General features: G+C 37.5%; 2 protein-coding genes across 3 annotated transcripts; one reads left to right on the forward strand and one right to left on the reverse strand.

The window, feature by feature from the left end:
- Window positions 1-30133: 30133 nt before the first annotated feature.
- Window positions 30134-177002, reverse strand: SPATA6 (spermatogenesis associated 6). 2 transcript variants are annotated; one of them, XM_082612382.1, is made up of 13 exons: window positions 176756-177002; window positions 152551-152688; window positions 151345-151393; window positions 127457-127498; window positions 126286-126410; window positions 115665-115745; window positions 110630-110923; window positions 106152-106239; window positions 99414-99454; window positions 83748-83932; window positions 79860-79911; window positions 39938-40029; window positions 30134-30377 (listed from the first exon to the last, which is right to left on the reverse strand). In XM_082612382.1, the coding sequence occupies exons 1-13, from the start codon at window positions 176804-176806 to the stop codon at window positions 30197-30199; spliced, it is 1419 nt and encodes a 472-aa protein (XP_082468508.1). In that variant the 5' UTR covers window positions 176807-177002; the 3' UTR covers window positions 30134-30196. The 2 variants fall into 2 exon arrangements, with proteins under 2 accessions (XP_082468508.1, XP_082468507.1); XM_082612381.1 differs by having other exon boundaries at window positions 79812-79911.
- Window positions 177003-185430: 8428 nt separating this feature from the next.
- Window positions 185431-186473, forward strand: LOC309800542 (general transcription factor 3C polypeptide 6-like). The gene has a single exon (XM_082614709.1). It carries the CDS (start codon window positions 185494-185496, stop codon window positions 186262-186264), a length of 771 nt encoding a protein of 256 aa, XP_082470835.1. The 5' UTR covers window positions 185431-185493; the 3' UTR covers window positions 186265-186473.
- The last annotated feature ends 38571 nt before the right edge of the window (window positions 186474-225044 follow it).

Consider the following 225044-nt stretch of genomic DNA (forward strand, 5'->3'; position numbering starts at 1 on the left):
TGGAAAGACACGACTTGTTGGAGACCAGAGGATTCAAGACGGGCTGCTCGGTGCTATGAGCAAGCCCTGTGGAGGGGCAACACGGACAGCCTAGGAGGCCCCACTGCTGCGCCTGTGCCCCCTCCCTCTGCCTGCCAGACATCTGGCTACTCTGGAAAACACCATGACCTTGCCTGGCTGTCCCTCCTCCAGGAAGCTGCCCGATGCCCACAACTGGATCAGAGTCCCATTCCTGCTCGCACAGCCTCTGGACCTGCTTCTGTGGCAGCACTGATCATTGTGCTGTGAGGTTTGCCTCCCGGACCAGACTGAGCGCTCCAAGGGGTAGGGACCAAGGACCGCATGCCAAGTGACTTTGTACCCAGAAAGTAACAGGTGTTGCTTTAGTAACAGTAAATGTTGAATGGGTAATTCTCCAAAGTCCTGGTAGGCTTTGTGCTGCAGCTGGCTGGGTGGTGAGCTTGGGAACCAGGAGTGGGGAGGAATCTCCTTCAGTCGGAGTTTACACGCTGAGTCTCAGATGTCTAGAACAAAACCACAGCTTCGTCCCATTGCCAAAGTCATCCGTGAGAATGTCCCTTCCTTTCTCTATCTTCCTGTCTAGGCTGTCCCTACTTTCATGGGATCCTCTTTAATGCTGCCCCTGATCACTTTATACTAATCACTCATCATAACTGAATACAAATAAAATTCTTGTTTTGAGGGTTTAAATACATCTGAGTCTATGAATACCTCCTATTGCTGCTGTCCCCTCCACATTTCTGTGTCCACTGACCTTTTCTCGTTCTGTGTCACCTCATGTGGCTGTGCAGTCCTCACTGTTTCTCGGCGACCCTTAATGAGAACTCAGCTATTTCCCCCAAACCATCTACATAAGGCATTTGTGTGCAACCGATCATTCTGAAGGTCTGGGGAGGGGAAGAATTGTAAACCACAGAAGCACAATTAAGATGAAATATTGAACACCCCTGTTTCCCAGAGCTCCTCAGAACTTCCCACAGGTCTCGCAGTGTCCAGCCTCCTGCTCCCGGCCATGGTCCCCAGCCCCCTCTCCCTGCAGCCGCTCTCACTGAGTCCCTCTTCTCCTTTCTCTGTTGGCTGCCTCCCCCTTGGTTCCCCCTCCCTTTGTTATGCTGGGTCTCCTCTGGGCTCCAGACCTATGTGCCTTAACCCAAGGATTCATGAGCACGCTGTTAAACATAGGAGGACTTCAGGAAGCGTGGCCACTCTCCTTCCCTACCCTCTTTGCCTGGTTAATTCCTACTCATTCCTCACATCTCAGCATAAAAGTCATGTCTCTACAAAGGGAAGCTATGTCATCCCAGTTACGACCTTACCTTGGCCACCTGCATCCCAGAGTGGATAAGTCTCCAGCACCCAACATATAGTCTCATGGTCCCCTGACTTTACCTTCAAAGAAAGTGTCAGAGTGACATATTTTTATAAGTATTACATTAACATTTATCTCATCCCCTAGACTGTAAAGTCCCCATCACCTAGAAAGGTGCCTGGCCCATGTTGGGTGTTAAAAACTGTGTTGTGAATAAGTGAAAGAATGAATGAATGAATGAGTGGAAGATCATCCTTAGCAGAGGAAAGCAAATATTCACAACAGAGCTGGGGAAAATCATGACATAAGTAGGAAACAGAAAGTTGTTTAAAATGTCTGGATTGGAGGGAAGATCGGGCAGGGCCACTGCTAGTCCACATGGCTTCTCTGTGCAAGCAAGCAAAAGGCACCACCCTTCCTTTTTGTATCTGTGACGCCTCACCAGGGCTCATGGTGGTAGCCAGAGCCCAGGCTGCATTTCTGCCCCCACCTGGCCCTTGGCCAGGTGCAGTAGTAGTAACCCTGCCATGTTGGGGAGAGGCTGGGGAGGTGAGTGGGGATTAGTCCAGGGAACAAGATCCCTGCTAAACTTGGGACTTCATCATCTCTTCCCTGGATTATTGCACCAGTCAAAACACTGTTATCTCTGTTCTCAATCTCTCCTCCTCCAAGTCGCCCTATGCACAGTGGTGAGAGTGATCTTTGTAAAACGCATATCTTGGGTCACCTACCTGTTTAAGATTCTCTGTAGACAATGTTTCCTAGCCTGGCCTGAGGCCCTAGCAAAACTGCCAGAAATACCCCCAGGGTCCAGTCCTTGGTCCCCCTTCTCTATTCCGGTGAAAGAGAGCTTATTCTGTGCAGTAGTTAAGAGCAGGGGCCTGGAAGCCTGACCTTCTGGAACCAAATCCCAGCTATGCCACTTGCTGACTACATGATACTGGGAAAGTTGCTAATCTCTGCCCTAGTTTCCGTTCTACAAAATGGAGATGGTGATTGTAGCCACTTCATAGAGCTGTTGAAAGGATTAAATGAGTTAATTCACATAAATTAGTTTAAAATGTGCCTGGAACAAAATTAAAGTCAATAAACATTAGCTATTATTACCACTGTTAGTAGTAGGTGAGATGGGCACTGCACAGTCATGTTAGAGCTGGCCCGACATGCTGTCAGAGCAAAGTGGGAGAGCAATTAATTCTTCCTGAGCAATCAGGAAAGGATATAACAGAAAGTTCTTATTGGAGCTGGAGTCTGTAGGATGAATAGGAGTTTTCTAGGAGGTCATACAAGGTAGAGGGACAGCATGTGCAAAGTGGGTAACATGCAAAAGTGCATGCTGGGTTCTGTAAAATAAGGATACTATTTACTCATTTGCAAATACCAACCTGAACATTTCATTTCTCCTTATAAATCATGTTTTGTTTCGGCCTCTCACCTCTAAGGCAGTCAAAGTTTATTGACGGGGACAGGAGAGAATGAGCAGTTGGCGGGTGCAGCAGAGGGTGTCACTGCCCCACGCATATCCCCTTAGGCATGTTTGCTGGGTGATTTCCATTGAAAGACCCTGCAACTCTGCTGAGGGCTTTCCCAGCTGCAGAAAAATGCTTGACCCCCTGCATAGGACATAGGCTGGAAGTGCTGGGGAGTTAAGAACCTGAGAGCAGGCTTCAACCAACGACAAACAAGAGCTGGTGGGTAACTGTGGAACCACTAGTTCTTTGCCCCTCCAGTGGGACAACTCTGAGGCTTGTTTTAAACCATCTTCAGAGGTTCTCAGGGGGATTGAGCCCCAGGTGCCCACAGAGTTAACGTGCGCATTACCACATCCCAAAAAGCTGCCTTCTCTTCCCTGTCCCATGTCCCCACTCCCCTGCTATGTTTCCTGGGATCACCTCCTAAATAAACTACTTGCACTTGGTTTCATGTACTACTTCCGGGGAGACCAAACTAAGAGAGTCTTTAGGGACTAGAAGGCCCTCACGTCCTGGCTTAATTTTGCTACTTGCTTTGGGACACCCCATACCTCAGCTTCTTTGTCCTTAATAAGGGAGGTGCAAGGGTTTGAATTAGTTGAGATGAAATCTTGGGAGCCCTCTAATGCTGACATTGTGTGCTTCTGATTCAGTTTCACAGGGGTCTCCTCGGGGTCGGGGGCAGAGGGGTGAGCGGCAGTGGAGGGGGAACAGGGAAAGCAAGTCACGAGCTGGCACACTTGAGGGGAAACAGCACAAAGAGAAAAACTGAAAAGCAGTTTTCAGAGAACTGAAATGGGCTTGTCATGAGCAATAATAACATTAAGAAGCAGCTTTGGATGGTGAAAGGACGATGTTTAAAGACAAATAGGTGTTAAAAATACCATGAAGAAATGTTTCTTCAAGTGATTTGCAATTGAGCTAAGATCCCAAAAGCACTCAACTTAATATGTGAGACTAGTAACTATGTCCCTGCGTGTGAGAGTTCACATCAGTTAGAAGGGGGTGGAAACTGCCAGAAGCCCAGGCAAAACAGTGTCAGTTTTCCATCAACCTAAGTGTCTCTCTAGACTTCCAGCCCTAAGTAAGATGACTGTAATTTCTTCTTTTCTCCAGGGTGAAAAGTTGGGAGAACTTTAAAAGCTGATATAAATATAAATCCTAGAGACCTTAATTTAGGTAGTTACAGTTTACTTTCATATTTCAAGATCAAACTCAGCTTTAGCCAGGATTCACAAAGTAGAAATGTCAGATTTTTTTTACTGTGATCTCACATAAACTCTACAACTTTCACTTAAAGAGAAAAGGAAAAAAAACCAACATTATAACTTCCCCAGAATAGAATACAAAATCCTTGGTCCATCTCTTGGGATAGTTTGTATGTAACGTTTAGGATAATATACATCCAGAATGGGAAGGACCCTCAGGAGTCAGCTAGTTTAGCCTCTTTCCCTCCTCAGTCCAGGTCAGAATAGCTCTGACAGCTTCCCTGACAGGCAAGGTTAGCCCGCATCTGCTTGCCCGCCTCCAATGAAGAGAAACTGACTGCTCCCAGAGATAGAGTGTCCACTGTCAGGTGACACTGACGATAAGAAAGTCCTTTCTTTTGCTGCCTAAGCTTTGCATCCCTGAATTTCCACCATTTATACCACAAACCAAACAATGTTAAATGAACAGTTTACTCTAAAATTACACCCCCACTAGTTGTGATTTATTCTTTTTTTTTTTTTTTTTTTTTTTTTTTTTTGCGGTACACGGGCCTCTCACTGTTGTGGCCTCTCCCGTTGCGGAGCACAGGCTCCAGATGCGCAGGCCCAGTGGCCACGGCTCACGGGCCCAGCCACCCCATGGCATGTGGGATCCTCCCGGACTGGGGCACGAACCCGTGTCCCCTGCATCAGCTGGCGGACTCTCAACCACTGCGCCACCAGGGAAGCCCCGTGATTTATTCTTAAACAAATAATTCGCAAAACTGGGAACACCCTGCAGAAGTTCACGTTTATCTGGGATGGAAGTACACGAAGACTAATAAAATAGGTCATTTTAAAAACCCTCATAACTATTTTGTAAAGAGCACTTTCATTTCAATCATCTCATTTAGCCCTCAATCCCACTCTAGGATGTTGAACTATTTACAACTGAAGAAACAACTCAGACAGGTGAAGTGATGTGGCCGAGGCCTGCCACTCAGCAGCTGCGTTGGTCCTTGAAACCAGAATTCCGTCTCCACCTTCAGGCCTCCGCCCCTTGCACTACTCATGTGGGCAGCATTCTTGGGAAATGCCACTCTAGGTTCTGGATACGTGAAACAAATGTGCAAAAAATCTACAGCCCCAACAGAGGTCAATCTAATAAAAAAGGCAGACAAGTAAGTAAGTTATTGAAGTCCATTGCAATAAGGACTGAGATTAGAGGCAGGAACCAAGTACTTTGGGAAAACAGAGAAAGGAGCAACCAATTGCCTGGTAGGGTGGGGAGGGCTTCACAGACATGACACTGAACTTGGATTTTGAAGGGCGAATAGAGATTTCCGTGTGGAGAAATGGAATCAGTTCTATTCCAAGCAGAAGACACAGCACAAAGCGAGACAAGGAGGGCAAAGGGCATGGCATATTTGGGGTAGACTGAGGTACATGGTGTGACTGAAGCATCTGGCGTATAAGAGAATAAAGCAGATCAGCTCAGAGAAATCAGTAGATGTGATCCTGAGGACACAGAATGTCACTATGAATTGGGCGTGTGGTGTAACCAAGAATGGGACAGGGTCAGGGAGGGCGAGTAAAGGCAATGAATAGATCCAAGGAGCATCTTATTATTTGTTTTAGAAAGAGCATTATGGCCACAGAAAGAGAAGAACTTAAAGGGTCAGAGGCTGCTAAGGGAGGGAAATTTATGAGGTTATTGCAGTATCACTGAAAAGAAATAAGGAAAAGTCCATTGACAGATGAATGGACAAACAAAATGTGGTGTACACATACCCTAAAACACTATTCAGCCATAAAAAGTATGACATTTTGATGTATGCTATAACCTGGATGTGCCTTGAAAACATTATACTTGGTGACATAAGCCAAACACAGAAGGACAAATGTTGTATGATTCTACTTTATGAGGTACATAGAATAAGCAAATTCAGAGACACCACATAGAATAGAGGTTACAGGGTTGGGGGAGAGGCAGGAATGGGGAGATATCGTTTAATGGGTATAGAGTTTATGTTGGGGATGATGAAAAAGTCGGCATAGATAGTGGTGATGGGTACACACAGTATGTGAATGTATATAATGGCACTGAATGGTACACGTACAAATGGTTAAAATTATGTTATATATTTTACCACAATTAAAGTAATAAGGATTGGTGGATGGATATCCTAAAGCAAGTATTTGAGCACACTGACCTTGAGGTATCTGCAGGATAGCCCACCGGAATTGCAAAAGAACTTTTTGTATCTGTGGATCTGGAGCTTGGTGAAGAGATCAGGGCTTAAAACTTCCTTAAAATTCTTGCTTGGGAAAAATGTAACCTACCTCATAGAACTAGTATTAGATCTGTGCTTCTGTGTTGGGGGTGATAGTACTGCCTAGTGGTGTAAAATAATTTTAGGACTGTGAGTTACTTGAGACTTTATTTTGTGACGGAAACTGGGAAAGGGAGGGGTGGAACCTCTCTTTGTCCAGTTAGACTTCCGGGAACTGGTTGGTTCACATATGTTATAATAGAATGTGGAGGTGGAGGGGGGAGACAAGGACAGGGCTTGTTGCCCAGCTGCTAGCAGTTCTGGGGGCAGGCAGCCCCAGCAGGGATGGCCTCAGCTGCACAGCCACCTTGCCCGGGGTCCCACCCGGGCAGATGTTTCAGCCATGAAACATGTTTCAGATGTTTCAGCCATGTCAGCCTAACGTGAAACAACTCTGATGGGTCATTTTGTGCCAGAGCCCCGCAGTGGGGTCGGCCAAGGCTGCTATCAGGTCTACATCACAGCTCAACCAATCCTCCCTTCCACTGGTATGGATCCAGGGCGCTCCTTCATAAACACCCTGCACATTAAACTCCAGTCTCAGAGCATGAACCTCACCTGCGACAGAGGTCCAAATGACTAACCCAGCTCCTTTGACTTTACCTACTATGGTACTCACTATAATCCCAAACCATGCTGACTAGATCCCTGAAGGCAGCCCTTAACTCTGGATTCTCCACACATGTACTGGTGAGTAGCTAATGGCTGTTTTCTGTTTTATAAGATAGTGTTAACAGGCTTCAATTAATCCAGTTGGACAAGTAACAAAAAGACCATCATGTGTTCAGCAAATAATTCCATCCTGGCTGCCCCAAAGACTCCCCATAGCAAAAGCCATTAAACCTTAATGTGTTTTATTTTCTCTCCTGCAACCCTGAAGTGTTGGCTGACACTTGAAGTCTGGTAATAATCACTGTCCCCCAGCCATGTTTCTGAATCTTCAGGCAAATTCATGGCTGTCCCATTTTCCGAATCAGATGTTCTAATCAACATTCTAAACAACCTTGCTCCTGGATATAAAGAAGGAAGAAAAAATAAACCTCTTTAAACTTCAGGGTCACAAAATTGCACTAGAAAAAGTCCCCAGTGGAAACACTGGATAGTCACAGATTATAGGTTTTATTAATAAAAATCAATATAGTTGAGATGTTCATGCATTTGGCATGAATCAAATGAACCAAGACGGAAGACAAAAAAAAAAAATTGTTCATTCAAAACCTCTTTGAGCGATTTAATGTTTTGGGTTTTGTTTTGCTTTGGTCTTTGGTTACTTCTTTCACAATACATTTTAAAGCCCAGTAAATGAAGCAAAGTAAATCTTGCATTGTATTTAAAATAATCTCAGGAACACATAGATTGATTAACAAGGATATATATATATATATATACACACTTATAAAAGAAGGGATTTCAAATGCATTCATTCTTTAAAATTGTAGCTGCCTGATTAACAGGAGCAAATGTTTATTGAGCATTGACTCTGTGTAGCTACCATGTTAAATGTTATATAGGTATTGTCTTGTTTAATTCCCCTACCCACCTGAGACAGGTAGGGCCTCTGGGTACAATGTGAGTGATGCCACCCGCAGTTGTACAACATGGTAGCCCTGGGGATAGGTTCATTTTCTCTTCTTCTGATGAGGAAGTGAGGCACGGACGCACAGAATGATTCAGCACCTTGCCGCCAACTCACACAATTGGTGCATGATACCGATAGGACTCAAAACTAGGCTGATTTAACTAAGCCAGGGCTCTTACTTACTACATTATACTGTACCTTGTCCTCTGCTATAAGATACAAGAGCTCACTGTGGCAAAGGAGACAGTGTCATCTCTGTTATCCGACTTCCTCTTTGTCCTAGCTGTTCCCTTTGCCTACACTGTCCTTTTGCACATCTCTGCCTCCCAAGATCCCATGCATCCGTTAGTCCACAGAAAATGTCTGTAAAAATTTCCTGGACCCCCTCTTCCTGTAGCAGAATTAATGACACCTTCCCTTTGTCCCCAAAGTACTCTGTACCTGAATATTTTCTGGTTTTCCAAGATAGAGTAGTAGGAGCATTCAAAACTGTTTAATGGGGCTTCCCTGGTGGCGCAGTGGTTGAGAGTCTGCCTGCCAATGCAGGGGACACGGGTTTGAGCCCTGGTCTGGGAGGATCCCACATGCCGCGGAGCGACTGGGCCCGTGAGCCACGACTGCTGAGCCTGTGCATCTGGAGCCTGTGCTCCGCAACAAGAGAGGCCGCAATAGTGAGAGGCCCGCGCACCGCGATGAAGAGGGGCCCCCGCTTGCCGCAACTAGAGAAAGCCCTCACACAGAAACGAAGACCCAACACAGCCAAAAATAAAAAAAATAAAATTAAAAAAAAATGTTTAATGAATGCAACTCTAGTATTTGTAGCACTGAATTATCTTGTTCCTTGAGACAAGAAAGGAGCATTTTCTCTTGTCCCTTTACCCACACGCCACCCCCCACCTCTCTCTTAACTCTTCCTTTAGCCTCTAGAATTCACAACTGGACTTGTTTATACTTACTATAGTATCTTCCTTGTTGAAGTGTAACCCACCTGTCTGTCCCTTTCTCCTTAGGACTCAATAAATCTTGCATCATAGTTTGTGTGTTACCATAGTTAAAAACATGAATTCTAATCCATCTGAGGGGGGAAGGTGTATGATATAGTAAATCATCATATAAAGGAAACTCAGTGTAGTCTAAATGCACTTATGCTTCTCTCATATTAAAATTTATGTGAAATTAGAACATTAGGCCAAAGTAATTTTATCCTTAGACATTCAAATGGATTTGGAGAGACTGCTAACAGTTACTAACACCTACACTCTGGACACAGCAGTTCATCCACGTGTGGATGGAGTAAGAAGCAAACAACTCCTCGTAATAGCCAAGTTGATGACATAAGATCAGTACCTAAAAGCTCCCGAACAGGACATTTTCATTCTTGTTTTATACAGTCATATCAAACTGGTAACCTGGTCCCCAAGCCCACTCTACATCATAAACAGAAAATCTGAGGAGGAAAGAAATTCTGAAATAATGAGACAAAGTGTCAACAAGGGAAGGACTAACACCAAAGCAGCATAAATGCTAAAAACTAAACAAAACAGAGTCAGAATAGTGTGGAGGCAGTCATTGCTGGCACAAATGGCTCTCCTCTACCTTCATAGCCCTGCATTTACATTGGCTGATACAATAACTGATGTTCAGATTGGGAAGCCAAAATCATCAAGAATGCACTGAAATATATCCAGGATCCTTTGTTTTACGGAGGTTAGGAAATAATGTGAAAAATTTAGAAGATATTCCAGTCAATAGTTAGAAGAATATTATAATTAAAGTATAACAGAACTATTGGGAAAATTCAGATATTCAGAAACCACTCATTAGGATTCAAACAGTAGAGGTTTTCAGTTTGAGGACTTTGCACTATGGAGAATGTCCTATCCTGACTAATAGTTTTTTTTAAAGGCAAAGCGAACTTTCTAATGCCATCAGAGCTAATCCCTTTTCCAATTCAGATTCAACTTGAAACATCATTGCTTTTTAACTTAGTTCTACTTTGTTAAAGTAGAACTTTGAAGTGTAACACCAGTCATCTCAAAAACCACTTATATGGTGCGGACAATCCTGCAAAGAGACTTTCAGATGAGAGCATGATGGTGTGGGGCTGAAAAATAATCTGATTTTTATGCCTCCTGCCCCCTCCACCCAATCTTCACATTTGGTTTAAAAAATCAATACTAAAGAATTGCAGTTTATATAGTGTATGCTATTGCCAAGCAGCATCAGTAGTATCTTAATTGTAATTATTCACATCTGGCAAGACTTCAGATCTCACTGGACACATTTTCTTTTCATATTTTATAAACATTAGGAACTTAAGAGAGGCTACATCCTTTAGCATCATGTATAACCTAACATGTCAGAGAATATTTGGTGTTTCCAGTTTGCTAGTTTAACTTCTGACAAGTTTTGTGAAAGAGATGGGAATAAAGCTAACTTGCATTACATACAAGATGCTGCCCACACAAATACCAGAAAAGGAAGCAAAATGAACAGCCAGAACATATGGCATGAGCTGACAGCATAAAGAAACTAGTTCTGCATGAGTAACAAGGAACATCTTGAAATGTACAAGACATATGTGTTTTAGGAAGAAGGCTGAAGTGTTTCATAATAAAAACAGGACAAAGTGAACCACGAGTGCTGAATAAAGTTTTAATTAAAAATGGGTTTTTAGCCTTCAATGTGAGTATACAATATGCTTCGCAGATGGATCTTATATTTAAGTCTTATCCAAACCAAAAAGTAAGTGAGAAAAATAAAGCTTCTGAAAATGACACAGAGGCTAAAATGTATGTAAACAATAGACGATTCTGGTACAAACAAACAAGAAAGGAAGAACAATCCTTCTGTCACCCATTTTCTGCTTGCACATTGCATAAGTAGATCATATAACCTACCTTTGGTGCAAACATGTTTCTTCTTGGTTTAAATACATAATAGACACACACACTTAGGAAACAGCTGAAATGTCCAACCACAGAGGAATGATTAAATTAATTCATAGCACATCAGTGCAATGTGAGCTATTAAACATACATTTATGCATCATTTTAGAAAAATGAAGACATGTGTATGTGTCACCATTAAACTAGTAAGATATGAAATCTGTTTAAAGAAACAAATGACTGTAGAAATGCACAGAATACTGCAATAAAACATACAAAAATATTGCAAGTTATCTCAAGTTTTTATTGATACTTTCACATGAGTACTTTATAAATCTTCCAATTTTTATGCAGTATTGTTTTCTAAGATCAGAAAATAATAACATTTGAAAAGTCCAATTAAAGTTGCAATATTTTCCTAGAAAAATTGATATAAAAACAATGATTATAAGTTTATTGGAAAATGTTTTTTTTTTTCTATTTTTAATGAATGTTTATTTAATGGCATGAATATTTTGTAACCGTTAGAAATTATAACTGAAGACTGTGTAACAAGATGAAAGCATACAAATGATATGTTAACAGGGGCAAAAGGCTTATATATTGCAATTATATAAAAATGCGTATGTGTATGTCAAATCTTAGAAGGGAATCCATAGGAGTGATTACTGGGGTGTGTGGATAATCTTATACTTTTCCCCCTCTCATTTATAAACTGCTATTAAATGATTTTTTTTTATAACAAATTTAATCAGTTATACATATACATATGTTTCCATAACCCCTCCCTTTTGCGTCTCCCTCCTACCCTCCCTATCCCACCCCTCCAGGCGGTCACAAAGTACCGAGCTGACCTCCCTGTGCTATGCGGCTGCTTCCCACTAGCTATCTACCTCACGTTTGGTAGTGTATATATGTCCATGCCGCTCTTTCACTTTGTCACAGCTTACCCTTCCCCCTCCCCATATCCTCAAGTCCATTCTCTAGTAGGTCTGTGTCTTTATTCCTGTCTTACCCCTATGTTCTTCATGACATTTTTTTTTCTTAAATTCCATATATATGTGTTAGCATACAGTATTTGTCTTTCTCTTTCTGACTTACTTCACTCTGTATGACAGACTCTAGGTCTATCCACCTCATTACAAATAGCTCAATTTCATTTCTTTTTATGGCTGAGTAATATTCCATTGTATATATGTGCCACATCTTCTTTATCCATTCATCCGATGATGGACACTTAGGTTGTTTCCATCTCCGGGCTATTGTAAATAGGGCTGCTATGAACATTTTGGTACATGTCTCTTTTTGAATTATGGTTTTCTCAGGGTATATGCCCAGTAGTGGGATTGCTGGGTCATATGGTAGTTCTATTTGTAGTTTTTTAAGGAACCTCCATACCGTTCTCCATAGCGGCTGTACCAATTCACATTCCCACCAGCAGTGCAAGAGTGTTCCCTTTTTTCCACACCCTCTCCAGCATTTATTGTTTCTAGATTTTTTGATGATGGCCATTCTGACTGGTGTGAGATGATATCTCATTGTAGTTTTGATTTGCATTTCTCTAATGAGTAAAGATGTTGAGCATCCTTTCATGTGTTTGTTGGCAGTCTGTATATCTTCTGTGGAGAAATGTCTATTTAGGTCTTCTGCCCATTTTTGGATTGGGTTGTTTGTTTTTTTGTTATTGAGCTGCATGAGCTGCTTATAAATTTTGGAGATTAATCCTTTGTCAGTTGCTTCATTTGCAAATATTTTCTCCCATTCTGAGGGTTGTCTTTGGTCTTGTTTATGGTTTCCTTTGCTGTGCAAAAGCTTTTAAGTTTCATTAGGTCCCATGTGTTTATTTTTGTCTTTATTTCCATTTCTCTAGGAGGTGGGTCAAAAAGGATCTTGCTGTGATTTATGTCATAGAGTGTTCTGCCTATGTGTTCCTCTAAGAGTTTGATAGTGTCTGGCCTTACATTTAGGTCTTTAATCCATTTTGAGCTTATTTTTGTGTATGGTGTTAGGGAGTGATCTAATCTCATACTTTTACATGTCCCTATCCAGTTTTCCCAGCACCACTTATTGAAGAGACTGTCCTTTCTCCACTGTACATTCCTGCCTCCTTTATCAAAGATAAGGTGACCATATGTCCGTGGGTTTAACTCTGGGCTTTCTATCCTGTTCCATTGATCTATCTTTCTGTTTTTGTGCCAGTACCATACTGTCTTGATTACTGTAGCTTTGTAGTATAGTCTGAAGTCAGGGAGCCTGATTCCTCCAGCTCCATTTTTCGTTCTCAAGATTGCTTTGGCTATTCGGGGTCTTTTGTGTTTCCATACAAATTGTGAAATTTTTTGTTCTAGTTCTGTGAAAAATGCCAGTGGTAGTTTGATAGGGATTGCATTGAACCTGTAGATTGCTTTGGGTAGTAGAGTCATTTTCACAATGTTGATTCTTCCAATCCAAGAACATGGTACATCTCTCCATCTATTTGTATCATCTTTAATTTCTTTCATCAGTGTCTTATAATTTTCTGCATACAGGTCTTTTGTGTCCTTAGGTAGGTTTATTCCTAGATATTTTATTCTTTTTGTTGCAATGGTAAATGGGAGTGTTTCCTTGATTTCACTTTCAGATTTTTCATCATCAGTATATAGGAATGCCAGAGATTTCTGTGCATTAATTTTGTATCCTGCAACTTTACCAAATTCATTGATTAACTCTAGTAGTTTTCTGGTAGCATCTTTAGGATTCTCTATGTATAGTATCATGTCATCTGCAAACAGTGACAGCTTTACTTCTTCTTTTCCAATTTGGATTCCTTTTATTTCCTTTTCTTCTCTGATTGCTGTGGCTAAAACTTCCAAAACTAGGTTGAATAAGAGTGGTGAAAGAGGGCAACCTTGTCTAGTTCCTGATCTTAGTGGAAATGGTTTCAGTTTTTCACCACTGAGGACGATGCTGGCTGTGGGTTTGTCATATATGGCCTTTATTATGTTGAGGAAAGTTCCCTCTATGCCTACTTTCTGCAGGGTTTTTATCATAAATGGGTGTTGAATTTTGTCGAAAGCTTTCTCTGCATCTATTGAGATGATCATATGGTTTTTCTCCTTCAATTTGTTAATATGGTGTATCACGTTGATTGATTTGCGTATATTGAAGAATCCTTGCATTCCTGGAATAAACCCCACTTGATCATGGTGTATGATCCTTTTAATGTGCTGTTGGATTCTGTTTGCTAGTATTTTGTTGAGGATTTTTGCATCTATGTTCATCAGTGATATTGGCCTGTAGTTTTCTTTCTTTGTGACATCCTTGCCTGGTTTTGGTATCAAGGTGATGGTGGCCTCGTAGAATGAGTTTGGGAGTGTTCCTCCCTCTGCTATATTTTGGAAGAGTTTCAGAAGGATAGGTGTTAGCTCTTCTCTAAATGCTTGATAGAATTCGCCTGTGAAGCCATCTGGTCCTGGGCTTTTGTTTGTTGGAAGATTTTTTATCACAGTTTCAATTTCAGTGCTTGTGATTGGTCTGTTCATATTTTCTATTTCTTCCTGATTCAGTCTTGGCAGGTTGTGCATTTCTAAGAATTTGTCCATTTCCTCCAGGTTGTCCATTTTATTGGCATAGAGTTGCTTATAGTAATCTCTCATGATCTTTTGTATTTCTGTAGTGTCAGTTGTTACTTCTCCTTTTTCATTTCTAATTCTATTGATTTGAGTCTTCTCCCTTTTTTTCTTGATGAGTCTGGCTAATGGTTTATCAATTTTGTTTATCTTCTCAAAGAACCAGCTTTTAGTTTTATTGATCTTTGCTATCGTTTCCTTCATTTCTTTTTCATTTATTTCTGATCTGATTTTTATGATTTCTTTCCTTCTGCTAACTTTGGGATGTTTTTGTTCTTCTTTCTCTAATTGCTTTAGGTGCAAGGTTAGGTTGTTTATTCGAGATGTTTCCTGTTTCTTAAGGTGGGATTGTATTGCTATAAACTTCCCTCTTAGAACTGCTTTTGCTGCATCCCATAGGTTTTGGGTCGTCGTGTCTCCATTGTCATTTGTTTCTAGGTATTTTTTAATTTCCTCTTTGATTTCTTCAGTGATCACTTCGTTATTAAGTAGTGTATTGTTTAGCCTCCATGTGTTTGTATTTTTTACAGCTCTTTTCCTGTAATTGATATCTAGTCTCATAGCATTGTGGTCGGAAAAGATGCTTGATACAATTTCAATTTTCTTAAATTTACCAAGGCTTGATTTGTGACCCAAGATATGATCTATCCTGGAGAATGTTCCATGAGCACTTGAGAAAAATGTGTATTCTGTTGTTTTTGGATGGAATGTCCTATAAATATCAATTAAGTCCATCTTGTTTAATGTATCATTTAAAGCTTGTGTTTCCTTATTTATTTTCATTTTGGATGATCTGTCCATTGGTGAAAGTGGGGTGTTAAAGTCCCCTACTATGATTGTGTTACTGTCGATTTCTCCTTTTATGGCTGTTAGTATTTGCCTTATGTATTGAGGTGCTCCTATGTTGGGTGCATAAATATTTACAATTGTTATATCTTCTTCTTGGATCGATCCCTTGATCATTATGTAGTGTCCTTCTTTGTCTCTTCTAGTAGTCCTTATTTTAAAGTCTATTTTGTCTGATATGAGAATTGCTACTCCAGCTTTCTTTTGGTTTCCATTTGCATGGAATATCTTTTTCCATCCCCTTACTTTCAGTCTGTATGTGTCTCTAGGTCTGAAGTGGGTCTCTTGTAGACAGCATATAGATGGGTCTTGTTTTTGTATCCATTCAGCCACTCTGTGTCTTTTGGTGGGAGCATTTAGTCCATTTACATTTAAGGTAATTATCGATATGTATGTTCCTATTCCCATTTTCTTAATTGTTTTGGGTTCATTATTGTAGGTATATTCCTTCTGTTGTGTTTCTTGCCTAGAGAAGTTCCTTTAGCATTTGTTGTAAAGCTGGTTTGGTGGTGCTGAACTCTCTCAGCTTTTGCTTGTCTGTAAACGTTTTAATTTCTCCATCAAATCTGAATGAGATCCTTGCTGGGTAGAGTAATCTTGGTTGCAGGTTTTTCTCCTTCATCACTTTAAGTATGTCCTGCCACTCCCTTCTGGCTTGTAGAGTTTCTGCTGAGAGATCAGCTGTTATCCTGATGGGGATTCCCTTGTGTGTTATTTGTTGTTTTTGCCTTGCTGCTTTTAATATGATTTCTTTGTGTTTAATTTTTGACAGTTTGATTAATATGTGTCTTGGCGTATTTCTCCTTGGATTTATTCTGTATGGGACTCTCTGTGCCTCCTGGACTTGATTAACTATTTCCTTTCCCATATTAGGGAAGTTTTCAACTATAATCTCATCAAATATTTTCTCAGTCCCTTTCTTTTTCTCTTCTTCTTCTGGAACCCCTATAATTCGAATGTTGGTGCGTTTAATGTTGTCCCAGAGGTCTCTGAGACTGTCCTCTGTTCTTTTCATTCTTTTTTCTTTATTTTGCTCTGCAGCAGTTATTTCCACTATTTTATCTTCCACCTCACTTATCCGTTCCTCTGCCTCAGTTATTCTGCTATTGATCCCATCTAGAGTATTTTTTATTTCATTTATTGTGTTTTTAATCGATGCTTGATTCATCTTTAGTTCTTCTAGGTCCTTGTTAACTGTTTCTTGCATTTTGTCTATTCTATTTCCAAGATTTTGGATCTGGGAAATAGAATCTTGGATCATCTTTACCATCATTATTCTGAATTCTTTTTCAGGTAGAGTGCCTATTACCTCTTCATTTGTTAGGTCTGGTGGGTTTTTATCTTGCTCCTTCTCCTGCTGTGGGTTTTTCTGTCTTCTCATTTTGCTTATGTTACTGTGTTTGGGGTCTCCTTTTTGCAGGCTGCAGGTTCGTAGTTCCTGTTGTTTTTGGTGTCTGTCCCCAGTGGCTAAGGTTGGTTTAGTGGGTTGTGTAGGCTTCCTGGTGGAGGGGACTAGTGCCTGTGTTCTGGTGGATGAGGCTGGATCTTGTCTTTCTGGTGGGCAGGTCCACGTCTGGTGGTGTGTTTTGGGGTGTCTGTGGACTTTTTATGATTTTAGGCCACCTCTCTGCTAATGGGTGGCGTTGTGTTCCTGTCTTGCTAGTTGTTTGGCTCAGGGTGTCCAGCACTGTAGCCTGCTGGTCGTTGAGTGAACCTGGGTGCTGGTGTTGAGATGGAGATTTCTGGAAGATTTTCGCCGTTTGATATTATGTGGAGCTGGGAGGTCTCTTGTGGACCAGTGTCCTGAAGTTGGCTCTCCCACCTCAGAGGCACAGCACTGACTCCGGGCTCCTCAATTTGGGATGATGTGTTGTCTATTCATGTATTCCACAGATGCAGGATACATCAAGTTGATTGTGGAGCTTTAATCCGCTGCTTCTGAGGCTGCTGGGAGAGGTTTCCCTTTCTCTTCTTTGTTCTCACAGCTCCTGGGTCTCAGCTTTGGATTTGGCCCCGCCTCTGCGTGTAGGTAGCCGGAGGGCGTCTGCTCTTCGCTCAGATAGGACAGGGTTAAAGGAGCAGCCTCTTCGGGGACTCTGGCTCACTCAGGCCGGGAGGGAGGGAGGGGCACGGAGTGCGGGGCGAGCCTGCAGCGGCAGAGGTCGGCGTGACGTTGCACCAGCCCGAGGCGCGCCGTGCGTTCTCCCAGGGAAGCCGCCCCTGGATCCCGGGACCCCGGCAGTGGCGGGCTGCACAGGCTCCCGGAAGGGCGGTGTGGGCAGTGACCTGCGCTCGCACACAGGCTTCTTGGCGGCGGCAGCAGCAGCCCCAGCGTCCCACACCCGTCACTGGGCTCCGCGCTTTCAGTCGCGACTCGCGCCCGTCTGTGGAGCCCCTTTAAGCAGCGTTCTTAATCCCCTCTCCTCACGCACCAGGAAACCAAGAGGGAAGAAAAAGTCTCTTGCCTCTTCGGCAGCTCCAGAGTTTTGACGGACTCCCTCCCGGCTAGCTGTGGCACATTAGCCCCCTTCAGGCTGAGTTCTCGCCGCCAGCCCCAGTCCTCTCCCTGCGCTCTGACCGAAGCCCGAGCCTCAGCTTCCAGCGCTGCGCGCCCCGGCGGGCGAGCAGACAAGCCTCTCGGGCTGGTGAGTGCCGCTCGGCACCGATCCTCTGTGTGCGGATCTCTCCGCTTTGCCCTACCCAGGTATGTGGGGAGTTTCTTGCCTTTTGGGAGGTCTGGGGTCTTCTGCCAGCGTTCAGTAGGTGTTCTGTAGGAGTTGTTCCACGTGTAGCTGTATTTCTGGTGTATCCGTGGGGAGGAAGGTGATCTCCGCGTCTTACTCTTCCGCCATCTTACCCGGAAGTCGGAAAATGTTTTTATATTAATCTTTGATGTCTGACTTGTGGAACTTATCTATAGTTTTGTTCTTGGTCCAAGGTAAGAAAGAATTATCCCTAAGGTTCACTGGCTATGGGCAAACAATGAATGAAATGCAGATATCTAGCAGACAAAGACATGACAGTTATGCTCTTTGTGTACACAGGACCAATGGCTACACTTTTCTGTTTTTTCCTTGAAAAAAAAAAAGTCTAGGGGGCTTCCCTGGTGGCGCAGTGGTTGAGAATCTGCCTGCCAATGCAGGGGACACGGGTTCGAGCCCTGGTCTGGGAAGATCCCACATGCCGCGGAGCAACTGGGCCCGTGAGCCACAATTACTGAGCCTGCGCGTCTGGAGCCTGTGCTCCACAACAGGAGAGGCCGCGATAGTGAGAGGCCTGCACACCGTGATGAAGAGTGGCCCCCGCTTGCCACAACTAGAGAAAGCCCTCACACAGAAACGAAGACCCAACACAGCCATAAATAAATAAATTAATTAAAAAAAAAAAAAAAAGAAATGACCTATGGGCACTAAAAAAAAAAAAAAAAAAAAAAAAAAAGAGTCTAAACCAAACATAAAAAGCTATCTAAAGCTCTTTCCAATGCATTTCAACAACTGAGTTTAAGCTGGAAAATCTCTGGCAATGATTTTAGTGTTTGAAAGTATCTTAGTGCCAGGAAATACTCTTCTATTACAAAATATTTATTTTTTAAAGTTCAGCTGCGGTTTGAGTTTTATTTGATATCTTTAAGTTGGATCAAAAGCAAATTCAGGAATAGCCTTTCTTATGAGGTTTTCTAAAGGTTTCATTTCATTTTGAAGCTGTATTTACTTATCGTCAATGCTCCTTCCCTATGTGAAACTCTATCCAGGCAAGTGATCAACTTGCTGTCCTCAAACACACTTCGTGAACCCTTATTTCCACACCTTTATGCCACTGTGCAATGTTTTTCCACTTAAAGTACTCTTCTCTTTTCCTAGCTATTCTAACCCAACCCATGCTGCAGACTGAACTCATATCCTTCCTCTCTACTCATGAAGCCTTTTCAGACAAATGACTAGTTCTCTCCATCTTTTGAACCCTTATTACTCACTGACTCTTCAGTAATTATAGATTCCTATCTCTTTACTGTGGTCTTTTCAAGTATTTATGTCATCTGCTAAATTAGACTGAAAATTCCATGAGAACATTTAAGAAGTATTTTTTATGTCATACAAAGTGTTTGACATGCAAGTGCTCAATTAATATGTTGAAAGATGAAAAATGGCTGGAGAAACACAGGCTAAGAAACTCTTACCTTTGGTCTTAATATGACCTTTGGGGTGTCAAATATATCTACTAATGATATTATGAGGATGAAATGGCATTACTTGAGCCCCTAAATATTTTTTTTGGTTTGAGGACAGAATTAAAATTCTATAGCAAGGCATATGAAGAAGTGCCTTGATGTAATTTCAACATACATTTCCCCCTTATCTTGGGCCCCCATTTCACCCTACACCCTTGTACTCTAACCACAGTGAACTCCTTGCAGTTCCTTGAAGATGCTGTGCTTCTTTCATGCCCACGCCAGCTCCGATGCCCTGCACCTCCTCTTCTGATAAAATCATCCATTAAGATCAAGATGAGAGACTGATTCCTTTGTGATGCCTTCCTTCACTCATTAAGGACGTGGTTGCTTCCCTCTTCCATGCTCCTAAAGAACCCACCCAAACATCTCCTTCATATATTTACTTGTATTATATATTTATAATATATATATTTGTTTATATATATATATATATATATATCTACAATAAACATTTTATAACAGACTGTATTATAATATGTCTGTGAGAGGTCAGGACATATTTATTTTATATTTTCCCAATGCCACTCACAATATTTAGTTCATAATAGGTACTTGATGTCTGCTTAATGAATGCATAAATAAATGTATGAGCTTGATAACTGTTTAGATGAAGGGAGAAAAAAACCTGGTATTTAAAGGTTAGCCACTGATACCCCCAAAGGTATATAATTCACATGGAAATCAAGAGACAGCCATAAACCTTCTTGGAGCTCAAGGTATTTTGTGCCTACAATACAAAAACATTCAGATGATGAAGAGGTTAACAAAATGATAACATTTTAAGAAGGAGAAATTTAAACCACCTGAAAAAAGGCCTTCTTTCTTCTTAATAGAGAGGAAGCCATGAAGAGGTGATAGACTCATGGTTCACCAACCTGGGCAAACATCACAATCACCTAGAGAAGCTCAAAACCCTTAAAGACTCTTTAAAAAAGTTAAAATTACTGCATCAGGATCTCCAGAGGCTGAGATGAGGAAACTGTTTTTAACTGCTTCCTAAGTGACTCTCATCAGTCAGGATTTGGAAATACTGAACTGGAACACAACCAAAATCTTTACCAGCTTTAGATCTGGATGGTACATAGTCATGCATGTTCCACTAATGAGATGAATGTTACATACATCTCAGGTACTCTACATCTGCATCCTATGCCTGAGGAAAACTTACTTCCAAATTATGACAATTTCCAATTATTTGTGGTAGCTAGATCACTGAATTCTTTAAATCCCATGGAACTTTTTTTTTTTTTTTTTTTTTTTTTTTGCGGTACGAGGGCCTCTCACTGTTGTGGCTTCTCCCGTTGCAGAGCATAGGCTCCAGACGCGCAAGCTCAGCGGCCATGGCTCACGGGCCCAGCCGCTCCGCGGCATGTGGGATCTTCCCAGACTGGGGCACGAACCCACGTCCCTGCATCGGCAGGCGGACTCTCAACCACTGCGCCACCAGGGAAGCCCCCATGGAACGCTTTATTACTAAATCTTTCTAGTAGAGCTGCTAACTAGTTATAAGCTGGCTAGTTTAATTTCCCTCACTGTTCAGTGGACTGGAGGTGTGTTCCTAAGTGGGTGAATTGGCCAACAAGTAGGGACAGAGCAGGGAGAAGGAAAAACAAATGGTTCAAGCTATTTACAAACATACCAAAAAGTCTGAATAATGGAAAATAAGCCTCCTCCATATATAGAGGTGATCAATCACTGAGAATCAAGTATCGTCTCTTAAAATCCAAGATGAAATCCAATACTTAAGGAAAATCAAGCAATAGTAGGAAAAAGTTCAATAGAATATTTATGAGAAAATACTAATATATGGGTTTAAGTACTCATTCAGCCACTTATACCCCCCACTGTGTGACCTGCAAGAGACATTTAACCCAAATTTGAGTTTTCTCATTTGTAAAAGTATAGATTACAACCCCTGCCCTACCTAATTCATAAACATGTATGGAGAAATAGAAGTTATTATTTATCACAAAAGTTTAGTGGAAACAGTTTTTCTAAATGTTTGGTGGATAAAAATTCACTGAAGTCAAATGTTCTTTTTCTTCCATTTTCCCAACATAAACACTTGAAAATACTTTCTAATTCAAAAGCTGGTATCTTTTCTCTCAGTTAGTAAAAACAATTACCCCCCTGGGTTTCCCGTGGAACTGAAATTAGTTTGACTGTTTTTGTTTAAGATTATCAACAAAAACCTCTCCAAATTATGCAGTTTCTATTGCAAAACACATTATTTATGCTGCATAGCTGTAGGAATGTAACATAAGTGAACAACTGCTGGGCCACAAAGGACAGTCAAGATAGAATATTTTTTCTATCCTCCAGGATAACGTGAACTATTTTTAACACATTCTTCTTGAGTGGTAGATTCCTTTCAAATATAGTTTTTTTATTTAGCAACAGAATATTATTATAAACAGGGAAAAGGAGGCTATACTAAATAACTGTTTCAGAAAACATACATGTTTCAGATGAGTCCAATAGATAATCAGTCAGCTATGTAACAACAATAATAATTGTAGTAAATCATATCGTTTATACAGCCCTTACCATGTTCAAGGCCTTGTTTTAAGCACTTTCTATTTGTTAACTAATTTAATATTCATAATGACCCCATGGGATTGGTAATAGTATCTTCATTTTATAGATGACAAAACTAGAAACAAAGAAATCAGGTAATTTGTCTAAGGTCACACAGTTATTAAGTGGTTGAAGTGTGATTGGAATCTAGCAGTGTGACTCCAGAGGCTGTGTATTTAACCACTAGGTTATTTTTCTGAGCAGTGAATAATTTATATGCAGTAAGATGCAATAACTAAAATATAACACTCATTAGCCAGCAATTTCCAAAAACATGTAAATATATTTTAAAATTTATTTTACGTATATCTTAGGTTGAGATCGCTAAAGAAAATTTTTGTAATTAACATTTTTTAAATTTAAGACTTCTAAAAAATTACCTGGTAAACCTTAGTCTATTTAAAAAAAGTTTTGTGTGCATGTGTATATGTATGTAAGTGCACGTGCACACACACACACACACATACATATATCTCTGTGACTAGGGTCAAACAGTATAGTTTTCTGAAAAACGTGATTGCTCAATCACATTATTATAAATTCTTAAGACTTGCAGGGATGTGCATCTGGCTGAGATGATCCAGGGTTACTTCTATTGAATTAGGGTGATTTACTTTAACTTCTACCTCTAACATCCCCCAAATCAAAAGGATATGGTTAATTTACAAAACATAACTGTGCTAAATCCAAAATAAACGAAGGACAAAATAAACTTCCTACTATCAAAACTGGTTAATAGGACACACCCTCAAACTAAATTGATTTTTGTTTTAAAAATAATACCTTGACAAGTGAGAGAAGTCACATATAAAGTTGAAGTGGACAATATTCTCAAAGACTAAAGTCATGTGTTTAGTTTCACTTGTAAAATCTATGTAAAACCTCTACCGAAGTGCACAACATATACAATGTTAACAGGATTTTAAATATTATAGTAAAAATAATGATGCTAAGGTAGCTGTCTATGCTTGGGTGGATTTATGCACAAAATGATGAAACTAATGAAAGGGAAAGGGTATTAAATCAATTTTAAGCATCTACTATTTTTCAGGTACAATGCTAGTCACTTTGCATCATTTACCTAATATGTTCTTCATAGTAACCATCCTAGGTAGGTATCATTCTCATTTTATAAATAATAAAATTAAGGTTTAATATCTCCAGACAGCACCACAGTATAGAATACAAACCCAGGTATATGACTCTTCTCATAATACTATACAACCTACATAAACTAAATACCTGGTAAATTTAAGAGCCATACCAAACAAATCTGAATAATTTGGTCTTATGTCTTAAAATAATTTTGAAAAAAATTTTACATTTATTCCATTTTTTTCCTCCAATCAGATCCTCAAGATCTTTCAGAATACCACCTATATATTGACTTGGAATTTTAGTTATTACAGTTACCCTTTATTGAGCACCATGCATTGTACAACATGTTCCACATGCATTAACTCTTTAAATGATCACAAGAAACCTATGAAAATAGCTTCCATTTTACAAGTGAGAAAACAAGTTCAGAAAAGTTAAGTAACATAGAGGTGACAAGGAAACAGAGAAAGAAATCTGAGGTCTGTTCAACTCTACAAACAACAGTATTGCTATTATGCCAGATGGAATATTTTTCAAACTGCAAATTTCTTTTCCCAGATCACTTCCAAAAAGTAATTAGGATAGTGCCTAATATATGTAGAAGAATGTCCACATTCACTTTCCTATTTAATCCTAATACTCTATGAGAAATGGAGGGCAGTGTTTATTAATATCCTTTTTCACAGGTAAAAAAAATGAGGTTCAGAAAAGTTGTGAAGAAAGTGCTTTTTCTACTATTCGATGTTGTTGTCAATGCCCTAGAAATAAAACTTTCTGAAAACATATATACATAAATCCTTCTTCAACATTTTATTTGCATATATCACTAATTTTACTAAAAAACAAACACACAAAAACTCCAGTGAAAAATGACTTTCACTGATAAAAGTAAGCCTCTAACAGGATACACTTAATCTCAATTCTATTACATATATAAGGCATTAAAGATTTTCTCTCACTTTATTTCTGAACTATATCATAAACTCAGAAAGCTAAACTTCTTTAAACTTATACTGCAACAGAAATGTAGTGATGCTTCTGACACTTAAAGTCTATTTTTTCTGATATTAATATAGGCACCTATGCTCTCTTGTTTACTATTTGCATGTAATAGTGTTTTTCCATTCCTTTATTTTTAGCCTATGTGTGTTCTTAAATATAAAGTGAGTTTCCTATAGACAGCATATAGTTGGATCTTGTTTTATTATCCATTCAGCTACTCTATGTCTTTTGATTGGAGAGTTTAATTAATTTATGTTTAAGGTAATCACTGATAGGAAGGGACTTACTTTTGCCATTTTGTTGTTTTCTGTTTTATATTTACTTTTTTCCTCTATTCCTCTCTTGCTGTCTTCCTTTGTGCTTTGTTGATTTTTTTATAGTGACATTCTTTGATTCCTTTCTTTTTTTATTTTGTGTATCTTCTTTATGCTTTTGGGTGTTTTTTGTGGTTACCATGTGGCTTGTTAAAATGTCCACTACCCAAAGTCATATACAGATTCATTGTTATGCCCATCAAAATCCAATGGCATTTTTTATAGAAGTAAAAAAAAACAATCATAAAATCATATAGAACCACAAAAGACTCAGAATAACCAAAGTGATCTTAAGAAAGAACAAAAAAGCTGGAGGCATCACACTCCTGATTTCAAACTAAATTACAAACCCATAGTAATTAAAAGAGTATGGTACTGGCATAAAGACAGACAAATAGCAATGGAACAGAATAGAGAGCCCAGAAATAAAGTAACACATACAGTCAACTGATCTTTGACAAGGGTGCCAAGAACATACAATTGTCTCTTCAACAGTGGTGTTTTGGAAAATTGTAGTATCCACGTGCAAAAAAAAGAAAAAAAAAGAAATTGGACCCTTACCTTACACCATACATAAAAATCAAGTCAACGTGGATTAAAGATTTAAACATAAGATCTGAAACTGTAAAACTCCTATAGAAAATATAGGGGTACATCTTCTTGACATCGGTCTTGGCAATGATTTCTTGGATATGACACCAAAAGCAAAGGTAACAAAAGGAAAAATAGACAAAGTGGAACTACATCAAATTAAAAAGGTTCTGCACAGCAAAGAAAACAATCAACAGAATGAAAAGATGACCAATGGAATAGGAGAAAATATTTGCAAACCTTATAGCATTTCTATCTATTATAGTACTTCTCTCACCGTTAATAAGTAAATGCCAGTCTCCTCCCACAAACTAGGGTCAGGAACTAGGTTTATGTTTATCTCTAGATGTCAGTCAGTGCCTTGCAGATTGCCTGAAACTGAGTAGACCTTCAATAATATTTGTTAAATGGGTGAATAGTCACAAGTTCTGGCTGTCTAAGGAACTTCATAAACTCAAAGTATATCATTCAGAGATAAATAATATTCATAACTCAATAACAGAAAGTTTGCTTTTCCCTCTTACCTCTTCATTTTGTACATAAATTTCTAGCTAGTTAGACAATCTGGGATTGGGAGGAGAATATCTTTCTTAATTTCTAAAAGGGTGGCCCTCAAACTAACTCACTACCACAATGGCCTCAGTAATAAGTAAAAAGCACAATTGCTTGGGTTCCACTACTCTCAAGGCGCCTATTATGGTCACATACAAATTAGGACATAAACAACATAGAGCTTTTGTTTATTTTGATCTGAATTCATTATTTTGATCTGACTTCAAAAATCCATTTTGTATTCTTGAGTTCACCCAAGTTCTAGATCTTTAACTGATTACTGGATATTTTCCTCAATCCCACCTCCACCCTCATAAAAGCTGATCAATATTGAGTTCATTCCATCTTGGTTTCCTGTTCACAAAAGTCCTTCCCATCTTTCAACGTCCAGCTCAAAGGCTACTACATCTAATGCTGCTCCAGGCCTGTTGTTCTCTTTACGGTCCTCTTAACTTTCCCACCAAAGCGTTTGCAACCTTGAGCACAATCTCCAGCTAAAGCACTTGGAGCTTCCTGAACAATCATACTCTCTCCCATTTTCACACTTTTGCAGGTTCTGTTGCATCAAGTTAGCATGCCTTATCCTCATTCTTGCATTCTTAATTCACAGAAGTTACCAAACCACTGTAAATGTTGAAATACACTGTTATTTGTCTCTCTCAATAGAATCTGCATGCTTGTGGAAAGATATATTTAAAAATTTTATACTCTATATCTAACACAGTGCTCAATAAATATGTGATAAATAGGTAAATGGGTGCTTGAATGTGTAACTAGCCTAAGTTCCTAAGGTAACATAAAAATAAACATAATAATTGTAAAATGGTTGAGTCGCTTTGGGAAACAGTTTGGCAGTTCTTCAAAATGTTAAACATAGAGTTTCCATATGATCCAACAATTCCACTCTTAAGTGTATACTCAAGAGAAATAAAAAGATATGTCCTCACAAACTTCACAAATGTTAACAGTACCAGCATTTTTCATAATATCCCCAAAGTGGGAACAATGAAATGCCCACCAACTGAATGGATAAATAAAATGTGATATATCCATACAATGGATTATTTTTTAGTAATAAAAAGAAATGAAGTACTGATACATGTTATAATAGGGATGAGTCCCGAAAACATTATGCTACATGAAAGAAGCCAGACACAAAAGTCACATATTATATAATCCCATTTATATGAAATGTCCAGAATAAGCATAGAAACAGAAAGCAGATTAGTGGTTGCCAGGAGCTGAGGGGAGAAGGGAATGAGGAGTGATTGCTAATGGGTACAGGATTTCTTTCTGGAGTGATGAAATATTTTATAAATAGCTAGTGGTTACAGTTGCACAACTCTGTGAATATACTAAAAACCAATCAACTGTATACTTTTAAAGGGTGAATTTTGTAGTATATTAACTATCTCAAAAAACCTATTATTAGAAAATGAACACAATAATGAGAATTCTCCATTTGGTACAGATTTTTAAGCAAGGGCTTAATCTTTGAAATCACAACACAACTCTGCTGCCTAGAATTTCCTAATCTTCTATACTGATCAGTTATAGAACTAGAAAAATGTTGGAACATTAAAAGGTCATTCTAAATTAACCCCTTCCTCACTTTACAGGTAAGAAAACTGAGCTCCAAGAAGGATAAATGACTTAAAGTTATACAACTAGCAGTGAAACCAGGGAGAACTCATTCTCAGTCCAATGATTCATCTTTTTTCTTAGTTGAATTAACATTTTCCTTCCTAAAATTCCCAGGTTCTTTTTTTTTTTTAACTTAAAGGAAAAGTTACATTAAAAAAAAGAAGACAGACCTATTTATCTTTCATATTAAGCCTAGTAACTATTACTAGATTTTAAGGGATACTAAAAAAAGATTAAGAGAAAAAACTACTGTACCTTTTTGATTCTTTCAATGAGAAAAGGCAACTATTAGTACTTAAAGGTTTTACTCTTAAAAGATAATACAGGGCTTCCCTGGTGGCGCAGTGGTTGAGAGTCCGCCTGCCGACGCAGGGGAAAACGGGTTCGTGCCCCAGTCTGGGAAGATCCCACATGCCTGGGAGTGGCTGGGCCCGTGAGCCATGGCCACTGAGCCTGCACGTCCGCAACGGAAGAGGCCACAACAGCGAGAGGCCCATGTACCGCAAACAACAACAACAACAAAAAAGATAATACAACATAAGAATTCACAGTAATAGTTAAGGATAGCAACAAAAACCACTCTTTCCCCTAGGGAATGGAAATAGACACTTAGCAAAGATGTTACATATGTGGAAATTTACATCTGATCCTTCAGAGAGATGTCAAATTTAATCCATAAGAAAATGTCTTTCAAAATATCACTTTCTAAAGTTCCCCTTTGAAACCCATTTTTTGGTGGCCTTTGTATGACAATGGCAAATATAGATGCAATAAGTAATTTTTGTGATACTTATTCACTCAGGAGATTTTATATGAGAGCAAATATTTTCCTTAAAGTTCATATTTGTTCTTTTCACCAGAAGCAACTGTTAAAGGGAGGAATTTTTCATTTGTTTCTACCAAAGGGGAAAAAATACTAAGTTTCGTTGAACATATGATTTTTTTAAAAAAACATCATTCAATGTTGACCTTCAAAAGCTTATACAAAACATCAACATATAACTTATAGTCAGAGGGTAGCTCAGTGATTGTGTAGTCCAGTTATTTCCCTGACTGTGTCCACATGTACCTGCAGATGGCATTTCAGAGGAAGTATGGGGAGTTAGGGGAGGAGAATGGGAAGGGAAAGATAACCATAACAACAGATATTGTTACACACTCAATTTAGTTTAGGAAATTCTGGGTTAATTCAATAAATATTTAATGAGCACCAACTATGTGTCAGACTTTCTTCTAGATGCTAGAGCAAAACATATTTATGCCAAGATTTCTTAGAGCCTCTAATGTGCTACTGTTTACTATGACTAAGATGACCATATGTAGTTTGCCTGGACAGCTCCAGTTTACCACTGTTTTTTCAGCATCAGTAGCACCCCCTTTCACTCCTGTTATCATATGCACGACTCTCTAAGTTTGAGGGGTGTGAATATAGTGCATAGATTTTTCCTAAACTTACATGACCAATGAAATACTTATATTTCCTATAGACATCTCCTAGAACAGTGGTCTACAGAACATGGTTCAGGAAATGCTGACCTACTCCATTCTCTCCATTTGATAACTGAGGAAACTAAGGACCAGAGATCTAAAGCCTAGGACACCTGGCTCCTATCTCTGATGTGCTTTCCAATACCTTGCAGATTGCCGCAGATAAAACACTCAAACACAAAGTAAGAAAGTCTTATTATTGGATAACAAGTAGTATGTATTTTCTCCTATTACAAAAATAAATCCCCCTATTTTACATGCTGATTCCAATTTAAATAGAGCTTAACTCAAGTTTTTTCTTTTAAGATCATAACTATAAAATTAACCAAAGATGGAGTCAATGAGAAAACATTACCTTGTAGTCAACTCTTTAAGCTTATAAGCCAACTTTACCATTTCCTATTCTCTGCTTTTCTTCCACTCACTCTGGTGAATACAAGGTAACGATTTCTTCATATCTTCAAAACCTCACAGGCCTCACAGGTGTGTTTGGGGTGTGGGGGAGAAGCTAATTTTATCAACTAACAACTTTCTAGTACAAAGAGTTATGCTCTAATATTTTCCTCCCCTTTATGGTTCCAAGTGTCCTTTAAAGTAAGGATGCTACTTTCTTGGGCTATTTGATACCTATGAAAACTCTAAAGAGATGAAATTACAATATAAGTCCCTTATTCTTTCTGAGTCTCTACAGGCTTATTAACAAGGGCTATTTGCTGATTCTGGATGCACCAAAGATATGGCTCTAGAAGAAAATCATGCAAAAAATTCTGTCTTTAAAAATCAGTTATTCACATTGTGGATCACCCATGGCCATTCCTATTTCTAGCTAACTGTTAAGCATTTTAAGTAACTTAGGTAGTTCTTTTAGAGAAGAGGGAGTGAATGATTATAGAAACTTTAAAAAGAAAGCTGTATCTTAGGAGCTAAGACATATCAATAGCCTTTTCTGATGGAGCAAACGGTAGAAAATACTGGTTAAAACAGGGTTTAAACTCCTGGGAAATTCACCTTCGTACAGTATATCTTTTTGCTCATGACCAAGAAAAGGGAGTTAATAATAATAATTAAATCTTAGACAAGATAACCAGTCAAGTAGGTGAAAAGAAAATTACAAGGTGATTAAGGCAGAAGAACATTTCTAGAGAGAATCTGTTTTTGGATTTGTAGCTGGTGATATGAGACAGATGTGACAGAACAGCCTTCTCAGAATCAGAATGGAGGTTGTGATTGTGTTGCAGAGCTTTGACTTTTAGAATATAGCATTCTTTACTGTGATTGGAAAAAGAAGGTTTGCCCATGATAATTTATCATTTGAAGTAATAAACTTATTCAAGTCTAACTACTGTACTCAATTAGAACCACCTGTTTAAAAGAAAAGGAATACAGAGACTGATCACATCAAAGGTTTTCATTGAGAAGTTGACAAGGACACTCATACAGTTTATCACCACTGGTCTCAGCAGCTTTCCTGTGTATGAGAAACAGAACTACAGGCCTTTTTGTATAAGTTCCTGTACATCTTCTCCATGCTGTTCTCAAAGATGGGTCGGTAGGATTTTCCTTTATAAGAGGCTGCCCTGTTGGACCAGTATTCGCCATCATCCAAATGGAGAGTGCTATGTGGCTGCTGAAGTGAGCTATGAAAAAGGATATAAAAGATTAAAACAATGAGGAAACAAAATGAGAGGTAGTACTATATAAATCAAATATTTACTAAGTACTATATAGGTGGGTGGTACTCTGTTTGGGCTTTGAGATATAAAATGTGACAAGGCTTATGCCTTCAAAGAGTGACACTATTTGCATGCAACAATTACGAAACAATAAAATGAAAATCGTATGTGAGAGTTAAAAAGAAATTGTGAGAAGAGAGAGAGGTGCGGCAAGGTAAAAGCAGGGCACAGATGGTATGGTATGGCCAGTTGTGAGAGTGCTTGGCCTCTAAAGTCAGGCAGACCTGGAACTGAATTCCAGCTCCGTCTTTGTAAGCTGTGGGAACCTGGGCGATTTATTCAATTGTCCAGGGTCTCAGCTTCCTTTATTGTATTTTTGCAGTATTGTTGTAAATACGTAAAGTGAATAGTACAGTGCTTACCTGGCACACAAAAGTTATTAAATATAAGGCACTGAACTACTAGGTACTTTATATATATTTATACATATTTATAAAAAATCTTACAACCCTCTGAAGTTGGTAACTGTGGAAACTGAGACTCAGTGAAGTCAAGTGACTTGCCTAAGACTATTCAGGTAGTAAGCGGCAGAATGGAAAAGGATACCATTTCTGTGGCTCTAATGTCCTTTCCACTGTGGCATGCTATTGTCCTCAAGGAGGAGTAGAAAATTCGACTGAATATGAATCACTTTTAGAAAACGGAAAACAAGGTGGAATAGTCTGTATTTGAAGCGATAGAGAAATACTGTTATTTTGAGGGTGTTGAAGAAAAAAGAGAGAGAACAGATAGAAGCTATAAAATAGACCAGGACTAGGCTCATCGTAATGGGAATAGAGAAGAAAAGGCAACTCTTTCTGAAGGCTTGATAGTGCTTTTTTTTAATTTGCTAGAAATAAAACATTGACTTTTTAAAAGACTGAGTTTATTTTATTTTTTAAACAAATAATGAACCTACTTTAATAAATTAAGTACTTGTTATAGATAAGACCTCTCAGGCATGTTAGAGATTATGGAGTTTGTGTCATATAAAACTGTATGTCCTTGCTATTAAATGTTACAAATATTGTCTTCATATATTTGGAATCTCACTCCACACAAAGCAAACAATTTCCTCCCTGACTTATCAGTCCCATGATGTTACTTGTGAATTGTGAAATATCAACTCTTGGAGCTGGATATCTGTAAAAAGAATTTGCTATTTCACCCGAAGTCAACCTACCACCTGAACTCAATAAAAGTGGTCACAAAAAAAGGCACAAAGTGGCTGTGTTATCATTCTTAGAGCTTTCCACAGTGTCAATGAGGATGTAAAGTAATGAGAACACTTACATACGTACTTTGTAAAACCATTTGGCATGAGTCAGTAAGGTTAAATATGCAACTTCAGCCCAACCACTTGGCTCCTAGGTACCCTGGCAAAATTCTTGCATATGTGTACCAGGAGACATGTACAAACATGTTCATAATCACACTCTTCATAATAGAGCTAAGAACTGCAAGCAACCTAAATATCCATCTACCTTAGAACAAATAAATCAAGTTGTAGTGAATGTATACAACGGTATAGTATACAGCAGAGAAAATGAACTATCTATAGCTACATGCATCAATATAGATGAAACTGAAAAATCAACTGAGTGGAAAAAAAGGAAACACAATACACAGTTATAATTACATTTATATAGAATAGTTTAAAACAAGGAAAATTAAATAATTTATTGCTTAAGGATAGATACATGTGTGGTGTAACTATAAAGAAAAAAAAGAGAAGGGTTATCAGAAAAGTCACAATAACAGTTATCTCTATGGAAAGAGATGCAATTGGTTAGGGGCATAGGTGGCTTTATTGGTATAGGTTATGTTCTATTTCTTAAGCTGGATGATGAGTAAATGGATATTCATTTTATTGTTGTTGTTATTTAGGACACACCAATCTTAAATATATTCCTCTGTTACAGTTGATATATTTTATAATAATATTTAAAAATTCACTTCTGTGAATCATGACAATAGGTCTATTTCCTGATGGCTTTGCTAAAATGGGATTCTACTTCATACTTTCCAGCAATATTACTAGATCCTATCAAACTTTCTTTACACCTGGCACCACCTCTTTCACACTGGAAAATTTTGAAAATAACAAACATGATTATCCTTATTTTTACCTTGTTCATTCAGCTTCAGAGAGGTAATTAACACAATTTCTAATAATGTTAGTATAATCTTTAAAATTTTTCAAAAGGCCCTAGCCAAGTCTCAAGGCTATTGCTTTCATATAGTTTCCACCTTTCTTTCATTAGCTTTGCTTAAGAAATAGTCTAGCCAACTGAATACAATGTCTTTCATAAAATTTCTCACCAAGCCTAACTCTTGCTGAAACAGTCACTCAAAACACTTTTATGGACAATTTGAGTCAAGTGATAGAGAAATCACACACACAAATACATTAATAGAACTTCTTCTGCACGTACTTTGTACCTCTGCAAGTATATCTATCAGCCTAAGTCCCCACATTTGCCTCTGTTCCCTGATATTACTTCAGGAGTCCCACATGTGTTTTGTTTGTTTAGCTGTATTTGGTTTATTTATTGCTTTTTTTGTTTTATGTCAAGTCATGCACTAATTAATATTTCACAAAACACAGATCTGTCCCTAATCTCCCTGTTGTCCACAGTCATCAACTTTACTGCATATTGATGGTCAGATGATAATGTTCTTTTCTGAACTCTATATTTGCCGGGCTAGTTAGTTCTACCACAATAAACCTAGTCAACAGAAATTTGAATTTTTATTAAGCTACTACCCAAATCTCAGAAAGGTAAGTAATAGTAGGGCTGCTAACTTTAAAAATCATTGTGTAGGTTTTTCTGAGATTGTAAATCAAATTCCTAATCCCTATCATAAATTATCATATGAATGAATAAATGAATAAATAAAATTCAGAAATCTTTTTAGGAGTAACTGTGAACCTGATAAGGGTCTGTAAAAAAGAGTTAAAGTGGCCAAAACAGACATCCTAATGCTTTTAAAATCTTGCAAGTTTTGACAGGAAGTTTATTTCTATTTAAAATTGCAAAATTTTCAATTTAGTAAACAGTACTGTAGTTCTCTAGAGAGAATTTGGGAATTGGCTCATCCTAGAAGTCTGAATTGCAAAACAGAGGTGTCTGCAAAACAGAGGTGTTTGCAGAACAGGTTCTAATATGCATGGACAGGTGCAAACAAAGAGTAGCAGAATCTTAAAAGCAACATTTACTTCTGGACATGGAAGTATCTGGCTATCTAACTAATAAACTGTGAACATAATGAGTCAGTTCTGATTTTCCATTATTGGGAATATTAATAAGTTTACAATGTGTAAGCGACACTTAAAAAGTCTTATTATAGTAACAGACTTTTAAAGACTACACTTCTGTATTTTACCATGAGTATCTCCAGCATTCATTCATTCAAAGCATTCAAAGTTCCTACTCTACAAAACACTGCATTAGTGCTATATAACATAAAATGATTATCTTTAAAGCAGGGATAAAATTGCTATTTTATTAAATGCAGTACATTTTTCGGCAATTTACTCTTGTTACTTGAATAGGGAGCCCTCTATTTAATAATGACAAAGCTATTAAGAAAAAAAAAGACAAAAAAGAACAGAGACCAGGATAATATCTGAGAACCGAGCACTTTCAAATCTTAAATGTTGCTAAGGTATAAATTATAAATTATATACAGAGAAGAGAAAGGTCTCAGGCAGCTTAACATGGACTAGGATACTAGTATTTTGCTTACAGAAGGGTAAACTCACTTGAAACCCTGACAGTGTTTTCTATATCAGTATGAAATGAAGACCAAGTACATACTACTTTACACATAGTTTTCAGATAAAATATCTATAAGGTGATATACATGAAAACGAAGGTCAGAGGGTAAGATGGATATGCCACACAGATAATATTAATCCTAATAAATAACTGGAAGGTCATGAGAATAAAAAAATTGGCCATTTGCCATTTGTACTCAAATAACTAGAGTTGAAAGTAACATTAAAAGATGATGATGCATATTCTATACTTTAAACTTGTGATCTAAGATTCAATATAAAGACATAATATAAGAGATGAATTCCTTCCCATAATACTCTATAAAGGTTCCTATCAAGCAAAACTTTGACAAAACATGTACAATAGTACTGAGGATGTTATGTATGCTCTATAGACATTGAATGGATGGATGATGGATAGATTGACGGATGGATGGATGGAATGTAGGAAGGAAAATACTCAAAATCTTGGAGTTCAGAATAGATGATAGGGAGAGACTAAACTATGGTCTAATAAAATCTGTAAAGCATTTTGTATCTTTAAATATACCACACAAGATAAAATGTCATTAAAGACATCAAAATTTACTGATAAATTATAGCAGTAATTCTCAAACTTTAACACACATCAGAGTCATCTGGAGGGCTTACTACAACTCACATTACTGAGCCTCACCCCCAGAGTTACTAATTGAGGATGTCTGAGATGGGTCTAAGAATTTGGATTTCTAACAAGTACCAGGGTCATGCTGATGCTGCTGGTCTAGGAACTACACTTTATAAAGAACTAAATTAGTGGCTTTTCTATAAAATTTTAAAAGCTTCAGGAAAAAAATTGCATGTTACCATTTATCTTCTTTTATTATTCACAGAAACTATACAGTAAACATTAATAGAAGTCTATTCAAATGAATATACTGAAGACTGGTTACTTATACATTATTTACTTCCCTTCTCTGAGTGAGGATGTGCAGAAATGAGCCACTGACAACAAATAAGTTCTAACAGCTTTCATCATTATTAATTCCACTGTTGATTCCTTATCTAGAGATGTTATTAAATATCACAACCGTAATATGTGATATTTAATAATAAAGAGTTTCAGCAAATGCAACAGATCATTATTAATAAAAGACCCAATTTTAATATTTGAACTAGTTTTTTTAAATTGAGCTCCTACTACATGTCAGAGACCTTGATGGGCAGTCAAAAAACAAAAGTAAGCAAAACATCTGTGCCTCACACTTAACAGAAGGGGGCAAAACAGACATATAATGAAGTAATCACTGTGAGATAAATATTGCTAATTGAAATTATATATGTGAGAGGAAGTGGCAGGATAAAGGAGAAAATGACTAACAGTCTGCTGAGGTCATAAAAGGTATCTCAGAAGAGGGAATAACTTGAATTTAGTCCTAAAGAATGAGTAGGCATTCATTAGATGAACAAGAAGACACTGGTTATTCCAGACATCATACTGTAACAGAACCAAGGCACAAATTAGTCTGAAATATCAATAAAAATACCAGGTAACACAAAATCCAAAGAATTCAAATTAGATTTGAGCAATATTTTCTCACTTAAAACTGAAAGCTTATTCTTAGTTATTCAAGAGACTTTAAGTCTATATATTATTTAGACTTCTTTTCTTTCATTTATTAGTACTAAAGACATCTTGGTAAATTCATCAAGTTAATCAGATAGTGAGCAATGGGCAGGAAATGAAAACTATAGTCAATCTGTGTTATTCAAAAATATATAGTCAAAGTTTAAATTACTCAGTTTGAGATTCTGTTATAAACAATTTCATAATTAAAGCATTTATATTGAGCATATTCTTACTGTTAATAACCTGCAAAACATGCACAATAGAAAACAGTTTATATCAATAGCTAGTTCCATAAAAGAATAACACAGCTAAAAATTTGGGGCAATAGTCATAAAAGGCCAAGTCATGTTCTAAACATGAAATTAAAATTATTTTTATCTTCCCCTCTCTTTTTGTGGCCAACTCCCATCTACATGAAGCATCACCTCATGCCTGGTCTTTAGTTAGGACTAATGATCAAATTGAATAATGATGCCAGAAGTGTACTACAGTATAGAGAAATTTCAACATACTGAAAACTGAAGAAATTTGAAAAATATAGAGAAGGTACTAAAAGGAGAAAGAGCATCCCAGGGCCCTGGAAACTGGCAAGGCTACCATAGCAAATGTCTAAAATTTTCTGAAACATAGGCAATATGAAAGTTGAAAAGGATGTCTTCATGGGTAGTAAATTCTTTCCCCAATCCAGCTCTCAAATCCGAAATTATTGGACGTAAAAGGTCACTTAATAACTCCTTGATAAGAGATTTCTTTCAAGAATTTCATTCTCAAAGGTGATGGAAAACACAGGACAGCTAGCATGGATAGGCTGATGCCCGGAAGATGAAATAACAAGCACTCTAATTTGCCATTCTGCTCTTCCTGCAGAAAACATGGAACATCTGCTGTACTCCATGGCTGATAGCCACAATGTATATCTAGATCATAAGATAAAGGATTGACTCCTGGGCATAGTTTTTACTGGGAAAAATATGAAAGAAAATAATTTCTACCTCTTCATGAATATTCTCTATTTGACTGTCATTATACTTTAGTTCTTTAAACATAGCTGCTACATCCCCAGGGCTGCCTCAGGGGGTTTCTAGTAACTCATTTTTCATGTGTATGGATCACACTTTACTGTTTCTTTGCATGTCTCATAATTTTTTGTTGAAAACAACAATTTAGATAAAAATTGTAGCAACTCTGGGTTCTCACTCCTTACCAAGTTGTTTTGGATTATTTGTTCAGTGACTTGCCTGGACCTATGCTGTGAAGTCTGTTTCCCTTGCACTGTGTAGCTGCTGGTGTCTCTTCATTATTTTCCTTTTTTTTTTCAATTATTGTTTCTATTTTTAAGCTTGGCCTCCTAGGGGTTGCCCCTGCGTCAACACAGCTTGATGACCAACAAATGATTGGTCAGAGTCAATAATCCTATAATGTTTCCATCTTTTGCCAGTGGACCTATGTGTGGCTTAGGGAATACATTCAAAGTTTATCTGGTTGATAAACCTGCCCTGGAACTTGCTTTCTGCCTTCATAAGGCCTCACACTCAGCCATGGAGTAATGGCTCCCTAACATGCTCTCTGGTCTCTCCTGAACACATTTATAGCCTTATACATACACATAATGTTCTGGACTACCAGGGATACATAGAACTTAATCAAGGACAACTGTGGCTATCTTGTCCTTGGATTTTTGTTGTCTGCCCCAGTAAGCAGTAAGACCTCAAGCCCTCCCTTATTGTTTGCCAGTGGGATCATTATTGTTTCCATTAATCCCCCCACACATGAAATTTCCTATGCTATGCGCCATATAAAGTCAGTCCCCTCTAGCAGCAGAGTTGCCTGTCTTTTGGCGTGACTGCCCCAGTAGAACTTTTGTGCTGAGGAGCTGGGGGTTGGGGGGTGGGGACTGAAGCTCCAGGCAAAATGCCACAGACTCCTACTGCCCTCATTGAGCTTCAGTAGATTTTCTTGATAAACGCTTCTTAATTTGTTATATTCCTTTGGTCAATTTCCAGAGTTCTTAAATTGTTGTTTTTGACAATTCTGTTCAATTTTGTTGCTTTCAGAGGAGAGGATTTGCTGAGCTCCTCACTCAGCCACTCCAGAGGTCCATGCAGACCTCCTCTTGACCCCTGTGTCAATGGATGTCTGCAGAGGGGTAATTTTTAGCCAAGATCTCAAGTTCCCTCTTGATTTCTGCTGATAGAAGCCTTAAGGCAAGCAAGTGGGTGACTACTTTGAGTGTGGGTTCTCTCATCTTTGAGATGGAAAGTAGAATGGGGTGACTTCTTGGCCTACTATATAATATGACTTGGGGATAAAACTAAAATAATACCCTGATCAGTTCAGTAGCTTCTGGAGCTAATATCAAAGATACTCTTATAAAATGTCTTGAAGCACTGACCACTGTGTCCTATTGGTCCAAGTATGTCCTACTGGTCCAAGAGAAGCAGCAAGGAATATAAAGTAATCTCAGAAATGTGTAAGCAGAACTTTCCTGATGCTCTGCTTAACTCTCTCACTTGAGAGGTACTAAAACAGTCTCAGGTGACCAAAAGCTTAGCCATTAACATTGCTTGGTGAACTGGAAAAAGAACCAATACTAAGGTTTATGGCAAACTTTAAATAGAAACCAATGTTTTTCAAAATATGGTCCTTATATTACCTTCACTAGAATCATTCATGATATTTTTTAAATTGCAGATTTCTAGGTCACACCTCTGTATGTTAGGAACCAGAATCTATGGAGGTAGAAAGTAGAAATCTATATTTTTAAGAAGCATATTATTCATACAAAAGTTTGAAAATCAGACCCTTTGCTTTATCAACCCTACTCACTTCTTACCCTAATTAGAATTAATTACGTGGATACAGAACCCAAAATTGGGATGTTAATCCATATAATGGAAATCTAAGAATTAGAAGTGTAAGTAACAACAATAAAGGGTACAAATTCTTCCTCAAGGTATGTACTTTCTTGGCTCTTCATTTTCCCATTTGGATTGCTTCTTCTTCAAACTCATTTAAAATACACTACTTTCCTTCATGAGAGACCCAGGTTTCCTCAAGGATGGGAAGCAGTAACTTTGGACAGGAGTTCACACTTATTCTCTGTGTAAGGGACAGAAGGAAGAGTCCTCACATGTTTACGGAATGCCTAGCCTAGTTTACCAGGGCAAAGATCAGAGATTTCAGTCCAAAACACCAGTTAGCAATAAAACATATTCCACTATCTGGAGCTTTTTTCTTACACTTGTTTTTCAGGAAACTCAGGAAGGTGGAAGCCATATAGTAATCAGTGGCATAGCATCAAAGGCCTCAGAGAAACTTTAGTTATATAAACTCACAATTTACATTCAGTTTTTAATACCACACTTAATGGCAATTAACACAAAGTTTTCAAAAGCTTTCATGAGATTTGCTAGTATAATTTTGAAAAAATTGTATTATTACTAACATTTCTGAAATTTTAGGCTAGAAGAACTGAATTTCTCTTATTAACATAAGAGAAAAATAAAAAAAATAAAAATAAAAAAGGCTTACTCATGATCTAAATTTTTTTTTTTTTTTGCGGTACGCGGGCCTCTCACTGTTGTGGCCTCTCCCGTTGCAGAGCACAGGCTCTGGACGTGCAGGCTCAGTGGCCATGGCTCACGGGCACAGACGCTCCATGGCATGTGGGATCTTCCCAGACCGGGGCACGAACCCGTGTCCCCGGACTCTCAACCACTGCGCCACCAGGGAAGCCCTCATGATCTAAATTTTGAAACCTGTTGCTTCCTCATTTATTCAGGATGAGAATAAATACATCCTGAAATACGTTCTGAATATGTGGATTTGCAAGGCAGCCAAATACACTAGAAATCTTAAGTAGGATGAAAGGCACCACCATTAATTGACTATATTTGTTTTCACTGAAAATTTTCAGTAAGGCAAACATTAAAATACTATAATAGGATTTTATATAGTTAAAATAAAATATAAATAAATAAATAAATAAATAAATATTGAGTCTAAATTTGCCACAAATCCTGCAGATTAAAAAGCAGGTTATTTTTCTACTAACTATGAGAAGATCTCTATACACTGTATTAATCAAGCTCATACCTATACTCTGGGTCACTGTCATAGGCAGAGTCTCGATATAAAAGACCTCTTTTCAGTTCCAGTTCATCTTCTTTCTCTGGGTCTCTCTCATCCTGAAAAATTTAAAGATTTCCATTAATTTATTTTATAATTAAATGATACCCATGTTTCTGTGGTAATTGTTCTCCCCCTCCCCCAATGTAAGGAACTGAATTAAATGCTAGATTTCTTAGGAAAGGAACAAAAGGGTAAGTGAGAATTTACTATTCTGTTCAATGAAACTAATGGAGTTTTATTATAGTATCACTAATATTGCTTATCAAAGAATAGAAACACAGCAGATGTTTCTTGAATCAATGAATAAATAGGAATGGATACTGTGTCAAGATATGTAATAAGATGTGTAGTAGGTAACAGCTTACACATTGTTATGTAGACTCCTAAAAGATTATACCTGCACTCTGAAAAATAAGTATTTGGGAAAACTATGTAAATCTAAGCATTTTAACACATACCTATGACTTACGAAGGAAATGATTTAGAATTATTACTTGTATACCAAAATGCAGTAACAAGCCACAAGAAGTAAAAATGAAAGGCAGGGTAGTTGGAATCAAAACACATGGCTCCTCCTCCTTCTATGGGTAGCCTGTTCTTTACTTCTGAGAGATCAACTCAAGGGCATAAGAAATAGAATTCTAAAGAGATAGCTTTGTAAACTATGTCATTCACAGTAAGGATGTTCTCACATATGGTAATTTTATATAATTTAGTATCAAATATCTTTCTCAACTACTAGCTAATACCCTTGTTCTGTAGTCAAACAGGAACAGAAATAAAGAGAACTGATGGTAAAAGGAACCAGTAAGCACAAACAGATTGCTGTAGGGGTTAGTATTAATAAGGTGGTCATTCACTTTATGTAAGAAATCAGCTGAACAAAGATTATCAAGAAAAATGATTCTAAAAATTTGGTGATGGCATGAAATTAGGAAGAGTTAAAAATGTTAAGCAATAAATAATAGAGTAAGTTCAAAAATCACAGAAAATGTGAATATATATTTAGAATTATTATAACTTCTAGGTGAATTGAGCCCTTTTACCGTTATGAAGTAACTCCATTTATTTCTATTAATGATTTTTCCCTTAACATCTTTTTGGTTTACCATTAATATAGCTACAATAGCTTTCCTTTAGTCAGTGCTTGGATGATATATATTTGTACTTTATTTTTAACTTTTCCTTATTATTATGTTTACATCTTTTACTTAAATAGTATATACATGGATGTTGCTTATTTTTGTCCAGTCTGATAAGCCAATGAAGTAGAGCATTTACTCCATTAATATCACAGAAAACGTAATCAACTGTAATGAGTACAAAAGACACTGCAAAGGAAAGTGTAAGAAATAGGACACTATGTTAATATGTTTTCAATCTTCAGAAATAGAGTATATTGGGCTTCCCTGGTGGCGCAGTGATTGAGAGTCCGCCTGCCGATGCAGGGGACACGGGTTCGTGCCCCGATCCCGGAAGATCCCACATGCCGCGGAGCGGCTGGGCCCGCGAGCCATGGCCGCGGAGCCTGTGTGTCCGGAGCCTGTGCTCCGCAACGGGAGAGGCCACAGCAGTGAGAGGCCCGCGTACAGCAAAAAAAAAAAAAAAAAAAAAAAAAAAAAAAAAAAAAAAAAAAAAAGAAATAGAGTATATTGCAAGAAAAAATAAATGAAAGAGATTTAAATGATGTTGAATTTTAAAATTCTATCCTTGGAAGAAATATTAATTTCTAGACTATATGATAAGTGATATCAGACATAAACATAAATCAATATTCCTTGTTTAATTTTGTCAATACAGTTGAAAAAAATAATTTTTGACCAGGAGTAGTAAAAAATGTAGACTAAATTTTAAAAGTTTATATATGAAAAAAATACAAAAGGGCCTTAGAAATCTGAACCTCAATTATTCATTGAATAATACCCCTATTTTGAGCTGGGTACTTACTATCCTAGACTCTGAGGATAGAAAGATGACTAAGACATGATTCCTGCACACATGTGGAATAAAGTTTGTCTATTCCGTGAATCTCTATGAGTAGAATGGATCAACAGGTAGAATTATTATGAGATATAATAAAGGAAAAAATGAGGAAGAACTTCCTACTTAATAGAGCATTCTAAAAACAGAATGACTGTCTTAAGAGGGAGTAAGATCACAATCACTAAAGCTATTCGCATAGAGCACTAATACCTATCTAGAATCAAGGAGTTCAGGGAGGGGAATTCTGCCCCAAGAAACAAAATGGACTATATGGCTTTCATGGTTATTCTCTTCAAATTTTAAGACTATTTTGTGACATTTATATATATTCAAACACATACATATCTCTTATAAGCATCCTTGTGTAAGCATTTTTTTAAAAGATCAAGTTATAAAAAAGCAGAGAGGCAACAAACATCATACCTTATCATAAGCCATTAACTATGACTAAAACAAGTATTAGAAGAGATATATCATTCCCATTAGTGCCAGAAAAATATATTTCCAGAGCATAGGGTAGTGATTCCCCTCTTATTTCTCATCAACATTCCCATTTGTCCACATGTAAACACAGGAAAAGATGGATGACACCAATATTTGTTTAGTTCCTTCAAGGTATCTAGGACTGAGTTAGGTACTTCTTAAATGAATATCTTGTAAGTCTTCAATAACCTTATGAAAAAGGCACTGCAACTTGGAAAAATTAACAACATGCCCAAAGATACAAGTTATTAAGTGGCAGAGCTGGAACTTAAACCCAGATCTAACTTTATTTACATCATGCTGCCTCCTGAAATGCAAATAAGCTGGACTATAAAATCAAAATCTCCATTCCAAACCATTAGATTATTTTCCTGTATGAAAATTAAGCTCAAACTCTTTCAGCTAATATCTCTTTAGTTAGTTTTTTATGAGGGTATTCTGAAATAATATTAGCCCAGAAGAATCTTTTTTAGGATTTCCATGAAGAAACAGTTTTCTTTCAGCGAAAGTCATTAATAAAATGACGTATTATTAAAAGAAGCTGTGGGCTCTCCTTCCCTGAAACTGGCAATAAGTTAAATGTTCTCTTAAGATTCCTGTCACCAACGATCACTATCTCATACATGTAACTGACATCATTCTTAGAACACCCCTGGAACAAAGAAATAAAAGATACCCATACATGCTTGCAAACTGAAAAATTTAGGACAAAAGTGATTCAGTAGTCTATGATAGGGCTTTCCTGGTGGCGCAGTGGTTAAGAATCTGCCTGCCAGTGCAGGGGACACGGGTTCGAGTCCTGGTCTGGGAGGATCCCACATGCCATGGAGCAACTAAACCCATGGGCCACAACGGCTGAGCCTGCGCTCTAGAGCCCACGAGCCACACCTACTGAGCCCGTGCACCTAGAGCCCGTGCTCTGCAACAAGAGAGGCCAACGAAATGAGAAGCCCGTGCACCACAATGAAGAGTAGCCCCCGCTCGTCGCAACTAGAGAAAGCCTGAGTGCAGCAACGAAGACCCAATGCAGCCAAAAATAAATAAATAAATAAATAAAGCAGCAGCCAACCCACAGCTGCAGTCAGTTTGGAAAAAAAAAAAAGTCTATGTATGATAAAGCAAGAACTAAAAGGTAGTCATCTCACTAATTAAATAGTACTTAATAAAACATACACCTGTCATTCTCAAATGAAATTCTCATATATAGCTAAAAAACCTATAAGATGTGTTTCATTGCTATCAAATTCAAAACATTATTTATAACGAAGTGTGTACAAGAACAAGAATTCCAATAGAATTTAACCACTAGTTCTAATTTGCATTATCACCCTGGACAATTAATGCTTCAATTTCCTAAATCGTAATGTAGAGAAAATTTAGAGTTGTTCAAAGTCACAAAGATAAGAAGTTGCAGAGCCAGCCTTGAACCAGGTTTTTCTAATTCTATAAACTGATTTATATTGTAAGTATAACAGAGGATAATAAAGTCTAAAGGGAAGACCACTTAAAGAACACTTAAATGCTAATTTTTACAAACTTCTGGAGGCAGAGTGTGGAAAAGCACATGTGATGGTTAATTTTATGTGTCAACTTGGCTTAGCCATGGAACCCAGACATTTGGTTAAACATTATAATGGATATTTCTGTGGCACTTTTATGGATGAAATTAACATTTAAATCACTGGATTCTGAATAAAGCAGATTGCCTTCCATAATGTGGGTGGGCTTCATCTAGTCAGTTGAAGGCCTTAATAGAATGAAGACTGATCTCTCCCCAGGAAGAAGGATTTCTGCCAGCAGACTGCCTTTTTTTGTTTTTTTTAACTTTTTATTTTATATTGGAGTATAGTTGTTTAAAGATGTTGTGATAGTTTCAGGTGTAGAGCAAAGTGATTCAGTTATACATATACATGTATCTATTCTTTTTCAAATTCTTTTCCTGTTTAGGTTTTACATAATATTGAGCAGAGTTCCCTGTGCTATACAATAGGTCCTTGTTGGTTATCCATTTTAAATATAGCAGTGTGTACTTGTCAATCCCCAACTCCTCAAACTATCCCTTCCCCCGACTCTTCCCCCCTGGTAACTATAAGTTTGTTCTCTAAGTCTGTGTTCATTTTCAGTTTCTGTTTTGTAAATGTTCATTTGAATCATTTCTTTTCAGATCCCACATATAAGGGACATTATACTATATTTCTCTTTCTCTGTCTAACCTACTTCACTCAGTATGACAATATCTAGGTCCATCCATGTTGCTGCAAATGGCATTATTTCATTCTTTTTAATGGCTGAGTAATATTCCATTGTACATATGTACCACATCTGCTTTATCCATTCCTCTGTCGATTGCATTTAGGTTGCTTCCATGTCCTGTCTATTGTAAACAGTGCTGCAATGAACACTGGAGTGCATGTATCGTTTTGGACCATGTTTTCCTCCAGATATATGCCCAGGAGTGGGATTGCAAGATCATCTGGTAGCTCAATTTTTAGCTTTTTAAGGAATCTCCATACTGTTGTCCATACTGGCTGTACCAATTTACATTCTGACCAACAGTGTGGGAGGGGTCCCTTCTCTCCACACCCTCTCCAGCATTTATTGTTCATGGATTTTTTGATGATAGCCATTTTGACTGGTGTGAATTGATATCTCAGTGTAGTTTTGATTTGCGTTTCTCTAATAAGTAGGCATGTTGAACATCTTTTCATGTGCCTCTTGGCCATCTGTATGTCTTCTTTGGAGAAACGTCTATTTAGGTCTTCTGCCCATTTTCTGATTGGTTGTTTGTTTTGAAGATATTAAGCTGTATGAGCTGTCTGTAAATTTTGGAGACTAATCCCTTGTTGGTCACTTCATTTGCAAATATTTTCTCCTAATCTGTGGGTTGTCTTTTCATTTTGTTTATGATTTCTCTTGCTGTGCAAAAGCTTTTGAGTTTAATTAGGTCCAATTTGTTTAATTTTGTTTTTATTTCCATTACTCTGGGAGACAGATCAAAAAAGATACTGCTGCAATTTATGTCAGAGAGTGTTCTGCTTATGTTTTCCTCTCTTGACACTTTATTCAACATAGTTTTGGAAGTCCTAGCTATGGCAAACAGAGAAGAAAAAGAAATAAAAGGAATCCAAATTGGAAAAGAAGAAATTAAACTGTCACTGTTTGGAGATGATATGATACTATACATAGAAAATCTTAAAGACACTACCAGAAAACTACAAGAGCTCATCAGTGAATTTGGTAAAGTTGCAGGTTATAAAATTAATACACAGAAATCTGTTGCATTTCTATACACTAGCAATGAAAGATCAGAAAGAGAAATTTAAGAAACAATCCCATTTACCATCACATCAAAAATAATAAAATACCTAGGAATAAACCTACCTAAGGAGACAAAAAACCTGTACTCCAAAAACTATAAGACACTGATGAAAGAAATCGAAGACAACACAAACAGATGGAAAGATATACCATGTTCTTGGATTGGAAGAATCAATATTGTCAAAATGACTATAATACCCAAGGCAATCTACAGATTCAATGCAATCCCTATCAAATTACCAATGGCATTTTTCACAGAACTAGAACAAAAAATCTTAAAATTTGTATGGAGACACAAAAGACCCCAAATAGCCAGAGCAATCTTGAGAAAGAAAAATGGAGCTACAAGAATCAGGCTCCCTGACTTCAGACTACACTACAAAGCTATAGTCATCGAAATACTATGGTACTGGCACAAAAATAGAAATATAGATCAATGGTAGGATAGAAAGCCCATAAATAAACCCACATGCCTATGGTTAATTAAACTACAACAAAGGAGGCAAGACTATACATGGTGGAAAGACAGTCTCTTCAAAAAATGGTGCTGGACAGCTACATGTAAAAAAATGAAATTAGAACATTCTTTAACGTCATACACAAAAATAAGCTCAAAATGGATTAAAGACCTAAATGTGAGACTGGACACTGTAAAACGCTTAGCAGACTGACTTTGTATTTGAACTACAACTCTCTCCTGAGTAACCAGCCTGCGTATCAGATTTTGGACTCACTAAGCCTCTGCAATCACGTAAGCTAGTTCTTTAAAATTTCTTTCTCTCTCTCTCTGTTATACACATGCACACACACGCACACACGCACACACACACATCCTGTTTCTTCTGTTTCTCTGGAGAACCCTAATACAGCATGAGAATGAGAAACTCCTGCCACATATCAGTTAGAGCCTTCAGTACCTCACTTTCAACAATGGGTAGAACAATCAGAAGATCAACAAATAAACAGAAGACTTAAATAACACTATAAACCAATGAGACCTAACAGGCATCTACTGAACACTCTATCAGACAACAGCAGAATATACATTCTTCTCAAATATACATGGGAAATTCTCCAGAAGAGACCATATTATGTTAGATCATAAAATGAGGCTCAATAAATTTAAAAGGACTAAAATCATACAGAGATGTTTCCTGGCCACAATAAAATGAAATTAGCAAATTAAATCCATTATTGAAAACTGTCAAAGATGGGCTTATTTAAAACATTTAAGAAATAAATAATCTTACACAAACTCTTGCAGAGAATAATTGGGAATATTTTCCAACTCATTTTTATGAGGCCAGCCAAAACCTGAGAAGGACATCACAAGATAGGAAACTTACATACCAATCACTATCATTAACTTAGATGTAAAAATCCTAGGAAAAATATTAGCAAATTGAAACCAGTGGTATATTTTTTAAAAATTATGACCAAGAATTTTGTTCCAAGTATGCAAGTATGGTTTAACATTTGAAAATTAAGTAATTTACTGCATTAAAATAAGGAGAAAAAGCATATAATCACCTCAATAGATGCAATATGATAAAACTCATACATTTGTAATTTTTAAAAAACGCTTAGAAGATAAGGAATATAAGAAACTTCTGTAATCAGGAAGAGAATGCCCACAAAAAATCTACAGAAATCATCATACTTAATGTTGAATTATAAAAAGCTTTCTTCTTTGGATGGCAAACAAGACAAGATACCCTTTCTATAACCACTTCTATTGGATATTGGAAACCCTGGATAGTGTAATAAGGCAAAATAAATAAATAAATAAATAAAAGGCATAAAGATTAAAGAGGAAGAAATAAAAATGTCATTACTTACAGATGTTATGATTACATATGTAAATACCCCCAAATCTACCATCTATTAACATTAATATGTGAATGTAAGGAGGTCACTGGATACAAGGTCACTATACAAAAATCTATTCTAAGAAGTCATCATACCAAGAATAAACAGATGACAGAATTTTGACAGATACAATTTATAATAGCATAACAAATATCAAACATCTAGGATTAAATCTACCGAAATACATGCATGCCTTCTAAAATAAATCTGTGACATAATTGGAAGAAATTCTTTAATTTTAAAAGTCACCATTTTTAGGAATTGAAAGACTCAGTGCTGGTAAGATATCAGTTCTCCCCTAATCAAAGCACAGATTTAATGTAATCCCAACAAAATCCTAGCAGGGTTTTTAAAACTGAAAAGTTGACTCTGGAATGCAGATAAAAATACAGAGAACCAAGAATAATCACAGCAATCTGCAAGCAAGAATAAAGCTGAAGGACTTATGCCATGGGATATCAAGAGTTATTATAAACCTACAGCAATTGAGAAAGTATGGTATTAATACAAAATTAGACAATTAAACCAATGAAATAGAAGAAAATTCAGAAACAGACTCGTATCATATGGGGATAAAATGAATCTTGATCCAAATCTCACATTATACATACAAATCAAATCCACATGCATTGTTGATTTAATGTGAAAGGCAACACAATTAAAGATTTTTTAAATAGGAGAATATTTTTAGAACCATGGTTAGCCAAAGTTTTCTTACATGGGGTAAAGAAAGTGCTAACCAAAATACTAACCAAAAGAACCAAAGTAACCAAAGAACCAAAGTAACCAAAAGTAACTGAGCTACATTAAATTAAGAACTTGTATTCACAAAAGGACTCTTGTTAAAAAAACAAATATGCAAGTCATAGATTGAAATATATTCATAATATAAAACATGCCCATCAGAAAATGCCCAGGAATGAAAATAAAAGACCTTAAGAGACATATGGCACACAGAGACCAAGTTTAATGTGTGCTTTTTGAGAAGCACTATAAATGTCAAACTGAATAAACAGAAAGAAAACCACACCTAAGTGTATAATATTTAACTGCTCAAAATATATGACAAAGAAAAACAAATCTTTTAACAATTGCCAGAGAAGGGTATTCCAGGAAGATGTTAGTGGCATTGTGGTGGGCAAAATTAATGGTTCCCTATGGTGTCCATGCCTTAATTCCCAGAATCAGTGAATATGTTACCTCACATGGCAGCAGGGGATTTTGCAGATTTGATTAAGGTTAAGGATATTGATAAGAAGAGACTACCTTGGATTATTTGGGTGGGCCCAATCTAATCAAATGAGTTCTTTAAGGCAGAGAAAACTTTGTGGCTGTGGTTAGACAGAGGGAGATGTGACTAAGAATAAGAGTTAGGGAGATCCAATGTTGCTGGCTTTGCAAATGGAGGAAAGTGGCCACAAGCCAAGAAATGTGGGTGGTTGCCAGAAGCTGGAAAAAGCAAGGAAATGGATCCGCCCCTGGAAACACTAAGTAGAAAACAAACACCTTGATTTTAGACCAGTGAGACACATGTTGAAATTCAGGTCTACTGAAATGTAATATAATTAATTTGAGCCACCAAATTTATGGTAATTTGTTATGGCAGCAGTAAAAAACAAACACACAAGAGGTACAAATCTCCTCGTAAAACATACAGAAATTTTTTTTAGGTTAGGTGAAATAATTCATGGCAGACCAATGCTCTTGCTAAAAACTAGAAAAGCCAGAAAAAAATTAAAAGTTTATATTGTTTAAGTTATTAGAAAGGTGCAGACAAGTGGGCTAATGATATGCACTTCTGTTTTTCTTCAAAGCATTTGCACATTCTGAGCATGGACAAGAGGCTGAGAATCAGGGCTTGGATTAGGACAAGGGTCATTGCTGTGACAGAGAGAAATTAAGAAAGTTTTTGATGGCTGTAGGAGAGTGGGGTGATGAAACTAGAGTTTTATGAGGCCTTAGATATACAACTGGTTTCTCAATCATGACATTTATTGATTTATGAAGCTGCCTGGGACTACTAGGTAGATAACTCAAAAGTATCTGAAAAGTAGAGCAGATATTAGTACAGTCTTATGGTGCTTAAGAAATAAAGATCTGCCAGGGCAAGAGGCCGTAAAAACACAAGAAGCAAAAACTCTAAAAGTAATATTGACACTTAAGGAACTGTATTTTTAGACTGAAGACTCTTAACAATCTGGATTAGCTAAGCTAAAAAACTTGGTCTTGGCTCAGGCAAAGCTTATTTCTGGGGACAGAGTACCCAGCAAATTTTTTTTTTGTGGATCACACTAGGCTAGAGAGGTAAAACTGAAGACTAGAAGAGCCTCAAACACATGAAAGGTCCTTGTCAAGATATTTGCTAAATTTTGAAGGTGTGCCAGGTTGGGGGCAAAAAGTTAATCCAAAAATGACTGAAAAGCAAAAGAACTATCTCTTATAATCAGATAGTACTTAAAAGACAAACATCCATCAGGAAGAAAGACTTTGATAACACAGCAGGTGAGAGTTGAAAGCCCTGGAAAGTAGCGAATTGACAGTTGACCATTTGCAATCACATTTTCCCTGAGGACACCTATTTCTGAGAATAGCTGGAACTAGCCATAAAGCTGGTGCTGGTGGACAGAGAAACCAGCAGACATCTTGGTGACTATGCAGAACTGGTGTCACAAAAACAGAGACTAGAGGGGACTCAAATACATGAATAATTTCTGAAGCTCCCTGCTGTGGAAATATAAGGAACTAAGCCTAAAACCTCTGACAAGCAGGATGGAAACTGTCTCAGTTTCTTGGTACTGAGAAGACAAAGACATGAAAAGCTCTAAATTGAAAACACTGGAGGCTCATGCCTAAAAAAGAAGGCTGAACTGAGATTCAGCCAAAGTTTGATTAAAGGTAAACTGAGATTTACCAAAATATCAACATAGCCTCAACCCAATTCAGTCTCTTTTAAATCAAGGTTATCTGTCTATGATGCTACATGTCTAGTAGAGGAAAGAGGGAACCCTTTCATCACCTGGAAAAATCTGAACTTGTTGTAAACATAATATCTAAAATTTAATTATAGAATAAGTGGTACATAAAGAGTCAGAACAACGTGACTAGTAAGCAAAAGTAAAAAGACGAAGCAGATCACAAATTTAATCCAGGTATTGGAGTCAGGAAACAAGAACTTTAAAATAATTATGATCAACATGTTTAAGAAAATAAATGAAAATTTGGACAAAATAGAAATAAAGATTAAGGAGTTCAAAAAATTGGCATCTATAAAAATACATCAGAGCCATTTTATATCTAAAAATTAAGTAGCTGAAATAAAAAAAAAACTTAATAGATGGGTGAACAGCATATTGGAAACAGCAGAAGACAACATCAGTGAACTAGAAGATAGGTTCACAGGAAACATTCACAATAAAAGACAAAACAGAATGATAAATACAGAAAGGAATGCAAAACACATGTGGGAGACAATCAAAAGGAATAACAGATGTAACTGGACACACAAAAAGTAAGGAATAAAGGAGCAGTCATACAGCATATATGAAGAGATAACAGGATAGAATTTTCCAAACTAATTTATGTCAGGAATTTACATATTCAAAAAGCTCTGAGCATCCTGAGCATAAAACCAAATTTTTGAAAACAAAGGCAAGAGAAAATATTAAAAGAAGCCAGAGATAAAGGACATTACCTTCAACGTAGCAGGGGTAAGACTGACAACTGACTTCTCAAGGAAATGATAAAGCCATAAGATAACAGAATGACATTTTTAAAGTACAGGAAGAAAAACATCTGTCAACAATCTTTCACAGATTTAGTAAATATGTAAATAAATAATTAATAAATAGTAAGTAAATGAAAATAAGCAAATTTCCAACTGTAGGCCTGCATCAAAAACACTAAAGAGAATTCTTCAGGCAAGTGGAAAATGATCCAAATTAAAAAAAGAATCCAAAAATAAAGAGCAACAAAAAATATGAATATGTAGAACAATATAATTATTACTATAAAAAACAATACAGAGGCAAATATAAATGAACATTACTGTATATCAGTACTATCAATGCATTGTGGGATCTAAAATGCATGGCAACAATAACTTTAAAGGGGAAAGTGATGTAAATGGGGTGTAAGTGTTCTAAAATTCTAGCTTTATCAGGAAACCGGAAAAATAAAAAACTTAGACTATAATAAAGGATAGATATATTTTATAGTAAAACTATTAAAATAATAATAAGCAAATATATACCCTAAATTAAAGGGAAAAAAGGGAATAAAAAGTCTGCTTGCTAAAGGAGGCATGAAGGAGATAAAAGCCCAACAATATCAGTAAATTAAATGATGACACCAAATAAAGCAGAGGAAAACTAAATAATGAAAAACCCAACTATATAAGACACATACCTTAAATGTAAGGACAGAGAAAGGGTGAAAGTAAAAGGATGAAAAATAAAAAGCAACATTAACAAAAAGAAACTTGGTTGGCTATAATAAGTCAGATAAACTCTATTTGAAGGCAAAATCTTTCCTAGAGATAAAGACATTTTACAACAATGAATAGGTCTATCAGTCAGAACAAAAACACACTCTAAACCTGTATGTACCCAATAATAGTTTTAGAATATGCAAAACAAAACCATGAGACATTATCAATTCATACCTTCTGGAATAGCTATAATGAAAACAAACGAACAAACAAACAAACAACCTACAAAGTACAGTGAATTAGCAAGGATATGTAGAAATTGGAACTCTCAATCACTGATACTGGAACAATTTGAAAATCTCTTTGGCAGTGTCTTCTAGAGAAGAATATGCACATTCCTTATGATTCAGCAATTCTATTTCAGGTATATGATGAAGAGGAATATGTACACATATGTTCATCAAAGAACATATACAATAATGTTGGTAACAGCACTATTAGTATTAGCCCCAAATAAAAAGTAGAATAAATTGATAAATTATGGTATTCTTATTAGAACAGTATTAAAACAGGGGCTGACAAACTCTTCTTGTGAAGGGCCAGATAGTATATATGTTTTGTATGTTATGTGGTCTCTATCACAATTACTCAATTGCTGTTGTAGCTTAAGAACAGCCATAGATAACATATAAATAAATGAGCCTACCAATGTTCCAATAAAATTTTAAATGAAATTTAAAACTCTGAATTTTGCCTATAGGCCATAGTTTGCTGACTCCTGCTATATAGCAATAAAAATGCAGTATATGCATGTCACAAACGTAATGATCAACCAAAGAAACCAGATGCAAAAGAAGAAATACTGTGTGACTCCATTTACGAAATGTTCAAAACCACACAAAACTAATCTATATGTGGTTAGATATTAGAACAGTGGGGCACATAATGATGGAAACAAGGCACCAGAGGCACTTCTGGGGTGTTAGTAATGTCGTGTCTCTGACTCAGATGCTGTTCACACATGGGTTCACTTTGTGAGAACCTATGCTGTAGAATTTAGGATTAAATTATGTTATACTGAAATTTTTTAAAAAGTTAAGGACCTAGAATATAGTACTTAAAAAAAATCAATGGAAAACATCTGCAACAAAATGAAGTGACAAGATATTCACATGAACCCCAAAATATGAGATGAGAACAAACCACAGTTGTTACAAGAGACATTTTGGTAACATTATCTCTGGAGGAGAAATCAGAGGAAAGCACTGAGGTATCTGATATATCAGGTAACTTCAAAATAACAAAAGAGAGTTTCACTCAAAAGCTCAGAAGTGGGGAAAAAAACCATCAGTAGGCCAATTTAAGAAGAGCAACTGGAAGAAGTTTTCCTACTTCCATAGTGATGAGTATGAAGGGTTTACAGGAAATTCTGAAGGAGCTAGAGCAGTCTGGGACCCATTACCTTTCAAAACTAACATGCCAAAGTCACCTTTCAAGATAAAACTTTACATTGAATAAAAACATCTGGGAAAAGAATCCAAATTGATCAGGGAAGCAAAATTAAAAGAAGAAAAATTCTATATAAAAGTTGGGAAGAAAAAGCAAGCCTGGAAATCTCTAAGTTGCCATATTTAGGAACAAATGACAAAAACAGAAGAAAAGAGCTCTCAAGCTACAAAGTTCGAAGAGTAAATCTAAATCATATGTCCCTTCTAAAAGTTCAGGAAAAAAAATTCACACACACACAAATCATCATACATGGGTAAACTTCATAAAAAGTTTTAGGAGGGGAAAAAAAGACAAAAAATCTTCATTATGAAAACTAGAAAAGAGATAATTTATTTTGTTTCTCAAATATGGACAATGCCACAGAGAAAACAAACAGATGAAGCAGTTTCTCTTTTTAGAAGTATTCCAGAAAATAAAGAATGGATGTCAAAATTGTAATAGTAACAGTTTTGTATGTCCTATGCAATGCATCTTGGAATTGGAATTGCTATGAAGAGACAGAGAGACATAGAGGTAGAGATAGAGAGAGAGAGAGAATATGAATGAATATGAATGGATCAGGCATTATATGGTCAATGATGAAAGACACAGCATGACTCTTGAAAATAAAAACTGAATCTGATTAAGCTTCTAGATACCCTGACAAATTTAAAGGTAATACTGAAGACAAAAGAACATGTTTAACAACACCAAGGGAATGATATCAGCAAAATCTTATGAGAAATTCAACAGGACAAATGATACAGTGCTTTCAATAAATAAAATACGCCAGAGGAAAATACAGTGCAGAACAAAAGAGAAATAGAGAAGGAGCCTATGGACTAATAGAAAATTAAAAGATACATTAAAAGAGGAAACAAGATGGTGGAGTAGAAGGACATGCTCTCATTCCCTCTTGTGAGAACACCAGAATCACAACTAGCTGCTGGAAAATCATTGATAGGAAGACACTGGAACTCACCAAAAAAGATACCCCACATCCAAATAGAAAGGAGAAGCCATAATGAGATGGTAGGAGGGGCACAATCACAGTAAAATCAAATCCCATAACTGCTGGGTGGGTGACTCACAGACTGGAGAACACTTTCACCAAAGAAGTTCACTCACTGGAGTGAAGAATCTGAGCCCCCACGGCAGGCTTCTGAAACTGGGGGTCCAGAAACGGGAGGAGGAATTCCTAGAGAATCAGACTTTGAAGCCTGGTGGGATTTGATTGCAGGACTTCGACAGGACGGGGGGAAACAGAGACTCCACTCTTGGGGGGAACACACAAAGTAGTGTGTGCATCAGGACCCAGGGGAAGGAGCAGTGACCCTAGGGGAGACTGAACCAGACCCACCTGCTAGTGTTGGAGGGTCTCCTGCAGAGGTGGGGGGTGGCTGTGGCTCACCATGGGGACAAGAATACTGGCAGCAGGAGTTCTTGGAAGTATTCCTTGGTGTGAGCCCTCCCAGAGTCTGTCAGTAGGCCCACCAAAGAGCCCAGGTAGGCTCCAGCGTTAGGTTACCTCAGGCCAAACAACCAACAGGGAAGGAACCCAGCTCCACCCATCAACAGTCAAGCAGACTAAAGTTTTACTGAGCTCTGCCCACCAGAGCAACAGTCAGCTCTACCCACCACCAGTCCCTCCCATCAGGAAGCTTACAAAAGCCTCTTAGATAGCCTCATCCACCAGAGGGCAGACAGCAGAAGCAAGAAGAGCTACAATCCTGCAGCCTGTGGAACAAAAACCACATTCACAGAAAGATAGACAAGATGAAAAGGCAGAGGGTTATGTACCAGATAAAGGAACAAGATAAAACCCCCAAAAAACAACTAAATGAAGTGGAGATAGGCAACCTTCCAGAAAAAGAATTCAGAATATGATAGTGAAGATGATCCAGGACCTTGGAAAAAGAATGGAGGCAAAGACCGAGAAGATGCAAGAAATGTTTAACAAAGACCTAGAAGAATTAAACAACAAACAAACAGAGATGAAGAATACAATAACTGAAATGAAAACTACACTAGAAGGAACCAATACCAGAATAACTGAGGCAGAAGAATGGATAAGTAACCTGGAAGAGAGAATGGTGGAATTCACTGCTGTGGAACAGAATAAAGAAAAAAGAATGAAAAGAAATGAAGACAGCATAAGAGACTGCTGGGACAACATTAAACACAACAACATTGGCATTATAGTGGTCCCAGAAGGGGAGGAGAGAGAGAAAGGACCAGAGAAAATATTTGAAGAGATTATAGTCGAAAACTTCCCTAACATGGGAAAGGAAATAGCCACCCAAGTCCAGGAAGGGCAGCGAGTCCCATACAGGATAAACCAAAGGAGAAACATGCCAAGACACATAGTAATCAAATTGGCAAAAATTAAAGACAAAGAAAAATTATTGAAAGCAGCAAGGGAAAAATGACAAATAACATACAAGGGAACTCCCATAAGGTTAACAGCTGACTTCTCAGCAGAAACTCTACAAGCCAGAAGGGAGTGGCATGATATACTTACAGTGATGAAAGGGAAGAACGTACAACCAAGATTACTCTACCCAGCAAGGATCTCATTCAGATTCGATGGAGAAATCAAAAGCTTTACAGACAAGCAAAACTAAGAGAATTCAGTACCACAAAACTAGCTCTACAACAAATGCTACAGGAAGTTCTCTAAGTGGGAAACACAAGAGAAGAAAAGGACCTACAAAAACAAACCCAAAACAATTAAGAAAATGGTAATGGGAATATACATACCAATAATTACCTTAAATATGAATGGATTAAATGCTATAACCAAAAGACACAGGCTCGTTGAATGGATACAAAAACAAGACTCATATATGCTGTCTACAAGAGAACCACTTCAGACCTAGGGACACATACAGACTGAAAGTGAGGGGATGGAAAAAGATATTCCATGCAAATGGAAATCAAAAGAAAGCTGGAGTAGCAATACTCATATCAGATAAAATAGACTTTCAAATAAAGAATGTTACAAGAGACAAGGAAGGACACTACATAATGATCAAGGGATCAATCCCAGAAGAAGAGATAACAATTGTAAATATATACGCACCCAACATAGGAGCACTTCAATACATAAGGCAACTGCTAACAGCTATAAAAGACGAAATCGACAGTAACACAATAATAGTGGGGGACTTTAACACCTCACTTACACCAATGGACAGATCATCCAAAATGAAAATAAATAAGGAAACAGAAGCTCTAAATGACACAATAGACCAGATAGATTTAATTGATATTTATAGGACATTCCATCCATAAACAGCAGATTACAATTTCTTCTCAAGTGCACACAGAACATTCTCCAGGATAGATCACATCTTGGGTCACATATCAAGCTTCAGTAAAGTTAAGAAAATTGAAATCATATCAAGCATCTTTTCTGACCACAACACTATGAGATTAGAAATGAATTACAGGAAAAAAACCCGTAAAAAACACAAACACCAAAAAAACAAACAAACAAAAAAAATTGGGCTTTCCTGGTGTCGCAGTGGTTGAGAGTATGCCTGCGAATGCAGGGGACACGGGTTTGTGCCCCGGTCCGGGAAGATCCCACATGTTGCAGAGTGGCTGGGTCTGTGAGCCATGGTCGCTGAGCCTGTGCGTCTGGAGCCTGTGTTCCGCAATGGGAGAGGCCACAACAGTGAGAGGCCCGTGTACTGCAAAAAGAAACAAAAACAAAAACAAACAAAAAAAATACCCACAAACACATGGAGGCTAAACAATACGTTACTAAATAACTAAAAGATCACTGAAGAAATCAAAGAGGAAATCAAAAAATACGTAGAGAAAAATGACAATGAAAACACGACGATCCAAAACCTATGGGATGCAGCAAAAGCAGTTCTAAGAGGGAAGTTTATAGCTATACCAGCCTACCTTAAGAAACAAGAAAAATCTCAAATAAACAATGTGATCTTACACCTAAGGGAACTAGAGAAAGAAGAACAAACAAAACCGAAAGTTAGCAGAAGGAAAGAAATCATAAACATCAGAGCAGAAATAGATGAAATAGAAAGAAAGTAAACAATAGGAAAGACCAATAAAACTAAAATCTGGTTCTTTCAGAAGATAAACCATTAGCCAGACTCATCAAGATAAAGAGGGAGAGGACTCAAATCAATAAAATTAGAAATGGAAAAGGAGAAGTTACAACAGACACCGCAGAAATACAAAGCTTCCTAAGAGACTACTACAAGCAACTCTATGTCAATAAAATGGACAACCTGCAAGAAATGGACAAATTCTTAGAAAGACTGAACCAGGAAGAAATAGAAAATATGAATAGACCAATCACAAGTAATGAAATTGAAACTGTGATTAAAAATCTTCCAACAAACAGAAGTCCAGGACCAGATGGCTTCACGGGTGAATTCTATCAAACATTTAGAGAAGAACTAACACCTATCCTTCTCAAACTCTTCCAAAAATTTCAGAGGAAGGAACACTCCCAAAATCATTCTATGAGGCCACCATCATGCTGATACCAAAACCAGACAAAGTTACTACAAAAAAAAAAATTACAGACCAATATCACTGATGAATATAGATACAGAAATCCTCAACAAAATACTAGTAAACAGAATCCAACAACACATTAAAAGGATCATACACCATGATCAAGTGGGATTTATTCCAGAGATGCAAGGATTCTTCAATATACATAAATCAATCAATATGATACACCATATTAACAAATTGAAGAATAAAAACCATATGATCATCTCAATAGATGCAGAAAAAGCTTTTGGCAAAATTCAACACCCATTCATGATAAAAACTCTCCAGAAAGTGGGCATAGAGGGAAGCTACCAACATAATAAAGGCCATATAGGAAAAACCCACAGCAAACATCATTCTCAATGGTGAAAAATTGAAAGCATTTCCTCTAAAATTGGAACAAGACAAGGATGTCCACTCTCACCAGTATTATTCATTGTTTTGGAAGTCATAGCCATGGCAATTAGTTAAGAAAAAGAAATAAAAGGAATCCAAATTGGAGAAGAAGAAGTAAAGCTGTCACTGTTTGCAGATGACATGATACTATACATAGAGAATCCTAAAAATGCCACCAGAAAACTACTAGATCTAATCAATGAATTTGGCAAAGTTGTTGGATGCAAAGTTAATGCACAGAAATCTCTTGCATTCCTACACACTAATGATGAAAAATCTGAAAGAGAAATTAAGGAAACACTCGCATTTACCATTGCAACAAAAAGAATAAAATACCTAGGAATAAACCTACCTAGGGAGACAAAAGACCTGTATGCAGAAAACTATAAGACACTGATGAAAGAAGTAAAAGATGATACCAACAGATGAAGAGATATACCATGTTCTTGGTTTGGAAGAATCAATATTGTGAAAATGACTATACTACCCAAAGCAATCTACAGATTCAATGCAATCCCTATCAAATTACCCATGGCGTTTTTTACAGAACTAGAACAAAAATCTTAATATTTGTATGGAGACACAAAATACTCTGAATAATCACAGCAATCTTGAGGGAAAAAAATGGAGCTGGAGGAATCAGACTCCCTGACTTCAGACAATACTACAAAGTTACAGTAATCAAGACAATTTGGTACTGGCACAAAAACAGAAACATAGATCAATGGAACAAGATAGAAAGCCCAGAGACAAACCCATGCACCTATGGTCAACTAATCTACGACAAAGGAGGCAAGGATATACAATGGAGAAAAAACAGTCTCTTCAATAAGTGGTGCTGGGAAAACTGGACAGCTACATGTAAAAGGATGAAATTAGAACACTCCATAACACCATACACAAAAATAAACTCAAAATGGATTTGTGACCTAAATGTAAGACCAGAAACTATAAAACTCTTAGAGGAAAACATAGGAAGAACCCTCTTTGACATAAATCACAGCAAGATATTTTTTGATCCACCTCCTAGAGTAATGGAAATAAAAACAAAAATGAACAAGTGGGACCTAATGAAACTTAGAAGCTTTTTCACAGCAAAGGAAGCCATAAACAAGACGAAAAGACAACCCTCAGAATGGGAGAAAATATTTCCAAATGAATCAAAGGACAAAGGATTAATCTCCAAAATATATAAACAGCTCATGCAGCTCAATATTAAAGAAACAAACAACCCAATCCAAAAATGGGCAGAAGACTTAAATAGACATTTCTCCAAAGAAGACATACAGATGGCCAAGAAGCACATGAAAAGCTGTGCAACATCACTAATTATTAGAGAAATGCAAATCAAAACTACAATGAGGTATCACCTCACACCAGTTAGAATGGGCATCATCAGGAAATCTACAAACAACAAATGCTGGAGAAGGTGTGGAGAAAAAAGGAACCCTCTTGCACTGTTGGTGGGAATGTACATTATTGATACTGCCACTATGGAGAACAGTATGGAGGTTCCTCAAAAAACTAAAAATAGAATTACCATATGACCCACCAATCCCAGTACTGGGCATATACCCAGGGAAAACCATAATTCAAAAAGACACATGCACCCCAATGTTCACTGCAGCACTATTTACAATAGCCAGGTCATGGAAGCAAACTAAATGCCCATCGACAGACAAATGGATAAAGAAGTTGTGGTACATATATACAATGGAATATTACTCAGCCATAAAAAGGAATGAAATTGAGTCATTTGTTGAGACATGGATGGATCTAGAGACTGTCAGAGTGAAGTAAGTCAGAGTAAAGTAAGTCAGAAAGAGAAAAACAAATATCGTATATTAAAGCTTGTATGTGGAACCTAGAAAAATGGTACAGATAAACCGGTTTGCTGGGCAGAAGTTGAGACACGGATGTAGAGATCAAACATATGGACACCAAGGGGGGAAAGCCGTGGGGGGGTGGGCATGGTGGTGTGCTGAATTGGGCAATTGGGATTGACATGTATACACTGATGTGTATAAAATTGAAGACTAATAAGAACCTGCTGTATAAAAAATAAATTAAATTAAATTAAAAAATTAAAAAAACACTAATACTAAACTTTCTTTGGGCTATTTGTATGGAAATATGTTAATATAAATGTTTCAGACATTACGTGAAATTCCTAAAAATGTTATATGTTCTGGTATAATGTTATGTCATAATTCTAGTTATTTTAAAATGTATATCTCAGAAATAACTAAATTTCCTTTTCAATTGCATTATTATGAACTTTCATCAAATCTTTAACTGTGGTCATTTTAAAGTCTTTTGTCATTTACAGATAGTTCTGGGTGTACTCTGATGCTTTTGCAAAAATATTCCTACAAAAGGGTTTCATCTTCAAGGAATTCATGGAAAAGACTCTGACAAGTACAGGTTTCTGGTAACTGATTATACTGCTGAACAGAATGAATAAGCATTTTCAAAATTCTAATGGAAAACTGATGAATTCATAAAAGTGCTAACAAAAGATCAAGATAAAAAAATTAATTACATGGGACTGAGTGAACTGATGAGGATGATTATAATTTTGTGACTTTCTGTTTGAATAATAAAAAAAAAATACATTAAGAATCAATATTGTTAAAGTGACCATACTACTTATGGCAATCTACAGATTCGATGCAATCCCTATCAAAATACCAATGGCACTTTTCACAGAACTAAAACAAATAATTTTAAAATTTGTATGCAAACACAAAAGACCCCAATTAGCCAAAACAATCTTAAGAAGAACAGAGCTGGAAGAATCAAACTCCCTGACTTCAGACTATACTACAAAGCTACAGTAATAAAAAAAAAATATGGTACTGGCACAAAACAGACACATAGATTCATGCAACAGGATAGAGAGCCCAGAAATAAACACACACCCTTATGGTAAATTAATCTTTGACAAAGTAGGCAAGAATATACAATGTAGAAAAGACAGTCTCTTGAATAAGTGGTGCTGGGATAACTGGATAGCTACATGTAAAAGAATGAAATCAGAACATTCTCTAACATCACATACAAAAATAAGCTCAAAATGGATTAAAGACCTAAATGTAAGACCAGATACTATAAAACTCCTAGAGGAAAACATAGGCAGAACATTCTTTGATAAATCACAGCAATTTTTTTGGATCCACCTCCTAAAATAAAGGAAATAAAACCAAAAATAAATAAATGGGACCTAATTAAACTGAAAAGCTTCTGCACAGCAAAGGAAACAATCAACAAAACAAAAAGACAACCTACTGAATGGGAGGAGAAAATATTTGCAAATGATATGACGGATAAGGGATTAATATCCAACATATATAACCAGCTCATACAACTCAACACACACACACACACACACACATCCAGTTAAAAAATGGGCAGAAGAACTGAAAAGACATTTTTCCAAAGAGGAAATACAGATGGGCAACATGCAGATGTCAATATCGCTAATCATCAGAAAATGCAAATCAAAACCACAATGAGTTATCACCTCATAACTGTCAGAATGCCTATCATCAAAAAGAACACAAATAACAAGTGCTGGTGAGGATGTGGAGAAAAGGGAACCTTCCTACACTGTTGGTGGGTATGTAAATTGGTGTAGCCACTGTGGAAAACAGTATAGAGGTTTCTCAAAAAACTAAAAATAGAACTACCATATGACCTAGCAATTCCACTCCTGGGTATAAATCTGAAAGAAAAAGAAAAACCAAAAAGATACATGTACGACAATATTCATAGCAGCATTATTTACAATTGCCAAGATATGGAAGCAACGTAAGTAGTCATCAAGAAGTGGCCGTAAAGAAGCTGTGGTATAGATATATACAATGGAATACTACTCAGCCATAAAAAAGAATGAAATTTTGCCATTTGCAACAATATGGATGGACTTGGAGGGCATTATGCTAAGTGAAATAAGTCAGACAGAGAAAGACTAACACTATATGATAGCACTTACACGTGGAACCTAAAAAATACAACAAACCAGTGAATATAACAAAAAAGAAGCAGATTCGCAGATGTAGAGAACAAACTAGTGGTTTGCAATGAGGGGAAGGGTAATATAGGGATGGGAGAGAGGGATGTACAAACTACTGGGTGTAAGATAGGATACAAGGATGTATTGTACAATACAGAGAATATAGCAAATATTTTATAATAACTGTAAATGAAGTGTAGCCTTTAAAAACTGTATTAAAAACTTTTTTTAAAAAGAAAGAAATGCTCACTTGGGGGATAATATTATAAAAGTAAAGAAATAATTTCCATAAAAATCAGGATACTGGATTGTTCTTATGGATGAGGGAGGGTTGTGATATTAAGGGACTACAGAGAGGGCTACTGGGATGGCTGGCTAGATTCTATATCCTGATGGGGCAGGTGGTTAAGATGCTCATCTTGGAAAAAATCATCTAGCAACATATATCTTATGCAATATTCTGTATTTGAGTTATAGTTATGAGTTTTAAAAGCATAAAAATTAAAAATGACGTGTTCAGGACTTCCCTGGTGGTCCACTGGCTAAGGCTCTGTGCTCCCAATGCAGGGGGCCCGGGGTCGATCCCTGGTCACAGAACTAGATCTCATGTGCCACAACTAAGAGTTCGCATGCAGCAACTAAAAGATCCCACGTGCTGCAACTAAGACCTGGCACAGCCAAATAAATAAATAAATAATTTAAAAAAAAATGACGTGTTCAAAGTAGCAACAATATGACCGATAAGTTTACCAAAACAATAGAATGATAGCTTGAAAGTGCTGAAAGAAAATAACTGCCAACTTAGAATTCCATAATCAGAAAAAAGTATCTTCCATAAACTGAGTTAAAATAAACTTTCAAACAAAAGAAAAAACAAAACAATAAACCTGGGAGAATTCATCTGCAATAATGAATTGCAGGCTAAAGGAAATACTAGAATTCAATAATGAATTGCATGCTAAAGGAAATAACTAGAGTATTATGAAAGAGGAAGCCTGGAGATGCAGTGCAGAATGAAGAGCCACAAAATGGTAAAATATGATTACATCTAAATGAGCATCACCTATATAATATATAATGATGCAATATGATGCTTAAAACATACAAACAATAAAAACAGGATAATAATAGTATGTTAAGTGAGGAGGGAAATAAAATTAATATGTTCATTTATATTCAACTTTTAAAAAATACTTGTTTTAATCTTTAATGTAACCATCAAAAGAATAAAAAAAGAAAGTAGCACAAGTTAATGTGGTAGAAAATTAAATAATACATGCTCAAGCCAAAGGGGGGCAAAATAGAAGGAAATACAGAATATAGAATGGGTAGAATGAATAGAAAACAGTAGATTTATATCCAAATATATCAGTAGGTATGTTTAATATGAACAGACTAAATACTACAATTAAAACACAATGATTGCCACATTGTATAAAAATGTCAATATATGCTATTTAAAAAATCCCCTTAAATATCAACAGAAAGGTTCAAAGTATAAGAATGAAAATATATATTTTCATTCCTCTAAAACACTAAGCATATAAAGCTATTTTAGCTATAGCAATATCAAATAAAGCAGACCTAAAGAAACATTATTACTAGAAATAAAGACATTAAATAAATACTATAATTCCATTTATATGCATCTAATCACATAGCTACAAAATATACAAAGCTGAAATTGTTAGAACAGGGAAATTAAAACAGGCAAATTATATTGGGAGATTTTAAAGAAGTGTCTCTCAGTATCTGATAGAATTGGCAGACAAGAAAAAGTCAGTAAGGATAAAGAAAAACTGAACCACATTAGCAAATGTGACCTAGTTGTCAAGCACACTAAACTCAACAAAAACAGATATCATGTGTTTTTTTCTTAAGTGCACTTGGAATAAAAAATGACCATATCTGGGCATAAATAAGGTCTCAAAAATTTCAGAAGACTGAAAAATCAAGTGTTCTCAAGACACAGCAGAATAAAGAAAATAATTTTTTTAAAAAGAAAAAAATAAAATTCCCCCACCCAAAGAATGTTTGTAAATCTACCAATTCACTTTTAAATAACCCAAAGGTAAAACAAAAATTACAATGGCAATTAGAAATAGTAGTGAAAATATGACACTAGTTAGAAAGAAATCTATAGTCTTAAATACATGTATACATTAGGAGAAAGCTTAAATTTAATGATGTGAATAGTCACCAAAAGTTTTTAAGAGAAAGATCAGCAAATTAATTCCAAAGAAAGGAGAAGAAAGGAAATTATATAGACCAAAAATTAATAATGTAGGAAAAATACATACAATAGAGAAATAAAACCAAAAGTTGGTTTTTCAGGGGAAAAAAAGTAATAAATTCCTTTGTGAGACTTATAATAATCTCCCTTTTATTACCATCATAGAGAAGTGATTTAAAAAAAAGAGCAAACATTTATTAAACACTTTCTATATGCCAGTGTCATTCTAAGTATGTTACATACACTAATTCTACTAATACAAGAAGCCTATCAGGAAACTGTTAACAGAGGAGTAATTTGTTGAACAAACTGGTTCCAGACAGAGCCTTCATAAAACAGCACACAGCTGGTATGTAGTAGCAACTCAATTCATCTCAGCTAAACTTACTAATCAACTTCAAACTATTAAAATTTAAACCATACTATTCCCTGGCAAATCACATATGCTATCCTTCCTGATTTATTCTTTCATTATACTATTTTGGCATATTTATATAAAAATCAGTACTTTTAAAAATAATTGGAAGATCTGGCAACATTGTGCCTGAATACCTATATGGCAACACTTAACTAGGGCTGAGTAGTGGCTTTCTCCTGCAGAGAGGTCACAGACTACTTTCTCTATTGGTCACAGTACTCAACACCTACCCTAACTTTTGAATGCATCTGACTTTATGACTTCCTGGATTTCAGGATAAAGTCTATGCTTCCTATTCTGTTTTTTTCACGATTTGGCCCAACAAGAACTTTCTGCTTTAACTAGATTATACCTAACAATTTCCAGAATGAGTTTTATATAAAAACATGAATTTCTAGAGAGTATAGGCTTATAGGATTAAGCCACCTTCTCTTTATTTCTGTCAAAAGGCACCAGAAACTGGGGTTCAGATGTGATAGCAAAAGGACTGGGGTTTTTGTTGAAATGATATTAGATTTTGTTGAATGAAGTCAAAATGCTGAGTGCTTTCTCCTCATTCAACTGGGTTTTATTTTCAATAGGATCTTTTGTGATCACTGACTTCCATTAGCTTGTTTGAGGTCGGTTCTCTTCATTTATAAATAATTGGCAAACTATGTTTTACACTTCTCTGTACTAATCAAATATTTAATGATTTTTGAAGGACTTTTTCAATGTCCCAGAAGAGGCTCATATTTAAATTCTTTGTGAAATAAAAATACTTTTTTTACTTTTAAAAATTCTTTGTGACATAATGTAAAAAAACCTAGTGTTTATATTTAATAAGGTCTACCTTTTCCTGTGAGTATCCTTCAATAGAACCAACGTGGACTTTGGTCTGACCTGTGTCTAGGGAGTGTGTTTCAGTGTACGGCTCACAATGTGTGTCTCTGGTATGTTACTGTTTGTTTCTGAACATGGATCTTGTTTTCACATGTTTAGGTTTAGGCATATTATTAGGCTTATATGTATCAGATTGTACTTTGTGGGTTTATCTCTGTAGAGCTTAGTGGTTAAGTTCAAAGAGCATTAATCTGGATTCAAATCTTGGCTCCAACCAACCTAAGTAGCCATATGACCTTATATAGAAGTCACAACTTTTCTGAGGCTCAGTTCCTCATCTTTAAAATAGTACTTCTTAATAGTACGTACATTGTAAGATTATTGTGAGGATAAAATGGAATAATAAATACATGCATAGTGGCTGGACTATAGTGAATGTTTAATAAAGTTATTATTCCTATATAATCAACTTCAGTTTTTCTCTGGAAGAACAATAACATTTCCTACTTATGCTTTTTATTCTTATACTTAATCGTATACTGTGCCACACTGTTTTAACCTTTCATATTCATTTTTTAGTTTATAAAATAATCATTGGATTATACAAGTTCCTTATGGAAAATGTGATTTCATGAAAATATCACCAGTGCTTTGCATAGCACAAGGCAGAGAGCATGTAGATATTAGATGAAAAAAGTTCAATATATACTTAATGAAAGAACATAGGCAAAAAAAAAAGACTAATTTAAAGAGTTTGTGTTCAGGCTGCTCTTAATGTAAAACTATTTAAGATACTGAGATTTAGTGTCCAGTGTAAGCCAACATGAGCCACCTTACTGCCTTTCATTTGAGAAAGGCAGGTCAGGGACAAAACAAATTAAGGTAATTAAAAGAAGTGATGTGACACATGGAGGCTAAACAATACACTACTTAATAACCAAGATATCAGTGAAGAAATCAAAGAGGAAATAAAAAAAATACCTAGAAACAAGTGACAATGAAAACACGATGACCGAAAAACCAATGGGATGCAGCAAAAGCAGTTCTAAGAGGGAAGTTTATAGCAATACAATCCTACCTTAAGAAACAGGAAACATCTCAAATAAACAACCTAACCTTCCACCTAAAGCAATTAGAGAAAGAAGAACAAAAAAACCCCAAAGTTAGCAGAAGGAAAGAAATCATAAAGATCAGATCAGAAATAAATGAACAAAAATGAAGGAAATGATAGCAAAGATCAATAAAACTAAAAGCTGGTTCTTTGAGAAGATAAACAAAATTGATATACCATTAGCCAGACTCATCAAGAAAAAAAGGGAGAAGACTCAAATCAATAGAATTAGAAATGAAAAAGGAGAAGTAACAACTGACACTGCAGAAATACAAAGGATCATGAGAGATTACTACAAGCAACTCTATGCCAATAAAATGGACAACCTGGAAGAAATGGACAAATTCTTAGAAATGCACAACCTGCCAAGACTGAACCAGGAAGAAATAGAAAATTTGAACAGACCAATCACAAGAACTGAAATTGAAACTGTGATTAAAAATCTTCCAACAAGCAAAAGCCCAGGACCAGATGGCTTCACAGGCGAATTCTATCAAATATTTAGAGAAGAGCTAACACCTATCCTTCTCAAACTCTTCCAAAATATAGCAGAGGGAGGAACACTCCCAAATTCATTCTATGAGGCCACCATCACCCTGATACCAAAACCAGACAAAGATGTCTCAAAGAAAGAAAACTAAAGGCCAATATCACTGATGAACATAGATGCAAAAATCCTCAACAAAATACTAGCAAACAGAATCCAACAGCACATTAAAAGGATCATACACCATGATCAGTGGGATTTATTCCAGGAATGCAAGGATTCTTCAATATATGCAAATCAATCAACGTGATACACCACATTAACAAAGTGAAGGAGGAAAACCATATGATCATCTCAATAGATGCAGAGAAAGCTTTCAACAAAATTCAGCACCCATTTATGATAAAAACCCTGCAGGAAGTAGGCATAGAGGGAACGTTCCTCAACATAATAAAGGCCATATATGACAAACCCACAGCCAACATCGTCCTCAATGGTGAAAAACTGACACCATTTCCACTAAGATCAGGAACAAGACAAGGTTGCCCACTCTCACCACTATTATTCAACATAGTTCTGGAAGTTTTGGCCACAGCAATCAGAGAAGAAAAAATAAAAGGAATCCGAATCAGAAAAGAAGAAGTAAAGCTGTCACTGTTTGCAGATGACATGATACTATACATAGAGAATCCCAAAGATGCTACCAGAAAACTACTAGAGCTTATTAATGAATTTGGTAAAGTAGCAGGATACTTAATGCACAGAAATGTCTGGCATTTCTATACACTAATGATGAAAAATCTGAAAGTGAAATTAAGAAAACACTCCCAATTACCATTGCAACAAAAACAATAAAATATCTAGGAATAAACCTACCTAAGGAGACAAAACACCTGTATGCAGAAAATTATAAGACACTGATGAAAGAAATTAAAGATGATATAAATAGATAGAGTGATATACCATGTTCTTGGATTGGAAGAATCAACATTGTGAAAATTACTCTACTACCCAAAAGAATCTACAGACTCAATGCAATCCCTATCAAACTACCACTGGCATTTTTCACAGAACTGGAACAAAAAATTTCACAATTTGTATGGAAACACAAAAGACCACGAAGAGCCAAAGCAATCTTGAAAACGAAAAATGGAGCTGGAGGAATCATGCTCCCTGCTTTCAGACTATACTACAAAGCTACAGTAATCAAGACAGTATGGTACTGGCACAAAAACAGAAATATAGATCAATGGAACAGGATAGAAAGCCCAGAGATAAACCCACACACATATAGTCACCTTATCTTTGATAAAGGAGTCAAGAATATACAGTGGAGAAAAGACAGCCTCTTCAAAAAGTGGTGCTGGGAAAACTGGAAAGGTACATGTAAAAGAATGAAATTAGAACACTCCCTAACACCATACACAAAAATAAACCCAAAATGGATTAAAGACCTAAATGTAAGGCCAGACACTATCAAACCCTTAGAGGAAAAGATAGGCAGAACACTCTATGACATAAATCACAGCAAGATCCTTTTGGACCCACCTCCTAGAGAAATGGAAATAAAAACAAAGATAAACAAATGGGACCTAATGAAACTTCAAAGCTTTTGCACAGCAAAGGAAACCATAAAGAAGACCAAAAGACAACCCTCAGAATGGGAGAAAATATTTGCAAATGAAGCAACTGATAAAGGATTAATCTCCAAGATATATAAGCAGCTCATGCAGCTCAATAGAAAACAAACAACCCAATCCAAAAATGGGCAGCAGACCAAAATAGACATTTCTCCAAAGAAGATATACAGATTGCCAACAAACACATGAAAGAATGCTCAACATCATTAATCATTAGAGAAATGCAAATCAAAACTACAATGAGATATCATCTTTCACCGGTCAGAATGGCCATCATCAAAAAATCTAGAAACAATAAATGCTGGAAAGGGTGTGGAGAAAAGGGAACACTCTTTCACTGTTGGTGGGAATGTAAATTGATACAGCCACTATGGAGAACAGTATGGAGGTTTCTTAAAAAACTAAAAATAGAATTACCATAAAACCCAGTAATCCCACTACTGGGCATATACCCTGAGAAGACCATAATTCAAAAACAGTCATGTACCAAAATGTTCATTGCAGCTCTATTTACAATAGCCAGGATATGGAAGCAACCTAAGTGTCCATCAACAGATGAATGGATAAAGATGTGGCATATATATACAATGGAATATTACTCAGCCATAAAAAGAAATGAAATTGAGTTATTTGTAGTGAGGTGGTTGGACCTAGAGTCTGTCATACAGAGTGAAGTAAGTCAGAAAGAGAAAAACAAATACTGCATGCTAACAAATATATGTGGAATCTAAGAAAAAAAAAAGGTCATGAAGAACCTAGGGGTAAGACAGGAATAAAGACACAGACCTACTAGAGAATGGGCTTGAGGATATGGGGAAGGGGAAGGGGAAGGGTAAGCTGTGACAAAGTTAGAGAGTGGAATGTACATATATACACTACCAAACGTAAAAGAGATAGCTAGTGGGAAGCAGCCGCATAGCACAGGGAGATCAGCTCAGTGGTTTTTGACCACCTAGAGGGGTGGGATAGGGAGGGTGGGAGGGTGGGAGGGAGGGAGACGCAAGAGGGAAGAGATTTGGGAACTTATGTATATGTATAACTGATTCACTTTGTTATAAAGCAGAAACTAACACACTATTGTAAAGCAATTATACTTCAATAGAGATGTTAAAAAAAAAAAGAAGTGATGTGAATGTCTTTAACTTCTGAGTAGTAGGGGGTTGTTTGTGTGTGTGTGTGTACATGTATACTTATATATATATATATATATATTTTTTTAAGGCATTAGAAAGCTGCTTAAACAACAGTACTAGTGATGCCAAGATTCCTGAGGGAAGAGGTGAGTTAATAGGCTGCAGCTGTTATTTTCCTGGGGGCATTTGTGGATTCTGAGAATAGAACAAAATGTTGAGAATATATGCTTTGTCCCTGGTCCACTGCCAGAGGACAAATAAACCAGCAGTGTTTTGGCAGTCTTACTATGCTAGATGGACAAAATTAAAAATCTGAGGGGCCAAAACCCAATGAGACACGATGGGTGCAAAACTGAGATGATGGGTCCCTCAAGACACTCGCAGAATGTCTGAAACTATGCAGGGTGAAGGGACAAAAAAAGCTCAGCAAAAGCCTCTGAAAAGCAGAAGGGATTTTCAGCTGTCTTGCCTGAGAAGGTGAGAGTCATAAATAGTACCTATGAGAAGGAAGGGGCCCAGAACCACACCAACTCTCAGGTAAAAGCCCAAAGGGCTGAAAATTAAGAACTCGACAGTTTTTTTTTTTTTTTTTTAATATTTAGGACTTAGAGAAAAGCTGCAAAGATAGAGTTCCTGTACACAGGAACTTCATCCTTCACGCAGCTTCTCTTAATGTTAACATCTCATATAACCACAGTAAATTTTGCAAAAACCAAGAAATTAACATTGGTACAATACTATTACCTAAACTGCAGACTTTATTTGGATTTCCCCAGTTTTTCCAATAATGTAGTTTTTCTGTTCCAGGATCCAATACAGGATACCATGTTGCATTTAGTCATCATTTCGCCTTAGTCTCCTCTAATCTGTGACAAGTTTCTGTTCTCCGTGTTTCTCATGATCTTGACATTTTCGTCAGGTATTTTGTAAAAAATTTCTCAATTTGGTTTTGTCTGATGTATTCTCATGTTTAGACTAAGGTTATGGGTTTGGGGGAACCATATGACACAGATGTGCCCTTCACATCCCCTGATATCAAAGGATACATGCTATCAACATGAGTTATCACTAGTGATGTTAATCTTGATCACTTTGATAATAAGGTGGTGTCATTTGCCAGATTTCTCCACCTAAATTACTATTTCTTTTTTCCATGCTCTATTCTTAGACATAAATCAAGTCCAGCCCACACTCAAGAGGAGAAGAATTAAGCTCTATCTCCTGGAGTGGGCAATATCAACAATTATTATTTAGGATTCTTCTGTAAGGAAGATTGGTCCATTCTCACCGTTAGTCATTCATCGTTTCACTTACATCAGTGTGGACTCATGGATATTTATTTTATTGTTTGGATTATAATTGATACTAATGCTGTTTATTTCATTGCTCAAATTATTCCAGAAATGGTCACTGGGGCTCATTCAGGTTACTCCTGTGTACTTTATTTTTTTGAATTTTAATTTATTTTTTATACAGCAGGTTCTTATTAGTTATCTATTTTATGCATTAGTGTATAATTGCCAATCCCAATCTCCCAATTCATCACCCCCGCCCCACTTTCCCCTCTTGGTGTCCATACGTTTGTTCTCTACATCTATGTCTCTATTTTGATATGCCCCTATTCCTCTCACCTTTCTTGAACAATTCCTCACTTTCCACACTACAAGATGTTCTGTGCTAATCTTCTGTTTTTCCTGCTCCACCCCGAGAATTAGCTATTGCTCCAAGAAAAAAGCCCTGGTAACTTTCATAGAAAATAGGTATTTAGAAATACGTGATAGGTATTAGATCTGGGAGCTGGGTGTCCTTGTTGCTATTGGGTTGTCACTCCTTCTAGGCCCTTTCAGAGGGCAAAGACAGGAAATATGTGTGTATACTAACCCACATATATTCATATATCTATATCTCTGAATTAACCTATCTGTATATATTAAAATAAACATGAATTAAAACTGTCATCTCAGACTCTAACCAACTTCCCACGGTTCATTCTAGCTTTTTCCCATCCTGTTTCTTTATAATTTCTTTTTTCTGACAATAAGAAACCTGGTTGTTTTATCCACAATTTATTTACTTATTTATCCAACTCTCATATACATGTATTTTCAGAATTGTTAATCCATATCCCTGTGTGAAACACATTTATCTACTAGAGCAGCGGTTGGCAAACAGCTCCCAGGGCAATTCTGGCCCTTTGCCTGTTTTGGTATGGCTGATAGCTGAGAGTTATTTTTACATTTTTAAATGACTGGGGGGAAAAACAGAATATTTCATGAAAATTACATGAAATTCACATTTTAGTGCACATGGATAAAGTTTTATTGAAACACAGTCGTGCTCATTTGTTTATGTGTTGTCTATGACTGCTTTCGTGCCATATCAACAGAACTGAGTAGTTGTGACAGGGATCCTATGGTACACAGACACACAAAATATTTACTATATGGCTCCTTCCAGAAAAAGTTTGGTGATCCCTAAACAAGAATATAGTGATCATGTAGTTCTTTTTGGCTTTAGTGTTACAGTATCCAGCCAAAATACCATATTCCAAAGTAACTTAGATAAGCTAATTTAAAGATGTCTTGTATTTTTAATACTGCTAGTTTATTATAATCTACATTAAATCTTCAGAAGACCCAACATCACACTTTTAATTTTTAATACAATAAATTTAACTCTTTCTAATGTACATTTTTCTAGGAGTTTTGACAAATGCATAAAATTATATATCAGTCACACCAGTATATCAGGCAGCTCCTGTACCCTAAAAATTCTCCTGTGAGGCTGGTTTCTTTGTAGTCGACAGCTTCTGCATCTGCTAACTTGCTATTTTAACAATGTCATATAAATAAAATCATACAATGTGTAGCTTTGGGGTTCTGGCTTCTTTCATTTAGCAAACTAAATTTAAGATTCATCATGTTGTAGCATACATTAATAGCTCATTCTTTTTTATTGCTGAATTATATTCGATTGAATGGCTATACCATAGTTTGTTCACCATTCACAATTAAAGTGCATCTTGTTTGTTTCTAGTTTTTGGTAATGATGAATAAAGTTTCTATAAACATTCATGTACAGGTTTCTGTGTGAAGATATGCTTTCAATTCACTTGGATAAACAGCTAAGAAAAGGACTGCTGGGTCATATAAGTGTATGTTTAAACTATACAAAACTACCTTCAAATTGTCCTCAAAAGTGGCTGTACCTCTGAGCATTCCCACCAGCATTGAATGAGAATTCCTGTTGTTCCATATCCTTGATAGCATTTGCTACTGCAAGTTTTGCAGGGTTTCTTTACAGCGCTGGGGTCAGGGGATGTTTCTGTTTAACAAATTCTAATATGTGTGTAGTGCATCTCAGGTAGTTTTAATTTGCATTTCTGTAACGACTATTGAGCATCTTTTCATATATTAATTGGATAAAAATGTTCAGATCATGTGCCCATTTTTAATTGGGTTATTTATTTTCTTATTGTTGAGTCTGAAGAGTTGTTTTTATATATTTTAATTATGGATATAAGTCCTTAATTATAAATGTGATTTGCAAATATTTTCATTCAGACAAGGGCTCGTCTTTCTATCCTCTTAACGGTGTCTTTCACAGAGCAAAAGTTTTTAATTTCAATAAAGTTTAATTTATCAATAATTTTGCTTTTTGTTTATGGATCATGTGTTTGGTGTCATATCTAAAGTCATTGCTAAATATAAATTAAATGGATTTTCTATTAGGTTTTAGGTCTAGGATATATTTTGAATTATGTGTCAAGGAGTTGGTTTTTTTTCTTCGTTTATCAACAACCATGTGTTAAAAACACAACAAATGCAAAGACTCCATTTAATTGACTTTGTACTTTTGTCAAAAATCAATATTTGTGTGGGTCTATTTCCAGAGTATCTCTCCTATTCCTTGATATCTGTGTCTATAATTTAGTCAATACTACAGTCTTCATTGTTATGCTTTACAGTAAGTCTTAAAATTAGGTAGTGGGTCCTCCAACTTTGTTCTTTTCAGAACTGTTTTGGTTTTTCAAGTTCCTGTGCTTTTCTATACATCCTAGAATCAGCTTGTCAACATCTATTTAAAAGCTTGACGGAGTTTTATGATTTCATTGAATCTAGAGTTCAAACTGGGGAAAATTGACATCTTAATTTGGAGTCCTCCAATCCATGAATATGGTATATCTCTGTTTAGTTCTATCTTCTTTGATTTCTTTCAATGGTGTTTTGTAGTTCTCAGAATGCAGATCCTGCATTAGGTATAATCCTGTTAGAATTATACCTAAGTACTTCAATTTCTGGTGCTATTGTAAACTGTATGGGTTTTCTAAGTTAAAATTCCAATTGTTCATTGCTGGTGTACAGGAAATATTACTTTCTTTGTATTTTGTGACATTGCTAAACTCACTTATTAGGAGCTTTTAGGTTGTTTGGAATTTTCTACATAGATAACCATATCCTTTGCAAATACAATTTTATTTCTTCCCTTCTAACCTTTATGTCTTTTATTTATTTTTCTTGCCTGTCTGCAATATCTAAGACTCCCAGTATGATGTTAAAGGAATGGTGAGAGAGGGCATGCTTGCCTTGCTTCTGAGCTCAGGGGGAAAGTATTTAGTCTTTCACCATTAAGTATAATGTTAGCTGTAGGTTTTTCAAAGATGGTCTTTATTAGGTTAACGAAGTATCCTTCTACCTCAACTTTACTGAGTGTTTATCATGAATAGAATTGAATTTTGTTGGATACTTTTTCTGCCTATTGAAATGACACTGAGAACAAATATGTATTTAATCTGTTAATAGGAGGAATTTACATTACATTTCTGGAATAAGCCCACATGATTAGGATGTATTTTCATTTTTATATACTGCTGGTTCTAATTTGCTAATATGTTGTTAGGGATTTTTACATATATGTTCATGAAGGATTTTGGTCTGTATTTTTCTTTTCTTGTAATGTCATTGTCTGGTTTTGGCATCAGAAGAAATGTTGATATCATAAGATGACCTGGGGAGTATTCTTTCTTCTATTTTCAGGAATGTGTAAAACTGGCATTATGTTTTCCTTAAAGGTTTGGTAGAATTCACTAGAGAAAGCCTCTGGGCTAAGGGTTTTCTTTTATGGAAGATTCCTAACTTTAAATTAAATTTCTTTAATAGATATACAACCATTGCAATTATCTATTTCTTTGTGAGTTAGCCTTGGTAGCTTATGTCTTTCAAGATGTTCTTGAAAGTTATGTCTTTCAAGAAGTTTCAAATAGTTTCAACAGCAATGTAAGCAGAGCAGAAGACAGGATTAGCAAACTAGAGGACATTTCAAAAGAAAGTATCTAAACTAGAAAGAGAGAGAGAAAAAAAAGAATTAAAAACATCAAAATAAGCATAAGATACATATGATATACAGTCTAAAGACCCTATATAAATGTAATTGGAAATTCCAGAGGGACAGTAAATAGATATTCGGGCAGAAGCAATGTTTAAAGAAAGAATGAACAGGTTTTCCCAAACTGATGAAAGATATCAACCTAAAAGTTTAAGAAGCTCTGCAAACTTAACGTAGAATTGATCCAAGAAAATTACATCTAGGTATATCACAGTATGATTACTAAACACAAAGTTGAGCAAATCTTAATTGCAACAGAGGGGGGAAACCCCACATTACTGCAAAGGAATGACAGCTGACTTTTCAACTGACACAAATGAATGGCTTCTTTAAAGTGCCCAAGGAGGGAATTCCCTGGCGGTGCAGTGGTTAGGACTCCACTTTCACTGCTTTCACTGCCGAGGGCACAGGTTCAATCCCTGGTCAGAAAACTAAGATCTCATAAGCCATGTGGTGTGGCCAAAAAAAAAGTGCCAAAGGAAATAACCACCAACCTAGAAATTTATAACTTTATATCTAGTAAAACCACCCTACATAGAAGTAAAACAATGATGTTTTCAAACAAACAAAACTGGAATTCAAAGCCAGGATAATAACATGAAAGAAAGTACTAAAGGGAGTTTTTTGGGCAGGAGGAAAATGACTCAAAAATCCAAATGGGAATATGGAATTGCAGGAAAGGATGAAAAATAATAGAAAGGGTAAATATGTGATTAAAATAAATAAACATTACTATGCAAACAAAATTAATTTGTTGTGTGTTTTATATATGTAGAATCAAAATTCATGATAATAGATGTTCAAAAGAAGAGGTGGGGGCTTCCCTGGTGGCGCAGTGGTTGAGAGTCCACCTGCTGATGCAGGGGACACGGGTTGGTGTCCCCGTCCGGGAAGATCCCACATGCCGCGGAGCGGCTGGGCCCGTGAGCCATGGCCACTGAGCCTGTGTGTCCAGAGCCTGTGCTCCGCAATGGGAGAGGCCACAACAGTGAGAGGCTCATGTACGGCAAAAAAAAAAGAAAAAGAAGAGGTGGGTTAAAAAAAAGAGTTAAATGTTTTTAGGTCCCAACATTACTGGGGAGGTCAACAAAGAAATAATTTGTTATATATGCAAGTTGAAATCTCTAGGGAAATGAATAACAGAATAGTAAAAAAATGAATAACGAGTTAATAAAAAGGAAATGGATAATTAAAAAGTTACTAATCCAAATAAAAGCTGCATCAATCTACATAAAAATTCTAGATTTTCATTATTGGAAAAAAATCTCATGTGCTATTCACAAGATATGCACTTTAAATATATTGATAAAAAGCAAAGGATGGAAATATATACACCATGCATATACTAGGGAAAAGAAAGCTGCTATAACTATACAACTAGTAGACAAAACATACTTTGAAACAAGAAATATTACTAGAAACAAAAAGGGAACCTTTACATAAGGGGTTTGTATCGTAGTCTGAAATCTGTACCCAACTAAAAATTTGGCTTCAAAATACATAAAATAAAATTAACAGAACTAGAAAGAAAAACAGACATATTCACAATCATAAAACTTGAAACTTCCGTGAAATTTGACACCTACCTACCGCTATACAGAAAAAAATAATTCCAACGAAAAGCCTTTAGAAGAAAACATATGATAGAATCTTGAACTAGACTGATGGAAGAAATTTTCACATATTGAGGTATGGGGAATCATTCTGGCTTGTACATCATTTGGCTTGAACTTTATGCTAACTAGAGCAAGCAGTCTTATGGTCTGTCAAATGTACATTGTACAATTGTTTTAACTAAAAACAACAACAACAAACAACAAAAATGCACTTTGCACTTACCAGACTGTTTAGAATATCCACTTGGAAGATAGGGATAAATGTGGGCCCTTTCTATGACACTAATGCTAGTACTCCTTCGAAGATGCGGTTCCCTTCTCAGACACTGTGGTCATGCTGACTCGCTGTGTATGTGCTAATCAGTCTCTTTGGAAACTTTGAAGGACTGTGCCCCTGTCATGTCTGATGTTTGTTCTTTGTTCTGACAAGATATGAAACTGCGGTTCAGGCATCCAAAATGGAGCCAGTTGGTCACTGTGGATGTGGTTTCAGACATGTTCCTGCATCACTAAGACCTTGAAATTTTCTGAACTGTATCAAACTCAAGGATACCACCAGCAGTTCTCAAAACAACATCTGCAGCAGCAGCCAGCTGCAACCTTAAGTTCTCAACGTCTCCCCCTGTGACTATACAGCCATTTCGGACCCTAACCAATCCTTACTTAACTGATCTATCTAACTGTAACTCTGCGGTTTTTGATGATATAAGCCTCCTCCACTTTGTAGTCTGGCAGAACACAATTCAAGTGCTTCTCTTTCACAATTCAAGTGTCCTCGGCTATAGTCCTCAGTCTGGCTCTAATAAAACTCTTTTCTATTCCTATTTTGGATTGTTTATTATTTCTGTTGACAAGACAAAAATTGTAAAAACGCTAATAAAAAGATAAATTTGATTCATTGTACTTAAGAACTTCTTTTCATCAAAAGATACCATTAAGAGAATGAAAAGGCAAGGCACAGAGTGGAAAAAGAAAACTGCAAAACATATACCTGACATATCAAAAATCAATATGGAACTTTAACAAAACAAAAAAAGAGAAAACTTGGTACAAAAATGGGCAAATAACTTGAACAAGTACTCACAAAAGCGAATATCCAAATAGCCAATAAACATATGTACTAGTCATCAGGAAACAGCAAATTAAAACCATTATGTTATAAAACTACTTCTCACTAACAAAATGCCAAAATTAAAATACACACACACACACACACACACAACCTATAGTAGTAGTGAGGACAAATTGAACTCACACACGCTGGTAGGGGGAGTGTAAACTGTTAAAATCACTTGGAAAAGTCTTTGGTGGTATCTAGTAAAGCTTAATGTTTACACACTCTGTGAGCAATTCCACTGGTAGGGACATACCCAAATAAAATGTATACAATGTTACCCAGGGATACATAAGCTGTTCATAGCAGTTCTAAAATAGCTCAAACCAGAAACAACCCAAATGTCCATAAATAGAGGAGTGCATAAATCAATGGCAGTATTTTCACACAATGAAGTACCATGCAGCAGCAAGAGTGCACAACTATATAACAAGATGTCTGTATTGCAAAAATGTCTGAATTGAAAAAACAAAATGAAATAATTAAGAAAAAAAGGGAAAAGACATGGTTGGATGTCATTTGTATAAAGATCAAAAATATGCAATACTAATCTTGCTATTAGAAGTTAGGATAATGTTAACCCTGGGAGTGACAGTCACTGGGACTATCTATATTACACTTTGAAAACAAATTTAATTTAAAATCAATATGCATACAGAAATTTTCAACAGTACAAACTGATGTCAATGTCACATAATCCAGTTATATCCCCAGGACTAAGCTTGGTATCCAACATGACTCATGATAAACAATTGTTTTTAAATTAATGACTGAAACAAGAAATCAAACACAAAAAGAATAATATACTGTAATTATTTCCCAGCTGTTGTTCATATATATGTTTATTTGCCTTAAGTCAGAAAGTATTCTCATACTCATCTTCTCTAATATTAAAACTGATAAACCTGACCTCTTCTTTTCCTCTTTTAAGTTTTAATTAACATAAAAATCAGCTGGGAAACTTCTCCAAAATACATATGTCTCATCCCATCTCTCGTTCTACCATTTAATCAAATCTGTTTGCAGGAAATGGAATTGCTTTATTCTGGGCCACAAAACAAGGGTTCCCATATTTTGAAGGCTGTGAAAAAATTATCATAAAGTCACTAGCTACTGACTCTTTATGAGATAGCTATCACTAACATTTTTTATAGTTCACATGATCTGTGTCAAACATTTTGCATAATGACAGGTCAAGCAGGAAGTTAGATACATTGCCTTTAGCAAAACCACTGACTTCCATTAAATGGAGGTTGTATCTTTTCTATTCCTTTCCAGTGATTAAACTTTGCGAGTTTTAAGCATTTTGGGTGGTTTTCATGCCTAATTATAAAAAGCCTTCAAAAGAAAAATTTAGAAACTAACATATAAATGTCTCTGATGAGCCTGATGTGATTTCAAGACATTCTTTACCCGGTCATGGATCTCATCACAGTTTGAAGTTGAACACCAATCAGAATGGAATCTGTAGACATAAAAAACAAAGGTGACTTGTAGCCAGAGGGAGAGAAAAGTAAATCTTTCCAAATGCCAGACAAAGAAAGTTATTTTTTCTTATCTCTATGTGATAACATAAAAAGATTAAAATAACATATTTTCTTTCTTTGACTGAGGATGAGAGGCAGATATAAAATCAGGTACTAATTCTCAACTGTAGTATTAAGTCCTCACAATATGTTCAATTAACAGTCTTAATAATAAAGTTTGACATGATTTGGGGAGAGCATATCTATATATATGACCAATTTAACAATTTCCATATATAATTCTTTAGAGGTTTATCTTTAAATAAAGATATAAATTTTTATATTAGAGCAATAACTCCACCTATAGTGCCTTTAAAATTAGTTCTTATTTTCCAGTCTTGGAATTAAACATGCCAAAGAAGAAGGAAAGCAACTATTCCTCTTTCTCATGCCCTTCTCAAACTCAAAACTGGCACTTGTATAATTAAGCACTTTATGTGTTTTATACAAGTAATAATGAAAATTTCCACATCCATCTGATTATAATGCATCTACATGACATATTCTTTTTTTAAATTTTTTTATTTAAAAAAAATTTTTTTTACATGACATATTCTTGATAATTCCTTTATAAAGGAATGAGTACTAAAATGTTAATAGGTTGCTTAAAACTTTCTATCTCCCAGTTTGTTCTTACAAAGTTATAATTTTATGTGTTTACACAAAGTATAAACTGTTAAGCAGGATAAATGATTTACATAATATGTTTTAAAGAATGCAATCAGTAATGGATGATCAACTATATAAATTTTATCTCCTGCATTTGTAATAGGAAGTGTTGCTTCATTTATGGAAATATATTGGCAGACCTTGCTATTTGGTACATATGTAACACATCTTGAAAATCAGAGACCCAAATATGCAGCTCCAAGAGGATCTCTTCAATGATACTATGAGAGGATCCACTAGTCTGTGCTGTGGTATAAGAAATGATTACCTAGCAATCTAACTCCATTTACAAAAAGCAAAACCTTTAGCATGATTAAAAAGAATATCAGCTCCTTTTAAATTAGATTTTCTATTATTTCTTAGTCTGATTTTAGTAATAACTCTACAAGCTAATATAAATTATAAGTCATAATATTAATATTTATACTTTAAGGAGAAAACTGCTTCTGAAATGTAACACTTATAATGAAAATTGAAACCCTTGTGTGGTGTGCTAACCCTACTGGAGATATTCTTTAAATAGGCTTAAAGCAAAAAGGACTTTCACTACAAATAAATTCATTTGCTTAGAGTCACTGATAAAGTTTTCAAAAGTCTGTTTATTCATATACATGATTAAGGAGTCCGCTTTTTACAGCAATCTTAGAGGAAAACTTATTTAATTTTAATGAATATTTACCCAGATAAACTAGAGCTGTATGTTCTGTCATATTCCCAATTTTGCCTGGGACATGAAATCTACATTTACATCAGTTTAAATGGTTTATTGATTCCAATGGATTGTATAAGCATAGCATATTTCTCAGTGACCTAAAAGCCAGATCAGAGAATGTCTTACATTTAAAGATGTGGTACTGAGTGTGCTACAAAGAACAAAATGTTTTTGTTCCTAGTAATGTCTTAAAGACATATTGTTTGACATATTTTACTTTATTCTATAGACTAGATCTAGATCTTTTTTAGAAAATACACTCAAAGTAGAGGTGTTCTACGTTAGTGAAAGTAAAAAAGTTTATTTACCCTGGAAAGTACCCCAATAAAATTTTATTAACTTATTTAGATGTATTCAAACTAAATTGCCATTATATTCTTTTATTTAAAAAGTACCTCAGATTTCCTCAAGTCATAAGTAAAATATGTTATGTTTAATATTTGAATCACTGACAGATATCCTTCTGGCAAAGAAATTATTTATCTATATCTACTATCCAACATCAAAATAAATGTGTAAATGCTGTTACCTAATCTAAACCATCCCCTGCATTGAAGTATGAAAAAGGGACAGTTGACTTTAGATACCCTCAATAAAGAATTTTTGAAAATAGCCTCAGTGAAGAATTTATCAACCTGGCTTCAAAAGCTGGGACAATTATATACAAGGATAAAATAACACAAGACTAAAATTGATATTTTACTATAGTAGTAGACAACTGGAGAGTTCTGCAAAATATGCAGAAAGGTAGAAAAATAAATCAATATTTATAAAAACATATCCAAGGAGATACAGGTAAAAAAAAATTCTTGAAAACCTACAGTTATGGCAAAGAATCTAATCAAGAAAACCACAAGTGCTTAATTCTAAAAGTAGGGAAAAAGAGTGTAGCACCAACTGAATATCTGAACATCTGAGAAGACATGGAAATCAAAGAAAGTCCCTGATAACTGAGATGCAAGTTACCAGACTTCAGTAGAAAAACCTCTCTTCAAGAGCTTCTCTTGAACTTTTAAAGCCTATAGATACATATATTTATATTAAATTTTTAAAATTAAATTAAATTAATTTAATTAAATAAGTAACTAAATAAATTAAATTTATTTAATTAAATAATTTTTAAAATAAAATAAATTTATTTATATTAAATTTATATTAAATTATTTATATTTATTTATTTAAAGCCTACAGACATATATCTCCCTATGTAAATATTCAGATGTATCTATCTATGTATCTATGTATGTATCTATCTATCTATGTATCTATCTATCTACCTACCTACCTACCTACCTATCTGAACTTGACCTCCATAGGCATAATTCTAATACACTTGAAGCAACATTCATCAAAATTCCCTATCTCAGGATGAGGGTCTCTAGCATACCTTCATATACCCATTTCGAATGCTTACAGGGCTAATGAGGAAACAGATAAATCTATCTGTTCAAGACAGAGATGTTTTAATACAGTTTCCAAACTGATATACTCTTGTTTGAATCATCAGTTTTGAGACGAACTTTTGATAGACTCTCTACAGCTAATTTAAACTTTCTTATTTATGCCTGGTAGCGCTAAGTATGCTGCAGGAATTTAGTGTGCTACTTTAGTTTTTTGATACCATTTGTAAAGATAGGTTTTATTTCTATGTGTTGAAGGCATATCTCTTAGGTTTTCAAATTTCTATAAAATTTCTTAAATACCCAGGGTGGGGTTTTTGGTTTTGTTTTTTAATTTATGACAACTCTTGTTTTTATGTTACTGTGAGGGAGGCAAGGAATTTCCAATTTGGATTCAACAACAACAAAAACAGATGAAGAGGAATTATTTCTTTCACATTCAAATTATAACAAGTGTCTAACTTTGTTTGCCAAAGCATTTTTAGAGGGAGAACTAGAATCTTTACATAAGGTTAAGAAAGATAGCCTATTAAGATTCTCTTGGCAAGCTGGGGGTAGATAATTTGAGGAAAATAGGCACCATGTACCAATAATATATAGTATCATCATTATCACTAAAAGGAAAATATAACCTATGCTATTTTTATACATAAGCCATGACTATAATATTAAATCTCTATGAATCCACTAAAAACAAACTATCATGTTCTCTATGTTTTACTTTGGGAACTACAACATTTAATTAGGGTTAGAGTGACCCTAATTAATAAACTCATTAATAATTAATAAACTCACTTTGAGAGAACTGGGCTGGGGAGGAGTATCTAACATTGTATAATATGCAATATGTTCTAAACAAAAACAATTTAAAGTAAGTCTCTTAAAATCAGATTATCCCTTTACAAATAATCACATCACATACATAATTACTGCCTGCTCTTTTCTAATGATGATTATTCAAAAATTTAGTACAGAAATAGAGACCAAGCATTACCTTTCCCTGAGAGAAGCACGATTTAACACAGGGCTTGGAGAATGCTTCGGCATTGCAGCGGGTGCTGAATGAACGAGTAAGGTCCTGGATGAATGGTGGGGCTTGCTACATGACCTTGAACTCAAATAGTCATCACATCTTTCCAAAGAGTCATCGAAGTCTCTCCCATGAGGTGTTCTGATGACCTGTTTAAAAATTTTTTATATATATACATACATACATATATATATATATATATATATATATGTATATATATATATACACACACACACACAGGATATATATAGTGACATTATACACACACAAACACCCTTTGTAAAAGTAAAAAAATCAAATATAATGCCACAGCTATATTTGAAGGTAAATTTCAGAATGTAGCAATCATTACTACCACTATATGACTAGACATTAAATACATATGATTATTCATTCCACATGTCCAAAATCTACAGAACTTTATCAATTCCAATGGCTTTTGAGTAGGAATAGGGTAAAGGTAGGGATGTATATATAAAACAAAGGACAAATACACATGAACTAATGATAGTCTAGTTTATCTATGAGGCCAAACAGAACAGAATTCTAGTCCTTATACTCATTCATTGCTTCATAATAAATCAGGGTAGATAAATGAATAAATTCCTACCCTTGTAGAACTTATATTCTAGTAAAATTTACATTCTAGTAAGGAGAGAGAGATTTAAAAACACACACCTGGAGTCTGTCATACAGAGTGAAGTAAGTCAGAAAGAGAAAAACAAATACCGTATGCTAACACATATATATGGAATCTAAAAAAAAAACAAAACCAAAAAACATGGTTCTGAAGAACCTAGGGGCAGGACAGGAATAAAGACGCAGAAGTAGAGAATGGACTTGAGGACACGGGGAGGGGGAAGGGTAAGCTGGGATGAAGTGAGAGAGTGGCATGGACATCTATACACTACCAAATGTAAAATAGATAGCTAGTGGGAAGCAGCTGCATAGCACAGGGAGATCAGCTCAGTGCTTTGTGACCACATAGAGGGGTGGGATAGGGAGGGTGGGAGGGAGATGCAAGAGGGAGGAGATATGGTGATATATGTATATGTATAGCTGATTCACTTTGTTATAAAGCAGAAACTAACACACTGTTGTAAAGCAATTATACTCCAATAAAGATGTTAAAACACACACACACACACACACACCTGCCCGCCCAAAATAGATAGGTAAAATATACAGTATATCGAAGGAGGTAAATACCATGGGAAGAAAATAAAAGAGATAAGAAGTGCTGCTGGGTGGAGTGGCAGGCATATGTAGGGTAGGAGCTGTAATTTTAAATACAGTAGTCAATTGGGACCTCAAAGAGAAGACTGTCCTAGTAAAGATCTAGGGAGTAAAGGCCTGAAGACCCTAGTGAAGACCATAAGACCTAAGTCAGGGGGACATTTGTGAGAAGAACATTCCAGAAAGAGAGAAAAATAAACACAAAGATCCTGTGGATGGGGTAGGGTGCATGCCTGATAGTTAGAAATAGCAAGGAAGCCAACAGGGCTAGACAGAATAGTAGGAAATAAAGTAAAAAGGTAAATTTTAAGGATTTAGCCTTCTATTCTAAACAGAGGAAAAATAAGCTCTTTTTATTTTTTTGTAAATAGGATCTCCTCGGCTACCGTGTCGAGAACAGTCTATAGTGGGCACAAGGGCAGAGGCAAGGAAATCAGTTAAGAAACTATTACAACAAAGTATGGAAAGAATGCTGCCTTGATTCTGAGTGATAGCAGTGGAGGCAAAAAGTGATCAGATTCAGAAGTCATCTGGAAGATACAGCCAACAGGATTTGCACAGACTGACTATCAATGATAACATCAAAGTTTTCTGGTGAAATCAACTGGAAGAGTTGAGTTTGTATGAATTAGCTATACCCTTCCAACTGGACAGGTGGAAGAGTAAGATATTAGGAGTCTGGTTTTGGACATGTTGAGCTTCACACATCTATTAATCATCCAAACTATTAGAGCAGAGGTTCAGGAGAAGAGTCCAGGATACACATACAAGCTGGTAATTTCCAGAGTCTAAATGGCATTTAAAAGTATGGCACTCGGTGATATAACCAAGGGAGTGAGCATAAATAGGAAACATCTGAAAACTGAGACGTGGGAAGACTCCATTGTTTAGAGGCTGGGAAGATGAGAAGGAAACAAACTGAGGAATGGCCAGGGAAGAAGTGGACGAAAAAGGAGAATGTGTTATTCTGGAAGTCAATTAAATAATGTATTTCAAGGAAGAGGAGTAACTAGCTTGGTCAAGTACTGCTGACAGGTCAAGGCAGAAAAGGCTAGGAATGAAATTCTGGACTTTAGCAGCAGGGGGATCATAAATAATATTTATAAGAGTAGCTTTGGTGGGGGCTTCCCTGGTGGCGCAGTGGTTAAGAGTCCGCCTGCCAATTCAGGGGACACGAGTTTGAGCCCTGGTCCAGGAAGAGACCACATGCTGCAGAGCAACTAAGCCCATGTGCCACAACTACTGAGCATGTGAGCCACAAATACTAAGCCCGTGTGCCACAATTACCGAAGCCCATGCGCCTAGAGCCCATGCTCTGCAACAAGAGAAGCCACCGCAATGAGAAGCCCATGCACCACAGCGAAGAGTAGCCCCCGTTCGCCGCAACTAGAGAAACCCCGTGTGCAGCAACAAAGACCCAACACAGCCAAAAATAAATAAAAATAATTTAAAAAAAAGAGTAGCTGTGGTGCAATGACGGGAGTGATAATCTGGAGTTAAGTTCAAGAGAGAATGAGAGAGACCTAAATGTAAGGCCAGACACTATCAAACTCTTAGAGGAAAATATAGGCAGAACACTCTATGACATAAATCATAGCAAGATCCTTTTTGACCCAACTCCTAGAGAAATGGAATAAAAACAAAAATAAACAAATGGGACCTAATGAAACTTAAAAGCTTTTGCACAGCAAAGGAAACCATAAACAAGACAAAAAGACAACCCTCAGAATGGGAAAAAATATTTGCAAATGAAGCAACTGATAAAGGATTAATCTCTAAAATTTACAAGCAGCTCATGCAGCTCAATATTGAAAAAACAAACAATCCAATCCCGAAATGGGCAGAAGACCTAAATAGACATTTCTCCAAAGAAAATATACAGATTGCCAACAAACACATGAAAGGATGCTCAACATCATTAATCATTAGAGAAATGCAAATCAAAACTACAATGAGATATCATCTCACACTGGTCAGAATGGCCATCATGAAAAAATCTAGAAACAGTAAATGCTGGAAAGGGTGTGGAGAAAAGGGAACCCTCTTGCAGTGTTGGTGGGAATATAAATTGACACAGCCACTATGGAGAACAGTATGGAGGTTCCTTAAAAAACTAAAAATAGAACTACCATACGATCCAGCAATCCCACTACTGGGCATATACCCTGAGAAAACCATAATTCAAAAAGTCATGTACCACAATGTTCATTGCAGCTCTACTTACAATAGCCAGGACATGGAAGCAACCTAAGTGTCCATCGACAGATGAATAGATAAAGAAGATGTGGCACATATATACAATGGAATATTACTCTGCTATAAAAGGAAACGAAATTGAGTTTTTTGTAGTGAGGTGGATGGACCTAGAGTCTGTCATACAGAGTGAAGTAAGTCAGAAAGAGAAAAACAAATACCGTATGCTAACACATATGTATGGAATCTAAAAAACAAAAAGAAATGGTCATGAAGAACCTAGGGGCAAGATGGGAATAAAGACGCAGACCTACTAGAGAATGGACTTGAGGATATGGGGAGGGGGAAGGGTAAGCTGGGACAAAGTGAGAGAGTGGCATGGACATATATACACTACCAAACGTAAAATAGCTAGCTAGTGGGAAGCAGCTGCATAGCACAGGGAGATCAGCTCAGTGTTTTGTAACCACCTAGAGGAGTGCGATAGGGAGGGTGGGAGGGAGGGAGATGCAAGAGGGAAGAGATATAAGGATATATGTATATGTATAACTGATTCACTTTGTTATAAAGCAGAAACTAACACACCACTGTAAAGCAATTATACTCCAATAAAGATGTTAAAAAAAAAGACATTAGGTAAATACCAAGGAAATCTGAGTAAATTAAGGACTTTAGTTAATAATAATATATCTATACTGACCCATTAATTATAACAAATGTACCATACTAAATAAGATGATAATAATATGAGAAACTGGGTATGGAGTATATGAGAACTCTCTGTACTATCTTTGTGTTTTTTATGTAAATATAAAACTGCTCTAAAAAAAAAAGAACTGCCATTAAAAAAAAAATTTAGAATTAAGCTATGCTAGGTAAAATTTTAAAATTTAACTTGCCCTTTTTCTTACATTTATTTTCTTTATGCTTCCAATCCACCAATGTTCTTTTTGTTACATTTTTATCTTATGGTTTTATCCCATAGTTCAGGTATTGTTTTATAATGCACATCCCTACTATATCATGTACATATCACAGAGAAAGTGGATTAGTTGTGTTGTAATACACAAAAACATCACCCTTGGGCAGACTTTTCATACCAGGCACATCTCATAGCCCCATCCTTTGTTGGTTGCCTTTGGGTTCCTATTCCTGATCCAATGGTGTCTGGATGATAGTGTTGACATAACTCAAAACATGGTGACACATGGCTGCGTTTTCACTAGAGGCCCCAGAGATATGGCAGTTATCTGGTAAACCTAACCATCCTAGATCTTGATTAGGGTAGACTTCAAACCCTCTTTTGTATTGACCCAGCTTTCTTATCTCTTCTCTGGCATATATTCCCTGCAAATACTATGCCAATGTACCCAAGACACTAAATGCTTCTAGAAAAAAAATTAAATTAACCATATAGATTGGTTAGTTTTATTATGAATTTATTATTGTCAGTATGATATGGACACTCAAATTACTCTGACATTCTCCAATGCCAGCATCCTCATTGGAATTAATACATCCTTCCCATAATGTTCTTTAAATCTTCTGACACACTCTCACACAGATGTTTCTAACATGCTACCTCTGCTCTCCTGTGAATCTACTGAGTCCAAACATGTATGCTCCCTTCTATCTAATCTCAGAAGTTTCTTCGATCCAAGAATAACACCTACCTCCATCTGTGCTTTATCCCAATTCTTTTTCACATCCTTTGAACTTCCCTCCATTAATTATTAGCATGCTATCTGTATTTCCAGCTTCTTCCCTTCAACTGGCTCCCAACTTTTAATGCAATTCATGCCTGATCTCTCCCATTTTTATGGCTCTTCTTTTGTACATTAAAAAAACTCATTGAAGGTGCAGACTAAACATATTGCTGCTATTATTCTACCTTTCCTGTACTTATAATGTTTCATCAAAACCTACTCTTCCACAACTTATTTTATAAATCCTGTCCTTTCCTCCCAGTTCTCATACTACTTGGCCTCTGCAGCATTTGTCACTGATCAGTCCTCTTTTAGCTTTTCTCTTCTGAATTTCTCCTCCTCTGTTTCCTTAGTCACCTCTTTTTATGGTCCAGTGGACATCCTTCATCCTTCATCTCATCACTGAAATCAGTGGCTGTTCTCCAATGTCACACTTTCTGCCCCTGTCTCATGTACCTTCTCTTTGGTTGATTTCCTTTGCTTCTATTATCAAGTGTATAGTAATCTTTGAAACACTTATCTCTGGACAAGACTTAGCTTTCCAAGACTTATCTCTGGAAATCCAGAACTGAATATCCATTTCTCTGTTAGGCAGCTCTACTTGGATTTTCCACATGTAACCAAAACTCAGTAAATTTAAAATTTTTATCTCCACCATGCTCTTACGTCTGCTATTCCAGATTTCATCATTATCTTAGACCTAAGCTAAAAATCCATAATTCGTATTTCCACAACACCAAGTATGGTCCATCTCTTTATTCACTCCAGAGCAAGCTATTTATGGACAACATAAATTTTAGAATTCTGCTGTCTTGAAATCTTAAATAAATTCAAGAAAATGTCAATTCTATCAATGAAAAAAAAAGAAAATTGAGATGATTGATTGAAAATTTAGGGGACCTGTCAGATCAAATGAAAGAACTGAATAAAGTAATAACTCTATAATATCATTTAAATGGCATTAGACATAGGAAAAAGTAGAATTGGCACTGGCTTTATCAAATTGACAATGTAATGTGCACAGTTTTGAACTTTCCCAAAATATAGTGAAAGAGTTAAAAATTCTAAGACTAGAAAAATTATTGAAAGACAAAATAGAAGAAAAACTTTCCTGAACTAATGAGATACATCACAGGGGATATTATGAACTAGCAACATTAATTAAAAGAACAAAAACACCACAAAAAAAAAAGAGAATGAGAGAGAGGAACTGAATTTAATTAACAAATATTTAACTTCCAGTCACCATGTTAAATGTTGGGATTATAACAGTGAACACAACGAAGTCCCTGCCTTTATGAGCTTATGTCTTAGCAGTTACTATCAACGAAATATTTGCCCTTTTAAGAAGGTCAATTTGACCTTTAATCTTTCTCAGACTCATTTCCCTTGTATGTAAAACAGGGTTTTAATAACAGCTACCTTATAGATCTTCCGTCATTTATTTAAAGTATCTTGCAGAATGCCTAGGTGTGTGAATTAGTTATACAAGAAATATAAGTCCTTCATTATTAAGACACCATTCCAACACGGCTTCTTACTTCAACACTACCACAATTTTCACTGTTTTCCAGAATTACAGCAACATATGGTGAGCCAGCAGTCAGCTGAGAGAATCAAGCTTTCAGCCCAGAATCAAACAGCATGTAATTCAAATGACTCAGTTACAGTCCCAAATAACTGACCAAGAAATATGTGATCCAGATTGAATAAAAGAAAAAACTGAAAAGTGCTCTATTGTTGTTAGCTGTTCACAGCGACAAAGTAAAAACACAGTGAATGTCAAAAACAAGATCAAAGAGGTCCATGACCAATAAACACAAGTGTATATATTAAGAGACTGATAGAATAGAAAAAAAAAGTGCTATAATGCTGTTTCTAGAATTATATTCAAATATGAGCCACTTGGCTTATAGTAGAGAGATTATTTTCTCTTCATTAATTTCAATGCCATTTGAGTCATGCTGGCTGGCAGACCATTTCATTTTTTGTTTACTAAAATTTCTCCACAAACTAGTCAGCAACGTTTTAAATAAAGCCTCCTCTAGGTGACTACAACTGACTTTTTTTCTCTTTATCAGAATATTCACTGAGAATCTCTTGAACAACATGTTAGCTAACACACAGATCTAGAGAGGTACAGGGATTTGAACTCACAAACCAGATGAGACAGGGTATTAACACAAAGAAAACTGACAGTGAGATATGCTAGGTGGCAAATACATTCTAACGACAATATATGCAGAAGGACATTTATAGACTTCTAATGGTCTAAATGGTGGAGGTCTCATGGAGGAGGTGGATTGGAATCAAGGCCATAAGTATAGAAAAGGGGCAAACAGGGCATCCCAAGTAGAGGAAGAGGCACAAGGAAAGATAAACAATGAGTACAGTCACTTGGCTAGTTCTGTAGGAAAGTAATCAGAGAGAATATGACAGAGGTGGGGAGGGGCACACTGTAGAGAACCTTCAATGCTGCAACTCAATACTATCTGACATTTATTAAGCATCTTCTATGTATCAAGTACTGAACAAGGTAGGAGACAGTAGTCACAGGTAAATATAACAGGAGACCTCAAAGATACTACAATCCAGAATGAGAGACATGAAAAAACAAGTAATGATGAAACAATGAGGAAGGAAATTAGAACTAAATAGATATACAATAAGTAATTGTGCAGTGGGGACACAGCTGGGATGTATTACTTCCATGGAATTAGAATAAATATTTGTTTTGGAAAATTATTTATCTAAATGGGGAATGGAAGGTATAATAAGGGGGTAAGTCTTTGATAAGAATCCACTTCAAATTTTCAACCTTAAAACTCAGCTTAAGAAACGTTTTTGTAGCTCTTGTGAGTTTTCCATAGGTTGCTTATTCACTTCGAAAAACCAAATGGAATGTTATCTCTTTGGCTCATAACAGAAGAGTTACATTTCTTGGATGACTCCTCAAGAACCCTGCCTTAGAGTGTTCAAAGAACAGGGTTCAAATCCCTGCTTGTTATGTGACCCCGAGCAAGTCATGTACTCTAAGTTTTCATTTCCTTCTCTATAAACTGGGGAAATTATCTTACAGGTTTGCTACAGAAAATAAAGGAGACAAAATTAGTACAAACACAAAGCAGAGGGCTCGAGTTATGAAAGACAACAGTATTTATTTCCTCTGTTTACAGCAACCTTCATATTTAGCATAAACAGGTTTTTTTTTGTTTTACATTTATGGAAATAGTTCTTTAAATGCCATTTCTAAGATCTCAGAAATGTAATAATTCCAATATTGCAAATGTTGCAATGTATCAAGATAAAATCTAACATTTTTAAACCAATCTGAAATTGTTACAGTTAGAAAAGAAAATTTCATACACCAAACTCATTGTAATTATATAAATGTAATGTAATTAAATGACATACTTTTCAAATATGTGATACATAATGGTTTGGTTATACCATACTTATGAAATAACTTTCCTGAAAAGTTGTTTACACAATAAGTTCATAAGTTAAATAATATTTATGCTCATGAAAATTTTATATTTATAGGAACTTCAAGGTCAAATTAATGGAAGAGAGAACCACTAAGTATAAATAGGAACCAGGAAATTCACTTATCCAACAAATATTTGTTGAAAGCCCATTTAGTGCCTGGTACTACACACCATGCTTTAAAATTTCTCCTTTGTCATGGGACATAAAACTTAAGAAATAAATAAAAATAATTCTAATGGAATTTGCTGGGAAGTAGTTGAGAATGAAGACTATAGGAAAGAAGTGCAGTAGAGGTACTATTTTCAGGATAGTAAGAACAAAGCACAGTTCTGATTCAAAAGGGAGAGAAGCAGATATTGGTAACTGAGATCAGTTTCTCAATTTTGCTGAAAACATTCCTTTTGAATCCTACTGAAGGGAATGATCCATTCCTACCTTATCCAATTTAAAAATACATATGCTCAACTATCTGGTTTGGTTTAAGGAAGATGTACTTTCGTTACACTGAAGAAAAATTTAGAAGAAATTCCAAAATAATGCAATGAAAATGATAAGTAATTCCTAAGTGTGTCCATCTTTAGGGGGTAGGGGGAAATTCCTCCTTTCTTAGACCACTGTTCAATGCACTTATATAAGTAACTTGTTTAATCCTCACAACGACCCTATGTGGTTTTTTTTTTTTTTTCGGTACACGGGCCTCTCACTGTTGTGGCCTTTCCTGTTGCGGAGCACAGGCTCCAGACGTGCAAGCTCAGCGGCCATGGCTCACAGGCCCAGCCGCTCTGCGGCATGTGGGTTCCTCCCGGACCAGAACACGAACCTGTGTCCCTTGCATCGGTAGGCGGACTCTCAACCACTGCGCCACCAGGGAAGTCCCCTATGTGGTATTTTTATTACCTACACTTTACAAGAGAGGAAACTGAAGCAAAGTCAAACAGCTATTAAGTGGTAGGGGTCCCAGGCCAGTGAACTATGAGAGATCCACAGCGGAAAAAAATGGAAAATTCCCACAGCCCAGGCCTCACAGGATGCCTATGAGGAAAGTTCCACAGAAGATGCACTAACAATCTGATTTACTAACAACCCAATAAAAAGAGCCAAGGAATAAACCGACAGACTGTTCCCAAGGAAGAAATAAAATATCCCCCAATTAATTTTATGATGTGATCATAACATTTCTACCAAACCACTCAAGAAAAGTACAAGAAAGGTAATTAGAGACCACTCTTACTAGTGACCATATGTGAGAAAATATCTTAAGTAAAATATTAACAAATTAAATTTAGTGATGTTCAAAAAAAGAATACAACATGATTAAGCTGGGTACATTCAAAGAATACAAGAATGGGTTATCAATAGAAAATCTATTAATTCACTATAGAAAAATCATTATCAACTCAATAGATGCTGAAAAAATTATTCAATAACATCCAACATCCACTCGTAATTAAAAAATATACATACCTTGCAAACAAGGAATTTCAAAGGGAACTTCCTTAACTTGCTAAAGGATATCTAACAAAAATCTACTGCAAATAACATTCATAGGTGTGAAACCTTCGACATGATCTTATCAAAGACAGGATCAAGACAACACAGTATTAGTTCATGCTGCAGCATATCAGGCTGCATTGAAAGAGCAAATTAAGTTTGAAAATTAGTGGCTTAACATAATAAAGGTTCATTTTTCCCTATGCTAGGTTAGCAAAAGAATCACACTTCACAAAATTGCCCAAGGACCCGGGCTGATGAGACAGGCTGAACAACTTATAGCTGTACCATCTAGAACATGAGACCTCATTATCACTGTAACAAGAGAGAGTTCATATCAATTCTTCTATGCTGCACCCTGGAAGGGATCCACATAATTTACATGTATAGTCCATTGGCTGGAACTAGGCCCTATACACCTGCAAGAAGGCTTGAAAATATGGGAGAGGACATGAATAGCCAATAAGCAATAAATGTCTCTGCCACATCCTGATCACCACTTTCATTTAACAATGTATTGAAAATCCTAGTAAGTCAAGACAAATAAATAATTTGAAAGGCAGAAATAAAATTCATTGTTTGTTGAGGATATGGTTTTCTCTATTAAAAAATTCAAGAATATCTAAGACAAGAATGTTATATAAAAATGTATTGAAGACCCCATACATCAGTAAAACACATAAAAATGTAATTTTACATAATCTTTCCTAATGGTAAGAGAGAAGTTGGGAGTGGAGAGGGACAAGGCATTCTAGAGGTGACAGAAGAAATGACTAGCTTTCCATCACAATTCATCTTTCCCTCCTCCAGAGCAGAATTACTGCTGAGAAGCAATCCTTGCATCTAGATGTGGCCATCTGATTAGTTCTTGGCAAACAGAGTGTAGGTAAAAATGTTATGTGTTAATTCCAGGCCAAAGTTTTTAAGAAAGAGATATGCCTCTTCAGATTCTCCTTCATTTTCCACCATGTGAAGAGGACAGCAAAGCTCTAGAGTAAGGCAAAGGCACAGAATGGGGTCACTGCACGGAAAAATAGTATGCAGATTAGAGGCACCCTAAATTAACTATTATGTGAATAAAAACTAAATTTCTATTATATTAACGTCCTGAAGTTTGTAGGTTTATTTCTATAGCAAATAGCATTATCCCAAACAATTCAGAAATCAGTATCTTACTGTACTGGTATTAACATAGACCTAAATATGTATTGGCCTGTAAGTCAGGAACAAGAAGCAAGGGAATAGATACTTGAGGATTGAAAATTTAAGATCCAATAATGCAGTAGCAAAATAAAATTGTGGCCTGCAACAGCTTGGAAGATAGACCACATAACTTTCAAGCTTATTATCTCTAGGAAAATAGCTGTAAAGGACAAGAGATGTAGTGTTGGATTTTACTTATACTGAGCAAGGGATTTCAAGAATGACGAGCTCAGGAGAGATTGGTTTGAGAGCAGAAATGAAATAGTATAGAAAGATTTTAGTAATCGAGGGCCTCTCAGGGCCAGGAAAAGTGAGTGCCAACTGCGTGTGGACACAAAATGTGGAAGGTTAAGACAGAAAAAGGCTTTGAGCTTTGAACAAAGGGCCATTAAAACTTTTAAACAGAGAAATGAAATCCTAAGACAAAAATCAGATTGAGGAGGTTGCTTCCCATCTGAGCCTACTTCAAAGGGCCTCAAGGTAAGTGCCATTAAAAGGCATAAGAACTAAAGAAATAAATCAGACTTCTGAATTATATTTAGAGGGAAAAAAGCAACTTTGTGTGTATTTACTGAAACATTAAACTGACTGGAAGCAAATAAATGAGAAGTTGATACTTGCCTAAGTCTATATTGCCTAAGAAATCAAGAACCTGGCCTTTAAGAGCCTAAGTCTATAAAATAGCTCTCAGGCCCCAAAACTTTTAACAGCAGGAAGTGGGCTAGAAAACTATGCAGTCCCAAGAGATCAAATCCTCCAAACCCATTTCAGAGAGGATAACTCACTGCCATGTGGGATAATAAATGGACATGGAAAAACCAGCTGCAGGGTAGAGTCAGGGTCCATGGAGAGTAAGGTCTAAGAAAGGACATTCCTCTACTATCAGCATTTATCATTGCTGTAGACTAGTAACTGCTCTTCATTCTCTATTTCTCCCTTTTGCAAGTAAGAGCACCATTTTTTCCAGTTATCCTATCCCTGCTCTAACAAAACATACCAGAAATGAGGTTCAGGTAAAGTGAGAAGGTGAGGGAGGGGAGAAGTAACTTGTCTTGGTTCACAGGTCACTGGATCACAGGGAGTCTACCTGGATCTGGCTTATCCAACACTCAAAGATCCTGAACTTCAAGCTAGATTCAAGTGGAACTTGAATGATGGAACTTCAAGTGATTTTCCTGGAAGAGGACAAAAGTATGTTCTGTGTGAGGGAAGAAAGGGATATTTGGTGGCAGATAGGCAGACTATGACAGATATGGTCAGTGGTCTACTAAAATCTATGACCCCTCTTCAGTGGAAAACAGTTGCCTAACTAGGATCTCTATTTGCCAGCCACCTTCCTCATCTTGCTTCTAGATGTGACTAGTTCTTGTCAATGGGATATAAGAAGTGAGTTAATTCACTTCCAGGGTTTTTTTAAAATTAATTAATTAATTTTTGGCTGCATTGGGTCATTCATTTGAATGTCTAGCAATGAAAGGACAAAGAAACAGGGAACAATAAAGATATAGGGAGGCAGGTTGAGAGGTGTGTTCTTTTTCTGAGAACTTTGTATTTATAGAACAGCTGATTATAATGCATCCAGGGTGAAGAGAGGTGACTTTGGCCAAAAGAACAGCTAATGACCAAGTAACTAGAAATCTTAAAGAGGGAGGTGGAAGATATAATAGGTATGAAGAAGTAGGAAAACCAGAAAATAAATATGTTAAATAGCCATTATCCCTCAATATATGCCCTCCACTCAAGCCAGACCAGTAGTTTCCCCCCTGCCTCCAGGACAATGTACTTATTCTAAACTCCAAGGCTTTTTCATGTTGTTTTCCTTCTAAGACATTTTTCTCTCCTTTCCCTTGCCTCTGCAGAATGTATTTCTCAACAGAACTCAGTCCAAGTCCCACTTTTCTAAAAAATTTTTGCAAGCACTCCTAGTTTCATAATTCTTCTCCTTGTAGAAATCCTATAGTGTTCCACTACCAGTTACTATATGCCTATAAGAAAATAGCCCTTAAGTTTTTTCATAGAAAAGACAGAACTGTTCAATGCTGCATATGTATTTCTGTGAAAATCTACCTCTTCAATACAGAAATAATCCCGTGTACTTACCACCCACAGCCTTACAAAGGTAGTATGAATGATCAACTTCTACTCTAACTCTAAAAGTGAAGAATACAGAGGTGAGGGTGGGTGGATATTAAAGATAAATAGGGGCTTCCCTGGTGGCGCAGTGGTTGAGAGTCCACCTGCCGATGCAGGGAACGCGGGTTCGTGCCCCGGTCTGGGAGGATCCCACATGCCGCGGAGCGGCTGGGCCCGTGAGCCATGGCCACTGAGCCTGCGCGTCCGGAGCCTGTGCTCCGCAACGGGAGCAGCCACAACAGTGAGAGGCCCACGTACCACAAAAAAAAAAAAAAAAGATAAATAGAAGTGAAGTTCTTTTAAAGAGTTCATTTAGAAAAGAGGATTATAAATATATCATCTACCTTTAAATGGACCAGTCAATGTAGAACTGGATTATAGTTACCTTAGGATAAAGATTAGTGTCCTATAAACTTTATACCTTTCTCCCCATTCTATACTTTTATATATTTGGTTTACTTGTTTTCTCTTCATAATCCACTCACACAACACATATTTTAGGAATCCACACTGTATATCAGACAATATCTAGCAACTGTCAATAAGCAAGATCAATAAGATCCTTGCCATTCTGGAACTTACAGATTAGTAAAAAAAAAACCAAAGATGCAAATAAAGAAGAAAATAAATAAAACTTGTGAAACATGACTTGAAGATAGGCTTGTCCCTTAGGTATTACAACTAAGGTAACTTCCCTGGGCCCCATGCAAGACAACAAACATTATGCTTTTTGATGCGTGTGTGTGCGTGTGCATGCATGCACATATATATCACACAGATCAGTACCCATGTATGTGTCTGAATAAATTCCACATAATAGGGTGGGTCTGCACCAGGGGAATTATGCCAGGCCCACACTCCTCTAAGGACAGCCTTAAGCAAGGGCATGACCCTATACAAATGCTATACAAGGAACCGTTCTATTCAAGTGCTATATCCACGTCTATACTAGTAGTTCTCAAATGCCAATCCTTGGATAGACAGCAAAAGAGTTGCATAAGAATCACCTGGAAACTTGTTTAAAATAAAAATTTCTAGTCTACAGTCTCAACAATTTTAATTTAGTAGGCCTGGAATGAACTTTTATAAAGTTCCACCTTGATGATTCTGACAATCTGGTAGATCTGGCCCCTTAGTCACATGGTGCCTTGGCTTGTTCCATATTTCTTTTATCACAATCAAAGCATGGCAAAGAGCTATGCTGTTCAGTGCCAGTAAGCATGGGATAAGTTGTTTTCAAGTAAATAAACAAGGGTTTTATAAGGAAAGCTATGTTTTTTGTTTTGTTTTGTTTTCCCAACTATGATGCCTCTTCTTATTAAGAAGCTTACACTTAGGGACAGAAAAGAAAAACTCTGGGGCAGTGCTTCTCAAAATGTAGAACATGAACTACTAGTGGTATAGCAGATAACTTAGTATGGTACCCAAAATGAATTTAGATGATACACAAGATTATTTTATATAGCACATGGACATACACTAAAAGGGTACTGAATCCCAAAAGAAAAAATATATTTTCTTTTCAATTCTCTTTCAATCAGAAATCTTCAGTTAGCTGTTGGTATGTCTCCTATACCTGTCTATCATTGCTTATCTCATTTTAAGAAAAAGAGAACATGTCTCAGAGCCTTTGGAAAACAATAGTTTTCTAGCCAGAATTTAGTAACATTGTTTTGTTTTTGCTGTATTTTTAAGGCTATCATCCATTTAAAGTATATGACACTGATTTTTCATTTACACTGGTGAAATAAATAAAAACAAGGTGACTTTTTAAAAGACAGCATAAATTACATGCAGGTATTGTAAAAATTATGAGGATGCTCTATGAATGACTGAAATTTAGAAATACTACTGTGTGAGGTATCACTAAAAGTAGCAACCAATTTCTCTCTGTCTCTGTCTCTCTCTCACAGACACACACACACACATATGCACATATATAAACAAGTAATGAACAATCAAAAGTCACAAAATATTTGTAGCAAGACACTCAATGAAAAGTCTATCCTACCACCTGACAACATACACAAAATAATGATATTCCATAATATGACAATTATTGTTTGTAAATTTCTTGACTAAATGAATATGATAATATCTGACCATACATATAAGAAATTTACTAATGCTCTAATCTGAAAGCCAGGATAATTACTGTTCTGCAATTTATACTACATACCTTATAATCCTTGGGTCGGTAGCAGCCAAGATGAGAATGATCTAAAAAAGGATGTACAAAAGAAACTATAAATATTTCTTATCAAAAAGAAGAAATTTGTTTTCATCTTTGATTTTTTCCTACAATCACTCTGTTTCTACAATTATACTTCATACAGCAGTTTTCAGAAATAACTTAAAAATTCTTCAATAATGTTACAAAGATAAGCAACAAGTTAAAATCTGTATCAGTTCTTCAGCAATTAAGTGATTTCAAATAGTATTTTCATTACAGTAGGAGATATCTGATACAGGCCAGATTAATTTTTAGTTGATAAACCAATTTGTCTACATGAAATGGATAATTTTTAGTTGACAAACCAGTTTATGAAGAAATATAATTTGAATATATAGATTTGATAGATACTGCCAAACTACATGTGTTCCTAATCTTGGAGTCCATGCTTGAATTAAGTGAGCGTAATGGAAACAGGACCAGCTTTAGACGGTGGGAGCATACTGTCCTGTAGTGTACAGCTCTTGCTGACAAATAGATGTGCATTACAGTGCAGGCTCCAGCACTTCCAATATGGCCCTGGGCACATTATCTAATCTTTCTAAGTCTCAGATTCCTCAATTTTCTAATGCAGGGGTCCCCAAGCCACAGGCCACAGACTGATACTGGTCCTTGGCCCGTTAGGAACCAGGCCGCACAGCAGGAGGGGTGAGCAGCGGGTGAGTGAGCAAAGCTTCATCTGCCACTCCCTATTGCTCGCCATTACCGCCTGAACCATCCCCCTTCCCCACCCCACCACCACCTCCGCCAGTGGGAAAACTGTCTTCCATGAAACCAGTCCCTGGTGCCAAAAAGGCTGGGGACCACTGGTCTAATGTACCTCTTCCGTAATATTGTTTTAAAGATTACATTAGATATTACATGTAAGGCAATACCATAAATGTTAACTATTATTACTAACAGCATCATCAACATCATTACTATTGAATTCTAAGTCAAACAAGGCCAGGTTCAACTTCCACCACTTATCATACATGTTAGTTTCATCAAGTTATACAATTAATCTGTTTTTCATTCCTCATTTTAAGAGTATGAAGACAATGCTTACCTTACCTCAGAGAGTTATAGTGATGATTAAATTATACAATTTATAAAAGTACCTAGCATAGCATCTACAACAGTGGACTATAAAGCTATTCCAAATCTCTCCCTAAGCCAAAGACCACTACATTGTAGATGCAGATCTGGGGTTTTACTCATTACTTGAAGGAGTCAAGTTTTAAGTATTATAATCTCTGTTATATTGATAGATAAGAAAATCAGAACCATAATTTGCAATTCTACTTCTTTACTAATACATTCCAGTCAAAAACATTCTATATTTTACCTTCCCAAACCACCTTGTACAGAAAAAAAAATGCTATGTGGATAGAGACCCAGGATAGTCTATATTTAGTCAATTAGCTTTCATTTATAGCACAAGATGTTTGTTTTCCAAGTGTCCTGAGCCATTATAGAGGGTAGCTGAAACATTAATGTCTTTCACACAAGGTCAACTTCACCATTTAATTCAGTAAGATCCAACTTACTTCAACTGCTTTTCAAAATTCAAAATAAAACTAACTCCCAACCTAACTCCTCTTCTGTAAAGTCTAATGTACAACATGGCCACAAGTAGCAGAAGAAATAAAAGAATGATAAGGACACACTGAGTCTAATTCTCCAAACATGCTAACTTTGAAAATTAAGGTAATAATTTCTATACATAATATATATTCGTTTTGGTAGCTAATGTAATATTCAAAATATCAATATATTAAAACACAGGAATGTCTTCTGCTCTCCACAAACCACTTATAAACTTATCCTAATTCAGACAATTTTATATAATTTTCTTTCACTTTTATAAATTAAGCTATTACTTTGATCTGAGGTTTCCTAATGTTCACATTTAATCACCTTTACCAACAATTAGGTATTAACTATATTCTAAATGCAGGAGATAGAGGAGATAAAAGTCATGGCCCATGGTCATGAAGTGCTTATAATTTACTTTAGTTAAGTTATACGAAGTTGAATAACAGCAGCATAAAAGAACAGGCTAAATCAGAATGGTACAGGCAATTAATGCTATTAAAAAGTCATATCAGGGATACATCTCTCAAAGTTGAAGACCATCAGGAAAAACTTCCTAAAGGAGGAAAAAGTTGAGCTGGGCCTTAATGAGTGGGTCACACTTAAGAAAAGTATGAAGAACAAGAGCTAATTTAGATCGTGTGTGTGTGTGTGTGTGTGTGCGCGCGCGCGTGCACGCGCACGTGCATGCACGACCTTGAACAACTTACTCTACTTCCTTAAATCTCAGATTTCTTCATCTATAAAATGAGGATAAATAATAGCACCTAAAATTCTTGAGGTTACTGTGAGTAATTAATCAATAAAATATTAAGCATTTAGAATAGTGGCTAGCAGAAAACACAATAATATTAGTTATTATTTGATTCTCCAATAATCTCATGAAATCAGTGTTACAAACTGAATATTTGTGTTCTCCCAAAATTCATATGTTGAAGCCCTACCTCTCAAAGTGATGGTATTTGGAAATGAGACCCTTAGGTGGTAATTAGGGTTAGATGAGGTCATGAGGGTGGGGCCTCATAATGGAAAGAGTGCCCTTATAAGAAGAGACAGTCAGATCTTGCACTTGAGCTCTGGTGTGCTCACTCATTCACTCATGCTCTCTCTCCCCTTTTATTCTAAAAATAGATATTAGTGATTTCACAACTGTGCAAACTTATTAAAAATTATTTAATTGTAAACTTATAACAAGTGCATTTTATGATATATAAATTATACCTCAATAAAGCTGTTAAAAATGTTTTTTAAATAATAGAGAATTAAAGAAACTAAAAAAGGAGTTCCTAAAAATGACACTCTGCAAATTAAGGAGGCACACAAACAAATGAGATATTTTGCTGGTAAGTATATACATGATGATTACATACATTTTATTCAGAAAAGAAAATATTACCATTTATTGCTATCTACTCAAGATATGACCTATTAGGATTTGGGATGTTATTTCCAATTTATTTGACATAAAAATAATAACCATTCTAACAAAGGGACTAGTGGAAGCTCATAAAAGATTACAGTCTTGTGTAGAATTGAAACTCATGACAGAATCTTCAAATGAAGAGAATAAGAGACGTTTCCTCCAAGGGGGAGACAGAGTCTAATATCTTTCCTAAATCCTAAGCAAATTTTAAAAAGGCCAGGATGTTGCTCTTGATTTCCTCTTTAAAATGCACAAATGATTGGATAAAGCTTCCATATATTCTTGAGGTGTAAGAGATACTGAGTTTCTTCAAAAGGACTGCACAAATTACAATTAGAATTATATATCAAGGAAATTCCGGACGGAGAAAATTTGAAAATTTTATTTAAAAAAATACACTCAGGGGCCTCCCTGGTGGCGCAGTGGTTGAGAGTCCGCCTGCCGATGCAGGGGATACGGGTTCGTGCCCCGGTCTGGGAGGATCCCATATGCCGCGGAGCGGCTGGGCCCGTGAGCCATGGCCGCTGAGCCTGTGCGTCCGGAGCCTGTGCTCCGCAACGGGAGAGGCCACAACAGTGAGAGGCCCGCGTACAGCAAAAAAAAAAAAAAAAAAAAAAAAAAAAAACTCAAATGAAAGTAGGAAAAGTGGTAGGAAAGTGGTGGAAAAGAAAGGAAGTTGGGGTTAGAAGACCTGGGTTCTACACTGTACACGGCTATTCTGTAGCTCTCCAAAATGTTACGTAACCTCTCTAAGCCTCTGTCACTCTTCCTGATCAAATATAGTTACATCCATCTTCACATTATTATGAGGACTAAATAAATCAATGTTGGTGAAAATGGTAACCTATAGGAACTTAAGAATTATTAGGCAAGATAATTTGGTAAGAAAATGTTCAAGAAGAATTTTCATTAAAGATAGTCATAAGTGAAAATTCACTATGTGTAAGATAGTCTATCATAAGAAATTCACATATGTATTTAAATAGCTGATAAGAACCCAAAGCACAATTGCTCAACTGCCAACCAGAAAAAAAAAAAAAGTAGTCCAAAGAATAGGGGCATTAAAATTAGAGAAATGAGAAGGGAAAACTCTTTTTGGTAAAAGGCAAATAATAAATGTATAAAGAAAAATGAAATTTTAAAAAATATTTGGTAAACATCACTGTAATAAATTGTTTCAGGCAAGAATCATCAATGATGCTAAAGGGGTCGAAGTCGAAGAGAATTACATAGTTTCAATCTTCCCATAATTACAAAGGGAAGGAAGAAAATAGCACCTTCATGCTGGAGAAACCGAGCAGACACCATCTTAATCAAGTGAGCAAATTAACATCACCAGTAACAAAGCAACATCACATACATCCTGACATGATGCACTGAGAGTAATACATCACTTCTGTTGTATTCTGGGAGAAAATGAATAAATCTAATCATGAGGGAAAAAAAATCAAACAAACCCAAATTGAGGGAGATCTATTAAAAAACTGGCCCTTATTCTTCAAAATTATCACACCATTAAACACAAAGAAAGACTAAGAAACTGATCCATATTAAAGAAAACTAAAGAAAGAGACATGGCAACTGAACCTTATGTATGTTGTGGAATTTCTTTTGCTATAAAGATATTACTAGAACAAGTGGCAAAATATGACTTAGGTTTACAGTTTAGTTAACATTATATCATTAATTTCCTGTTTTGATACTTGCATCACATTAAGAAAACAACTGTATTAGTTTCCTCAGGCTGTTATCTACCATAGACTAGGTGGCTTAAACCACAGACATTTATTTCTCATAGTTCTAGAGGCTGGAAGTCTGAGATGTGGGTGCCAGCACAGCCAGGTTCCAGTGAGATCTCTCATTCTGGCTTGAGGATGGCTGCCTTTTGGCTATGTCCTTACATGAGAGAGAGAGAAAAGCAAGATCTCTGGTGTCTCTTCTTATAAGGGCACTAATCCTATCATGAGGACCCCACTCCATAAACTCATCTACACCTAATTACCTCCCAAAGGTAATGACCCATCTCCAGATACCATCACTGGGGGGTTAGAGTTTCAACATATGAACTTTGAGGGACACAATTCAGCCCATGGCAATGTCCTTGTCAAGAAAAGTTTATACACAGACACTCATACAGAGATGGAGGCAGGGAGGAGAAAGAGAGAGAGGAAGAGAGAAAAGCAAATATTAATATTTGTGGACTCTGAGTAAAAGGTGTAGGGGAATTCTTTGTACTATCTCAACTTTCTGTAAGTCTGAAATTATGTCAAATTAACAAGAAAAAAAAGCACCTCATTATTGACCTCTCTGATTGTACCTCTACACAGGCAGCTGACTGTTTTGATTAGAAGTTACCAGAAACTATAACAGTTCTGCTGGCAAATACATAATAATTGTCAAGGGAAATCAGACATTTAAGTGCATTCTACAAACATCTTCCAAAGAAATGTCTATATTGAAGCTATTTTCATTTTTCTGGTTCTGAAAACTTATTTACTCTATGTCTATAAATTTAGTCCAAGAGGGGAAACATCTGTTGGATGGGGAATATCCCTTGGAGGGGAAAGTCCAAGAGTATAACATCTGTTCTTAATTTCATATAATCTGCTATTCTGAGTATGAAAGACTTATTGATCACCCCATTTATCTCCCAGTTAGTGCTGAAAAAGCAAAATAAATGAGCACAAACTCTTCATGTTCTCAGATAAGAATGTTTCATATCCCAATTTTTAAAAACAGACAGATTATACACTAGCATTTAGAAACAAAAAAGAGACAGAGCTCACTACATGTTGATTGTATTTTTTCACTCTCACTTTTCTATGCCTTTTTTTTTAGTGTGCAGTAAATTAACTTAAAAGCTGCTGGTAGATACTTGGTAAACTGACTAGCTAATGTCTACAGATATTAACACTTACATATGTCTAATTATAAAATACTATTTAATCTCCTTCATAAAAATCATCTTCATATTAAACTTAAGAAACAACTTATCTAACCATCAGGACCAGGCCTAAAAATGAAAAAAAATTATTATAAACTAAATCTAAAGGATGTTATCTTTCCAGAAATATAAATAATAAGTATTATTTTGACAGCTGATATTTATTAAGTGTCCAGTGTGCTAGAGCATTTTACATGGTAATATTTATCATGTTATCATCATTCTTCAATAAACTAACTGATTATCAGAGTAGTTAAAGTGATTTGTTCAAGAGTGCCCAGTTTATAAATAAGTGGTAGAGAAAGTATTCAAATATATGTGTAAATGTATGTCCAAAACCTATAAACCTGAACTCTTTTTACAATGGTGTTTCCCAAAGCCTGTTCCATAAACTAAGTAATATATGTTAAGGAGAGGAAAAGCTTTCATGGTCAAATAAATTTAGAAATTGTTGAGCAAAACAAAAGGTTTTTAAAAAAAATTTTTTTACTAAAAGGTATATAGTCTTTAATATGCTAATATGTGTTTTGAATCTCAAAGATGAAGATGGTTTATAGCAGCACAGAAATTCTATTATTTTTAGAGAGTATTGACATGGGTGTCCCACAAGTTGTAAAAGGTGGCATTATACCATATTTTCCAATACAGCCAAGATTCCGGTTTTATTAATTGATGCCAAGATAAAGACTTGAATGTAGCCAAGAGAACTAAAACAGATGAAGAGAGATAACTTGTAGCTAACCATTGTGCAGCCTGGACCATCCATCTCTTTCACAGTCTCTGCCAGAAGATCCAAATAAAGCATCAGCCCTGGGACTTGGGGGATCAACCTAGAATAAGGAAGATTTCAATGTAAAAAAGAGCTTAAATATTTTTTTCAGTCTCATAGCATCAGAAAATCAATTGCAGTACATAGATCCCATATCATCAAGTTAACATGATACTGCCTATACAGTTGAAGGATGTTCCAAGATCAGAGCTTAGCCGAGTATTTTGCTGTTTGTTTTTAAATAAAATTTAAGTTAAACTCCAGAAATTTTAAATTATATTTTGAATCCACTCTAAAATGAACAGATTTACAGTTGAAATGTCCATTACTTTATTGCCTAGTTTGCTTCCTATTACAAAGTTAAAAACAGGGAAATCTTACTTTGCCACATTTAAAAAACAAGTTTAGCCATTTACTACTTATCTCCTTAGCATATAGATTTTGAATTTAGTGTCTTTACTTGGTTGTGTTCAGGAGTCAGCATTCTGAGTATAGTAATAAAAGATATTAACAGTTATCCACATTTTCTAACAAAAAAAAGTCAGAATGATATAAGTCTGTGCAAAAAAGACAGCTCTACTTACCAAAATTAAAAACTTTGTACATAAAAGAACAATATCAAGAAAGTGAAAAGGCAACCCATGTAGTAGGAGAAAATATTTGCAAATCATTATCTGAAAAGGCATTAATATCCAGAATATATAAAGAAACATCTAAAACTCAATCTAAAAAACTCAATTAAAAGTTGGGCAAAGGACTTAAGAAGACATTTCTCCAAAAGATATACAAATGACCAATAAGCACATGGAAAATCATTCAACATCACTAATCATAAAGGAAGTACAAATCAAAATTCTAGTTTACCTCCATCAGGATGGCCATTATCAAAAACCAGAAAATAACAAGTGTCGACAAGGATATGGAGAAATTGAACCGCTTGTGCACTCTTGGTAGGAAGGTAAATTGGTGTAGCCACTATGGAAAACAGCATAGTGGAGCCTCAAAAAACTCAAAATAGGATTGTCATACGATCCAGCAATTCCACTCCTGGGTATATACCCAAAAGAATTGAAACCAGGGCCCTGAATAGATATTTCTATACTATTTTCACAGCAGTATTATTCACAACAGCCAAAAGGTAGAAGCAACCTGTGTCCGTCAACAGACGAATGAATAAACAAAATATGGTATATACATGTAAAAGATTATGCAGCCGTAATAAGGAAGAAAATTCTGACACATGCCATAACATGAGTTAACCTTGATGACTTTATGCTAAGTGAAACAAGCAATTCACAAATTGACAAATATTATATATATTAGGTAGCATTTATATGAGGTACCCAAAATAGTCAAATTCATAGAGACAAAAAGTAGAATGGTAGTTGCCAGGGCTGAAGGGAAAGAGGAATGGGGAGTTACTGTTTAACGGGTACAGTTTCAGTTTAGCAAGATGAAAAATGTTCTGGAGATAGAGGGTGGTGATGATTACACAACGTGAATGTACTTAATGTGTACACTTTAAAATGTACACTTAAAAATGGTTAAAATAGTAAGTTTTATATTGTGCATATTTTACCACAATTTTTTTAAAATTTAACTTTTAAAAAAGGAATGTGAAAAGACAAGCTACAGAATGAGAAAAAATATTTGCATATCATATAACTGATAAGGATCTAGAATCCTAAATATATAACAGAAAACTTACAACTGAATTTAACAAAAAGGCAAACAACTCAATTAAAAATGGGCAAAGGACTTGAATAGACATTTCTCCGAAGAAGATATGCAAATGGCAACAAGCACGCGAAAAGATGCTCAGCATCATTAGTCATTAGGGAAATGCAAATCAAAACCATAATGAGATACCACTCCACACCCTCAGGATGGCTACAGTAAAAATAAAACAAAACAAAATGAGAATGTGGTGAGAATGTTAGTGAGAATGTGGATAAATTGGAACCACCACACATTGCTGGTGGAAATAAAATGGAGCAACCACTGTGGGAAACAGTTTGGCAATTCCTCAAGAAGTTAAACATAGAATTTTTACCATATGGCCCAGCAATTCCACTCCTAGGTATTAAAGCAGTTGGGAATTAAAACAGGTATTTAAACAAAAACTTGTGTATGAATGTTCATAGAAGTACTATTCACATAACTAAAAGTTGAAAACCCAAATGTCCATCAACAGATTAACGGATAAACAAAATGTACAATGGATTATTCAGTCATAAAAAGAATCGAGTACTGATACATGCTACAATATGGATGAAACTAGAAAACACTGTGCTAAATGAAAAAAGACACAAAAAGCCAAACACTGTACATCCATAGAGATAGTGAGCAGATCAGTGGTTGCCAGGGGCTGGGGAAAGAAATGGGGAGTGAATGCTTAATGAGCATGGGGTTTCCACTTAGGGTGATGAAAAAGTTCTGGAACTAGATAGTGGTGACAGTTGCACCACAATATGAATATACTTGATGTCACTGAATTATACACTTTAAAATGGTTGAAATGGTAAATTTTATGTTATGAGTATTTTACCACAATAGAAAAAATCCTATTCTACATAAATAAAAAAGCAAAGAATGCAGTTTAACTCTTATAGGATGGTTGTGCCAGTTTGAGAGAGTACTAGTTAGATTCTTGAAACAGCTTCTTATTCTTTAAGATTACTTTTTATACAGTGTTTGTAAAACTAGAATGTCTTTCCTAAACATATTACATTTTGCATATTTATGTATCAAATTAAAATTTTGTTTGGTTACCAATTTTGTTAAGTGCTTTTAAAATCATGAATGCCTATGGGGCCAAGAGAGGCATACATTTATAAATACAGTTGGAAAAAATCTAGTCCTATACAATAATGTAAGCAATTTTCTAATTATAAGCTTAGAAGTATGTATTTCTTTCTGCTCAATGGAAAGCTGAAAGGGAAATCATTTAAATAAAAATGTGAAGATTTATACCAAGCATTATTAAAATTATTCTATTTTGAACAGTGACATGAAAATAATAATAAACATTTTAAGAGCAGTTATTTCCCTAAGCAACTTTTATGTGGCTAAAGCTCAAAATATTCCTGGTTATCTTCATACATAGGCATTTTAATTAAAATGCTAATATTCCTTCACATTAGAATTTAGCATGTCCTTTCTTTTCAATTTAATTTGCAATTATGAGCAAACAGAATTAAAGGCATTCCAAAACTGCTGTCAAACAAGCAAGTAAACATATCTGGATATTGTTCAAACAACAAAAAAATGTGACCAGAACCTATAAACAAGTTCTATAGGAATAAGACAAGTATAGTCACAATAATCTCAATAAAATATTATCATTTAAAAGTGTCCATATTATAAATTTTCTTTTTTACAATAAAAAATCTGTTACTTAGGCTAAAATAATAAAGGATTCATAGTCAAAATATGAAAATGGAATGAAATATTATTTAAGGCACAGCTAAATTTTTTAAAAAAGGTATCACAAAGAAAATCTGAACTTTTAGGTGGTGTATGTTAAAGAAGCTATTCGACCCTCACAGGAGCATGTTTACATGTTTGTATTGATATTTACGTTTTAAAATTTGGAAAAAATGCATTAGAGACAAAGTCAGAAAGTGTCTCATAGACATCCCAAAAAGTTGTTTTGCTTCTATAGGCACTTAAATCTTCAAGTTTATTATTATATAAAGCAATTTTTATTAATTTGCAATCTTTTCTTAAAGAAATACTTTTAAGGTAAAATCTTTTGATAAAAATTAAAGGAATTATGAAGATTCTGAGAAAGTCTTTTATTAAATATTCTGATTATAAACCCTTAAAATTAGCCAGAGTCTATTTGACTATCATATGGACACAAGCTCTAAACTCAAACCATACCAAAACAGGCTTCCATATAGAAAGATTAGCAACTATGTTACCCTTGAAGTTAACTCTTTCTTTCAAAGCCCTTCCTCTTCCCATCAAATAAAGATTTACTTCAAAGATCCATTATATAAGGTTTATCCAAGGGACATAATTTCAAGAGAAACTTACTTTTCCATTATAATTTTTTAAAAGGCTGGGGGAGAAGGGTGTCTTCCTTTCCACAAAGAAAACTTGGTCCTCTTTTAATACCCTACTCTGCCATTTTAGAACTAATGTCAATTACATCTCAGTTCAATTTATAAAGTTATTACACGATCCACTGTATGAGAGGAAAGGAAATGGCTACTGAGAGGATTTAACGTGGCATTCATAATGGAGCTTGATCTCTGTCAGGTTAAAAAGGCTGCAAAAGAATGTTCTTTTATCAAGTTAATTTTCCATTTTAGATTGTTAGGCTAACAGTTCAGGAAAGAAAATTATTAATATAAGCTAGAAGTTGAAAGAAATTTGAGAATAATATTTTAGTGGAAGAACAGATTAGATCAGTTTCAAATGGAAATGTTTCAGAGAACACATACATGTCTAATCACAAACGGAGGTTTATCTGTTTCTTTTTTGAATTCATAGGGCCCCAGATTTAAATGGGCCAGCCGCTGCCTAGTGTCTTCAGATAGCTCACACATGCGTCTTTTTGTGTAAGGAGATGGAGAGTGTGATTTTGAAGAAATTGTAGGCTGTTCGTAGTTTTTTGCATTTATGCAATATTTATTTCTCTCAGGTGATTTGGATTTTTTCTTTTGTGACCTTGATGTTCTGGTTTGCAGTCTGCCATGTGATTTTTCAACGGGAGCCGTATGGTGAATAAATTTATCCTAAACATAAAAAATAAAAATTCATTTGGTCAGGAGAGATATATTTTATACATATTATGACCCTTGGGTAAACCACATACATATATATATATATATAACTACAGGTAGAAAAAACCTTAAAAAGTAATTTAAGGCACATATAATCTATCAAAGCCAACTAGATCAGGCTCTCTTATCCATGTAAATCCTGAGGGAAGTCAAATCCATATCCTCCGAAATAATTCTGTCTAGTAGTTAATAAAATATACTGTACCACACTTCTTAAGTATAACAAGTACTTTAAGAAAGTTAAAGCCCAATATTTAATCATTTGAAAAATCTAAGAAAAAAAGTTAAAAAAATTATTTTTTAGTATACTAAAAAACTAATGCAAACATTGGTTTATCATTTATAATTATGTATTCAAATAATTGGCTATATAATTTAAGAGAGTTTGTTTAGTAATCTTAGCAACACACATGTCTAATTAGTTGATTATAAAATCTTTATGGAGAAAACTATACGTTTCATTCATACTATTATGATTACATACATTTGCACAATGTGAAAATCTGAAGAAAAGCTTTATACATATTTTCATAAAATGTATAATTTGGATTACACAAGGTGATTAGGATTTTTAAGATCTCTTCCCAGCTAAAACTTTACAATTCAACGACAGATAACCATAACATCTTAATTCTGTATTTTTATAAAAGTAAAAATGTACAAAAGACATGTTACAAACTTTAATGACTAGTACTGTCTTCTAGTAAAACCGCTAACACTCTAAAATTTTAAACACAAATGATATTTCTAAATATTTTGGGTTATTAGGATACTTTATTCAAATAGTCTCTGCCTTAAAAAAGTTGGATTACAAGTAAATAATTTAAGACCTCGTCAAGCTTTGTCTAGATTTATAAGCTTTCCAATAGTAGAGAAAATGGACAGTTGAGAATCTTTGAATGTCCTAACTTTATCACATTAAAAAACCACCGGGCTTCCCTGGTGGCGCAGTGGTTGAGAGCCCGCCTGCCGATGCAGGGGACACAGGTTCGTGCCCCGGTCCGGGAAGATCCCACACGCCGTGCAGCGGCTGGGCCCGTGAGCCATGGCCGCTGAGCCTGCGCATCCGGAGCCTGTGCTCCGCAACGGGAGAGGCCCGCGTACCGCAAAAAAGAAAAAACAAACAAACCACCAATCCTACCTCCCCTCTTCTTCTCTACTTTCTCAATCCCCCTCCCTACTTGCTGAGGGTATCTATTTCTAAGTAAATAAAATACAAATGTGAAATAGGAGAAGAGTCAAATATTTTTTAAAGTAGGAAACTACTTTTTTTTTAAACAGGAAAGAAAATAGGAAAACAAGAAAACATATTTTCCTGATTAGAAAAATAAGTCCACAAGTTTCATACAGACTAGCAGCATCAGATTATTTCATCATCTTTCTTTCTTCTCTAGCTCTTGTTATGCTCCTGGACCTTCTCCCACCTTGTTCAATGACTTCAACAATTCATTCAGAATTTTTCATCCCACTTCACCCATCTCTATGACATCACACTGACTCACAGAAGCAGCATTATTAACACATGAAAAGAACCTTTGAGGTTTAATAAAATGTTCAAGCAATGAATCTTTCCAAGAACTTAGACTTTCTATTTCTGAGCTTTAACTGTCTTTTTCTACTTCATCTTAGATTTTATCATTATACAGATCCATTGCACCCTAAACTCTGAAAACCCCTTGCTGACCAAACCTTTTCCTCAACCTACTTCTTTTATTTTCACTGAATCTGTTACTTGTCCTCCTCGTCTCCCTCAGCCCCTAGATCTCTTTTCCCCAGATCCTCATACATTTTTAGGATCTCTTACCTTTAGACACGGATGAACCCATCATCACCTATTTCAGCAATGCTGTAAAGTTCCTTCTTGCCCACCTCTTGTTTATACCAAACTGAAAGGAACTCCATCTTCTTTTTTTTGATTACAGCTTTTGAATGCTGAATACTACTAGAGGAAGTTAGAAACGGTGCTGTATCTACCACAGATTCATATTTTCTAACCTAATCAATCCTTAATGCATCCTATTAATGCCCAATAAAACTTAAAATAGTGGCTGTTTCATACTGTTTTACACAAAATGGCTCCCTACATCAGCCACGAGGACAATAGCACTTGTGACAAAAGGAGACTTGAAAAGTGCTAGTCTTCTTTTACTCCAGAAAACCTTCCTGCCCAATGTGAATGAGCTGAAATTGCCTGCTAGATGATGAGAGTCTGTGGCCATCACCCCAGCTGAAATCAAGCCAAACACCAGGAATGTAAAGTCCCTCTCACACCAAGAAGTCAGCCAACTGCCAGACATGCAAATGAAGCCCTCCTAGACCACTCAGCCCTAGCCTAGGCAGCCCAGACCAAAAGAATCACCCAGCCAATCCACACAACTGTGAGAAACATCTTATTTTAAGTAACTAAGTTAGTGTGGCTTGTTACACAGCAAAAGCTACCTGATATAGATTATCAAACATATTAATAAAGTTACTAGTAATATTTAACTATTTACTAATAAATTCTACTTTGCAGTAGGTAAAATAGACTACATAGAAAACTAGATATATTCCAGAAAATCCCAATAATATATTTATTTTTTTCAGTCCATTCAATTGGTGGCAAAACATCAATTGTGACAAAAAATTTGAAAATAATGTGCCAAAAGGAATAAAGATCATTATAAATATTTATAAACCTAAATGATTTTAAAGAGTTTATTTCACTCACTCCTCTCTTAAAAACCAAAAATGGTTTGTCTAATTCTTAAACTGTATTTGAACCTGAAAATGCTGTTTTATAGCCATTAAAATTTTAATTGTAACTAATATCCACTTGGAAAAAAAGTGGATTTAGCATGTTCTCAAATAAGATCAAATAAGATTAAAATTCTGGCTGTTACCATTCAGAATTTTAATGTAAAAGTGTATACTCTGTTGTGCCTACCATACAATGTCTTCATCTTATATTTCATCTATGTCTTCTATATCTCAATTATCTTAATCAAAAAACTAATAAGCTCGGGCTTCCCTGGTGGAGCAGTGGTTGAGAGTCCGCCTGCCGATGTAGGGGACACAGGTTCGTGCCCGGTCCGGGAAGATCCCACATACCGTGGAGTGGCTAGGCCCGTGAGCCATGGCCGCTGAGCCTGCGTGTCTGGAGCCTGTGCTCCGCAACGGGAGAGGCCACAACAGTGAGAGGCCCGCGTACTGCAAAAAAAAACAAAAAACAAAAAACAAAAAACCTAATAACCTCAGTAACAGCCACAAAATTTATTAATTATATATTATGTGCAGACATATATATTCTCTAATTTAATCTTTAAACCTTTTGAGTCTTTTGAGGAACTTGAACCCAAATCTGTCTGATTCTCAAGAATATTTTCTTAATAACACCAAAGCCTATTCTCTCACATCTCTGTTCAACAAAAAACAAATGACAAACATTGAAATAGCAAGTTAGCCAAAAGCTTACAGAGGAAAATGCTAGTCCAATGAAACTACTAGTGGGGTGAAAGTTCTACATTTAGTAAGGAATCTTCCACCAAGCTGTACACTTAGAATGTGTGTACTCTTCTGTGCGTATACTACACTCCTGACAAAAAAAGAAATTTCTACCCACCCGGCATACCCCAGTTTGGAGAGGAATCTTTTGTGAATCCAGAGGAAGCATTTCTGACAATTTACAAATGTGCACAGTGCATATCTCCAAACAAGTCAGTAACCCAGCTCTGCATTTGGCAAGTATGTATCATTAGATCTGTAGTAGCAGTGTTTCAGCTTGCATTTAAAAGATAAATAATTAGGCCAAACTCTAACATACCAAATGTCTTGCTAAACAAAATAAGAAAGATCACCTTGATAATCTTACAATTATATTTTACTTTTGTTAGCTTGTCAAGTTACCACCCTGAGCAAATTCACTCTGAAACTGATAATGCAGGAAATTAACATTCTACTTTTTCCACCATAGGTCCAGTTCTGCCCTGTTTGGGTCCTCTAGGCTTTATATATTACTGGCTCATCATCACAGGCTGGCCATTGTTACCTGGTCATAATGCAGTCACATATGTATGAGTGATGCCTAGACATTATTAGATAACCTGCGGTCAGGGTAGCAAGATGATCCTGTGACTCAGTAGGAAATTAGACCAGAATGTAATATTAGATCCAGATATCTGAGTTTACTGAAGGCAGTTTTTACAAACATAAAAGGTACTTATTAGGCTGAAGTATCGAAGCTTCTCTTGATCTGATAGCACTAGAACAGCCACCAAACTAAGCAACAGTCCCTTAAGGAATTAGAGACACTCAAGAAGCTATACCCACTAACCACCTATATCCCAGCCTGAGAACCTCTGGTCCCATTCACTAAAAAGGTATCCTTTGAACTTTAACTTCTTTAAGATTCATAGAAGCCTCCAATCAAGTTCTCTGTGGAACTTCTTGAAACCAACATCTTTCTGGCAGCCTGATTTCTTTCCATTAAAAAAAAAAAAGTACCATCTACCATGTATACCAAGCTTTTCACTTCCACACTTATTAACATGTAACCAAACAGCTAAATACCTAAGATAATTGTTTTACTTAAACTAGAGATTGATGAAAAAAATGTGAAAAGAGTTGTAGCCAAAATAAAAGAATAATGCTTGCCAAATGCCCAATAAATACAAATAAATTAAACCATTAGATATTTTAAATAAATGATTTTAACCTGAGTGTGGCACTTCCTTGAACTTATCAGACATTCGGTAATCACTGAGGTTGTAGAAAATTCCAGCTTTGGAGCAATTCCCTGAGGAAGAAAGAGAGGGTATTAGTAGACGTTTTAATTTTTAAAAAGCTAATTATTACTGGTGAAAACACAACCTATAGTAACAAACACTTACCAAGGTTCAGCTGCTTTATTTGTTAGTTTGAACTTATTATTAAGGATAAAGACAACAAATGAATGTTAAATGTTATCAAGAAACAGTTTCACTGCTGATGATTCACTTACAAGTGATTATATCACTTTTATGGAAAAATTCAGATATTTTTCATTTTCAAGTATTTCCCTGTCAATTTTTTAAAGATTTTTAATAATATTAAAGTCCTAAATATTTGAAAATACTTAATGGATTCTGGCTCTTTTTACTTTTACAGATTAAGATGTACTTAACTACATAATCCAGAAATACTTTGCATAGTCTCCACATGTCAAAAAAAAAAAAATCATAGCTCCTGGGTATGCAGTTTTTGAAAACAGAAGAGAGATAAGTCTCTACCAATTCTTCCAACAGTTTTTCCCATAATGTAGCTTACATTCAGATATATGAATGAATGAATCTGGTTTCTATTTCTTGCAACATTTCAATCATCAGCTTAAACACTGTTTTGAGATAAGCAGAGACAAATAGTAAAATTCAAAGGAACAGTCACAAAGCACCTGAGAAAATATTTGGAAGCACACAAGTTACATATTCACCAAAACACTAAAAGGTACAGTATTGTCTGTGCCCAGGGCAGCTTCACTCTAATATATTGGAGGTCAGATATCTTACCCAGTCTTTGACCTACTAACTTTAAAGTTTCAAACATTACACACTACAAAAAGGTTAAATATGAGTTACCTATGAATTAAATGGATGACTGTTTTTCTGCAAACATACTTTTATTGATAATGCTTACTTATTAGTTATCCATTGCTGCATAGCATATTACTTAGCAGTTTAAAACATCAGTACATACTATCTCACATAGTTCCTAAAGGTCAGGAATCTGGCAGAGGCTGAATTAGTTGGCTCTGGCTTAAAATCTCTCATGAGATTGCAGTCAAGATGTTGTTTGGGCTGTAGTTTTCTGAAAGCTTGACTGAGGCTGGAGGCTCTGCTTCCTGAGATTCACACAGCTGTTGGCTGGAAGACTCACTTATTTTCTATATTTTAGCAAGAGAACTCAGCTCTTTATCACACAAATCTCTCCATAGGACTGCCTGAGTGTCCTCATGACATGGTAACTAGTTCACCCAAAGCAAAGCAAGGAGGAAGACATCATCCTTTTTATGACTTAGTTTCAGAATTCTAACACTGTCACTTCTGTCACATTCTATTCATTAGAGCTCTTAAGTACAGCCCATATTCTAGAACAAAGGAAACTTCCTTTTTAGCAGAGGAGTATCAGAAATTTGGGGGACATGTTTTTAAACCACCACAGTTCACTCTCTGACCACAAATTAAATTCCTCTCATGTGTAAACTAAACTCATGTCCTACTGAAGAAAAAGGAAAAGGAAAAGGAAAGGAAAGGGGAAAAGTCTCATCCTTTCATAACTTCAGCTTGAAATCCAGGATATTGGCATCTAAATCAAATTGTTCTTCAGCTGTCTCAGGTATGATTCTTTAAATACAGTTTTTAGGATACAGTTCCTCACAATTAGAAGACCTATGAACTAAAGAAACAAGTTATGTGCCCCACATATATTCAAGGTACACATGTGCAGCAGGCAGAGGATAATCACTATAGACATTCCTATTCAAAAAAAGAGAATATAAGAGGCAAATAGAAATCACTGGTCCACAGCAATTCTGAAATCAGCCAGGAAAATGTTAGAAGTTTCTCACTTAGAAGTTTAGTCCTATTTCTGCTCAGAAATAACTATCCATAGTTTTTGGCTCCACTCTCTGGGCCCTTGCTTCCATCCTTTGAATTATCATTCCTTTGCAACAAGAGGTAGACAATGTTTAGAGCTATACAGTGTTCTGAGCTTGGGTCCTGTCAATAGAATTTTGGGGGTCCAAAAGCCTTTTCATTTTGTAAGGTCTCTCTCAATTTCAGACCATGCTGGCGGTGCTTCTGCCAATATAATGCTCTTAAAAATGTATTTGGTTCTCATGTGAACATAATTGGAGTTCACTTCCTTAGACAAAAGCCACACCCACCTCTACAGGGCTTCTGCTGGTCTTCAATTGTCTTCAAGAACATATGTTTAAGCAGCATTATTTACAACTGCCAAGATATGGAAGCAACCTAAGGGTCCATCAAGAGATGAATGGATAAAAATCATGTAGTATATACATACACACACACAATACACTACTACTCAGCCATAAAAAAGAACAAAACTTTGCTATTCTCCGCAACATGGATGGACTTGTAGGGCATTATGCTAAATGAAATAAGTCAGACAGAGAAAGACAAATATTGTATGATATCACTTATATGTGGAATCTAAAAAAATACAACAAACTAGTGAATGCAACAAAAAAAAAAAGAAGCAGACTCACAGATACAGAGAATAAACTAGTGGTTACCATGGAAAGGGGGGAGGGCCAATATAGGGGTGGGGAAGTAGGAAGTATAAACTACTAGGTATAAGATAGGCTCAAGGATGTATTATACAACACGGGGAATATACCCACTATTTTGTAATAACTATAAGTGGAAAGTAGCCTTTAAAAATGTGATAAAATTCTACATCTTTTTATAAAAACTCTGCCAGAAAGTGGGCATAGAGGGAACACACCTCAACATAATAAAGGTCATATATGACAAACCCACAGCTAACATCATCCTCAACGGTGAAAAGGAATGCTGAAAGCATTCCCCCTAAGATCAGGAATAAGACAAGGATGCCCACTCTCATCACTTTTATTCAACATAGTTTTGGAAGCCCTAGCCACAGCAATCAGAGAAGAAAAACAAATAAAAGGAATCCTAATTGGAAGGAAGAAGTAAAAGTCTCACTATTTGCAGGTAACATGATACTATACATAGTAAATCTTAAAGACACACCAGAAAACTACAAGAGCCCATCAATAAATCTGGTAAAGTTGCAGGATACAAAATTAATATACAAAACTCTGATGCATTTCTATACATGAACAGCAAACTACAGAGAGGGAAATTAAGGAACCAATCCCATTACCACTGCATCAAAAGGAATAAAACACCTAGGAATAAAACCTACCTAAGGAGGAAAAAGAGCTGTACTCTGAAAACTATAAAACACTCTTGAAAGAAACTGAAGACAACACAAAAAGATGGAAATATATACCATGTTCTTGGATTGGAAGAATCAATATTTTTAAAATGACCATATTACCAAGGCAATCTACAGATTCAATGCAATCCCTATCAAATTACCATTGGCATTTTTCACAGAACTATAACAAATAATTTTAAAATTTGTATGGAAACACAAAAGACCCAGAATAACCAAAACAATCTTGATAAAGAAGAATGGAGCTGGAGAAATCACACTCTCTGACTTCTGACTATACTACAAAACTACAGTAATCAGTACAGTATGATACTGGCATAAAAACAGACATATAGATCAATGGAACAGGATAGAAAGCCCAGAAATAAACCCATGCACTCAAGGTCAATTAATCTATAACAAAGGAGGCAAAAATATACAATGGAGAAAAGAGTGTCTTCAATAAGTGGTGCTAGGAAAATTGGACAGCTACATGTAAAAGAATGAAATTATAACATTATCTAACACCATACACAAAAATAAACTCAAAATGGATTAAAGACCTAAACGTAAGACCAGATACTGTAAAATTCCTATAGGAAAAGCATAGGCAGAACACTCTTACATAAATCACAGCAATTATTTTTTTGGATCCATCTCCTAGAGTAATGGAAATAAAGGCAAAAATAAACAAATGGGACCCAATTAAACTTAAAAGCTTTTGTATGGCAAAGGAAACCATAAACAAATGAAAAGACAATGTACAGGATGGGATAAAACATTTGCAAACAATGTGACCAACAAGGGCTCATACAGCTCAATATAGCTCAATATCAAAAAACAAACAACCCAATCAGAAAATTGGCAGAAGACCTAAACAGACTTAAACTGCCATCTGTATGTCATCCAAAGATGACATACAGATGGCCATCAGGCACATGAAAAAATGCTCAACATGACTAATTATTAGAGAAATGCAAATCAAAACTACAATGAGGTATCACCTCACACTGGTCAGAACTCCCAAGTTAGGAGTTTGGGATTAGCAGATACACACTACTATACATATAATAGATAAACAACAAGGACCTACTGTATAGCACACGGAGCTATATTCAATATCTTGTAATAACCTATAATGGAAAAGAATCTGAAATATATATATATATATATATATATATATATATATATATATATGTAGATATATAACTAAATCACATTGCTATACACCTGAAACTAACACAACGTTGTAAATCAACTATACTTCAATTATAAAAATTGTATGAAAAATATTTTTAATTAAAAACTTTTTTAAATGTAAAAAAGTAAAATAAAACCTATGTTTAATTTAATTATTTTCTGAGGCAACATCTTGGATCTTTTGGAGATTTTAATAAAGGATTTTACAGTCACACCCCCTTGGTTTCACCATCAGACCAAAATTTCCTGAACATACCCTAGAATGATTTTTGCTCATAAGTCATTCCTTAATTTCAACATTATCTGCCATTGGGGAAGGCTGAGAATCCTCAAAAACAGTAAGTTCCAACTCCTTTTTGTGTTATTAACAGGCTTTCCTTTTGCTTCTCTCTCCCCTTATATTTTGCTATAAGCAGCAAAAAGAAACCAGACAGCCCCTCTAATACTCTGTCTGAAAGTCTCCTTACAAAGACCACCCATTCCATCAGGTATTTTTTTTCTATATCCCACATTCCAGCTAAACTTTACACCATTACATAACAAGGGCTCTTTTCTCCCCTAATTTCCAATAAAATTTGCCTCATTTTCTTCCAAACACTCATCTGACAGTTTCTTCAAGGCTCTTCAAGCTTTCATACACACTCCAGCAAAGCTGTCCCAGCTTCTGCCCTCTCCAGGGGCTTGAGTGTCCTCACACATGGCAGTTGGCTTCCCCAGGAGTGAGTGATATAAGAGTGAGAGCAAGGAGGAAGCCACAGTGCATTTAATGACCTGGTCTCAAAAGTCTAAAACTGTCACTTCACCACAGTGTATCTGTTAGAGTCACTAAGTAGAGTCCATACTTAAGAAACTCTGCCTTTGGAAGAGAGGAGTGTCAAATCATTTGTGGACATATTTTATATGTACCACAGCCTGGACTGCAACTTATCACTTTACCCCTCCCCATATATTGCTAGTCATATAGTAAATACTCAGTGTTTTAGCCATTATTTTTAGATCTTTCAAAACCCATGTGTATCAACTGGGGTTTCAGGGAAACAGAACTAACAGAATATATACACAGAGAGATATTTATTTTAAGGAATTGGTACATGCAATTGTGAGAGTGACAAGCCCGAAATCCACAGGGAAAGTTGGCAGGCTGGAAACTCAGGCAAAGTTGATACTGTAGTCTTGAGTGTGAAATATGTAAGCAAGCCAGCAGGCTGGAAACTCAGGATTTCTATATTACAGTCTTGAGGCAGAATTCCTTATTCTTTTGGAAACTTCAGTTTTTGCTCTTCAGGTCTTCAATTAATTGGATGAGATCTACCTACATTATCAAGGGTAATCTCCTACACTTAAAGTCAAGTGATTGTAAATGGTAGTCAAATCTACACAATACCTTCAGAGTAACATCTAGCCACAACCTAACCAAAATAAATTTAAGCATCATACATCAGAAATGTCACTTTCCTCTATGAAGTCTACAATAAGATGCAATTCATTCAATTCAACCAAGTCATTTAAGTACATACAAAGATCTGTGCTAAGAGGTAAGATCAAAGATGAGAAAGTCACAGATTCTGATTAACATCACTGCCACCAACAACAGCACCTTGTCATGATCTCCACGGCCATCATCGTATCACTAACATTTACTGATCATTCTCTATGTGCCAGGTTGCCGGAGTCCAGCTCCAGCGAGTCCAGGGATACTTGAGGGATGGATAGCCTCGGCGAAGGAAATAATTCTATTACACTTCTTAAAGTATCAGTATTGCATGTTTCTCTTTCTCATTCTTTATTCTTCATTCTTCTTTATTGTTTACGATCCCAGGTTTATATATTGTAGTTGATTACACTACCAGGTACGTGGCCAAACGATCTTAGCACAATCAAACCTCAAAATGTTCTATAAAGGTTTTTTAAAACAAATATCTCCTAGTTTCTAGATGTCCTATTAAAATATTTCCCCAAGTTCCCATTAATCACAGGTTGTTTCTTAGTAATCAAGCCAAGCAGTTATATGATTATTTCAATTGTAAAAGTTGGAGCTACTTGTTCCTATTTTTCTTCTTGCATGAGCAACCTTTTACAATGGTTCCATGAAAATATTTACAATGTACCTGCATGCTCTTTCCCGTTGTTTCCTTCAACGGAGACAGTGTTTTCTCCCTATCCTGGCAACGAATTCTGCTCTAGTCATTTGTTTTTCTATAATTAATCTTCCTTTATAATAGAACCATAAATTTCCTATGTCGTCATCAGGAACTCCGGCCCATGGCCATAACTCCATACTAGAGGGTGTTTTTCATAAAAACATCCCCTTAGTTCCAGGTTCTTAATTCTTTACCCATTTCCCCGGAGCTTTAGTTGGTACTTCCCATTCTATGGTAGTTTCAGGAGGGGGAGTCCTAGAGGAATTTTTCTTTCACGTGGAGCAACATCCCCCCAAAACTGCCCCTGTATGTAAATTTATTATCATAGAACGTAACAACGGAGCTGTAGTCCACCTTCCTGGCACGGTGCTGCCTTGCAGTTTCGCCTTCCGTTGCTCATGACTTTGTCATGGTGCAATGGCTCCAGGATGGCTTCCGACACCAGGTACTAAAATAACCATTTACAAGTTTTCATTAACCCACCAAACAACGTTATCTCCATGGTATAGTGATAGTTGTAGCCTGTGATAGTGCCAGGATTTAACCCCAGATGTGACTTGAATCCTTGCCAAAGTGATGGGTTCAGGAAGACAGCCTGACTCAGATGTCTATATGCAGAATCATCAGAATTCTGAGGAAGCGTGCATTGTTGCCTGCCAGGACAGCAAACTACTGATTGGAGTGTGTTGTCCACTCACATCTAAATACAGTAACTGATATGACTGAATTTACAACTGTTATTTTGCTGTTCAATTTATATATATGCCATGTCTTTTTATGCTTGTATTCGTTCTAGTGGTCTCATCTGAGTATGCATAGCTTAGTGGTCATCCAATGAACGTGTAAGGGTTCCACTCTTTGTTGATTATCAGTGTGTGGGTTGGGGAATGCACTCAAAGGTACAGCAGGTCTCTATTCTCCCTTGGCTTTCACTTTTTGCTGGACTCCCACTGTCTCCCCTGAACGTGCATAGTTTCAGTCAGCCAGGAATGAGTGGAAAGCTCATCTCAGCCCTTCTATTGCTCCCTTACTTCCAGGGTCTCCTGTCAACTTTCTGGCAGGTGTGCTGCTCACTCAGATTGGAACTGCAATCGGCTTAGCAAAGCTGTGGGTTTTTCTCATGCGCTTCTAACCGAATCCACCACATTTAGCTGGCAAAGACACAATATTTGCCCCTATGATTGTGACACCAATTCCAATGTGTGGGTTTTCCAACACCACCAAGAAAAGTCTCTGCGACACCATTTGGGTGTCCTGCAATTTAACTCAGCTCTGACACTACCTGGAGATAGCGTCAGATCCCACAGGTTAAGGGCTCAGTTCCACAAGACCACTCCTATCTGACTTCAGATGCACATCACAAGTCCAGGTTGTTACCCACAGGCTACAAATAAGAGGTTCCCACGACCCCTTCCTTGGGTTCGATCAATTTGCCACAGCTGCTCAAAGAACTCAGGAGAGAGTTTACTTAGTTTACCAGTTTATGTAAAAGGATATGATGACATCCAGATGGAAGAGATGTCTAGGGTGAGATATGTGGGAAGCGGGGAGAAGTTTCTGTGCCCTCAGCAGGTGAGCCACTCTCCCAGTACCTCCACGTGTTCACCAACATGGAAGCTCTCCAAACCCCATCCTTTGGGTTTTATAGCCGCTTCATTACACAGGCATGACATTAAATCACTGGCCATTGGTGACTGAACTCAATCTCCAGCACCTCTACTTCTCAGGGGTGGGGCTGAAGGTTCCAACCCTCTAATCACCTGGTTGGTTCCCCTGGCATCAAGCCCCATCCTTAGGTTCCCAAGGAGCTTTCCAAAAGTCTCCTCACTAACGTAACAAAAGACACCTTTATAGCTCTTAAACACAGGAAATTCCAAAGGTTTTATGAGCTCTATGCCAAAAATGGGGCAAGAAGACCAAATGTATGTTTCTTATTACAAATCACAGTATCACTGCGTCAAATTGATTCTGACCTCTCTGGTAGCAAAGCTACTCATTTTTGCAACATGCCCCAGGCTTAGTGAAGCTACAATTCTCACTGGCTATGCAGGGTATGAGAGCTGTCCTAGTCAAGATGACCACATACTTCTGCCATTTTTACCCAAAGTTTTAGCAGCTATTCAAGCACGGATACTTCTTAATTTGTCTTACTTGTCTTAACTGCCAATAAGTTTCCAGTGCCCTAAAACTGCAGCTTGTGACAATTTTGTCCACTTTTATACTTGTGTGGAGAGAGTAATTGACAGCCCCTTCACACCATCAGCACCAGAAGTCTCACTTTTTATATTGTTAAAAACAACAGGCCCCAAATTGAGTTGCTTACACTAAGCCCCATGTCACCAAACAGATTTAAACTAATTCAGTTCCGGATCCCCCAGAAATGGAATTTTAAACCAGTCAATCAGGAATCGCCTGATTAGCACTCACTAGGTAATCCATCTAGATTAGACCCTCTGCCATCCCCTAAATGAAAGGAACCTTGCAATAATCAACATACTTTTTGGCCTAGTATAATTTCCTTGTTCCTGCTCCCTTCTGGATATAATAATCTTTCATTTTGCACAGCTCCTTGGAGCTTCTTTGTATCTGCTAGATTGGATGCTGCTTGAATCAAATCAATTTTTGCTCAAATAAACTAAAAAATTTTAATATGCCCCAATTTATTTTTTAACAATATATATAGACTTTTTGCCTTAGTAATCCAAACTTTTTTGATATATGTGAAAGTAACTCAAATTAAGTAAAGAAAAATACCTGCTAATGGTCCATATTCTTATGTTTATATTGCCAATTTGGTATAACACAGCATTTTAAATTACTTTTTAAAAAACTTTAATTTTAAAATCAGATTTTTTTTTTCATTGCAGGCTTCTAGAAAGTCCCTGAAACATTCTTGGAAGACTTTTTGGGCTAATGGACACTGAAAATATCCCAAAGGAGGTATATTTTAATAGATTTGCTAGTCAACTTTTATACTTTCAGCAAGCTAAAATTTGTTATTTCCTACAGGAAATACAGGAGAAGTTACTTAATTCACCATGTTGGCTTATGAAGCACCCCAATTTCCTTACTGCTCTAATATCTCCTAAAGTTAGTGAAAAATATTTGTCCAAATAATTTCAACCTAGACAACTTTTACTTTTTTCTTCTTTGAAACAGCAGGGGCTTCACTCAGTCTCTCTAGGCAGAAGGCATTTTCAGGAATAAAAATATTATTAATTATCCAATAAAACTGAAGAAGTTGCAGGAAAAGATGAGAGCTGGCTATCACTTAATGCAGCTTTCACTTTTAGGTGTATGAATAAGTATTTCCATTACATGAACATATAATAATTATTCTATCCAAACTCCTACTAATGGACATTTCAATTATTTCCATTTTTTATTATTATGAACAATGCTACAAACGAACATTCCTAAGAAGGCTCTTAGTATGCCAGACAGAATACATCTTAAAGCTATATACCTAGAAGGTCATAGGCTATGAGAATCTTGGCCTTCACTAGATAATCCTGAATTGTGGTTGTTCCAATTTACATGACATAGCAACATATACAAGATTCCATTTTTCCATGCTTTTGACATTTGTCAGATTTATTAAATTTTACCAATCTTATGGCTATAAAAATGAAATCATATGATTGTCTTAATTTGAATTTTCCTAAATGTTAATGGGATTGCTCATGTTTTCAAATATTTATTGGCCATTCTTTTGGGAGAAAAATAAAGAGAAGAGAGACAAAGACATAGGGACAGTGGGGAGGGGAGGAAAGGGGGAGAAGAAGAGGAGAGAAATCTGAAGAATATAAAATAATGCTTGTTAATTTTGGAAGGTAGATGCGTGCATTTTGGTAAAGTATTTTCATTTAGGTTTCAGTATGTTTAAAATAACATCATAATTTCATAAAGCAATTATGTTTTAAACTAAATTAAACTTTGAATTAGGTCTTCACATTTCAGATATTGAGGGCTATGTGGTGGTTTTTGACAATGATCCTGCATCACGATTTGATTCAGAAAATAGTAAGCACTTACGCAAAGGCCAGAAATCCTCCTCATGGTAACCTGGCGGTTTGAGTCATGGTGTCCAGAAATTTGATTTGGACCCGGGAACATGAAATCTCGTGTATTCTCATCATATGTAGACAGTGTTTCACTCACTACAAGAAAGATATCCTATGATTCAAATTATAACAAAATATGCTATTTAAAAACAATATCATCAAGTACAAATATATAATGCCTGATGCCTTAATGAAATACCTGCTTCAAGGTCATGGACTTAATTTTTTTTCTATGAAAGGGAAATTAAAATAAAGTTATGTTAAATGAATTAACACATTTCCTTATTCAAAAATGTCATACATACTACTAATTCTCCCTCCCCCTTTTGTAGAAAGGGGATGTTCATGTAAACTTTTTAAGTGCATGAGTTCCTAAAAAAGAAAATCCTTTTAAACATATCAAACTGACATAACAGTTATACATATAAAACTTAATTACCATCTCCAGATTTTTTTTTCTATCTTCCATTCTTTTCTGCCTGCCATTATGAGATATTAGATTACATACTGAAAAAAATATAGACATTTTATAGAATTTGTGGTTACCTGAATTAGGTATACATGTGATATTCAAAAATTTTAGACTACTAGCTTTCAATAAAATATAGTTCCCTATTTCTCATATAAAATAAGGATTTACGATAGAGTCTTCTATAATCATAGAAATCAATAATAAAAATAAAACTATCCTTCAGATTTTAACTCTAACTACTGCAGAGGTCTGTACTGTTTATTAAGTAGGTACAGTTTTAATTCCCTTACATTCCCAAAAACAGTCAATACACAAAAACAAAGATAGTGAACTACTATATCAGCAAAAGCATAATGGTTTAGAAAAATCACCAAAACTTAAAGAAGTTAATTTTTATGAATGTCACATAATATGCTAGGATCATATCGGGTTATTTCCCACTTTAAATTATGACTATTCAATTTTAGAACAATATGTTCAAATATAATTTATGTCAATCTTTCTGTATATATTATTTTGGCCTACTGACATTTTACACATAGTAGACAAATGCTAGAGACTCACCATTGCTCTTAATTTGGGAAGAAGGGGAAAAGATGAGATTTTTTAAAAAGCATTTCATTGAAATGAGTTCAGATGTCAATTATCTTATCAAAATACAATACAGTACCTGGTGGAACTAGCTGAATCAACTCAAACAATGCTGTATCATCTGAAAGTTTAAAGAAAAATTTCCTTAAATAAACAAATTTATAATAAACAATAACTAATTACTTTATCACAGAAGTACCTAAAAGCCAAAGTAATCACCCAGTAGACTACATATATGTTTACATATTAGTATACTGTGTATATTTTTTGGTTGCTATGTATCTTGTGGATTTATTAATCTCTGGTAGAAATTAATCTTTCTAGGTTTTTTTCTGATTTTTTTAAGGCTTTATTTTTTTACAGCAGTTTTATTTACGTTGACAACAAAATTGAGAGGGAGGTACAGAGATTTCCCCTATATCCCCTGCCCCCCAAAACATGCATAGCTTCCCCACTATCAACATCATTCACAGGAATGGTACATTTTTTACCAAGGATGAACCTACACTGACACATCATAATCACCCAAAGTCCACAGTTTACCTTAGGGTTCACTCTTGGTGATGTACATTCTGTGGATTTAGATGAATATATAATGACATTATCCATCTTTATAATATCATATAAAGTATTTTCACTGCCCTGCTCCTCTGTTCTCTGGTTATTTATCTCTCTCCTCCCCACAACCCACCCTCCGCCCATCACAATCACTGTCTTTTTATTGTCTCCATAGTTTTCCCTTCTCCAGAATGTCATATACTCGAAATCATACAGTATGTAGCCTTTTCAGATTGGCTTCTTTCACTCAGTAATATGCATTTAAGGTTCCTCCATGTGTTTTTATGGCTTGATAGCTCATTTCTTTTTAGTGCTGAATAATATTCCATTGTCTGGTTATTCCACAGTTTATTTATCCATTTACCTCTGAAAGACATTGGCTGCTTCCAAGTTTTGGCAATTATGAACAGAGCTGCTATAAACATCCACGTGCAGGTTTTTGTGTAGACATAAATTTTCAACTCTTTGCATAAATACCAAAGAGCAGTATTGCTGGATCATATGGAAAGAGTATGTTCAGTTTTGGAAGAAACCGCCAAACTGTCTTCCAAAGCGGCTGTGCCATTTTGCATTCCCGCCAGCAATAAGTGAGAGTTCCTGTTGCTCTGCATCCTCACCAGTATTTGATTCTGTCACTGCTCCAGATTGTGGCAATTCTAGGAATGTACAGGTATCTCGTTTTAATTTGCGTTTCCCTAGAGACATATGATGTGAAGTATCTTTTCATGTGATTATTTGCCATCTGTATATCCTCTTTGGTGAGGTGTCTGTTAAGGTCTTTAGCCCATTTTTTAAAAGGGCTGTTTGTTTTCTTATGGTTGAATTTTAAGAGTTCTTGTTATATTTTAGATAATAGTCCTTTATCAGATGTGATTTTGCAAATACATTTTTTCCAACCTGTGGCTGGTCTTCTAATTCTCTTGATTTTGTCTTTCCCAGAGCAAAAATTTTTAACTTAACTGCAATCCAGCTTATCAATTATTTTTTTCATAGTTTCTTTCAAAGACGACACTATGGTGTCTTTGGTGTTGTATCAAAAAAGGCATCACCATACCCAAGATCATCTAGGTTTTCTCCTATGCTATCTTCTAGGAGTTTTATAGTTTTGCATTTTCCAGTTAGGTCTATGATCCATTTAGAGTTAATTTTTGTGAAGGGTGTATGGTCTGTATCTGGATTCACTTTTTTTTTTTTTTTGCGTGTGGATGTCCAATTGTTCTAGCACCATTTACTGAAGAAACTGTCTTTGTTCCATTGTATTGCCTTTGCTCCTTTGTCAAAGATCAGTTGACTATAGAGGTATATTTCTGGGCTCTCTGTATATTTTTATAAAAATAAATTATGTCTATTTCTTAAGCAGAGTGGTGAGTACAGCTAGGTATATTACATAACTCACACTTTTAATATGTCTGAAGTACTTTATAATACATTTTTAAAATAAAAATAAAATATAAATTATGCCCTTTCTACCTTCTAAGAACCCATGAATATAATCTTTTTCTTTCTTTAAATTCTGCTATTTTTTTCCAAGGGAAATCTCAGTCATTTAACCCAATACTTATATGTCCAGTTTTTGAAGAAATATTAAATATTCCTTGTAGCTTATCATTCGGGTCTGTAATAAGAAAAAAAAATTGGTAACAGTCCTATTCCTCAAGCACCTGACATTGTGTTGAAAAGGCAAACATTAAATGAAATAAAGACACAAATAAATATGTAATTATAAACTACAAGTACAATAAAGACATTCAGGTAGTGCTATAAGAGAGTATAACAAGATAATCTTGTCAGGGAATCAGTGAAGGCTGAGGAAGAGCTCTTCAGGACTTGACCCATAGCATGAATAGGTGTAAACTAAGAGTTAGTGGGGTGGGAAACTAGAGATTTTCAAGCAGGAGGAACAGGATGTATGAAGGCTGTAAATGGAACATAGCAGGGTAATGTGGGAGATTAGAAGGTTCAAAAACAAACCTCCTGCTAAAATTGACTTGAAAAGGTAGATAACTAAAAAATCTGCTTGAAGGCAGGAGAAACCTAACAAGGTAAGTAAAAAAATTACAAGTCTGAAACTCAGTATATGAAGTAAACACAGGACTTACCTGGTGACGCAGTGGTTAAGAATCTGTCTGCCAATGTAGGGCACATGGGTTCGATCCCTGGTCTGGGAAGATCCCACATGCCACGGGGCAACTAAGCCCATGCGCCACAACTACTGAGTCTGCATACCGCAACTACTGAAGCCCACGCACTCTAGGGCTCACATGCCGCAACTACTGAGCCTGTGTGCTGCAACTACTGAAGCCCGTGTGCCCAGAGCTCATGCTCCACAACAAGAGAAGCCACTGCAATGAGAAGCCTGTGCACCACAATGAAGAATAGCCCCCGCTCACCACAACTAGAGAAAGCCCACATGCAGCAACGAAGACCAAACACAGCCAAAAATATATATATAAAATTAAAAAAAAATCTGTATTATTTTAAAAAACAGAAGTAAACACAGAGAGATAAGCCTGGTATTTGAGGTTACTTTTCTTTTTGGGTATCTGACAGTTCTGACAGAGGTAGCTAAGAGGCTAAGAAGCTGAGTATAGATTTTGATAAGCTCATACAAAAATTGGAGTATCATGACCTTGGGAAGAGATGAGAAGGGAGGTCTGCAGGTAAGAGAAAATGGCCTGATAAAATGGCTAGGCTATAGGACTGAATCTTGAAAAGGTAAACCAATTCAAAAAAACACATGCACCCCGATGTTCATTACAGCACTATTTACAATAGCCAGGACATGGAAGCAACCTAAATATCCAGTGACAGAGGAATGGATAAAGAAGATGTGGTACATATATACAATGGAATATTAGCCATAAAAAGGAATGAAATTGGGTCATTTGTAGAGACACGGATGGACCTAGAGACTGTCATACAGAGTGAAGTAAGTCAGAAAGAGAAAAACAAATATCATATATTAATGCATATATGAAAAAATTGGTATAGACAATCTTATTTACAAAGCAGAAATAGACACGGATGTAGAGAACAAACATGGATACCAAGGGAAAAAGGGGGATGTGGGATGAATTGGGAGATTGGGATTGACATATATACACTATTGACACTATGTATAAAATAGGTAACTAATATGAACCTACTGTATGGCACAGGGAACTCTACTCAGTGCTCTATGGTGACCTAAATGAGAAGGAAATCCAAAAAAGAGGGGAAATATGTATACATATAGCTGATCCACTTTGCTGTACAGTATAAACTAACACAATATTGTAAAGCAACTATACTCTAATTTAAAAAAAGTTTAAAAAAAGAGAGTAAAGAGTAAACTAAAAATAGATAACCAATGTTATACACTGAATATCCGTATCCCCTCAAAATTCATATGTTGAGATCATAACCCCCAATGTGATATTTAGAGTTAGGACTTTTGGGAGGTTATTAGGGAAAAGCCTTCATTAAAGAGATTAGTGCCCATTAGTGCCACTGGTGCCCAAAAGACCTCAGAGAACTTCCTTGCCCTTTCTGCTACATGAGGACACAGAGAGAAAATGGCATTCTATGAACAGAAAGGGGACCCTCACCAGACACCAAATCTGCTGGCTCCTTGATCTGGGATTCCCCAGCCTTCAGAAGTATGAGAAATAAACTTCTATTATTTATAAGCCACCCAGTCTATGGTATTTTGTTATACCAGCCCAAATGGACTAAGACAGCCAACTAAGAACTTAGGCTTAAATCTGAATCATCCCAAATCCTGTCTAAATTAAGTTGATTCAGAATTGCTAGTGCCCTCTAGAAATAATCAAAAATCTTGTCTGAAGGAAAATATCTTCATCTAAGGTTTCAAATTATTTCTAAAATTCTTACATACAAAATCTGACATTTAATGAAAATCGACCAGGTATATAGGAAAAAAAGACCATTGGGATCAAAACACAAGAGAAATACAGGAAATAAAAACAGATCAACAAGAGATCCAGAAAAATTAGTTATCAGACTGCAACTTAAAATATGCTTAATATGCTCAAGAAAATAAAATATAAGATTGAGAATGTCAGCAGAGAACTAGAAACTGTTACAAAGAACCAAGTGGAAATTTTTTGGCTAAAAAATAACCAAAAATTAACCACAATGAACGGATTTACCAGCAGATTACAAATGATCCAAGAGAGAATTATGGAACTGGAAGACAAAAATAAATATCTTGAGAGAGGCACAGAAAGCCTGAAGGTTGGAGTAACAAAAAGAAAAAAGAAAAAAAAGGATAGAGTAAGAGGTTCTAACAATGTGCAACTGGATTTATAAAAGGAGAGAAGAGAAAAGGGCAAAAGAAATATTTGAGAAGTTAATATCTCAGAATTTATCTGAAGAAAGATACCAAGATACAAATACCAAGCAGAACAAGTTTTTAAAACACACACACACACACACACACACAGAGTTGGGCACATCAAAGTAAAACTACAGGAAAACAAAGACATAAGAGAATATGTTAAAAGAAGCCAGCAGAAAATGACAAAATACCTTCAAAGAAGTAACAATAAAATTAACAGATGATTTCTCAACAGAAACTAAGGGAGCAAAAAGACAATGGAACAGTATTTTCTAAGGGCTGGAAGACAGTCATACCAATATTCAGCAAAAATATACTTCAAAAAAGGTAAAATAAAGACATTTTCAGATAAATAAAAATCAAGATATGTATCATCAAAAGACTATAAGGAAGGAATTATGAAAGGATATTCTTCAGAAAGACACAATAAACTGAGAAGCTCAAAAAATAAAAGGAAATAAAGAGCAACCAAAAAGGTAAAATACAGTTGTAAAGTGAAATAAATGATGCCTATACAATAATAGCAATAATATTCTGTGTAGTCTCATTGCACACTAAGTTAAAATGCATAACAAAAAATAACATATAATCTAGAAGTTAAGTAGCTGTAGGTTCTTCATTGTCCTAGAAGAGGTTAAAATTAAAATATGTACACAACTCTGAAAACTCAAGCATGCATGCTGTAATCTCTATACTAACCATTAAAAAAATAGTTAAAGAACATGTACCCTCAAGCTAATAAAAGTGTAGAAATGAAAAAGCAAAAAATAGTTAATTCAAAGAAAAGTAGAGGACTTCCCTGGTGGTTCAGTGGCTAAGACTCCATGCTCGGTTTCTTTCCCTAGTCAGGGAACTAAATCCCACATGCTGCAACTAAGAGTTTGCATGCCACAACTGAAGATCTCTCATGCTGCAACTAAGGATCATGAGTGCCACAACTAAGACCTGGCACAGCCAAATAAATATTTTTTTAAACTATTAAAAAAAAGAAAAGTAGAAACAGAAAAGCACTAATATTCAACAATCCAAACAAATAAAAAGTAGATATCAATATGGTAGATTTACACCAAAATACATCAGTAAAAACATTTTTTTAATTTAACGTTTTTAGATAATGAGGATTCACAACAAATTGTCAGAATGCAGAGGCCCCATATACCCTTTATCCAGCTTCCCCCAGTGGTAACACCTTGCAAAACTATAATAAAATATATCACAACCACTGTGACACTGATACAATCTACTTATTTTATCCAGATTAAAAGTTTTAATTGTACTCATTTGTATGTGAATGTGTATGTCTATATTTAGTTCTATACACTTTTATCAGGTGTGTAGGTTTGTGTATTCACCACCACAGCCAGGATACAGAATAGCTCCACCACCACATGATCTCTTATGTTGCCCTTTTGTAACCACATCCACCTCCCTCCCCAACCCATCCCTAACCCCTGATAACCACTAATCCCTATAATTATATCATGCATTTTTAGAAGTACTCTAAATGGTCCAATTAAAAGACAGATTAGATTAAAACAAAACAAAACAAAACAAAAACCTCTCTCCAAGTACCACTCATAAGATACATGTAAAATGTAAGAATACAGAAAAACAGAAAACAAAAATATAGACAAATATATAACATGTGACAACTAAAAGAAAGCTGGTTCGGTTATACTATAAAAGATAAAGTCATCATTAAAGCAAAAGCATCAAAATAATAAAAGGTTCAATTCACCAGTTGATACATACCTGGCAAGACTGGTCAAGAGAAAAGACACAAATTACTAATATCAGGAATGAAAAGAAAGACATAGAGATATTTTAAAATCCTAAGGCATTATGAATAATTTTATGCTACAAATGTATTGAATGTGTCTTATCTGAATCACTGTCAAACAAAATATGATTAAACAATTATAGAACAATTGGGGAAATGTGAGCTGAGTGGATATTTGATGATACTAAGAAACTGTTAATTTTTAGGTGTTCCTTTATTTTAGATATCCATATCTATAAGTGAAAGGATATATGATATCTGAGATTTACTTCAAAATAATCTGATATATTAAAAAAATCAAGTTCCTACAAAAAGGAAACTTAAAACTTATGCAGATATAGAAAAAACTGAATAGTTGTGTATATATGTGTGTATATACAGATATATGTGTAGATGCACACACACATACACAATCCATTATTTAAAACCTTACAACAAAGAAAACACTATGACAGATGACTTCACTGGTGAATTTTCAAACTTTTAAGGAAGAAAATAATGCTGATTACATGCATACTCTTTTGCAGACCAGTAAAAGAAGGAACACTTCTCAACTTACTTTATAAGCCCAGCAAAACCTTGATACTAAAACCTGACAAGAACCTTAAAAGAAAGGAAAATGACAGGCAATCTATTTCATAAACAGAAATGTGAAAATCCTATATAAAATATTATCTAATCAAATCCATCAATATATTAATATGGTTTAATATTCAAAACTAAAGCAACATAATTCACCACCTAAACAGAATAAAGAAGTATTTCATAAAAGTTAATAATCATTCATTTTCAAATAAAAATCGTAGCAAACTAGAAATAGAAAAGAACTTTTTAAATCTAATAAAGGCTATCTACCAAAAACCTAAAACAAACATCATACCAAGTGATGAAATGTTGAAGCTGTCTCTCTGAGATCAGGAATGAGACATTCACTTCATTCACTGCTATCACTACTATCATTCACTTCAACATTTTATTGGAGTTCTGAACCAGTGAAAGCATAATAAAGCAATAAAAAGAAATAAAAGATATAACTATAACAAAAGAGAAACTATAATTCTCATCATTTACAATGTGACTGTGTACATAAAAAGTCCAAAGGAATCTAAAGACATTTTTTAAATCAATACATATAGCGAGGTTGCTGGAAACAAGGTAAATATGTCAAATAATATTTTTTTAATATATCAGCAACAGTTAGAAATGACATTAAAATCTTGTTTAAAAGTGTGAAATACCTAGAAAAATAATGAATTAAAGATATTAAAGACTGATACACAAAAGAAAAAAATTAACAGAGGAATATACATGCTTGAGAGACATCAACCAATCATAATGTATGGACCTTATCTTTACCCCAATTCAAATAAAATACTTATTTTTTAAGTTATAAGATAGTTGAGGAAATGTGAACTGAATTGATATTTAATATTAAAAAATTGTTCATTTTTAGGTATGATATGGTACTGTTCCTATATTTTAGATATTGATATCTAATAGATAAAAGCATATGATGTCTGAGAGTTGCTTCAGAATAATCTGGAAAAGGGTGATGAAGTAGAGAGATATAGTTAAAACAACATTAGCCATGAGTTGATAATTATTGAGCTGAGTGATGAGTACGAGGGGGTTCATTATTCTCTTTTAGTGTCCACTTTTGTATATTTATAAAATTTTCTCTAAAAAAGATTTTTTAATGTTTTTGATTAGAGAAAGTTGTGTGTGTGTGCTCTAATAGCATCACCGTGAGAGCTCCCATTATGCTGTTTTTTGTTAAAGTTCTCTTCTGCCTTTTCCATCAGAAATTCTAAAATAAGAGACACACATTCTACATGTTCAACTTCACATTCCTCCTTCAAACGTTATTTAGTTATCTAAATAAAATCAGTTTAAAATTTTCAGAATTCCTCCATATTTCCTATAATTTGTAAACTGAACATATATTAATTTTTCTTTAAAATAACAATAATAAAAGTTTTTAAAAAGAGGATAGTACAAGCACTAGGCTCTTAACAAGAAGTTAATCCTCTCCTTTTAGTCTCATGCCATCTGATTTTGTCAACTGCTCATCCTCCTTCTCACTACAATCTCTTAACTTCAAGGTCCCTACCACTTTTTCACCGAAGATAAAACAGGCTTATCTTCCTCTCAAACCTAAGACTTGCCATAATTTTGAACAACGTCAACTTCCATGTGAATATTGTATCCAACAGTTCTCTGACCTCCTCAAATCCAGTGCACATATACAAGGATTCTGATTATTGATTTACATGTCTGATCCTTATTTTATTAAGATGGATGCCCATTTGAACAAACGGCCTATATTTTATTCACTTCTGAATCCCCTATATTCTCTCACAGTGACTGAATCTGCACAGGCAATCCAAAAGTTTAAAAAAACAAATTTTATCATAAGCCAGTGGATAAGCAACTTTTGTTTTGGAAGACTTTTCTATCACCCCTTGAATCACACAGCATATTCCATGAATACATCATGCTGTTTCTCGTCCTATTATCAATAAATGGAAGAACAGAAAAGAACTAATGCTAAAGATGATACTGAAATAAGAGATTGGCATTTAAGAAACTTGGTCTATTGCACTTACAATAATTTTAATATCTGATCACAAAGTAAAACCCTATCCTTTAGAAAATATCTGAACATAAAATTTTATTAGAAATCAAACAAATTAAACAAACTTAGGATAAACATACTAACACTATATTTTTTCTGATGTCACTTATTCTGTAATCTCAACTATTTGAAAAACATTATTACAAAGTAGAAAAGTACATTTTTTAAAAAAGGATATGGGTAGTCAAAATAATAGTATTTACTACCATTTAGAGAACATCTGTGTGTCAGGACTGACTGAGTTCCTATGAGCTTCAAACAAATCCCTAAAACAACCCTAACAAGCCATTATTTCCATTTTACAGATAAGAAATAGAGACTAATGGTTAAGGTTACCAAACATAAATTCCTGAGCTGAGATTTGAGCTCAGCCTGCACTGTTTTCATTAACAATTCTACTAGAACTAGAAAGCAGTAATTTACAAAATATACAGTGAGGTAAGGAAGTTATATTTTGAATGAGGAGTAGAATAAAGAGATAGGATAGTAGCTAAATGAGGGTGAGGATGAAGACAGGAAATATCTTTTAAAGATGTAAACATACAACATATTTATTTAGTGTGAGGGTTAGCAAGAGAGACATTGCAAACACAGAGGGAAAAAAAATCTAATGATCAAGATACTAGAGATGGTACAAGGAGATGAATAAGAGGGACAAGTAGAATAATCTTGAGCAGAATGCAGAAACCTCATCCTCCAGGACCAGGAGAAAGGCGGTAAGAATGAGAAACGATGTAGATGACTTTTAGGACAAGGGAGCAGTGAACTGAAGTGGTTCACTAACATGGCCTCAATTTTAGTCAGTGAAGTAGGAAGTAGTCATCTGTTCATCTTAAGAAGGCTGGAGTTTAAACAGAGACATCTAATAAGAGAAATGAGTATGTTTAAAATATCTACAAGATAAATTTAAAAGGAAGTTCTCCAAGAAGTAAAGGACTGAAAGGTAGCACTGAGAAATAACTTGTGTTAGCATCAATCTGAACGTTATGAGAGCCCATCAGCAATACCAAATTAACCTAGTATAAAAAGCCAGGAAGGCAAGTTGTAGCACTGACCCACGAATGGACATTTATTAAGAATCTCCTATATGTCAGCATTGATGTAATACCTGACATAATGAAATAAATAAGTTAAAGTAAGATATAGAAAGTTTCAAATGTTTTTACCAACACAAAAAGGATATAACTTTTTAAGCAACCATGTCATGATTATATTTGATTCCTATCCCAGATGCTCAGGGAAAACATCAATAAATTCCAAGAAGCAGTAATATTATAGGGTGTGCTCTGATTGAAAGACGAATTAACAATATTTTTAATATTTAAACTAATCATGGATAAATATTTGAAATACACTGAAAAGACATTAGCAGTCTTCAATATGAAGGTTCAGCAAAATGACTGGATACACAAATATTTTTTATCACTTTCTGGTGATAAAAAAGGGAAAAAAGGAAAATTAGGTGAAGAACCTTATTCTCTAAGGCCACAAAATATATAACAGTTAGAAATAAACATAATAAGAAATGTATGGCAAGTAGACGTATACACACACACACACACACACACACACACTCACACACATACCCCAAAATCTTGGTAATATGTTGAAAGAAAGCATAACTTTAGTAAATCAATATACATCATCTATCTACATGGTAAGAATGAATAATGTAAAAATGCCAATTCTCCCAAAATATAATTAAAATTAAAATTCAAAGAGGTTTATCTTAGACCTTAAAAAATGATTTTAGGTTCATCTAGAAAAATAAACATGTAGGAATATAAATGTGTGTTTATTAAATGAAAAGAACATGGATTATATAAAGCTGTAATAATTAACTGTGCACTACTAGCCCAAATACAGATACTTAGAATAATTAAACAGATATAATGGGGGGGGGACAAATGGGAGAGTACACAGAGACAGGATGAGGGTAGAAAGGACATTAACGGGGAACAGGTTTCTGCCTCAGATAATGGCAATTTACATAAAGCAGACCAATCATCTTATTAGGAAGACTAAGAAAATCAGGTCAAGTTATTTTTTAAAATCCACTTGAAGTCACAGAGAAGATAATACGGCAGTGAAGAATTACAGGGCCAAGTTCTAGGAGAAGAAAGAAAAGCCAGGGAGGTGAGACAAACACTGGAGCTGCTTTCTCCCCAAGGGCATCTGCTAATTCCAGAAATGGCAAATGAAGGATTGGTAAACTTAGCTGAGATTTTGATGGTCTCACAGACCTAGAAGCAAACTATCACTACAGGGGCTATACCAAGAAGGACAGGTCTTCATAAATTCTCCACAGTTTGGATAGAGCCTGTAAAAGACAACATCACAGGAATAAGGATGAACTGGAAATACCCTGGTGTTGTACACGGATTGAAGCCCAGCATCAAATCATCTTAATCTCTGACATTAGATTGACATGATTGAGGATTCTTAGTATCACTAGCAGCCTACAGAAGGGAAATAAAAGTCAAACATAAAGCCTACCTGGAGAATGACAGCACGATGTTATACATCCAATTACTTCTATAATTTTTCACATATAATGTTCAGTATGCAAAAGGAATTGTACAATTATTTTTTAGGGAACTGTTCAGCAGTATCATCAAAAGCTAAGTATACACCTATTCTATGACTCAGAAATTCCACTCCAAGAGAACTAGTATAAATGTTTACCAAAAGATATTTATAAGAATATTCATAATAAGCCAAGACTAAAAACCATCCTCATTAACAAGAAATGAATAAATTACAGTACATTGATATAATGGAATACTAAAGAGCAATAAAAAAGAATGAACTACTGAAATACAACAACGTAGGTCAGTGACTCTCACAGACATTTGGCTGAGTGAAAAAAAAGCCATATTCAAAGAATACATATTTATGATTTAATTTATATGAAGTCCAAAACCAGACAAAAGTAATCAATGCTGACAAAAGTCAGAATAGTGATTATCTTGAGGTGGGTGTGACTGGTAGAGGCACAAGGAAACATTTTTGGATGCTGGAAATGTTCTCTATCTTGATGAATGGTGCTTATGGATGTACACAAATGTGAATAATCATTGAAGGGTACACTAAGGATTAAAATTAGTATACTTCAGACACTAAAAACAGTTAAGAAAATCTTCAAAAAGAATAAACCTGGGATAAACAACAAAGTCCTAACGTATAGCACAGGGAATTATATTCAATATCTTGTGATAAACCACAATGGAAAAGAATATTTTAAAAAAGAATGTATATATGTGTATAACTGAGTCCTTCTGCTGTACAGCAGATTGGCACACCAATGTAAATCAACTATACTTCAATTAAAAAATAATAAACAAGTAAATGTGAAAAAAAAAGAATAAACCTGGAGGGCTTAAACTACGAGATACCAAAACTGAAGCTCCAGTAATTAAGAAAGCAAAATATTTATGCAAGGACCATGAAACAAAAATAGAAGATCTATTTTAAAAAATCCACATGTATGTAGGCATTTAATTTGTGATAAAGCAAACATTACAGAGCAATGGGAATAAAAGTTTCTTCACCAAATGGCATTGCCCAATTAGATATACATAAAATAAAAATAAAATGTTATCCCTTCTTCATACCATATATAAAAATAAGAGCCAAGGGGACTGTAAATCTGAATGTATATGGTAAAGAAATAAGGTTTCTAGAAAATTATATAGAATATCTTCATAACTTGGGGTAGGGAAAAACAATTCTTTAACATGACCCAAGAAAAGCACAAAACATAAAGGAAAAGATTAATAAATCAAACTACATTATTAAGTCAGACTATATTAAAAATAAACTTGTTCACCAAAAGAACAAGAATCACTAATGGATTAAAAATGCAAGCCACAGAGTGAGAAGCTACTTGCAACACATATAACTGACATAAAGCTGTTAACTAGAAAATATAGAGAAGTCCTACAAATTAGTAATAAAGTAATAAACAACCAAAAGGAGAAATGAGTAATAGACAAGCATTTCACACACAAATACAAAAAGATGTCCAAAAAAGATGATGTCATTTATTTTCACGGAAATGCAAAATGAAACCACTGTTCACTCATCATAATGACTAAATTGAAAAAGTCTGGCAATGCCAGGAGTTGGCAAGGATGTGGAGAACAGAACTTTCAACAATGGCAGAGTGTATACTGATAGAGAAACACTGGAAAACTGTTTGGCATTGTCTACTCACATTGACCCTAAGACTCAGCAATTCCACTTCTATATATATACCAAATAGGTGTGCATGCTCATGAACATCAAGGCATGTAATCAAGAATGTTCATATCAACTTTATTCATAACAGCAAAAACTAGAAATAACCTAAATGCCCATTAATATCTGTAAATAACAGAATAAATGAATTGGAGTAGAGTCACATAATGAAGATACTATATAGCAATAAAGATAAATGAATTAGTTATCAAAACACAAATCAATTTCTCAGCAAAATGCTGAGCAAGAGAAGCCAGGAACAAAAGAATTTGCACATTACAATTCCATTTATTTAGTTTTCAAAAATAGGCAAAACTAAACGACAATATTAGACATTAAAATGGAAATTCCTTTGTGGAACACAGAGGAAATAGAGATTAGGAGGTGGTATAAGGAAGGCTTTCTGAAGTTTTGGCAATGTTCTAATTCTTGACCTAGGTTGTAGTTACACGGGTATTCACACTGTAATATTTCAGTGAGCTACAAATGAATGCTTCCAGTTAGAGACAGTAGGTTAAATGTATGCATTAGCTTTTGTTCCCTTCTGAACCCTCACTAAAAGAATAAAAGGATTAAACACACACACATACCAACTCACAATGACAAAACTAAAGAGAAAACAGTTTGAACAAAAGTGGTAACTGAGTTAACAGCCTGGAGAAAGAATCTTAAGCCAATAGAGAGGAAAGCTTAGAAGCAAACCATTTTATACTAAGGAACTCCTAAGAGACGTAGCAATTGGTGGTGCTAGGTACCTCTGGAAATGACAGAATCAGTGGGGTTAAAAACTAGAGTAATAATTGAAAGTTGAAGAAGCAGTCAAACCCCAGATCCTTCTTCCAATTTACACCGCTAGGAAACTGCCCTTCCCCATTCCCAGGCAGGTGACTGGAAGTTATTCTCTAGAGAGTTGGAGCAGAGGTGGGAGGGAGGGGGGGAATGGAAGTTTATTAGGGAAAGGAGAAGAAGAAGGAGAGGGAAGAAGAGGGTTAGGAGGAAGAGAAAGAGGAGTAGAAGTAGTAGTAGTAGTAGCTGTCTTCACTGGAATGGAAACAGCAGGTACAACTGACAGCAGGGGTAATACTATATGAAAACAGGTAGATTAAGAGTCTGGGCTATACAATGAGATTTTACTACAGCTTCTTCCACTACAAGGTTCTATAAACAGGTCGCCAAGTATATAGCCTCTAGGAGAAATATGTGAATGATTCTTCTACTGAATATGACCAGCTGAAGAGAAAAGACATAAAAAGATAGTGACATAATTTCCAATAAAATGACCCAGAGAAATCACCTACAATAAAGTACACATTGACAATCTGCAACCAGGAGGAGCCCCAACAGACTTAGCAATTAGTGGTACCAGGCACCTCTGGCACATAACTTTCAAAAGCATTTCAGTCTTCTACTCTTAAATATGAATAGATGGCCAATGAGTTGATGAAATATGAAAGGCAGAATATGAAAGGCAGAAGCAAAAACACAAAACACAAAATAAAAGAGAAGACAAGATTTTTCAAGTCTCTCCAAACCTCCCTTCCATAAAAACATGTGCAGCAATTACACAGCAGAAAACTACAGACATTTATAATAAAATAAGATGACAAGATATCTCCACAAACCCTAAGATAAAGCAGATGATGACAAACCACCAACAACCACAAAACTTGTGAGGTATCAGCATCTATCTATGCAGGAGAAGCAGAAGAAAGTAAGGGAGTACCTAAAGGACCTGGGAAGAGATACCCTAAATACCCAACTGGTACTCAGTAGGAAGTAGTAGATCAATCTGAGAAAAGCAGTTGAAATTGGAAGGGTATTTGCCCATTCCAATAGCAGGTGAATTCAAAAGAGTACAGTAAGGTCCAAAGGTGGTAAAGTAGTCTGGTAGCCTGTAAGAACTATAGAAACTGAACACCCAGGGCTCCTGGACAGGATGGAGCACAAGAAACCAGGAAAAACTGTAGAGAACAGAATACAAAATAAACAGGATAAAAATGTTGAAAGAGACAATGCAGAAAAAGAAACACCAGCAGAAAAAAACTAACAAAAGTGGAATGGAACAAAGGCAGAAAATTCCAGAAAGCAAGCCACCATACTTTGAACACTACATAAGGGAGCTTGGTGAAACTATAAAAAATTATCCTAAATCATGCTTCCTTCTAAGAATTCACGGGAAAAAATCTAAATTAAGAATAAGCAAAGAAAAGGATCACAGTCAAACACATACCAAGTTCCTGTTTAAAAGATAATAATAATGAGCAAAAGAAAAAAGTTCCTACAGTGAAAGCATCCAAAAGACATGCTTGCAAAATAAATAAAAACTATAATCTACTACTTGAAAATTAAGGAAGTAATATAAGATACTAAGCAACTACATAAATCAAGTTTAGAAAAACACAGAAGAAAGATGGTATAACTTAGGAAAGAAGCAGCAATAGAGAAGGAAGTTGTTTCAGAAATGAAGATTAAACTAAAACAAAAGCAAATAATCACAACAGATAGTATCTTAAAAGAAATAAAAGAACAAAAAGTTTTTTTAATCAAAAAGAAACAAAAAGATTTTAAAATATGAGTAAAAATAACAAATACTAAACATGCAAAAAATATCCAACATAGACCCTGATGAAAAACACTAAGGCAAAGAAAGAAAATAAATATTAAATGGTATATATAGTTCATGAAACTTTACAGAAATGAAAAAAGATTACAAACTACAAATGAAGGAGAATGCACTGTACCTAAGAGTACCAAGCCATAAAAAGCAACTTTTCTAGTAACATTACTAGACTTTAAAAATAAATTAAAAAGTTTTAGGCCTCTAGGCAAAAAAACAAAAATGATTCATAAGTGAAAGAACACTAAACTGTGAGAAAATAATGTAAATACCTGAGGGAGAATTGGGGTTAAGCAAAAACAAAAAAACTAAAACTATAAAACTAAGCAAAGGAAAGTAATTATTAGTTCAAGTGAAGACAAAATCCTTGCAGAAAAAGTATGATAGTATATATACCACATGGTTCAGCTATAATACTTTTTACATGATCTTAACAAGATAATCTAAAATTATGATATAACTGTATTAAGAGAAGAGAAAGACAGAAAATGGGCATGTATATATTTTGAGAGCAAAGAGAGAACATATGAAAAGTGTTTAAATCCTCATTTTCCGTAAGGGAAAGTAGAAATAATGTCCAATATTTAAAGATCAAACGTTTCAAATGCAGTATAAGCATGTTGGAGACACGGAGGTGAATACAAAGAAAAACAATTTTAAAAAACAGAAAAGCAGTCCTTAGGGGGGTAGGAAATGATGGAGGATAGGGATGTTACAGGACTGCTGTTTGCAATCAGCTCTGTAGACTATATGTAACTCTGCTATGAAGAAAAATAAAATAATTCTATAACCAATTAAAAATATAATTTCAATATAAGTAAAAACCAGACTTAAGATAAGACATTAATATTTACATATATGCATATATATGTATGTATATACCTTGTCTGAGAGCAAGTCCTACAGAATAATAAAATTAATTGCCTGGTAGTTCTCTGGGTGAAAAGTTCTAACACCATGTGCACAATGTGCTTATCCTTTCCAGTCTGAAGAACTTGCCTTGCTTTGACACTGCAAATTCAGTACTTGTAAATTGGATAGAAGAAAAAGGTTCACTTTCTTTTCAAATAAATAAAAAAATATTAAAAACAAAAACCATTTCATAAAGGAAAGTAAAAGGCTAATAATAAAGCCAAAGAAGGAAATAGCCCTTTTATAAGGGATATAAGCAAAACAAAAGTACCCCACACTAGCCAGAATCATTCTGGAAGGGGCCAAACACAAGCAGAATATAGCCAATAAAACGTCCATCAAAATATTACATGGGTGTTTAGTATTGCCAGGTATTATTTCTGTGAACAAATTACAGTGAAGAAAGAAAAATAAACACAGCTGTTAACAAAATATATTTCCAAATATAGTTGTTAATTCCAGTAAGTTTGCTAAGGGTATCAGTGGTCTCAGAAGTATCAGTGATTTCAAGAAGAGTATAAAGTTTAAAAACAAAGGGTTTAAGTAGAAAACAAATTTAAGATTTGTGTCAATATACTATATACGTTCTGAATCTACCATTGACACAATGAATCACTGCCACACAAAGTGAAGTAATGAAATAAGCAATACAGGTAGAATTGTTATTGAAACTCCTCAACTGTAAAGAAGTGGCCTGAAAAGTAATTGCTTGGGTTTAATTAGTTTATATTTTATCACAAGAACATAGATTAACTTCTAAAGAGAAAACTATTTCCTAATTTCTATAAAGAATTTTCTATTCTTTTATATTTAAAAAATATATATTTTGGCAAAAATACTTCAAGAAGAAAAGACCTTAATTTATTAATGGAAAAGTTTTTAGAGAACTAATGTGCCTGGAAACCAAATAGTAGGTTCATGTAAATTACATCTCCTGGAACATATAGTATAATTAATCCCATTTTACAGTTGTTCTTTCTTATAACTAAATAATGACAATTTCCCTCCTTCTTCTGTAAAAATTGTCATTTTCACATGTACTTTCAACCCAAGTTACAAAGTAAATGTACTCCAGCACTCCAGAAATCTTAGTCACATGGAGCAAATCAAAAGCTACCATAAACACCTTGAGAGAGAGTGCCAGAATGCCATTAACACTCTGTACCAGCAAGAGTAATTGCTATAACAATTTTCAATAAATGCCTATTTACCTGCCCTAACTGCAAGGGCGAACTTCTGGGAATGCATCTGCCATCATGGATTTAAAATATGAATCCTGAGTCCTACAAGCTCTCCTGACCACTGAGGCAGGGACTCTCTCATTCATAGACACTGAAGGATTTATTCTCAGCCTTCAAATCTTCAACTGAAAGCATTTTGAATACCCCAGACACCAGGTAAGCACTAATTTCCAGAAGCTGAAAAGCAGAGGCTATAATGAAACTGCTATATTTCCCTACAGGCGAGAGAAAACAATAGGGACAGCTAGTAATCTACTGCAATATAAATAAAGATTGCATCTTCTCTTTATCCAAACTAGAATGAAGCCAGAGCAGTTATTATTATATTACAAATTTTCAAATACAAAATACATTTCCTAATCAAAGGATTATATACTACAAACAGGTATCTCTCAGTAGGACAGTTCCAACACTCATGAAAACAGTAATGAGAGGCAGTTCTACGATGCATTTATATTTTATTTAACTCCTTGAACATCAAATACCTAGTATGTGCCAAGTATTGTCATATGCACACAGCAGCTACAAAAAAGGAAAAGTCAATGCTCTTATGAAATTATCATTCTAATGAGAGAGAAAATTTAAAAAATAAATAATAGGGCTTCCCTGGTGGCGCAGTGGTTGAGAGTCCGCCTGCCGATGCAGGGGACGCAGGTTCGTGCCCCAGTCTGGGAGGATACCACATGCCGCGGAGCGGCTGGCCCCATGAGCCATGGCCGCTGGGCCTGCGCGTCCGGAGCCTGTACTCCGCAGCGGGAGAGGCCGCAGTGGGGAGAGGCCCGCGTACCGCAAAAAATAATAATAATAAATAAATAAATAAATAAATAAATAAATAAATAAATAAATATCAGTGCTAGGAAGAAAAACAGGAGGACCATTCATCCATATTTGCCCTGAGCAGTACCCTTTTCACAGCTGTTGTCTTGGGGGAAATACTAAAAAACACTCTTTTACTCTCAGAGTATTCTGATGTAGAAGATATAATAACCTTAAAGATAATGGGATAGAGATTGAGATATTGACCAAAAGGGTGAGCTATTTTTAAATACTTTGGTGAGAAAAGATCTCTCATTATAATGATAAATTTGAGGAGTGACCTGGAGAGAAGTGAGGGAGCAGGCAAATCCATATCTGTAGGAGGAGCTTTTCAGGCAGTGTATCTGTGGCAGTATGTAGCTGACCCCTGAACAATGCAGAAGCTAGGGGTGACCATCCTCCTGCAGTTGAAATCCGCATATAGATTATAGTCGTCCCTCCATATCAGTTCCTCCATATAAATGGTTCCTCCATATCTGCAGTTCCTCCGAATCTGCAGTTCAGCATCCATGGGTTCAACCAACCACAGATCATGTGCTGTAGTATTTACTATTGAAAAAAATCCATGTATAAGTGGATCTGCACAGCTCAAACCCACGTTGTTCAAGGGTCGAGTGTACTGTGTACTGTGTACTGTGACAGAGTATGTTTGTGTGTGTGTGTGTGTGTGTGTGTGTCTGTAGAAGAAAATCTACAAAGCTTCAGTGAGAAAGGATGAAACTCCAGTTTCAATAGGGTAGTCTATAAAGTAGAAAACTTTTCATTCTCTTTCTTGCCTAAAAATGGTTCCCAGGAAATGGCTTTAGTCATAATTAATTTTAGTCTGGTAGATTCCAGGATTAAAACCATTTCCCTAAAGAGAATGCCTTCTCTATGAATGTAAAATAGCCCTATCTGGCTTTTAATGTCATTGGCCCTTAATATCACTTTATATTTATATATCATAAATATATATTTCCCCAGAAGCTTGGTGATTCTGGGGTGCAGATATGGTATGAATGGAACTTGGCAGTTCCCCAATAATAAGAGTAATAATAATAACACACCACCAATAAAAATAAACAAGGGACATTTTAAGTGTTTACTGTGTGCCAAGGACTGTTCTAAGCATTTTATCTGAGGTTATTCAAGTATCTGACCATTTATCAGACTGCCCAATTAAGGGGGTCCTTGAATCTCCTTGAGCATTTGTACCATCTACCAAAGAAAAAATAGATCCTTACCCCGCAACATACACAAAAATTAACTCAAAGTGGACCATTGGCCTAAATGTAAGAGATAAAACTATAAAATTTGTAGAAGAAAAGAGAAAATTTTTGTGACCTTGGGTAAGGCAAAGACTTTGTCAAAAACATGATACATAAAAGAAAAAAACTAATAACCTGGACTTTATAACTTTTGTTCTTCAGAACACCCCATTAAGAGAATGAAAAAAATAAGCCACAGACTGGGAGAAAATATTTACTAATCATATATCTGATAAAGAACTTATATTTAGAATATTAAAAAAAAACCTTGCAACTCAGTAAGAAGACAAACTACCCAGTTCAAAAATGGGCAAAATATTTGCACAAGCATTTTATAAGAAAAAGTTACCTGAATAGCTCATCTGCACTTGGAAAGATGCTCAACATTATTAGTCAGTATTAAAATGCAAATTAAAAATACATTGAGATACCACTACACATCTATATATTCCAAAAAGACTAAAAAATATCAAGTCTTGGGGATGATATGGAAAATCTTCATACATTGCTGGTGGTAATGTAAAATGGTACAGTAACTTTAGAAAACAGGCTGACAGTTTCTTAAAAAGTTAAACATATACTTAGGATACAACCCAGCATGTATCCATATACTCATAGCAACATTGCTCATAATAGCCAAAAACTTGAAACAATCCAAATGTTTATCAAATGGTGAATGGAAGGGGAAAAAATTTCCATACAAGATGAATATTATTCATAAATAAAAAGGAATGAACTACTAATATGTAGAACAACATGGATAAACCTCAAAAACATTATTCCAAGTAAAAGAAGCCAGGCACAAAGGACTAAATGTTATAAGAATCCATTTATATAAAATTTCTAGAAAAGAAAAATATACAAAGATAGAAAATAGATCAGTGGTTGTGGGGACTGGAAGTGGGCATAGAGATTGAGTACAAGCAGGCGTCAGAATTTTTGGGGTGATGGAAGAAACATGCTAAATTGGATTGTGATGACGGCTCACAACTATATACATTTTCTAGAAATCACTTAACTACAGTTACAGTGGGTAAATTTTGTGATATGTAAGTTATACCTCACTAAAGCTATTAACGTAAGGAAAGGAAAGATGACACTACCTTTCCTACAAGAACAGTATTTCAGGGTCATCACATTGCTGATAAGGAAAATATCTTTTACAGAAGAATTCCAGGTAACACATATAGAAAAAATTAACAGTATTAGAAAAATCACATTTGGTAACCCCTAATGAAAAGATGGGTCTCAAGGAATGCTGAAGCTGTTTGATGAAAGGCAGTAGGGGAGGTTAATCATGGAGGAATCAGGCTGATGCTGCCTGGAGGCGAAAGATAAATCTTAATATCACTAAACTTAAGACAATCAGACATTATATGCCACTTGATATGATGCAATAATAAGTACAGAGCACAAATTATGAAGGATTCTTGCCAAAAAAACAAAATAAGCCTGAATCGAACCAAACCTTTAAGTCTAATTTTCAGTTTACATAATATAAGTGATGAATAAGCTAAACAACACTTTAAGGAAGCAGTAGCCAAATCCAAACTGTAGGACATTCTAAAGGACCTGATTTTTCTAACAAATTCACAGCATTAGAAAAAAAAAAAAGTGAGGGACACTACTACAGAAAAAAATAAACTTAAGAGCTAAACAGCCATATACATATGTGAACCACACCTTGATGGGATCCTGATTTTTAACAAACCAACTGTATAAAGACATTTTGGTGGCAATTGGAGAAACCTGCATAATGACTAAGTATTCGATGTTATTAAGGAATTATTATTAATTTTGTTAGGTATGATACCAATATAGTGGTTATATTTTTTTCAAAAAAGCCTTTATCAATTAGAGGTCATGCCAGAATATTTGCAGTGAAGTAATGTATGTATAGAATTTGCTTTTAAATATTCCAACATTTTTTTTAAGTGGCAGGGTAAACATATAATACAGTGGGCAAAATGTCAAAAACTGTTGAAGCTGACAGGTATATGAGACTTCATCATTCCATCTTTTCCACTTTTAGTATAGCTTTAATTTTTCATATTAATAAGGTTAGGGGACAACAAAAAACTGCAAAGCTGAGAGGAAAATAAAAGTAAAAGAAAAGGGGCCCAAAGCTTACAAGAGAGATCAGAATAAAGACTGCTGTGGAAGTCATCAGAAGATAGGTAAAACATGAAGCCAAGTCTTTGGAGAATATCATATAAGGAGAGAGTATAAACTAAGTAAAAAGAGATCAGAGAAGTGAAGCCAGAGGATTTGAGAAAGATACCAAAAATTGGAATGTCAGAGTAGAAACTAAGTAAAAAGAGATCAGAGAAGTGAAGCCAGAGGAATTTGAGAAAGATACCAAAAAGCGGAATGTCAGTGATGAAGGAGGAAACCTAAGAGAAAAACTGAATCAGGGAAATCAAGACAAGAAAGATTGCAAATAATAATAACCACCAAGTACTCTTAGAGACTCTAAATTTCAAATAAAATAGGAAAAATTATCTTTTTTAACAAAAGAATTTCAGAATGATAAGGGAAATAATTATCTTCATATTTTCTAAGATACACAATTTCCCAGATACTGAACAAGATGTTCAAGAAAATTAAAAGTCATTACGCACTGGCACCAAGTTGCCACCTCACTGGTCTGCCATAGTGGAAGACAGAATACCAAGTGCAAGAACAGCTATAAAAAAAAATACGATATTGACATTAGCCATAAAGAGTTCTTTAAACTATTAACTCCCTGATGGTAAAACAATGAGCCAGCCCTATTTCTACCCATATGCCCAGATTCTAGCATGGTTCCAGGCTGCATGTTCCTATATTGCTAGAGTCCCAACGGGGTGCAAAAGGTATGGAAGGGACAGTTGACATTGATGATCCTCAATATTGTTGGCGTTTTGAGCCACAATTATATATTAGACCAATATGGTAATCCCTAATCCCTTTCTGATTACAAGGATAAATAACAGAGCTTTTCATTTCATACTCAGAGCTCGAATAACGTATTCCCAAACGTATACCTTTGCACTGCTGCTCTCACAAAAAACTGGATCTTTTTATAGTTGATCCCTAGTACTTTGAAGAATTTACTGTTAACCAAAGCCTTGAATATGTCACTTTCAAATAATTTGTTAACATATTGTATATAATACAAAATGCAAAAGCATATATATTTTAAGCTACTATTACTTCAGTCTTCTATTATTTACTCTCTTGATTTGCAACACAGTGAGGTTAAAGACATATTTTTGTTTGCAGGGCAAAGTCCCACCTAACATGAATCTCGGTTCTTACATCATTAACAGCCCATATCATTTTAATCAATAAATAGTTCAGATAAGTCTTTTTGTTATTCACAGATCAAACACAGAAAAAGGAAAAATTCCCCATCTCTCTGCAGCACACGTATTTTTTATTATTTCCAGGTATATTCCAAAATTCTAAAAAGCGTAAAAAACTTCTCACCTCAAGATTTTTGAAGTTCTTGTTTGACCCTTTTTGACTTTTATCTAACTCAGGATTAAAGAGCATGATTCTAAAATCTCTTAGAATCAGAAATTAAAAGTTGAAAACTTACATTCAAGCTGTGCAACCACATCTCCAGGGTCTACTGCTTCAGGGAACACCTAGAGTGAGAGAAGGCAGAGGGAAGCAGGATAGAGAAGAGAACGTAAAAGGAAGACATACATGAAATAGTTTTTGTGTTTTCCTTCTCATTCCCAAAATATTCCTTTCCCAACCAAAGAAACTTCTGACATTATTGAGAACTGTCACTTCCTCTCTGCTTCCCATGATCACTATACGAGATTTTACCAACGAACAAAAATTACAGCTGGCTCTGCCTCCCTCTCCAATTTGATCTGCTAGCAGTCCTCCCTTTGTTACCATGGTCATACTTGCCTTCTTGGTGTTCCTCCAGCTCATCAAGCTTATTCCCAACAAGACACCTTTATATTTTCTGTTCCTCTGCTTAGAATGCTTTTACCTTAGACCTTTAAATAACTGATACTGTCTCATCATTCAGGCTCGGTTTCAATGTCATTGCCTTCTCTGACCACCCTTTAAAATAAACAATCCCCCTAATCCTTCTGTTCCCTTACCCTCCCTTTATTCTCTTCATGACACTTACTATTTACTTGATTATTGTCTGTTTCACCTATTACAATGAAAGCTCTAAGAGGGGAGCATGTTTGTTTTTTTTTACCCAGTGCCTAGAACAGTGCATGGAACAGAGCAGGTACTCAGTAATTAACTGTGGAGAAGAGGAAGGAGAAAAAGGAAGGAAGGAGGGAAGGAGGAAAGGAAGAAAGGAGGGAAGGAAGGAAGGAAAGAGGGAAGTAGACAAGGAGAGAAGGAAAGAAAAAAGTGAGAAATACAATTGGTAATAATTACCCAAAAGCACCAGATTCAGGGGGAAAAAAGAAAAGAGACTTATAGAAAGAAGCACCACATGACAGCCATAAGCAAAATATGACCTATTCTTACCTATTAATATCTCCCCCATCTCTTTTATGAAAATGATTACTTAGAATTCAAGGTGCTATATTTTATATAAAGACCACTAAGACAATTTTAGAAGTAAACTGATCCATCACGAAAAAGAGGCAACTGATTCAATGTATAATATAATGCATATTTATTTTCAAGCTTCCAGATTTAAGTTACAAATCTCCTTTTGAATTAAATCAAAGTGCATAGTCAACAATAGTAATATGTGTTATTCAAAATTGTGAACCACTTTGATTTTTTATTGGTTAACATTTGATTGGATATTTGAACTCACCTTTTCAAACACCATTCTGGCATTGAAGACCAGTGGAAAATTGGCTGGGACACATTGTGTCTTTCTGTATTGGCCAAACACACAGATGCTAAGATAGATGTCCTCCTTGTCTTTCAGCACCACTCCTGGGCAAGTTACCTGAAAGAAATTAGACAGATGAATGTGACTGCTTCATGAATTCCCTGAACTACTGTACTAAAATAACTTACCAAACATTACATAAAAACACTAGTCTGCTAAGCTAATAAAAATATGCACAAGTTTTAAAAAAAAAGAGATTCTAGTATTTACAGAGTTAAATGAAATGCCTTTATAACTTCCATCCCTCTGAGAAATCTATGATTTTCCACTTGGTTATTTGTGCTCTATGTACTGGCTCTTGGGACAGATACTAATAGTTTTAAACAGTAAGCCTCAGGCTCCCACTTTATGTAGAATGCTGACATAAACTTATTCAGCATCATTTAATCACAAAGGATTAAGACTCAGCAGAAATAAAGCACAATACTAGAGGACAAAAAAAATACAAAAAAAGCACAAATCTGACCTGTATCACCCTAAGTCATAGCCCATACACACCCTCATCAAAAGAAATATGACAAACTTTCAAAGCAAGTGAACTGTAAGTTTCTAACCCAAGGAAATATTTTTTAAATATAAAACTGCACTTAACTATTCTCAGGACTGACACAAAGTATAGGTATAAGATGTAGGGTTTCTAAAAAATACATAGCACAGTCTCTCCAGTTCCTGCCGTATTTCATTGTCAGTGATCAACCATACACTTAGTAGGCTATTGAAGATTCTCCAAGATTTGAATCCAACTTATCACATAGCAATATTACTTGACACCTCCTAAAAATACAATCAAAGTATATTTGTTATTGTTTTCTGAACACACACATTACTTTCTTGCCTCGCATTCTCCCATTATCTGGATTACTACTCATTTCTACTCCATGCCATCTCCTCCTCATCTACTTCTACCTCCCAAGGCTTACATTAACCGCCATCTCATACACAAAACTTCTCTTGATTCACCAACTATCACTATTCAATGCAATCTAATTGAAACATTTATTGTGAATTTATTATATTCAAATAAATAGTTTTAAATTCTCACAGCATTTTATAGTTCTCTTAAGGCCCTAATTATTGTCTCTATGCATTTTAATGAAGTAGGTACACCTCACCTATTTTATTTGATTATAAATTCCCTGAGAACAGAAATTCTAATTTCCTCATCAATGTATCCAAAAACACAGACTTCCCATATTAAGAAGAAGCTTAGAAATTATCTAGTACAGCTTCAAATTTTTTATATAGGGAAACAATAGAGCCCCACTAAAGTGAAGGTGATTTACTTACTTAAAGTCACACAATAAATGAGTCAATACAATACATTCAAAGTACTTAGAACAGTGCCTGACAGTGCATTAAATAAATACTAGTGGGCTTCCCTGGTGATGCAGAAGTTAAGAATCCACCTGCCAATGAAGGGGATATGGGTTTGGGCCCTGGTCCAGGAAGATCCCACATGCCGCAGAGCAACTAAGCCCATGCGCCACAACTACTGAAGCCTGAATGCCTAGAGCCCGTGCTCTGCAACAAGAGAAACCACTGCAATGAGAAGCCCATGCACCGCAAAGAGGAGTAGGCCCCACTCGCCACAACTAGAGAAAGCCCACGCACAGCAACAAAGACCTAACGTAGCCAAAAATAAATAAATAAATAAAAATAAATGTATTTAAAAAATAAAATAAATAAATAAATACTAGCTATAGTTATTATTAGAATGAAAACCACTATCATCTACCATCTTAATATAGACTATTGCACTGAATAAATGACTAAGACTTCATGTCCCTCTGTATACAGCAGTTAAGATTATTTTCTATGCTAGCTATTTTGACTCCATCTACCCCTTATTCTATTTTCTACTTTTGTTCTAATAATTCATTATTGATTATTAAAATCAAGGCCCTCAGAAATCTCATTCTGTCCATCAGCTTCATTTTCTACTCTGCCTGCCTCATTTAAACCAAACCTGTTAGAGTCCCTCTAAGTCTGTGTTATGCCTACAGATGTGGCTGGTCCAAATTGAGATGGACAGTTAATGTAAAATACAAGATTTTGAAGATTTCTGAAGACTTGTTCAAAAATATTTTAAAGAATATTTACAAAAAAAAAGTGTAAAAAAACTCATTAACAACTTTTACATTAATTACATGTTGAAAGGATAATACTTATACTGACTTAAATAAAATTACTGTTAAAATTAATTTTATCACTTCTTTTAATTATTTAATGTAGCTAGGGGAAATTTTTAAATTATATCCTTGGCTCAAATTATACTTCTATTGGACAGCACAGCTCTAACTGTCCTCAATGGAAAATACTGAGTCTCTTTCCAATTTGTAGTATATTTAAGAAGACATGACATTTTTCCTTATCCACGGTTCTATAAATTCTGCCATTCTTTAAAGGAATACCATGGAAAGTTCCAAAAAGAAGGCATTAAAAGAGGGGTTAAAGAAAATCCGATGGAACAAATATAAAATAAATAGCACACTGGCTGGCTTAAACCAGTCATATGGATAATTACATGAATGTAAATATCTTAAGTATTGTAACTAGAAGGCAGAAATTATTAGACTGGATAAAAAAGCAAAACACAATATGCTAGTCTGCAAAACCACAATTTTAAAGATTATGACATACATAGAAAAAGTATTTTCATAATAGTAGAGTAAATATCTCCAAAATCAGCCCCTCCACAGAGAAGCTGAATAGACATTTTTCCAAAGAAGATATACAGATGGCCAACAGGCATATGAAAAGATGTCCAACATCACTAATTGTCAGGAAAATGCAAATCAAGATGACAAGGAGATACCACCTCATGCTCGACAGAATGGTTATTACCAAAAAGACAAGAAACAACAAGTATTGGTGAAGATATGGAAAAAAGGGAACTCTCACACACTGTTGGTGGGAATGTCAACTGGTGCAGTCATTATGGAAAACAGTATATCGGAGGTTCCTCAAAGAACTAAAATAGAACCACTTATAGGATCCAGCAATTCCACTCCTGGGTATTTATCTGAAAAAAAAGAAAATACTAATTTGAAAAGGTATATGGGGACTTCCCTGGTGGTGCAGTGATTAAGAATCCTCCTGCCAATGCAAGGGACACGGGTTCAAGCCCTGGTCCAGGAAGTTCCCACATGCCATGGAGCAACTAAGCCCGTGCGCCACAACTACTGAACCTGTGCTCTGGAGCCTGCGAGCCACAACTACTGAGCCCACATGCCACAACTACTAAAGCCTGAGCACCTAGAGCCCATGCTCCACAACAAGAAAAGCCACTGCAATGAGAAGCCTGTGCACCACAACAAAGAGTATCCTCCCCCGTCATAACTAGAGAAAGCCCATGCACAGCAACGAAGACCCAACGCAGCCACAAATAAATATAAATTAAAAATAAATAAATAAATAAATATTTTTAAAAAAGAAAAGATATATGTACCATGTTCATTGCAGCACTATTTACAATTGCAAGATATGAAAGCAACCTAAATATCCATCAATAGATGAATGCATAAAGAAGGTGATACACACAAACACATCTCCCCACACATACACATAGGGATATTACTCAGCCATAAAAAAGAATACAATATTGCCATTTGCAACAACATGGATGCACCTAGAAGGTATTATGCTAAGTGAAATAAGTCAGATACAGAAGGAAAAATACCATAAAAAAAACAAAACAAATGAACAAAACACAGACACATAGATACAGAAATAAACTGCTGGTTGCCAGAGGGGAGGCAGTTGGGGTGGGGGGACAGACAAAGTGGGTGAAGGGGATTAAGAGGTACAAACTTCCAGCTATTAAGTAAATAAGTAATGGAATTAATGTACAGCATAGGGAATATAGTCAATAATATTATAATAACTCCATATGGTGACAGACGGTAACTAGACTTATCCTGGTGATCATTTCATAATGTATAAAAATACTGAATCACTATGTTATACACCAGAAACTAATATAATATTGTATGTCAATTATAATTAAAAAATTATTGTAGCAAATGGTGAATATTTACTATGAGCCCTAAATTAGACACTATTGTATAAATGCTAAATTTATTGTGTGGGGGATTGTATTATAATTTATATAGGAGAATGTCCCTGTTCTTAGGAGATTTACCCTAAAATATTTAGTGGTAAAGTGTCTGAATGTAAGCAACTTCAAATGTCTCATCAATATATTTTTATGCCTATATCTCTACTTGTATCATAGAGAGAGATAAATAAATCATATGTGAAACAAACAAAAAATCAGTCCTTTGTAAAAGCAATGAGAACACCAACAAAAACTGTCAAAATCAACTTGTTAGAGGTCTAGAAATAAACCAGAAGTTTGCAACAATCTGAGGAGCATTTATTCAAGAAAAATAGCTGAATTTTGGCAAAAACAGGGATATTGTGGTGTTTTAACATACTTTATTCCCAATCTCCTCTACTCAGGTCTGCTATAGCCTTGACAACCAAGACCCTTACAATCATGGTAGCCATGAAAACTAGCAGCCCTACAGCCACTGTAGGAAATCAGGTATAAAGCTACCCAAAAGCCCTACGCCTAAGGAATTGTCAACCCCCATTCACAGGGCTTCTGTTTATTTGACTTGAATCAGAGCTTAGTCACAACAAACATCCTTTACCTGCAAGGCATTTGTCAGAAAAAAAAAAGCAACTATTGTTTAACATCATGGATGCCTGAGGCAGTGCCAGTTGGAGCAAACAATAAGTGACCAAAACACTTAAAAGGCAAAGCTGGAGAACTCTGTGTGTGTGTGTGTGTGTGTGTGTTGGGGGGCTGTCTTTGACAAGCTATGATACATTCTTGGCAATTCAGAAGGTCATGCACACATGCAGGGCTACAAGCATACCCAGAAATTACTTAAGGAAGTCCTAATCTCTCACCTCTGGTTGATCTTGAGGCTTTGAAAATGTTGGAAGTGAAGACTAAGACAGAGTTGTACATTACCTGCAGGGCATAGAAAGTATGTCCCAACATACTCAGCAATAGACATACTCAGCAAAGACTGGGGGACTCACTGGTTCAAAACATTTAAGGAAATATAAGCCCTGTCATTAGAGGGCCATGAAGCTAACTGAGCAGAGACTTCAGTGGCCACACACAACAAAGAACATAGACTTTACAGAATATAGACATTGCCTCAGGAAAGTAAATAAACAAACAAAAAGCAACAACAACAGCAAGAAAACAATAAACTCTGGGAAATAGAGGAAATCTGATTTACACCATTCCATACTATATTATTTAAAATGTCCAGTTTTCAACAAAAATTATGACATGTAAAGAAGCAAGGGTATGACCTGTACATGGCGGAAAAGGCAGTCAGCAGAAAATGTCCTTGAGGAAGCCCAGAAGTTGGGCTTACTAAACAAGAGCTTTAAATCATCTATTATAAATATGTACAAAGGACTAAAGGAAAACTTATCTAAAGATCTAAAGAAAAGTATGGCAATGTGGCAAAGACGTCTCATCAAATAAGTAATATCAATAGATAGACAGACATTATTTTAAAAAATAGAGATTTTAGAGTTGAAAAGTACAAAACAAATGAAAAATTCACTAGAGAAACTCAAGAGCAGATATAAGATAGCAGAAGAAAGAATAAATGAACCTGGAAATTTGTCAATTGAGATTATCCAGTCTGAGGTACAGAAAGAAAAAAGAAAAATGAATAGTTGCAGAGACTTGTAGGAAACCATCAAGCACAGCGACATAGATATAATGGGAGCCCTAAAGTAGAGGAGAAACGGCCAGAAACAATGTTTGCAGAAATAATGGATGAAAACTTCTGAAATTTAAAGGAAAACAATCTATACATCCAACAAACTCCAATAACTCCAAATTACACACATTGTAAACAGACTGTTCAAAGACAAAGATGAAGAGAGAATCTTGAAAGCAGCAAAAGTTAAATGATTCAGTAGGTACCAGAAATCCTCAACAGGAATAACAGCTGATTTCTCATCAGAAATATGAAGCCAGAAGAAAGTGCAATGACTTATTCAAAGTACTTAAAGAAGACTTTCAATAGTTCAATATCCAGGCAATTCTCCTTCAAAAAGACAGAAAACTAAGACTTTCTCAAACAAAAACAGATAATCCATCACAAGCAGAACTTCCCTAAAAGAATTATTAAAGAGAATCCTTCAGAGACCTTCAAGATGGTGGAGGAGTAAGACATGGAGATCACCTTCCACCTCACAAATACATCAGAAATACATCTACATGTGGAACAACTCCTACAGAACACCTACTGAACACTGGCAGAAGACCTCAGACTTCCCAAAACACAAGAAACTCCCCCACGTACCCGGGTATGGCAAAAGATAAAAGAAAAAACAGAGACAAAAGAATTAGGATGGGACCAGCACCTCTGGGAGGGAGCTGTGAAGGAGGAGAAGTTTCCACACAATAGGAAGCCCCTTCCCTGGCGGAGATGGGGGTGGCAGCAGGGAAGCTTTGGAGCCACGGAGGAGAGCACAGCAACAGGGGTGCAAAGGGTAAAGCGGAGAGATTCCCGCACAGAGGATCAGTGCCAAACAGCACTCACCAGCCTGAGAGACTTGTCTGCTCTCAGTGGGTGGGGGCTGAGAGCTGAGGCTTCGGCTTCGGAGGTCAGATCCCAGGGAGAGGACTGGGGATGGCTGCATGAACACAGCCTGAAGGGGGCTAGTGCGCCACAGTTAGCCAGGAGGTAGTCGGGAAAAAGTCTGGAATTGGATAAGAGGCAAGAGACCACTGTTTCGGGGTGCGCAAGGAGAGAGGATTCAGAGTACCGCCTAAGCGAGCTCCAGAGACAGGTGCGAGCTGTGGCTATCAGCGTGGACACCAGAGACAGGCATGAGATGCTAAGGCTACTGCTGCAGCCACCAAGAAGCCTGTGTGCAAGCACAGGTCACTATCCACACCTCCCCTCCTGGGAACCTGTGCAGCCCACCACTGCCAGTCCCGTGACCCAGGGACAACTTCCCTGGGAGAACACACAGCACGCCTCAGGCTATTGTAACGTCACTGTGGCCTCTGCCGCAGCAGGCTGGCCTCGCATTCTGTACCCATCCCTCCCCCTGGCCTGAGTGAGCCAAAGCCCCCTAATCAGATGCTACTTTAACCCCATCCTGTCTGAGCGAAGAACAGACGCCCTCAGGCGACCTACACACAGAGGCAGGGCCAAATCCAAAGCTGAACCCCAGGAGCTGTGCGAACAAGGAAGAGAAAGGGAAATCTCTCCCAGCAGCCTCGGGAGCAGCAGATTAAGTCTCCACGTTCAACTTGATGTACCCTGCATCTCTGGAATACATGAACAGAAAATGAATCATCCCAAAGTTGAGGCGATGGACCTTGTGTGATTTTGTCTGTATAGCTTTGCTTTTACCATTTGTCCAACGGTTCTGTCTGTCCGTTTTTTTGTTTAGCATACATTTTTAGCCCTTGTTATCATTGGTGGATTTGTTTTTTGGTTTGCTTGCTCTCTTCCTTTTTTTTTATTACTTTTCAATATTTTTTATTTTTAATATTTTTTTAATTTTTTATTTTAATAACTTTATTTTATCTAATTTCCCTTCCTCCCTCTCTCCCTCCTTCCCTCTGTCCCTCCCTCCCTCCATCTCTCTCTCTCTCTCTCTCTTTCTCTCTCTTTCTTTCTTTCTCCCTTTTCTTCTGACCTGTGTGGCTGACAGGGATCTAGTGCTCTGGCCAGGTGTCAGGTCTGTGCCTCTGAGGTGGGAGAGCCGAGTTTAGGACGTTGGTCCAACAGAGACCTCCCAGCTCCATGTAATATTAAACAGCAAGAGCTCTCCCACAGATCTCCACCTCAATGCTAAGACCCAGCTCCACTCAACGACCAGCAAGATACAGTGCTGGAGACCCTATGCCAACCACCTAGCAAGACAGAAACACAACCCCGCCCATTAGAAGATAGGCTGCCTAAAATCATAATAAGGTCACAGACACCCCAAACCATACCACCGGATACTGCCCTGTCCACAAGAAAAACAAGATCCACCCTCATCCACCAGAACACAGGCACCAGTCCCCTCCACCAGGAAGCCTACACAACCCACTGAACCAACATTACCCACTGGGGGCAGACACCAAAAACAGTGGGAACTACGAACCTGCAGCATGTGAAAAGGAGACCCCAACCACAGTAAGTTAAGCAAAATGAGAAGACAGAGAAACGTACAGCAGACGAAGGAGCAAGGTAAAAACCTACCAGACCAAAAAAATGAAGAGGAAATAGGCAATGTACCTGAAAAAGAATTCAGAATAATGATAGCAAAGATGATCCAAAATCTTGGAAACAGAATGGAGAAAATACAAGAAACTTTTAACAAGGACCTAGAAGAACTAAAGAACAAGCAAACAACGATGAACAACACAATAAATGAAATAAAAAATTCTCTAGAAGGAATCAATGGCAGAATAACTGAGGCAGAATAATGGATAAGTGACCTGGAACATAAAATAGTGGAAATAACTACTGCAGAGCAGAATAAAGAAAAAAGAATGGAAAGAATTGAGGACAGTCTCTGAGACCTCTGGGACAACATGAAACACACCAACATTCAAATTATAGGGGGCCCAGAAGAAGAAGAGAAAAAGAAAGGGACTGAGAAAATATTTGAAGAGATTATAGTTGAAAATTTCCCTAATATGGGAAAGGAAATAGTCAATGAAGTCCAGGAAACGTAGAGAGTCCCATACAGGATAAATCCAAGGAGAAACACGCCAAGACACATATTAATCAAACTGTCAAAAATTAAATACAAAGAAAAAATATTAAAAGCAGCAAGGGAAAAACAAGAAATAACATACAAGGGAATCCCCATAAGGTTAACAGCTGATCTTTCAGCAGAAACTCTGCAATCCAGAAGGGAATGGCAGGACATATTTAGTGTGATGAAAGGGAAAACCCTACAACAAAGATTACTCTATCCAGGGATGATCTCATTCAAATTCGATGGAGAAATCAAAACCTTTAGACAAACAAAAGCTAAGAGAATTCAGCACCACCAAACCAGCTTTACAACAAATGCTAAAGGAACTTCTCTAGGCTAGAAACACAAGAGAAGGAAAGACCTACAATAACAAACACAAAACAATTTAGAAAATGGTAATAGGAACATACATATCGATAACTACGTTAATTATAAATGGATTAAAGGCTCCAACCAAAAGACACAGCCTGGCTGAATGGATACAAAACAAAGACCCATACATATGCTGTCTACAAGAGACCCACTTCAGACCTAGGGACACGTACAGACTGAAAGTGAGGGGATGGAAAAAGATATTACATGCAAATGGAAATCAAAAGAAAGCAAGAGTAGCAATTCTTGTATCAGACAAAATAGACTTTAAAATAAAGACTATTACAAGAGACAAGGAAGGACACTACATAAAGATCAAGGGATCAATCCAAGAAGAAGATATAACAATTGTAAATATTTCTGCATCCAAAATAGGAGCACCTCAGTACATAAGGCAAATGCTAACAGCCATAAAAGGGGAAATCGACAGTTACACAATCATAGTAGGGGACTTTTAACACCCAACTTTCCCCTTTGGACAGATCATCCAACCTGAAAATAAATAAGGAAACACAAGCTTTAAATGAGACATTAAACAAGATGGAATTAATTGATATTTATAGGACATTCCATACAAAAACAACAGAATACACTTTCTTCTCAAGTGCTCATGGAACATTTTCCAGGATAGATCATATCTTGGGTCACAAATCAAGCCTTGGTAAATTTAAGAAAATTGAAATGGTATCAACTATCTTTTCCAACCACAAACCTATGAGACTACATATCAATTACTGGAAAAAAATATGTAAAAAATACAAACACATGGTGGCTAAACAATACACTACTAAATAACCAAGAGATCACTGAAGAAATCAAAGAGGAAAGCAAAAAATACCTAGGAACAAATGACAATGAAAACATGTTGACTCAAAACCTATGAGATACAGCAAAAGCAGTTCTAAGAGGTAAGTTTATAGCAATACACTCCTACCTCAAGAAACAAGAAACATCTTAAATAAGCAACCTAACCTTACACCTAAAGCCATTAGAGAAAGGAGAACAAAAAAACCCAAAGTTAGCAGAAGAAATCATAAAGATCAGATCAGGAATAAATGGAAAAAAAATGAAGGAAATGATAGAAAAGATCAATAAAACTAAAGGCTGGTTCTTTGAGAAGGTAAACAAAATTGATAATAACCATTAGCCAGACTCATCAAGAAAAAAAGGGAGAAGACTCAAAACAGTAGAATTAGAAATAAAAAAGGAGAAGTAACAACTGACACTGCAGAAGTACAAAGGATCATGAGAGATTACTACAAGCAACTATATGCCAATAAAATGGACAACCTGCAAGAAATGGACAATTTCTTAGAAAAGCACAACCTTCTGAGACAGAATCAGGAAGGAATAGAAAATATAAACAGACCAATCACAAGCACTGAAATTGAAACTGTGATTAAAAATCTTCCAACAAACAAAAGCCCAGGACCAGATGGGTTCACAGGCAAATTCTGCCTAACATTTACAGAAGAGCTAAGACCTATCCTCTCAAACTCTTCCAAAATATAGCAGAGGGTGGAACATGGGAGAAAATGGAAGAAAATATTTGCAAATGAAGTAACTGACAAAGGGTTAATCTCCAAAATTTACAAGCAGTTCATGCAGCTCAATATCAAAAAAGCAAACAACCCAATCCAAAAATGGGCAGAAGACCTAAATAGACATTTCTCCAAAGATACACAGATTGCCAACAAACACATGAAAGGATGCTCAACGTCACTAATCATTAGAGAAATGCAAATCAAAACCACAATGAGGTATCATCTCACACCGGTCAGAATGGCCATCATCAAAAAATCTACAAACAATAAATGCTGGAGAGGGTGTGGTGAAAAGGGAACCCTCTTGCACTGTCGGTGGGAATGTAAATTGATATAGCCACTATGGAGAACAGTATGGAGGTTCCTTAAAAATCTAAAAATGGAATTACCATACAATACAGCAGTCCCACTACTGGGCATATACCCTGAGAAAGCCATAATTCAAAAGGGTCATGTACCACAATGTTCACTGAAGCTCTATTTACAATAGCCAGGACATGGAAGCAACCTAAGTGTCCATCGACAGATGAATGGATAAAGAAGATGTGGCACATATATACATTGGAATATTACTCTGCCATAGGAAGAAACGAAATTGAGTTATTTGTAGTGAGGTGGATGGACCTAGAGTCTCTCATACGGAGTGCAGTAAGTCAGAAAGAGAAAAACAAATACCATATGCTAATACATATATATATGGAATCTAAAAAAAAAAAAAAAAAAAAAGGTTCTGAAGAACCTAGGGGCAGGACAGGAATAAAGACGCAGACATAGAGAATGGACTTGAGGACACGGAGAGGGGGAAGGGTAAGCTGGGACAAAGTGAGAGAGTGGCATGGACATATATACACTACGAAATGTAAAATAGATAGCTAGTGGGAATCAGCCACATAGCACAGGGAGATCAGCTCAGTGCTTTGTGACCACCTAGAGGGGTGGGATAGGGAGAGTGGGAGGGAGACGCAAGAGGGAGGAGATATGGGGATATATATATATAGCTGATTCACTTTGCTATAAAGCAGAAATTAACTCAACATTGTAAAGCAATTATACTCCAATAAAGATGTTAAAATAAACAAAAAAAGAATTCTTCATATTAAAATGAAAGGACACTAGACAGTAGCTAAAATGCTCATGAAAAAGTAAACACCACCAATGAGGGAACTACACTGGTAAATTTAAGACAGTATAAATGTATTTTCTCTCATTTAACCATTCTTATTTAAAATAAAATTACATAAAGCAGCAATTATTAAACTGTGTTGAAGTGTGTATATGTATAAATATGTCACCTGTATGATTATAAAATTATAAGAAGAGGAGAGAGAACAGAACTAAATAAAAGCAAAGGTTTTATGTATTATTCAAATTAAATTGGTATTAATTAATACTATATTGTTAAAAATTAAAATGTTAATTGTGAGCCCCAGAACCATTACTAAGAAAATAACTCAAAAAACCTAGTAATAGAAACAAGGGAATTAAAATGGTCCACTTGATAATAGTTAACACAAAAGAAGTCACTAATGCAGAAACAGAGAAACGAAAAAGACATTAAGACAGAAAAGACAGCAAAATGACAGAGGCAAATCCTACTTTATCTTACATTAAATGTAAATTGACTAAGCACTCCAATCAAAAGGTAGAGTTTAGCAGAATTGATTACCAACTATAATCCAACTATATGTTGTCTACAAGAGACACACTTTAGATTCAAAGACACAAATGGGAAAAAAATAATCTATGCAAGTAACCAAAGGAGAGTTGCAGTGATTATCCTAACATCAGACAAACTAGACATTAAAACAAAAATTGATACTAGAAGCAAAGAAGGACATTTTATAATGATGTGACAATTAAAAACATAGGTAAATATATTCCAAGAAGACACAACAGTATAACCATTTATGTACTTAAATGAGCCCCAAAATACATGATGCAAAAACAAACAGGCATCTGTCTAAAGAAGATTAACAAATGGCCAAAAAGCACATGAAAATATGTTCAACATCATTAGTCATTAGGGAAATATAAATCAAAATCACAATGAGATAGCTCTTCATACTCACTAGGATGGCTATAAGTAAAAAAAGATGGACAAAACAAGTGCTGGGGAGGATGCCAAAAAATTGGAACCCTCCTACTGTGCTGGTGGAAATGCAAAATGGTGTAGTCACTGTGGTAAAAAGTTTGGTAGTTCCTCAAGAAAAGTAAACAGTTACCACAAGAACCAGCAACTTGCTAGGTATATATCCAAGAGCACTGAAAACATACGTTCACACAAAAATAGGTACAAGAGAATAACAGCGTTATTCATAATAACCAAAAAGTGGATACAATCCAAATGTCCATCAACTGATGAATAAGCAAGATGTGGTATATCCATACAATGGAATATTACTTGGCCATAAAAAGAAATAAAGTACTGATATATACTATAACATGGATGAATTTTAAAAACATTATGCTAAGTGAAAGAAGCCAGACACAGAAGGCCACATATTGTTAATTCCACTTATAGAAATGTCCAGAGTAGGCAAATCCATAGACCTAGAAATTAGATTAGTGGTAGCCAGGGGCTGGGGGGAGAGGGAGATGACAGTAAATAGGAATGGGATTTCTTCATGGGGTGATGAAAATGTTCTGAAATTAGTGGTGATTGTTGCACAACTTTGTGAATATATAAAAATTTATTGAACTGTATACTTTAAAAGAGTGGATTTTATGATATGTGAATTATATCTCAATTTTTTTAAACTTAAAAATTCAGGACTAAAGTAAAATTATAGAAAAAGATACACCATGCATTCACTAATCATAAGAAAGCTGGGGTGGCTATCTTGATATAAAGTAGACTTCAGAAAAAGAAAGATTACCAACGTTAATGTGGAACATTTCATATCGATTAAAAATCGGATTTATGAAAAGATATACAAAATTAAATTGTATGCACCTAATAATACAATGTCAAAGTAATGAAGCAAAAAAAATAACTGAATTTTGACACTTCCCTGTCAATAACTGATAAAATAAGCAGTCAAAAATCATAAAGGGTATAGAAGATGTGGACAACAGTGTTCAAGTAATTTGACCTAACTGACATTTACATAATACTCCATCCAACAACAGAAGGATATACATTTTTTTCCAAGTGCACATGAAAACATTCATCAAGATAGATGATATCATGAACCGTAAAACAAGTCTCAATAAACAAAACGATATAGGGTCAATAGGCAAAAAAATCAACTTTATTTCTATATTAGCACATTAAAAAAATTTAACACCATTTATAATATCATTAAAATCTGAGACATGTACTACCTAGGTATAAATTTAACAAAATATGTGTAAGACATGTATTCTGAAAACTACAAACGTCATTGAAAGAACCTGAAAACCTAAATAGATGGAAAAATATACCAGTTAATGGATTGAAAGGTTCATTGTTAATTCTCCCAAAAGTGGTCCATAATCTCAGTGAAATCCCAAGCACTAAGAAAAACAACAAAATTGACCATCAGGAGATAAATCCACTTTACATGAAAATTAATTTACACAATCTGAAAATAATTTTAAAATAAGTATTTAGAATCTTTCATCTAATAAGGGGAGAAAACTCCATAAAAAACAAAATTTATGAAATTAAAACAGGTAAAAATGTAAATATTTGGCATATGTTTAAAAAGAGACACTGAGAAATCATGGAATATGTAGTCAATGAAGTTAAAAATCTCAACAGAGAAGATTTAAAAATTTAATTTAATAAGTAAATAAGAATATAATACTGAAGAATTCTCCCAGAACAGGAGGATATAAAAATATTACACACAAAAAAAGCACTTAAGAAAGCAGAATAGATAAAAGTTCCAATATATGTCTAATAGCACTGTCAGAAGAAAAGAGAGAACAGCAGAAAAACAATATTCAAAGATATAAAAGCTAAGAATTTCCCCAAACTGCAGAATTCCATAAATTCTCAGATAGAAAGTACAAACTCAGTGGAAAACAATAAACAGAAATGAATCTATAGTTCTATAATCATAGTGTACTAGAATACAACAAGGATAAAATGAACATACATTATGATAGTAAAGATTTTAATATCTCCATTACAGTCTGGGAGAGATTGCACGCAGACAAAAAATTTAATATGGAACCGAAGATATTTCAGAGAAAATAAGTTTGATCTGATAATGGCAGATAGAGCCCTACATCCAACAAATAAATTTATATATTATTTTAAAGTACATAGAGAATATTCACAATAATTGGATTATTCATAAATATATTATATAATAATTGGATAATAACACATAAGAAATTGCCAACAAAAGTAATCAATATCACACAGACTTCATTCAATATCCCCAATGCAATTAAATTAAAATACTACAATAAAAGAATGTATGTATGTGTGTGTATGTATGTGTGGTGGGAAGGTGAGGGAGAAAAAGAGTATATACACACATATAAATCCTATACATCTTGAAATTAAAACAAACTCCTAAATAGCTCATAAGGTAAAGTAAAAAGCATAAAATAAATTTTATAAAAGTTATAAAATATCTAGAACCAAATAATTTTAAAACAGCTTCATCAATCCCCTTAGGATGCCAGTTAAGCAGCACTTGCAAGTAAATCCAATGCCTTAAAGACAGATACTAAAATGAGAAAAGCAATGAAAAATAGGGAGAATAACACAAAATTCATAGTAGTGACTAGCCAAAGGAAGAAGGGAGGAGGGATTCTATTAGAGAGTGAGATACAGGAGACTTCACCTTATCTGTAATGTTTTACATCTTAAGCTGATGGGGAGGAATATGGGTGTTCATTATGTTACTCTTTATAACTTTTTGTATGTCTGAAATATTTCAAAATAAATGTTTTAATAATAAAAAGCAAAAGCTAAATAAATATTTGACTTATAGAGCTAATATTTCATCTATGAACACAAATGAAAGATGCTAAATATAAAATTATGGATCAAATCCAACAAAATATCGTAAAAATAATACACCCTGACTAAAAAGAATCTATCATAGGAATGGAGAAGGTGCAACATCACAAAATGTGTCCCTTCTATAGAACATGGGAGCAATGTTATATAATAATCTCATTAGACTGAGGGAAAAGCATTCAATATAATTCAAAGCTCAGGATATTTTAAAAATTAGGGGGAATTCCCTGGCGGTCCAGTGGTTAAGACTCTGCACTCTCACTGCCGAGGGCCCAGGTTCAATTCCTGGGCAGGAACTAAGATCCCACATCCCACAAGCCACGGTGCAGCCAAAAAAAAAAAAAAGAATAGAAGGGAACTTTCTTAACTCAATAAATGAAAATCCTACAGCCAATATTATATTAGGTTGCAATATATGAAATTGTCATTTTTTTTTAGTCAAAAAATGGCCCATTGTCAGCAATTTCATAAGATTCAATCTAATACTGGTGAAACATCAGCGGGATAACTTAAAATAAAATGACAAGTATATGTGCTATTATTCCCACTATTTAACATTATACTGGGGATTCTAATCAAGGACATAAGTAATAAAAAGGGGAAAAAAAGAAAAAAACATTGTATAAGAGAAGTCAAAACTGACTTTATTTACAAACATGATTTCCCACATAGAAAATCCAAATATCTTATATGAGATTTCAGCAAGTTGCTGAACACAAAATATGCAACAAAGACATGTACAAAAATGTTCACAGGAGCACAATCTGTAATATCTCAATACTGGAAGAAAAATGAAAATGTCATCAACAAAAGAAATGGATACACAGGAACAGAACAATTTTCCAACGAAGACATACAAATGGCCAACAGGTACATGAAAAGATGCTCAGCATCGCTAATCATCAGGGAAATGCAAATCAAAACCACAATTAGATATCACCTCACACAAGTCAGAGTTAACTATCATGAAAAAGACGAGATAACAAGTGTGGGTGAGGATCTGAAGAAAAGGGAACCCTAAGACATTTCTGGTGGGAATGTAAATTGAGCATAGACACTATGGAAAACAGTGTATGGAAAACACTCGAAAAATTTGAAATAGAATGACCATATGCTCCAGCAATCCCACTTCTGTATATACATCCAAAGGAAATGAAATCAGGATCTCATATCTGCACTCCCATGTTCACAATGGCATTACTCACAACAGCCAAGATATGAAAACAACCTAAGTGTCTGTCAATGGATAATGGATGAATGGATAAAGAGCATGTGATATATATGTACCAATATTATTCAGCCATCAGGAAAAAGGATATCCTGCCATTCGTGACAACTTGGATGGACCCTGAGGGCATTACGTTAAGTGAAACAAGTCAGAGAAAAACAAATAACTGTAAGATATCACTTATATGTGGAATCTACAAAAGATAAACTCAGAGAAACAGAGAGTAGAATGGTATTTACCAAGGATTCAGGAGGTGGGGGAAATGGGGAGAAATTGGTGAAAGGGTATAAACTTCCAGTTATAAGATTAACAAGTTTGGGTACCTAATGTACAGCATGGTGATGATAACTAATAACACTGTATTATATACTTGAATGTTGCTGAGAGAGTAGATCTTAATTGTTTTCACCACACACACAAAAAATGGCAACTACGTGACAGGATGGAGATGGTAGCTAATACTATGGTAGTAATCATTTTGCGATTTATAAACATATCAAATCAACATACTGTACACTTTAAACTTATACAATGCTATCTGTCAGTTGTATATCAGTAAAGCTGGGGGAGGAACAATAGAAAGGATAAAGAATTACTGCTTCACATAACAGCATGGATGAATTCTCACAAAGAAGTTATACGTAAACGTCGAAGGAGGGAGGGAGGGGAGGGAAGAAGGGAGGGAGAAAGAAAGAGGCTGACTTCAAAAGTTCAAAATTTGTTGTGATAGAAGTCAAGAGAGTGGTTACCTCTGGGAGGGGAAGGGGGTGGGCAGGTGGAGTGGCTGGAAGGGATGGAGCACAAGGAAGCAAACTGGGGTGCTGATAATATTCTAATTATCCATTTGGGTGGTGATTACACACTTTGGATTTGTGCACTTTCTGAATATATGCTATAGTTCTGTAAAAAGTTAACTTAGGGCTTCCCTGGTGGCGCAGTGGTTGAGAGTCCACCTGCCGATGCAGGGGACACGGGTTCGTGCCCCGGTCCGGGAAGATCCCACATGCCACAGAGCGGCTGGACCCGTGAGCCATGGCCGCTGAGCCTGCGCGTCCGGAGCCTGTGCTCCGCAACGGGAGAGGCCACAACAGTGAGAAGCCCGCGTACCGCAAAAAAAAAAAAAAAAAGTTAACTTCAAGACTCAGCATTCTTTGTTTACCAGCAACAATAACAACAAAAAATAGAAAATAAAAACAAAAGGCATTACTAAAAAGAGCAAAAACAAAGTGAAAAAATAAGCTTCAACTAGAAGATCTTTGACATTTACATTACATATAACCGACAAAGGTTGGTGGTGTTCAAAATATATTTAACAAGAAAAAAAAAACTCTTATGTTCCTAAAGGCAAAGGATATGAACTGGCTATTCACAGAAAAGGAAACCTCTAGGATTGGAGATTGGAGTTATGCAGCCCCATTCTGGAACCGCCTGGAGACACTGAAAGCTAGAAGAACAAGGAAGAGTCTTCCCCAAGAGCCTTCTAAGGGAGCGCTGCCCTGCCAATACCTTTGTTTTAACTTCTGGCTTGTGAGAGAATAAATTTCTGTCCTTTAAGACTCCAAGTTTGAGGAAATTTGTTATGGAAGCCCTAGGAAATTAAACCAATTCCCTAAGACTTGGTAGTTCCATTTCTAAATCTATTCCCTAGAGCACTGGGTCTCTACAAGATCCAACACCCTCCTTTTACAACTAATACTTTACAATTTACCCATACACATAACTAAAAAATAAACCAATGCCATAACTGAAAAAAATACAGAAATAATTTATAATAAATTATATATTTCTATGTGTAAACGCTCAGGCAGAACTAAGCTAGAAGATACAATATTTGCACTTATTCACAGAATCAACATGAACTGGTCTGTTTCAAAAGCTGAATGATAGGTGTCACGTATTGGCAGCTCAAACACAAGCAGAGTTGCCACTGATGCCATGATTTTCTGAAAGAGTAAACTCTTACCAGAGTTCTGAACAAAACAAAGTACACTCTTTCCTCAATTTACATGGTAATTGCATTACTGGAAAATTCACTGTATTTAAAACATTTTTTTCCCAAAAAAAACAGACTTTGTGTTTATACATAAAACAGAGTTATGTTCTTAATCTCTAATAATTATAAACAAGTTTTCATATACATATTCAATGGGACAGTCAAGTCATGCAGAATACCAGATAATCAACACCAGTAGGATCTCTCCCAACCACTATGGCAAACAAGGTAGCCCACAAATTTCTAGAATGCTCCCTAGGGCACAATACCTGCCCTTGAGAACAACTGACTCATGGACACCAGAAGGTATGTTCAAATATTCTCATTGCAACATTGTTTGTAATATTAAAAAAGAGGAAAACTGGTATTTAAAAGTCCATCAATAGGGGAATAAGAATTAAATCACTGTCATATAAATATACAGCATTATATAACAATTAAGGAAATTAACTAGATCTGTAAGAATCAACACTGACAAATTTCAGAAACAGTGAAGTGGAAAAAACAGATCTGCAGAAGGATACCTACAGTATGATACCATTTGTGTAAAGTTTTAAAACAGAACAATAGTATACGTAGTACGTAGGCGTACACAAATATGTAGTAAGCTTACAAAAACCTGAATGAAAAGAATACACTCCAACTTCAGGGTATTGATTATGTTACCTCTAGGAAGGGACAGAGGAAAATTGGCTTCAGCAAGAGGTGCAAAGGGGCCTTAACTACATCTGTAACATTTTATTTCTTAAAAATAAAAATTTGCAGGAAACATGTAAAATGAGGATTTATTAAATCAGGATGGGGGTAGATCACAGTATTTAGGTTTTCTTTTTCTGTAAGTTTGAAGTACTTTAGAGTTAAAGTTTTTAAAAAGTCTGTATTCCAGGGAAATTTACCACCAACTGCAGCATAACTGAGTAAGGAAACCAGAAAATGATCACGAATATTCAGATGAACTGTGATTGAAAAGTACCCAGATCTCTTTGCCTCATTGCTATCAATAATTTGAGTGAGGTAACGAGGTGAGGTGAGTATAGAGAAGAAAAATGGGAATTATACAATACAGACTAACCCAAAACTGACACTATTCAGGTAAAGCAAATTGGCTGATTTTATTGCCCAGGCATTGGGCTTTACTCTTGTACCTCCAATTTCTTCCTTCTATATACCTAAAAACATCTCATGAAAACTTCACTACTGAATAAGAAGAAGAAGGTAGAGAGAAGAAGCAGCAAATATAGTTTTTCATATCAAAGGTAAGATGTTTCAAATATTAAAAGTGTAAGTGATGGGAAATATAATTTTTGGCTGCTCTTTAAAAACAAGTTACTTTGGCATATTACATCATTCTCCCAAGATCCCTTGAGAAAAGTCACACTTCCTTCTCAGCAATATATTTTCTCTCAAGTCACGGCTCTGTCGAGCAACACAAAATATTGCATTATACACCAAAACCTTTCATGTTTACTATGTTTTTGCTCTCATATTACCACAGTATTAAACATGAGATACCATAAATACAAGACTACAGCAAAAAAATAAACATGGAAAGGGGAGAAGGGAATGAAGTGCCACACTTTCAATAGGCAGGTAGAAATAAAACACCTAATTTCCAGTTTAGAAGAACAAATTAAATATCACCACGATGGGGAAAAATTCAGACAATAACACAACATGGGATATTCTGTATCCGAGCCTGGTCTCCAAAAGGTAACGTGCATAAAAAAACTTCTATAGGAATGAATGTTCATAGTAGTTTTATCCATGACAACCACAACTTGGTAACAATCCAAATAATCAACAATAAAGAGAATGGGTAAACATGTTGTGGTGTATGATAGAACATGATACAAATATATGATAGAATGCTACCCCACAATATAAAGGAACTACCAATAGGCACAGCACATGAATGAGTCTCAAAAATACGATGAACAAAAGAAGCCCACACAAAATATTACACACTGTATAGCTCATTTAATATGATGTTCAAGTACTGGCAAACTAATCTTCCCTGGTAGAAATCAGAAGAGGAGTTCCCTCTGCGTGGGGCTTAAAAGGGGGAACAAGGGAATTTACTGTGGCGATGGAAGTGTTCTAAATCTTGATCCAAATAATGGTTGTATGAGTGTATGAATTTATCTAAATCCACAGTGGGGGGGAAACATTGTGGGAATGAAACAGTAGAACTGCTCTATGTTAAAATGGACTAAAACAACCTAACGACCAAATGCAACATGTAAACTTTGAGTGGATCCTTGTTTGAAAAAGTTAACTATACAAGCCATTTTTGTTGACAACTAGGAAAACTTGAAAATGGACTAGATACTAAGAAATTATGGATAATTATCTTAGGTGTGATAATAGTATTGTGGTTATTTAGAACAATGTCCTTATTTTTAGAAGATATATGCTGAAGTATTTAGGAGTCTCATGGCAACAATTTACTTTCATATTTTTAGTAAAAAATATTTATTATTATACATTTACAAATATACAGATATATCAAATTAATGTACATAAGTCATGAAATATAGTCATTGTACTATTCTCCCAACTACTGTGTATGTTTGAAAAATGTCAATAAAAAGTTGAGGGAAAAGAAGATGCCCACTTACCTAGAGTGATCTTCAGGATACATTAAGGAAAGAAAACAAGCAAAGTGCAGACTAGCTTATATAATATGCTACCTATTGTGAAGGAAGGTAAAAAAATATATATGGGAAGGGGGGAGTGTACAGTGTGTGTGTGTGTATGTGTGTGTATGTATCTATTTGATTATATTACAAAGGGAAATACTAGAAGAATAAATCAGACACCAGTAAAAATGGTTACCTACAGCAGATGAAAATAGAGGGAAAATAGGTTTGAAAAGGGCTGGAAATGAGACTTCTCAGAGTGTATCATTTTATACAGTTTTGACTTTTATACCCCATAAATGTAAAGAATTAAATGAAATTGAAAAGAATGAAATTGAAAAGATGTTAAAAATATCTATGCTCACATTAATTCCTCCATTCAATCAAAGCCAAATCAATCAAGCTTGTTTAATGTGTGTGGTTATTAACGGTCTTTTTTGCTCCTTCTGCGCATCACAGTCATTTAATGGGGTTTTTCCTGGTCAGAAAACTTAGCATCTTGCTGCAGATCTGCCCCTAAATAGTTGCGCAAACCTAGAAAATATTTAGTCAAGCTAAGCCTCAATTTTCTCACCCATAAAAAGAAATTCAATCCAATGAAAGCTAAGATTTCTTAGAACTGTAAAATTCTGTAACTCAAATGTCTGTTGAAAAAAAATGAAATAGGAATGTTTCCACCTGCATAATTTCTTAAGCCACGATGAACAACAAAGCTCCATTGCCATTCACTTTCCGCCTGACAACTAATACTGGGGAGAAAGGGTAGTGAAATAACTCTCTCTGACCCCTTCAGGCAGTAGTCAGTACCACCAAGTGCTTGCTCTAAGCAGGTCTGGATTGGCCAAGGAAGGAAAGCAACATCCGGCCTGTCAGGCAGCTGCTCTCACCAGGCTGCTAAACTGCATTGGTTAGCAGAAGAGGAAGAAGCAGCCAGTAACAAAGTCTAAAGAGGCTGAATTCAGGAGTTTTACTAACTGCCCTGGGCGCAGCGGTTCAGGAAACTTCATGTATTCTTTTGCCAAATGAATCCTCCTTTACAAAAAGGCTGCCAAGCTTTGGCAGCTGTGGGATGAAAAAAACATCTGGAGCCAAAACTATAGAGTTTCTGACACTGCAGTGAGTAAAATCTCTGCAGCCTTAAAGATAAAGCGACAGTGCCAGAAACTTTCTTCTCCACGCCTGCCTCACACTCTGCCCTGCCCGGCCTTCCTTTCTTTAAGACCTAGCCAAAGACCTAAAACAGTCCTGTGACTTCCCTGGAGGTTTCAGGGACTGTGCTACAGCGGCCTCATTGTAATGTGAGGAAAGACAGCAAGGAAAGCAGAGGATGCTTTGTGGTGGGGGGATGGAGAGCCTTGACTGCAGAGCCTGAAGGAAGGAAGTGGGGAGGGCTACTCCATGCAGCACCCAGAGGAATGGTGTTGGCTATTTAAGCACACACACACGTGCACACACACACACACACACACACAGTTTTGCTGGGAGATCAAAGAGATGAGAAATAAAAGGACTTAGAGAAGTGGAAAAAGAAAAAAAGTACTGAAGGAGGAATTTTGTTTCCAAACTGCCTACAGGTCTAAAATGGAGGCATGGAAAGACTTTTGGGGGGGGGATTTCTTCTAGAAGAGAGAGGCTGGAGATTTCATCTGAAGAGGAGAATGAGAGGGTCCTGTAAAGAATGAGGGGGAAGGAGATCAAAACCCCTTGGAAGGGTCTTGTGAGATTATTCAGAGGAATGGCGTTTGCTCATGGCATGGAGAGGTCCAAGGCCTTTCACCTGAGGAAGGGCAGTGGGTTCTCTGCCTCAGCTGGATTTCCACAGCAAGCTGGGGGGACACTATCCTCTTCAGCATGTCTGGAGAGTGACTGGGTGGGGCTGAAGGTCCTCTGGAGCAAGTTTAGGGAATTAGTAGTGTCCCTCTAAAAGCTGGTGCCTTTCTTGGACTGAAGGGAAGGATAGGGGTTCCTTCTCAACATGGGGAGAGTTTGGGGGCTGGAGGGACCTGAAATGGTTTCCGAGGTATTGGCCCTGGGGTAGATGGCAAGGTGCTGTGTGCAATGCTGACACATTTCGGTTGCGGGGTGTGGAGACTCTACTTTGAGAGGAAAGGCCCCTTCACTAATCAGAAGCTTGTTAATCTGTCTGAAAGAATCCGCCAGCCGTGATCTGGGAAGAAAAGCACCCCTCCCCGCCCCCGAAGGCTGGGGAGAAGTCGGGCCAGTAATACTCTCACTAAAAGAACTGGAGCAGAGAAGAGGAATTTTAAAAGAAGCCTCTTCCCCCACCCAATTCACTGGAAAGTTAAGAGAGGAGAAAGGAGGACTTTCTAAAGTGGTTTGGAAAGGATTTGAAGGAACCCGAACTGGAAGTTGGGAGGAAGCTAGGGGAGCTGAGGTGGAGGGGTTCGGTGGGGGGCGTCAGGCCTCTGCGTGGCTGGAGTGGAGGGCGTTCGTGATTTTGAGGTTGGGGAAGAGCCAAATGACACGGGATCAAAGCTCCATAGGGACGATTCGAAGGGTGGAGGAGGTTTCGCGGTGACCCGGGGTCCTCGGAAGTGAACGGAGGCGGCGTCCCTAGTAAATTCCGGGGGCTGACGACACCCAGGCGGCGGCGATGGGGGCGCGAGCGGTACTCACAGAGTGGATCTCCAGCGCCAGGGCGCACTGCAGCGCCTTTACTTTCGGCATCCGCGCAGGGTTGGGGCGGCGGGGAGGGACCCCGGCCGCGGACCCGAGGGAGGCGAGGAGACGCGGGGCGGGGAGGGGAGGAGACGAGGTGGCGGCGGCGGTAGCAGCTGTGCCCCCAGGCCGGGGTCCGCGGTCCAGCCTGGGTCCCGCCCGAGCGGCAGCCGTGCGCTGGGCGCGGACTCGTTGTCTTGGCAGCCGGGAGGGGCGGGGCCGGAAGAGAGAGACGCTAGCGGGGACGCGCCGGAGCCGCCGCTCGAGGGCGAGCGGCTGGGGGCGGGACTCAGCGAACGCCGGGCGGGGCGGGGCGGGGCCGCTCGAGGAGGCGGGGCTTCCTAAGGGGCGGGGCGAGGCGGGGTGGGGCGGGGCGGGGCGAGGCGGGGTGGGGCGGGGCGGGGCGAGGCGGGGCGGGGCGAGGCGGGGTGGGGCGGGGCGGGGCGAGGCGGGGTGGGGCGGGGCAGTTCGTCTGTGACGTCAAACTATGGGCCCAAAGCCAGAAGAAGAAAATAGCTGTATAATAGGACAGTGCGCAGGTCAGGGTGCTGGACTCAGAAGCCCTGAGTTACAACGTGGCAGTGGCAACTTGGGCTAGTGGCGTCCCCCCGCGGCCTCAATTCCCCAACTGTAAAGAATAATAACGATTATTCGTTCTCTTATTTGAATTTCCTTACGGTGTTCAAAGCCAGCGTGAGAAAACAGGATTGGAGAAGAGACGTGCTCAATTCAAAGGCAGAACCAGGACTGGACCTCAGGAGCTCTCATGTAAAACTCAGGTTGCCTCCCTGAGAAGAGGGGCCTCAATCAAATCACCTTCCTCTTCAAAGTCTCCTATTCTGCGATTCTTTGTTAGTGCGTCACCCCCCTCCCTTCAAGGTTTCCCGTCTAATCACCTGTGTATGCAACTCAGTGTATATTGTTTTAAGTTGAACTGTCAATGAGGGGCCAAAAATAGGTCCAGTTGCAAAGTGGGTGGGCCATAGACCATCGATGATTAAGGAAATCTAAGAGATTGCCCAAGCCAATCGTTTTCAAAATCATTTTTAGTGCGAAATACATTACACATACAGAAGTATATAAAACAATTTCATCTTAAACAATAATAACAATAAAGCAAATACCTGTGCAACTAACACCCAGCTTAAGAAATAGAACGTTACGAGCACCTTAGAAATGTCGCAACCATTGCATTGCCTTCCTTGCCCTGGAAATAACCACTACCCTGACTTTTGTTACAATAATTCCCTTGCTTTTCTACATACTTTTGCGATTCATGATTGCATCTCTAAACAAGGTATTGTTTAACTTTTTCCTGTTATTGATGTTATATAAACATAATTAATACTATATGTATTCTTCTGTGACTTGCTTCTCTCATTCTTCTGCTGTAGGATTCTCCCAACTTTGATGCTGTGTAACAGGAAGTTTTTTCCATTGTAAGAAAGTGGAATATGTCCAACATAACATATGAATATACATTGATTTATTTATGATTTTTACTATTGATGGTTACTTGTATTCTTTCCATTTTTAGCTATTGTCAACAATGTTGTTATGGACATTCTAGTACATGTCTACTAGTGCATGTATGCTACAGTTGGAGTGATTGACTGGGTATTAAGTTTTGCACGTGTGGGACTTTAATAGGTAATGCCACACCATTTTCCAAAGTAGTTCTACCAATTAATGTTCCTGCTGGGAGTGTGTATTTTTCCACATCCTCACCAACATTTGGCATTGGTATTGAATGTTGAATTCTTGTGTGTTTGGACTTGTGTAGTCTAGGTATCTCATTGTGGTTTTATTTTGCATCTCATTACTTTTGAGGTTGAGCACCTTTTCATGGTTTTATGAGTCTTTCAATTTTCTCTTTGTGAACTGCTTAGTAGTCCTCTTGCCCATTTTTCTACTGGATTCTCTCCATCCCTCTCCCTCTCTCTCTCCTGAGTTCTTCAGATATTCTAGATACTAACTCTTTGTCTATTATATGTTGCATATATCTTCCTAGTTTGTGCTTGGTCTTTTAATTTTCCATATAATGTGTCATGAACAGAACATAAATTAAGTCATGGGTTATGAGTATTTTTAGTTTGACCAAATAATTCTAAGTTGCTGTCCTCAATGCCACACCAGTCTACACTTCCACAACCGATGCCTGAGTGTAACTATGCCCTCACATTCTTCCTAACCTTGGCATTATCAAGCTTTCTTGTTTCCCCTAGTGTAACAGATGTAAAGTACCATCTCATTGTTGAATTTCTCAGATTACTGATGCATCTGAGCATATCTTTACATATTTATAAGATTTTAGCTTTCTTTACGATCGTCTGCTCAGATTCTTTGCCCATTTTTCTATTGGAGGTTTTGTCTTTCTTACAAGAACTCTTCTGTACTCTAGTTATGTATCTCTTATCAGTTTCAGACATGCAAATATCTTCTCCCTTTTTCATCTGTTTATAAACTTTATCCAGGGTATACTTCAGTTAATAGAAATACCTAAATCAATCAATCATTTTTGCCTTACGTTTTGTGCTTGTGTTTCTGACATTTTAAAAGTCTTCCTTATTCCTAGGTGACAGAAATATGTACTATATTTTCTTCTATCAACTTCATAGTTTTACTTTTCACATTTTGATGTTTAATCCATCAAGCCTCAATTCTTGTACATGGTGTTAGGAATCCACGATCCAGGTTTTATTTTGTTTTGTTTTTTCCACTAGAGAGTAAGCTAGATTTCCCAACAATACCTACAAAACATTCTATACTTCCTCTCATTTTTTTGTGGCAGCACCTGTATCATATATTAACTACATAAAGTTCTGTCTTAAAGCTTCCTATTCTGTCCCTGTGTTCTATTTTTCTTTCTTGCAACAATATCACACTGCTTTATGACTGGACTTAACATCCTGTTCAGCAAGTTTGTCTCTCTCTCTCTCTCTCTTTCTCTCTCTCTCGCGCGCGCGCGCTTTTTCTCTCTCAATTGTTTAGTTATTTGTGATCCTTTATTGCTTCTTTTTATTTTAGAGTAAGTTTATTAAATTTCTCAAGCAGCCCAACTGGAACTTTTATCATGATACGTTAAATTTATAGACTAATTCAGGGAATTGACATCTTTGTAATATTGCATCATCCCATCCAAGAACATAAAATGTTTCTCTATCAGTTTGTCTTCTATGTTCTTTACTAGCGTTTTCAAGTTTTCTGCATAAAAGTCCTACTTAATTTCTAGGTGTTTAATTATAGTTTTTTCTTTCTACTATTGAAAACAGTTTCTTATTTTTCATTATATTTGCTAGTTATTGCAACTGTAGAGAAAATTTTATTTTTATAAGTTTATCTGTCAAACCTATTAAACTCTTACTGTTTGGAATATTTTCTCTGTTTGTTTCATTGTTATTATTGATTTTTTTCTTACAGAGATGATATGCACTGTATTGGGTTTCTAGTCCCACCATAACAAATTACTACAAACTTGGAGGCTGAAAACAACCCAAATTTATTATCTTACTGCTCTGTAGGTCAGAAGTCTGACACAGGTCTCGCTGGGCTAAAATCAAAGGATCAGCTGTGTTCCTTTCCGGAGGCTGTAGGGGAGAATCTGTTTCCTTTTCAGCTTCCAGATGCCACCAACATCCCTTGGCTCATAATCCCCTTCCTCCATCTTCAAAGCCAGCAAAGAAGAGTCAAGTTCTTCTCGCAGTGCATCACTCTGGCCTACTCTTCTACCTCTCTCCTTCCACTTTTAAGGACTCTTGTGATTACATTGAGCCCACCCAGATAATTGCCGTTTCTCAAGCTCATGTGATTAACAATTCTAATTCCATAACCTTAACTCTCCCTTTGCCATTTTAGATAATACATTCACAGATCCAGGGATTAGGATACAGGCATCTTTGGGGGATTATTATTCTGCCTACCACAAGCACCAAAAGGAATGATAATTGTATTGCATCAAAACACATCAGATGTGTTAAAAATCCATCAGGTGGTAAAGTTACTCAAAGGGGCAAAAAAGCATGAGTCAGCTTTGGGTGATTTAAGAACTAACTAATTCTGAAATCTGATAAATAAAAAGAAAGAATCAAACATTCATACTGAATTTCTTGTTGGAACTATACCTCAGGGTGACCAAAGAGTTGATGAGTTTTCTTTATAGAAAACTCCCAGAGATAAATGAACAGGAAGAATAAAGAATAACAATATTTATGGCTATTAAAACCATCAGTGAAAAGCTGATGAGGATTTTTATCATGGGTAGGTCAGTCTGACAACACTTAAACACACTGACCAATCTTAACATCACAAAAAGAGAGATAATCAGAAGTTATGCCCCTTCTGGGATAATGCAATAAAATACCACCTTTCAAGCCAAAAAAATCAAACTTGAATCTGACCAAGCATCCAAATAAATCACCAATGTACAGGAAATACAATATTTAAAGTAACTAACTTGTTAAACAAAATAAGGATATAAGCAGCAAAATGAAGACAAGATGATTTTTTTTCAACAAATTGCAAAGGAAAAATAAAAACAAAAAGGGAGACCCTGTGGACCCTGTGTATTAAAAGAGACTAAAGAGACATAACCTAATATAAAGTATTTATGAGGCAAGAGGGAAAATTTGAATGCTCACTGGATATATGAAGATCTTAAAGAATTTTTGATATTTTTTTTTTAGGAATAATAAGAGTGCCCAGGGTCTGGTTCTTAAAAAAAAAAAAAAAAAAAAGGAGCCCTTATCTTTTATAAAGTCATACACACTGAAGTATTTATGGATGAAATATGATGTCTGGGATTTGCTTTAAAAACCTCCAGTGGAGGTGGGAGTTTTTAGTGATGGACAGTGGGTGAGGGTATGGATAAAACAAATCAGCCATGTAATTGTTGATGGCAGGTATGTTGGAGTTCATTATACTATTTTTTCTTTGTTTTTTTTTTTGTATATACTTAGTTCTATATTAATTCATACAAAAGAAAGTAGGTGTTGAATAGTTTCAAATGCATTTTCTACACTGATTATTGAGATAATCATATGGGCTTTCAACTTTAGCCTATGTGTGAAATGAATTACATTGATAGTTTACTGATATTGTACCTTCCTTGTTGTCTAACACTTTGTTATTTTGTGAATATGCTTTTGTATTATGTTAGCTAATATTTTATTTAGGTTTTGGCATATATGTTCATAAGAAACTTGGACCTATAATTTTCCTTTCTTTGTTGTCTTGTCCTGGTTTGGGAATCTGGATTATAAAATAAGAGTATATATTAGACTGCATACTCTTGTCCACAGATCTCTGATGTTCTCTTCATTTTTCTTCAATCTTTTTTTTGCAAATCCTTTAGATTGTACAATTTCTGTTTATCTGTCTTCAAGGTAACTGACTCTTCTGCCGTCCCTAATCTGATGTTAAGCCCATCCAGTAAAATTTTCATTTCAGTTAATGTGTTATTCAGTTCTAAAATTTCCATTTAGTCTTTTTTTTTTTTTTTTACTTTCCACATGTCTTCTGAGATTTCATGCTCACTCATTAGGACCATATTTTCCTTTACTCCCTGAACATATTTTCCTTTAATTCTTTGAACATATTTACAATAACTGCTTTAAAGTTGTAGTATGCTATATCTGACATCTGACATCTGACATCTATACCATGTCGAGTTCTGTTTCCATTAGCTGCATGCTTTCAAGACTATGAATCACATTTTCTTGTTTCTTTGTGTGTCTAATGATTTTTTAAATTGAATACTGGATATTTTGAATAACACATTGTAAGACCCTGGATTCTGGGTTATCTATTATCTTTTCTCTGAAGAGTGTTGACTCTTGTTTTAGCAGGCAGTTTAATTACTGGCTGATTACCTTAAACTGGTGGAGACTTAGCAATATGTTTTTACTGCAGGTATGTGGAAAGCCCAAGATGTTTCTATAGCCCCTCTAACTTGGTAGGACCCAGCTTTCCAAACTCTGTCTCTCCTATGGGTCTTGCCAGGCTTGGTTATAGACTTTGTTAAGGCAGGTCTAGTGTGGGCCTTACTATAGGACATGGTCCTTTCTTCTAAAGTGCAGCCTTTCTGGTGCATCAGCTGGATTCCAGGAGTATTAACAAAGTGTTAAAAAGGATCTCTCCACAATGGAAGGTTCAGAAATCCAGTGTCCCCTAGCACTGCTTGATCTCAAGTATCTCTCTTCTGCTCCCAACCCTGTAGCAGCTGCTAAGTGGCAAGCCTCAGGTGGTCTCACCTGTGCATGTAAAGCTCATCCCTCAGCCTTGAAGTTTTGGGGAAACCCCTCATCAGTTTCTGGGCTCTCTCTGCACAGCTCCTGTCTTAGTTCAGGCTGCTAGAACAGAACACCATAGATCGGATTGCTTATAAACCACAGAAATTTATTTCTTACTGTTCTTAAGGCCAGAAGTCCGGTCAGAAGTCAAGATCAGTGTGCCAGCACAGTTGGGTTCTGGTGAAAGCACTTTTCTAGGCTTCAGATAGCCATTTTCTCGTTGTATCCTCACATGGCAAAGAGGGTGAGAGAGCTCTCTGGGGTCTCTTTTATAAGAACACTAATCACATTAATGAGGGCTCCATCCTCATGACCTAGTTACCTCTCAGAGTCCCCAACCACAAATACCATCGCACTGGGGGTTAGGATTTCAACATGTGTACTGGGGAGAGGACACAAATATTCAGTCTACATTGACTAGTTTGAAGGTGTTGCCTCTGTCACAGCCTTCAAGTTTCAGCCTCATGCAAAAATTCAGCTGCCAATTTCTAAGCCCCAGGTGTAGAATTTTTGGTGAAAATTCTAGCAGGCCTGAATAAAAGCATTGTGAATGGCACCACTATAATTAATGATATCTCAGGAAGATGTATAACTGCAGGTAGCAGATAAAACAGAAATAGTACCACTTCTACACTTCCTCTCCTTTTATCCTCTATGAAAATTTATGGGAAGTAAGTCCAATAAAAAATGTAAGCTCTTAATCTTTCCCAGAGATCCTACCTCATTTGATGAATACTTGGTGGGAATAGATTAGAACATTTTTTTTCTTTTTATATAGTCAACTTTGCATTTATGAAGTGAGAATGGTAACTTAGACTCCCTGGCTAAATGGTCAGAAGGTCAGAAACATTTTTAAAGACCTCTGTTATCTTTCATTCATGTTCAGTCTCCATAAAGGAATTGATGTAGTGGCAAAGTCAGTGTCTTCGTTAGTTATAAGCCTAATAACAATAAGAATAGCCATAGTAACCATTCAGTGATGGTTCATTATATACAGGCATTGTACAAGGTACTTTATATACACAATTATATATCCCACACATCTGTACAAGGTATTTGAATCCTCATTTAACAAACAAGGAAGCAAAATCAGAGTAAATACTTGCCCACACTCACACAGATAGTACCTGGCCCAGCAGGAATGTAAACTTTAGTCTGCCCTGTTCCAAAGGTAGCCTTCTTTCTGCTATAAAATACTGGTTCTCATTATTTATTAGTTTAATATTATCAATAGCAAACATGCCACTTAGTTTAAGATACAATACAACCAGGTAATCATGATGACAACAGTAACTGTTATATTAATAGAATATGTTATATATATTATTATGATCTTGCATCTGAATATAAATTTGTGTTTCTGAAAGTACATTTCTATCACTTAAGCTGATTCTCAAAATGGTTCTGTGTATTTTAAAGTAGAACTATTTCTAAACCTCTAATGCTGGACTGCCGGCTTATTTATCACTGAGCATGGTATGGAAGGTTTACGAGAAACAAGACTTTTAAAATTTCTGATGGAGTTTGAAATGAAAAGATAAAGCAGGAATCACTCTGTGGTAAGAATTTTCTTATATAGAACAGTATGAATTGTACCCCTTGGAAAAATGTGTTTTGTCTTGATATGTATTATGCAGCTATAATAATACATACCCAAAAGAATACTTTGTTTTATTAAGCTTGTCTCCCTATGTAAGATATGCCGGTTCAGCCAATAATAATTAGATTGCCATTCCCCGGACTGAGTTTTAGAAAGTAATAAGCCAATGAGGTATCACTTCCAATTTCTCATACAACAGCCTTAGAGAAAATGGCCGCGTAACAGGCCAGCTTACTTTAGAAGAGCAAGAAGTGGGTGTGGGAGGAGACACTGTAAAAGTTCTGTGCCCTAGTTACAAATTGGGTCTGCTGGAATTGGGATTACTTCCAACCTGGGGGGCAGCCTCCTGAGACTGAACTGTACTGGCTCCATTGCAGGAAAGATAAGGACCTGGGTACGCGTATGAGGGTCCCCAAATAGCTACGAGCATTGCATTGATGGTAAGCCACATCCATCTTAGAGAAGACTTTCTGAACAAGGAAGGGTCCTCTTGTGACATTGGAGCTAGGTAGCTGCTGGGGGAAGGAGGAGATGCTGATGTAGATATCATTTGGTTTTGTCCACAGCTACCAAGCTTTAACCTCCCGGAGCACTGAGTCCTCGTGGTAAACTGAATAATGGCCTCCTAAAGACATCTAAGTACGAATCCCTAGAACCTATGAATGTTGCTTCCTATGGCAAAGGACTTTGTAGATGTGATCAAGTTAATGACACTTAGATGGGGAGATTGTGCTGCGTGATCCCGGTGGGCCTTATGTAATCACAAGGGAACCAGGAGGAGTCAGAGTCAGATAGAGGGCAACGTGATAATGGAAGCAGAAGGGAAAAAGGTGATACAGGACGGCTCGGAGGCCGCGTGGAGGAGCGGCGGCATGGCGGCGGCGGCCGAGGAGCCGAGTCGGGGGTACTGGGACGAGGAGGAGGAGGAGGAGGAGGCAGAGCAGTTGGTCCTGGTGGAATTATCAGGAATTATTGACTCAGACTTTCTCTCAAAATGTGAAAATAAATGCAAGATTTTGGGAATTGATACTGAGAAGCCCATTCTGCAAGTGGACAGCTATGTCTTTGCTGGAGAGTATGAAGACACTCTTGGGACCTGTGTTATCTTTGAAGAAAATGTCGAACATGTGGATGCAGAAGGCAATAATAAAACAGTGCTAAAATATAAATGGCACACGATGAAGAAGCTCAGCGTGACAAGAACTCTTCTGACAGAAAAGAAGGAAGGAGACGAAAACATATGTGGTGTGGAATGGCTGCAAATCAAGGAAAATGATTTCTCCTGTAGACCCAACATGATTTGTAGTTTTCTGCATGATCATGAAGAGGATGAAGTTGTAGCTCCAGACCCAGATAAATCTTTGGAGTTGGAAGAGCAAGAGATTCAAATGAAAGATAATTCAAACCTGAGTTATGAACAGGAGAAACCACCGAACTTGGATATAGAGGATTCTGGTCCTTTTATTGATATCCCTTCTTCTGAGACAGAAGGCTCTGTTTTTATGGAAACTCAAGAAACACTCCTAGATGAAATGTTTCTCATAAAAACTAGTCGTGAACTTTTTAGAGTTTTTATATAAAATAACAGGCTTTGTAGTTTTCAGTTCACAATTTGATTTTTTTTTGTTGGCTATATACACATTTCCAATTATAATATAGTTTAATATACTAGAATCATTAAGGACCAGATACGAGTTTTTAAAAATATGGTTTCAATGACTGTAGGGACCCTTCTGTGATGAGTCCTTTAAAATGGGGGTTTTACTAAGGTAACTGTGGGTTTCTATTGCAGCCATCACAAATTACCACAGACTTAGTGGCTAAAGTGTATTAAGCTACACAAGTGTATTGTCTTTTAGTTTTGTAGGTCAGCCGTCTGATATGGGTCTCACCTGGGCTAAAATCAAGGTATTTGCAGAGCTTCATTCTCTCCTGGATGTGACGTGGGGGACTCCATTTCCTTGTTCATTCAGTTGTTGGCAGAATTCAGTTCTTTGCAGCTGAAGTATCATGGTCCCATTTCCTTGCTGTTGGCTGAGAGCCATTCCCAGCTTCTAGAGGCTGCCTGCATTCCTTCACTCATGGTCCCCTTCTCTTCAAAGCCAGCAATGGTCAAGTCCCTCTCAGTCTTTGAACCTCTCCTGCTTCTTCCACAATCCTATTGATGGTGGACCCTCCTGCCTCCTTTTAAAGGTCCATTTGATTACACTGGGCACATCTGGGTAACTTCCCTATTTTAAGGTCTATAACCTTAATTCCATCTGCAAAGTCCCTTTTGCCATGTAATTTAAACAGGAATAAAACTGAGAATTATGGCATGAAAATATTTGGGGGGCCATTTTCCAGTCTACCAAAGTCAGTATTACTCCTAAGAACAGAAAAAGAATTCAGAAGTGCTAAGGGTGAAGGTACAGTTCTGATATTCCAGCTGTAATTTCACTTCTTTCCCACTGAAGAAAGATGATTGGAATTCAGCTGTAATATTCTACAATATTATGGTGATAACCTAGATATACCCTAACTTGTATTTTTTAAGTAAATTAGTCACAAACTTTGATACAGTTTGAACTATATGAAACTACCAATATTTGTTTCTGACTATAAAACTCTGCAATTTTATATGGTTTGACCTGGTACTAATAAGTTAAAACACTCCTCACGTTAATTATATCTCACAACTATTGGAGGTGTAACTTTGTTGTGACAGATTAGAGAACTAATGTTCTAGGATGAGGAATTTTTTCCTTCAGTAGGTTTTGTAAATTTTTACTGTTTATTTGGAAAACAACTTACCCTGATTAAAAGCATTTCCAAATCAAAAAAAAAAAAAAAAAAAGGTGATACAGGACCATGAGCTAAGAAATGAGGACAGCCTTTAAGAACTGGAACCAGAGGCAGCAGATCTGTCAACACCTTGATTTTACCAGACTCATTTCAGACTTATGACCTCCAGAAATGTAAGATAATAAATTTGTGTTGTTTTAAGCCACTAAATTTGTGGTAGTTTGTTACAGCAGCAGTAGGAAACTAAAAATGCAGTACTTACTTGATTTGGTCAAATTGCAGTTGGATAGAAATTCCCTGGCAGTCCAGTGGTTAGGACTGGGCATTTTCACTGGCAGGGCCCTGGGTTTGGGGAAAAAAAATTGCAGGTGGACTAAAAGTTAAAAAGGCTGACTGTGAATTTCTTAAACGAATCCAGAATTAATTTTGCAACAGAAATTACAAATTTAAAAATCATGACACAAATAGTGACCTCAGGGGACTTTTCAAGTCCTGCTCTCAGGAAACAAATAACTCCTGGCCAGTGTCTGTTGGAGGTGGTTTCCTAGCACACTAGGTGATAAGTAGCCCCTTCCAGTCCTTCCTAGGCACCTGCAAGTTTCAACAAAATGTAAGTCTAATACCAGTCCCAGAAAATAAATCAGGCCTATTAATTGAGAGTGTAGACAAAAAACATAAGGCCATATTGGCACCAAATGACTGCCCTCCCAGCCTGTGCATCCCTGGGCATTCCATTTTGGATATTCTTTCTCAAACGGATGTGGCTGCCAATGCCTCTGGGCGTCTTCATTTCCCCTTGTTCTTATAAGAAAGAAGAGTGGAGATGAGTTGGGTCTCTCCCCATTTCCTGAACAAGATATGCAGCCTGACCCCTACACTGAAGACCCCTTTTTATACTGCTCCTCCCTCACTGTCTACCAATCAGAACAAGCCTGGCTTCTCACCTCTCCCTCAAAGTTCTGGGGATTTTTAAAAATAAATAAAGTTGGTTTAACCAACTCTCACTTAGAGAAATAATGGTTGACAATATGTAAAAATATATATCTGGTCCCACCCTGATTAATTAAATCAGCACCCTTGGGAGCAAGGTTTAGGCATCTATCTATCTATCTATCTATCTATCTATCTATATATATATATTTATTTATTTATTTTGCGGTATGAGGGCCTCTCACTGTTGTGGCCTCTCCCGTTGTGAAGCACAGGCTCCAGACGCGCAGGCTCAGCGGCCATGGCTCACGGGCCCAGCCACTCTGCAGCATGTGGGATCTTCCTGGACCGGGGCACAAACCTGTGTCCCCTGCACCGGCAGGCAGACTCTCAACCACTGCGCCACCAGGGAAGCCCAGGCATCTATAGTTTTAAAATTTCTCCAGGTGATTAAAGTCAGGATTGAGAACCACTGATCTAAGCCAATCATGAACACCCTAGTCCTGGACAAATTGTAGTCACCAGTATTATGGGCTGAATTGTGTCTCCTAAGATTCATAGGTTGAAGTCTTAACCCCCACTACCTCAAAATGTGACTGTATTTGGAGAGTGGGTCTTTAAAGAGGTAATTAAGGTTAAATGAGGTTGTTGGGATGAGCCCTAATCCAATGGTGTCCTTCTAAGAAGAGGATTTTGGGACACAGACACACACAGAGGAAAGACCATGTGAAGACACAGAGAAAAGATGGTCATCTACAAGCCAAAGAGAGAGTCTCAGAAGAAACCAATCCTGCTGGCACCTTGATCCTGGACTTCTAGCCTCCAGAACTATGAGAAAATAAAATTCTGTTGTCTAAGCTTCTCAATCTGTGGTACTTTTTTATGACAGCCCTAGCAAGCTGCAATCAGTAAAAAAATGGATCTCAAATCCATTGTACATTGTCATTCTAGGAACACTCATTTTCTGAACTCTGAATGTTAGCATGGGCTATACTTCTCTTTTTTTCAATCATAATAGCCTTCGTCCTAAGAAAATACCAAATACTCAGGTAAATTGCTTTTACTTGGAAATAACAGAAAACTCAATTATCATTGGCTTACAGAATAAAGATATTTAAGAATTTCAAATAACAAGAAGCCTCGAGGTGGTCAGGAGAGGGATGTTGCAGATACTTACCTGGTTTGAAAACTCAGGCCTATCTTTCCCTTTCACTGTCTTTAGCACATTTTTGTTGATATCATTGTTGCTGTTTGAATTGTTTTTTGTCTTCATGCTGGCTGTCTTCAGGCTGGTTGTTCATAGCCACACCAGGAAAAAGGAGAAAGGGCAGCACCCATAAACCAGAATGTCATGCCTGTCCCTTTTTATAGGAAAATAAAAGCTTTTCCAAAAGGATCCCAACAGACCTCCGTTTGCTAGGTCACATGGCTTCCTCAAGCTGTACAGGAGGCTAGAGCGGAATAGCTCACAAATGGGAAAAGAGTGTTACTGTCAGAGAACCAGTGGGTCTCAATCCTGACTGGAATCACCTGGGGGAATAGTTAAACTATAGATGCCTGGGCTTCAGTCTCAAAGGTTCTGATTATATATATTATACATATATATATAAGTAAATTAAGTTATACATAATATAAATATTACAAATATATATAATTCTATTTAAAATTTGCATAAATATTGATATAAACATGTGATGTAAATATATAAAATATAATAGTAACAAATATATAGATATAAAAATACTCAAATTTAATATAAATATTAATATAAATATGCAAACACAATTTTATATAAATATTAATATAAAGTATAATATTAATAAATGTATAAAGAAATATAATGTTAATATTTAACATTTATATAAATATGAAATATAAATATATACAATTTGATATATATTTATATAAATATGTATAATTTTTAACTCTACAGCTGATTCTACTGTGTAGCCAGGTTGAGAACCACTGGCATAGACCAATTATTGTTCATCCCATGGTACCACCTGGAACAAAATTGGGACTCAAATAGCAAGCAGGCGAGACAGGAAAATAACTGGATAGGAATTAACATCTTGTGGCAGACCCAACTAGAAATTATTTGCTCATAAAACAGGGAAGATGCAGCTGGATTTGGGCATATTTAGGTACTGTAAGACTAAAATGATCAATCAATCTCTTTCTCTGCTCTCTCTCTTCCTCTTTCATCTCCCTTCCCTTTCATCTCTCTTCCCTTCCATCTTCCTCCCTCTCCATCTCTCCCCCTCCCACTCCATTGTTTCTTCCCTTCATCTCCCTCTCCCTCTATCTCTAGTACATCTTCATAGCCAGGTTAGATCATTGTAAGCAGGATTTTAAAAAATATTCCCTAAAGAACTAAAACAGATCATCCAGTCATTGGCTGAATGCTCCCAGTGACAGAAAGCTCCCTGCCTTCCACGGAGTTAGTATATAAGATGGTATGAGTTATGCTCTGCACGAGGGCACCTGCCCAAAGTAGTGGGTGAGCGCTGAGTGCCATTGTGTCAGGCTTCAACCTGCTACAGAAAGAAGCACCTTTCTCTAATTCACATGAAGATGCCACAGAGGTTAGCAGAGGCCCTGGTGTTATGAGGCTACCCTTTCCACTGCTATATGGCTGTGACCTTTATGAAGTTCTCTTACAATGAGGCAAAACCTCCCTCCTCAGATAGTCCACTCAATAATCCATTTAATAGCTTGAAGCTGCTTAGAACACATTTGCTTCTTCCTCTCCAGTCTCCATGACATCTTTTGTTCTCCAGGTTTCTCAGCCCCTGTTCCTCTTCCTGCTTTAACATGGCTCAGATTTCCCGCCCATCATCTCCCCTCGCTCTTCTTTGGATACACTGTTCAGTGGTTAGTGGCCCTCTAAGCCACAGCACCCTGGCCTGACCATTGTAAGGGGGAGAGTCTGCCCACAGATGGGGTGACTTCATTGCTCTTGAAGGGGAGAAAGTGCAGGCCTCATTCACAGAGATCACCTTGCTGCCAGCCGTGAAGTAGGTAGACCTGGGAGGCACAAGAACAAGCAGCAGTTTTAGTGGAAGCCAATCAAGGAAAGGGTTTTCAGGGATGGGGTGTGGACTGTCAGTGCCTATGCTGTTAGGAGTTTGGTAAAGTGAGTAAAGAAAGGGCTTCATGGATGTGGAAATTGGTCATCAGTGACCTTCAGATAAGTTTCAGTTAATGGATAAATGCCAAATAAGGCAGTAGAGACAGCTCGTGCAGCAGAATGGAGAGCTTGTAGATGGCAGTTACAGGGGGCATATAGTCCAGGAGGTGGAGGGCAGCGGGTGTGTGTATATGCTTAAGGATGGGTGAGGTTTGAGTGTGGTTATAGGATGAGCAAAGAGAGGCAGCGGAGAGTTGGAGAGAGGCTGAAACTGGGAGCAGGAAGATGATTATTGGAGCTCTGCCTGGAGGACTCAGGAGAGTCTGAGGTCAAGGGCACAGGTGGAGGGACTGTCCCTGAACAGGTGGACTAACATATGTTCCTTAGAGCCTGAGGGAAGGAGAAATAATGTGTACATAGAAAAGGGGAAGACTTCTGACTTCTTTGAAATGAAGACACAGAAAGGATTACTTTTATAAGACAAAGAATCTCAGTGCCAATATGTCCCTCAGTCTCTCTCTTCTCCCTTCATCAAGTATTTATTGAATCCCTGCCTCCCAGAATTATGGATACAGAGAAAAACAAGACAAAGCCTTTGTCCTTACAGAGCTCCCAGTCTGGATAGTGACGGCCCTGCTCTTCACTTGTCGTTCTGCACCAAAGGGACCCAGCCCAACACTGCGCTTGGGCCACTCTCCCCAGTGCTCATGACATCTTATTTCCTCTAAGTCTCTCTAGATGCTCTTGATTTCCTAATCATTTTGTCAAAGCTGTGCAGGAGAGAACACAGCTCGCTGAGATGGCTGGATGAGGGAAGAGGAAAAAGTCAGGAATAGACTAAGTGGGGAAGAAATAAAATGTTATTTTAAAGCCGATGGCCTAAGTCCCCTTCTGGAGAGAACTGTGTGTGTTTGGAAAAATAATTTCAAGACCTCTCTGCAGGTTTGAAAAGGGAAACCCGGAGGACACACGCAGCATAGTCTAGCGCAGTGAAAAGAGAAGTGTTTTACACAGGAAGTGGGATGAGTTCTGAGGCTTGGGTGTGGGGAGGAGGGGCCTGAGAATGCCTCAGGTGTGAGGCGGGGAAGGGAGGGATGGAAGCACCTCTAGAGTAAGGTCTGTGAGCTCCTAAAAATTCATATCTGAATAGAAAAACAAGCAGAGTGCATTGAGGGTTGGAAGTGAGGTAAAGACCCTGAACTTCCTGGTGACACTCTGTGTAATTGCTGGTTTGTGTATGAGGCTGGTCCAGTGACCTGGGAGACTCTCGAAGTCAAGGGCCAGGTCTTGGCTATTTTACGTGCAGTAGTTATTATTGAGTCTGAGTTGTTCGGAGTTTTTTGGACCCTGAAGCTTATATAATTTGGAGGTCCCTTTAAGAAAAAGAATACAAAATTTATAATGAAATGTAAGAAAGTGAATATTTATTCAAAATGGAACAAATCACAGACTTTTTTAAAATTTCAAAATCCAGAAAAATCACATTATTTTTATTAATTGTCTGATATACCTCTAGACTACCTTTCTCCAGTATTTCCTGGATTTTCTCTTTGATCATCTCTTCATTTGACAACAATTTTTGTAAAATGATTTTCCTTTCAGAGAACAGAAAGGTAATTTGGTCTTTCTTCTAGCATCATTGATCAAAATTGGATTTTTATTTTCCAGAATTCAGAAGAGTTCATTTTAGCTTTGGAACTCCTTACCTGTCATGTTTTGTAGAATTTTCAGACTGTTGCTTTAGAAACCTCTATTGAATTCCTTGTATTAGGTGCTATAAGAATTCAGGGCATCTTGCATTGCCTTGTGCAGTCCTAATCTTCACACTCTCTAAATTGACAGCACTCACTCATCACGTTGTTGCCAGGGTCTTTGTTCTTGAGGCCCTGAACCTTTGGTGACAACGTTTGGTGAGTCAGTCCTGTGGTCAGTGGCAGTATTCCTGGAAGCCATTCCTACACTGGGGATGGCTAACAATAACTGAACAGTTCACGGAGAGTGGCTGTGAATCACATAAACATAACCCACTAACCCAAACTTCAACTCGACTTCCTAAAATGCCTATGGCCACCTCATTGCCTCCGTATGTGAAGGCAAGTGAGGCGAAGGGGAAATTGGAGTGGAAGAGACAATGGTCTTAGAAGACTGCTGTTAAAATCTTCATGCTACTTACAAAAACATATCCTCAGGTGAACACAGAACAGGGGAAGGGTCTAGGGCTTCTTGAACATACAATAAATCTCTGGGCCTGGTACATAGTGGACAGGTGCTCAATGAGTGAATAAACATGAAAGGGAGGGAAAGGAGGAAGAAGAGGCTTGAACAGGAGCAATAGTGCTGATGCCTGAAAGGAAGGGGATGCCCGATACGGTTGGTTGTGGGTGAGGTGTCATCGGTACCCTGCCTGACCTCAGCAGGGAAGTTGCCTTTGCTTGTCCACTGGGGCTTCTGACCTCCTGGGTAAGCTGCCTGTGTTCCTCCCCTCCCTCCTCTTCACCCCTTCTGCTCTGGCCACACAGAGGGCTATATTCTTATCCCTGTGACAGAAAGTTTGCCAATCACCAAGGCCCCTGTGTACCTTTTTGATTTGCAACATTTAAAGGGCATGAAGAGATGCATTCAGAGGCAGGCTTTTAAATCTGAAGTTACCCTAGTGTGAGTCCCAACTGAAACATCCTTGCTGGCAGGCACCGCTGAGCGCAGCTGGACGGATGGCAGCATTTGCCCTATAAAACATTTGATACTTTGCCAATAAACTGTAAAGAAGAAAAGAAAGCCCCTGTCTACTTTGAAGTTACAGGGCTGCCTTGGAATGCGCTGACAGAAGCAAAATATGCCGCTTGCTCTGTCAGATCAGAGTCCCCCTGCCCTGCTGATGAAAAGGAATATAGTTACCAGTAATGCAGGCCTCTGACTCAAGTCCCCACTCAGCAAAGCCACTGGGACTCTGGAGCCTGCCCCAGATCTCTCCCTTCCCCACTGGGGCTGGGTGGTTTAGGGTGCCCTCAGGAACTGCTGAAGCTGTTCAGTCTTGGGTACCACAGTCGCTCTCCACTCCACCTCTCTGTGGTCTTGTTTGTCAACTGGAACTACTACCACCACAATAAAGAATGGCGACCGGAACCTCTGCGGCCATTACTGTCATTCTTTTAGAGCTGTTTCTTCACTTGTACCCTTGTTTTTCTGTTTTCCCTGTAAAAATTGTCCTTGAAGGGGAAGTCTCTCCAGCCAGTGAAAACTCCCTCAGTCAGACTTCAGAGGGTCTGGCAATCTACTGAAAACAGCTTTTTATAAAGTTTACCAAAGGTTAATGCCCTTTCTGATTTTCATATCTATTCTTGATCAGTGTGGGTCATGTTATCCAGGGTCCGGTTGGAAGACAGTTAAATAGTAGCATCCGGTATCAAGTGCAAAACACCATTCCTCCCAGCCAACCCACAAATTACAAACATTCCAAGGCAGGAGCCATTGGTCTCCTACTTTAGGATGAATTCCTTGAGAACCTGAGCATTCTGTTGGAGGGCACTCTGCGAGATCCAGTTTACTTGTGGATTCAAGTGTCAGGAATCTGGGCTCAGCCATCAGGTTCAAGTCTCAGTCACTGTTTCTCCCCAGGAGACCTAAGAGAACTTATGTAAAAAGGATTCCTGGAAGCATTGCTCTCCCAGAGTTCCTGTCTTAGTTTGGGTTCCCTAAGAACCATCAGACAATTATTTTAGTATAAGTAGTTTATTGAGGGGTTGATCCCAGGAAACTAACCAGAGAAGGAAGGAGGCCAATAAAGGGTATGTTTTCAAGCAGGTTCCCATCATGGGCTACTGGGGTTAAAGCCCACTCAGAGCCAATGTACAGTATACATCTTAGAGTTATCCTGTCCTAGGGGTGAAGAATCTGAGGTCTTTATCTATCCATTCCCATCAGCCATTTGTTGAGAGTGTTAATTCCAGCCCTTCTGGCCTGCCATGAGGGTTGAATAGGCTCCAGCCACTGGAAAAAGCAGAGAATCACAGGTGTTGGCAGTTGGAAATCTGGCCAGTGAGCACAGACATGGTGCATACGAGGTAATAGTGGTGGGACACTGACATATTCCCAAGGGGACATGCAGGACCTCTCATGATCCATAAAGAAGACCGTAATCAAGGAAAGGGAACTTTCATGACCTTCAGAGTGTGCTGACTGTCTGGATGAGACTCTTGAGTAATCTATTCAGGAAGGAACAGCTAAGAATATAGGAACTGGATCAACCCTACATCCCTAGGCCACTGTGCACTGATAAGAGTAAGGCAGGGAGTGGGGTTCAGGATAGAAATCCTAGTTCAAAGAGGAATTGGGATCAGAAGGAAGAGAAACTGAGGTATCAATCTGCATTGCTCTAGATGAGTGGTTCTTCATGAAGATGATATCACCCTGTAAGTATTTCAGAAATATGTGGGTCTTTTAAAAATGGCTATCACAAGGGCTTCCCTGGTGGCGCAGTGGTTGAGAGTCCGCCTGCCGATGCAGGGGACACGGGATCGTGCCCCGGTCAGGGAAGATCCCACATGCCGCAGAGCGGCTGGGCCCGTGAGCCATGGCCGCTGAGCCTGCGCGTCCGGAGCCTGTGCTCTGCAACGGGAGAGGCCACAACAGTGAGAGGCCCGCGTACCGAAAAAAAAAAAATGGCTATCACAATAGTTGGGGGGTGCTCCTGCCACTTAGTGGGAAATATTCAGAAATGTCAGGTAGTCCTACACACTGAAGAATTGTCCAGCATCCCCAAATCCTATCCCTCCACATATTCTTAGAAGTGAAAAACTTATTTATAAATATCTAGAGTTCACAGCCCAACTTCATTTCACATGTAAAATCGAAGTCTTTTTTGCATGATTTAAATACAGAGCAGTTTTTCCCTAACCCTAACCCTGGGATAATGCGACTTCCTTTTAAATCAAGAGAAAACTACATTTTGCTCAGAACTCTATTGAGAGTTGTGCAAAAGTACATCATTCTCAGTTAGTGGTAATATTTCAATCACCAATTCAACATACCTGCCTGAGTCAGTTTGCATTTGTAGGTCTGACATTAACATAATTTTATAAAGAGATGAAGGCATATGCTCCTTTATTATATCTTTTTTGTAGTCCTGCCAGAGTATTTACATATGGAAAATCATCATATTCTATTTTACGTTACTCCTCTTTTATTTCTATTTTATAGTGCGGTTAGAATAATAATTCTATTTTTAAAAGTTGTACATGTAGGCAAGTTTTATTTTCTGTGAATTTCGTATAGATAAGAAAGTGATCAAATATTTATTATAAAAAAGGAGTGTGGGGTCTGGTAGGGCTGAGAGGCACTGCTCTAAGCTAAATACCAGGAAGAGCAAGAGTAGCTCCAGACACCCCCTGCTGGTGGGGAAGCAGCAGCTGTTGCCATCTTCACCCTGCATTGTGCTGACAGATTCTGGAATTTGTTTTCAGATTTTGGTATCTGCTTTAAAAAGGCTAATCAATAAATCTGATAACTTCCAGATAAGAATGTCTAAGGTGTCAATGGACCTGAAAACCTTAACCTTAAAAAAAATAGTGGTTGCCAGGGATTGAAGACATTTACCTTGGAAATGTGATTCAGGAATGAGCAAAGGTGGAATGAGGGACCTAAATCCTATCATTTAATCTCTGAAGGGCTGAGATGGACAAACTGATTCCGAGTTGGGGGAATAGAGGAAAGCTAAGACTAGTGGTCTTATGACTGGAAAAAAATCTTCCAAAATAATAGGGTGAAAATATGGTCACTTTTTAAAAAATTAAATAATCAAATTCTCCTTTCCCTCTCCCCTTAGATGAGTTATTTTCTGGAAGTCCAATATGTTTTTCTTGAGTCTTCCCTTCATTCATCTTCTTGTCTAAGTATAAACTTCAGAGATTGGTTCAAGATGGTGGAGTAGAAGGACGTGCGCTCCCTCCCTCTTGCGAGAGCACTGGAATCAAAACTAACTGCTCAACAATCATCGACAGGAAGACACTGGAACTCACCAAAAAAGATACCCCACATCCAAAGACAAAAGAGAAGCCACGATGAGACAGTAGGAGGGGCGCAATCACAATAAAATCAAATCCCATAACTGCTGGGTGGGTGACTCACAGACTGGGAGAACACTTATACCACAGAAGTCCACCCACTGGAGTGAATGTTCTGAGCCCCATGTCAGGCTTCGCAACCTGGGAGTCCGGCAACGGGAGGAGGAATTCCTAGAGAATCGGACTTTGAAACCTAAGGGGATTTGATTGCAGGACTTCAACAGGACTGGGGGAAACAGAGACTCTACTCTTGCAGGGCACACACAAAGTAGTGTGCGCATCGGGACCCAGGGGAAGGAGCAGTGACCCAATAGGAGACTGAACCAGACCTACCTGCTAGTGTTGGAAGGTCTCCTGCAGAGGCAGGGAGTGGCTGTGATTCACTGTGGGGACAAGGACACTGGCAGCAGAAGTTCTGGGAAGTACTCCTTGGTGTGAGCCCTCCCAGAGACCACCATTAGCCCCACCAAAGAGCCCCGGTAGGCTCCAGTGTTGGGTCACCTCAGGCCACACAACCAACAGGAAGGGAATCCAGCCCCACCCATCAGCAGACAAGCAGATTAAACTTTTACTGAGCTCTGCCGAACAGAGCATCAGCCAGCTCTACCCACCACTAGTCCCTCCCATCAGGAAACTTGCACAAGCCCCTTAGATAGCCTCATCCACCAGAGGGCAGCCAGCAGAAGCAAGAAGAACTACAATCCTGCAGCCTATGAAACAAAAACCACATTCACAGAACGATAGACAAGATGAAAAGGCACAGGGCTATGTACCAGATGAAGGAACAAGATAAAACCCCAGAAAAACAACTAAATGAAGTGGAGATAGGCAAGCTTGCAGAAAAAGAGTTCAGAATGATGATAGTGAAGATGATCCAGGACCTTGGAGAAAGAATGGAGGCAAAGATCGAGAAGATGCAAGAAACGTTTAACAATGACCTAGAAGAAGTAAAGAACAAACACCTAGAAAAATTAAAGAACAAACAAACAGGACTTCCCTGGTGGAGCAGTGGTTAAGAAACCGCCTGCCAATGCAGGGGACATGGGTTCGAGCCCTGGTCCAGGAAGATCCCACATGCCATGGAGCAAGTAAGCCTGTGTGCCACAACTACTGAGCCTACACTCTAGAGCCTGCGAGACACAACTACTTAGCCTAAGTGCTGCAGCTACTGAAACCTGTGTGCCTAGAGCCCATGCTCCACAGCAAGGGAAGCCACCAAAATGAGAAGCCCACACATCACAGTGAAGAGTAGCCCCTGGTCCCCAGAACTAGAGAAAGCCTGTGTGCAGCAACGAAGACCCAACACAGCCAAAAATAAATAAATAAATTTAAAAAAAGGAACAAACAAACAGAGATGAACAATACAATAACTGAAATGAAAAATACACTAGAACGAATCAATAGAAGAATAACTGAGGCAGAAGAATGGATAAGTGACCTGGAAGACAGAAGGGTGGAATTCACTGCCACAGAAGAGAATAAAGAAAAAAGAATGAAGAGAAATGAAGACAGCTAAGAGAGCTCTGGGACAACATTAAATGCAACAACATTCGCATTATAGGGGTCCCAGAAGGAGAAGAGAGAGAGAGAAAGAACCCGAGAAAATATTTGAAGAGATTATAGTCGAAAAATTCGCAAACATGGGAAAGGAAATAGCCACCCAAGTCCAGGAAGTGCAGAGAGTCCCAGGCAGGATAAACCCAAGGAGAAACACACCAAGACACATAGCAATCAAACTGACAAAAATTAAAGACAAAGAAAAATTATTGAAAGCAACAAGGGAAAAATGACAAATAACATACAAGGGAAATCCCATAAGGTTAACAGCTGATTTCTCAGCAGAAACTCTAAAAGCCAGAAGGGAGTGGCATGATATATTTAAAGTGATGAAAGGGAAGAACCTACAACCAAAATTACTCTACCCGGCAAGGATCTCATTCAGATTCGACAGAGAAATCAAAAGCTTTACAGACAAGCAAAAGCTAAGAGAATTCAGCACCACCAAACCAGCCCTACAACAAATGCTAAAGGAACTTCTCTAAGTGGGAAACACAAGAGAAGAAAAGGACCTACAAAAACAAACCAATAACAATTAAGAAAATGGTAATAGGAACATACATATCGATAATTACCTTAAGCGTGAATGGATTAAATGCTCCAACCAAAAGACACAGGTTCGTTGAATGGATACAAAAACAGGACCCATATATATACTTTCTACAAGAGACCCACTTCAGACCTAGGGACACATACAGACTGAAAGTGAGGGATGGAAAAAGATATTCTGTGCAAATGGAAATCAAAAGAAAGCTGCAGTAGCAACACTCATATCAGATAAAATAGACTTTAAAATAAAGAATGTTACAAGAGACAAGGAAGGACACCACATAATGATCAAGGGATCAATCCAAGAAGAAGATATAACAATTATAAATATGCAGCCATATAAATATATGCACCCAACATAGGAGCACGTCAATACATAAGGCAACTGCTAACAGCTATAAAAGCTGAAATCGATAGTAACACAATAAGAGTAGGGGACTTTAACACCTCATTTACACCAATGGACAGATTATCCAAACAGAAAATTACTAAGGAAACACAAACTTTAAATGACACAATAGACCACATAGATTTAATTGATATTTGGACATTCCATCCAAAAACAGCAGATTACACTTTCTTCTCAAGTGCTCATGGAACATTCTCCAGGACAGATCACATCTTGGGTCACAAATCAAGCCTCAGTAAATTTAAGAAAATTGAAATCATATCAAGCATCTTTTCTGACCACAATGCTATGAGATTAGAAATCAATTACAGGGAACAAAAACGTAAAAAACACAAACACATGGAGGCTAAACAATATGTTACTAAATAACCAAGAGATCACTGAATAAATCAAAGAGGAAATCAAAAAATACCTAGAGACAAATGACAATGAAAACACGATGATCCAAAACCTATGGGATGCAACAAAAGCAGTTCTAAGAGGGAAGTTTATAGCTATACAAGCCTACCTCAATAAACAAGAAAAACCTCAAAAAAACAATCTAACCTTACACCTAAAGGAACTAGAGAAAGAAGAACAAACAAAACCCACAGTTATCAGAAGGAAAGAAATCATAAAGATCAGAGAAGAAATAAAAGAAATAGAAACAAAGAAAACAATAGCAAAGATCAACAAAACTAAAAGCTGGTTCTTTGAGAAGATAAACAAAATTGATAAACCAGACTCATCAAGAAAAAGAGGGAGAGGGCTCAAATCAATAAAATCAGAAATGAAAAAGGAGAAGTTACAACAGACACCACAGAAATACAAAACTTCCTAAGAGACTACTACAGGAAACTCCATGCCAATAAAATGGGCAACCTGGAAGAAATGGACAAATTCTTACAAAGGTATAACCTTCCAAGACTGAACCATGAAGAAATAGAAAATATGAACAGATCAATCACAGGTAATGAAACTGAAACTGTGATTAAAAATCTTCCAACAAACAAAAGTCCAGGACCAGATGGCTTCACAGGTGAATTCTATCAAACATTTAGAGAACAGCTAACACCCATCCTTCTCAAACTCTTCCAAAAAATTGCAGAGGAAGGTACACTCCCAAACTCATTCTATGAGGCCAACATCACACTGATACCAAAACCAGACAAAGATACTACAAAAAAAGAAAATTTCAGACCAATATCACTGATGAATATAGATGCAAAGATCCTCAACAAAATACTAGCAAACAGAATCCAATGACATATTAAAAGGATCATACACCATGATCAAGTGGGATTTATCCCAGGGATGCAAGGATTCTTCAATATATGCAAATCAATGAATGTGATACACTATATTAACAAACTGAAGAAAAAACCATATGATCATCTCAATCAATGCAGAACATTTTTTGACGAAATTCAACACCCATTTATGACAAAAACTCTCCAGCAAATGGGCATAAAGGGAACCTACCTCAACAAAATAAAGGCCATATATGACAAACCCACAGCCAACATTATTCTCAATGGTGAAAAACTGAAAGCATTTTCTCTAAGACCAGGAACAAGACAAGGACGTCCACTCTCGCCACTATTATTCAACATAGTTTTGGAAGTCCTAGCCACGGCAGTCAGAGAAGAAAAAGAAATAAAAGGAATACAAATTGGAAAAGAGAAATTACAACTGTCACTGTTTGCAGATGACATGATACCATACATAGAGAATCCTAAAGATGCCAGCAGAAAACTACTAGAGCTAATCAATGAATTTGGTAAAGTTTCAGGATACAAAATTAATGCACAGAAATCTCTTGCATTCCTATACACTAATGAAGAAAAATCTGAAAGAGAAATTAAGGAAACACTCCCATTTACCATTGCAACAAGAAGAATAAAATCCCCAGGAATAAACCTACCTAGGGAGACAAAAGACCTGCATGCAAAAAACTATAAGACACTGATGAAAGAAATTTAAAATGATACAAACAGATGGAGAGATATACCATGTTCTTGGATTGAAAGAATCAATATTGTGAAAATGACTATCCTACCCAAAGCAATCTACAGATTCCGTGCAATCCCTATCAAATTACCAATGGCAATTTTTATGGAACTAGAAAAAAAAATCTTAAAATTCGTATGCAGAAACAAAAGACCCTGAAGAGCCAAAGCAGTCTTGAGTGAAAAAAACGGAGCTGGAGGAATCAGACTCCCTGACTTCAGACTATACTACAAAGCTACAGTGATCAAGACAATATGGTACTGGCACAAAGACAGAAATACAGATCAATGGAACAGGATAGAAAGCCCAGAGAGAAACCCATGTACCTATGGTCAACTAATCTATGACAAAGGAGGCAGGGATATACAATGGAGAAAAGGCAGTCTCTTCAATAAGTGGTGCTGGAAAACTGGACAGCTACATGTAAAAGAATGAAATCAGAACACTACCTAACACCGTACACAAAAATAAACTCAAAATGGATTAGAGACCTAAATGTAAGACTGGACACTATAAAACTCTTAGAGGATAACATAGGAGGATCATTCTTTGACTAAATCACAGCAAGATCTTTTATGAGCCACCTCCTAGAGTGGTGGAAATAAAAACAAAAATAAACAAATGGGACCTAATGAAACTTAAAAGCTTTTACACAGCAAAGGAAACTACAAAGACGAAAAGACAACCCTCAGAATGGGAGAAATATTTGCAAATGAATCAACGGACAAAGGATTAATATCCAAAATATATAAACAGCTCATGCAGCTCAATATTAAAGAAACAAACAACCCAATCCAAAAATGGGCAGAAGGGCTTCCCTGGTGGCGCAGTGGTTGAGCGTCCACCTGCCGATGCAGGGGACACAGGTTCATGCCCCAGTCCAGGAGGATCCCACATGCCGCGGAGTGGCTAGGCCTGTGAGCCATGGCCGCTGAGCCTGCGCGTCCAGAGCCTGTGCTCCGCAACGGGAGATGCCACAACAGTGAGAGGTCCATGTACCGCAAAAAAAAAAAAAAAAAGTAAAAAAATGGGCAGAAGACCTGAATAGACATTTCTCCAAAGAAGACATACAGATGGCCAAGAAGCACATGAAAAGCTGCTCAACATCACTAATCATTAGAGAAATGCCAATCAAAACTATGAGGTATCACCTCACACCAGTTAGAATGGGCATCATCAGAAAATCTAGAAATAACAAATGCTGGAGTGGGTGTGGAGAAAAGAGAATCCTCTTGCACTGTTGGTGGGAATGTAAATTGATACAGCCACTATGGAGACAGTATGGAGTTTCCTTTAAAAACTAATAATATAATTACCATATGACCCAGGAATCCCACTACTGGGCATATACTCAGAGAAAACCATAATTCAAAAAGACACATGCACCCCAATGTTCATTGCAGCACTATTTACAATAGCCAGGACATGGAAGCAACCTAAATGTTCATCGACAGACAAATGGATAATGAAGTGTGGTACATATATACAATGAAATATTACTCAGCCATAAAAAGGAACGAAATTGGGTCATTTGTAGAGACGTGGATGGATCTAGAGACTGTCATACAGATTGAAGTAAGTCAGAAATAGAAAAACAAAAATCGTATATTAACACATATATGTGGAACCTAGAAAAATGGTACAGATGAACCAGTTTGCAGGACAGAAATTGAGACACAGATGTAGAGAACAAATGTATGGACACCAAGGGGGTAAAGTGGCAGGGTGGTGGTGGTGTGATGAATTGGGCGATTGGGATTGACATGTATATACTGATGTGTATAAAATGGATTACTAATAAGAACCTGCTGTATAAAGAATAAATTAAATCAAATTTAAAAATTAAAAAAAAAAGAAAAAGAATCAACTTCAAACTAGGGTCTGTTATGCTTTCTCAACCAAAGCGGTACAGAACCTGGCCGGGTATTCCGGTCCTGCTGTGCGTCTTACTCCCACGTGGTGGCGCTGTTGAAGACAACCGATGGGAGTATAAAAGACATGGCAGGTTAGTTGCAGCATTGACCGCAATGATTGCCCTGGTTTTTTGAGGAAAGATAACCCTCACCTAAAGTAACCCCGTACTTTGGCCCTGAAGTTTTCAGTTCTTAGTACTTGCTCTTTCAGATGAAATGCCCATTCCCCCTTTCAAGGAACAAGCCAGCCCTATCTGCACTGTGACTCTGGTGTCTGACTCTTCAGACCCAAATTTCTATCCCTTCCCCAGCCCTAGTTTTCACCCTGGCTGTATGGCAGCTTCCCCCTTGAACTCGCAGAATACAGAGTCTCATTCTCCCCATTTCTCAGGACATTTGCTATCCCTTCAACAGTTCCCAGCTCATTTCTATTCCTGCCTATTCTGTGCTATCCGTTTCTCTTAATACGTGATTATGGTTATATAATAATTATACCTCTGGCAAAACATCATCTCTAGCTGGCACCTACCACAATTGATTCAAAGAGGGGGCAGATTTTAACTTAAGAAAGAACTTTTAAAATCCAGAGCTCTATAATGTCTGCCTCAAGAGGTAGTGAGCAGCTCCTCCAGAAATACTTAAAAGAGGCTGTTTGAGCATCCGTCCAGACCAATATCCTAACAGGCTTGCAAAACGGAGTCACCTGCCATCATGATGCTGTCTGTGGCCCAGAGAGGACAAGGCTGGCCTGTAATAACTGTCAAATCCCCCAGCTCCGTAAATGTGTCTACTGTCACAGGTTTACCCCTCTTTTGTCGAAACTAATGAGTCACGATTCAAGTAACGTTTTTCTATGGCTCCAAAACCATTTTGCTTAATGAGGTACTAAGTCTTCATAATTAGGCCCAGAAGGGAATGAGGACGTGGGCCTTAAGAGCAATAATTATTTCAGTTATTTATGGTAATAAAAAATTGAAAATAGGAATTCTTCCTCACAATGCAACTATTTATTCTCTTACATATTTCCTAACAGGCAATTACCCTATTAAGGCTGTGTTTTATTGCTAAAGACAATTAATTGAAATGTAAATTAAATGTAAATCAGCTAATTAAATTGATATGTAATGAACTTGTCAGGCTGGCCTCTCTGATCAGATGCATTTCACTAATAAACAAGCATTGCAGCTGGCCCAATGAGCAGCTGGGGCCAAGGGTGCCTGCGCTGTTCCCCGCCAGACACTCTGGTGAGGAAGGGAGGGTCTGCATTATCCAGATCTTCAGGAAGAAAGGGGAACAGTTCAGTCAGGCCCTCAGAAATATGTTTTCCTTCCGATACAACTCCATGGCCTCTTTTTTTTTGTGGTTTCAGATGCAATGCTTTCAGATGCAATAGCTAGAGAATTCAACTCAAGCTGAGTCAGGTAAATGGAACATCCAGAAGTAGGGTGAGTTTGGAGTGGCTCCTCAGGGATGCAGCTCCATTTCTCTCTCTCTCAGCTGTGCACTCCCTGTGTTGGCTTCATCTTTAGGTTGGTATCTTCATAGACTACATGCTTATCACATGCAGTGGAAGGGCAGGGTGTCGTTTATACAGTGACTGAAGGAAAATATTGTCTTGTGCCTATTAAACCAGGGCAGCTTTGCAGCTGGCATGCACTGGTACAGCTGTTCCAGTTGTTAGAATAGTGAAACACTTCCCTACAGTTGGTAAATAGCTACTTCCCCCAATAGCTGCTTTCCCCTTAATGGTCTCTCCCTTTCCCTGGTGCCTCCAGCTTCTCCCCCAGGACCCTTCAGTAAGAAAAGGATTAGGGTCTTCAGAACCCTGCTCTGGAGCCACGTCTGGCACCTATTCTGATTGGTTGATGTCCTTGCTCTGCTGCCCGTTAGATATTTGGAAAATTTTTCCATATTGGATCACTCCTAAACCAATCCCTGTGATTAGGGAAATTCCATTTACTGCCTAGCTACACCCCTGAATTCACACTGTGGCAACAGGAAGAATTTTCCTTGATGACTCTAGACTCTAGAGCAACCTTGAATGTGTACCAGAATCACGTGGAAGACTCATAAAAATGCAGACTACTAAGCCCCACCCCCAGAGCTTCTGATTCAGGAGTGGGTCCTGAGACTTTACCTTTCTATCAAGTTCTCAGATGATGCCGATGCTGCAGGACTGAGGACCACACTTTGAGAACCACGGCTCTGGGTCTTTGCCATCCTCAGGAGAATTGAGAGCAAGGTCATTCAAATCATTTTCTGTGTTGGGGAGTTCAAATGAGGAACCTGGTTGACAAAAGCTGTTCTAGTCTAGGCAGTCAGAAAACTATGTGCACAGACCAAATCCACCCTATCACATGTTTTTGTAAACAAAGTTGTTTTGGAACACAGCCATATTCATTTGTGTATGGATTGTCTCTAGTTAGTTACTTCTGTGCTGTGGTGGCAGAGTTGAGACAGAGATCTTATGGCCTGCAAAGTTTAGAATGTTTACTCACTGCCTCTCTCAGAAAAAAGTTTGCCAACCCCTGTTTTAGACTAATCAAGGTCCGCCTCTGCAGTTGAAAGTGAAGGGTCCATCTCATCCGTTAGCCTGGCTGCTACACAGCTGAAGACAAGTAAAATGGATGGAAAGAAAACAAGCCACGTCCACCATACTCCTCATTGGCTAAGTGGGTATGACAATCCTCGCTGTAAAGAAGGTTTATTTTGCAATCAAATGATCAAAGTTACAGAAGTATGAGCAGAAGCAAACAGAAAGGATTCTGTAGCATCAGGGATATGGGCACGAGGCATAGTATGATTTACTTTGACCCAGTTCCCTAGCTAGCTCAGAGACCCATTCAGCAGCAGACTGGGCCCTCGGCTCTGTCTGCAAATCTAGCACTGCACAGGTCTGGGGATCCTAAGAACTTCCCTCAGACTTCTTCTACATACCATGTTCTGGGGAGGGAGGCATAAATGGTTCTTATCAAGACAAGACATATCTGAAAACATTCTTTTATTTAACAAATATTTACTGAACACCTACCTGCTTTAAGGAAAAACTGTTGAAGGGACGAGGGATTCAGCAGTGAACAAAATGGATCATCCTGTAGTAAAGTTCACAGGCGGTTGAGCTTTGCCCAGATCCACAGAGCTTCCAAGCAATCTTTTAGTGACTACCCTTTTTAAATCTCATTTTTAAAACATAAAATGTAACACATCCTGGTAAAGAAATAGAACATTTCCAGCATCTCAGGATCAGCCTCCAATACCTCCTACCCCTGTGATCCTTTCTCCCAACATTCTCCTCTCCTTAGAGGTAACCACTCTCCTGACTTTTATGAAATTACTTTCTTGCTTTGTTTTATACTTCTACCACCTAAGTGCATATGCCTAAATGACTCAATTTCATTTTCCCTGTTTTGTAACTTCATGTAAATATAATTGCACATTATATACTTTTTTGTCTTATTATTTTCAGTCAGCAATGTATTAAGATTCATCCGATTTTGTGAGTGGCAACATTATCATTTTTGAATAGCATTTCATCATGTGGATCTGCCACACTGTAGACATTCATTCTGCAGGTGGGATGTTTGCAGTTTGAGGCTATTGCAAATGGTGCTGCTATGAGCATGCTTGTGCATGCCTCCTGGACACTTGGGCATGGGTTTCTCTCGGGTATATACCCAGGAATGCACTTGCTGGGTTACAGTGTAGCAGTATCCTCGACTGTATCAGGTAATGCCAAATTGTTTTCAGTCTCACCAATTGACATACTTACTTAACAGTGGAAGAGTGCTCCCCTTGTTCCATACTCTTGCCAACACTAGTTACCATCAGACTTTTTTTTAATAAATTTATTTATTTATTTATTTATTTATTTTTGGTTGTGTTGGGTCTTCGTTTCTGTGTGAGGGCTTTCTCCAGTTGCGGCAAGCGGGGGCCACTCTTCATCGCAGTGCGCGAGCCTCTCACTGTCGTGGCCTCTCCTGTTGCGGAGCACAGGCTCCAGACATGCAGGCTCAGCGGCCATGGCTCACGGGCCCAGCCGCTCCGCGGTATGTGGGATCTTCCTGGACCGGGGCACGAACCCATGTCCCCTGCATTGGCAGGTGGATTCTTAACCACTGCGCCACCAGGGAAGCCCCCCATCAGACTTTTAAATTCTTGCTAATCTGTGTTTTTAGAGTCACCTCGTGTGGTTTGAATGAGCATTTCCCTGATTACAAAGGAAGTTCACCTTTTTGTATGAGTTTTGGCCATTTGGGTTTCCTTCTTATGAACTGCTATTTAAGTCTTTTGGCCATTTGTCTAATGGGCTGAGATGCTGGATGTCTTTCACTTGCCCCTCCAGATCCACTCACAACTTCTTCACTCTGCTCTATGTCCTTGGGGACGACCCAGATAGATTGCAGCCATGGGTTCCCTGATCCTCTGACTTCAGCACTGGAGCACTGGAGAGCACTGGAGGGAGAGACAGAGGGAGGGAGGGAAGGAGGGAGGAAAGGGGGGAGGTGTGGGGGGTTGGGTATTTAGTTCCTCAATTCTCTCTCTGCTGAGTCACCAGGGGCTGACTGTATTCTTTGATCCAAGGTCACAGCTCCTGGCAGGCAGCTCTCTCCAACAGCTCTTTCTGTTTCTGAGTTCTAGGAACTGTTACCTCTCCTTGTCCTTTTAGACTTAGAGGGCTAATCTTGTGATATCCCTACACAATACTCTCAGCTTTGTAGATTGTCTATTTATAAGGCTTTTCACGAATTTGCCAACATGACTTTGCCAACTGTTTGCTGATACAGTTGATTATCATTTTGTAATGAATTTTCAGGAGTCCTTTATTGTGTTTGGGATATACTCCTTTGTTGGTTATATGTGTATAAGTATCTTCTCCCACTCAAATCACTTTCTTCATAGTGGCTTAAAAATTTTTTTTTATCGTAAAATAAAATGCAGGTATAGAAAATCACATGAAACAAAGAATCACTTAATGGATTGTTTTAAGGCAGACACACTTGTAAATACCAGTTGATGTCAAGTAATAGAACTTCGCCAGCTAACTCAAAAGCCCTCCATGTACGCCATCCCAATCACAGCCTCCTCTTTCCCTCTCAAAGTAACCATTATCTTTCTTTTTTATAGTTTTTCACTCCTTTGCATTTCTTCAGAGGTTTATCATTTAGGGTGAATCCCTAAATAATTCAGATTAGTTTTGCCTGTTTTATGTGTTTCGTGAGTCTCTTCAAACTAAAATTTCTCCCTCTGCCCCCACCTTTTGACTTGCAATTTATTTGTGGAAGAACCTAGGTTATTTGGCTTTTAGGTGACCTAAGTCTGGATTTTTACCTGCTTCCTCATGGTACAAGTTAATATGTTCCTCTGTCCACTGTATTTCATGAAAATTGGTAGTTGAATCTAGAGACTTGATCAAATTCAGGTTAATTAAAATATATATATATATATATATATATATATATATATATATATATATATAAAACAGAAGGTAGATAATGTCTAATTTTCTCTTTTTGGTGTTAGCACATTTCCTAGTTTGCACAGGAAGGGCAGGTTAAATTTTTCATTCTTTCCCTCTATTTACCAGTTTTTGAGATAATGAGTTTTCTAAGATAATGAGATTTCCTATCTTTCTACAAAATTGAACTAATTTTTTTATGAACTAATAATGTATTTAAACATACTTGGTGTTTTCCAGCCAGTATAGTTGTTATTATCCTAAGTGAAGCCCATTCATGAGGGCTCCAGCCTCATGACCTCAGCACCTCCCAAGGCCCCACCTCCTAATATTAGTCTGCTGGGCATTAAGCTTCAACACATGAATTTGGGGGGATGCAAACATTCAATCTGTAGCAGATGATATGATTTATGATTTTTTAAAAAGAGCACTTTGGGGAAGATGGACTACAGGGGAATGAAGGTGAAAGCAGGATTCTTAGGGGAAGGTGTTGCATTCACACAGGTTGGAGATGGTGGTGGCTTGCTCTGAAGTGGCTCTAGAGGAGATGTAGGGAGGTGGATGGATTTCGGGTGTATTTTGTAAGACTGTTAATGTATTAGATATGAAGGATCAAAAGGGAAGTATCAAGATTAACAACAAAATATTTGGCCTGGGCAACCAGATGGTATTGCCTTTTGCATGGATAAGAAAGACAGGGGAGGTGATTTGGGGCAGGGATAAAAAAATACCTGGAAATCAAAAATTCTGTGTAAGTCTGAGATAGCTGGTGATCCACTGACTATATGAATCTGAATTTCTGGGGATAGTCTTAGGCTAGAGATGAGAATATGGAATTGGCACAATTCATGGGTTTGCAAGCTGGGGAACATCTAGATGGTTGGAGGTGTTATCATGGTGTCAAAGTGCTTGGGCTTTGAAGCCAGACTGAAGTATGTTTGAATCCTCCCTTTACCACTTACTAGCGTTGTGGCCCTGGGCATGTTACTTTTCGTGTCTCTGACTCCTCATCTACAAAATGGGGACTGTATACCTTCCTCTCAGGGCTGTTGGGAAGATTAAGAATGCATGTAGGGCTTCCCCGGTGGCACAGTTGTTAACAATCCACCTGCCAATGCAGGGGACACAGGTTCGAGCCCTGGTCCGGGAAGATCCCACATGCTGCAAAGCAACTAAGCCCAGTGCACAACAACTGCTGAGCCTGCGCTCTAGAGCCTGTGAGCCACAACTACTGAGCCTGCTAGCCACAACTACGGAAGCCCATGCTCTTAGAGCCCGTGCTCCGCAACAAGAGAAGCCACCGCAATGAGAAGCCCGTGCACTGCAATGAAGAGTAGCCCCCACTCTCCACAACTAGGGAAAGCCTGTGCGCAGCAACGAAGACCCAACGCAGCCAAAAAGAAAATAAATAAGATTAATAAATTTATTTTTTAAAAAAAGAATGCATGTAAATCTCCTGGCATTAGTAGCAGTAGATGGAGGCATGGGCACCATCACTCACCTGGTGAAAGCTACTTGAATTATAACCATAGTGCCTAGAAGTAAGTAAACATGCTAGTTTTTCAAACCCAAATTTTTGAAATATTAACTCATGTTCCATACTACCAAAATAAAATCTAGATAAATGCTTACACAGGCCTGGCAGGGTGTAGGAATTGGTGTAGATAGCTACCACTTAAGAACGGTTCTGAGCAGCTAATTCATACTTACTTTCTGGTGGTTGGTAAAGCTGTAAAATATCAACAGGAGAGAACACAGGGGAGAACAGGTCTTATAGAATAAACATGGATTTTGAAGTCAGCCAGACCAGGGTTCAATCTCCAGTTTGCTTGACCTTACCCTTAAATGTGAACTTCAGTCAGCGGGGAAGGGCTGCAGAAATACTGACTTCCTATTGGTAACCTCCTCGGCATGACCAGCCTATATCAGCCCCTTCAGGAGCCACATATTTATTAAATATGTCAACAGGCATCTTTGTCATTTTTACTCTAATGCAGCTCGTCAGAATCTTAGCATTGAGGAGCCCTTGAATTTGAAGCTTATGGAGCAATTAAACTTCCTCCTGGGAGAATCCAGACCTGGAGATTGTCAGTGCATAGAGATAAGCAATTGTGTATTCATCTCCCTCTTGCCAGAAAAATGGACTGCTCCAGAGTTCATCAAGGACTTATATTTATTTCAATGAGCTGTATGTACATTACATTCTATGTAATTAATCTAGAAAACTACTCAGCTAATAAACTCAGGGGACCGGCCCATCTTCTATTAATTTCCTTTATTTAGCTATATCATCAGGAGAGCACTGAATGTCTGCCTGAAGTGATTCCTACCCATCTGATGGGAATGGTCAGTAATGCTGAACCAACCGTGGTCTTGCTGATAAGCAAGGTGCTGACACATCCATGCTGTCATCTCAAGACAGTGTTTTGAGTCAGATGTGGCAGAGAGCATTATTCCCATCAGATCCTGGAGCTCAGAGAGATGAAGTGACTTGCCCAAGGTCACAGGCAGGTTTCGTGAATCTGTAAAGCCGGGTCATTAAAAGTATGGGCTCTGGACTTAGGCACATCTGTGTTCAAATCCCAGCTCTGGGGCTTCCCTGGTGGCACAGTGGTTGAGGGTCCGCCTGCCGATGCAAGGGACATGGGTTCATGCCCTGGTCCGGGAAGATCACACATGCTGCAGAGCGGCTGGGCCTGTGAGCCATGGCCACTGAGCCTGCATGTCCGGAGCCTGCAAAGGGAGAGGCCACAACAGTGAGAGGCCCGTGTACCACAAAAAAAAAAAAAAAAAAAAAAAAAAAAATCCCAGCTCTGATGGTTACTAGCTATGTGACAGACCTTAGTGGCCCCGGTCAGCACCCACCCCTACCCCCTTGCCCTCATCATTGCAGGGAATACTGCCCAACTTCTGACTGCCAGCACCTGCATTTATGTGGCCTCCAGAGACTGCTTTGCTCCCTCCCCCAGCAGCCTAGAAGTGACAGGGAATTCAGGCTCCTTGGGAGCAACCTCAACCAAGACTGACTGGAGCTGGTGAAAAATACCCAGCTCTCTCATCCCTGGAGTGGGATAATCCTGAGACATGAGTACACTAGCTCCCCGAGCTTCCCCAGCAGGGTTAGGCTCTGGTTATCCACGGTGGCAACTTGCTTGCTAATGACCATTTCATTGGCTGCCTGCCCTCCTCATCTCATTTTCCATTTCTCTACTGTTTTTTCTTGAGATCCCTTCTTAAAGAAATCCCTTGTACTTGGGTCCTTACCCCAGGGCCTGTTTTAGGGTAACCTGAACTAAGTAACCTTTAACAAATCATTTAGCTCCTCTCAGATCCTCAGTTTCCTAATCTGTAAAAAAGGAATCTGTATAATACTCACCTCATAGGTTTGTAGGGAAGCTTAAAGGACACATTGCATATGAAGGGTTTTGCACATGTGTGTTCACACCAGCAAAATTTTAACATTAAAAAAATGGGAAATGACCTAAATGTCTAACAGGAGGGAATGCGAAAATAAATTAGGTTTTACCCATATGATAGAATATCACATAATCAGTAAAAATTTTTTTCAATGAATATTCAATGACATGGAGAACTGTATATGAAAATTATATATTACACAATCCAATTGGGGAGCTCAATGGGGGAAATGTCTAAAATTGTTAATATAAAATTATCTAAATGTTGTTAAAATATATTTAAAATACATTGAGTTATCTATCTTTTGGTGGTGGTAAGTTATTTTCTTTAGGCTTTTTCCTATTTTTCAAATGTCAAAGTTTTCCAAACAAGCAGTATTATGTTCATAATCAGGATAAAGGAAATGTTACTTGCAGAAACTGATCAAGATTTCAACTATAATAAAAAATAGAGATGCCTACAAAATGTATAATATCATAACACTTTGTTTTTATTTTCCTTTTCCCTGGTCAAATGCACTAATTACTAAAAGGAAATTCAGCTTTCATGCAATATCAAAGTGGACAGTAAGTAAGGGCAAGGCTGTGCAAAGGCCTAAAGAGTGTCTAAATCTGAGGTCCTTTGAGTCCAAGCTTCAGGCTATGGCCCTTGCCTGCCACCCCCCCCCCCCGCCCACAAACACGCAGTCTCTCCCTCTTTTGATCCTGCCCTGAGACTACTTTTCTTCACAATTTCATTTCAGTCACTCTTCTGGCTACCATTTGTGGTGTGGATTCCAAGCTGAAGTATCAGGTTGAGGCAACTTCGTCAACAGGCCCAGCATCGATGATGACCCATTTGGTGCAGCTCGCTTGACCCAGCTCTAGATTTATTTCTTCTGAGGACTCCTTGACCTACCTGCCCATGCCCCATGCTGATCACCCCAGTACATCAAACTCTATCTGCATCCCACCTCCCCCAGCCTCCATTTACCCTCTACATTGTAGGTAGAAATTACTCTTACAAGGGAGAAAGTCCCTCTATCCATCCATATGTCCCGCTATGCATCCATCTATCCATCCATACATACATACCTATGTACATACATCCTTTCACTCAGCACATAATCGCTGGGTATGCAATGCTGTGCAGACACTTGTTAGATTCTTGGGATACAGAGTTGACTCAGACAGTGTCCCTACCAAACTTACCAGCCATGGGACAGCAAAGTCAATGCACTCAGGTCTCACTTGACCCTCTTGTGCCCATGTGTGGCAGATGCCTGTGCTGTCTGTTTCACATCTCCTCAGTTCACCTGATTTCAGCACAGCCGTGGTGGACAGTTCCATGCACTTGGAACGGGACCAGGGCTGCCTCAGGGATCAGCCTTACAGAGGAGCAACTAGGCAGTGAAGGGGAATTTACACCCAAGGGGGCAACCCTCAGTTGTTTCCCTGTCTTCTAGGGAGACAGCTCTGGGGAGTGCTTTTATACCAGTTCCAAGAAAGTTCCTGGAGGGATTGAGGCCCTTTCCCCTTAGTGGTAATTAGCTCATTAATACACACTTTACTGGGTTTTCTCCCTGTTCTGTCTCACTTTCGCCTCTCCCTTACATCTACTTCCAGGTCTCACCTGGTGAATAAGCTGCTTGCTCTCAGTTTCTTGTCCAGGTCTCTGTTTTTGAAAGAACCCAAACTAAGATACCATGGCAGGCATTATGAATAGAAGGAAGGAAGGAAGGGAGGGAGGGAGGAAGGAAGGGATGGAGGAAGGGAGGAAAGAAGAAAGAAAGAAAGAGAGAGAGAGAAAGAAAGGGAAAGAAAGGAAGATTGATGGTATTATAGTGAGAGGAGAGAAGGACACTGTTGGAGGTGGACGAATGACCACCTGCTGTTGATGAAGGAAGACCCTGTCACCTCAGTATCCATTCACGATGAGGGACTGTAGCTTCTCTTGTGTATGCCAGCCTGTTGGCTGGACTGATTACCTTAGAAATACTAAGCCTAAGAGTCATGTGAATGTGACTAATAATAATAGTTACCTTTGAAGGACACTTCCACTTGCCAGGGACTTTATTTACATCATGTCATTTATTCTTCACAAACCTCCTGTGACCCAGACACTAATTAATCCCATTTTATAAGTGAGGAACCTGCAGTTCATAGAGGTGGCTCAAGGTCACACAATGGCAGAGCAGATCTCAGCTGGGTCTGTCAGATACCAGAGTCCATAGTCCTGTGCTCCCCTCTCTATATGAGTCTATTACAGCATCCAGTCAGGGTCCCAATTCTCCAGCTGCTTGGCAAGCAATTTATAGCACATGCTCTTGAAATGCAGGTGTGCATTCTAGGGCAGCCTTAGTAGGGCTGTGCAGTGAAGTGCAGTAAATAAAGCACAAGTCCATTTGTTACTCACCGTTAACCAACACTTAAGATAAAACATTGCTTTATTTATTCTCTCTGGCAGCTCAAACACGCTCCATGGTATCTATTACATGGTGATGTTAATTAAATCCACAGCATTGCACCTTCTGTATGCAAGGTTCGCCGTGTCACCCGCTGGTCTCATCTCTCCAGAGGCCTCTGGTTCAGCATCAGTTCTGAGGACAGAAAGAATCTTTGGGAGGCCCGCCTCACCACCAGTGTTGCTGAGCTGAGTATGAAAGTTTACTACCTACACATCCTGCCCAAGCATTGGTCTAGAAACCTGACATGGTTTTCAAGGTCGATATGAGATCATCTTTCAGGGTGGGCAACTGGGTTGGAGGGGTCCTAGAACTCCCCAAATGGCAGAATTGTAGGAGCCTTTAGGGATTGCCTAATTCAACAGGCTCATCTTATAGATGTGCGAACTGAGGTTGGGAGAGGGAGACTTGCTTTTCTAAAGTTGCATAAATGCTAGTAGACTGGGATTTGATTCCAGGTATTTTTGCTTCCAATTCAAGCTCTTTCTAATGGATCATTTCGAGACCCCCTTGCCCTCACCCCCCTCCACTTGTGTGGCTGTAGAATGGATGCATGTGGAGAAGGCTAGTTCCTTCTCCCCACTAAGTCCATTTCCCCTGTAGTTCCTTAAAGCAATCCCATGGATTAGGCAGAACACTCCTTTTTAATTCCATTCTGCAGGGGAGATTGAGTTTCAGAGGGAAGAAGACAGCAGCTGAATCAGGCTTAAATCCAAGCCTCTGAGTTAGCGCTCTTTCTAATAATCACATGGTCTCCTTAAGGATGAATGAATGAGTGAACAGAAGAAGGAATGAATGGATGCTAAATGTGCTAAAGAATGAATTTAGCTATGCACAATGAATAAGGCTTAACATTTGAAAGTCCCCATCCTGTGTATCTGCATTTCAGCAAAGTCAAAGTCTCAGGGCCCCTGGAGCTGCTCCGTGGAGCAACGAAGTGTATATTCACAGTGGCGCACTCTCCACTTCCAAACACCGGCCAGGACTCAGCCTACTTTAGAGCAGGTCCTCAGTGAGTGCATCTAAAATTGAACAGAAGAGAACGTTCTGGAATCGTGGCTCTGAGCCATTCAGTTCTCCAGGAGCAGCTTGGAGAGGAATTGGGGTATTAAGGAGAGTAGTCTCTCCCTTCCCAACACTACGCCACAGTTGTGTTTTCAACCTTCAGTCGAGGCTGGACTGAAGAATGAGAAAGAGAAAAACAGGCAGAAGCACGAAGAAGGCTGAGATACAGGAAAGAGCCGTCAGCACGAGGCCACCTACTGATGGGGTTAGGAAAGGGGCTCTTGGTGAATTTCTTACCCTGAGGGACTGGTCTGGCTGGAACCCGCATCAGCCTTCCCCGGGACTGGGAAGGAGGAGAGGTGGCCCTGACATCCTCTGGGTACAGTCTCTGGGAGGCTGGGCAGAGGGGATGACCCAATAATATGGATGAAATGTCAAGAGATTAGATAGAATTTCAAACAGAAACTTAGCCCAGGACCTCAAACTAGGAGGCAATATAAAAATGTGCTTAGAATCGACAATGATCTATAATCTAATGTTGAGTTATGCAAACATACATTCACAACTACACAAACCCATGTGTCACAAACTCAGATATAAGGAGGTTACTCATAAAAGCCTCACACACAATGCAAATATACCAGTACACACACACACACACACACACACACACACACACACTCATGCACTTACACCCATCACAGTCACTTTACCTTTTCTACATCGCCCATCCCACTCCTTTCTTTTTTTTCTCTCCCATGAATGCTCTTAGCCTTAAAGTTTGACAGCTTTCTATATGGGCCTGTAAGCTAGGTTTGCTCTACTTTTCCCAGAAACTTAAGGAGTTGCCCTTATTTATGAACTTCTGGAGGGAAGAGGGTGTGGGAAGATGGAAGGAGGGACATGAGCCTCGCAGAAATGTTCTGCTTAGAGCAGGCATCTCATCTTCGGGCCCATCATCATCATTATCGTCAGCAGCTGCAGCAGCGGCAATACCTGCCAATTCTCAGTGAATGGTTACTTTCTGCAGGGCCTTTGTCTGGGCCCCGGGACCTGAGCAATGAGTAAGACTGGTTTTGCCATCTCTAATCCTCTCACCCCAAGAACAAGGCAAAGTAGAGTGGGGAAGATGGAGCTGATAAACAGGAGAAGTGAAATACCAAAGCCATTGCTAAGGGCCCGTGAAAGGTTTAGACAATAGTTCTCTAGAAGCTCAGAGGATGAGTTAGCACTGAGGGCTGGGAGGTCAGGGAAGACTTCCTGGAGGAGGGGTGTTGAAGGACAGGTAGAAATCAGGGCAGCAGACAGAAATGAGAAGTGGCTGGCAAACACAGGTGTTTAATACATTTCGCTGGATGAATTAACGACAGAACAATCCAGGTCAAAGGCAAGGCATGGACCAGGTAGGGGACCTTTATGAGGTCTCAGAAAGAGGGGAGAAAATACTGGGAAAGACTTGTCAAAATACTGTACTTTCCCAGTTATCCTCTCTTTGTATCCTCACAATACTCTTGAGAGTAGGTTGGTTGAAGATTATGTCCCCATTTTAAAGAGTAAGAACCGGAAAACAGCCGAAGCTCTGGGGTAGCTCCAGAGAGGGCAAGAGGTTTTTTTTTTTTTTTTTTTTTTTTTAAATGTCATACAGCCAGGCAGTATCAGAGCTGGGAGCAGAAGCCTGTACCCCAGTGGCTACATTTTTAAATCCTTCTCCCTTTACAATTTGAATCCTGGGGGCAGGAAGTGGTTTGGAGTGGAGGAAGAGGAAGTCTGTAGGATATTTAGTGGGGAAACTCCCTCTAGCATCTGCTTTTTAATGCAGGAGGTGGGTTAACAGAGGCCTCCCCTGCATTACCCTATCCTGACCTCCTGGCAAAACCTCCCATCTTGTCGTTAGAACTCTAAGGGTAGTGCCAGCTCTGCCTGTAAGACAATCGTTTCTCAGCAGTTGTTTCAAAGGCAGAGACTCCGGCACGGAGGACGCGCAGGGACAGACATCTAGCTGCAGAGGAGAATGCCTAGAGCCAGGCTCAGGGGAATAAGGCAAAATGAGGTCGTACACAGGAACAAAGATGAACCGGTGAGCTCCCTGAGGCAGAGGCTTTTTATAACCAGCATTACATATGCATCGTTTTGTCAGTCTTAGGACTGTACACATAAAGGCAGAGGGGAAAATGGAAAGAATGGAAGCACTGGGGGTCTCATGACAACCAGGCTCCTCTACTTAGGAGCTGTGTGACTTTGGACAGGTTCCTTAACCTCTCTGAGCTTCTGTTTCCTTCTCAGGGAGCAACACCTGCTTCGTAGGGTTGCTGTGAGGATTACACGTAAAACAAAGCAACCCGGAGTGCAGGGCCTGGAGCTGAGCAGGCACTCAGCTGGGGCAGGGCAGCAGCAGCAGCAGCAGCAGTAGTAATGGTGGTCGTCGTAGTAGAAGATTAGCAGCAATAGTAGCAGCAATAGGAGCAGCAACACCAACAGGAATAGCGGTAGCAGTAATAGTAGTAGCAGCAGTGGTAGTAGCAGGTTAATAATAATAGTAGTAGCAGTAGCAGCATCAGCACCAATAGTGATAGTGGAAGCAGTAGTAGTAGCAGCAGAAATAGTAGTAGCAGCCATAGCGGCACCAGCAGTAGTAGCAGTGGCAGCAGTAGACGTAGTAGTAGCGGCACCAGCAGTAGTAGCAGTGGCAGCAGTAGAAGCAGTCATAGCGGCACCAGCAGTAGTAGCAGTGGCAGCAGGAGAAGCAGTAGTAGCGGCACCAGCAGTAGTAGCAGTGGCAGCAGGAGAAGCAGTCATAGCGGCACCAGCAGTAGTAGCAGTGGCAGCAGGAGAAGCAGTAGTAGCGGCACCAGCAGTAGTAGCAGTGGCAGCAGTAGACGTAGTAGTAGCGGCACCAGCAGTAGTAGCAGTGGCAGCAGTAGACGTAGTAGTAGCGGCACCAGCAGTAGTAGAGGTAGCAGCAGTAGAAGTAGTAGTAGCGGCACCAGCAGTAGTAGCGGTGGCAGCAGTAGAAGCAGTAGTAGCGGCACCAGCAGTAGTAGCGGTGGCATCAGTAGAAGCAGTCATAGCGGCACCAGCAGTAGTAGCAGTGGCAGCAGTAGAAGCAGTAGTAGCGGCACCAGCAGTAGTAGCAGTAGCAGCAGGAGAAGTAGTAGTAGCGGCACCAGCAGTAGTAGCGGTGGCAGCAGTAGAAGTAGTAGTAGCGGCACCAGCAGTAGTAGCAGTGGCAGCAGTAGACGTAGTAGTAGCGGCACCAGCAGTAGTAGAGGTAGCAGCAGTAGAAGTAGTAGTAGCGGCACCAGCAGTAGTAGCGGTGGCATCAGTAGAAGTAGTAGTAGCGGCACCAGCAGTAGTAGCAGTGGCAGCAGTAGAAGCAGTAGTAGCGGCACCAGCAGTAGTAGCAGTGGCAGCAGTAGAAGCAGTCATAGCGGCACCAGCAGTAGTAGCAGTGGCAGCAGGAGAAGCAGTAGTAGCGGCACCAGCAGTAGTAGCAGTGGCAGCAGGAGAAGTAGTAGTAGCGGCACCAGCAGTAGTAGCGGTGGCAGCAGTACAAGTAGTAGTAGCGGCACCAGCAGTAGTAGCGGTGGCATCAGTAGAAGCAGTCATAGCGGCACCAGCAGTAGTAGCAGTGGCAGCAGGAGAAGCAGTAGTAGCGGCACCAGCAGTAGTAGCAGTGGCAGCAGGAGAAGTAGTAGTAGCGGCACCAGCAGTAGTAGCGGTGGCAGCAGTACAAGTAGTAGTAGCGGCACCAGCAGTAGTAGCAGTGGCAGCAGTACAAGTAGTAGTAGCGGCACCAGCAGTAGTAGCAGTGGCAGCAGGAGAAGTAGTAGTAGCGGCACCAGCAGTAGTAGCGGTGGCAGCAGTACAAGTAGTAGTAGCGGCACCAGCAGTAGTAGCAGTGGCAGCAGTAGAAGCAGTAGTAGCGGCACCAGCAGTAGTAGCAGTGGCAGCAGTAGAAGCAGTAGTAGCGGCACCAGCAGTAGTAGCAGTGGCAGCAGGAGAAGTAGTAGTAGCGGCACCAGCAGTAGTAGCGGTGGCATCAGTAGAAGCAGTAGTAGCGGCACCAGCAGTAGTAGCGGTGGCAGCAGTAGAAGCAGTAGTAGCGGCACCAGCAGTAGTAGCAGTGGCAGCAGGAGGAGTAGTAGTAGCGGCACCAGCAGTAGCAGTGGCAGCAGTACAAGTAGTAGTAGCGGCACCAGCAGTAGTAGCAGTGGCAGCAGGAGAAGTAGTAGTAGCGGCACCAGCAGTAGTAGCGGTGGCATCAGTAGAAGCAGTCATAGCGGCACCAGCAGTAGTAGCAGTGGCAGCAGTACAAGTAGTAGTAGCGGCACCAGCAGTAGTAGCAGTGGCAGCAGGAGAAGTAGTAGTAGCGGCACCAGCAGTAGTAGCAGTGGCAGCAGGAGAAGTAGTAGTAGCGGCACCAGCAGTAGTAGCGGTGGCAGCAGTAGAAGCAGTAGTAGCGGCACCAGCAGTAGTAGCAGTGGCAGCAGTAGAAGCAGTAGTAGCGGCACCAGCAGTAGTAGCAGTGGCAGCAGTAGACGTAGTAGTAGCGGCACCAGCAGTAGTAGCGGTGGCATCAGTAGAAGCAGTCATAGCGGCACCAGCAGTAGTAGCAGTGGCAGCAGTAGAAGCAGTAGTAGCGGCACCAGCAGTAGTAGCAGTAGCAGCAGGAGAAGTAGTAGTAGCGGCACCAGCAGTAGTAGCGGTGGCAGCAGTAGAAGTAGTAGTAGCGGCACCAGCAGTAGTAGCAGTGGCAGCAGTAGAAGCAGTCATAGCGGCACCAGCAGTAGTAGCGGTGGCAGCAGTAGAAGCAGTAGTAGCGGCACCAGCAGTAGTAGCGGTGGCAGCAGTAGAAGCAGTAGTAGCGGCACCAGCAGTAGTAGCAGTAGCAGCAGGAGGAGTAGTAGTAGCGGCACCAGCAGTAGTAGCAGTGGCAGCAGTAGAAGCAGTCATAGCGGCACCAGCAGTAGTAGCGGTGGCAGCAGTAGAAGCAGTAGTAGCGGCACCAGCAGTAGTAGCGGTGGCAGCAGTAGAAGCAGTAGTAGCGGCACCAGCAGTAGTAGCAGTAGCAGCAGGAGGAGTAGTAGTAGCGGCACCAGCAGTAGCAGTGGCAGCAGTAGAAGCAGTAGTAGCGGCACCAGCAGTAGTAGCAGTAGCAGCAGTAGAAGCAGTAGTAGCGGCACCAGCAGTAGTAGCGGTGGCAGCAGTAGAAGCAGTAGTAGCGTCACCAGCAGTAGTAGCGGTGGCAGCAGTAGAAGCAGTAGTAGCGGCACCAGCAGTAGTAGCGGTGGCATCAGTAGAAGCAGTCGTAGCGGCACCAGCAGTAGTAGCAGTGGCAGCAGTAGAAGCAGTAGTAGCGGCACCAGCAGTAGTAGCAGTAGCAGCAGTAGAAGCAGTAGTAGCGGCACCAGCAGTAGTAGCGGTGGCAGCAGTACAAGTAGTAGTAGCGGCACCAGCAGTAGTAGCAGTGGCAGCAGGAGAAGTAGTAGTAGCGGCACCAGCAGTAGTAGCGGTGGCAGCAGGAGAAGTAGTAGTAGCGGCACCAGCAGTAGTAGCGGTGGCAGCAGTAGAAGTAGTAGTAGCGGCACCAGCAGTAGTAGCGGTGGCAGCAGTACAAGTAGTAGTAGCGGCACCAGCAGTAGTAGCAGTGGCAGCAGGAGAAGTAGTAGTAGCGGCACCAGCAGTAGTAGAGGTAGCAGCAGTACAAGTAGTAGTAGCGGCACCAGCAGTAGTAGCAGTGGCAGCAGTAGAAGTAGTAGTAGCGGCACCAGCAGTAGTAGCGGTGGCAGCAGGAGAAGTAGTAGTAGCGGCACCAGCAGTAGTAGCAGTGGCAGCAGTAGAAGTAGTAGTAGCGGCACCAGCAGTAGTAGCAGTGGCAGCAGTAGAAGCAGTAGTAGCGGCACCAGCAGTAGCAGTGGCAGCAGTAGAAGCAGTAGTAGCGGCACCAGCAGTAGTAGAGGTAGCAGCAGTAGAAGTAGTAGTAGCGGCACCAGTAGTAGTAGCAGTGGCAGCAGTAGAAGCAGTAGTAGCGGCACCAGCAGTAGTAGAGGTAGCAGCAGTAGAAGCAGTAGTAGCGGCACCAGCAGTAGTAGCAGTGGCAGCAGGAGAAGTAGTAGTAGCGGCACCAGCAGTAGTAGCAGTGGCAGCAGGAGAAGCAGTAGTAGCGGCACCAGCAGTAGTAGCAGTGGCAGCAGTAGAAGCAGTAGTAGCGGCACCAGCAGTAGTAGCAGTGGCAGCAGGAGAAGTAGTAGTAGCGGCACCAGCAGTAGTAGCGGTGGCAGCAGCAGGAGTAGTAGTAGCGGCACCAGCAGTAGTAGCAGTGGCAGCAGGAGAAGCAGTAGTAGCGGCACCAGAAGTAGTAGCAGTGGCAGCAGGAGAAGTAGTAGTAGCGGCACCAGCAGTAGCAGCAGTAGCAGCAGGAGAAGCAGTAGTAGCGGCACCAGCAGTAGTAGAGGTAGCAGCAGTAGAAGTAGTAGTAGCGGCACCAGCAGTAGTAGCAGTGGCAGCAGGAGAAGTAGTAGTAGCGGCACCAGCAGTAGTAGCAGTGGCAGCAGCAGTAGAAGCAGTAGTAGCGGCACCAGCAGTAGTAGCGGTGGCAGCAGTAGAAGCAGTAGTAGCGGCACCAGCAGTAGTAGCAGTGGCAGCAGGAGGAGTAGTAGTAGCGGCACCAGCAGTAGTAGCGGTGGCAGCAGTAGAAGTAGTAGTAGCGGCACCAGCAGTAGTAGCGGTGGCAGCAGTACAAGTAGTAGTAGCGGCACCAGCAGTAGTAGCGGTGGCAGCAGTAGAAGCAGTAGTAGCGGCACCAGCAGTAGTAGCGGTGGCAGCAGTAGAAGTAGTAGTAGCGGCACCAGCAGTAGTAGCGGTGGCAGCAGTAGAAGTAGTAGTAGCGGCACCAGCAGTAGTAGCAGTGGCAGCAGGAGAAGTAGTAGTAGCGGCACCAGCAGTAGTAGCGGTGGCAGCAGTACAAGTAGTAGTAGCGGCACCAGCAGTAGTAGCAGTGGCAGCAGTAGAAGTAGTAGTAGCGGCACCAGCAGTAGTAGCAGTGGCAGCAGTAGAAGCAGTAGTAGCGGCACCAGCAGTAGTAGCGGTGGCAGCAGTAGACGTAGTAGTAGCGGCACCAGCAGTAGTAGCAGTGGCAGCAGGAGAAGTAGTAGTAGCGGCACCAGCAGTAGTAGCAGCAGCCACAGAAGCAGCGACGACAGTTGTTTTTCTGGTTACGAGAAGAATGATCTCATTGCCTTGGGCTCTAAAAGTGAATTTGGCCTTCAGGAAAAGACTGGAGATGAAGTACTGGGTTGGCCAAAAAGTTCGTTTGGGTTTTCCTTATATTGCCATTATTCTGCTTCATAAAAATAGTCTGAGCAAAATTCACCGAGCTTAATCCTTTGGAGCTACGGTAAATCAAAAAACCTTTTTGGCCAACCCAATGAATCTATCTCCTCCATCTGTCCTTTGAGAGTGGAGCCTTGAAGACCACCCAGGACTTCCGACTGCAAGTCCAAAGCCCTCTACCATGCATGCTGCCTTGCATGTGGAGTTGGAAGTTAGTTCTGGAGGTAAGGGGAGCTATGGATGAAGTCTGAGCAGTGGAATGTCTCAGAGAGGTCAGTGCTTTGGGAAGATAGATCTGTGATTAGGATCCAGTTATGAGGATAAGCGCAGAATGGAATTTTGGATTTAAGATTTGTCCATTCTTTTGTTCTGTTACATTAACTGAGTGCCTCTGATATGTCTGGAGCTGTGTTGGGTGCCATGAGAGGTATGGAGATGAATAACACCTAGTTTCTGCTCTCAGAACTTAAATGATAATGAAGGAGGTGACTATGATCTCAGTGAAGTAATTGATAAATAAGTAAATCAGCAAAGTGCTAGGGGACACAGGAAAAGGAAGCAATTCATTACAACTCTGCGACTGGGGGGGATGACGTGGAGTTGGAATATCTGAGCTAAGTCTTGAAGGATGAGAAGGATTTTCTTTAGTTAAGAAGAGTGGAGATGGTAGATGGATACGAGAAACGCTGAGCAAGCAGAGCCAGCAGGATGTGGCAACTGATCGGCAGGGAGGTGAGAAAGACACAAAAGTGGCATGAGAGCCAAGCTCCTGGCTCGGCCGATTGATTTGAAAGAGGTGCCATAAACATGGGGTCATGTTTTATAGAGATCGTGGACGCTCCTCTGGAGAGAGGGAGAATAGATTAGAGGAGAGCATCGGAAGGCAGGGAGGTCAAGGAGGGGCTGTTCCAGCAACCCAGGCAGGACGTGATGGTGGGAGTGAAGTGGAGGAAGAGCATGGAAAAGGCAGAGGAAGGAAAATGCACAAAAACCCTGCCAATAAGTATTATGTCCCCATTTTAAAGATGAGGAAAGTAAACTCTGCTTTAAAGGATTCACAGGACAACAATAACAAGCGGTGGAGTTGACATGAAAACTCAGGACTATCAGACTCCAAAGTCATGCCATTATACTGCTCGAAGGTAGACGCATCATAGAGGCAGAAGCAATGAACCTTGGTGACTGGCCGGTTGTGCGGAGAGAGGAAGGGATGGGAGTTAAGACAAGGGCAAGGTTTCCAGCCTGGGCAACGAAGCGGGAAAAGAGGACACTAACCAAGACAGCTGGTGACAGAGAGAGAAGCAGGTTTGGATTTAAGGCTGACATGGGGGCAGCCAAAAAGAAACCTGAGGTCTTTGGGGAACAATTGCATTTTAAGCATGAAGGAG

This window comes from Mesoplodon mirus (assembly GCF_964341445.2).
Source record: "Mesoplodon mirus genome assembly, chromosome: 3".
In the NCBI taxonomy this organism is placed as follows: Eukaryota; Metazoa; Chordata; class Mammalia; order Artiodactyla; family Ziphiidae; genus Mesoplodon; species Mesoplodon mirus.

What these genes read in the sequence shown, in the direction of transcription:
- SPATA6 (XM_082612381.1), bottom strand. Translation starts at nt 176,806, where the DNA reads ATGCCGAAAGTAAAGGCGCTGCAGTGCGCCCTGGCGCTGGAGATCCAC. An exon ending in TGGCGCTGGAGATCCACTCT is followed by an intron (nt 152,689 to 176,755) that starts GTGAGTACCGCT and finishes AATTTCTTTCAG; the next exon opens with GTAACTTGCCCAGGAGTGGT. An exon ending in CGTGCTTCTCTCAGGGAAAG is followed by an intron (nt 79,912 to 83,747) that starts GTAATGCTTGGT and finishes TTATGTCTACAG; the next exon opens with ATTCCATTCTGATTGGTGTT.
- LOC309800542 (XM_082614709.1), top strand. Translation starts at nt 185,494, where the DNA reads ATGGAAGCAGAAGGGAAAAAGGTGATACAGGACGGCTCGGAGGCCGCG.